This window comes from Odontesthes bonariensis, chromosome 14, assembly GCF_027942865.1.
Source record: "Odontesthes bonariensis isolate fOdoBon6 chromosome 14, fOdoBon6.hap1, whole genome shotgun sequence".
Classification (NCBI taxonomy): Eukaryota; Metazoa; Chordata; class Actinopteri; order Atheriniformes; family Atherinopsidae; genus Odontesthes; species Odontesthes bonariensis.
Genome location: NC_134519.1, coordinates 27,532,090 through 27,754,150, shown reverse-complemented (window position 1 = coordinate 27,754,150; position 222,061 = coordinate 27,532,090). Strand labels below are relative to the sequence as shown.

Sequence of the window (222,061 nt, the reverse complement as noted above, 5' to 3'; positions counted from 1 at the left end):
GAGGTTTTCCCCTTAATTAGCACTTCCATATTGGATTTGATCAATATGTCTTTGCTGACAGGCTATGTATCACAGAGTTTTAAGGTTGCTGTAACTAAACCTTGACTTGAAAATCGGATCAAGCTTCTTTTGATCCAGGACTGTCTTATCATAGACCTATCTGATAGATTCCAGTTTGTCCAGGGAAATAAAGAATCTTCCTCACACACCTGAGTAGGTTATCGGGTTCCACAGTGCTTGGTTCTGTGCTTGGACCAATTAGTTTCACTTTATACATGCTTCAATTAAGTAATATTATTAGACAACATGATGTAAATTTCCATTGCGATGCTAATGATACTCAGCTGTACTTATCTATGAAACCAGATGAAACCAATCACTTGGTTAGATTACAAGCATGTTTCAAAGACATAAAGACCTGGATGGCTTAAAATTTCTGCCTCTCAATTTAGACTAAACTAAAGTTATTTTCTTTGAACCCGAGCGCTTCAAGAAGAAACTGTCAAGTGATATACTTACTCCAGATGGCATTTCCATGGCTTCAAGTACTACAGTGGGAAAGCTTGGAGTTATTTTTGACCAGGATCTGTCCTTTGACTCATTTATAAAACAGGTTTCCAGGACTGCCTTCTTTCACCTAGCCAAAGCTAGGAACATTCTCTCTCAGAGTGATGCTGAGAAACTGGTCCATGCATTTGTTACCTCAATGGATTACTGTAATAATTTATTATCGGGATGTCCCAAAAATTCTCCAGTTGATCCAAAATGCTGCAGCCAAAGTTCTGATGAGAACTAGCAGGAGAGATCCTATTTCTCCAGTCGTAGCAGAATAGAATTTACAATTCTTCTCCTCACACATAAAGTTATCAATGACCAAGCTCCATCATATCTTGAAGATCTCATAGTTGGATATTTTCCAGACAGATCACTTTGGTCTCAAACTGCAGGTTTACTTGTGGTTCCCAGGGTTTTTAAAAGTAGAATGGGAGGCAGAGCCTTCAGTTATCAGGCTCCTCTGTTGTGGAGCCAGCTGCCAGTATATGTCTAGGAAGCAGACACTCTCTCTACCTTTTAAGATCAAGCTTAAAACCTTCGGTTTTAATAAGGCTCATAGTTAGGGATGGCCCAGTTGACCCCGAAACATCCCATAGTTATGCTGCTATTGGCCTAGACTGCTGGGGTGTGATTATATTACAATCAAGTGAATTGTAATTGGCTTGAATTGGATTGTATCTCAAGTTCCTTGAGATGACATTTGTTGTGATATAAATTAAAGTGAATTGAACTGAATTTAAATGGACTGAATTTAATTGCAAAACGTCAATACATACTATTCTGAAAATGTATTAAGAAAGTGTAGTATTGCTAAAATATAGAGAGCGGACCAGGATCTGTGTCCAAAAAGACACAGTTAATAAGCAAACAGGTAGTGTAAAAGGAATCAGTCGTTTTTTGTTTTTTTTTACAAGCATTATGAAAATAACAGTGAAATTATTCCACCACTGGCAAAATATATTGATAAAGGCTAGATGGTCTGCACTTTTACAGCACCTTTTTTTTTTTTAACTCTGTCCAGGTTCCAAAAAGCAGTTTACAATGCATTTCTCATTCACCATTCTTGGAGGATATTCTCCGAAACAGAAGTCGATGTTTGAGAAAATTGACTGAGGGAAATGGGATTTACATCCTAAAAAGCCTAATATACACTGTCATTAACCCTTAAACAGTAGAAAACAGGGTTGTAGTGGGTGAAAAAGAAGGGGTCATGGACTGTATATGATTACATGAAAGTGATGAGTCATTGTCTACGTTGAACAAGGAGATTATGCTGAGTCTTATTTGTGGTGCTGGTCCAAAGACACATATAAAGACAACAACTTGGAAAAAAAAACTGGCAAATTTCCCAAATACTTAATGATAAGGGGTTGATGTGAGGTGAAGGACGAGGGGAGATGCCAGAAAAGGCCCATATAGACATGGCATTTTGGAGATTTTTCTCATTCCATCAACTGAGAGGTTTGGTTATGCCAAGGTCACTTTAGGATGAAAATGCATCTTGCCACAGAGCAAAGAGTGTTCAAACTTTTCATAGGAAGATGTTTCAACTTAATGGCATGGCAAGCAAACAGTTTGACTGAAAATTCCATCAACTGAGAGGTTTGGTTATGCCAAGGTCACTTTAGGATGAAAATGCATCTTGCCACAGAGCAAAGAGTGTTCAAACTTTTCATAGGAAGATGTTTCAACTTAATGGCATGGCAAGCAAACAGTTTGACTGAAAATTGATGGTGAACATGAAAAAAAATTGCCCATGACAAGGTTTCATACTGCAAGGCTGATCCACCAACTGCCTTACAAGAAAGCTGGAACTTGGGATGAAGAAAAATTGTTCTTTATTTGTGAAATTCAGGCATTGAATAATTGAAGCTGTCGTAAAAGCCAGAGGAGATACAAAGTACCAATTTGGATTTTTATTTTCTTATTCTTGGTTGTTGTTGTTAATGATTCCACAATACTTCATTATACTTAATCAGAAAGAAACCCATTGATTATGATTTTTGATTTTTTTTTAGATGTTAGAATTTTTTGCCGTTACATAGAATTATTATATAGTAATATCTGCAACATCTTTTCCACAAAAATGTTTGATTCCTTTTTGGCATGTCATAGCTCCTTTGAGATAAAATCATACAATGGGGCAAAGTAAATTAGCAGCAGAGTAAGATGTGTTTTCTCTGAATTCTAAAAGCTACAGACAAAAAAAAAGGGCAGAAGATGGAAGCTAAAGAAGCAAAAGCTGTTCAGTGAAAGATAGGTGGCATTTTATTATTCTGGGGCCTTCAAAAACTAGAGTGTCATAACAACTTTTCAAATGTCAAAAGCAATACAATTCCACAATGAAGACCACTTTTTTTTTGTAAAGATGAGCTTCCTGACACAATTTACTGGGAAAGGTTCATTTCTCTGGAATATTTGCCTAGTATTCATTTAAGAATTTATCATTATCATTATTATGTGCATAATAAAACATGTTTAATTCAGACGGAGAAGAAGGACACACAAAGAAAGAAAGAAAGAAAGAAAGAAAGAAAGAAAGAAAGAAAGAAAGAAAGAAAGAAAGAGAGAAAGAAAGAAAGAGAGAAAGAAAGGTTAAATTTAGGGTAAGGGCACTCGGGTCCTCTAATGTCTTGGCTCCGCCCCTGTCAGGCTCGTAATGCAATCTGTTGCTCGCTCGCTTGTCGCGCCTGCGCCAAAACAAGACACGCCCCACTTTCTGTGAGCCATGTGCCTGTCGTTGGTAAATAGATATATTTGCTAAGTGTACACCTCCGTTTCAAGCAGGATTTTTGCGTAAACTCTGACTTCCATAGAGCCAGAGCGGCCACAATGTCGGTGGGCGTCGTGAACCTCCAGGTGCAGGTGGAGTCGGTGCTGGGGGCGCTGGTCAAAGCAGCGACGATGGAGTTGATCAAACTGTTCGAGAGCAGATACCGAGACTCGGCTGTGGATGGGGGCCTTACTGAAGACAATAAGGAGAACGAAACCTGGGAGACACTGGGTCGTCTATGGAGTAGGGACACGAAACGCAGTATCGGCGTGCAAGTAGAGGAGGATATCCATCCGCCGCTGGAGCTTTGTGGTGGGTGTTGTTTGAGATTTGTATGCTGTGACTTCCTGATAAGGTCTGCGGCTGGACTGTAGGTCTACATGAGTTAGGAGAGTCGAGACAGAGATCACATAGTAGAGATTTACATTGCATAGTAAATATCAGAAAGCTATTCTAAGTTCTGTGCCATCATTTCAAATGTGTCTGTCTTGCATGCATCAAGCACACTCGCATCAGTTGTTTTTGTCACGCTGAACTTCTGCAGGGTGATCCCAAGTGTGCACCTAGTGTTAAGGAATGTGTGTGCCTCGCTTTCGTATAACCCCTCCCCCCTCTCTTTCACAGACTCTGCTTTACTCCTTGATGGTGGTTGTTTGAGAGAGCCCAGTGAGTTGGTGGTGGAGGGGTGTCTAATTCCATCAGAAATCCTCCTGGCTGAAGATAATGGCCATGCTGACCCTGAGTGGCCGCCTTTGAAGGATCAGGTCAGTGAGAGATTACTGGTTGTAAATCACATGTGGATTTAACAAGAACAGACTCTGTAAAACTGCAGCCAGCCCCCCCCTCTTAAGCAGCATTTGTCTCATCACAATTGCCTTCTGCTGAAATGGTGTTCCCTTTTAGGGGGGGGATGTTTTTTCACTTAATTAACATGTATGCAACTGTTCTTTTCCCTCTTAAATCAGATTATGTCAGACATTGTGAATATGGTGGAGTTGAGCAACCTTGAATTGGAGTCTTCCGATGATGAGGCGGCTCAGACAAAAGTTGCGTTGCACGGTAAGAGCTGAAATCCAAGGCTGAAACTCTTATCACAAACTGCCTTAAAGCATGAACAGAAACCCACAGTGCAAACCAGATTCATTTAGGATCTTATCTTTGGAGAAAAAGTAGTGCACCCTCCACAGGTTGTTAGTTTGGGCCGCATTTTGTCAATGTTGCTGGAGAAAGTTGCATCTTTAAGGGGATATCCTCATACACATGAACTTCTTTGTATTTTTGTGTAATTTATTTACAGAGTGAAGTAATATTTATGTTGCTTAAGCCGTCTTTATTCACAGCTGAAACAGATGTGATACAGATTGTCACAGTATCATTTGTGTTGTTGAAGAACACCAGAAAATGTTTCAACTTGACATCTTTCTTGTAACACAACTGTACGGTTGCATTCTGGGATAGGCCCCCCTTTCCAGTGACACAGAACAAAAACACAAGTGCAAGTGTGTATGGCTAAATATTAGATCACAGAGACAGAATCCTTACAGCCAACACCTGTTGTTTTTTTTGTTTTTTTTTAGTTTTCACTTAATCAGAGGAGCTGTGACTTCCTAATTGCCCCTACTTGCAGCCGATTATGACCGTGCAACTAGTAAAACACTAGCTTCGTTCTTGTTTTGGTGCTCCGAGGTTCAAAACAAGACCTCAGCAGCTGCACCTTACAAAGACTTTCCACATTACACATGCCAAATGTAGTGAAAACTTGCTGCAGCACCTCTTGTCACCTGAGAAAGGGCCCAGTCTGCTCATATCTGGAAGGTGCTTTTTCCACCAAAGCGGTTCTTGTGCTGGTGCTATAGCCTATTCTAAGCCAGCAATGGGTCACAAATGGTCACAAAAAAAGTTTGATTTGAGCCACTTCTGCCTGCAGTGCTCAGGTAGCCTTAGATTTCGGCTCTGAACTGCTTTGGTGGAAAACATCTGTCTGATTGATCAGCTTAAGGATGCTCATTCTCTGTTTGAGGCATGTAAAACTAAGCACTGGTTAAAATGTGTGACATTGTGTTTTAGGCACTTAGCCTGGTTACTGTCAAGGGGTTATGCTGCTATTGTATGCATGAAAGGCAATGATATTATCTTTAAAAGTCAACTATGCTTACGTAGGCTGTGTTAAGAAATGAGTTCTGAGTCACATTTCAGTCAGATTACATCTTTACAAGAACCAGTCTGTAAAATGAGTTGATGCTGCATAAGACAAAGGTGCCATGCACCGTTATCGTTCTTTTTTTCAGTCTCTGCAGAGATGAGCTCGGAGAATTCAAGGGCTGGATCTGCGCAGAGCTCACCCGCTAAACAGAAGCCTCTCGTGATTCTACCGGACACAAGTGACGCCACCTCTGGAGAGGTGAAGTTTGTTTGCCCATTAATCCTTAAGCCAGACTCCCCAGCTCCCGTGTCTGATAGTCCAAAGAAGCCTGTTCAAGCTGAACCTCAGCAAGCCTGTGTCAGCACCGCCAAGGGCACCGCCTACAGTCCGTCCCCATCTGACGGAGCTGTAACTCCCACGCAGGTCGGGGTGTGGGAGCGGATCAACACTCCGAAGGACACGAAGAACCATCTCCAGATGAAACTAAAGCTCGCCTCTCCGGATCAAAAGTTGCTGCGTCCCTGCGCAGTGCAGCTGGTGAATTTGCACACAATGACCGATTCACAGGTGAAGACTGAGGGAGATGCAGCCAAAGCCCACAGTGCTAACCCACAGCCAGGGTGGCCTCTACCCAAAGACCTCCGCCGTCATCAAGGTCTCCACACGGGCCATCGCCTCTGCTGCTTCACCCAATGTGGAAATGGGGTCTGGCGTCTTCAAAAGGTGGTCACCCACTCGAGGGACGGATACATCTGCGGCATCTGCGAGAAAGCTTTCAAGCGCAGGAAGATTCTCCGACGACACGAGCGCTTCCACACGGGGGAGAAGCCCTACTCGTGCACGAAGTGCTCAAAGACGTTCGCCCTGAGAAAGAGCCTCCGCCGCCACCTGAGGTTCCACACTGGGGAGAGGCCGCATATCTGCACGCAGTGCAGCAAAAGCTTCCGTCTGCGACACAATCTGAAGGCGCACTTGAGGTTTCACACCGGAGAGAAGCCTTTCAGCTGCTCCACGTGCGGAAAGATGTTCAGGATTCTTCGAAATCTGGAGACACACAATCTGAGCCGGTGTGATTTCTTTGTGCCATCGTTCAGAACTATCGCTGGCTTTTAGCTGTCAGTGGAAGGTTGCAGTGGTTGCACCATTGTCTACCTCAGACTAAAAACACTGAGTGACTTTTGCAGACAGTCCTGTAAAGGTGACACAAGAAAACTTTAAGCTATAACCGAGACAGAGACCGTGATCCCCCAGTTTGGTGGGGACATTTTGTCAAAGTCTCGGGGGTTTCTTCTCTTTCCTTGCCAAATTTTACACCTCGTTATTATGACTTAATAGTGAGACAGAGAAGGTGGAGTATTTGTGCACAACTCTAATATTGGACCCACTGAAGCTGTTTTCTCTCTTGAACTCAGGACAGCAGCTATGTTCAGGTGCACAGCAATATTTGGATATAAACCCAGTTCAGACCTTGGCCTGAAGAAAACGTTGTCATGTAAACAGCATTTTCTGACCCAAAAAAGGTCATATTTAGATTTAAGCAGTAATCAAATTAAGCCATGTGGATGATACTTGTCTAACACACAAAGTATAGATGTGTTTACACCTACATATGTACATGCAACACTGCATCCTGCTTTCACAGCATTGAGCTCTGGAGTTGCCTGGTCTGCTCATTTTAAGTGACTGGGGGCTTCATAGATCGTGTTGCTTGTTGAATTGGGACAACAGTTGCTTCAGCAGCAGAGCTGGGGCAGAAAAGGGATGCCTGCGAATAAAAACAAGACCCACTTATGGGTCGAGGAAGAATCTAGAGTGACGCTTTGTGTTTTGGTGGATTTGGATGATAAAGCCTTTCTGATGGGCGCAAGCATCACAATGCTGTAGGAGGACTTAACGTAGGCGCGATGCATTAATTCAACCATTAAATGGGAATGGGAATTAAATACCTCATGTGCAGCTTGTGTAAAGACCACCATTGAAATATTGTCTTATTTAGAATAAGGTAAATAGTTGGAATATTGCTCTGCTGGACGTTACCCGTTGTAGTATGGTTAATTTTCTACCTGCTCTGTTCACACATTCAGATATTATACAGAGATTGTATCACAGTAGGCAGCTGGCAGGGTTAACTCCATTCGCCGATTCACACCTCTGCGTTTTCACATAAAACTCCACATTTTGCCTTGAAAAATGTAGGTCTGAAGTGCTTTCAAAAAAGTGTCCAGCCCTCCTTGGAAGCGTTTCCAGGATGTACATCCTCCTTCAAAATCGTTGCCTTGTCGATGTAATGTTTTATGCTTTCCTGGGTACATGGAAAATTTATGGTTGTTTTCTGGTAGCGCAAAAAAAAGGGTTCCTGCCTGCCAATCTTCATAGTTTGTTTCTTTTTTACTCTTTTGTTTTATCTTTTCTTATTTCAACTTGATACGGCTTGGCTCCGTGCTCCCGGGAGCGTTACTGAATGTATATAGACGTTGTTTTCCATGACAAAGAGAAAAGTTAAGTCATTCGTTCATGCTGTTACTGAGTGTAATCCAGCAGACTTGATTTGGTTTTATTTGTTAAAACTTTCAAACTTTAAATGTAAACCGAAAAAAGAAAAAAAAAAGTTCTACATTCCCATTTAAATAACTGTTTAAATGTTTTTAAACTTCTTACTAAATATATAGTCTTTATCGTCTCTATATTGACAGTTGTCTGTTTTTGTGGGGTTATTTTTTTTCTTTTGTAAACTACTGCCCTGATAACTTTTGTCTTGTATATCAATAAAAAAGTATATTCTTGTGGCAAACAGATCCGTTTTGTGTGAGCTTTCACTGCATTACAGTCAGTATGCTGGTAAAACAGGATGTACATAGTTTAATTGTTAAAACATCTACTATTTGCAGCAAACAGGTGGATGTTACATCTATATATTTTATTCTAACTCATTCAAAGCTGAACAGCTGTCTGGATACCTGCAAACGCACTGATCCCCCGGCCGATCCAGTGCAGCGTGTAATGAGCAGCGGTTCCGTTTGGTTCCGTGCAGGATTAGATCGGAGACTGGGGCCAAACGGAAGGGACGCTCTGCTTTGATTGGTTGTCAGGGTAAAGGCGGCTCGGGTGTGTTGGAACTGTAGCAGCTGAGCTGATGTAAACAGGAAGAAGAATGTTACCGTGCCGACGGTGAGTGTTAACGGTTTAAAGACAGAAATGTATCCCGTATTTAAATTGATAGGCCATATACCCCCCCCCCCCCCCCCCCTCCTTTTTTTTTTTTGTTGTGTCTGGTTTGTCGGTCATGAAAAGTCTCTCTGAGTTAGCTGCCTGTTAGCTACTGTGTGCTCTGTAGTTATGGACGTAAGATGGCGCTGCCGACAAAACTTTATACCGAGGGTGACGTTTAACGTTAATGGTGACAAAAAATGCTTTTTAAGGAGCCGCTTAAAGTCATGACAGAAGAAGGAAAATTACTTTTTTTGTTTGTTTGAATATCTCCATAACTACCCCTACAAGCCCCGCCCCACCCGGAAGTACCACTATAAACTAAACTGTGCTTTCACTTTTAGCCATAGACATATGTTCTTCAATCAATCTTTCTAATGTCTGCTTTTAACGTTAACTGAAGACGAGGAACACCGGAAGGGCTTACGCAAGTTTTTTAATTTTTTATTTCAGGTTAGCAATTTTACCTGATTTTTCACGAATACACTTAATTAATTAACACGTATTTTTTGCGCACAGGTTATTAATAGCACACATAATAGGTGGTGTTCATAAAGGAGGAAATCTGGGCTGTATTAATAACTCTGTAATTAACTCATCTGATCTTTCCATGCTCAGCTGTAGGCTTTAATGACCAGGGCTCAGGAATGGAGGATTCAGATCAAACCCGGCTTGAGGAAATGCTCATGTGCCCAGTGTGCCAGGACATCTTCAAGGATCCTCGACAGCTGCCCTGTGGACACAGCATGTGTATGAGCTGCCTGGAAAACCTGTTGGATCACTCCTCAGACACACCTTTCCGTTGCCCAGACTGCAGGGCAACTTTTGGGCAGGTCATCAGTGTGCAGAAGAGCTATGCACTGAGCAACATTGCGGAGGACTATAGGTTGAACAAGACACAGACGGTACCAGCTATAAGCACTTTTGTTAAGCTACAGTCTCTTTAAGTCATCTCTCAGGTGTGTGCTGTTCTTGGACTCAAACGTCGCTCTGCATGTGTTTATATCTGATTTTTCATTGTAGGAGAAGCAGACAAAGTGCGTGTACTGCGACTGTTGCCCGAAAGGGAAAATTCTGGCCGTCAAAACATGCCTGAAGTGCGAGGTGTCGCTGTGCAAAGAGCACATTAAGGACCACCTCGAGCTGCCGGTGTTTACGGGACACCCCCTGGTGGAACCTCTGAGTGACCTCCTGGAGAGGAAATGTCCGCAGCACAAAGACGAGGTGCTGAGGTACTACTGCAACTCATCCCGGCGCTACATCTGCAACATCTGTGCCCTGGAGAGCAAGCAGCTGAGTGGGGCCACGGAGGCCTCCACTGTCCTACGGAGACAGCTAAATGTGAGTTGAACGACACTTTTACATGGAAAATGCTAGCGTCATTATGTTGAGGGGAATGAAAGTTAGTAATATGTGTGTGCGTTCAACAGGAGTACATGGACCAGCACTTCAAAATGCTACAGGAGCAAATCACAGAATCCTTCGGTGCTGTAAACAAACTACAGGAAGGCATCAAACGCGATGTGAGCTCTGAATTTTCTCTGTGACATTAAATCTTTTACAGTTGGATGCCAACGCTATTCAGGTCTAACTTCTAATTTCCTAAACCCAGAGACAGAGAGTGAACCCTGCGGACTCACACTTCAACGGTGTCACGGTGATTCTGCTCTTCCTTTGGTTTATAGTTCTGTACTATGGTAAGGAAGATGATGCCAAAGAGTGGCGTGTGTCTGTGTTCGTCCCGTGTTTATGCATTAAATCTACTTCCTCTTATTGTTTACTTATGTTTCCAACCAGCCTACAACTACTCTGTGGAAAATCAAATGCTAACAGCTGCGTTGGAGAAGCAGGAGAGCCATGTACATCACGTCTATTCCACCATCGCAGGTAAGATTCCACCTACATCGAGCCAAACAAAGGAGGGAATGCAGCAACATTTAGTTTAATGGTGACAAAGCTCACCATGTTCAACAGACCACCAGCACAACTTTGCAAGGAATAAATAATATAACACAGAGGGTATACAACACCTGGCAAAAATGGTGGAATCCAGGAGGATGTTCCGTCAGCTGTTTGATCTTGTAAATGAAGAAAAATTCCAAATAAGCACAAGCTGTTTTATTTAACAGCTGGACTGCCTGGCTTTGTAAAACATACTACAGAAAATAAAGAAATAAATAAAATGAAGGAAAAAAATGATACTAATAAATAGAAATGGTATCATGACATTTTTTTTTTTTTTTTTATAATGAAATCACATTGTACTTTGCATTTTTAAAACTAATACCTACACAAGTCTAAAAAAAGCAAACAAGTCTGCGGTTAGGAGAGTGATTGCAGACCTTAATGAGCTGTTGCACCTGTTTGACTGGCATGAAACATGGCCCCAGCAAGGGAGCTGTCGCTTCAGACTGCAGAGAGGGTTCAAAAAAAGGAACGCCTTCAAGAAGGTATTTCAACTCAGTGTGAGAGTAGAGATGTTGGTTGTTCCCAAGCGGCTGTTTTTGGAGCAGGTGCAAACAAAATGGGAAGGTCAACCAAGGAAGACGCCAAAGCATCCGGAAAGAAAACTGAAAGCAGTCTGAGAACTGTAAGGAACCAGCTGGAGGAAATGCTAAAACATCCAGAAAAGCCCAGCGTAAACCATCATTAACACTTACACAGAGGAAAACAAGGGCACAGTGGGCTAAAGAGAGCCGGTCACGGACTGTGGATGATAGGATGAAAGTCAGAGATGAATCATAGATCTGCATTGGACAAGATCTTACAGTCACCACAGGTGGACCCTTTTCTCATTCTATCAATTAACACTAGGTTTGATGATGATACAGTCATTTTTCAGGATGATACCACATCATCTGAAAAAAGCCATTACAACTCATTTATTGATTAGTTAATTTTTCAATCTGTATTACAAAGCCAGAATGTTCAGATGTCGAATGAAATGTTTTTGTGTTCCATATCCTCCAAAAAGGGATGCAGTACCACTCCGTTGGCTATAAAGATACTGATAGCCTAATTATAGAACTTATAGCAGGGATCTCTCTCTACCTGCAGACACCAAATGTTGGCAAATAGTGATTAAGTGTTCATTTCACTCAACTCCATATGACTTTTTTCCAAAACCCTTCGTAGAACTCTTGGTCGATCATCCACTGAGGAGCCTTGAACCTCCAGAAACCGAAGATGAAGGTACTACAGATTGATTTATTAAAACATTAGTCCAGATATTGTATGTTCGTCTCGGAGAACGTTGTCATTTAGCCGTCGCCGTCTTTGGGTTTTTGCAGCCAGGAGTGACGTGCAAGCGGCAGATGTGACTCTGAGCCCAGAGACACCGTGAGCATCTGTTGTGCGGTGGCCACAGCACCCGCCTGTCTGTCCATCACTGTCTGTCTGGTCCTGATTTTGAGAGGCTCATTTCCATCAGTGCAGGCTTTTCTGACTTCTTACATCGACTGAGACGAACTGTGTTGCATTTAGCCCCTTAATCTTATCATCAGTGCTCAAATGTGAGGCCGCCAATAAATGTTTTCACTTGCATCATCATCGTCAGACTTTCAGCATCCTTAAATTTTTTTTTGACCACCTTGTTGATTTTGTTTTACTAATAAATGCATGGCTTAAGAGAAGATCACTCGAGGTGCTTCTATGTCAACAGGCTGGTTTCCCAAAACGACATTGAACCCCTCAAAATCCAGAGTTGGTACTCATAATCATCCTCACTTTGATCTCCTCTGAGTTTGTACTGTAAACGCCGGATTGTCTCAACAGAGACGGCCGCTTTGATGGAGCCCGACAGGTCCTCTCCACCTCATGCTTCTCCTCTGGTGAATAAGTCCGGGAGGCGAAAGTGGAAGCTGTTTCCCCTGCTGCAGACGTTCAAGGCAGAACTCACCCAGTTAGTGGGTTTGGTTTTGACTTCTGCAGGACATCCTGAATGATCCATGAATGATCCTGCACACTGACACAGTATTCAGCCAACACTGGAACCAGACTGCCATAAGAAAATAAGCCAAATCACAGCTCAGGAATTTATTTAATATATTTGTGTTGTGTAGTATATTCGTCATGTAATTAACTATTTTGCGGTTGTAGATTTTTTTTCAGTGTAAAAAGTGTAAATGTAAATTTCAGACAAATTGGAAATAAAGAATCCAAAACGAGGCTACGACTGAACTGTGAGGTTAGATACTGGAATGCAACTCTTCTGGAATACAGCTCTTTACCTAAAGACCAGTTTTCCTACTTTTGCATCAAATTAGCTTCTTCAGCTCTTTCAACCTTTGTACTAAAAAAAAACAAAAAAACAGGGTAGATAATTTGTTGCAATACTTTTTAAAAGTTCCAAACAAAATCTCCACCTTACACAGCACGGATCAGCGGATGTCCGCCGGATTAAACTGCACTTGGCCTTAAAACACAGACAAAAGTTCTGAAGTAAGAGACCCAGTTAGCTGGACATCTGACAGATTTGAGCAGTTGGTTTTAAAGGTTGAACCAAACAAAGAAGTTCTTGTAACTTTAAAGTGTATTTTTCACTCGTATGCCAGTGTCTTCAATAGGTGGAAGTGAGACGGAATGCTTTTCACACATGTCTATGAAAATGAAGCTGGTACTTCCCATCTCTATCAACAATCCTTCAGCAGCTTTAGCAATAAGCTTGTAAAGCCAGAAGTGTCCACACATGAGTTTTCCCAAAAGGCACCTCGACGACTCTCACGCCACGAGAGGCGAAATCTTCTGATCCGATTTACCCTTTTGTCTCAATTAAAACTGCTTTGCATGGAGACCAGGCGAGGAGCATCATTTCATTAATACCACCCCAAAGATTCAGAAAGATTTTGAGCAATACCGAAGCGGCTGTTGCGTCTCCTGAAAAACTTAAATCCTGCAGTGACTCAGTCAGTCTGAGCCTGGAGAGTGAGGTGTCTGATACTCAGTGGAGTAAAGGAGAAGGGCCTTTTTCTGGGTTCACTGAGTTCATATCCGTTGGGCGTGTCCCCGTACGGGCCACGGAGTGCACGTGTTTCAACTAGAGATAACATATAGTCAAATAAGGAGAGTCGGAGGAAAAATACATTCCAAAGGCATGTGGTCCATGTACATCGTCTCTTGGCTGGATGCCTGGAGAAGATAAGACCTTGAGATTCTCCCATAAAAATAGGATCTAGAATCATTCTGTTTTTCTCCGACAGGATAAAGATTCAGAAAGATTTTGAGCAATACTGAAGCGTCTCCTGAAAAACTCTTGAAAGTCCTGCAGTGACTCAGTCAGTCTGAGTCTGGAGAGAAAAGAAGCTCCTCATTTAACCTGGTTGAGGTTGGAAGTACTTGACAAGAAAAATGAAGAGAACTAAGCCTGTAGTATGATAGCCAAGATGATCCGAGGCTGCAATTTTGGCCTTAGCGTGCTTTAAACCAAGAACTACTATATGTGAGGGGTCACAGCAAATGAAGTGAAAGGAAATGTAAAAATAAGGAAAATATCAACTGGCTTCAGCACTTTCAGTTTTGTCAACCAGGCATCAAGAGAAAAATACACCAACAAGCTGGAGCAAGATGGCTAATTTATTAAGAAAACATGAAGATGGAGCATTATTTAACTAGTTTGAACAAAATGTTACAAAAGAATGAAGGCAATGTCCAGCCTGGAAGGCCACCATCAATATCAAATATATATATATAAACCAACAGCATTTTCCACTTAGTCATAACTGTCGTAAGTTATTTCACTCAATAGCAGAAAGAACATTTCCAAAGTGTATACGAGAGTGAACACTGTACGTCTATTATTAAAAACGTTCAAATGTACATCTTATTCATCTTCGTTTCCATCGACGTATGAAAAACAAACGGAGCAGAAATGTCATTGTCTTGATCATCTGTTCAACTTCTCTAGCTGCCTTTAACCTTTCTGGAGTCTGACTGAAAGTTGGATACCTACTCAAACATTACATCTGGTGATCATCCACACCAAAGACATTATTGTAATAAGGTCAACGACTCTGGTATGGAATGGCTCTCCTTAATTCTGGACCTTTCTTTAGCTATTTTATCATCCACCGTCTTGAAAAACAACAATCAAACCTACCCTTCATGTACAAAACAGTGAGAAACGCAACTAACGCTTATCAGCTGTGAAATGCATTGTATCCGTTTCTGTTCCGAACCACTTCTGCACACATTCTTCGACTGTTAGCTCTGGTAAAAAAAAATCTGTTTGTCACAGCTGCTCCTCACTTCACCGTCCCCAGGGTCTGATTCCTGATGGAGCACCAGGCTTTGAACACATTTCTGGAAAAGCCGAAAAATATCACAGTCAAAGAAAGAGATCGCTGGAGAAGAGAAAAACATGGAAAGAAGTGTCAAACCTCTACACACCTGCAGTGAGTGGCCACACATTCATTGCTGCAGTATTCTCTGTCCCAGTCTTCATTGTCGACTGCTGGGTTGTTGCAGCCTGCTCTCACACACACACTCTTCATCATTGCGCCATCACTCGACCCGTTCACCTCCATTTCCTCCTATAAAATAAAAAAAAATGAATAAATAGAAAAAAAATTAGCGCATCATTGATGTTGTGATTAGAATATTAGGAAAGGGTCTCTGCACTGTGATAGAGTTGTTGCCGAAGGACAGCCTTCAACGTGGAATTTGTTTTTTCATTTTATGGCTTTAAATGACAGCAGATATAAAAAAAAGACGCTTCAGCTGACAGTTCACCGTTTACGTAACTGTGCGCTCAGTTGGAGTCACTGTTCAGTTGGAGTCACTGTTCACTTTAAAGCGGTTATAAGGCGCTTTGGGGCCCAACAGTTTCAGGGTTTCGCTGAGGATAAAACTAGACTCGAGGAGCTCACAGAGTCACTAAATATGTTGACGAACTTTTTCCAGGGTTGTACACAAACATCACGGATTAAGCTGCAAATATGTACTTTACGGCGCCGGCCTGTACGAGTTACTACTCAAAAAGGCAAACCTCCGGAGCACAAAAGGTGGTGGTCAAAGGTAGCATCGCTGATCTAAAACTGCATGTGCGCGAAATGACAGAAGAAGCATTTTTTCGTGAACTCCACGATACTGAGACGTGTTAGTTACAGTTAGGTTTGAGAGCAGCAGCCAAGTTTGTCAAAAAGAAGAGAAAAGGTCTTACCTCCTCTGAATGCAGCACTTCTGTGACATCATCCTCGTCTGGATTGCCTGGCGTCTCAGCAGAGTTCACCACCTGCACCGACGTGGCAGGGGTGAGCGCTGCTGCCGTGCTGGGTACAATAATCGACGCCGCCTCTTTGTCCTGAATAGAAGCGGGGAGTATTTTTATCTGGAGTGGCGGTGGAGGGGTTGCGGTAACAGACATGGCGTAGCCCGGCGTGCCACTTCCCTCCCGGGGTTTGGCCTGTAAGGGCGGGGGAGCTGGTGCCATCAGCTGGAGCCGCGGCGGAGGCGGCGCACTCTGCATCTGCTGCAGCGGGGGGGGCTGACGGGGGACGCTGGAGAGCAAGATGGTCGGCTGCAAGGCGCGCATCCCTCCGGGCAGCACAGTCACTACCTGCCCCCCTCCCTGCAGCATGTGCTTTGGGATTATGATCTTGGTGATGGTCTGGGCCGGAGGCACCGCGGCTCCAGCAGTAGAAGCTTTGTTGGCTACCGTGCGGGAACGCGTGATCATCTCTGGGACGTCCAGGATGATGTTAGAGGCACAAATGTTGGTGATGGTGTTCTCTTCCACGCTGCTGTGAGGCGGCGCGGGGCGGAAAGCCAGGTGACCAGCAGAGGAAGGGGCAGCAGGAGTTGGAAAAACTGTAGGTGGAGGCGGTGAGGGGGCCGTGTCCATCTCCTCGGTGACAGGCTGGGCCGATTTAAAGATTGAAATAAGAGAGAAAGGTGAGCTGAATGAACTACATAAACAAGTTCACGCTCTGAGGACTACGGGACGTTACCTGCGATAGCTGGTTGGCTTTGTAAGCTGCAAGCGCTTTCAGATACTCCTTTTTGGCTGCTTCCGTTTTCCTCTTGTACACCTACAGCGAAACAGATAAAAAGGGCCATCTTTGTAAACAAATACCTTATAAATAAAAGAAATACAACTCTCCATACAGTTTCTCCATGTGTCTGTGTGGAAATAAACAGGTTCACGTACCTGTTTCTGTTCCTCAGCCAGGCTGTCCCACATGGAGGCCACAATCTTTGACACTTCCCCAAAAGACGCGTTGGGGTTCTGGCCTTTAATGGCGGCCTGAGTGTCTCTGAAGAACAGCGCGTATGCTGAAACTGGCTTCTGTGGCTCATTGGGATCCTTCTTCTTCCTTCCTTTCTTTGCCCCCGCTGCCTCGGTTTGTGAGACCAAAGCAGACGGCTTTCCCCCGCCCCTCCTGGCCATAGCCGGAGAGACCGTCCGGTGTGCTGGGTGGGAGGATATGTTGGAGAGGACGGAGGAGGAGGAGAGAGACACTGGGGCATCCACCAGCACACTCCTCTGTGTAGAGAGAGAGAAACGTGGAAATGAACACAATTAAACTCGTTATATCCGGCTAAGTTTTTCACGTTTGAGATTTAGGTATTGTAGCGTCTGATACTTAACAGATGTTGGAAGGAGCATCAGGGACAGGGTGTCCCATATAAGAGATGCACAAAGTCAAACATAAACCTATTTATAATAACATTCCTCAGTTAGAGCGTCTGGGGGAGGCCCACCAGATATGTATATATTATATTCTGGCATGCGCCTGTTGACGGGAAAAGCAGCACCTTCAGGGTTACCATATATGGGAAAGTTTTACCCTTCTTAACAGGAGAAGCACCCACTGCGAGGGAGAGATTGCACAGACTTTGGGGCTCTGAAGATATCTCCAGATTTTGATGCATCAATCTGTAATTCTGATACGGACCTGGTTGACAGTAAAATATTCCTGCTTTCGACCAAGTCTGTGTCAGCAGAGTTCTCCCTGCACCATCTACATGGACTGTTTGAAGGCGACCATCCCTCATAAACCCACAGTAAATAGATAGAAATCAAGAGCTGGTGATGGTGAACATTTCCGCTGGCCTCTACCTGCATTTCTCCTCACCTTGAAGTCATCCATGTCCTCATCCTGCAAGGAACCAGCTGGAGACGGCGTCGCGGACAGCGGCTGCTCAGGCGTCTCAGAATGATGACCCATGTTTTCGCCACCGAGACCCAGAGCCAGCTCTGACTGATTAATGGTGGAGAGCTGGCTGCTTCCCAAAAGACCATGACCGATGTCACCGAGTTGAACATCGATGGTCATGGGGGATGACGTGCTGAAATGTGAGCCACTGGAATTCCCCAGTTCCTACAGAGGGAACAGGGCACAAAAACTTGCAAAACAACTCTTAAATGCAATCAAGAACAGTCAATAAACTGTGCTTGTGGTCACTCGGTCAGATCTCAGTGGAGGAAGAGGCGTTCAGAGGTTTTGCCTGGGTAAAAATACGAACAGAGCACAGTTCTTTTTGGAGTTTTCTTACACGTCACATCTAGTGTTACTGCTTTCATTTGGGAATAATCTATCCAATGAATGTCAACAAACTGTAAATGTGTATATCCCAAAATTAAGCATAGGTTGCAATAAAAAAAAAACTTTGTTACATTATTCGTCCGGCTTTCTAGGGTAGCGCAACTTTTAGCACCACAGACAGTGTTAACTGCAAACCACCAGTTGTCAGAATCTACATGTGAGGGACTCACCAGGGCAGAGGAGCTGAGAAGGGCTCCCCCTCCAGTTTGGGGAATTGCCCCAAGGCTGAGCTGCTCCAGGCCCTGAGAGCCAGAGTTCACAAAGGCGGACGCAAACGAAGGGTCATTGGCTCCGACTACCAGGTTGCTAACAAGGCTTCTGGAGGCTGACGATCCACTGGTGCTGTCCGACCCATCCGTCAGCTCGAAGTGGGAGACTGCATCACTGATGCTCAGAGCTTGGTCCGGATCGAGGGATATCGGGGGAATCTCGAACACTTCATCCCCGAGACTAGGGGTATGGAAAGTCTGCTGTATGTGAACGATACAGAGAAACCGATTACTCATTAAAGGACTAACACAAGTCAGAATGGGAAAGATGAGTTACCACACTGCCAGGTTTCCTAAGTTAACTCACCTCTGCGGACAAAAAAGGGTGACCAGTTCCGCTGATGGTGAGGTAACTGTCGCCGCCCTCTGGAAACTGTAACCAAATTAAATAACAAGTGTGCAACATAAATTACAAAAATGTCATACAACTGTGACGTCTTCCATTCAAACACTCGTCGATGTGAGGTTACCTTATTCTCCACAGGGTATTCACCGTATGCCTGAGCGTCCAAAAACTCCGAATCGACATTTTGAGCACAACCATCCGACAAATCAGAGTAAAAATTGAGGTCCATCTTGAAACCGGATACTCTTAAATGAGCGGTCACAATTTCATACTTTATTGAAGTGGGGATTTTTCAAATTCCCCACCTATTTGGGACAACTTTAGCTGCTAGCTTGTTGAACACGCCGCTTAGCTTGATTTCACATTTGAAGAGGCCATGATAAACTATCTTGGCTTTGAAGCCCCAATGAAAGCTTGAAATGGGGGGTAATATGAGGGTAGTAGTAGTCAAATAATCGAAGTATAGGTTAAAATGTCTTCATAATTATCGCCCTTGGAGGCTAACATTTACCGGAGGCCCCAAACAAACCGACTCATATGGCGTAGCGGTTAGTGCGCGCGCGCGTCCTACAAGACGCCAGCAGAAGGCGGTGGTGGATTCACGTGCCGTCGGACAAAATACCGGTCAGTACATAAGGCCAGAAGGTGGCGCTCTGCTCCAGATTTCCCATTCATAAAATTCTCAAAGTATTAATTCGATTCCAAAATTAGGGTTAAGCATTTATTCAATATATTTTGATCATCTGAAACTACTTTCTACAACCCCTTCGCACCACGCTGGCCAGGGTGTTGTTGTGTCTGATACTTAGCAGCTGTGATGGGGAGTTGGGGAGAATGAGAGATAACAGTCTAAAATAAAACATTCTGGGAATAATCAATTCCCCAGTTAGTGTGTCCAGAGGAGGCTCAATAGATAAGTACACGCCGTACCCAGGCGTTGTGCCTGTTGATGGAAACATGCAAGATCTTCAAGGTCACCAAAAAACAGGAAGGTTTTACCCGACTTAATGAAAAACACTCCCACAGTCTGTAATTCTTATACGGACCTGGTTGACGATGAAAGTTTCTGTGTTCGACTAAGTCTGTGTCAGCAGAGTTCATCCTGTATCATTTACACATGGGCTGTTTGGAGGCGACCATCCCCGATACACCACAGTGTAATTGTACCCACGTGATGCAGACTAGTATTATTCCTTAAAAGAGACCCCCACAGGCAGACAGCAGTGACACTGTGCCCTTGATCTTGCCTGCAACAGAGGCAACTTCGGCTCTGCCCTCACTTACAGAACAAGAGGGGACCCCTAACATGAGATTAGGAGTGTCTCCCAAAATCAAAATCTCGTCTCCAGCAAGAAATGGGTCCATTTTCAAGAAGATCAGACAACGTAGAAATGTGCCATCTATTCTGTCCTGTCAGGGTGTTTTGTGTGTAATTGCAGCCTTTTTAATAGCACATGTAAACAAAGGACAAACACCAGCCTTTTACATTCATGTAAGGAACAATAAAGTTTTCACTTTGAATATATCATCAGCCGTGAACGTCTTAGGACACACTTTACAACATGGTGCCACTGCACTAGTTAACAGTCATTAGGTCATCTTGTGTGAGCATGAGTGTCAGTGCCAGTCTGTCACAATTGCATTTTTGTCCATCTCCTGTCCAACGTGTTGGGACAGGATCGAGCCCTCTGCAACCCTCTGGACCTGGGAATGAAAGAGAGATGGGAGGAAAGCCTGGAGGAGCCCAAACTGCAACATAAGATTTTTGCATCAGTCTAAATGTGTGCTACATATGGAGGCCCAAGACTTGCTCGCCCGTAACCTGATCTTTTTTTTTTTTTTTCTTTAATTCTAGATGCCACCTCGATGTGCATTTAAGGAATTGCAATAATCTCAAAAATGGGAACCTAGAGGACCCAAGGAAGCAGTATGTTAGTATAACGTAAGACACAGGTTCTTTTTTTTTAATGTGACCACAGTTGTCACTGGCAGATTTGAGGTTTCTTTTTCTTTACTTTTTTTTTTTTAAAGCAAAATGATCCCATTAAGCAAAGTAGATTGGACATGACTTGTCGTCAAGAGCTAAAATTAATAATAATTAATTAATTAATTAATAACAAAATAAATTAGCTATCAGCTTTGCGGGGAGGTTTCATTATTTCATCACCTGTTGTTCAAAAATATAATTCCCCCAAAGTTAAGGCTTCCAGGTAGTCAGAGCGTCTTGCAGGATGTGTAGTGGTAGCACGGTATTTAATGGGTTTGAGTAGTGAAAAAAACAAAACAAACAGGAAATCATCTAGGCTGTCGTGTATGCTGTAATCGGGACACACTTAATACACACGAATTTGTCTTTTTCTGAGCGGTTTAACGACGCGCCTCCATCTTACTTCTGCTCTTTGAAAATCACAATAATAATACACACAAACTTTCTTTCACTGTAGATTGCTGTTATTCATGTCACAGATACAGTCAGATCATAAAACAATAGTAACTCACGGCTGTCATCTTTGCACCATAGTACACACCTGACCAGCTCTACATTGTACAGTACACCCCATCCTCCTAGCACTGCTTCAGTAACTAATACGCTGATTTCCCCCTGTCCCTCTTAAACCCAACCCCTCCCATTGAGTGAAAACACTAACAGTACATCCACGGCCTGGATCCCCTTTAGTTCACAGACTCGTCTGGACAGAAGACCAAGCGAGATTGAGGGGGGTTGTGGGATCTGGCTCTGCTCAGTACACGTGTCCAGTTTCATGTAGCGCTAGAGGACCAGCTTTGAGGTTTGTTTTTTTTTGTTTGTTTGTTTTGTTGTTTTTAAAGATATGAAAAGTATCTGTACAGCGAGGGTCCCCTTTTGGTCACATTTGGGAATGTGATGGGAAGTCAAAGGTTTGGATGGAAGAGGAGGAGAACGATGAGTTGACAAGAAAGAAACCCCAGCTTTTTGCCATTTTGTCAGAGGAAGATCCAGCAGGGAAAGATGGAACATAATTGTAATGGAAAAAAACAACCGAAGGTTGCAAACCTGCTCCTTGAATGAAAAATCCTAAATAAAATAAATGAAGAAAAGTAGCAAAAAAAAACCAAAAAAACAAATTCATCCATAATCTGTTACATGATAAAAATAAATGATTGAGGAATAACGTGATTTATTTGTGAAAGGGGACTAAATTAGACTGTTGGGGGAGTAGAGTTCGGTCAGTCCTCTGAGCTTGATGAGGAGTCGGAGTCCTTCTGTGCTATAATGACATCGTCCAATAGGGTTTCTTGATCTGAGCTGTCGTCCGAGCTGTCGCCCTGCGAAAGGCTGTCGCCGCCCTCCATTTTAATGTGAAAGTCTGGACTGGTGAGGAAGTGATGGGACGTCTCCAGATCCTCCTCGTCCATCATGTAGGCTCCATCTGACACCAAAGTCTCCTCTTCAACTCCGTCCAGGTTGGGGTCTTCAGGGGTGGGCTCGGGAGTGTGGTAATGATGGTGGTGGTGGTGGTGGTGATGACGGCGGCGGCTTTTCTTCGGGATTTCCGAGTGCTCGGTAAGCAGTCGGTGGAAGAGCGACTCGGGCAGAAAGCCCTGAAAGAAAAACGCATAAGAATAAACACAATTACTGGTATAATATTAGACATTTTGTGGCATTCATTAACAAGCAAAAATAACAGAAGGCTTAAAAGGTTTCTCATTCAAAAACCTTAACAATTAAGACCTTTCCATACAACACTTGACTGCAAAGTCATGTAGTATTATAATATAATGTTCCTTACAGAGTTTCTAACAGTTTCAGACCAGTCGGGTGCCACAGCGTTATCAGGGTTTTCCTCCATGTACTCCCTCAGGTCTTGTAGCATCGGAGAGAACGCAGCTCCAACCTGAGAGGAAATGTTTGAATGTTTGTTAGTCGAATGCAGCTCACAGCCATCGACTCCAAACAAGAGTTGTGTGTAACTGTGGCTCACCTTCTTTCCTGTCCTCATGTTAATGAGCCTGACCTTCTCGGCACCCGTCAGGGGTTTATCTGTCCTCCTCCTCCTCTTCCTCTTGCTCCTGTTCACAAGTAGCTGAGGCGAGAAAGACATTATGAAGTTGAAATGTTGCCTGGCAACTATCGGGTTAGGTTATGAAGCGAAGCTAGTTGAACTTATTGGTTAAGATTTGAGGATTCACCTCAAGCATGTCTCCCTCCACTTCATAGTCAGGGTTCTCCTTCAGCCACGTGGGAGGGTCCCTTCGTCGAGGAGTACGCTCCAACGCGTCGTGGAGTCCATCTAGGTCTGACAGCTAAAAGAGGAAGGAAAAAAAACATTGATTTTTTTGTTTTGTTTTTTTAAATTGAAAGAAAATCTCATCCAGGTGATTTTTTGCTTCAACATCTGCCTGTGATGTAGAGAAACGGATAAAAAAAAAACAAAAAAAAAAACAAGTACCTCTTGATCCTTGCGCTTCTTGCGGCCACTGCTCTCTCCCCCTGAGCCATTGGGCATCAGGGCCTGCTTAGAGAACGTCAGTTTCAGGCCCTCCTCCTGGCAGGACAAGAAACACAGAGGCCTCTGATTAAGCCATGAACTACACCACAGCGGAAGTTGGTTTTGATTTCAAACACATTCTAAAAACATTTCAAATCCCTTTAAAATAAAAGCTCCCAGACTCCAAAATGGAAAACTATCTGCATCTGCCAACATAATCAACAGTGTATCATTTCAATTTTCATGTCTAAGCCTCAAACAATAATCTCATCTTTTGCCATAAACTCACCTTGAGGAGTTTTACTGTAAACTCGCCATCCTCTCCGTCTCCCCCAAGGCCACCACTAGGTGTGCCACCAGGTTTACGGATCACCCTTGTGTAAGCCATGTCATCTCCCACCAGCTCGGAGCTCGGGTTGAGCTGAGCTTCGGGCACATAGCGTCGCCCCGAGGGCCACTGACCGCTCAGCACAAGGGTACAAATATTGTCCAGACGATTGATCAGCACACGGTCCTGAGATAATTAAGTAAAACCAGACATCAGTTAATTATCTCAAGGAAAAAAAAAAAAAAAAAAGACTGTTGTGGTCTTCAACAGTAACAGACCCATTGGTAGTTATTTAGTTACCTTAGGCCAGTCAACTCTGAGAGGATCAGGAGGAGGAATGCCATCCTGAGACAGAGTTGTGGAGAGCAAACTATTGTCTTCATCCCCGTCTCCCACCTTCATGCCTCCTGAGGGAGAAAAGGAAAAAGAAAACTTTAACAAAGGTTTCGGTTTAAATTTTTTTGCACTCTTCAACATTTTTTCTTGCCATCAGTGAACTCGCCTCTTTCGGCCTCTTCCTCACTCTCTCCGCTGTCCTCACTGCCTGCGGATCGCTCTGAGGATGATGAGCCTGATTCAGAGTCTGAATCCGAATCAGAGCCTCCCTCGCCCTTCCTTCCACCTTGTCTTTCTCTCCTCTTGAAGCTCCAGCCCGGACCTCGCACTTTGCTGCCATGGTGACTTAAGGGTGTACCCTGTAACTCAGCACTGATTTCAGCCCCAAGCAACTGGGCGCTTTCATCAGTTTCCTCCTCTTTCACTCCAGGCACCTGCATCTCAGTCTTGGGCTGGCTGAGTGGCATGATGGGTGGGGCCTGGGGTGGTGGTGGTGGTGGAGGGGGTGGGGCATGCTGGTTCTGGACAAACTCATCGCGGGCAGCGGTGAAAGTGAACTGTGGGTCTACGAAGATGGAGAGCTCAGTGCGACTGACGCCATGCAGCCCAGCGCCGAGCATTAGCTGACGATCGTGCTCTGGTATAATCCACCAAGCAGGCAGCTCTGAGCTCGACGGGGCCAGAAGGAGACGCTCCTCCAGGGAGGGGTGGGGGAGGACTCGCTCACGAAGGCGACGCAAGAGGCTGATACGATAAAGGGTACGTGATGCACGTTCCTCAGTGATGGGGGCCACAGTCTGGGAAAGCTCGGATGGATCTAAGCAAGATGAGAGCAAAACATTGAGAACATGTTTCAGGCAAGGGCATTCGAAGGGTTAGATATGGTGAGACGCCAAAAGTTGACAGAGTTAACATCAACTGTTGAAAAATGTTGGGAACATATCTTGACAGTGGGTGAAACAGTAGCTGAAACAGTAGCTACCTTCGTCACGGCCGGGGCGGAGGTGGCACACCCTCCGGCACATGGCAAGAAAGGAACGGAAGTATCGACTGAGGCTCTCATCCGTTTTTTTATCCAGACGAGCAAAGGTACGGAAACGGGTCCAGTCAAACTCTGGATCTCCGACCTCTGGGAGACCCAGCTCCTTTTTCACCTTCTGCACTCCAAAAGTTGAGACCACACGGTAGAAGTCACACTCTTCTCTGCGTGTCCACCTGCACAAAAACCCACACAGGCAGCTGGAATGATGACAGGGCTTTTTGTGTAACGTTCTGATTCCAGGGCCGAGACGGAAAATGGTTCATGTGGAAGAAACCATATAGTTTTGTTCTTTTTAGTACCAGCTTCCACTTGCAGAAGCTCAAATGCACACAATAACTTCTTGAGCAACTTTTACAAAGTAGGAAGTTGACATGAACTAAAGCAAATCCACAGTGATCCACACTTCTAAAACAGAGAAAGCAAAGTAAAGTTTGAAGTGACACTAATATTCCTGAGTACGGTGAAGTGTAATACGACACCTTTGCTGTCGTTGCTGCCGTGCAATTTCCTTGAGTTTGCTGGCCTGTTCGCAGCGCCGGCGCCTGCGGTCACCCTTGGCTTCGGCTTCAATCTTCAGCTGCTCCTGTCTGTAGCTGCGCTGGTAGGCTGTGATCAGCCGCCGCAGCCGCGCTGTTAGCGACGAGCTGGAAGGCCATTCGCACACTCCACTCTGGCTCGTCACACTTTCTGTGACCACTGGTCCCGCTTTGTCTTCCACAGAAATCTCATCGTCCACGTTCATAGAATCAGGCTGCGGCATAAAAGCCAAATGAAGATTTATTAGTTTGTCCAGTTGCTTCGTTCCAAAGCGTACATGCACAATGAGTGGTGCTACCAGAGACTAATGGAGCAGCTCGATTCGTACCTCCTCGAAAAGATCTTTCGTGTGTCTTGATGCCGGCTTGAACTCTGGATCCTCTGAGTACTTATCATAGTCAGGACTACAGAAAACAAACAAAACAATATCAGTCAGGAAAAGAGACATGTCCAGTAAAGTGGCATCCTTTTCATACAATTATCAGGAAGCCAACTTTAAGACTCATTAATGACAGAATGTCCATCAGTGCTACATCTGTAGCCCTATTCACACACGAAATGCATAATAATGGCTTCATTCGTCTGTGGCATGTAGTCAATCACACACTGGTCACTTTTTTGTCAGTGTTCCTCACCCTTAGTGTGACATGCCTGTGAGTGACAGAGAGGCGTGGCGAGGGAGCAATAGTTACAATTCGTACGAGAAGCGATGGAGAATGGGAAGCACAACATTTCACCTTGTCGAACAGCTAGTGTTGTACGCATGAGGGTTTAACCGGACTACAGCGTTTGTGTTGTTGTCATCAACTCAAGGAAAGCGTGCAGTTTATTTGACCTGGGGACACCTTCTCTGCACTGTTACAGTGGGTGATCAGGAGATAAGCTGCATCGTCACAGTTTTACTTTTGCCATAAGAACTCATATCAGGCAAACCAACATGCAGCCTTCTGTGGAACAAAACGGCTTTGGATGAGAACAGTCGAAGTTTGAACTACAATCTTTTTTCTTGCTTATACGTCTCAGATACCAAGAAATGTCGACTGTTTGTTCCTGTTGGTAATTTAGGCAGATGAAATAACGGAGGAGAAAGTTTGAACAGTATTTATCCATTTTTTTAATGCGATCATATGTTAAATTAACCCATGGCAGCGGTTTGTGCCCGTCTGTTGATGCGACTGCTTATGATAAAAAAAAAAATAAAAAAAAAAAAAAGGTTAGCGTCAACTTACTCATCTCCCAACTCAGCATCACCAGTGTGCTGCTCGGCATCAATGGCCTTGTCATCGGGTCGGCCAACTTTCTCGAGGAAGAACAGGCAGGGATCAGCCCGCATGGTGGTGTACATCTCATACCCTGGAAGCAGAGTTTAAAAATAAAGAAAAGGCTGTTTGACAGTGTCCACTTTATCCACACGTGAAACAGCAAGAGTGGCACAACGCATGCCTCTGAGCCTCATTTCAGTCATTAAAAAAATAAAAAATTTTAATAAATAAACATCACTATATCAAATAATATAACCTATACACGGAGAAAAGCAAACCTACCGTGCTTGAATACACCGACAAGCAGTGAACGGTCTGCGTCAGTGTCCCACCACGCTGCAGGCACTTCCTGCTGCTCCATCTCTGGCATCCAGATATCAACATCCCTGGAAAATAAAAATTTAAACAAAATAGCTGCATTAACTGAGCCTGAGTGAGTGAGCATGTGCTTGACTCCAAACACAATGGAGAGTATTAGATACCTGATATCAGCCCCTTTCAGGACAGAATCGGCATGTTCACCAATCACCTCCTGTTTCAGGTAGTAGAGCATGCGCACCCTCAGCAAAACCCTGAAAGCAGACAGGAGATGTTTCAGTGTCGAACCAGAAATTAAACTGCATACACGTGAGCACAAGCATCAGACTGGGTGTCACCTACTTGTTGCACTGGTGCTTGAGGTGCTTGCGGTAGCTGTCGTCAAGCAGCAGGGTGTCAGGGTTGTACTTCCGGATCCACTCCACCTTCTGGACATCAAAGGTACTCTGGGCTTTTACCCTCTTACCCTTCCTACCTCTTGGAACAGGAATAGACAGGCCTAGGGAGAAGAAAAAAAAAAAGTACACAGTCAAAATTTTAAAAAAAAAGATCAAAAACAAGACATTTAAACATACTGGTTCTTTGAGACTGACAAAGAAGGAGGACTTTTTTTCCCCTCTGCCAAACTAACGCATTCCAGCACTTTTTCAATCTGAGAATTCTTAGATTTCGTTGAATATTTTTGAGAGTAAATCTGTGTGCGGCTCCCTACCTGAGTGGTTGAGTAGTGTTTGGGGTTCACGGCCATTCTCTGGTGGAGTGATGAGCTCCCAGATGAAACTCTTTATGTTCTCGTCTCCGCGATAGTGGAGCAAACAAAAGACCAGGATAACGCGGCATATGGTCTCTACATCACGTTCACTCAGACGCCTCTTACATCTGGCATGGGACAAGATATCCCTCCAGCGACCCCACCTAAAGAAGATGAACAAGTTAAAAAGTTTAAACAAAGAACAATAACAAAAGGGAAAAATGATACAGATAATGATACATGGCAAATTCCATCTTCGTACCCATAGACAAGCAGGTGTTTCTCCACCCGGAAACAGTCCGTGCGGCCATAACCTCCTCCGCTGTGGCGATCAGAGCGGCGAGAGGCACGCGAATGCCTAGAATTGGCAGGTGGATACTCTTCATCACTGTCTATATCAGACAAGTCTCCACCTTCACCGCGTAAAGTGGAATACTGTCGGGTCTGCTTACGAATTCTGGGAGTGTCAATCACGAGAGTGTTCTGTGGAAAAGACAAACTTTTAGTCAACTGGAGAGTGAATTTAAAAACCCAGTTAGAGAACTGCACCTCAAGCTCAGCAAGCCCACAGCAGGATAAATCTATTCGTCAAAAATAAAACACCAGGGTTACCTTCCGATTGATGGAATCCACATCTATGTCTGCTTTCTTGGCCCACTTTTCCCAGAATTCCGGGTCATCGAGGGCTATGTCACTGCGGTTCTCAGAAGCCACAAAGCTGGCTTTAGAGAACGTGGAACCCTTGCCCTCACTCTCGATAGTGATGGTGGTGGCTCTTCGCTGAAGGATCTGGTCAATGTCCTCCTCACAGAATCGACTGCCCTCATCATTCTCATCCATGATGGCAGCATAAGCTCCCTTCCTCAACAGGTCTTCGATCTCTTTCTTGGAGAACTGCTGGATTTGCTGAAGACGACATAAAACAATTTACACAAGTGATCCAAGCTGGTTTACAGAAACTCATTTTGGAGTTTGGCTTTTCGTTCTTTACCCCGTTCACGTTGCTGTCTTTGTTCCCACTCATGCTTTGCAGGACAGCGCGGTCCAGACCAAGCTTCAGACTTGCTTTATCGAGCATCTCCCTCTCGTACGAATTCCTGGTGATGAGACGGTAAACCTTGACCGCCTTAGACTGGCCAATACGATGACATCGCGCCTGGGCCTGGAATAAGAAAAACAAAATAGTGTCAAAGCAGAACAAGCAGCTGTTATCAACAAACAACTCTAAAGCAGCTGTTGTAAAATCTTATACCTGCAGGTCATTTTGAGGGTTCCAGTCAGAGTCAAATATGATACAGGTGTCAGCAGCAGTTAGGTTGATACCCAGGCCACCGGCACGGGTACACAGCAGGAAGACAAAACGATCCGAGTCAGGTTTGCTGAAGCGATCAATGGCAGCCTGTCGCAAGTTTCCACGCACTCTGCCATCAATTCGCTCATAAAGATATCTGTAAAAATCAAGACACATTCAAATATCTCACAAGTCCAAGCAAAGCACTTCAGACATTAACAAACATTTCGCAAAACTTCCAATATCGTTTCACTACAATATGACCAAAATACCTTTTATTGATGAGGTAGTCTTCCAGAATGTCGAGGCATCGCACCATCTGAGAGAAGATGAGCACTTTGTGGCCACCAGCCTTGAGACGAGGCAGCAACTTGTCCAGTAGCACTAGTTTTCCAGCCGACCGAATTAAGGCCTGCAAATGAAAGTCAGCGGCCATGGGGTCATACACCTCCCGCAACTCCGCTACGATCTTCTCCTCCGCACCTGAACAGGACAGAGAAGCACAATGCCATCAAATACAACAACAACAAAGAAGGCTAAAACGGCATTGAATAAATAAAGACTTTCAAATCATTTCAGGGATAAAAATGGCGTGCGGTACCGTTGATGAGGTAGGGGTGGTTGCAGCACTTGCGGAGCTCCATCATTGTGTTGAGCAGGTTGGGCACATTGCTGTTACTGGTTGCACCTAAACTGAGGAAGCTGAAGTTCCTCTCCAGGATGGCCCTGTAGTACTTCTTTTGAACATCAGTCAACTCAACCTAAAAAGGAAAATATAGGATTTTTTTTTTCAAATTCTCCTGGATATTACAGCAGGAGACATTGCTGTGATTTAGAATTCCTCTCATGAGCGCTTCCATACGTGGGAGACATCTGGTGCATCTCCTCTGGTATGGGAATTTATTGGCATCTCATCTAGGTTTTAAAAAACTACAAGAAAATCTTCCACGATATAATAATTGAGAACTACTTGGTAAATTGTTCTTTTAAGAAAGACAGAGGAGACAAACCTCAATGATGGTCTCCTGTTTGGGCGCCAGGTTCTTCTCCACATCCTCCTTGAGCCTTCGCAACATCATTGGTTTTAAGATCGCCTGAAGTTTCTGAACCTGATGGACCAATCAAAAGAAAAAAAGATCGCTCAGTAACTTATCATTACCAGCTCAACATTAGCTAAGACACAGAGCAGCAATACAGATGAGACAAAGAGACAATGAAAGGCTATGTTTACGTGTGTCCGAACCACCACAAACACATATTTTCACACCTGTTCTTCTGTCTTAAGGTCTCCAAAGTCTCGAAGAAATTCAATTTCAGAGGGGAACTGGGCAGGCTCCAGGAAATGCAGCAGACTGAAGAGTTCCTCCACAGTGTTCTGAAGAGGAGTGCCGGTCAACAGCACTTTGTGTTCCTATGAGAAACCACAGAAGATCATTTAAGATGCACATATGTTCTGATCAGCTTCAGCAGGTACAAGCCACCATCAGCTATGGTCTACTCACCAGGTCAAGCATCTTCAAGCTGTCCAACAGCTTGCAGTTGCGATTTTTAAGGCGGTGAGCCTCGTCGATGATCACACAACGCCAGGAGATCTCCCTCAGTTCTGGGCAGTCGGACAACACCATCTCAAAAGTTGTGATGAGGGCATCAAACTTGTATGCGCCTGGGATTAAATGTCCCTATAAAAGAATGATAATTTTCATTAGAAATTGTTTTTTTAAAAGCGCAAAAGTTAATCGGTTACAATCATGAGGAATAAACACACCTTATCATCTTTGCAGTACATCTCATACTGCTGGATCATCTGTCGGCTGGCCAGGCTGCCGTGGTAGACGATGGCATTCATATCGGTCCACGTGCAGAATTCTCTCTCCCAGTTGGTGATGGTGGAGAGGGGAGCAATGACCAGGAAGGGGCCTTGGACACTAGCTGCATAGATCTCCGACAGCAGCACGATGGACTGGATGGTCTTCCCCAGTCCCATCTCATCTGCCAGGATACAGTTCTGCCTGAAAGACAAGAGAATTCCAATGTGAACCCTGAAGCCTTGGGAGAAGCATTATTTCATCTTTGTACTCTGGCTATAATAAAAAACATGTACCTCTCATCCATCCAATGTTTTCTTGTTATTGCCATTTTAGCAGGACTCATGTTCTGTCCTTCATTACAACCCTTAAACACTGCATAATGAGTCTCATTTTTTAAATCAATAGTGCTTCTACAACTACTTTGAGCCATTTACGCAGTAAAGCCAATCTGTGGTTAACTTTACCAACCACAGTTAGTAATAAGCGCGTGTTGGATAAATACCTGTTGTACCAGTTGAAGAGAAGCCAGTTGACTCCTTCCAGTTGATACTCTCTCAGTGTGTTTCCGTTCTTGTACTCTCTGGTCTCCTCGAGCTTATTCCATGAATTGGCTTGAGGTCGCGTCTGAGAAAAAACATTGAAACCAATGAGGAAAACAAAACAAAACAAAAAAAGACAGAAGAAACGTACTTGCTATGTGCTTTCTGTCTTAAGTAAACATGCCCACTGTGCTTCCAAGTGAAAAAGAACCAGAGAAACCTGCAAGAGTGCAGCTGGTTGAACCTGGCATGAAAGATGAACCCTTCCAAACATTTACAGTTTAGCCACTGGGCAGATCTTGAGTCTGATTTTTATTCATTTTTTTTGCCATAAGAAAAGGTTTCGATATTGCATCGTGTGAAGCATAATGCATGTGGTCAGAGTTTTGTCGCGCGAATATGGACGTTATCCGCGTCGACTCGCATTAGACTGACAAGCAGGCTGTGAAAAGCAGCAGAAAACGGTGCTTTTTCACATCACTTTTCCACATGTTGCTCTTGTGTGGTCTAAGACTCACACCGGTTTCACTAAAGTTCACAGCCAATTATAGAGCGAAAAGTAACAGAGGAGGGGCTGAGAGCATCACATCTAGAAATAGTTCAACGGAGTGAGACGCCCACGTAAGTAAAGTGCAAAATCGAAATCCTTTTTGGAGGTTTGGTTTTAGCAAATTCACAACATACTTTAATCCTTTAAAAGGCCACCAGCTCCCATCTACACTTCATATTAAAGTGACCACAGCGGATACCATCAATACCAGAATAAAAAGTTGGCCGGTAATCCACTTTACGGTATACCACAGCGAGGCGTTACAGTTCCATTTTCCCCGAGCGGGACGGATTTAAACGCATGTCATTATAAAAGAAGACGCGTTCCAAGCCATAACTTATTTCCTTGCTCACCGTTCTCTTCAAACGAGGTTGTCTGTTCTGGATTTTGCTGAACTCTTCAACTTTGCCCTGGTCAACATCCTCCTTCAGTTCCCAAGTGGCATCCTCATATGGCAGAGAGCACCACTTCACCAAGTAGTAGATGACAGGCTGGAAGAAATGAGAGGAAACATTTGCGTTACCAAGCGATGATGACGCTCCTGTTAACAGGCGAACAGTTAACAAGAACGGACGAGATGTAAAAAGATCATCAACTCAGACCTCGCCGTTGTCCTTATCCACACTGTGGGAAACGTCCAGGATCCTGTCAACCTCCACATAGTCTGGGTTAAAAGACTCCTCGTCCTAAAGAGAAGAGTTTGCGGTCAGTTTCCAACGCCGAGCTACTTCCATGAAATGAGAGGTTTCACAATCTGCCTTCTTCTCACCTCCTGGAACAAGTGCCTCATCTGCGCGTGCTTGGTCTTAAACCTCTTGATCTTTTGATGGATCCTCTTATCTTTCTCCAGCTGCTCCAAACTGGCCCATTCACAGTGCAAGTATGAACTGAGAACAAAAGAGCGCAGTTGTACTCATCTGTGTTTGCTCACTCATTTGCCCAAGCAATAAAAGTGTGATGTACAGTTGTTCACCGGCCCACTGAGACTTACTAGTTCTTGTATTTAACAAAGAATTCCTCAACATTTGTATACTGGCCCTGAGACACCTTGAAGAAAAAGAAAAGATTTATAGGTATAAATAACCATCAATAAAATGAATTAAGGATATTAAGTGTTAAATGATAATAGAAACAAACACACCTCCTTCTTGGTTATCCTCAAAGACAGCACTTTGTCTACAATGGCAGCATCCTCCTCGCTCGGATTTTCCTGTAAAACACAGAAGTTATACACAGCAGCCTGTTAGACTCCTACACACTTCACCCTCACACTAACAACCCCACAAATATGCACACCAAGCGTAAAATTACACACAACTATTATCTGTTGCATTGTATTATTCATTAAGTCTCCAGAGTAGAAATAATAGACACTCACCACAAAGAACTGCATACTGGGCTGCCCATCTCCATCAAGCTCCACTTCCTGCTTGAGCTGCGCCGCCGCCCCTCCACTGATGGAGGCCACGGCTGCCGCGGTCGTAGTAACGTCTACATCTTCCTGTTCATCCTCATCATCGGTTATTTTGATATCCAGGTCCTCCGTGTACTTCTTCCTCTTCACCACACGATTGGATCGCCTCTTCTGGCCAGAAGAGAGAGGTTTAAGTTCGAGGTGTCTAGGTTTTTGTTTTTTTGTCGTAACAGAGTCACGTGTCGCATAAACACACTTTCCACAGAGTTGTGTTCTATCCAAACTTTACATTTTGTCTCATTTGACCTCTCCATCCAACATTATTTCTAAATAAATAGGACGTCCTAGCCCAGAACTGGATGTCTGTCAAACACCTCAGTGAGGGAGACACAAACGACTCATTTTCAAATACAAACTAGTTTCTTGAAGATGGCGATGACAAGCTTTAAACTGTTTTAGATAGTCTTCACAAAATCCTTCTTTTTCCAGTATAAATTATCTTAACTCATGGTCATAATGTCAGAACTGCCAAAAAGTAAAACCAGCAGCTTAAGGAACCCTGTCAAGTGTTAACCAAGCGATGAACTTAATTGAAATTGAAATGCCATGTTCTACAGCACTCACCACCCAAAAGGCACCTCTATAAAACACTTGTGGACTCACTATCTCTATTAAAGTGTATGTGTTTGTACCATAATCATGTCATCCTCCAGTGCTGCAGGAGAGGCAGGGCTCAGCTCCCCGTCAGAGTGGTCAGAGGATGCATTTCTCTTTCTTTTCTTTGCTCCCACGAGAGTAATAGTGCTGCCGGGCGGTGGAGAGAGCAAAGACGTAAAGAGAGTGGATCACCGGCAAAGGAAAATAAATAAATGGTGTTCTCTAAAGAGCTGCATTCTAAAGCAGACAGCGATTTTGTTTTATCTAGGCCTTCCAAACAAAAGACTTACTTTGGTTTAATCTTGCTTTTGCTCTTGCTCCCAGGCGCAGGTATTACTGTGCCTCCGGCCACTGTGACGGTTCCTCCCGATGTCTTCACTTTACCCTTTTTGTCAACCCCGACTACCATCCTTGGTACCGATCCTCCAGACACAGGACTTTTCTTTTTGCTCCCTCCACTGCTGCTTTTTTTCTTAGCAGCAGACACAACAGCCACGGCACCTCCCATTTCTGGGGAGGTCTGTGTGCTTGGAAGCTCATCCTGATTCAGGACTCGGGGCAGGTTCTTTTCACCACGTGCTTTGGCCCGAGCAATGGCTTCAGCCACTATACGGTTCGCCTTCTCCTGCTTGCAAAGAATCTCCACGCGCCGCACAGATGCAGACTCGCCAGGAGCCTTGCTGATGCGAATGGCCTGGGTTGGAGTGGTGGTTGTGGTAGAGGGACCCGCTGTTGAAGAGTTGATGACCTTCACCACTGAGACTGCGCCAGTAGATGAGGCTGAACTTGTCTATATGAGAGAAACAGGAAAAATTTATTTTCAACAGTTTTTCTTAGCTTTATATGAAATATCTTGCGCCAATGTGTGCAAATGAGGAGGTCTACCTGTGGCTGTAGAAGCATTTTGAGCGGAACTGCAACCCTCTGCCCTCCTTGGCCGTGGGATATCTGTAACACCTGTGGGCTGCCAGTGTTGCCAGCTCCTGACACCAGCTGATACTGCCAGCATCAAAGAGACAGAGGGTGGGTAAGTCACAGTCTCACTTGGGGAAAAAAAACAACAACAACAAAAAAAAAAAACACCCAAATGTACACCTAAATCTTTAACAAAAGCTAAGGCAAAAAACACCCAATTCAATTCGATCTTCACATATACGTTTGGAAAATTCAGATGAATCTTAGGATAGAAACCATTTTCTGTAGATGCTTCGTCTCCATCAGTATAACAAGCTAATGCAAGGCGTTGTATTTTTTCCTCTTTCATATCTGAGCCAACAGGTCTCGTAACCGAATATCCCCAACCTAATCAATCCTGAACAGAAATGGGACCTGAATTAGATAGTAATCAATTCAGGGAAACAATGGTAATCGCCTGCCTGACCTTAAACAGATCTGATTAGTGCAAGTCAGAAATCCTTTAAAAAAATAAGTCGAGCATCGGGTATCACAAATCGACAAGGCGCTTGGCAAACGACCACAAAACTGTAAGTAACAGCTGAGCTGTCCTCCAAATGCAACCGGCGCGCTAACAAAGTATAACATTACGTTACCAAATGTCACCATATTCAATGCGCATCCCCAAAAATGATATTTAGGGCAGTGCTACTTATGTAACAAGTACATGCAGAAATATTCTAAAATGCAGAGGACTTATCTGTAATGTTTGTTCAAGCACGCCTCTCACTCCACAACATCAGAGATGTTCACAGAGACAGTTTGAAAACAATGAACGGCCTTGTGCTGATTAAAGAAATTAGGTATGCCTGCTAACTGATACTAGTTAGCAGACTGACTAAGAGAATTTCTTTTATTTTTTATTTTTTAAAGGACAGATCTGTCCTGGAGACAACAATACCTGTTTTTTTTAATGGTACTCTAACAGCACATGCTTTACTAATTTTGCACAAAACAAATGCTCTTCGGACTTGCAAATGAGTGAATCTGCAAACACATGCTAATATTCAGGACTCTTAGTTTTATTTAATTGTATCAATAATGTCAAAAGATCTTTGGGGCCCCTTTAGGGCCCCGTTTACTTATACACCAAAAAAAATAAATACAATGCTGACAGCCAGCAAAACTAAAATAAAGAAAAACGTTTATGATCATCAATTTGAACCCAGCGTTTTGTTAAACTTGTTAACCGAGCAGGTACAACGAAGCTATAAAACAGCGGTTTCCTCACCTTAACTCCTCCTTGTTGGTTGGGCTGCTGTTGCACTTGCAGCTGAATTGTGAGGACTTTGGGTTGCCCTCCAGCCTGGCCTGCAGCCCGAGCCTGGGTCAGGGCCGCTAGTTGGCTTCCCTGGAGAACCAGTTTGCCACCAGGAAGCTGACCCAGCACTAGTCTAGTAGGGGCCTGCTGTTGCCCCCCTTGTGCTGTCTGAACCTGCTGGAGTTGCGTCACCTGCTGTTGAGCTGCTTGACCTGCTGGCGTGGCAGAGCCAGTCTGGGAGGGCTGTTGGAGAACCAAGGTGATGCGCTTTGCCTCACCACCCTAGAATGAGATACAAAGAATGAGACTCATAACAGCGGTCAGGAACAGACTGACATAAATACACAGCTTCCAAAACTCAAATGTCTTTAAAAGTAAACCACCGACCCATTCTAGTCATCACCTGTAGTGATGCCACAGTTGAGCTGACATCGTGCAGATCGAGTCCACAAACGAAAGCGATGGTGCTTACCTGTGACTGGGTCTGCATGGCTGGCTGGAGCTGCACTTGACCCTGTGTCTGGACCTGGATCTGACCTTGGGGCTGGAGCTGGGCAGCCTGGGATTGGACTTGGACTGTGGTCTGGCCCTGAGCCATCTGCACCTGAACAGGCTGGCCTTGCGTCTGCTGTACCTGCTGAGGCATGGATGTGAGCAACACTTGTTTCACTGGGCCATTTGGAGACTGTAGCAGCCTCTGCACTCCTGCAGTCCCCACCTTAACTTGGGCTTGTCCTGGGCTCGCCTGATTCAAGACCGTCCCCCCCTGCAATATGGACACACCAGGTTTGAGTGGAGTACCCGACAACACACGGATGACCTTTCCGCTTGTCTGGGCTGTGGTTCCAGATATAGTCTGCAGTACCTGGGCTTGACCCTGGGGTCCTTTGAGAATGACAATTTTACCACCAGCTTGCTGCGTGATGGCGGCTAACTGCTGGGGAGTGAGCTGGTGAGTTATCTGTGCGAGCTGCTGCGTGGTGGCGGTGGTAGTTGTAGGGCTAGAAACAGTCAGAGGCGAGCTCAGCAGGACAGTGCTACTGGTCACCACACTGGCGTTGCTGACAATGGGTATGGTGGTCTGAGCTTGTATCTGAGGTACGGTATCAACAGGGGCAGCAGCTGGGGCTGGAGTCACAGCTATGGAAACAGTCTGAGCAGTCGCCATCGGCACCGGCTGCTGTGAGGCAACTTGAACAGGGGCAGGGTCTGGGATGGCAGGAGCTGCTACAGGAACACCAAGGCTTTGGCCGCCTGTGAGGTCAGGGGTCGACTCCGACTCAGATGTTGGATCCACCTGGCCCAAAGCCAGCTTGAGAGCTTCCTCCACCGGGTCTGAGGAGCCCTGAGAGAAGGAGTCATCCGGCAGGGCGTCCAGATTAAACAGGGGTGTGTCCTCAAAGAGGTCCATAATGGGATCTGCCATCTTGCCCCCTCCACACAGGGAGATGGGCACAATGTTAAAAAGACTCCGAGATGGAAGCTATATATTTGTTGTCCAATTCTTCTCTTCTTTTAAGTAAACAGCTGGGAAAAGAGAAGAATCACATGTGAATTAGCAAACTGTCTGAAAATCTTATTATTTAATAAAGTACCTGGTGTTAGGAAATAAAAAGAGAAAAGTTAGTCAAACCTGCCCCTAAAATTAAATGGTAAGCCTGTAAGCTCTTATACTTGTGCTTTACTCTCCCATCTATGTCTGAAGTGTAACATAATTCTTATAAGTATGGATCCTAATGCATAGCAAAACAATATAATTCACAAAAACCTACAAATTTCAATACGCCCACCTTTATTTATCTCTGAATCTGCGACATGGCACTTAACTCGCTCTGGAAGCTAAGTGCCTTATTAACGAACTCACTAGCAACGAAATTTAAAAACAAATAGTTAGACTGCCTTCTGGCAGACTGAAAACTTCTAACTAATATCGTTTTTTAAGTATGAACTCACTTCTGATGACATTGTCCAGAATGCTTTCAAAGTGATAGTAAACGTTTCGAAAACCATTCAAAGAATGAGCAACTTCAATAAAATTATACATAATAAGTCGACTCAGACGAAAATTTGTGAAAAAGAATAGTTCGATGTGAAGTCAGACGAGGAGGGTACTGATGCTGGCCAGGTACGATGCTCCCCTCTCTGGTCGTATTGCAGTCTTTCTTACAAAACCGTCGGCTAGCATTAGCTTCAACCGCGACCAAAATGTGCCCTTTACAAAAGCGTGTGAAGCGACGAAACCATATTCAGGCTCATAAACAAGGTGCATTGTGTGTTTGAGGTCGTTGGTTCCACTCTCTGTCATCTACTACAAACCATTCAGTCAACCGGACTCCTTCAATCTCATCAACAAACCGGACCAAACCAAAGCAACGTGCCACAATAACCATTGCCCGTCAACGTTCAGACACAGGTTAGGCCGCAATACTGTTTCGGTTGGTCTGCGTCAAATTTTCGGCAAAAATACCTGAAAATAATCATCATAACCACTGCCCCAACTCCCACAGTAATAATTTCGGGGTGCTAAATTTACCTTTGCATCGACACACATGGCTTTCTCCGTCTCACAACACTGTACGATTACAGGAAACGGCCAGAGAAGAGCAGGAACTAACTTCTTGCCAGAGAGAAAGCGTAGAAAGCGTGCCCCTCGGATGCTATCAAACGATGATTGGCCCGCGCTCTCATGAGCCGGCAAGATACAGCACGTTCATTGGCTTAACTGACTATCAATCAATTATGCTACCGCTTCTGGGCGGGATAATATCCGTAGTTAGGTTGAGAAAACAATAAATGCGGCCTAGCTGGGATCATTTGACTCGGTGATCTTCAGGATTGCTGTTTTACTGCCATATATTCTCACTGTAAAAAACCTGTGACTTTTAGGGCAGTGTGAAGAAAATGGGTGTTTTAATTATGTCTAAAATATTGCACTGCTTTCATAGCTGCTTGTGAATGACACCCCCAGTTTTTTTTCAGCGTTTTATTATATTGGCCATAGCTCAGGAATCAGTCAACATCATTAAATGAATGAAGACTTGTTGTGCTGTTTCTGTGTCACTGTTTAGATGTATTAATCCAGATCAAATTAACACACTGCGGTATTTCTGATGGTTATTGTTAATAAATCTCAAATACTTATAATAGCTTTCTCTATGTATCGATGTGATGGTCTTCGGGCGCTCATGGTTGGTTCAGGTGTGTGGTTGAATTTTGGCGCCCTCTAGAGGTCGAAGACTGAAACGCAATCATTTGTTTCGGTTGGTATTTCATGAGCTTTACAGTTTTTGTTTTAAGGATAGTAAGATTAATCTAATTCAACTTTTTTCACATACCACTAATAGTTCTTTCTGTAAACGTTTTTCCTTTTTTAATTGCAAAACCTTTAAAGAATAAGTACTTAAAGTACTTTAATAGCAAGCCTGAAATAAAATGAATTAATCAGGACTTTACAATTAGGTTCTGACACAGGGCTTTTGGGTAAAAAGGCCACATGAAAAGCAAAGAGACAAAATATGTGACCCCTTGTGTCAAAGAGAATGTGAAGCTTTTGCAGGTCTTTTGAGGTGCAAGAGGAAAAGGAAGTTGGCTGCTTGGTATGGTTGGTTGATGAAGCATTGATTCTACGCAATCATATCTACCATTCTGTCTCATGCTGGATGTCACAAAAATATAGTGTAATAACAAGAATGACTCTCAAGCTCCCGTTTATTGCCATTTCTTCAGTTCGTCCAGTGACGTTGCAGCAGGAAATGCCATTTTTTCGTTTTCAAGAACTCTTACTGCTAAAATTCCTGAAATCGTGACTATACAGTGCATGAGAAACTGACTGAGAGACAGGTAAAAAGAAAGGAGAGGGAGAGAGAGAGAGGTGGTCCTGATTCAGGGAAGCGTAAGTGACAACATGCGACAGTACACCACACTTTATCCATGGCAGTCCTGCAGGGAGGAGCCTGCCTGCTCGCCAAAGCATCCATCTGTCTCCATCCCTGCGAGGAGTATCCGCCATACACCGCACTTATATGCTGTCCCATGCTGGTCTGCCTGGTCCACGCCAACGCCAACTCTGCTGGTGGGAGCTATATTTACAAACCGCTGCCGTGGCATTGGGTAGCGTACCATAAGAGTGAAGAGGCAAAACTGCTTTGAATTAGCAGATTAAAAAACCACGCTTGCAACGATTCATAAAACAATGAGTGCATATATTCTTAAACAGTTGATCAAAGATATTACACGGACAAATTTAATTAATTTTATTTAGACGTTTTGTTCTTGATAGAAATTTCTTGGTAAATAAACATCTGTTGCAGGATATTGACAGGCATATAGATTATCAGTCATACAGCACGCTCAAATAAAGGACAACTGTCTTTTTTTTCAAGCAAAAAAGGGTATCATTTGAAGCACAGCAGTGATTTAAACATGTAGAATTTCTAAAAAGAATTAAGGCATTCACATACTCTTAGCTCAGAAGCCCACATTGCACATTTCTTATCATAATCTTATCATAATTAATATTTCCTTGGAACAAATATTTATACACAGAGACAGAGCAAATAAATTTCATAAACAAATAATTTTCTAAGTGCTTTTGTAGCTTTTTACCCTTCTTTTCTGTGAGTGAGAGTTCTCCTCATTTGTCTCGTCTTTAGCTCAGTTCTGCATGAACCCCATCACTTCATGTTCCGTGTAGCAACATGTTGACTCCTATCTTTACTCCCATCACCTCCCCCCTTTTCTCTCATTCGGTAACAAGCCCCATATAAACATTTCTCTGACTACACTCTCATTACACCTAAACTCACCACCTTTCTCACAAGGGGAAGACCAGGAACCCAGAGAAAGTGGAGTACTTCCAGCCTCCCATCAGATTGCCTCTCTCCAGTCTGAGGTAGGCCTTGTCCCCCTTCTCCATAATCACCAGGCCAGCATTGGTGGCAGCCTCTCTGGTCACATCTTGGTCCCCGGCAAAAGCTGAAATCATCGGCCAGCCGTTCACCATCAGGCTGACCTAAGTGACGGGAAACAACAGGATCAGAGAGAACACGTAGATGCACTAGAATATTAGCTATAACTGTCAAAGCTGAGGTGGTATCGTACCTGAATAGTTTGTCTATTGTACGCCTTTACAACGTGGAAGTTGAAGCTGTACACACCTCGCCGCGGTGACAGGAAGACGCTACTCTCTTGGTCAAAATGAGTGCCCACATTGACTAAAATCTGATCAGATAGTGAGGAAAAGGAAGGTAAATGATATGTTATGTGTACGTTAAACATTCTAAAAGGCATACAAGTTTGAGAATGATGTTTGATGAAGCTTCCAGCCTCAATGTCATTTTCACTCTATTGTAAACTTTAAGCAAATATCACAATATGTAAAGAACGGGGGATTCTAAAACAGGAGTGGCATCATTCAGAGACATATATATGCAGCTTAATACTCACATTGTCAAAGTAGATGATCATGGTGCGGTTGCTCATGTCCGTGGGTTCGTGGTTGGTCTGGCGGCTGGCGGAGAAGGCCACTCGGCCGGAGCCAGAGCGGACTGACATGCCCAAAGCGTTCCCAGCAGGCTCAGATGAAGGAGTGGAGTCACATACCACCAAACATTTCCCTTCGAGGATGATGGGCTCTGTGTCATTCTGGCCCCTGGACCTCAGAGGTCCCCACAACAGCAGCACACTCAGCAGGATGTGGATGTGTCCAAAGTGGACTGAGCTGCGGTGCATGACTGAACCTGGGATTTTTGGTGAGCGATATCTCTTCTTGATTATGGTAAAAGGAGGCGTCACTTTGGGCAGTTTGAAGTGTAAATAAACATGCTACAGTTAAAGAAGCTGCCCTTTTGGAAATTCCTCAGTCCCTTTCAGAGGTCAGAGTACATTGCTCGTAGCTGCCAATCAAGCTTTTTGTCTGTCTCTCTAGTTTTCTTGTTTGCCCCTACAAATCCCAACCCGCTTCCTGCGCCTGCTGAGTCAGCAGGGTCCAGAATGACAATCACAAACACAGCAGAAAGGAAAAAGAACCTCTTGGTCTTTGCAAGTTGATTTTCTCAGCAAAAAAAAAAGACAACAAGGAGCCAGAGTCGGAGCTGGGAGAAGAAGAAAGAGAGCAGATCCGAGTTGAGACTCTGAGCGAAGGAGAGGAGGATGTATATGGGAGAGGTGAGGGGAAAAAAAGAGATGAGGTAGGATTCTGGAGTGGTGACAGGGGGAAGGATGCAGGACCCAGAAGGGAGCGAGAAGAAAAGATGGAGTGGGGGAACAACGCCACTGAGTGACCATCTGTCTTTTACAAGTACCCCCCACTTCCTCATTCCCTCCCCCTACGTCAACACACATTCCCTAACACACACTTGGGCTTTTGTTTCACACTTGTACATAAATATGCAACAGCTACACATAAAAAAAATGTAAAAATAGCAACATTTTCCATTTTCCTTTATTTTCTTTGAAGGTTTAGCAGCCTCTCTTGTCATTTTCAACTCCCTGAGATTAGATATTTTGGGGATTATCCTTTTTTTTTCCCTTTTCAGCTTTAACAAAACATACAACAAAAGCAAATACAGGAGCTACTTGGTTGGACAAAGATACCTATTACAGCAAAATATGTTGTTCGTCATAAAACAAGTGCTCGAACACAATGTTACTATTTGCTCAGTGCATGAAAATCTAAGAGTATTAAGTGAGTAAAAAGTAGATTATCACCTGTTTCCACTTGAACAATCTTGTGTCTGAAATGAAGTGAAAACTATTTTTTTCTGGCCGTAGCTGAAGTGCCGAAATCCTTGTTCTCCTGCTCTTCTGTCACATTATCTTACAAGCACGGCAGTCGAGCTGAACGCAACCAATCCAGAGTGAGCTCTGATCTTTCTGTCTCTCTCCCTGTGTGTCCTCTCTCTCAGCCACCCCCCTTCTCCGTCTGCTCCTTTCTCACCCTCTACACCGCATCCACCCACTCACCTTTACAGTGAAATAAAGAAAAATAATTGGGTATCTGAGCTGCTTCAAAGAGCAAAGTTAGCGAGTGAGTGGCAGTTGTTTCCCTTTCTTCTGTAATTTCCAGTGAAAACAGCGATCCTCTCATGTGTGCTCAAGCAGAGTTAAAAAGGATCAAAAGCTCCGGCTTGTTGCTTGTGCGCTTTTATTTCTGTGTATCTGTGCTTAAAGTAGCCTGATAGTTCCGTTTACATGATTTTCGAATAAATTCTCAGGTAATTTAACAGGTATAGGCACTTTTTGCCCTATAATTTTGTGCCTTTTTGAGCATATAACCACATTAAATACCCTGATGTAAATATGCTTAATGCCCACCTACTTTGACAAATAAGAAGGTACCCTCAAAATGTAACTGAAGTAGATATGAGAAATCGGATGAGCTATTGTCCAGATTTAGATTTAAAACATTCACAACCTGCTCAGGCACCTATTTCTGTAAACATCATGGGGGAAAAAATACATAACAATGTTGAAATCTGCTTCCAAAACTGATTTTACTTTTTAAAAATGGGCCTTAATAATCCTCAGTGGTCTCTTCTAAAAGTAATTTGCATGTCAACATCACATGATCAGTTTTAAGAGACACAGATTTGCTCCTTATTGAGGAGAAAGAGAAGAAGTCGACCTCAGCCTGAAAGCAGAGCTCATGGCAAAGAATCCAGCTCAAGTCTGCGTTGTTTTCTTGAAGTCAGCGCATCACAGTGACAGACCAGAGTTGTTCCCTCGGTCTTCCTCTCCGGCAACTCAGACTTTGACAACAGAGATGCGACTGTTGAGCTCAGCTTTGTAGAGTCCAAACCCCAAGCACACCGGTTGGGTGAAGTGCGTAGAGAAGGTGTGGAGGTGGATCAGATTTTTGGATGGCCCCACTTCCGAGAAGGTGATGGTCCCTGCGCTGTAGTCCACAGAGACTGCAACTCTGTTGCCAGCCATTTGGTTTGTGAGGCGGGTCTTCCTGCGGTTGTGCCAGGCTGCAAGCTTTTTGTCGTGTTGCTGTGTCAAGCTCCATGACACCTGGGGTTAAAACAAAGACGCTCTCTTTAAGAACACATTTTTGTAGAAAACCTATACAGCAAACAGTTCATAAAGAACGAGCAGGTGAATCAATTACAAAAATAACTACCAGTTGCAGTCTGCGTTTAAAAATCTAGTGCTTGATAAGGGCATGCAGACTGGTACATGTCTTTAGAATTCTAGATTGTGTGATGAACATTTTGCTCATAAATCAGGGCTGTGTCATTTCTGATTTGGCAGTGTAAATTTGTGTCAACCAGTAGAATTTCATTGTCAACTATGATAGCATATCAGGAACATATGAAGAGCCTAAATGAACACTTTCTCCTCTGACAGATTAATAACTGAGCGTATAAATGGAAAACTAGTTAAAACAGCCTTTTCATTTCCTTCAGACTGGAACAAACAAGCTCAGGGTTTGAGCCTCGTAAGGAAGGGTCAAAACACGAGCGATGCAATAACTTCTGGCAATAATAAGTGGGCCCCTCTCATTAGTTCACAAATCCAATACATTAAAACTTGAAATTGACATCATCTTGATATCTTTTTGTCATCTTTTAGCAAAAATTCTGAGAGGAAACTAAACTTTTGCACCTCCTCTTGGCTTTTGTTTTCAGGCTTTACGAAATAGAGCTTGTGACAGTAGATGTCAGTGAGTCACAGGTCCTTTCAGACCAGATTTGATGAGCCACTGCCGTTTGTGTACCTTGTTGTTCCCAAAAGCATTGGCTTCTTTCCCCTTCCGTCCAATGCTTCGATAGCAGACTGCAACATCCCAGAAACCCTCAGCCACCAGCTCCCAGTAGTGAGTCCCTGAGGTGAAGGTCTGGACTGTAAGAACCTGTGGCCAGTGGTCAAAACGCTCAGGATGAGCAGCGCAGGGCCGGCGGCTTTTAACTCGTACCACTGAGCGCAGATTATCTGAGATGCTCAGCAGAGGATGGGCCGTGTTTGTGTCCAGAGTCAAAGGACTGGATACTGTAGGTAGAGAAAGAATAATGAAACTGGGACTTGTGCTTTGAGATGTGTTTTTTTTTCTTTTTTACAAGACAGAAAATAACATTTCCCCAAATGACTCCCTTAAGGTAATTCAGTGGGTGCTATTACACCCATATATGTAATGTGGCACTCACAGAGCTCCCTCTTGAGTTCACTAAGGCAGCGAAGTGTGGCAGTGATGAACTCTCGATATTTGCTCTCTATGTCTTCCAGGATGTGTTTCCTGTCCATACTGATGGCATCAGGAGTGAAAAGCGGGCAGTTCAAGTCAGCTAACAACCTATAATACAAAATTCCAAAACATAGTGTGGTATTATAATCTCTCTCTGAAATAAGAAAAGATACAGTTTTTTAAAGGAAATATCTTCATTAATGGAATCTCTCCGTGTCTCTCTGTCTTTCACATAACAACACCTCTATGGGTGAAAATCTGAACACACACATGACACAGCTTAAAACATGACTGAACACAATCTCCCTGCAATTTTTCTGAACTTACTTTGTGTCATCTGATTGAAAGACCTATGGAAAGAAAGGTGGAGGACAGCAGAGAAAAGCATGTGTCAAAACATTCACAGAAAGATCTACATTTGTCCATGTGAATCTACTCAGGAGGATGAGTAAAGAGGAAAGAAATGCAAGGTCACTCCATCTGTGACTGTGCGTGTTTCACTCAGTTCCGTCTTTGGTCCACTATATACCAGCTTCAACAACACTACAAATAATTGTGGTTAACGTCCTTGTGGCTCTGCTACACAAATAAGCCCTCTGAATTTGAAGCACTGACAAGCTATTTTAGTCTGTGTAAAGCTGTTTCAAATGTTTGCTTCAAAACACATTATGTTTGAAAATAATTACATGTTTATGCAGAACTGTGGAATTAGTCACTTAAATTGTTCAGCTAATTTTTATGTTCAAGATTATTTTGTTGGGCCAGATATTCTGATTATATGACATGTGAAAACTGTATTGTATGAAAATTGTATGAAAACCCCTAAAACTATAGAAAATGTGAAGTTGATGTCACTCCATTTTGAATTTTAGGTCATTGGGTCTCATTTTTAGAGAAAAGCCATGTATTGAGGATCTCACATTCTGATCACCCACTCTGTAAAGTGGACTTCACATGTTATTCAGCCATATTAAGTAAGATTCCAAGGTCAGTGTAGGGAGAACTGAGTGACTCTTTCTCACTTTATATAAGTTAAAAAGTAAGATTTGTGATCAGTCTATGCAGTTTTCTTAAGTTCTAATCAAAGAAAATAAAGCTTGGTTATGGATTATCGTATTGATGCTATGAGATAAGGTTACCTCAAAACAACAATGTTCAAACCTCTAAACCTCTGGTATCTTTCGGGAAACATTATAATGCTGACATCATCACTAGCCTATTGGACAGCTAAGCTAACATTGGTTTGGCTAGCTTAGCTACATACCTAAAAGTTAATGTTAGCTGTCAGTTCTAAAATTACAACTGCATCAGTAACAGACATCTGACAAGTTTAACGTAAGGTGGGAAAGTTTTCTGCAAAGATAACAATGCAGGATGTTCCAAATAGAAGAATTGAAATTAAAAAATAATTAAAAAACTTTAAAGGAAGTTCCCTTAGCTGACATTAGCTAACACAACCATCATCTGACAAACCCACCGTCTGCTTAAATTAAAGACAACTTCAGTGCAGTGATTTTGGCTACATATACTTGTGTAATGATCACTCAGAGAGAAAGCTTCTACAAAAAGTTCTACAAAAGCCTTTTAATGCCCTAATAATTTAAACCTAGTGTGTTGATGCAGGGAAACATCTAAAACATTCAGGGCAATGGCCCTCAAGGACTGAGGTCGAAGAACAGTGTTGTAGGGAGTACTAGGTTGTGGAAGGAAAAGCATCTTGAGACTACTAGCTCTTGCATGCTAACATTAAGGATGAGGTTTTTATGCGCACACTGTTGGATTAACCTCAAAATTCATGATTCCACTTGAAATAACCAAATGCTAATTATATCTGCAAGTAAGAGAAACAACAGAACAACTTTTTAGCAGGTTCCAAGATTAGTATAGCAAGATGGCATCCCATACGAACATTTAACACAGCATGATGTACCCTGACATTCTCAATAATGTTATAATTACTACACATATTAGAATAACTGGGTAACTATGTTGAGTCATGTAGCTATGATGCTGACATCTATCTAACTATGCTGCCTTGATCACACAAGGGTATCAAAAGAAAACAGCCCACACAACCTGCCTAGTTCATCCATGACATGAATTGGGTAGTTTATATGAGTGAGCATGGAATGACCCTGAAAAGCTTAAGTGGCTATTAGCACTATAGAAAAGTAATGGGGTAACTTCTATTACTCATCTGGACAATAAGAATATCTTTTCAGCATGTTTCAGTCCAGGTTTAAATAGTAGACTGACCAACCAAGCATTATTATTATTAAATGAGCCATGTTAATGGCATGGCTACAGATGTCTCACTAAAGATACAGCTGTCCTAAGAATTCTGTTTAGCACAACAAAAGCCAAACTGTATCATAATTGTGTACTTCTGAAAACATTTTAATATCATCATAAACTGTTTAAATTTAAGCCATGTTTAGATTTGTATACACTTCTATGACATAGTTTGGCACTGTTGCGTTGTACATTGTACGGAGTCCTACCCAAATGAGCAGGAAGGGGTCTGTCTCTGACAACATAAAGTTCAGGTAGCGCTGGATGTTCACTGTCTGGCTCATGTCGTCTTTCACTTTGGTGCAGTCTCTGTGCACACGCTCTACGATTTGCTGCCTCTCCCTCTTGGTGATTTCCTTTAAAGCCACCACCAGCTTCTTCACCTGGACCTGCAGATCTACGTCCAGCCGCTCCACCCGACTGTCATCCTGCGTCAGAGAGTCCTGGAACAAGTCATGATAAAGTGTTAGATTGTGTTGGACTGACTCATAATTACATGTCAATTGTATGATATTTCATTAAAGTCAGTGTTTTTTTATTTATTTATGTTGAGGATTTTAATTTTGGAGCTTTTGAGGCCAGATGATGTAAAAGCAAAAAAAAAAAACTCCACCAAGTCATAATGTTGAATCTTATTTGCACGGATATGATATTTTCACTCACAGCCATGGTGGAATCAACATTCTCATGCTCTTTGAGAATTTGTTCCCCATATATTACTTTCTTCTCTGCTTTGATGAGCAGGTTCTTGAGAATGACCTGTGAAAAACAAAATAATTGTTTCAGCAAACAAGCTGAGATTCTAACATAAGAACACACATTGACTTCATACCATTCAGGCTCACCTTCAGATCCTCTTCCACCTGTCTCAGCGCTTTCACTTTGTGCTGAGCATGGCCTCCCTCCAGCAGACAGTCACCGCACATGTACACCCTCTCATCCACACAGTAGTAACGGAAAACCTCTGAGTGTTTCGGACACCGTCGCTTGGATAGGTCCCCCAGCGGATCCACCAACAGGTGGGCGCTAAATGCTGGTCTCTCCAGGTGGGGTTGTAAGTGGCTGGCACACAACGACACCTCACACCTAAGGCAGGTCTTGACAGCCAACGTTGACTGTCCATCTTCAGCCTCTGGAGGGCAGCAGTCACACACCACTTCACCATGTTCCTCTTGACACTGAGGGCAGTTAAAGCGACCTTTTTCTTCCTCTCGGTTGATCCAGGCCTCGCGGATGCAGGCGGGACAGAAGCTGTGGCCACAGGGCAGGGGGTGGGCCTGGCTGAAGCTGTCTCGGCACACAGAGCAAGTCAGCTCCTCATCCAAGGACGCCATCATGTTCAGTTGATGGTCCTCCCTATTGAGGACTATGAACTAAACTGTGGGTTCATATAATAAAGAGATTAAATGTAACGTACATAGAGAAGCACGTGAAATAATTTGTAGTCCATTGACTGTACAAGCAGAAAAAAATAAACCAGTCCCTTTAGGAGGTCTGTGCAGCACCAAACGAAAGAAGACCTTTGCACAAGTTACATGTTCGTGTTACATGGAAAAAATACTAAAGCCTAAGCCAGGACTGAGCTGGGTACAAGAGGAAAGCCCTTATTTCACTCCAACTGTTCACTCAGACCATTAATCCTGTCTACTGGGCTTTTGCCCACTGTGTGCTAAGAATAGAGTACTTAGCAGTGAAACAAATCTTACTAGGAAAATAGAGGAAAACACCTCACTTCACAATATAAAGTCAGGAAATACATCAACACTACAGAGAGGCCTAAATCCTCTTACAAGTTTAAGCAAATCCTTCTTGACATGTAAACCGACCGTTACAAGTCCTTGCAGTTTGAGAGGCTCTTTAACCGTGTTATTTACTAAGGAGACGAAAAACAAAAGAAATTTTCAAAAAAAAATTGGAAAACGTAAGAGTAAAGGAAGTGTAACACTGACCCTAGATGAGCATTAACTACTCAGACACAAGCTGCAGTGAAGGGATCAGGAGATCATCCTTGACACCTTGCTGTCCTTTTTTTCTTCTACATGTGCTCTGCTTTTATGTATTCAACCTCGAGCTCATCCATGCCAGTCGGAATTCCTTGGCCTGTTTGATAAAAGAGAAACAAGAACGAGACCTTCCTTACCTGCTGATGTCCTGGAGTTTGTATAATGCCATCGGTGAGTGCGAGCGTAGTGTGCGGTCAGTGTGTTGACTAATCCCAACAGATTCATGGCACTCTGAGAGGTCACTTTACCCTGAGGTGGGAGGAGCAGCAAAGGGCAAGTTAATAACTTTAAAGGCAACAAATTTAGTCTCTGTTTTAAAAGTGTTTGGGATCATTGTCCTGTTGATGACCCAGTTTCATCCAACCTTTAGCTGTCATACAGGAGTTCATGGTGGACTCAGTGACTGCAAGATGTCCAGGTCCTGTGGCAGCAAAACAAGCTCAAGTCATCAGCCCTCCCCCCACCGGGCTTGACAGTTGGTATGAGGTGTTTTTTGCTGTACATTATGCCGAAATCGTGTCCACTTTGGTCTCATCTGTTAAATGGACGTTGTTCCAAGAAGTCTTGTGGTTTGTTACAACTTTGCAAACCTAAGCTGTGTTGCCATGTTGTTTTAGCGAGAAGAAGCTTCCTCCTGCAACCCTTCCAAACAAGCCAGTATTCAGTATATAGAGATGTAGTTTTGGGGCTTTTTGCAAGTTCTCTGAGCATTGCACAGCTTGACCTTGAGGTGAACTTCCTGGAACATCCACTCCTGGAATAATTGGCAACTCTCTTGAGAATTTTCCACGTGTGAATAATCTTCTCAAAGAGGCATGATGAACTCTAAATAGTTTGGAAATGACCTTATAAGCCTGTCTAGAATGAAGATCAGCAACATTTGTTTCTCTCACATCATTGCTGATGTATTTCCTGCTTGGTATTTTGTTAACACACACCTGAATGCTCCAGACCAGCAAAGTGCAAAAACCTCTGCCTTTATATTATGAGTTACTCACACTTAATTATGATCAATTTATCAAATGCGTTTGATTTGCAGCACCAATATCTGGCTGCCACTTACCCTCTTAATTCCTACACAAATAAATCAAGGTGAAGCCATGGTCCCAAAAAAGCTACTTAAGCTGCATCGCTCCAGCTGTCTCTCAATAAGGTATCAATAAGCAATGTACATCTTTATATATCCCACGGTTAGTTCTACCATTAAAAAAATAATTCACCACCTTGGCAACAAAAGTTGTCAAGATATAAACTTTTGGAAACAGCTAAGCCACTCACTATCAATTCGCAAGTCACCAGGTAACCAGTTAAGCATGCTTTCTGCTGCAGGAGGAAGCCGAACACCCGGAGCAAACTTGTACTCACTCACACAGAGAACATGAAACCTCCAGACACAAAGTCCACAGTCAAGATTGCAGCCCACACTTATTTGTCCAAAGTTTAAGCTATGCGACTATACCTGAAGGTTATCAAAGGTACACTTGTGTTGTGCTTAGCTGTCTTTGATGATTTTGTATCTTTGAAATTAAACAGGGATCAGCAGCATTTACCTAAGGACTGTTCATGCTCTCCACTCTTTTCTGAGAACTCAGAATCCTTATTTAAATCAAAACAAATCAAATCAAATCCTTATTTCTTTGTGTGCGTAGAAGCATGAAGAGTGTGTCTAATTTTTTCAGACACTACTTGTACATTTTTGCCATAGGTATTTTTTTTCTTGAAGGAAACTGTTGCATATCTAATGTACCGTTCACTCCTATAAAGGAAGGTGCTTGTCTTATATCTTTCACAATTAGAAAATGAAAACACACAAGCTCTGAAATGTACAATGAAATATAGTGAACTTCTGCGTCTAGAAATAGATGCTCAAAGCCTCAAGGATACGCAGCTGTGCAGCAAAAATAAGTAAGATTGAGTTTTTCTGCTGTTACGTCTAAAAAGAGGAATTTAAAGTCAGTACAATGTGAAAATACCTCATTAAACACTTACATACATAGCAGGTATTTATGATTCAAAAGAAAGAAAGCACAAATAATTCTGATAGGTGAAAAGCTGAAAGTTGAGAAACATGCAGCATCCTTGCCATGGTAGCTTTCAGCACTCCTGTGCATCCAGAACTTTTTGATGATAGTATAAGAACACTTGCAGTTCATTTCAAAAGTAACACGAATGATCTAATCTGAAGATCTGAGATATAACCACACCTGGACAATGTCCAAGCGTGTCCCTTTATATGAGTGGGGCTTTTATCCAAAAAAAAAAGGGAGAAAAAGAGGGGCCAAAGGATAAGAGTGTATGTAGAACCTCAATTTCAAAGAAGAAAAATTGGAATGTAAAATACTCATAATGCAATATTTTATTCACAAGAGGACACAAAAACATATCAAATGTAGAAAGTGAGACATTTTACTATTTCATAAAAAATAATGGCTCATGTTGAATATGTTGGCAGGAATACGTCTCACAGAAGTTGAGACAAGGCCGTGTTTCCCACTGTGTAGCGTCTCCTCTTCTTTTAACAACATCTGAGAACAGAAGAGACTAGTTGGGAGAGGAATGTTGTTCCATTGTTATCTGATATGGAATTCTAGGTGCTCAGCTGTCTTCAGACTTTCATGATGCTCCAAATGTTTGCAGCTGGTTAAAGATCTGAACTGCAGACAGGCCAGTCCAGCACTGGACTCTTCTACTAACAAGCCAGGCTTTTGTAATGGATGCAGTATTTGTTTTAGTGTTGTCTTGCTGAAATATGCAAGGCCTTCCTTTCAAAAGTTGTCAGTATGAGAGCACGTTTTTCTAGAACCTGCATCCACGATCCAAATTTCCAATAATCTGACTACCGAACAGTTGTTCACGTTGCTTCAGTCCAGTTGAGCCTTGAGGATTATGTTCACATATGGGTTCTTCTTTGCATGATAGAGCTTTAAACAGCTTTTGAAGATGGAACCGTTCACTGTTCACAGACAAGGATTTCTGGAAGTGTTCAATGATAGAATAATGTCTGTTTTTTATGCAGTGCTGCCTGAGGGCCCGAATATGTTGGGCATCATATAGTGATTTTCAGCTGTGTGTCTTGAGAACAGAGAAGTCTTCAGATTGTCTGAATCATTTGATGATATGATGTACTCTGAAATTGCTCCACAATTTGTAGACCGCTGAAGGCCCATATTTACTTATGAGACTCTTCTTCTCTGAGGTGCTCCTTTAAAAAAATATATAATAATAATCATATTACTGACCTCTTGCCAATTAGCCCAATCAGTTGCAACATGTTCCACCAGCTGTTTCTTTTTATTATCACTGACTTTTTGAGCCTTTTGTTTCACCTGACCTATCCCAACTTTTTTGTGACGTCCTGCTGCAACCAAATTGAAGATGTTGTGTTTTGAAACGACCTAAAGTCTAGAAATCCAGAGTTACCATTTGGGTATTTGTAGAAAAAAAACACATTTTAAAATGCGGCTATATCCCAATGTTTAGTGGCCTATTGCAGCTCTTTGCAACAGCCCTCTAATTATTATCTCCGAGAGACACCTAGTGGACTTTGGTTGTAGGACATAAACCAGAGCACCACGGCAACTATCAGGAGTCACTGCCATAAGTATATTAGACAGACATTACAGACTTTGCTAAGGCAGAAAGAATTGTGTGACTTTGGGAAACAAAGATAAACATCAAAACAGAGACATGATGTGAGGTGTTGCAGCCTCACATACTTTGGCTCACTTTGGATTTTTGGTTATCCAGAAAAAAAAAGAAAAAAAAAGAATGTGCACTGTGTGTGTGTACGAATTTAAAAAAAGGAAAAGGAGTTTAATGAAACCTTGAAGCCAAACGTTGACCTTTATTGACGTTTCATTCCCTGAAACTGGTGAATTATCATGACAACCACACTGAGAGAGAGTCCCAGGGCCAGCTCTCATATGTGGCACGAACACGCACAGCCAGTGTGGAAGGTAACGGCCATCGTTTCCCTGTAGACCCGTCTGGCGGTGAGGGTCATTAATTATAAGAGACAGAGGGACAGACAGCTAACCAGCTAACCGGGCAGACAGATGGACAGACAGTACCGCAGCGAACGCAGATAGGCCGAACTGGAGCAGCCCCCAGACAAACACAAAGAGAGGAGGAAGAGCAGCACGTACTGCCAAGAAAAATAAACCTCCCCTTTCGCTAGTAGTCCATGTGTACCGCCTCTGCTCTTGCTCCTGCCACTGGACCATGAGTAAATACATCCAGGCATAATAAAGCTTTGTCATGAGAGAGTGAAACGCAATTTGCGACAGAGATAAATCATTGAGAGAGAGGGAGAGAGAAAAAAAAATGCGGCTGTCCGACTGCGCATCACCGGGAGTGAATAGGGAAATGCTGCGCCAGTGTCCCGGCTGAGAGACGGAGCCGATCAGACCCGAGCTCCTGAGCTTCGCTCCCCCCCTTTTTGTGTTTGTCATTCCACAATATTGGTACCAAAAATCATCGTTTCCGACATGGTAAGTTGTTTTTGTGCTATGTTTGATACAGTTGTGTTGGCGACGAGCGGCGTAGGGCGGAAATGCACATCCGGGACAGTGTTTTTCGGCGAAGTCATAATATTTTATGAATCATAACTTGTTATGATGTGGGAGCGCGCATGGCGTTCAACAGGTCGCTGTACAGTAGCGGGGGCGCGCATTTCCCAGCTGCTGGTTTCTAAACACTGGCTCAAACAGTTTTTTCCCCACCACCTTAAGCGCGATCAAACTGACAAAATGGCACGGCAAATACGAACGCCTTGTTGGCACGTCAGAATTCAGCTTTAAAAGCGATAATTTCCTCTGTTGTGACATTCTTTATAACTGTTAGTTATCACTCGTTTTACTTTGACAAAATATGCTCGCTTATGAGGCGCAGGCGGAAAGTCGGATCGGTTTGCTTTTATTATTCGTTTATCACAGATTGGTTTAAATAGACAAGTGCCTATTTAAGGCCCAAAGCAGATGTTAACTGTCTGTTTCAGACCGTTAGATAAATTGATGTCTGCCACTTCCCAACAAAATAAAACCTGGCTATTTCAATCATTCAGACTTGTTTCATTGCATTTGTAGTCAACATTCGATCGCTCAGACTTTACATCAACACAAGAGTGCGATTTATTATTCTGTCCGAGCCCCACAGAGGTAGAGAAGAGGTGGGGGTGTCGGGGGAGGGGGACTGCCACAGGGCCCGGGTGAAAAAAAATATTTTTCTCCCCTCTCTGGCTCTGTCTTTCTTTTCTTTCACTACCTTTCGCTCCACGTGGTAAGCGGTCGGGGTGAGGGTGAAAAGGGAGCATTGTGCTTCCAGTCAGTGGCCTTATGTGTTGCAGAGGCTCTGAGAGGGTGATGTTCACTCAGCTGTGTTCCCTCAACGCCATTGTTGCAAATTCCTCCTCATTTCAGCCGTTCTGTTTACTGAGCTCACCCAGGAGCCGACATGACATCCCACTCTGTCTTGGAGCCTATAGGTTACCGCGCACACCGCCAATAGACTAGAAATTGCGGGAGTGCGACACAACTAATGAATAAATACATTTATATTTATAAAAAAAAAAAAAAAAAAACATGACTGATTTGTTTAGGAAAGCAGGTTTTGATAGTGCCGGCTTTTGTTACGCTAAAAAAAAAAAGAAAAAAAAAAGGCGTTGCAGAGAGGTTTCAGTTTTACTTATCAATAATTGGAAGCTCGCACAAGGGCCGTGGTGTGATGCGGTTGAGTCTCCTTCAATTTATAATGGTTTAGTACAGACGTGTTGCAGAGTCTTGGCTCAAAAGACTGGGTGTTCCCTCAGCATTTGAATGCAAAGTAGTCAACACAGTGAGCGTGTGTATGTGTGTGGAGAAGGGGGACAAACGGTGAGTTTGGAGAAAAGTCCCTTTGGCTTTTCTGTAGTCTTTTCTTCGCACCACAAACCCACCACGGTGGTGGCAGTTTACAAGGTCTGGTCGACCCGAATCACCCCGTGTGGCAAGTTTTTGGAAACGATAGTTTGTCTGGATCATTTCTCCCCCGTCCAAGTAACTTGGATGCCTACTTTTACAGCGCGCAGGGAGACATTATAAAAGTTATGTGTTGTCCAGTGCGCTTCAGCCTCGGGACCATCCTGCAGAGGCATGTCCAACTGGAAACAGAAACGACCCAAGCAGCTTATGAGCCAGACCCTCCCAGCGTGTCTGATACTTGAGCATGGTGAGACATGAAAGAATACTGGTTATACAGTTGGAGGGGATGCAAAGTTTACAACACAGGGGTTGTGCATTGTTGTTATTATATGATCTACAGTTAGGCTACATTGCACCATAACGTTTGTAGTAAGTGGACTTGCTCAATCTTCTCTTAAGAACGGCACTTTCTTATTTACTCTCTTATTTACAGCACTGTGCAAAAGTTTTGAGCTACCCCTCATTTATTTATTTATTTTTATTCAAGGGAGTGCCAGGCCTAAAAATATCTACAGCAGATGAACAGTATCTGAATGTGATGTTTTTAAGAAATAGGGGGGGGGGAATTCAGCAAAGATCTGACACAGGACCTCAGAGATGCACGTGGACCCTCAGTTGACCCTCTATCCACTGAAGCCTTGTCAGAAATGGTCTCCATGGAAGGGTGGCTGTCAAGAAATGAAATAAAAGGCAGCCAACATCCAAAGAGGAGCATTTTAATGTACTTTAAGAAGCCCTGAGAACTATTCCTGAAGAATACTTAAATAAATTACAAGAAATGTTGTTTTCGTTGAAGAATAAAAGTGTTCAAACCAAATATTGACTTTCAAGCGTGTTAGAATTGTGCAAACCATGCTTTTGCCTTGCATATTGTATTTGTATTTATGTTGCAGAGTTTTAGTAAATCACTGCACAGATTTCCCATTTTAATATAAATAAATGAGTGCTGGCTCCAAGACTTGCATTCTAATGCAACCTTTCACACACAGACACAGACCACCCAGAATTCACAGATATATTTTAAATCCAAACAAGAATATCTGTGAAAGAGACTGTATAGTCAATCTGAAAATACATGATAGAAGAGGTAGGCAGTGAGCTTGAGAAGGTCAAGAAAAAATAAACTTAGTGAGTAACTGTATACGGTGCTCCAACTGCAATACTATTCGCTCCGATTGTCCCCTTTTAGCTTTGTTGCCAGTTAATGAAGCATGAACATACCCATGAAGAAGTGTGTGTAAAGTGTGTGCACCACAGTTGTGTGTTTCTGTGTCTGTCTGTCCACTTCAGTTGTAAAGATAGGGACCGCGGTGTGTCTTGAAACTGCAGCTATTGTGCACACAGCTGTGCATTCTGTTCGTGTTTTTGTGGACCCGAGCACAAGTGTGTTGGTTATTGACAAGTAAGCTCTGTGATTGTTTTCACCTGTCCCTCTATGCGGGCTACGGGTGCTTGTCGGTGGATCGATGAGTCATCCTGTCTCTCAACTGGTCTGTTTGTTTTCTATGCACGTCACCTCGCTTCCGCTGCCTGTGCCTAAACCGTATTAGGATTGCGACTTCAGAGTGTTTAAGGTCATGTCTGCCAGCCAATCAGGCACCCAGCACGGTGCCCAGGATATAACTCTCAACACTCCTTTTGACTACCAAGGGAAGGGGCTCTCAGGGAGACAAAAGTTAAACAGGCAGAGATGATAAAATGTCTTAGGATGTGGCCTCCTTTCATGGGCATGGGGGTGGAGGGCAGTTACCCTGGAAACAAGGTAGACTTCTCTGTGGGTGAGCAGTGTTTTCTTGCAGACCAGTGGGTTTTGTGTATGTATAGTTCATGAGAAATGACAGAAACCCCATCACACCCCCCAAAAAAAACAACAACCAAACAAACAAAAAGAAAACAGTTGAATAATAAGGTGGTGGAAATTAAACCCAGAGGTTAAAAATCACCAGTTAGGGAACACTTATTTATCTTAGTTCCTAGACTTGTGGCATTCACGTTAAACATAATTTGCTTCACTAAATTGAGATTGTTTTCTCTTAAATTTCCTCAGATGGCACCTTGGCTGTGAAATCACACTCCTTTCCAATTATCGCAGATTCTCTGTTGTGCCCTCCATCTTCTCCTCCAAGCTCCCAGCTGCCCCCTGATCTCTGTTCATCTTTCAACGACTCTCAGACCCCCTCCCTGTATCCACAGAGGGTCTATTCCTACCTTGTTCACCAGGCCAGCCCTCACCAGCAGCCACTCAAAGACTCACAGCCCCCTCACTATCCTTAATCCTATTATTCTCCCAAACCTAAAATCCACCTGCCCACATTTTATACAAGTCCCCTGGTCCACTCTTTCAGAAGTGCATACATGGCCTCTCCCAAGTTAGGGCTGTCAGCCACCACGACCACGTCCTCTTCTTCCTCATCATCCTTAGCCTCTCTGTGTCCTCCACCCCATCCTGGAAGCCCAAGTCGGGTGCCTGAGGGCCCTCCAAGTCCTGTTACTCCCACTCCAAGCCCAGGAGTGACATCTGCCTCAACTGCACCTGTTAGGACCCAGCTGAGCATTGCCCTAATCCTAGAGGAGCTCCGGGTGCTGCAGCAAAGACAGATCCACCAGATGCAAATAACAGAGGAGATCTGCAGACAAGTGTTACGCCTTGGTGGAGCCTCCTATAGCACAGACACACCATCCCAGCATCTCCTCCCATCCCTGCCTCAGCTCTGTCTGGAAGACAGCAAAAGGGCATCGAGTCCCATCACCCAGCCAGCTGCATCTCAGCCCTCCACCTCTGTGGCTCCTCTCCTCGCATGTTTCTCTTCCCTGCTACCCTCTCAGACAGCCAACAAACTCACACAACCATGCACTCCCTTGTCACAAATCCTGCAGCCTCACAATTCACAGATGGAAGACATTGGAGGGGCTGCAGGGACTCATGGTTATCAGTGGGAGAGTTCTCAATGCTCCACTCGTCTCTCCAGTTCCTCTTCAGCTATCTCCATGGCTTCCTCCAACTATCCTCTTGCCCTTTCATTACCTCTACCCAATTCCTATCTTCACGAGAAATCTCCCAACACCACTTCAATGAGTGGGCAGAGTGACCTGCCATTCCTGAACTCATCCCTCCCGTCATCACTATCTATGATCCCAAACTCACAACGCACCCTGCAATGTGCATCAGGTGGAGGTGACTCCTCCGCATCTAGTTCCAGCGCTAATGGCCGCCTCCAGCATGCATGTCGCTTTTGTGGGAAAGTATTCAGCAGTGATTCTGCCCTGCAGATACATCTCCGTTCACACACAGGGGAACGACCCTACCAGTGTCCAGTGTGCCTCAGTCGTTTCACCACACGGGGCAACCTGAAGGTACACTTCCTTCGCCACCGTGAACAAAACCCAGAGCTTTCACTTTCACTCCTCCCACCTTCTTTGTTTGGGGTAGCATTAGGGGCCACTGGAGGATCAGATATGGGACAGATCATGAGCAGTGGTGGCAGTGCCATTGGCATGAATATTGCACAGAAGAAGCAAAAAAATAGAGTGGAGGATGAAACATGTGGAGAAAACATGGAGGTCAGTGGAACTAGTAGTGGACTTTCTCTTGGGACATCTGGAGGATCTACTCCTTCTACCCTTCCTCTACCTCCTAGTGTAGATCTTGCCTTGATTTCTCACTCTCTAATGCAGCTAAATAGGGCTACTGCTGTTGCTGCTGCAGCCTCTGTTGCCTCCTGCTCATCCCAGTCATCTTCCTCCACCTCTTCTCTGGCTGCGTCCCTTCTCTCAAACCCTTCCCTGGTTTCATCTACCCCCATCACCGGGTTATTCAAAGGTGCTAAACAGCAGCACTTTGATGAAAACACTCCACCTCATGCACCAATGCTGTCTCCGGCAGCTTATTCCCAGTTGGTTCACCTGCCTAAGCTTCTTTTCCCATCTGTCTCTTCTTCCTCCTCTTCCCAGGCTGCAAACTCATCCTTGTACAACCATCCAGCATTGAGTTTGCTACGGGCCCAGCTACCCTCAACTGCAGGCTCACACCAACATGCTTCTTCCAGCCATTCCCAGCTTTCTTTCCCTGTATCTTCCTTTCCTAAAGTCCCAGGTCCAGCCACCACCTCATCCTCCTTACCCTCCTCCATAACTACTGCTACCCCAACATCAGAAACCTCAAAGCTGCAGAGACTGGTGGAGAAACTAGAGAAGGCTCCTCCACACTCTTCTTCGTGGGCTTCCTTCTCTACTCCCACTTCCATGCTGGAGATTTTATCTAGCAATACCAATACTTCTTCAGTAAATTCAACTAACAGTCGCTTCACAAATGCCAACACATCTACCACATATGTAATGGCATCACCATCTTCAAACCTTGTCACCAACTCTATTTCACATTTCACCCGTGAGATGGTTGCTGCCCTTGGAATGAGTGCCAATGGAGCAAGTGCCATGGCAGGTCCAGCACGTAGCCTGGCCACCAATCAGTGTGGGGTGTGCCTACGGGTGCTAAGCTGTCCTAGAGCACTGCGCCTGCACCAGGCTACACACCTCGGGGAACGTCCATTTCCATGTAAGATATGTGGACGATCATTCTCTACCAAAGGCAGCCTACGGTCACATCTTGCCACCCATCATGCCCGACCACCCAATGCACGTGTCCAAAACTCTTGCCCATTGTGCCAGCGTAAGTTCACCAATGCCCTTGTTCTTCAGCACCACATTCGCATGCACCTTGGAGGACAGTTGCCTCCAGATGGCATTGAAGATTCAGAACAAGAAATACCAGCCGAATCTAATCCTATATCCTTGTTACAATCTCAGTCCCAGTCCACAGATCTAAATGCTGCCCCTTGTAAAACAGCTCCTCAAATTGGTCATTCTAATAGCCCAGCTCCAAGCTCACAATTTCAAACTCTGGCAGCTAGTTTGGCCCCTGTCTCAGGCAGCGTGACATTAGCTGAGAAAAGTCTCAGCAAGTCTGCATCCCCCAGCCCAGATCAAATCCCCCCTACTGACCTAAGCCCTGACCCCTTCATGAATCCCACCACACAAACTCCACCACCAGGCAGTGCAGACCCCCCTGTCCTTTCTGTCAGTGCGCCTTTGACAGCCTCCAAGCAGATAAATCAACAAGACAGCAAAGTTCATCCTCAAGCCACAGCTGATATCCACATCCCTAAATCCAATCCTTCACCACTTTCCTCCAATGTTACCAAAGTCACAGAGTCACCTCCTGTTAAGTTAGTGGATTGTGGAGCAGCTGAAGCATCTACCACCTTAGATGCTTTCCTTGGTTCCAAATCAAACCTGGAGGACTTACAAAGCACACCTGCTCTTAGTACTTCGATTGATTACAATTGTCCCAGTTCCACCTCTAACCCCATCCCGAATCAAGATGTTTGTGAAGTTGATACAAATACAGTCTTGGAATCAGACTCAGTCTCCCCAAGGCCCCAATCCCCAGAACCCATGGAAGAAGACAAAGGTCAGTCTCCTCCACCCACAACACTAAAACAAGACCAAGTAACTGTGCCTGAGGAAGATCCTGAAATGACACTTCCTGTGGAGAATGCAGACCATATAGCGGCTGATGAAAGAGGTGGATCCCAGAAAGCAGCCTCTTTTGTAAAGGAGACACATCAGAGCTTTCAGTTTAGTTCATATGGGAGGGAGGATCAAGAGGAAGGCATTCAATTTAGTGAACTGGTTTCAAGTGAAGCTCTGGATGCCTCTGTGCCCATCAGCCTGGCTCCCACTCTCCCATCTCCAATGTCGCGTCCAGAGAAAAAGACCTATTGCTGTGCTGAGTGTGGAAAAGAGTACGCCAGTCGCAGTGGATTAAAGGTCAGGAAACAATTGTATGGTATAAAATTTGTTTCGGTTATACATATATCAGCAGGCAACCGTTGAAAGATATTTTTTATTCTGCTTTAAAAGAGCAATGTATCCTATCGTATCCTGTCCTGTCCTATGTATGACAGAAGTTCAATATAAGGAGGATTTTTTTAATCAATCATAGTCATAAGTAATTGAGGAATGTGTAGCATAAAGAAAAACCCTGTATATTCAGGTCTTATGTTAAACTAAACAACTGATTTTACTGTACATTACATTATACTGGGAATATGATAAGTTATCAGTTATTAGAAGGATGTTAACACACCTAAAATTGGTTCTAAATGTATTAATTCCCAGGGGCACATGAAGCACCATGGTGTGGCAACCAAAGCATCCCGCCCACCAGCCAGGAGCAGTCGTTCATCCTCTGAACAACTACCTTCTTCAACAACTATGAAGGCCTTAAACATTCCAGCCACCAGAAGCTCAGCAAGTTTCTGGAACCAGTATCAAGCCTTCCTCAACACCAGTGCTGAGGCAGACGATGACCCAAACATTACAGGGCAAGGTGAAAACGACTCACCGTTGTCTTCTAAATCACCTGTTCGATCGCAGATGGATCCAAGAAACTCTGAGGAGGCCGCGGAGGATTCCAGTAAAGGGTCATAGTGCAAGTTAGCATGACTGGCTGGAAAATGTTCTGGTGTTTTCAATCATTGTTGGCACAACTGTATGTACATTTGCATAGTATTGTTTCCATGGCACACTTCAGGTAGCCTGTCAGTTTGATAATCAGAGTAATATGTTTGTATGTGAAAGTTGTGAGTCGCTCAGTTTGGTCTTGTTGTGTTAAAAAAAAAAGGCTGCCACTACTACTGTACAAATAAAGCTTAAAAATCTTCAGAAGTACGAAAAGGAGTCCAGTTATCGCTGGATTTGTAAAAAAAAAAAAAAGACGACAATAAGATGTGGGTCAAGTAATGCATTGTGTTTGTCTGAATTTACCAGCAAGCTCAGAATATATTATCAGCTTCTTAATGACTCACTGAAGAGTACACTAAAACAACTAATTTAATTAATTTCATCTCATTTTGTAATTATTTTGGTGCAGTTGTGCCATTTACCAAATCTCAACAAAATGGCACCAAAGGAGGTTCAATCAAACCAAATGCTACAACCCAGGTTTGCTGCATCTCTAATTCTATTTACTGATACGAGTAAGGTAATAAGGCAAGCAAAACTGAATTTTGCTTTGTAGGAGCAAACAAAGTCAACAATACAAATGCATTACTGTGGGTTAGGGTTACGTATTTAGCCCCCATCTTGTGGTTCTGAAAACTTGTGAAAGTCATTGTGATTCCCTTCCATTGTACAGTCCTGTCAAAAACAGAAGCACACCTGCAGTGTTTGTGAGCCCAATGAGGGCATGATTCATTGTGTGACTTTTTCCCTTCAGCTTTGTGAACATTATTATTGTTATTGCTGTTGTAAGGTCCACGAGTAATATCTAAAAACGCATTCGAAGTTACTAAATTTACTAAACTTTTAAGTTTCTAAGTATCTATAAAAGTCTATGTCTGTTTGTTGTAAGCTGTACTTTCAGTATCTCCGTATTAAAAGCTCTTTGGAGAAAAAATAAAGTGTGCACAGCCTTTTTAAGAGTATTTCAGATGATGACAAATAGAACTGGCTGACTGATTTATTATATTAATAAACGCAAAACGTGTGTGTGTATACTTGTAGGCAATTGTTAGTCTGCTTAGGTCTGTCATGATGCCTCACACAGAGAGTAAATGGTCCCTGCACTGTGCCAAGACATCATGATTTCCCTCTCCTGTGCCATAACAACCAGAGGGATTAAAAGGAAGGAAAAATGCCAACTGTATCTTCTAAGCATTTTGCAGTGAAGGAGGATCATAGAATCATGCGAAAAAGAAAACCCCCTTTCAGTTCTGAGGTTTTACATATAAGGATATGATTAGAAATAATAATAATAAAAAAAATAATGATCTTATCCTTACCATTTCTTAAACATAAGTAAGTACAACCTTAGATGAAAAACAACATATGGCGTATGACACTGCGTCATTATTTATTTAACAAAAACAAAGTCAAAGACATCAGCAGTGCGTAGAAATCTAAGTACACTAGTACTTCTAGCATTGGAATATAGAGGGTAAGAAACCAAGTGCATTAATCAAATAGACTCAATGCATTAACTAATCACCAACAAGTATGAGCATCTCTATAAAAGTAGAAGTTTTGACATTTTGCTAGTCTGGAGTATCCAGGTGTGTGTTAATCCTATGCCAAGTCGGACAGACATCAGCAATGATCAGAGACACAGTAGTTGCTGCGCATCAAGCTTGGAAGGAGTCTGTTATTCTACAGCGAGAAAGATTATTCACAAGTAGAAAACATTCAAAACAGTTGTCAATCTTCTCAAGAGCAGACGTCCCAGCAAGTTCACACAAAGGTCAGGCCGTGCAACGCTCAGAGAAACTGCAAAAAAAACAAGAGCCACAGGCCTCAGTTGGCATGATAAATGTTGAAGTTCATGACAGTCAAACTAAAAAAAAAAAAATAGACTGGACAAGTATGGCTTGTTTTGGAAAGGTTGCAGGAGAAGGCCTCTTCTCTCTAAAAAGAACATGGTAGAACAGCTTATTTTAGGTTTGCAAATTTTCAACTCAACAAACCACAAAACGTCTGGAACAATGCCCTTTGGACAGATGACACCAAAGGGGAGATGACTAGTCATAATTAGCAGTATCACATTGAAAACTAAACACAGCATATCAGCACAAACACCTCATACCAGCTGTCAAGCACGGTGTTGAAGGGCTGATGATTCAGGCTATTTTTGCAACCACAGTACAGCTAAAGCTTGGCTGCTCTGCTGTACTCCCAAACACAGCAGCAAATCTACAACAGCATGTCAGAAAAAGAAAAGAATCAAGGTGTCGCCGTGACCCAGTCAAAGTCCAATGCTGTGGTCTGACCTCAAGATACCTGTGCATAAAGAAATTCCTGGAAACCGAGGCAAAGTTGAAAAGAATGGCCAGCCAAAATTCCTTAAAAAAACGACATGAAAGACTGATGTCATACAGAAAAGGAAAATGATTACTTCAACTTATTGCTGCTAAAGGTGGTTCTACGATCAATCGAATCATGGGATATTTATTGTTTTTTTAAAAACAATGTTTCTGGTTTTTGGTTAGTATTTGTTACACAGATAATAACATGGTTTAATATGTCATGTTACTTTTCATCTAAGGTTATATTTACCTAAGTTTAAGAGCTGGCACGGTCTTTAGAATTTTTTCTCTTATAATGTCTTGATGTTTAAAACCACATAATTGAACGGGGGTGTACATTCTTCCTCACGACTGTATCACATCTTCAAAACTAACAAAAATACTGTGTTGTGTATCACCGTTTACCTTTATGTCTGTGCAACTGACACATAGCTAGTACAGACCATTATCCAAGAGCCACATCACGATGTGAAATCTATAGGTGAACACATTCAGTAATAACTGATAGAGTGTGCCTATAATCATCAACCAAACCAACTCTCTGTCTACAGAAGCAGAAATGTCCAGAGACAAAATCCTGCAACACAAAAGCATTAATGCACCGATTTATGGGCATTCCTATTGAAAAGTATGTACAGTGTGTGCATTAGAGGGCGCAATTCCCTTTTTAAACATACTTGGATGCTATACAAAATGAGCTTCGTGGAGCATCAGTCATGAAGAATCAGAATCTCAGAAAAACTATTTTACAAGCAAAAAAAGAAAATAGTGGGCAGCATGCAATGACCTGATAATGACTTGGTCAGTTTTACATCTAAAAAGCGTAACACTCTCAATATAGTAGCTGATTTTTGTATGTTGGCCTGGGTTCAACACAAAGTCTGAGAATCAAAAAGATGCTGGTTGAATAAATACTTATATATCAACAATGAACCGTGAGCATTTCCGGGCACATTTATGTGGAGGCAATAAGTCACCGAAAAGTAATCATACAGTTTATTTAACACTTTCTTCTATAACCTTCATCATCCTTCATTTTGTTTAGAATAGTTATAGCTCCACAAATAGTTGGCCGATGTATAATCTGACAGAGTGCTTGAGTTCTGTTTTCTCGATACCAACAGTGTGTTTTAAGGGGCAGTGAGGCTTTTTGTTGTCGCTGCTTAATGGTAATACCAAATCTAGCCAAGTCTTGTAGGTCACCAAGTTGATTCCAGCCCTCAGAGAGGGGGCGGGCTGATGTAGAAGGGAGGGGGGGTGCGTCAACGGCCCAATACTTTCCAGCTGAAGTTCTCCGGGGAGTATTGCAGTACCACGTCTGCAGAAGGGAGAGAGGGGGAAAAAGGACAGGGGATCAAAATAAGCCGACTGAAGGCCAGGGTAGAGAGGACAAGAAGAGTTGAGACTGTTTCACGAAAACAAAGTCGGCTGCAACTTCTGGAGCAAAGCGCAGGCTGAACGCGGACGGACCAAACGCGCCGCTAGCAGCTCCAGAGTCCCCTCTGAGACATCCCGCCTCCAGTACCGTCCGCTACTTTGGTTACCACTCACCAAAACGCGAGAAGAATGCGCAGACTGAACAAAATACCTCTGTTGGTTTGAATAACGGCAGTTTAAAGAGGCATATACGTGCGTTTTGCTACTTTTCGCCAAGCCGATCTCTATAGCGCTTGTGAAAGAAAAGAAAAAAAGAAGTGCACTTGAGATTTTTTATTTTTTTTCCCCCCGCAGATAATGTTCTGACCAAAGAGCAAAACTGTGCGAACTGTTACAGGGACTTCAGACAGTTTTTGATACCTTTTTCCCCCCCTCTAAGTGGGGTGATGGCACCAGAGCTGAAATCGATGTTGCGGCTGCTCTTGCTGGCCGTGGTGTGGGAGCTGAGAGCTCAGGGAGCCACGGAGCGGCAAATCAACCCCGAGGTGAGGAGAACACAGCCCACACAAGGCTGGATCAGAGGCAGACAATTCAAATCTACTTAGGGATCAAAACAGAGATTAATCTATCTTGACTTGACATTTGAAGCGAGATGGATATGAGCAAAATAGCCAGATAGAAAGAAATGTATGATCATAAACAATTCTTAAAGACAGGATTAAGCAGGAAGGATGAGGATACTTTTAGGGGTTAAAGAGGTCAAGAGAAGGTTCAAAACGTTAGTAACTGGGATATGTTTTGTTTTAGCAATCTGTGATAGTTGTTCATAATGGCATCCTGGTTTTTAAGGCTTTGTTAAATCACTGCATCCTGACAGATAATAACATCTGCAGCGGAGCAGGAAGATGGGAAGGGCTTTGACCCTGGGTGAGAGGAAGCAGCCGGTAATGGTGATAGCCTCATGAAAACACGACCAAATGCTGAGAGGGCAAAAGCTGAAGAGCACCCAAACGAAAAGAAAAAAAAGAGAAAAAGCAAGGAGAAATGCATCAGGGTTGTATTGTGGTTGGGGCCAGAGACGGAGGCAGTTTTTATGGTTGGAGGAATTGTGAAATGTGGGTACAGTTATACTCAGAAGGATGGGGAGATGTAAGCTAATTGTTGACATGTGTCCTGGATTTGGACCATGGGGGGAGGTGGGTTTTACAATCTTAGACGTTCTGAGGCATTTCACTGTGCTAAAGCTGTGACATGGCTGTAAAGACTTCTTCCAAAAGTACCAGCATTCTTGCCATTCGAGTGGGCAAGAATTAGTTGCGATTGTTCTCTTCTGTGCGGATCTGATCGTAATTGTCAAGCTAGATTCGGATCTGATCTTTTTCATCTGCACCAGGCCCACTGCAGCGTTGGGAAGTTTTGTGTTTATGCAAGGAAGTGATTTAGCTATGATCCTCCTACACACCTGCTTCCTGATGTTTCATTAGCAAGGATCATGTGTGCCTCAAATTCGTGTGACAAATGAGATCAAACAATTCAGAATTGGACTTGATCATATAGTGGCGCCAAATGTCTCTCTAATCACCATATCCTGCCTGTGGCCTATATGGAATTATAACTGCAGCTGTGCCAGTGGAAAAAAAAAAAGTGGAGTTGAGTTACTCCATTGACCTACATTAGACTGCCAGCTTTATAGCACAAGCCTTAAGATGTAAACTAAGAGTCACTAAGGACTATATTTTAAGGACACTTAGAAAACGGAACTGTAAGATACTAACATTTTCTTGTGTTTTTTTTTTTACGAGAAATACTTGACATTAGTGTCTGGTGGTGGGGGAAGCAGCTTGTAAGGACTCAAACATCAAGAAATGTTCATCAGTTACTGTACATTTTAACAGTCAATGTAGTCAAAGGTAACTGTTCCACATTGGTTTCAGCGTTTTTCTTAATAGCAAGATTTTTAAATCTATCCCAGTGATTCTTTTTCTTTTGCCGATTCGTGCACATTAAGTCTGTTCATTTTAGATCAAACTTTTTTACAGCGTTAGCATCAACCAAAGTGCCAACAGCATGAAGAGAGCCGAGCACGTCAAACTCATCAACTTAAGAGGAAGTGGGGCTTTCAACCCCCATGTAAATAAAAATAAATAGAGTGGAAAGAGGACATTCGGGTTGGCTTTTATAGAGCAAGACTCACTCAAGATTGTGTGGAAATTTCTCGTGGTTTCATTTGATTTTTTTTGTCAGGAGTTCTAATCTCAAATGATGCCCTCACAAACCCACAAGTCCCCGGTGTCCAGTTCCTCTTTGAGTAGGCCGTATGTGTTTTAACTAATAGCTTAGTGGGTGTATGTTTGTCAGTGGGTCCGTTCCCGTGAGATAAACACCTGCAGATTGTGCGGGCACACAAGTCATATCCTGTGGTCTGTGGCACAGGCAGGAAGTGGTCAGCTTCAGTGCAAAAAAAATAACAAAAGAAACCCTTGCGTGTTTACAGCCAACTTCGACACAGACAAACACACACATGCACATGCTTGTCTATACAAGTGCACAGAAATGGCTACAAGCTGAGGTCATTCACTACCAAGGAAGATAGATTGTCATGAAATGAGATGAGAGCGAGACAACGAGAGGGAGGACAACGAGGAGGTTGTTGCCGAGCAGAAAGAGGGGCATTGTGGTGCATTATGGGAGTGATGCAGTCAGGGAAAAATAAAGGAAATGAAGCAGTTGTTCTACTAAATAGGACAGGATGTCAAACATAGTCGTCATGCATCCATCCTGTATGAATAAACTGTGTCTCATCCCCTCTGCTCGTAAAGACGACTTAGGATCATTGAGATTATTAAAGTGGGAACTTTACTCGAGCGCCATCTTGGACAAGTCTCATTTCCTATTTAGAGGAAGGAAGAGAGTGTAGTTTTCAGATCAAACTATTGTTAAAGCCATCTGTGAGTGGCATGAGGGCAACTTCCTTAAGGAAAGACGGAAGGTGTTTCGGGATATAAGGTACCACTCATTCATTACCTCATTTCCTTTTCAAAACGGAGAGCCTTTTTTCTTTTCTGACAAATTTCTGCCGTCGCGATTTGCCTGTGACTTACTTACTGCTCATATGACATTGGCGGAGATGTGTGTTTTTCCGCTCTTGTGTCACCGCGTCTTATTGGTGTTGGCTGTCGAGAGCTTGCTTTGATAGCCAACATCTGGGGTATTACACACTTTGAGAGAGCTTTCTACATGTGTGCCGCGGAGGTCCTGGCTGCAGGGGTGGGAGAGGTCATAAAATCCCATCTAAAGTAACAGCATGACGTCAGACAAATGTTCATACAGCGAGAACGGGCTTAAAGGTGTTGCGGTGAACACACCGGCCCATAAAAAACTCCTTGACACACACAATCAGATGCAATAATGGAGTGCTGTGAGTAAATTGAGAGCTATCTGACATAAAGACGTAGCTCTCTGTGCAGTTAGTGGATGCGTAATGAGCAGCTGTGTGTGTGCTGTATACCCAGCATGCCTCAGTTGGACTCCCATCACTGTTGACCAGAGTTTCTTTCCGTTGGCCCTCACCACATGGAACAACTGACTCACTATCCTTTCTTCTCCTTTTCTCATCCTATGCAAAAACGAGTGCTCTGCCTAGTAACGACCATTGTTTGATCCTCGCACATCTTCCAGGATACAAACTCACTGCACCACTGCATGTAAATGCACTTTACTTCAAAATCATCACCATCACAGGGGACTCTAAAACGCTTCAGTGCATCACTTTAAAGTATTCTTCACGAGTCATTACCATGCTGGGTTGTTTGTACTGTTGGGGAAGGGGAGCAGCTCAGCAAGCTGGAAAAACTTGAATAAAATGTACATCAGGTGATACAGGTAATTTGTTTTAAGTGCAAAAAAACTAGCTGACTAGCTGTTTAAACAGTAAATCAGAGTTGAACTGATGCTCCAAAGTCATGGTTAAATGGTGAAAATAGCTAGCTGTCGGTCACTGAAGTACATATTACAGGGCTGCTTTATTAACCAACATGAAGAGAAAAAAAACAAGGCTGGGAATCATTGCTCCACATCATAAGACTGTATTAGCTCACTCCTTCATTTCTTATGCCACTGTAAATAGGGACCACTTCCTCTTCCTGCCACTACTTCAGTTCCAGCCCAGTCGTGTGGTCAAAAATAGTAGCGTGTGACGCTGAATAAGACTTTTTTTTGTCATTTCACCTGGAGGACCCACGAATGAGGTGTGGAAGGCGTAAAGCTTGAAACAAGCGTACAGTGTCATTCAACAGCAGCCTTTTGACAGAGCTGAAGGCAAAAATTGGGAGAAAAGAAAACGGTGAATGTGCTACGGAGAAGAATAAGGTTTCAAGCTCAGACCAATCGGGCCCTTCAAAAGTCTCCTCCCAGTGCATTATCCGTAATAATGTTTACCCTCGACTTCCGTGGTGGGAAAACCAGTATTCATGTAGGAGAACAAACTACAAGCCTCATAGTAACTCTTAATTACATTATGAACATCCAACTGAAAGGATTCGTTCTCACCTTCCGCACCTCTCTTGCCCACTCATGCATCTGTAACGGTGGAAAACAGTGACTCTTTATGTGTCAGCTCCACCAGAAAGGGCTCATTCAAAGGTGAAGTCTAAACACTGAGACCTCCATCTTTCCTGGGGGCAGACACAGGGGAAGAGATTAGACCTTCAAGGTCCTCCAAGACTGCCATTCAACTTCTTGATGCAACTTTAATAAAAGCTAGCAAAACACTAAAAGGAGGCTTAGAAATTGTTTAACACTTCCCTGTATTTGCCAATGATTTGCAATAGACATGCCACAAAGCAATAATCAAGCTGGTCAGGGTGTGGTTGTTCGTGAGCGTTCACCCTGAAGTCTATGGGTTTTCCATAAGAGAGGGATAAAGGAGAGGAGGAGGGGTGGAGCGATGAGGCAAAGACAGAGACGTGGGGGGAAGAGTCTGACTCTGAGGTTTGGATGCAACTCGGAAGAAATTCCCAGTGAAATTACTGACGCTGCTGCTCAACTGGAGACATCGACTGAGGTTGCCCAAGGCCTGAGTCTCACCCCGGGACACTCCCTATCTTTTTTACTCCTCTTACTTTTAATCCCCTTCTCCACACATGTACCGACTATTCCTGTTTTTGACTTCCAAACTACCCAAAAGAAATAAGAGATCACATTAGTTTGTGTCCAGTCTCAACGGCCAATGTTTTCCATCAAAGCCACCGTATCTCTAAACAATAAAACCTATCCTGAATGCGCATGAGAAGCTCACAAAGGCACTGCACACAGCAGAATATCAAAGGGGCCTCAGGTTTCGCTGCACTCACAATAGCCTCAGTGTTGTTGTTTTTTTCAGCCCTCGTTCGAGAGGGAACAAGTTTGGGAGAAGCTGTGTGGGAGAAGTGGAGAGCAAAGCCGCTGGCAACGGCCCAGGTGTCAAACCAGAACTGCGGTGAAGTGGATTTACAGGGGAAAGTCAGGTCAAGCTTTAGCTGAGGTCGAAGTATCGGGAGGACAGGGGAACTCGGTGACCATCATAATATGAGCTCTGAACGGGTTAAATAAAGGCTTTAAAAGCACTGTTCAAGCCTAATGATGAAAGAAGAACTTAAATCAAGACGCTGACATTGTTGTTTCCTCCCTCAGTTTCTATCTCAACAGTTTTCATTAAATCATCCATGCTTTTTTTTTTTAATTTTCCATATCAAACTTAGTTTCAGTCAGCGGTGGTCCACAAAGTTATTGGAGCGTCTAATGTTGATGGTGGAATAGCATTTGAGTTTACTCATTAGATGGAGACATGCCAGGTGCTGGAAACTAATGTTGCTGCCTCAGGCTACAAGATACCAAAAACACTGGAGTTATTTCAGAGCTTACTTTGGTCGTCAGTGTGGAATGTGTCTTTTTGCTGAAAAAACAGAACTGTCCTGAACATGTAGTTCCTGTAGCTGTGCCTGTCGTGCCGTTCCTTTGCGCCGGTTCATCAACAAAAATAACCTCAAATGTGAAGATGTGTTTTGTTTTTTCTTGGGTTTTTCTTTGAACTAAGACCGGTATTTCAACGATTTCATTTGTAATATCTCTCCCCCGTCTCTTCTTTTTGCTTCGCTTTGCAGTCGTGGCTGCAGCAGTATGGTTACCTGCCCCCCGGGGACTTGAGGACCCACTCCCTCCGCTCCCCTCAGTCCGTCCCCTCGGCCATCGCCGCCATGCAGAGGTTCTATGGCCTCACTGTCACTGGCAGCTTTGATGACAACACCATCCAGTGAGTGCCGCAAAGCAGCTTTATTCTATGTGTGGCGAAAGGCAGACAGGCCCAGAAAGATTTTCTGCTCCTGTTGTGAAGATGAGTGTGTCTTCTATGTTGCAGGGCCATGCAGAGGCCGCGCTGTGGCGTTCCGGATAAGTTCGGAGCTGAGCTGAAGAGCAACCTGAGGAAAAAGCGGTACGCCATCCAGAACCTGAAGTGGCACAAAAGGGACATCACTTTCTCGTAAGTCGGCAAAGCTTCAAGTGAATATGACGCAGAGACGAGATAGAACTGAGCCTAATCATTTATTTACCCCCACCCCCCCACCACACTGTTTAGTATACAGAACTACACTCCGAAGGTGGGCGAGTACGAGACCCACGAGGCCATCAAGAAGGCCTTCAAGGTGTGGGAGAGAGTCACCCCGCTTCGTTTCCAGGAAATCCCCTACAGCCACATCCGGGACAAGGTTGAGGAGTTTGCCGACATCATGCTCTTCTTCGCAGAGGGTTTCCACGGCGACAGCAGCCCGTTCGATGGCGAGGGGGGGTTCCTGGCTCACGCCTATTTTCCCAGTAATGGCATCGGTGGAGACACGCACTTTGATGCAGCCGAACCGTGGACGATTGGGAACAAGGATCTGTTCGGTGAGGCTCTATGATGACACTGACTTTGTGATTAACTAGGGATTTTATTTTTTTTAGCGATTCCCCGATATCTGGTGACGCATTGACACATGAAAAGCAGGGAGTTACTTGGCACGTCTGGAGTAAGGGATTCTTATTTTGCTTTCACAAGCAAAATCTGGGACAGGTCCAATCTTGTGTCAGCACATTTAATGCCTGCGTGAATGTGTTTATTTCTTAAGTGCAGCAGCCACAGGAATTTCAAGTGTCAGCTGTCTGAGTCCAACACAACTTCACATGACTTTCAGATGATTTTATTATTTATACACTAAAATGTAATGTGCATCTGAGTCACTTTAAAATAAGGAAAGAGCCTCATTTCCTCTTTCTCCAGTCCAACTCTTTGTCTCTCAAACACGAGTTATTTACTCTCATTGAAAGAAAAAAATACTCCTAACAGTGTTTTGGTGTTGCCACTGTTTCAGGTAATGATGTCTTCCTCGTTGCGGTGCATGAACTGGGTCATGCTTTGGGTCTTGAGCACTCCAACGACCCCTCAGCCATCATGGCTCCCTTCTACCAGTGGATGGACACAGAGAACTTCATACTTCCTGACGACGACCGCAGAGGCATACAGAAACTTTATGGTGTGTTACTGTTTCATCTTTGAACAACATCTTCTCAACTACAGATTATGATAGGGATCCGTTCTCCATAACCTCGGCCCATTTGTTTTAACCAACTACTATGTGATCCTCAGAAAAGTTTGGCCTTGAATCATCACCTGCTCTTATTCACACAGGCTCTGGATCAGGCCCCCCACTCCCGTCTGTAACACCTGACCTCGACCCCGAGCCCACTTACTCTCCAGATCAGCCTCGCTATGGCCCCAACATCTGTGATGGGCACTTTGACAGCATCGCCATCCTCAGAGGGGAAATGTTCGTGTTTAAGGTAAACCCACCAGACAACGCTTTGACTCTGATTTGACCGACTTTGTCAAGTTGGCAGCTTCTCAGGCTCTCTCTTCCCCCCCTCTTTCAGGATAAGTGGTTCTGGCGAGTACGCAACAGCCACGTGCTGGATGGATACCCGATGCCGATTGGACACTTTTGGAGGGGGCTACCCACTCATATTAATTCTGCTTTCGAAAGGGAGGATGGGAAATTTGCCTTTTTCAAAGGTCAGCCTGACTCTGACATATTCACAAAAAACCTCTTTGACTCTGCTTTCATCATTAAACGAGCAGCCTCACACAGCTCTCTCATATCTTGCCTGTTCACAGGGGACAGGTATTGGGTCTTCACCGAATCTGTTCTGGAGCCTGGCTACCCTAAGGAGCTTAAAGAAATGGGCACTGGGCTCCCCAAAGATCGGATAGACGCTGCTCTCTTCTACACCCCCACGGGACAGACATTTTTCTTCCGAGCTAACAAGTTAGTCATCATCTTTGTTTGTGTGTGTGTGTGTGTGTGTGTGGCCTTGTGTGTGTATCCAAATCAAAACCGTGCCGAAGTTTATAAACCAGCTATTCCGAGGGAAAAAGTCCCTCTGCGTCAGCACCACCAAAAGCGATGCTTAAATGTTGATCTTATGAGGTTTAGACATGCAAACTAAAAGACTAACCGTGAATTACAAAACTGCTCCTCGTCTAAACATGAAAACAAACCTCGGGGGAACTTTAATGCTAGCTTAACCTGCGACAGCAGTTGGTAGAAAAAGACGTGGCAGTCAGTTGTTGTAAACTACACCACCTACATGACTGAACATGCCCTGAAATCAAACACTAAAAAAAAAAAATGGAGGTTTCTTGTTTGTTTTCAGTCCTACTATAGCTCTATAGGCGTGACTAAGAGCTATAGTAGTTATTTAACTCAGCAGAAACACAGTCACTCAAGAAAAGTCCAAAGTTGCATTCTGTCAGTCCACGGGAGGTTGAGTCTGAAGTCATTTTCTTTTTAATATCATAAGGATAACCGAAGCCAGGTTGGAGGTCTGTCGCAAGTCTTGAAGTCTAGCTTCAAGTCCTGAAGGCCAGATCCAAGTTAAATCCATCAAATCATCGAGTAAAGTCCCAAATCCGTAAAAACAAAAGAAAGGCCAAGTTTCAAGTCCTTCACAATTCCAAATCAAGTCTGTGACAACAAGGGCAGGTCTAAATCAATCTGTGAGAATTATATTCTTTGAGGCAACTCCAGTTGCTCAACTGTCAGGTCATTCAAAAGAAGTCCTATTATTAACTATGCATACATGGACAGCAATATTACAACTACTGGACTCATTCAGAATAAAACTAAATTCAGATTATGAGTTTACATGAGTCGCATATAGGACTTTTTATTTTTCTTTATTTATATATAGCACCAAATCACAACATAAGTAGTAACCCAGGCTTTTTATTCTGACAAAATACTATTCCTTAATCCCAATCCATGATAAATAGCCTACCTAATAAAGCCAGTGGTTCACAGAGTTTTCAGCTCAGTCCCCCTGTCCTGAGCTTGCAGGGGCTGGCAGGCATCAGTGAAGAGAAAGAACTCCCTTTTAACAGGAAAGAAACCTTCAGCAGAACCAGACTCAGGAAGGGCGGCCATCTGCCTCAACCAATTGGGGGTTGAGCAGACAGGAAAGGGACTTAACAACAGGCCAGGGATACGTGCTATGAGGGACTAAAAGAAAGTTGATTACTAATAAAATGGCTTAAACATGCACAGAGAGTAAAATGTAAAGAGAGAAAGGTGAGCAAAGGAGTATTCATGGGGGGTCCCCCAGCTGTCTTGGCTGACAGCAGTTAGGCCTAACCTAAAGTGACGGCGCAGGGTCAAGAAGTAAAGTTTTGAGCCTAATCCTGATGATAAAGTGGGAGTCTGCCTCCCAAACCCACACTGAGAGCTGGTTCAACAAGGAAGCAGCCCGATAACTAAAGGGCGTTCTCTTATATTCTGCAGTTCCATTGAAATTCTTCGTCTATGTTGCAGGTCATAGTCTGATAAACGGCCGCATCTCCTAACGCCATTTAAATGTACAAATCCAAAGCCTTCATTATATCCATACCCCTCTACACACTGAGCATCGCTTAGTTTTTCTCCGAACCCAAAAGGGTGTCTGAAGGAGCCCAGAACATATGAAGTAAAGCACCAGTGTGTGTTGCAAGATGCATTGAAAACTCCAGTAGGATGCAATAATGCGATTAAAGTTGGTCTTAAAGCATTATAGTCCTTTTCAAGTTTCAAGTTATTTGAGACCAGTCCAAGTCATTTCTCGAGGCTCCGTGTGCATTCTGTAAGTTCAGGTGAAACACTTTCAGGGCTTTCTTTAGCTCACCGTGGCTGTTCCCTCCTCATCTTTGTCCTTTCATTCTGTCCTTCAGGTATTATCGTTTCATTGAAGAAACACGAACAGTTGATGATGGCTATCCAAAATCTATTAGTGTGTGGCAGGGTGTACCCGACAACATCAAGGCAGCCTTCATGAGCAAAGATCAAGGTAAGGGTGGTCTGTGTCATATAACCATGATTACATGCAACATCTGAGATGTTGACCCCATATGTGTTAAAAGTGGTTTTCGGGGCGGTATGTGGCGTAATGGGTCAGAAGTACCTATAGCCTCTGTAGCCATGTGCAGAGGCTATAGTCCTTGCTGCAGCTGGCCCCGGTTCGAATCCCACATTGGATGGCCCTTTGCTGCATGTTATTCCCCCTCTCTCTGCCCCCTGTTTCCTGTCTCTCTCCACTGTCCTATATAATAAAGGCATAAAAAGCCCAAAAACATAATAATAAAGGAAAAAAAGGGGTTTTCATGGGTCTGCACCTCCGTCTTACTTTTCTCTCTTGTACCCATCAGCGTATACCTACTTCTACAAAGCCAACAAGTACTGGAAGTTCAATAACCAGATGATGCGAGTGGAGCCTGGATACCCAAAATCGGTCCTTCGTGACTGGATGAGCTGCCCCAACGAGGACCCCAAGACGGACGACAGAAGAGGAGGTGGTGGACATGACAAGGACAAGGAGAGGGAGAGGGAGAGAGAAAGAGAGAGGGAAAGGGAAAGGGAGAGAGAGAGAGAAAGGGAGAGGGACAGGGAGCGGGACAGAGAGGAAACCGACAGAACTAGAGACAGAGAGAGGGACAGAGAATGGGAGGAAGATTCAGACGAAGGGGTTGATGTGACCATTATCAAGACAAGTCATGGCAGCGGAGCGGCGGCTGTGGTCCTGCCCCTTTTCCTGTTAGTGTGTGTGATCGCAACGCTGGCCACCTTGGTGTTTTTCCGGCAGTATGGCACCCCACGCCGACTCCTGTACTGCAAAAGATCTCTACTGGACAAGGTGTAGATTGACGAGGAAGTAGGGAAGGGAAGGAGGAGAGAAACCGTGGAGAGAAAGAGGGAAGAAGAAGAAAAAAGGATGTTCAACCCAGATAGCTAAGCAGGAGAAAAAAAGATGAAAGGGGAGAAAGAGTAGAGGGAGACGAGCAACACTTGCATTTAAAAAAAAAAAAAAACATCCCTGCCACTGCGATCTCTCAACCACTCTGTCCTTTCCTTTCCTTTCCTTTCCTTTCCTCACCCTTTGTTTCCACCTCTCCTCCTGTGGTAACTGACGCCAGCTCTTTGCTGTTTGTTTTAGCCTTTTTCAATGTCTTCATTTTAGTGTTGTTTTTTTGTTTTTTTGTCAACGGTCAGTGTGTTCTTCTGAATTTCCAGTTCTAATCTCTACAACACAGAGTCTGGCATGTTTCTTTGCGTAAGCAAATAGTGTGCTTCATCACCCACCCAGCCCCCCTTGTTAACTTGCACACACTAGCATAAACACACACAGCGCACACACTTGAAAAACCGCAGAGACTCGGTCACTGTGTTTCTTAATCTTCCAGTAAAGCAACATGTCAGAGCCAGTTTGGACCATAAAAGGGAAACAAAACATGAGCTTATATCCTTATGAAGCATGAGATGCACTCATATCAGAGTAAAGCAATAAATACAGCTGTGCCTTTTCCGTTTTATACCGATGTTTTTAATGATGATTATTATTATTATAAATGATGTTGTCATTAGTATTATGACTGTTACTATTATTGTTGTTGTGCTCCGTGTAAAGAATGTTTTTTTTTTTTGTACATTGTCATTAAAAAGTCCTGCTGGACAGAGACATTCACTTTTGAAAGTGGCCTTAATTTTATATTTGTGGGGAGAGTGAATGGGGAAAGGGGTTATGTATTCTTGAAACTTGACTTGTTTTTTTTTTTTCCTTTTTATACCTTGAATCAATCTCAAATGAAAAATAAATTTAAGAACTGAAAATGACTCCTTTTTGTCATTGTACTTACTTTTTGTGCTATAGACGTTTTCAAATCATGGTGCCGCATCACCCGCCGGGGGCTATCCAGTAGTGCAACAACGACAATAATATTAGTGATGATGATAGTAATGATGACCATCTAGTTTTCACAATGAGATTGTGTGTACTTTTCTTTTTTTCTTTCAAGAATAAAGTAACTTCAAAAGGCTTTCTGTGCTTCAATTCTCACTCGATTATCATCTCTCTCTCTCTGCCATCTTGAATAGTTTCACAGGATCCAGCTCTTACCTGGGTTCTTACCCGGCTTCATCGCTTGTATTGATCATGTCTCTTTTTCATCTGGTCCTCCCCAGTCTCCCTGGACCTCCAGGTTTCTTGTTCCCCGACCGCACCACTGCGCGTTAGTGAGGCTCAGAATCTGGCAGGCCCTAAGTGGGTCGGAAAATGCGGACTGGATCCAACGCTTAAGTAGAAACAGGGATGAGGACGATTGTATAAATCCTTTTGCTGCACAGCAGGAAAACATATCTTGGCTTTTTCAGTTTAGAAAAAGGAAGGTGTGTGTGTGTTCCTGTGTTTCCGGACTTATGAGGACCATAGAGCCTCATCGAGCAGAGGATAATGAGAGACACTCACAAAATGGAGACTTTTCTTTTTAACTCTCAGATCTTGGACAAGCATTGAAAAAGCTGCATATTTGGTCAGGGGGTAAATGTGTTAAACGTGAGTCCTCACAAGCACACCATTAAAAACACATACCCGTGCATGTTTTGCACAGCAATAAATGCCTTAATTTTGTGCATTATGCACCCTTACACTGTGAGCCAATAAAAGCTCAAACAGCAAGCTTCTCTAGGCGTCTCCCTACTCCTTAATGATGCCACTTATGAACAACTGCCATAAAGTCATCCGACTCACTGCAAAGATGACGGTGGGTGGGGATCAACGCCTGTTTGATATAGTACGACAGAGCTTTATGAAATTAGAAATGATGAGGTATTTTCCTATTGTGCTAGATTTAGCCCACCCATTTGTTTTCACTTTGCTGCAATGTTTTGGAGATTCGGGGGAGAGGAGAGAAGTCACGAGGCTGTTTGGGGGGGTGGGGGGTGGGGGGTCACATTTGGAGGCCAGAGATGGAGAAGAATTCCGTGAGCAACATCTGGAATTCCGACTGCATCATGTGAGCCAGACACACAGCAGGACGCAGCAATGAGGAGATGGGGGGATGGGAGTTGGTTTCGGATCTGTTTAATTGGCTTCTCTGACTCCATCAACACAAAAGACAAACAAGAAGTTGAGATTTTTTTTTTCCTTTCTGTCTTTGTAGTGCACAATCTAGTCTTTTTTTTTTTTTTTTTTTTTTTAAACTCCACTCCCCTCTGTCAAGTCAGACATTTAGCTGTGGGTCACTGTTTCATGTTTTCTGTCTTTCCCAGCTGACTCTGCAGAGTGGAGAAAAGAATGGCTTCAGCATATTTCTTCCCCACAGTCCGCTCTCTTCTCTTCTCTGCTCTGCTCTCCTCTGTGTAACCGGAGAGCTTTTTCTCCAACTGTCTGCGAAATGACTCACTTCTTTTTCACAAAGCCCCAATGAAAGATCACACCACAATGCCCGGTGCCTCTTCCAGCCACCTCCACTCCTCACATTTCACCCAGATACAACCCTGTTTCCCAAAAGTTGGGCAACTGAGTGAAGTGTAAATAAAAACTGATTGCAGTGATTTGCAAATCATCCAAAGCATTTGCATAATTGAAAATAACACAAAGGCCGTCTCGCTGTTTGTATACATGCTAATTTTGAATTTGATCTCAGCAACACCTTTTTAAAAACTGGGAAAGTGTAATATTTGCTACTGCACTTCCTTATGTCTTCTTTTAACAATATGTATTTGGGATCTGAGGGGACCAGATGTGCTCATTCTCGATTGATCTCCAGCTGCTCAACAGCATTACTTTGCTGGAAAAAAAAAGCAAGGCATCCCCCCCCAAAAGTAAAAAATGATCTACATTTTTTTTTGTCCAACAGACCTGAGGACAGTTTTCTTCTTTTCCTCTTAAAAGACCTCTGATCCCAGTTTGTGGATCTAGTTCCTGTATAACTTTCCTTTGACTTGTAACTTGTATTTGTGCATGCAGCGACAAATCAGCGACCAACAAAATTTTCACAATGAATTCTGCTACAAGTCACAGGAAATTCAGAACAATCACGTTGTCCCCGTTCCAACTTGAAAAGGAAATATAATTATTATTATTTTTTTTTAAAACGTGCTTTTCAAAAACAAAACAAATACATTTTCTCGGTTTCAAGATCTCATGTGTTATGCTCGTTTCCATTTTCAGGTTCAAATGATGTGAAAATCATCACATTTTGTTTTTATTTACAGTTCATAGCATCGACCTTAACAAAGGCTGATATATGCGTCTCTCCATGCAGTACCCTTCTTCTCACATCCACTAATCTATGCTGTAATCTTCTTTTAGAAATTAATTCGAATTCTGCTTAAAAAAATGATCAACTTGCTCCTTTTATGGGTTTGGCTTTCTCTAAGCTGCACATTTCCTGTGCCTGTTACAGCTGTATATGGTTTGCAGGCTGATGAATAGAAACTGCCCAATAGGGGAAGTCCAGCTCTTGCCCATTGTGTCTCATAATAGCCATCATGCTGTAATTGCAAATTCCCGACAGAAAGACACAGACTGAAGAACAGAGGACGGCTATTGTTGCATCTTTCTGCCTGGTAACAGGGATGTGGGATAATGGAAAGGTGGGAACTGGTGCGTGGCTACATGTGGTTTTCATTTGCATCAGTTAGAGCTCCGCCACATCCTGCACCACCACTAATATAACCAACAGGAACAGGAGGGTGTGCAATCTTCCTCACACATAAACACCACATGCACAGACAGAAGGTAAAGAACAAGAGCATTCAGCTGTGATGTGGTCGTCTTTAGGTTGTGACCCAGATTTTTATTCAAAGAAATGGAATAGTTTCATCTGTGGGACAAGGTTAGCTTTCCTCTTTGAGTCATCGAGAGGTTCCGCTTATCGCAATACCAATAATATCCATTTTTGGTTAAGTCTGCAGCAATGTGCATCATGAAAGAGGCATAGTTCCACTTTCATACCACAGCTTCAGAGACGATATAAAGCATATTGTGCCACCAGTGCACTATTTTTTTAAACTATTGCTTGACCTTTGACAGCTTGAGCATATTAAAAAAGAGAAAGCAAGTCAGATCCAACCTCAAAGGGGAAATGTTAGGATTTTTTTTTTTTTTTTAAAGAGAAGAAAATAAAAACTTTTGTTTTCTTCAGAGCATATACTTGGCGTCTAAAGCCACCGCCAGCTCAAAGACTCAGAAAAAACCCCCACAACCCTGGTGCTTTGTTTGGGCCGGCTTAGGTCTAATGTATCTTTCTACACCACTCTCTCAGCTCAGGTAAAGATAATCAGCCTCCCAATCTTTGCATCCATCCAACTTCAACCTGAAATCATGCTGCATTCGCCGCGCCTCGGAAGTGGAAGGTCAAAACACTTTTGATTTTTCTACTGTTTTACATCCCGACTAAATCTTTGCTCTTTTCGGCATTCTTCAATCTTACATTGATACGGTAATGACTGTATTCAAAACAGATGTTCTGACGGGCCTTCACCAGAAAGCCATAAATGTAAAATAACAAAAAAAGAAAAACACGCTGAGCCCATCTGTCAGTCTATTCTTATTAGGTGCTTCACAACAACAGCAGGGCCCCGAAGCAGCTGTAACTCTTGAAATGGAATGCAGCCCTCGTTAGGATGATTACTTAAACCTGTGTACTTTCCCGTTATGACATATCAAAAATATTGTGGAAAGGTCTGTGGGTGTTGAGCAGAATTGCCTTATTTCCAGTACCTTCGTATTCACAGTTGTGCCACACAAAGCGTGTGGACTTTGTTCCGCTCCTGAGCTGCCTCAATCACAAGTCTGCACACACAACTTATCTGTGGTGTACACAGCCGGCGGGAGAACGATTAATAGCTAAAATTCTTTTCTTTTTTTTTTCCGTTTTGACAGCATATCGTTTTTTTTCCATTTAGCAACACATGTAGCTATGCGTGGAAAATATCTTCTCCCCATCATTTAAACCTATTTCGGTATTTCCCCAGATGTCCCAATCTCAGTTTTCTCCTTCCCCTGGCGTTGGGTTTGTGATCCCTCTTTCCTTTTGGCTGTGTAGGTTTGCCTGTCTCTGTCTCATGGGCTGCTCAGAGCCTTTGGTTTAATGCTACATGCCTGCTTTTGTTACTTATCACAATGTCTGCACTTTGAATTGGGTGTGGTGCAGCAGGAGAGGCCTTTTTTTTTATTATGTATTATGTTAGCAAAAAAAGAAGAAAAAAATCCACAGGTGCAAAGTAGTTGAGCAATCAACAGTTTCACATCTGGTGTAGTTTCCCAAGCCCTGCAGGAAAACGCTTCTATAATAGAAGATGCTGATTCAGGCCATACATGCTGAGGCTACCCTTGCTTCGACCCAGCTATATCCGTAAGGAACCCCCCCCACCTTCTTCCCCTCCCCTGCTCTGCTCTGACATCTTAACGTGTACTGAATCACTGTATGAACCCGAGGCCACAACAGAGAAACAAAAGTCCTTTTTCATCCTCCTCCCAACCTCTTTTGCAGTTTGTTAATTAACTACCACACAACATCATGCTCAGCTTTTGTCTCCAACTGCCTCTACCATTGCAACAGGCCACATCTGGTTTCCATAAGCACATACATGTCATCACAAAAAAAGGGGGAAGAGGGGGGGTTGAAGAGGCAGGCGGAGGGTGTGCAAATATTGAGAGAATTTTGAACTTCAAGAAGCCATGAGACTGACAGTCAAGATATTGCTGCCATGCGTCACCCCTCAGAATCCTTCTCTCTTGTGTTTTCATGACACAGAGGCCTGCTTCCCATCAAACATCTACAAAGAACACAAAGGTCACGTGTGGAAGAGAGCCAACACGAGGGGAACCGAAGGTGAAGGGGACACAGACAAAGCAAGGAAAAGTAAAAGGAGTGTAGTCAGTGAGGCGTGCAGAGATCAGAGTGGCCACATCAGAGCTCGGAGGGGCCTCTACGCTGAGGTTCCCAACACAAAAAGCTAACGCGGTTACGCCGAGGAAGGGAGGAGGGTCCTGCTGACAGAGCGTAAACATATTGTTTTTACCACCCACTCGCCGTCACAAGAGCCGCCCAGCTTAGCTGACCTGCACCAGACACAGGTGGTCCTCAAGGTGCAACCAGCGGTTCTGGGGAAAAACACGCACACACCTGCAGAAACACAGATTTTGAGTCAACTTTTTAAATATGTGGACACTCTGCTGTCACTGGAATGGGCCGGTCCAGGAGTCCCCTTCCCAGTCATGAGTTGAACTGAGAGCTAATCATAAGTTAGAGCTGAAGTAGGTGGTTTAGCTTCAGATGACCCAAAAAGAGCAATTTTTTTTTTTTTTTTGAAGGACTTGTACTACATACATTTCCTGAAGGTAAAGCCTGGTTCAACCTAAGGTGAAGGGCTTTAGCCCTCTTTGGTGGTGCCTGTTTTCTGTGTTGGATTACATGCTTAGTTGTGTCAGATTCACCCACTCAGTGCATGCAGAAAGGTCGTCCCATCACCATTTCCACAGCAACACTGGAGAGAGAAATCCCCTCTGCAGCGTTTTTCTGACAAATAAAATTGACCTTCTTCCCTTGGAGGCATTCTAGTCAGTTTTCCTTTTAAAATAGAAGAAGCAAAAGTTTGTTGTTTGTACGTCCAGCTAAGATAAGGTTAAGGTTTATTAGATAATATCAGTTTATCAGTGTCTCGTGTTATTATAACCTGGAATCGTGAATTTTAGTCATCCATTTGTACTGAAAGAACACGCACGGGGGCTTTAAAGTTGGACTCGTCTTTAAAACGTCAATCTGCCAGTCACCAAGTCTGACACGTTACATCCTGGATGACCACGCAAGAGATTAAAAGCTAAATCTTCCTCTTGAACATTCAGTCCAACCGGCACTCTTTGAAATGTGCACTCAAGGCTGCCGAGGAGATGTTAGCGTTAAAGGTCCTTGCAGAGTCCAGACGCCGAGTTGCATCAGGGCAGAAAAATGTTATGCTCAGCGACCAAAGGGCTGTAATTACATAGAAGCACTGCTGAGCTCTGCAGGATAGACGTCAAGAGCAGAAAGATAGACCGGGGCAACTGAAGAGGGAAGAGAGCAAATACGTGATTTATAGAAAACCGAGAAGTCACGAGGACCAAATCCTCCTGACTGGAAAGACACCACAAAAACAGGATTCACTTCCTTGGCTCACATACTGTAGGTGTCCTCAGGAATTTTTATATGAAAGTGTCACTTCATTGCATCGAGTTTTAGCTTGTTTCAAATTTCACAAGCGCGCTAATGCAGCATGACTGCCCCCTTGTGGAGCGTCGGCACAGCGCTCAGAGAAACCAGTTGAACGTGGACATTCTCAGCAAACTCATTCTCAGAAACTTGGAAAAGAAACAATCACAGTCATTTCAAACTTCAATTTCTTTTTATTATTTGTACATTCACCACTGATAGGCGTACTCAAAGAAATAATAAAAAAAAAAAATCTTTGTACTAAAATGATAAAATAACGATTAAAAAAAAAAAACAATATTAAAACCATTGGTGAGAAAACTCATAATGCAATCTCCCCCCTCCGGCCTGTACTGACACTACAGGGTAAGAGAAGTGGAGGCGGGAAGGAAAGAAGGAGAAAAGAGATTCAATGAGGACTTAATGGTAACTTGTGTCAAGAGTGACTGATTCTCTCCCAGAGAATGATCTCCTCTCGAAAAAAGAGAAAGAGGAACACTGCACTGCCTTAGTAGTAATTACACGCTTTGTGAAAATACCCCAAAGCTGCCTCATTTAAAGACTTGATTTTGAATAATCTTATAGGTCTGTACAAAATGCCAATCACACCGATTTCAATATTTTCTGATTTCTGTAAGCCTCTGCACAGAGGACCAAGATTTCTCTTCAAGCACAACCATCGAGAGTAGCCTCGTACTACATGCAGTAACAGAAGGGATTGCTCACCAAATTGCAGAGTGTTGACAACAGAGGAGACAACCGATTGCAAATCATAATTGGCACCTAACACAATAGAGCAGATGGGGAACGTTGGGGTACATAATTAAATTTACCCAGTGTGCCCTACTGCCATGGAGTCAGGACAAAAAACTAAAGGAAGAAAATAAAGGGCAAATGTATAAAGAAAAGTAACCTTGACACGAGCGAGACGTACAGCACTCTGGGAAACAACACTGCAAAGTCATGGTCCTCTTAAGCATGTGAGTTGGTGGAGATGTACTTTTTTTAAAAAGTGACTATCTGATCTGAAAGATGGAAACGGCATCAGTTGGTCCTCTGTTGGGTCTTACTTGTAACAAAGTACATGTAGTGAAAGGCAAATGGAAGAGGATGGTGTTCAGGACAGTTCCATCAGCGCCTCCTTTCTCTCGGCTCGCTGCGGCTACGTGAGCGTCGGCCCGAGCCTGCCCCACTGCCCCCTGGTCTACGGTAGCCATCCCTGCGTTTGTCGTTCTCCCTGTCTCTGTCTCTCTCCCGCTCCCTCTCTCGGTCTCTGTCCCTCTCCCTCTCCCTGTCTCGTCCCCGGTCTCTTTCCCTCTCTTTGTCACGCTCCTTGTCCTTCTCACCCTCACTCCGGTCTCCGGTTGTGGCGGCTGCAGCTTTCATCCTCTCTTTGCGCTCCTCTTCCCTTTTTTTCTCCTCCTCTTCTTCCTGCTCTTTCCTTCGTTTCTCACGCTCTTTCATCCGCTCTGCTCTGGCAGCTTCCCGCTGAAGAAACTGAAATGAGGACAGGTGCTCCAATTAGATGTCCACCCATAAGTGTCAGATTTGTGCAGCAAACGATACAAACTGATTTGGGTCTCACCTGTTCCTCTGTCAGTGGAAGCCAGTAAATGCAGGGAGCCGCTTTAGTTTTGCGGAACAAGTCATCAAGCAGCTTCGCAGGGGGATCCTCAGCTGTTTGACCAGAGAACGCAGAATATCAAATTAAGCTCTAGTCTAGGCCATCTAAAATACAGTCCATTTCCATTCTGCCATGTCTTACCCTTCTTCTCCGCCTTCTTCTCTTTGCTCTTTCCCCTCTCCTTTCGCCGTCTCTCTCTGGAGCGTGACCTCCGGGGGCCTCCCTCCCGCTCCTCTCCAGGTTTTCCAAACTCTCGGACCTTGTCGCGGTCCCACTCCCGCTCTGCTCGGGCACGCTCTCTGCGCTCCATCTCGCGCTCGCGCTCCACCCACAGCTCTCGCTCGGGGAGCAGCGGCGGCAGTCCTGAGGCTCGCCCGCGCCCAGCGGCGGGGCCCTGTTCCTCTCCTCCGGGCTTGCCGGCTGCACCCAAGCCTTTGTGGAAGTCCAACTGCAAAGAGGAGAAATGTTCCGTGTGAGCAGATGGCGAAGCATTGGGGGTGTAACGAAGGACGTAGACCGATAAGGTCTTACCTCATCCTGTTGACAGAAGTCCACGCTAAGGACTTTTGGGTTGCTCTGAGGCCATTTAACTCCATGAAGAGCTGCCCGTGTAGCGACTGCCTCCTCTATAATAGTGTACTACACACACACAGAAGAAGAGGGCTCCATGAGACGCAGCGGAAACCTGGAAAACAGTCTGCTTTCTTAGTTGGGTCTTTAGAATAACAAATGCTTGTAACAACTTACAGTTACGTAGCAGTGAGACTTGATTTTGTCGATCCAGAAGCCTTCCTCCACCAGGGTTCCAGTCCTGCTGAGCAGCTCCTTAAGCTGCCCGAGAGTGAATGGCCTCACCTAAACACAATACCACGGTGCTTAAGTTACAGCTTTATATAAAATATTCAGTACACTACAAACAACTGTGAGCGGCTCTTAAAAGATCTTCAAACATCGACTGCTGTCTATTAATGCGGCAGCAGCTAAAAGTGTCGGTGTAATGTCTGAATGAGCATCCTGCTGTGTGTCTGGAACATTTTGCGATGGCAATCTGACAAAGTAGTAACGGAGGGAGGGGAAAAAAAGAAAGAAAAGTTCATTACTACATTGCATAGTTTAGGAGGGCAAGGAAAATCATGTCCTTCCATTTCAGATGGGACCAAATGAAGCAAAATAAAAAGCTGGGTCAGCTTTATAAGGTACATGGCAGCAACAGGAGGCCTCACCTCGATAAATGCCACCAGTGAAAACACTAGTTTGCACAGCATCATGCTAACAATCAAGCAGAATGCTAACTGGGACCTACCAGGTTGCAGACATGAACAATGTTGGAGACTTTGCCCCGAGGTGGCGAGGGCTGCCGGGCTGTGCGAACAGGATCGTCAATCGTGATGGAAACCCCCGTTTTCTGCTGACTGATGGAGCGACGAATGAGGGTGTCGCTCGGTGTCACTGGGATGAGAATAATCAACACAACCATTTCAGAATCTGTCTCAAAACTTCTGAATATTCTTTTTTCATTTGTTTGTTTAATCAATGAGAAGAAACGGAAGAATTCTAAGTTTTACACCGTGTCGTCGAGTATTGATACTGAGACATTTGGACAAATGTGGTATCATGACAAATTATGATAGAAAAAAAAAAAAAGGGGGGGGGGGGGGTAAAAGTTACATTAAAGTCTCATCAATATCTAAATCTAATGTCAGGAATTCATTCCGATGGCAGATTAAAGCCATATCGTGGTGGACGCATTACCAGTGTTGGTTTCTACATCATGGCTGGTATGTGTTGGTGACTGGGTTTCCACAACTCCAGGGACAGAGTTGTCCATTGGCTCCTCGTGGGCCTTTATCCTTTCGCTGTCATCCTGGCAATTTTCTTCCTCCACCTCATGCCTGCTCCTCTTCGCCTCTTTCTGTCCATTCTCTTGGCTTTCCGCATGCACCACCTTGGATTGAAGGAAACGAGGACACGCCATCATCGATTGAGAGACAACCTCAGATATCCCTGAAGAAAACCTAACATTTTCAAATGTAAAGACGGGCTCCTTAACAATCCTTCAAAAGAAGCAAGAGCAGCAAACGAACCTGTGTGACGGTGCGTCGGATCTGAAGGTCCTGGTCAGAGCGCTCCCTGTCTTCATCCTCCGTCTCAGAGAGGGCAGCTTCTTCTGGATGCAGGTCCACAACTGCGTCTGAGCCTAAACATGGCCTGATGTCAGGAATCAGAGACTGGGGACAAAGAATGAGTAAACACACAAGATTGTTATGCTTCCTACAACAGAGGTGCACAGAACGCCTTACAATGCATCTATGCAAACACTAGAGGGCGACTGTTGGAAAACTGTATATAGATTTTCATTTTGAGTAAACAACATTTTATAGACAGACATGAAGTGTGTGAACTTTGCTTAGTCTGATACAAAGTAATTCAAGAGAACTGTGAGAAACAGGGTGCTCTGGTCTGCCCATGTAGGAGAATGTGCAACAACTCAACACGTGAGGAACTAGATGGCCCAGTGAAACATTTGTTGCATCTTGCTCACAAGATTGTTTTACGTATGCTGATTGTAACTAAGCTGTGTCATAAAAAGAACTACACGGGGAAAGTCGGATGGAGTCGTTTGAGCACGGGTGAAGGAGTAAGTTCTGTCACTCCGTCCGGCTCCCCTTGCAAGTAAAAATACAATCTTGTGCACTATGTGTTTTGTTGATCACTGGGGTTGTCTTGAGTGAACTGTGTTCCAGCTGGGTTAACTTTTAGACCCAACAGCGACTAATTCATGGGTTGGGCCAACTGATAGCTTTTGGCTTTTATCTGCTGCTTATACCTTTAGTGAATCGGTGGTGATGCTGATGGAAGGTTTCTTGGCAGTGACAGCTGTGCTGGAGCCCCATCTCCTCTTGCGGCCGCCCACGGCCGCAGACTCCTGGTCACCCTCTGCACTGCCAGTGCCTGGGGACGTTTTACTGCCTGGCAAGACACAACAAACTGTATAAGTGTATGCACCATGACAAAAACAAACACAAATACAGATTATGATGATAAAATATACAACATTTGGCATTTTCCTACGGTAAATCTTAATAATTACATTAATACATACATATATATGTGTATATTTATTAGGAGAGAAGAGGTACAACACCAAAAATACTGATTAGGAATCAGTCGTGGTAAAGAATCGTTCAAGGTCAGAGGGTTTACTCACTGCTAAGAGAGATCTTACGTGCCGAGAAGGCCTTTGGTGTCTGAAACACAAGGAGATAAAAACAACCCGAAATACACGGGAAAGGTGAGACCATAAGTACAGACAACGGATAAAGGTCAGGCTGAAGGAAAGGTAGAACTGAAAGCAACAAGTAAAGACTAAGAATGAACGAAAGAAACTGCTGTGCAAGGTCTTTTTCAAAATCATGCCCACTGATGACACCGAGCTGTACGGTTTGTGTTAAAAATTCATGACATTCAAAATTTATATTCTACACGTGTAGATTCCTGCACGTATCTAGAGTTTTAGGATTAAAATTGCTATTGTGGCATCTGTTAAACAAAGATTGAGTGGAAATACCACAATTCAAATTATCCAAGGCCCTAAAATTATCATTTTAAAGTTTGACAGAATATTTCCACAGAAGTAACAGTCGACTAAGTTTAAAGATAATAAAACAAATATATGCATAAAACTGCAGTAGCCACAATCGGATAAAATAAATAATAAATAACCAAAAAAAAAACCTCCACAGCTGCTTCTCTCGAAAAAAAGACCATAATAAAAGGAGATTTTCAAAAGAATTCTACCAAATATAATATTGAGCAAATCTACTTATTCCCTGGTACCACTGACACCTGATCCTTACTGGGTTGGTTATGGCCCAATCGCGACTGCATGTACTGTATCTAGGCAACAAGGGTCCAATCAGTGGTGGCTGAGGTGTTTGGATGAAAATCTGAAAGCTCGGCTGGCTGGATGGATTCAATTGTTCTCTTGGGTAGGGGCCTTTGACTGCTTTGGGCAAAAGCAGTCATTCTCGTGTGTTTTGGTACGAGTCTTTGCGTCAGGCTCGCAACCGCAGAAAGAAACGATAACAGTCCAAATGGATGGAAACCAGACGATGCGAGCCGTTAGAAGTCATCGTGCACACAAATCCAGAATTTTGATTTAAGTGTCTGGTTGTACGACGGTCACAAAGTAGTGTGAGTCTGGCGATAGCTGCTGTAGAAGGGCACAAGAGGAAAGTCCTTCAGTTTAAACTTGGAAAAAAAAAAAATTAATAAATTTAAAAAAAAAAAAAGGGCTTTTCCAGCTCACTGCAGTCCGGAGAAAAGAGTGACGCTGTATGAAAATGTATCCAAAACAAGGCTATTTGTGGGTATGTTGCTCGTTCCGAGGGATCAAAGTCCTGTCAAATATGTTCCAGTTCATAATCCCCCAGTGTCCAAGATTTTTTCAGAGTGTTGCTGTTGATTAAAAACAGTCTTGAAGTCTTTAACTTGACTTGATGTGAGCCCACTATATCGATTAAGAAGGCAAAAGGCCACACTGGTGGACATCAGGCAACAAGCGGAGGCCAATAATGACAGGCCAACCCCTTCTTTGAATGTTCTGGTCCAATTAATGGCTTGCCGGTCATATCGATGAACATGCGTCAGCCTTTGTTGGTGTTCCTCGGCAGTGCAGCTTGTGGGCATATCTGTGGTCAACTCTGGATTCTTGGGGACAGTGGAACAGGTACAGTTGTAGCAGTAGTAGTAGTAGTAGCAGAGGTAGTACGCAGGTACCAATAGGGGCAAAGGAAGAGGCATGAGCACCTTTATAACAAAGCAATCATTTGGGGTTTAAACATCAGCGACAGTGAGAAAATGCCCTTGCTGTTACACCCTATAGCAGCGTCAACAAAAGATTTACAAACAGACACTTAAAAATCTAATTTCCTACACACATTCTACCACTTGCAAACAAGGCTTATTGAACACCCTAATGGAAATCTTAAATATGAAAGAAAAATGGCAGAGATGTAACCTAAAATTACTTATAATAATTTGCAAAGCTCACAAGAAAAAAAAAAAATAAAATAAATAAAAATTAATCTGGTCCATCCATCAATGTCCTCAGCTACTGACAGTTTTGATAAATCAAGATGATTCCCGTTTCCTCAGGTGCCTTACCTCCTCGCTGGTCTCTGAAAGCTTCTCTGGATCTGCCATGACAGTGTCCTTCACCTGCCTGCATAGTGTTACAAATGCAGGAAAATGTGTTAAAGAGATCTAAATGAAATAAGGAGAACAGGTGAACACACCACGGAACACATAAGTATCCAGTGTGTTTGTAAAAGGAGGCCATGACGTCGGTATAAAACAAGTGAGCTTAAGCAAATGTAACAAAGCATCAAACATCAATAATACACAAGAAGACTCTGAATTGTGAGCAACAGAAATGATCTTAGTCAGAAATATATTCATAGTCCATTTAAGAAACTTTGGAGAATGCGTTTGTAATTTATCAACTGGGATAAACAGGCAAATATATTACAACATTCCTTCAGTTCTCATTCATTTTAATAAGAAATCAGGCATTCTTCAAGCTCATCAAGCACCAAGTCGAGACTAAAAAAAACCTGCTCAAAGCTCAGCAGTTGAACCTATTCTACTGTAACCTGAATCTGTAATGTATATTTGGCAACCAGGTGATGCCCTGTGCAGGCATCCCACATCATTGAGCACAAAGGCCCGTTTCCGAAGGGAGTAAATACAAAAACACGACATGCAGAGCGACTACATTCCTCTTTCTCTCTCTCAGCCCTGCGGGGTCCATCAGTACAAAACCAAGCCAGAGCACCAGCTGTATAATACCTGACAAAAGAGCGCGCGCTCCACGCTGTTATGCCATACTCGTGAACGCACACGTGACCACGTCAACTCATTCCGACCAAAATTAACTCGGGGGACTCCACAGCAAGGAGACGCGGCGTTCTGGGTTAAAACGTAGCATACAGGTTCTACTGCAGCCAAAAACCACTGCGTCGCCTTTTCTCCCCGCCCCCCCTCCCCGCTTATATTCCTCTCACCAAAAGCTGCTCTCGTCTAACACATTCATGACAGCTCCGACCAAAACCTGCGACACACCAAACGTCGCCCGCTCTTGAGCTGAGCCGCTGTGTGGAGGGCCACAGGCCGGCAGCTGCCGCTAAATCCACCATCCGAGAACAGCCATGTTGCAACGAATGAAAAAAATAATGTATACAAGGACCCGCATCTTCTCCACTACGCCGGCTTCAAGGTAGCCTCATCAATCGCCTGAGAGGAATGTGAAACCCGTTTTATTACGCTGAATTGTAAGGCGAGAGCGTACCGTAGGTCTTCGGGATCTAATGCGGTGGGATTATGCAATTTGATGGAGGTGTTAACAAGAGCTTATACAGCTGCTTTTGACTGCATGCAAAACGGCTCCGTTCAATTTGGGTTTGTTTTAATAATCATGATATAATTAGATATCTTAAAAAAAAAAAAAAAGAATAAGAGTTTCTATGGTCTTTTAAACGAACGATGCAGAATTCTCAAACCTAACAAAACCAAAAAAATTGAATACTTACAATATCTCCAACAGTTATTTTACTCCACTGCTGCTTCCCACAAACTTGTTTGACTGGTATTAGACTAGAATGGCACTGAAGAGCAGGGAGTTGCATATTAAAACACCATGAAATGAGGATGAATGAAGTCCAGCAGTGTGACGGTTTATCAGTACTTTGTTTATACTGAGAAAAAAAAAAAAACTGTAATGCAGAAAAGATGGAGAGGTTTAACAAGTTGTTTGGTAGAAGAAATAGTAGAAATATGTCTAACAATCACCGCAGATTATGATAAAAACAAAAAAAAATTTTTTTTCTAAGCTCACAATAGCCGTACAGTCCTCACTCCTCCTGCTTTTATTAATCATCTATCATCATATAACGACCCAAACAAAAGCACATAAAGAGCAGAAAATACTTTTGCTCATTAAAGTCTGGGGGCTGAAGGAAAAGAATTTTGGAAACGTTTTTATGCTCGTTTGTGGTGGTTTTTGTCTTTTTCTTACCGTAAGACTGAGCCAACTACACGCATTTCAGAAGAAGAGCACGTTTGTTGTCTCAAAGACACACAACGCTGTGAAGTTGTCTGACTGACATAGTGCCCTCCCTCCGTCCCCTGCAAGCCCAAGCAGTGAGAAGTCAATTTGGATATATCTTGTTTTTGTGGAGCTACAGATGAAGCCGTTTCAGAAAACGCAAAGACTCTTCAGATCGTTCTTTTACACGAGCAATTTATTAATGGTTGTAGGAGAAGAGAATAAGAAATAATGGGCCTATAAAACCATAATACATACACTATGTGTATATACGCTGCCCGTCCAAAAAGAAAGTCACACACTCTAAGATTTCATCAGACCGCCTTTAGCTCTGATCACAGCATGCATTCGCTGTGGCATTGTTTCGACAAGCTTCGGTGTCGCAACATTTATTTCCATCCAGAGTTCCAGTTATTTTTCGCCAAGATCTTGTGTTGATGATGGGAGAGACAGACTGCTGCGCAAAATCTTCTCCAGAGTACATCCAAGAGATTCAAATCTGTTTGGGGTTAAGGTCTGGACTCTGTGGTGACCAATCCATGTGTGAAAATGAGATCTCATGCTCACTGAACCACTCTTTCACAATTTGATCCCGATGAATCCGGGCATTGTCATCTTGGAATATGCCCGTGCCTTCAGGGAAGAAAAAAAATCCACTGATGGAATAACCTGGTCATCCAGTATACTCGGGTCGTCAGCCGACCTCATTCTTTGGGCTCGTAACATTGCTGAACTTAGACCTGACAAACCCCAGATCACAGCACTAACCGCACAGGCTTGTATGGTAGGCACTGGGCATGATGGGTGCATCACTTCCTCCGCCTCTCTCCTCACCCTGATGCGCCCATCACTCTGGATAAAACTCACGCGAGGTAAAACTGGACTCGTCAGACCACATGACCTTCTCCCATTGCTCCATTGTTCCTTTGGCATTGTGCCTTTATGAAATGCTCTTACTTTCACTATTAAACATAGCTGTGAGTTCTACTGCCGTTTGGTCACACTTTGATTTTACCAAACGTTTTAGTGATCAAACCCCGTCGAAAATCTCTGGTGGGATTTGAGAAAGGCGGATGCAGCAAACCCAAGAGCATTAGTGAGGTTGAGGTCTTTGCCTATGAGGAATAGGCTAAGATTCCTCAGGAAAGCTGCCAGTGTCTGGCTATGCATCATGTTTACAGCAGGTCATAACAGCAAAAATGTGCTCTACTAAGTACTAAAGATGCTGGTGATGAAGGTCTTGAATCATTTTGAGGCTGCGTTGGTCATTAAAAGTGGCATTTTGTGTTGCATCTGGAGAGAACACTTGTAATTGTAATTAATGTTGGGCTATTTAAATTGTTCTTGTTTGATCTGTTTATTGCAAACAGCTGCCAGTTTGTACATTTTGCCAGTAAACCCAATTTGGAGTATGGGTTCTATATTCCCTTTATCTTTATTCAAGTTTACAATCACTACAGTACCAATGAGTGTAAGATATGACAAAATGGCAACACTTAAAATCCATTTCTGTGGCATTAAAGGCATGGTGGAAAATTTAGGGGCACCTAAATTATGTGGTGGTTGGACTGGAGCCATGTGAGAGACCCGCTGGAATCCCTCTGTGACATGTTGCTAGAACACACACGTTTACTCACTCGTATACGTCACTGAACGTCCGTCTCTCAGCTTTTCCGGTGAGTCATGCACACAGGCTCTTTCAGAAACATCTTTTTCTTCAGCCAATCAGGGTTGGGTTCGTCAGTGAGAGAAACCACTCTGTTTGGCTGTTCAGTAAGTCAATAAACTCTACGGATTAATACATTACTGTGTGTTAAAGCTTCATAAAGCGTAGATATACACAACAATCCATAAGCTGTGTGTATAGGCTTGAACTGAAAAAACGAGGGTTTCTGTCTACACATGAAACTGAGCTGCGACTTTACTGGACACTTAAAAAAAACTAAACTAATATTGACCTGACTTTATGAAAGCCTTGCTTTGGTAGTTCGTGAACTAATATATAGAAATGTAGATTATGCATTCCATCTCTATCCCATCATACAGCAGGGGCCTTTTGTCACTGCTGGTTCTTGACATCGGTTTGGTGTATCTGACAGAAACTATATCTGGCACCTTGTTTTAGAGTACAAGGAGGAAAAAAAAAAGGTACCTTTTTTTGTCCTTCTCGTCCTTCTCGTCCTCTCCCCGGCTGTCTTTTCTCTTCCTTTGTGGATCTTCGCTGGTTGTTGCTTCAGCAAACTCTCTCTGAGAATTTCAAAAGGGCAGAGATCGTACTTAACTAAAGAAAACCAAATACTTTTTTTTTTCCAACAACTGCAATTTGTCTGTAGCATTTTTCGACTTCTGGGAGATCTTTTGTCGTTGAAACATCTTAGGAAGATCTGAACACACGTAACTGTAACAGCATTTAGGAAAATGTGGTGTATTAACTTAAAAGCAAAGTACTTTAGGGTGGCGGTCTCCATCAGCAGTGTTACTCCTCTCCAATGAGATCTCCTTTTTGCGCTGGGAGGCTTTCTGGCTTTTATTTACACCCTCAGCCCGAGCCTCTGTGGTCTCCATGTGTGTTGGTGATGAATCTCTGTCACGTTTCTCCTCCTTTAGGATAGAGAAAAGAGAGTAGTCCAACATTTCATGCACGGAACAAAGAATATATGGAACCTGCTTTGATTTCATCACAGCAATTCAGCTGAAATGTATTAAACACATACACTGTGTAACATGCATAATGTCTCAGGTAGACTCATGGGTACTGTGCTGAGCAACTCTCACTCAGTATAGTTACATGCACGTTTGAGTCGAGGGAGAGTTCTGTAAGAATGTGTGGAAGAAGCTACGGGACAGATACGTGAAGGCAAAGAAGAGGGCAGAGACTCTGTTGATGCCGGGGGCTTCAAACCTTCACCTCTATTAAATGAATTAAAAACTTAAAATGATCCGAAAACTGCAGCAGTATCATTAATTACAGTGTTCCTGCTCTTGACAGCGGCATTGTTTTCTTCTCCACTTTCGTAGTTGTAGAGTAGAGGTAACCATCACGTAGCAGCGCCACCTCTGTGACGGAGAAAATTGCAACTACTGGCGCAACGACTTGCGCCACTATACATGGCGGGCACGAACTCGTGACGTCATCAACACCGCTCGCGCTAGCAGACGCGGCAACCATGCTAGAGCCTTAAGACACAGAGCCTGCCTCTTTGTAACGGTATGCAAAGAGCAGTGAGTTTACACATGTACCGAAAACAAATACTAATCTCTGTGAATGAATGTAGTGGAATACAGAAGGTCATTTTTCTACTGTGAAATATCCACTGACCTTACAACAAAATATTTTGCTAATAAAGTAATATCACATGTATAAAATTATGTTAATTATATGTTCCTGTTCTATTGAAAACACGTGAGAACCGAATGCGATAGCCAGCTCTTTACAAGGTCTCGTTATTCAAACTATGTAAATTCAGAATATTTCAAGTTAAACCAGAATAAATGAGAGCAACTTCCAGTGGAATAAATGTAACACCATGATTGAATTCATTATATGTCATTATATAAGAATAAATAACTAACAGTTACCAGTGATAATTCATGACAATTTGTGCAGAGGGACACTACAGACCCTATTCATACTTAAGTTAATTAGTCCAGGTTTGAGGTAGTTATTTTATAAATGTGCATTAGTTCCTGTTTTTGTCTCTGCATGTCAGGGAGAAAAAGTCTAATGTTGGACTGCTCACCTTTCTACCTCTGGAGGTTTTCTCTTTAGAGGATGTGGATGACCCAGACGATCTAGATGATGAGGATCCAGAGTCTGATCCTGAGGAAGATGAATCGTCAGATGACGATCTTTCTCTTGCTGCTTTCTTTGCATCTCTTCCCCTCCGGCCTGCAGCCTCCCCTGCGCTCAGAGAACCCTTGCCGTCATCTGCTTCTTTTGCTCTTTTGCTGGACTCCTTGACAGGCTCTTTTGTCTTCGCTGAGGCTGCCTGTTCCTTCTCCTCCGATACAAGCTTTTTGGCTCCTTCTTCATTGGGACCCTGGCCCAGTGCGGTTCCATCAACATTCTTCTTCTCAGATTGGGTCCCTGCAGCTCCTACTGACGCAGCAGCAGCAACCTCCTGGTTTTGTCTGACCTGTGAGTCTTCCTGCTGTCCCTCTCGCTGCTGCTCCACAAAGCTGGTGGGTGAGGTGACGGGTGAGGCCCGAGGCTGGGGGCTATCAGAGAATGTACGTGGCCGCTTAATCACCAAAGAGGTGGATGACGACTGGGGCTTAACTGGGGGGTCCCTTGAGAACCGGAACTTCCTAAATGGCGAGTGTGGTGACAGAGGAGTTGCGTCAGACTCTCCAGCGTGGCCTTCACTCTGGGACGCTGGAGCACGGACACCTTCCTGCACTCCTGCCTCTGTCGGTGGGTTTCTAGCTGGCCCTGTGGAGAGGGGGGGAGGAGTGGGCAGGGGGGTGAAACCAACCTCACGACCACGTTTGGATGGAGGGAGGTGACTCTCCCTCTCCTTTTCAGCCATCCTAATCCTTTCTTTCTCCTGTTGCATCACCCTCTCCTGCTCCTCCTTTTCCTTCTGCAGAGCTTTTTCCTTTTCCAATCTTTCCTGTTCAAGAACTCTCTCCCTTTCTTTCTCCAAAGCTCTCTCCTTCTCTTTTCTTTCCTTCTCCAGTGCTCTTTCCCGCTCAAGTTTCTCCTGCTCTAGAGCTTTCTCTTTTTCCAGTTGTTCTTTCCTCTCCTTTTCAGCCCTTTCCTTCTCCATCCTTTCCTGTTCCAGAGCTGCCTCCCTCTCCATCTTCTCCTTTTCTTCCCTCTCCCGTCTTTCTTGCGCCAGTGCTTGCTCTATTTCAATTCTCTCTTTTTCCTTCCTCTCAAACTCCATCCTTTCTTGTTCTAGAGCTTTTTCTCTTTTTATTCTCTCTTGCTCTGCAGCTTTCTCCTTTTCTATTCTCTCTAGCTCCAGAGCCTTTTCTTTTGCAATCCTTTCCTTTTCCAACCTCTCCCGTTCCAGAGCCCTTTCCCTCTCAATTCTTTCCTTTTCCAACCTCTCCCGTTCCAGAGCCCTTTCCCTCTCAATTCTTTCCTTTTCCAACCTCTCCCGTTCCAGAGCCCTTTCCCTCTCAATTCTTTCCTTTTCCAACCTCTCCCGTTCCAGAGCCCTTTCCCTCTCAGTTCTTTCCTTTTCCAACCTCTCCTGTTCCAGAGCCTTTTCCCTCTCAATTTGTTCCTTTTCCTTTCTCTCAGCTTCCAGGGCTCTCTCCCTCTCCAACCTCTCTTGCTCTAGAGCCCTTTCCCTCGCTTCCCTTTCCCTTTCCAAAGCCTTGGCTCTTTCCAGCTCCTTTGCCCTCTCCATTTCCTCCCTTTCCTGCTTTTCCTTCGCCTCCCTTTCTCTCTGCAGGCGCTGTTGCTCCAAGGCTCTCTGCCTTTCCAGCTCCTTCTGCCTCTCCAGCTCCATGGCCCTCTCTCGCTCCTCCCTCTCTTTAGCCAAAGCTTGTTCTCTCTCCTGCCTCTCTTTTTCTTGAGCGAGTTCCCGCTCCCGCTGCAAAGCCTTTTCTCTTTCTAAGGCCTGCTGTTGCTCAAATCTTTCTCTCTCCAGAGCCCTCTCCCGCTCTTCTTCTGCTGCTCGTTCTTGCTCAAGTTTTCTTAACTTCTCTTGCCTCTCCACCTCAAGTGCCTTTTCCCTCTCCATCTCAGCCTCCCTCTCTCTGTCTCTCTCCTCTACTCCTGTGGCCTTGAGCACACTCACAGGTACTTGGATATGGGCCGAATGTGCTCCTGCGACACCCTCGTGGGTGCCTGGAATCGTGGAAAATGGTACGAGGCCTGCAGTGTTGGCTGTGTGAGCGATGGCGGATACCAGACCCTCTGTAGGCCCTCTGCCAGGGAACGATGTAGCTGAAGGTGAACTGCCGTCCCGCCTATCGCCTTCCCTTTCTGCGCCACGCCAACCTGCTCCAGAAAAAGCACCCTCTGACTCCATTTTACGTGCCAGAAGGGTCAGCGGGCCAGGCTTACGCTCATCATGTTCACTCCTCTGTGGCTCCGGGCTGCTGCTGCGGCTGCCACTGCTGGAAGAACCAGAGCTGGAGGTACTGGGTGAGTGCCTGGCTGGGGCAACGTCAGGACTAGGTGGGCTCTGTTTAGGGGTGTCAGGTAAGGGGAATGATAACTCTGGAGGTGGGGAGGGAGGTGGTGTTGGCTGGCGGAGTTGAGGAGACAAAAGGGAAGGGATGTGTTGCAGCTGGGGTTGACGGGATGCGCCGGACCTCTCCCTTGCTGCGGGCGCTCTGGGTGGCTCTCTGAAGTTTCTCCTTCGAGCGCTGCTGTCCCAGTCATCATCGTCCCCATCCTCCTCGCCACCCTCGCTATCGTCATCGTCGCTGTCACCCGCGACTTCGCTGGATGCGGAACCCCGCTCTTGCCGTTGCTCACCAGCAGGAACCCGCATGGCCACGGAGCCAGAAGCAGGTGGACTCGACACGTCGGCCTCTTGATTTGTGTTACATTGGCCTGCATTCACTGAACCAAACAATCCCTCTCCATCAGAGGGGCCGGGCGGCTTGTGTTGCCCAGCGACCACAGGTGTGACATCCTGACCAGAAGAGAAAAAGAAATTAAGACTTTTTTTTCTAGGAGGATTTTGACAGTTTTCTTTTATTTGACCTTTTTTGGCAAGCTACTCTCAGGTGTAAATAATTTTTTGGAACTTAAATAAAAAAATCCAACCAAAAAAGAAGACAATATGAAATGTAAGGGGAAAAAGAGAGAGCTGCCCAACCTGGGCAGGAGGAGGGCATGATGTCCTGTTATTAACTTCTGTGTGGTCCTCTTGCTCTGTTCACAGAAGTCAAACAATTGAAATTAAAAAGCCTTTTCTTTACAACACCGGGTGCACACAGAAACTTAGATAACAGCAGTAAAAGGTTCCAATAACACTTACCGTTTGTGTCATATGCTTCACGAGCCTCTCTTTCTAGACGCTGCCTCAGGAGCTCTTGTTGCTTAGCCAGATACTGCTTTATAAAACTGTTCTGGCTCATTTCCTCACCAATCTAAAAATTAAACGCAAGCCAACAAAAAGTGTTTGTCTACATTTATAAGGCTGGCATCCTGTTATACTTGAAAGGTTGCAACTTAATAAGAGGATTCAGCCTTTGAAATGAAAAAGTATCTTTGAGTCTCTTACCTGAGAGTTTGGCTGCAGTCCAACATGAGCAGTGGAGGTCCTCTGCAAATTCTCCAGCATGAGAGCCTGTTATTGAGACCAGAGGCTTTATTAATGCAGTATAAACAGCAGGGGGATATTCTTCCAGAGACAATTTGGCAACAGTGCTGCATTCACTCACGACTTAAAATACCTTCACTTACTTTCACTCTTGACTAAGTGTTCTAAGTTTGTGTGCCTGCATGCCATCAACATCAATGCGACAAATGTCTCTTTTTTTTTAAAATTTGCAGTTCACTTTTTAAAACCAGTAAAACTTACAAATCTTAAGCTTTACCAGAGAGCAAACCAGACTGGGAATGAGAGTCAGATTTACAAATAAAAATATCGGATCAAACGCAGTTCAAAATCTACACATGACAGCAATGAAACACTTTTTGCATGTTGCTCATCACTGTCCTGTTAAATGTCACACAGTAATATCCTGTGAACAACCACTTTAAATAGTGTGCTGACTGGGAAACGATAATATAGCAACAAGTGGCATTATATGTGTTAAAGAAAGCAACGTCGTGTTAGGAATTCGAACGTAAGAAAATAAAATAAAAAGACAGTAAATACTTGGAAACACACACATTTGAGCATTTTCCGAGAAAATGTTTAAGTAAACATCATTTGCGTATTTCACAGCCCAATTCAGTGGGCAAACGGTATAATCGGTGTTAAAAAAAAAAAAAAAAAAAAAGAGGGGGGGTGAATATCCCAACTTTTACGGCGGCGAGGTTTAAGTATTTGCTGAAATGTAAACAAAGTCGCTCAAACATGACAAATATCAAATCATATAGCCGGGCGACTATTCCTGAATTTACAGAATGTGGTCAGTTCAGATAAAATGTGTTAAAGTGAATTAAGATGGAGTGTTAGCTGTTACAACTTGCCCCCAAAAATATAAGTAAAGTCAGCCTGGTGTGATGCCAATATCCCGGCCAAACTCCTATACACCAACTGTGCCCGTATCGTTAAGGGCAACATACTGTACATTTCTGCAAGCCAGTCGCTAAGGCCACCGCTCAACTCACTGCGTTAGCTTGAGAAGCTAACAGGCTAACAAGACAACATCAAACCAACACAGTTTACGATTAGCCAGTAAGTTCGCTGAACTTCTGCCGTTTCTGTGAGTTGAACAGTTCTGTACAGCCAAAACAGTGCTCAAGCACGACACAAAACGAGCAGGCACTTTTCTAGGAGGATGTCAACCTCGTTAACTCTTCTACTAAGCTCGACAGTAACGACACAGTTGTCGGCCCTCGAGAGGGAGCATCAGCCCGTCTCATCGTTAACGCTAGCCCGCTGCAACAGTGGTGCCGTTTTCTCAGTAAATCTTACCCCTTTGAGTCTTTTAATGAGAGCATTCTTCTGTCCGCTTTTTGACAGTCCTCTCTCCTCAAGGGCTGCTTTTAAGTCCGCTACTCGGAGGGACTGGAGCGGTCTCCCGTCCAGCGTAACGTCTTCGAGATCCGCCATTTTCCGTTCCTCTAGTCAGTTCCCAGCGAGAGCAACGCCTTCCACTACCCAGCGTCATCATTGACAACTTCCTCCATACATATAGCAAAATAATGCCAACATTTAAAGAACACAACACAAAAACATCATCGTCAGTAGTGTGAAAATGTTTTTTTATACATAGCGCACACAAAGTACCGTTTTAATATGGTTTTCTTTTATTGTAAAAAAAAAAAACCTTGCGCAATGTCCGCGCAAGCTCGACTTCCTACATAACAAGGCTAATAGACTGCGTCCGCTTCCTGTGTACATGTTAGCTAGTCCTGCTCGACTCCTAAGCATAACTGCTGTAAATATGAACACAATAACGTCGTTTAAGTGTTTTAAAGATGGTTGCTCGGGAAATTTTTGTTAAGAGTAATTATTTTAAAGTAATTTTGAGTTTAAATTGAGAGTCCGGTGGTTGTCTTGCTTCAACTACAGGTCAACGTTTCACTGATAAGAGGATTCTCCTGGTCACTGACATTTTACACTTGCATCAGAGAAACCGCAGACTTTTTTTTTTTCTTTTTTGAAGGGCAAAACAAACGTTCTCGAAATGTCGTGGTTCAGTCAAGTCAATCCAAGCTCAGGTCAACAGCAGCCCACTGACAGCCAAAGATTTGCAGCCACAAACATCCTTGGTAGCCCGACAGAGGGATCAGCGACCCTAGCCAACCTCGGCGGCAGGGCTGGCTTCTTCACTCCGAGCTTATCTAATTTTCCATCGGCTCCCCGTGGCGCTGCAAGCCCTCTCAGCCTTGAGAACCTGTCCTGTGCTTCTCTGAGTATAGGTCAAGCCAGGGAGCTGGAGCCCATCTCCTATGTAACCCTCCAGGAGCAGCGGTGTGTCCTGAGCTGGTTCCAGGGCTGGGCCGCCACACAGAGGGAACGGTTCCTACAGGACCTTCTGGGAAAAGCTGTGCCGGGGAAAGTGTGCACCCTCCTTGATTCACTCAGTACTCTTCAGGTACCGCTTCACTGTCACTCCGAAACATGCAGTGTGGTGAGTTTTGCCATTTGTTTACACGATGCGTGTGACATTTTCTCACCTGACAGGTCAAAGACAAGCTACCCAACATCTTTGAATGTCAGCTACGGCTGTGGACCCAGTGGTTTGAGTCTTGGGGGGAAGAAGAGAGGAATCATTTTCTGCACATGCTGGAAGAGCAGGACCCAGAGTTTGTTGCCCATTTTTACAGGAGTGTGGCTGGCACGGCAGGAATTGACTGAACAAAGTTTCCACTTCTACCAAGCACGGTGTTCACTCAATGTAAGGTGTTTTTACAGTACAGATTTCTACAGTTTCCTAAGCGCTGCGTCAGGCAGCCGTTCACAAATAAAGTTAATCAGGGCTGGAAGCTCTGCGTGTCTTGGTTCATTGGTTTCAGCTTGAAAGAAACACTTCAATGAATGGCTGTAAGGAGAAAAAGAGATTGCACAAGTTGTTTTTTTTTGTTTTTTTTTTATTTAAATTCTTCTGCACGTATGCTTAATCCATCTGGATATGACATATACAGGAGAACAATACCCTTTTTTTTTTTTTTTTTTTTTTTTACAGTTCATTGTTGTATATTTGTTTATTGTCTGAAATATAGAACAGTGGTAATCACAGGAATGTGTGTGAGAACTTCTTTATTTAGTGGATTATTTCATGATTGACCAAGGTTCAAAACTGAGGAACATACATTTAAAAAAAAAAAAAAGTGACCAAACAGAACAGTCTTGCGCTCCTTATATTATCCAGTCAGTTGATCCAGGAGAAACTAGAGCAAGTGGAAGCGGAAATTTGACTTCCTCAACACAGTAACTGATAAATGCATAGATTTTGTCAGTAAACCTCTGACCTGAAAAAGTGTAGAGGTGAGATCTGCTCCCAGAGTCATAAAAAGAAACCTGTCCCTGTTTATAGTCCAACAAGATACCCAGCGTTAAGGGTAGACTCTCAGTGTGAATCATAACCGGTTTCTTGTCAATAGCTCTGAGCTGACCCTGTTTGTTCAGGACAATAGTCCAGTAACCTTGTGCTGGCTTGAATGACGGCGATCCCTTTCTTTGAGCAGATTCACTGGCCATTCCAAGGTGGTAACAATTCTTCCCAGCTACGGACACCTCCCAGTAATGTCTGCCACTTGAGAAACCAGTCTCACCCAGGACGCCGAGAACAATGTCAAACCTGCCTGGATGGTCGAGGACGTTTAATGGGTCCTCTGTGGTGGATACCTCAGCTTTATTTGCAGACAGAGCTATTCTCGGGTGTGCCGTGTCTGGATCCATGATCATCTTTGCTGGAAACCGAGAAATGTAGAATGAGTATCTTCATACAACATTTTTACATTTTATATATGTATATATAATATATATACAGTTTTCCAAGGTATGGGTATATATTATATAGCACACATGTTCACAAGTCTTTTTTCCAAGTCCAAGTCAAGTTTCAAGTCTCAAATGACTGAAATGAACGTTCTATCATTAGACACATTTGGTCTAGAAAAGACTGCATTGTAGTTATTGCAATGTTATGGCCTGAAAGCATGTGCTGTATTATCAACATATGTAATATCATTATACACTGCAGGATCGAAATTGATCAGAGCATGGTCACTTAAGAGGGCTATTTCAATCCAATGTGAAGAAACGCCATGAAAGCTTGTTTGAAGTATATAAATGTATTTGGAAATATGTGTGCTTGCTCTGCACCACAGGATACATGAACAGACATATTAATAACTGGCTGTGGAGCCTGAACTTCTCATGCATAACATGTTTCAGCACAATTTCAGTGCATTTTTCAGTTTTTTGACAGTGTCAACCTGGAATTTTATCAGGTGTCCCTGAAATTGTAAAAGTAGGCTATTTTAAAACAGCAATTAGATTGACGTTAAACTACATCCACCTAGACTTGGCTTAGCAATTAATTTGGTAACTGTTAACCTTGGCTACCTAACCTTAGTCCTTCCCAAATTTCGCAGGCTGCTGCAGATAAATCATCAACGCTGTGTAGTGAACAACGAAGCTATGATCTGCATATAGTTTACAACGCTGTTTACTTTGATTAGTTTGCGAGCGGTACCTGTCGAAAAGTTTCCCTTTCACATCAGTGAGAGTCTGACCTGTCCTTGTGCGTTTTTAGGTGCCTGATGAAGTTGGACGTAGTTGAGCCGGCATCATTTATCCTGATAATACACACTTTGCAAGTGGCCGTTTGCTTGTTCGCTGTCTGCGTGAACGCTTTATAACCAAGTGCGACAACTTATGGCACAGTTCCAGATGAGCTTGACGTTGCCATGGTTACAGTAGTTTTGAAATCAGTGGCTGTACGCATGCGTGAGGCTATGTCGCGCTCAGCCTGCCATCGGAATTAACGAAATAAAGATCAGAAACAATCATTTAATGAAATGAAGATTGTTTACGAGTCCCAAACCTCGAGTCCAAGTCAAGTCTCAGGTCTTTGTGCAACTTAAGTGCAAGTTGAGTCTAGTCGAGTCGCATGACTCGAGTCCCCATCTCTGGTATATAGTAGTTAGTATTGAAATGAATGAGTTACAACTAGTAGTTTCCAAAAAAAAACAAATGGCCAAATTTCAGACTATGTTTTTATCATTACATTTTTCCGGTTTGAACATTTATAATTTAGGGTAAAGGTTTTCATTTCAAACACTAAATACAAATATAAATATTAAAAGAAAAAAAGAAAAAATTCCAACAAATGAATGCTTCATTAGTGACTCACTGGAATGGATGACCTTATCTGCCAGGACACCTTGTTCCTCCAGAAGATCTGAGGAAAGAGGAGGCACAGCACATTTTTGCAGAGGGATTTGTATGTTTTCCTCAAGTTGGTCGTCTGATTTTTGCTACCCTCCCACTGAGACAAAACGCTACAATTTACACATTCAGTAATTAAGCATCTAGTACCTTTCTTCTGTTATATTCAATGAAAATACTCATTGTGTGTAGGAGCACTTTTGTGGTGTCAAAACGTACTGTTGTAGCTTTCCTGCAGCTTGTTTTTCTCGGTTCCCTGTTCTTCAAAGTCCCGCTGCAGCTTTCTGAGGGCGGCGTCCTTCTCTTGCAGCTGCCGGTGGAGGCGATCGGCATCCTCCTGGCTTTGTTGCAGTTGTCTTTGTAGGTCTGTTTGATGATATATGCACTTAAAAATACTGCAACAAATATCTCAGTGGATCTTGAGGACAGGTATATGAGTGCGTGTGATAATCAGGTCCATCTGAGGAGCTCACCTTCACAGTGGGTGTTGACAGTGCAGCATGTGTTCAGCTCTTTGACCTGTTTCTTTAAGTCTGACAGCAAGACGAAGTCAGAAAATTGGCAATAAACAGAAGAGAGACCAATAGAAATAGATTGAAATTGGAAATGAACAGTTTTGACCCATTAAGAAATACATTTGTTCACCTATTTTTCAAGAGGAAAAGATTCATGCCAAAGAATTAAAAAAAAGGTCAAACAAATATACTCTAAAAGGTTATTTCTACACAAATGAGCAACTTTAGTGCTGATCATCCAGATGAAATGTTAAAAATACGGAATTTGCTCCTACTACTGGAAATGTAGCAGAGTAGATTAAAAGATGGTGTTAGAAAGCAATGAAATGTATTTTCCAAAGGCCAAAGCATGCTTGCAGAACATCACAACGAACTTACCTTTGTTTGTAGTCTCAAGGTTCCTGTTCTCTTCTTGTTGTGTTTTGAGTCGTTCTTCCAGGTCTAAAAGATAAAGCAGAAAAGAAAGAAAAAACACACGATTGCATTATAACCTGGAATGTTTAAATGTTTGTCCTGGAAAAGAAGACGTGTCGTCATGCCATGTGACAGGCCTGAGTGTTACCAGCCCGTCTGGATATTTAGGAGACCTATTCCAGCACGCACAATGTGAGATTGTTGGATGACTGCACATAATTAGGTGACAAACCGGTGATACTCTTTCCAGTAGCTTTCGACGCCTGCTTCCGGGCCTTTTTCAGTTGAGCGCTCAACTCGGCGATCTTCATTACTGGCAGAGACACAAACGGTTTGGAATGTTATTTTGTTTTTGCTAAAACACGACAGACGGCGAGGAAAATCGAGAGAAAAAAACAAGTAAAAAATTCATACTTTGTTTATAATTCTCTGCGCCAGCATGTTTGAGCTGAAGTTCACTGTCTTCTAGTTGTTTCTTAGTCAAAATGAGTTTTTCTTGATGCTCTGAAAGTGATTTAGAGATCAGTGAAATATTTTTTGAGACAAAATCTGGGTATGGATTCCTTTATGCCGCACAACTGCTACGTTCTATTCTTTACCTGCAAGGTTTTCATCATATGTCTCCTTGAGATCTGATATTTCTTCCTCCAGCGGTTTTATTTTCTTGTGAAGTTCCATAATCTGACCCGCTGTAAAAGATGGAGCAGACCTACTTATTTCATGACACAAAGTGATAACTCACTGTCTTTCTTTTAAACCAAAGCAGAGCCAACACTTACTCAGATTAGCAATCCTTATATCTGTGGGATCCAGCACACTTGTTTTGTCTTTTATCTGATTTCTGATATTCTCCAGTTCACTCTCCAGGTCTTCAACAAAGGAAAAAACAAGAGTTTTATGTCCTGAAAATATATGTAGAAACATCATGCACGCTCATTCTTTATGGCGTTCTGCATCCCACCACTTATTCTCTGTGCTTGTGTCTCCAGTTCAGTCTCTTTTTGCCTCTCCAGTCTGGCTATTTCATCTTTTTGAACCAAGATTTGAAACACTAACAGAAAAAAAAAAAAAAAGGATGGATCAACAGGTTGTCCTGCCAACAACACATTTGACCGATTTTAAAAATAAAACAAAATTCCACGGTACTCACTCAGTTTTGAGTTTTCATCGTCTTTATCTTGAATTCCCTCGATCAGGTATTTGAGTTTGTCTTGGAGCGCTGCAGTAAAGAGATGAAAAAGCCTCATTTTGCAGGGTTTTTTGTACCTTTGCTGGAACTGATAGTGCCACGTCTATGTAACATGTAGCACAGATATGTTTCTGTATCTCACCGTTTATCTTGAAATGATCTGTGTCGTTTGCTGCCACATCTACCAGTCTCTCAATCTCCACTCGTAATGCAATAATTTGCAGGACTGAAAGAGTAAGACATCTTTGTATTCACTCTACGCACTTATTGGACGTAAAAATCAGACATTTTGATTGTTTCGGTGGCTTGTTAAGCATGGTGAACCCACTTCTTTGTGCCTGACCACTCCGTTGTTTCAGCTGTTCAGTTTTTTCAACCAGAGCTTTACTTTTTTCGTCAATGAGTCTTTGAAGCTCTGCAAAACACACATGAAACCTTTCTTTAACCTCTCCGCCACTGATCCACTCAGGAGCGCCTTCATATACGCAATCATTGCCGAACTGCATTTGTGTTCTACTTGAGTTGACAACAGCAACACACTCACCATCGATCTGGGATTTGGATACAGAGTTTTGCAGCTGTTTGTTCAGCTCCTCCAGCTGCGCAGTTAGTGTCGAAATTCTAAGAGCTGAAAGAACGAACAGACTGAAAATCAGTATTTGGGCTTCTCCTTAACTTTGAGGTCCTTGTCATGTTCGAGCAAACCTCCGATCACAGCTGCACCACTCACCAAGTGAAGTAACAGTGTCAGATTTGGACGTCAGTTCCTCAATTTTGGCATCCAGATCGTTCTGCAGGTCTACAAAGATACATAAATCACAACTCTTGATCCCACAGCAAGATTTCCTGGGTCCAGCATGGAGAGTGTGACGAGTGAGAGACCACACTCACCTTTAATTTTCTGCTCATACGCAGAACACTGTGCCTCTGTCTGGTTCAGACTGTTCTGCAGAGCTAGAAGAATCATATAATTCACAATCTATTCAGAGTGACTCCAATCTTCGGCTTTAATTCTCACCCCAAAAGCCTAAACTTGCCAGGACTAAACTTACATTTGATCAAAGCCTGATTATTTTTGTTCTCCTCCTCTTTACTCTTCAGTTGTTCCCTCAGCTCTAGAAAAGGTCAGGTCAGGATGAGGATGGTGTACATGGAAAGGAATAAAACAAGATCTTTGTGATAAATGAGTGATCAATTGGGTTATTGTAAACAGAGATAATAAAAACAGAGTGGGAGAAGGATCAGAGTATTTAAAAATAAATAAATCGAACCCTAACTGCAACAATATGGATATGGTGATGGGGAAACAGTAATGTAAAGATGTAGATCAGTGGTAAGTAACAGTTACTTACTGAGACTGAAGAATATTTAGTTCTACACTTTCCCTTTCAATAATGAAAAGAGCATACTCACCAGAAAGCGTGGCAGAAGTGGCTTTGTCCTCCGCTTGCTTTTCTTTTTCAATTTCCCTGAGCTGTCTTTGCAGATCAGTGATGGTCACGGCTGACAAACACAGAAAGAACACGCAAAGCAGGTCAGATCATTGCCATAAATAAAGACCAGCCCAGTGTTTTTCTCACAAAAACCAAGCGTAACGTGGCTGTTACACCTTGCTTTGTGTGGGGGAATGTCTACGTCACATGGTCTCGGCTGTGGGATGGGCGTCGAAAATGGGGTTTCTTGCCCCAGAGGCTGCAATCTCTGCGGCCTTCCTTGTGCCGAAGAGGCTGCAAACAACATCCTCCTTCTTTACTTACCCAGTTTGGCATTTGTCTGATTCTTCTCATTCAGCTCATTAACATATTGCTTCAGTTCTTCCTCCTTGGCTTTAAGCTTGTTTGTGAGCTCTGACACAAAGAAATTGAAACAGATTCATTATGTCATATGCAGGAGATCAGGATACACTAATGCACAAATGTAGTGTAGTGGCCATTTGTCCATAAAAAACAAATTAAACTTAAACCAAACTAAATCAAAAGGCCACTGATGCACCATGGGGATGTGGTTTAACGCAGGCAAAAGAAGATGAATGTCCAAAAATGAATTCTTGCGTTTTTCTGATGATTTATTTCCAAAACAATAAAACAAACAAAAGAACAAAGAAAACCTACTGCTCTCTCCCTTTCCCTGGTAAAAACCATTGGCCCACCCCAGTGCATGCTGGTACTCCAGGTGCCTACCTACATAAATAGACTCAGGTGCACAGTGTGACCCAATTAACAAAATATTCAAAACAAATAACTAACAAAGAATATTAGCAAGAAAAATCTAATCTAAATAAAGCATTGAAATGAATCAAATAAAGTTACTCATAATTAGTAAATTAAATTTACAACTAGAACCAAAAAACAAAAGCTAACTCTACAAATAGCTCCTACATGTAGTATGCACTATTTTTAAATGACTAAAAACTGTAGCAGTGTCTATCAGTGAGTCTTGGTCTGGAGATGCTTACCGGTCACTCTGGTGGTTTCTAACATCTTGGGGTTTGACAGCAGTGTCTTCAGATACTCCACCTGTGTCTGCAGCGTCACTATTTTCATCACTGAAGCACAGCAGGAACAAAAAAAAAGAAGAACGTACAGAGACAGAATTCACAAGAAACTCAACAGGAACAGTAAAAATATTCTCTCATCAAAGGGTTGAATAAGGAAAGCCCCACTGTCAGTGCACCTTTTTGCTCTCTGCCATTTCATACTCACTCTGCTTTGCGTTGCCTTGGCCACTGCTGTCTATTTCACTGAGCAGATCGTCCACTCTATTTTGCAATGCTGGGGAAAAGTAAATTGTATTTCATGAACAGTACATTTGATGATTTGTGGTTACTTTTGATCCCAGAAAGAAGTAGCTCCGAACTGGTGCATTTCAATTTGTTAAGTCAAAATACCATTTATTTCATCAATGGTCCCACTGGTGTTCTTATTCTGGAGGTTCCAAATCTGTTTCTGCAGCTCAATGATTGTTAAAACTGAAACGAACAAACAGATTTGTTTCATTCACAAATTCATAACTGTCAATGCTACACCAACTGGCCGTCAGCTGGTATTTGGCTGGTGTAACAGATGGTGGAAACCCCCCTCATCTCCCAGAACAATTTAAAGGTGCATATCTAAGACCCAGATTGTGAACGTTTGATGGTACAGCATTAGGTAACATGACCATATAGGTGGTGATGAAGCTAAAAGTGAGCAAACCCATAAAGATCATTAGTATTCAAACAGTGACCCGAGTGATCACACAAATCAGAAATGCATGCTCACCGTTTCGTGGCTTAGCGATCAGTCTCTCTATGTCTTCGGTTTTGGAGTTCAGTTCTGCTTGCTTCTGCTGCAGCTGCCTCTGCAGCTCTATGGAGGAGGTGGAGAAAAACTGTTTTTCCTCTGGGAGGCCGAAATATGACAGAAATATCATACACACAAAGGCAAAAGCACAAAGTGTTAGCTAGATGCATCTGCTATCACTGCAAATTCCAGATGCCACTGGAGTCCTGGAGGGCAGGTTGGAGGCGAGTTAAGTCACCCAGTTCCCCTTCTTTTAAAGTCATTTTAAAGACGACACAATTCCCTTTGCAAATCTAAGTAGTTAATAAAGATTTACATTACATTTAAAGTGTTCTGCATTTATCATGGCAGCGGTTACTCACTTGAAGTCATTTCTTTATCGTCAGAGGCTGAGATCTGCTTCCTCAAAGTCTTTAGTTCGCCGTGCAGCTTTATCACACTCAGAACTGACGCAGACAAACATGAGTGAATATGACTGCTCAGTCAATCGGGTTAGAAACTAATTATGAGATTTTCCTAATGTAGAAAGAAATACGAAACATAAGCTGCGACATGACTCACTCAGTGCTCCTTTGGTGTCGGTTCTGTTCAGTTCTGAAATCTTCTCCTCCAAATCAGTCTTTAGCACTGATAGGAAATAAAGGAATAAAACTGGAATATTCTTCAAATCAGAAACTAAATCATGAATCAGATGTCTTAGTTGAGGTCAGACCAGCAACGTACGCTTATTTCTTTCCTCGAGTCCAGAACACTCCCTGCGCGTCAGTCGCAGCTTCTCCTGCAGATCTGTTGTCAGAAAAGAGGGGAGCTGGTGATTAAAAGCTCTCACCTGAAATCATGCTCTGATTTTACAGAAAGGTCTTCCTGATGAAAACTCACCCGTTATCTCACTCTGAGCTTTGGCGTAGTCGTTTTTATATCTTTGGACCAGGGCAAAAATGTCTGATTTCAAACAAAGACACGTTGCGGTCAGTAATCTGTCGTGCATGTCGGTGTAAAGGACAAAGTGATGGGAATAAACGAGAGAATCATTTTTTTAACTATAAAGAAAGCTTGTAATAAACAGTATCCATCAATTTGTTCCTAAAAAATAATCGCTTGACAGTTTTCTCATGCGTTTTTTAGTTATCAGAGGTGCACTCACCCTGACTTTGACCTGTTGATGTTGCGTGGTGCTGCCGTCTCAGCTCCTCCATTATGTTGATGATTTTTCTGACTGGTCAAAGCAAGAGAAAAGTATTTTAGGTATTTTGAGAAGGAAAAAAAACTTCAGTGAGGGCAGACACCAAGTCTGACTCTAGTTCCTACTCCAACTCACTCATTTGTGCCATGGAGTAGTCTGCCCCCTCCAGCTGTTTCTGTAAAATTTCCTCGCGTTTTTTCTCTGCCTCCAGATTCACTCTGATCTCTGGGATGGAGAAACAAAAAACGCACCAGTTGAAGCCTTTCGAACTTTGCTGTTCAAGCATTGTGTCAAACTCGTTCTAATAAGACGAGCGTGTGTGTGGGAGTTGAATTGCCAGTGTGCTCATTCACCTCTGAGTGAGGCTTCCAGTGTCTCTTTGGCGGTCAACTTGACATTAGCAAGATGATCCATCTCGCCTTGGAGTCTCAGAATTTCTCTGGCTGAGGACAAATGAAAGAGGTTAGCAGGTCGATGCGAAAATGAATAGTAACCACGAGAAACTTCATCAAATGTTGCAGGTTGTTGAGTTGCAGACGCACTAAGTGTAGTGTTATGCTCATCATCATTCAACTGCATAATCTTCTCTTTAAGTAGCTCAACCTTTAGCCTCCATTGCCTCTGAGCATCTGGGAAATAAAAAAGAAAGGGGAGTGAAGCCTTAGGCTGCACGCCTTGAGACATGAAAGTGCCAGTAATGAGAGATGGGACGCGGCTTCAACCTCTGCACATGCAAAGCGCAGGACTCACCGGAAGAGGCGGTCCTGGATTCCTGAATGTGGACCCGTATCATTTTCTCCATCACTGTAATCTTACTGCGCACAGAAATCAGCTCCAGCACTGGGAAATCGATAGAGAGTGAAAATCAGGAGCTGTTTGATGAGGAGGTTTGAATATGTTGATCATAAAAAGGGGATTCTGCCAAATGTGGCCTGGTTAGATTACTAACCAGCTGAGATGGTGTCTCCTCGGTCTCGCAGCTCACTGATCTTCCTGTTGATTTCCTCTTGCAGATCTGATGGAAGTTAACATCGAGTGAGTCAACCAACTTCATCATGTTGTTGTAGCATTTCAAAGTGAGAGTAGTTTACCCAATTCTCTGCCGTCAGGAAGAACATCAGTTCCTGTCCTTGTCTGCTGTAAATCCCACACTTGATTTTCCAGTGAGATTATCTCTAAAACTGCACGGACAGAAAGCGCAGAATCAAGCACTTTTGTTTGCACAAATCACAAAAAGTTGAGCATCTTCCTCTACTCAGCTGTCCCAAATCATTAAAAAAAAAGCAACTCTTACTGAGTTTGGAGTTCTTGTTGCTTCTTCCAATTTGCTGTTTCTTGGCATTCAGATCATTGAGCTTCTCCTCCAACTCCTTCTGCAGCACTGTTCAACATGAGTGTGGAAATGAGGTAACACTAATACAAAGACAAATTCACTTCTTTTGCCCCTGACTGGGTAACTTTCTGGAAGAATATTAAACAAATAAAGCCAGGTTGAAATGTTTTTCAGATGAAGTATGATGTTTGAATCTTCTACTCCACTGACATTAAGTGAAATGTTTCAGATGCAAATGTAAAGAGTCTGCAAAAAAAAAAATATCACCAAAACTACCCACCTGAGAGTTCAGAGGCGTCAGTAGAACTGGCAGCAAGTTCAACCTTCCTCTGCAAAGTAGCCACCTCCCTGGTGAGGGTCATGATCTTTAGTACTAGAAATGACATTCATGTTAGATAAAAACAAAACCTTCAAAACGCAAATGAATAAATCGATAAAAGCAGGACATTTTAGTCCATTTCTGCTCGCCTTACTTTGAAATATCTCACTGTCAAACACCTCCAGCAGCTCGTTCATTTTCGTCTGCAGCTGGGTTTGATAAGCTGCCAAGAAATCACAGACAACGACTGAACATTGAACAACGTCCACGTCCGTGGAAATCATCTCCATGTGTTACACATATGCAGTGCAGTATATGCTGTTCAAATCTTACAGCCAGAAACGGCCGACGCAGTCGAACTGCACGTCGCAAGTCTCATTTTCAGCTGCCTAACATCCCGCCTCAGCTCAAAGGCCTCCTCATCTGTGAGAGAGGGCAGAGGTTACAGTGTAGCAGAGCAACAGCACGCCCACCATGCAACTCGTGGCTTCACAGAATAGACCCTCACCGAGCTGGCTGTTACGGCGACTTGTTTGCTGAAGCTCCCCGTTCAGGGACGCCAGCTGTTCCTTCATATCTGACACAGAAAAGGCATGTTAGCATCGGCAGCTGGATGACACAAAGTCTGTATTTGCTCTTCTTCTTTAAGCGGAATCGCTGCCTTTGCCAGTTTTTCCAACAGTACTGATGATAAGTTAGTAACAGACAAAAGTTCCTCTCTAACCCTAGTGCTGGAATTGGAAATGAATCACTGCTGCACATGTTGTCAGGGATGAGTTCAAATAACTCCTTACCAGTGCAAAGTTTGATGTCAAATGTCTGTAAAAGAGAGAAAATGGATGAAAGAGTTTCTGTGTGTGTTAAAGATTTGCATTGATGAAAACAACCAGACCAAACGTGACCATGAAAGCAGGTCCTTACGAACCGTTATATTAACTTGGTCGAAATTTGTTCCATTTGGAAAGGTTATCTGTGGTGAATAATGATGAAAAAAAATCAGCACATGTGACTTTTTGCACTGCCCAACTCTTTGCATGACTATTTATGTGTCGAGTCAGAGTCATGGGAACTCACTGGGATCTTTGAAAGGACATCGTACACCTCCTGGTTTCCCAATTGACTCACAATATCCTCCACATTAGGATGGACTGAAAGCAAAACAAAGATAAATGCACAAAAATCACCATTAAAGTCATTTCTAATTTCAGTTCAAGTTTCACTTGCAACTTAGCAACCGACAACAACACTGATGAGCGCTGCTCCTTACCGTGTCTGTTGTCAGACGTCTGAAAGACACAGGTGAGAAGGAGGGGAACCCACAGAAAGGGAAAACCTCCTGACATCGCTCTTCTCATTTTGTGCGAATAAGCGCTTCTCTTCTGTCACCTGTCTCTTTATATTGGCACAGAATGACCAACGGCCTAGGGGGGGCACTGGCTTCCCAGAAAAAGGAGGAGCGAGCGAATGACTCTAGGGTTTTTTCGAGGTCATGTGTCGCAACCTTCCCGCAGAATGGGAAAGCAACACAAGGGCTCATTAAAGACGTATGTATGAAGAAAGGCTGAATCGACATGCTCAAACGGCTTTTAAAGATGAAGTCTCTTCATTTATATGAACGTTGCTCGTTATCTCAAGCAAACATTGAGCTAATGTTGAAAAAAAAAAGTGAGCCTGCATTTGAATATCAAGTGCACGACAGAAGCAGAAACATTTTGCCTTGAATTCGTCCTAAGTTTAAAAGGCAATGCTACACGTGTCATCAAGTACATCTATAATGTCTATATATAATCATTATAATATAGAATCATCTACAACTCATACAAAGTTTAAGGATCAGCAGAGCGGAGGTGTCGTGGTGCCCCTGAGGTGCATCCAAAGATGCAAAAGAATCTTGGTCTTGTTTGACATTTGAGGCTTGCAGGCCCAGCTGAAAGACTGCCCACTTTTTCTGAACAGTAAGGCTGATTAAGCCCTTTTAATCCCCCTTTTTTCTTTGACAGTTGAACGTAAGTGTTGACATCCTAGCACACGAGAAAAGTGACTGTAAAACTTTTTCTTCCAAGCCTAATCAGTAATGCAGAATCAGGTCATAAGAAACATCCTTTACAGGTATCTCTCACCACGATTCCAGGGCTGGTTGTGCGTCACTGACAGTATTTTCCTGTGTGTGTGAACTTCAGAGAAAGTTTGTATATTCGAAATGCCTGACAAATTCTTCTCTTGGTTTCTTTTTGCAATGTTGCTAGTAACCCTTGGAGATGAGTTCCTGCCCCAGTGCCAAAGAGCAAGAAGGCACCGGTGCAATTCTGTCTCGTTTTGAGAGTAGGAACTAATCTATCAAAGCCATAAATAAAATAAAAAATGTCAGGCCAGGGGTGGTCTGTGGTGTGGTGGGTACAGCAGGCGCCTCATGTACAAGAGGCTATAGTCCAGCTGGCCCCAGTTCGAGTCTCGCATCGGACGGCCTTTTGCTGCATGTTGTTCCCCCTCTCTCTCTCTCTGCCCCCTCCTTCCTGTCTTTCTACACTGTCCTATCTAATAAAGGCATGAAAAGCCCCCAAAAATAATTAAAAAATATGTCAGGCCTTAAAAACATGCCACCAACCGAAACACAATACTCGACGATCCCTGAACTTTTAAAAAAGCATAACACGGGGGGTATTGTGCATAAGGAGACGGGAAAACCAGCAATGATGAAAACAGAAGTTCCTGCATTTCACCTCCAGACTCATCCCGGACATGTGAAGCACGGCGCACATTTTGAATGTAAAAAATAAAAAAGAAGCTAGATGGGTTTTTTTCATTTTTAAAAATCACCATTCTAAGGAGACAACGGGAAAAAAAATCTGGCCTCAAAATACTAACTAATCAAAACACTAACTTATTTTATGAATTATGATTATTATTAATTAATTGAATTCCAATTGGCTTGAATTGGACTTACTATCTAAGTACCTTGAGATGACATTTGTTGTATTTGGCGCTATATAAAAAAAAATTAATTGAATTGAATTAACTCCAATCATCACGACACAGCCCCTCATATTGACACGCCCACGTCTAATCTACCCCCAGAGACGCTGAGCAGCCTCGGAAGTGATGAGTTTTTGTCGATTTAGCCAATGATGACCTAGAATTGTAGAAAAAAACTTGACTCTCCCGCCCCCTCCTCGAAGCCGGGCAGCCCTCGGCTCGGAAGCCTGGCTGTTAGTGGCGGCTTCATAACATGATTTCCTCAGTGAACGGCGGCGATTTCAGAACAAATCACTTCATTAAGCTACAGGACAACATGTTGTAGTTATGAGAGTAAATGCAGTATTGGGCATATCTTGTGTTTTGTGAATAACTGTTTTATCGTCAATGTAACATTGAAGATGTAGCAATTTCGCCAGAGAATGGGAGAGGCTGTCCGGCTTCCCGTGTTGTCTCTGAATAGCCGCGGCTGGTGTTGACGGACAGGAAACTGTGGGAGGATGTTTCAAAAATCTTAATAAATTTGCGGGGTTTTCTGCTGGATACGACTCAGAATGCTACAGTTTAGTCATAACCTGTAACAGATGATCTATTTGCCTTGTTTGGTTTGCTGAGAGACTTTGTTGAAATTGTGTTTGATTTTTATCTCGTTCTTTATCCATTTACCGGATTGTCAGCTGTGTCTGCCAGGAAAAACAGGGATTCTTTTAAATTATTAACTAGATGTTTCTTCACAAGGTAGAGGTAAAAACAGAGAGCAGGCATTTAGCAATCTCTTAAAACCAATAATTTATTCACAATATAACATAAATAAAAATATATCATAGTGAGACATTTCCTCATTCCTCATTAACATGAAAGATGTTAGCCTATCTTGGACCTAAAACGAGACAGGACCACGTTTGCCACTGTGTAGCATGTCTGTAAACATCTGTAAACATCTGACCAGTTGCTGGACCTTTGGTCGAGGGAATGTTGCTCCATTCTTGTCATGGATCTTTCTTGTATTCTGAGTTTTAATGACAAATGTCTTCAGTTGAAAGGTGAAAGGTCAGGACTGCAAGCAGGCCAGTCCAGCATCAGGACTCTTCGACTATGAAGTCATGCTTTTGTTCTAGATGCAGCATGTGGCCTTCCATGAAAAAGATGTTGTCTGAATGGGAGCATATGTTGCTCTTAAACCTGTATAAACCTTTCGGCATTGATGGTACCTTTCAATGTGTGCAAGCCGTGGGCTCCATTGTCACTAATGCACCCCCATACCGTCACAGATGCAGGCATTTGAACTGAGCGCTGAAAAGAAGCCAGATGGATGCACTCCCTTTGTTTCTAGATGGTTTCCAATAAGATTGAAATTTTGGGTTAGGGTTAAAAAATGGCAGCTTGTCAGTATCATGTTGACATATGGTTTCTTCTTGGCATGAGAGATATTTAATACAACTGTGTGGACGGCGACTGCGTTCACAGACAATGATTTCTGGAAGTGCCCCTGAGCCCATGCAGGGATTTCCGTAACAGAATCACGCTTGCTTTTAATGCAGGGCCCCCTGAGGACCCAAAGATCAAGGGCTCACTGATGTCTCCTGATATTATCGACTAAACATGATGGAATATTCAGTCTTACATTGAGGAACGTTATTCTGAAATCGCTTCACAAGTTGTAGACAACATTTTTTGCAGATTGCTGAACCTCTGCCCAGCTTTACTTCAGAGACTCTGCCTCTCGAAGGTGCTCTTTTTCTACCCAATCACAATACTGACCTGTTGTCCAATTAACTCAGTTAGCTGCTTTTTGTTGTTCCAGTTCCAACCTTTTTGTGATCCGATGCTGTCAGCTCATAATGAAATAGCCAAATCTCTTGATTTCAACATTTGACACGTTTTCTGCTCAACTGAATAAAAACTACTGGTTTGAAAGATTTGAAAATCGTACCATTCTGTTTTTGTTTGCAGTTTACATAACATCACAATATTACTGGAAATATTGTCACAACCCCACTGTCTGGGAGGAATGCCAAGTGAACACTGACCTTTGCAGACTGTCGACTGTCCGACTGTGTGACTGAATCACGTTGATTCGAAACGGACAACAGCGCCATCATGTGGTGATGTTCAGTTTAACTCGCTAAAATGGACCTTGGTCATGGACGGATGAATCCAATATCGACCCTAACATTCAAGATTGATCCCTTACTCTGACCAATCTTTAACATCTAAACCTCAGCGAACCAAATTTATTTCAAATAATAAAAAACTAGGAGCCTACAGTAACGTCGAGTATATCACGTGTTAACAGTAGGCCGCCTTTAAAAAAAAAAAGGCAAATAGTCGATGCTTAAAGTGAAAATGAATGTGTAAAATATGTTAACCGCTATCGAAACGAAGCGGGAAGTTAGAGAAAGGGGATTATTTTGTCACGTGAATGTTCTTTGTTCTACGTCATCTCGCGATATTACGATAGGTGGGCGTTTAAATAACCTTAATGTGAAGCTCGTCAGAAAACTTCGGGCAAAAACTGGAATACAATCTCACAGATGTCCAAACTGAGGCAATAGTGAGCAGTGAACCTACCGAAACGCCTCCTTTTGCTCTTCCTCCAGACCCAGCGTCCTCCGTGCTGTGAGGTAGGCTTATTATCATTTTTTTAACCAAGCTAGCCAAAGTAATAATAATACTTGAAGAAGAGGAAAATCGTGTCAATTCAAAACCTTTTTTTATTTTGACGCTGCGATGTTTTTGAATAACAATTTAAATATAACAGTTACATAACAGTTTGAATGCCTGTCAAGTCTTTCAGACGAGGCGTCGGTTTATCTGCCGTAAGCCCGTTTGATTTAGTTCCAAAACAAAAGTTTCAATACGAGACAAAAACGAATAAAGGGAGAAAAAAAATCGTGAAATAAAAAGTGTGTTGCTGAGAAAAGAGTTGCCTAAAATGGCTCCTAAATAAGTCTAACGGTGGTCGAGTTAAATCCAACGTAATCGAGTTAACTACGACATAATAACTCCAGATAATAAATGTCTTTGCTGCTGCATTCTTCCTCTGCTTCATTTACCAGACGGCGTTTTGTGTTCATACGTCTACTCTTAACGTGATTAGGGCAAGTTTGGATTAAGTTTAATTGTTACTCTTAGTCGTCAACCTCGCGTGAAAAAAACGCTGACTAACTGTGACTGGACCTGAAGTAGTAGGACTACGCATCGCCCTCCCACACTCGTGGTGAACTCTGGACCCTGCGCAGACCTTTGATCATATCTGACCCCTGAACACCTTTTACCCACATAGTTTTTAGATTGCAGTGCCTTCGAACTAATAAATTATTGTGTGTGTGTGTGTGTGTCTGTATGTGTGGTGTTTCCTCCCCCAGAGAATGGCCCTGTCTGGCTGGGTGTGTGTAGTTACAGGGGCCTCCAGGGGCATCGGCAGGGGAATAGCTCTCCAGCTGTCTGAGGCAGGAGCCACTGTCTACATCACTGGACGCCAAGAGAAGACTCTGAAACAAACTGCTGCCGAGGTGACATTTTAAGTCTCACATTTTCACAGTCGAAATCAGACATTGAGGTTTGTTTCCAGACAGTTTCTGGTAGATTTGGAATTGAGCTACAAAATGTCGGTGCCTCTGATCAGTCATCAGTTCCCGTCGTCATCTCGGAGAAGGCTGCACCTTGAAGTCGGAGCTGTCAGCTCTGGGGTGCCGCTGCAGCAGTGTTTCAGTCTGGTGTCTTTTTTTTTTTTTTTTCTCAACTCAGGTAAAGGAGAGAGGTGGGAACTGCGTGCCGGTCATTTGCGATTCCACGAAAGATGAAGACATCGTGGGGCTTTTCGAACAGATCAAGCGTGAACAGAACGGCAGGCTGGATTTACTGGTTAACAACGCATATGCTGGAGTGCAGGTCGGTATCGAATAAAAAGCTCGCACAAGCCACTCCTTGGTGTATCATAGACCCGATTAAGTGGAGTGAACGGTTGTGTGCTTAATTTGGGCTGAAGCTGAATCGGTGAATGAAAGCAGGCAGAAGACCAGACACAAACAGTCTACTGTGTTGATGACCTCAGCTTGTGTCATTCCAGGCCATCTTTGAGAACATGGGTAGGAAATTCTGGGAAGTTGATCCGTCGATGTGGGACTCCATCAACAACACAGGCCTCAGGTGCTGAATGCTTTTGTGCCGAGTCACGTTGTGATTAACGCACTCGGTCTTTGTCAGCGAAATGCGTCACGCCGAGTTTCTGATGACAATTCTCATGTCACAATATGACAAATACTTCCTATTTTAAAACTGAGTGGACAGCCACGATCTTACTCTTTTTTTTCCTGTATTCATCTGGCAGGGGTCACTATTATTTCTCAGTCTATGGGTCCCGGTTGATGGTGGCTCAAGGTCATGGTTTGATAGTGACCGTTTCATCTATGGGTGGGCTGCGGTATCTCTTCAATGTGCCATACGGAGTTGGAAAGGCTGCGGTAAGTTCACCCAGCATGAGCACGGCATTATTATCTGCTAATCTATTCCTGGCCATACAGTGCGATGTGTCATATCTTGTCAGTGCGATTAAAAAAAACAAAACAAACAAAAAGAGACGTGTTTTGTTTGTGGTTTGTTTCCAGTGTGACAGGTTGGCAGGCGACATGGCGGTTGAGCTGAAGAGTCGGGGAGTGGCCTCTGTCAGCCTGTGGCCAGGAGCAGTGCAAACCGAGTTGATATCTCAGTTGGTCCTGGAGAAAGTTGAACCACAGGGTGTGGATAGCAAGGTAGACTCCTCCTCAAGCACAAATCCTTCCTCGTAACTGCGACTTCAGCCTCATCCTGACTTTTGGGATTTTGTTCTCCTCAGTTCAAAGACGTATTTTCCAATGGAGAAACCACAGAGCTGAGCGGGATGTGCATCGTCAACCTGGCAAAAGGTAAAATGATGCCGCTGGGTGGTTTTCAGCGCGACGGGGGGCATCAACACTGCAGCTCCAGTAATTGTTAGCCAGAAAGGCTTTATAAGCTTTGTAAATATGCGCGATCTTTACTCGCCATTTGTTCTAACACAACCTGAGAAACTGACACTATGAATGCTGAGAAGTGTTTCCTGGACCGAGAGACTTCCATAATCGAAAAGTAAGCCTGTTTTGATTTTTTGTTCTTTTGTTTGAAAGATAAAAATCTCATGTCGCTGACTGGGAAGGTGCTCATGACGTGTGACCTGGCGAGCCGCTATGGGCTTAAAGATATTGATGGTGAATATGTGTGATCCCCTTCTTACCATTTGAGAATTATACATCTGAACTTACAATTCCACTCATTATATGTGTTTTATTTCCAGGGCGTGACGTAGCTGATTACACCTCCCTAAAGTTCCTCCTGACCCAGGTCCCCTACCTGTCTTGGCTCTCCGCCGTTGTGCCCTCATTCCTTCGCCTGCCTCGCTTCATGCTCACTCTGGCAAACGGCCGGTTCTAGACATGTCCCACATCGCTCGTCACACTGTAGTATCCTGACCTACAGTTAAACCACAATTTCTGTGGTTTAAGATCACAACCAAAACTGACGGCTAAAGGACTTAAAGAGTTTACACTCCATAATGAAGGAGTATATGTCCAATTCTGGATATATATACATGCACGCACGCATTAATTGCCTCTTGAGCGCTAAATGATTGCAAATCAATGAAGTTTGAAGTATAAAAACATGAAGGATGTTGTAGCGCTTAACCTAAACACTAATGTCAGCTGAATGTGAAAAGCCACTAACCTAATTTAGCGTTGTTTTTTTATAATGTAAAAATAATCTTTTAGAAATGTGAAAATGTGCATTTTTGCACTCATTTTTACATTTACTACATTTGTATCAAAGCTTGGTTTGGCAGTAATCTTGGGCTCCAGCTCTCCCCTCCCAGTCATGACCCACCCCCCGCCTCCCACCAGAAGAATGCGGGCGTATGCAGACGCTTCGTTCAAAACAAACATGAAACACCATTAGACACAGCGGTGAACCTTTGTCCACAGCGAGCAGCAGGACGAACCGTTAGCCACGTCCAGCACTGCATCTCATTACGGCTTTCACGGCAGACACAACCCACCCGACCTCTGCAGCACACTTAGGTTTTACAGTAAAAGGCGGTTTTAGTTGTAAATGAGGTCACTCCGGATCTATAAATAGGATCTGCTGACGCCAACATACGATTTTATGCGACTATTTTTAATTGGACTTTTTTTTTTCTTTTTGTGTGGGGAGTTGTTTTCACTGCGAAAGTAGCGCTTTTTCCAGCAGGATTTTCATCCATTAAATAATGGTTTTCCACCACCTGAAGGAAGCTGCAGGTTCACACTGCAGCCAACACGAGTGCCAATAAAATGTGATTTTGTACAACCAGAAGACAAGACGAGAGCTTACTGCCTACACCAGCTGAGATTTCATGTATTTACTCACCACTTACGATTGTATTTGGTGCAATAAGCTACTATCGGTTAAATAAAGGATTACTCATCTCTTGCTGGGAACTTGTCGTCTTTTTGCAAAAAACGAAATACGCAGACGGAGATGTTTACTGCACCTGCCTCGTCTTCACTGCCGGGACATCGCCGGTGTGAACCGAGGACCCACAGTGAGGAGGTGTTGACTGTAAATGATCAGAATTATCAGAATCAGAATAGCTTTATTGTCATTACACCTTACAGCATAACGAAAAGTTGGTTCCAGTTCACCCATCCGGACAGCCAACATGGAAAACAGACAGGGGAGACAGGTGACTATGGCCAAGCGCTCATAGTGCGCTGCCAGGAGAAGAGGGCACACAGCTCATTGAAGAGTGCAACTGCTCATTTGATAAATGAAAAAAAGGAACCACATTAGGTGACTGAAATATTGTTTACATCGGAAAAATCCAACAAGCTTTAATAAAATGTAACTTGTCAGGACTTCTGTATACCAGTACATTTAAATCCCAGCGTTACTTGGGAGTTGACAAAGAAACACTTTATCCTGTGGCTCACTTTGGCCCAGGTTCAGGCCTTATTTAGAGGCTGTATTGTCTATGCCCCGTTCACTCCCGTTTTATGGATACAGTATACGCGGATCTCGAGCAATCTAAATATCTTCCGAAGGATGCCGACTTTCACCAAACTGTTAATCGGTGAGTGGGTGAACGTATTTTATGCCAGAAATCAGGTCCAGGGTTTAAAAAAAAAAAAAAAAAAACTTTCCCCTTTAAGAGAACATACTTTGAGGTAATCCAGTTGTGATTTGCCGGTAATGCAATTCAATGAAAAGCTATAAAACGAATTTGTGTTGGGTTTACAATAACTTACATGTTTCTGACTTATATTAGGTTGCTGAAACATCCATGAGTTTGCTCTGTTTTGCTCTTTTTTTCCCGCAGTGTATTCCAAAGACCTGCGGTCCGGCGGCTACACGGGGAGCGTCCCAGAGCGACTTCCACATTCGAAAGCTTATAAGGGAGTGTTGAAACTCAGCAGAATGATTCCCCCCTGCCCCTGATACGTGAGGCGCTGCTTGTTGGCTGAATCTGGCCCACTGTAACGGATTCATAATTCAGGGCCTTCCTCCCTCCAATCCCGGGCCTGCTCACCCAGACTGGCACACCCACCCCCGCCGTCACCGTGGGGGAGTCATGTGGGCCTTCTGGGCTTCCTGGTCCTCAGCTCCGCCTCGCGTCGACTGGCCGGACAGGGGAAACACTTCTCAGTTTAAGAACAAAAGCAACAACGGACGGACCGAGGGGGCAGGAATAAACGGCGACTAAGCCTGTTTTGTCCTGGATCGGATATTTGCGTCCTCGGCAGGATTTAGCCGACCACTGAACTCCGACGACAGGCGACAAACTTGGTCGCCTCACATCTTTGAATCCTGACCGTAATCCGTCGAGGTGCTTGATTAATAAGACAAGGGGTCAAACAAATAGACGGACGGTAGGTATTGTTTCATTGGACTGCCTCGAAAACTTGGACATATATATAGCCGAGCGATTGAGGGTTAAACTCCCGAGTTTCTTTGAGGGATTCTTTTTTTGTATCGCTCAAAGGGACACCGGGGATAAAGGGCTATCGAGTCGTTTTCGGTAAGTTTATTTTTGTGTTTCACTGAAGCGTGTCTAACGGCGAAGTGCGCCTGTGCAGCGTGAAGCGTTTTAGTTGGTACGCCATAAAGGAGGAGGGGGGGCACCGGGCTGCTTTTGTTGGTGGCACACTGAGCAACTTTTACAGCTTTTCGGGTTTGACGAAATCAAAGAAAGTATGGATAAAACCGTCCAAGTGTATCAAGCTAAAACAACAAACCCGAAGAGGAGGAGGAGGAGGAGGAGGAGGAGGGGGTAAATGACCTCATCCCCGGGGTTCTCCGTGTGTCACCAGTGACTAACACCAGGATTTGTTGGCTTATGTTTGTGTTGTGCTCAAACATTTGATTTCGTGATTTAAGGGACTTCAGTCGTCGGCTGAAGACATGGCGTAAGCTTCCAACTAAATGCGCAACACTTCCTCTGTTCCGAATAAATAACGGTGCATCTAAAGTTAAAGACAACATGTGTGTGTGAGAGAGAGAGAAAGAGGACGATATTTAGTTTCAGGCACCTAACTTGTGCACTTGGGTGTCGACTACAGTGAGACGTACGTGTGTAACAATGATCCGGAGGCTTATCGCAATTCCATTGATTTTTGGCCCCCCCTAACAGGCACTGTGGTGCGTTTAAGTGCTCGTTTAACACCTGTTGATTAAGAAAAAGCAAAATAATCTTCAAAAAACACTTTCCATAAGACTCTGTCGAGTCTGTTTGATACAGTTTAAAAGTGTAATGTGCCTTGGCGTGAACTTGGGTGTGATTAATTGCCCTAATTTTCTCTTCCTACAGGTTTCTGTTGTGGTATCCATCTTTGTCAGGAGGCCACGCTCATCTTTCAGGACTGAGAACTTGGAAGTGGAACAAAGCCTGACTGGGTAAGGGGTGAGAAAATAGACAGTGATGGATTCCTTGTTGATTTTCTTTTCCCCGTTGCTCCCACCCTTTGTGACCAATCCCCTCACTCGTGCAAAACAAAAGTCAGTCACCACACTTTGGGGGAGGGGAGCCCCAGTCTGGACGGAGTATACGACTAGTTTTATTGGGAGTTCAGAATCAGGGGAGGAAAGCGGGGGGAGGGGAGACGGTTGTCAGATAGTCGACTTTGGGGAATGAATGAGAACAGAAAGTTCTTAAAACATCAGCCTGTACTCCTCTGGACAAATCGTCCCTCTCTGCACGGCGATCTTATCTTTTAAGTACTAACAGTTTGGCTGTTGAGACGAGCAAAAACAAACAAAAAAAACCAACTATATCGTTGCTTTTGTGTCCTTTTCTAGGTGGCAGAACCAGTTTGAATCGCCCAGATGGCATCACACTCTGAACACGGTGACAGGAATGGACAGATTGTGGACACAAATGGGTCTTTTGAAGGAAAAGTACCAAAGGCAGAATGTGAAGAAAAGGTTGAATCGGAGTTGCATCGCTCTGCCAGCCCCGCCGAAAGCAACGCAAGTGGAGTGGCCAGTTTCACCACCAACAACAACTCCGTTGTGTGCCTGCCTCTGGTTTCAGAGGGACTGAAATTAGTGTGGACGCAGTCTGATCAGACCAGAGAACTCGACACAATCCCGGAACTGGTCCACGCCTTTAACTTATTTCCATACCCGTCGTCCCGGGAGGTAACCGCCCTGGCCCGGGTATGTGCCTTGCCACTGGACAAAGTTAAAGTGTGGTTCATGGTACAGAGAATTAAATACGGTATTAGCTGGTCCTCGGAGGAAATTGAGGAGACGCGGCGAAAGCTGGCAGTCCCTGAGCTTTGTGATGAGACCCCCGAAACGAAAGAAGATGCCAAACTAAAGAGCGAAAGCAACAGTTCCGAGGAACTGATAATTGAGGATAAAGACAGCGATGAAGAGGTCCCTGCTCTGACCATCTTCATCCCACAGACTAACTCTTCTAAATGCGAGTCACGAGATACTTATAAACCAACCAAATCCACTCCTCCCTGCTTCAGTTCCACCCTCCCACCTCCTCAGGACTCGTACTTCTATCACCCACCAGCTGAGACGCCACCAAGTACCGCGGCCGATGTCTCCCTTGACCTCTCAGAGTTGCCGTCGCGGCATCACCGACACGGACGCTACAAAAAATCCAAAGCTCAGCTCGCTGCCCTGCGCAAAAGCTTTCTGAGAGAGAACTGGCCTGCAGAGGCAGAGCTCCGGCGCTTGCAGGAAGAAACGGGGCTGAGCCGGAATGACATTCGGAAATGGTTCAGTGACAGTCGTTACCAGCTGAGAGTGGGTCGAGGGAGCCTGGCGGCGGCCCAGAGCTATTCTCATCAAACTGCCGAAGGAGGTAAACACGATCCACAGTCTCAGCCTCTTCCACTTGTTAATCAAAAATCCCGTCAGCTGAACGGCGTCAAGGGCCACGAAGCAACACGCAACAATGGGATAAGAAATTCCCATTTCTTTCAGACTTTTTTGACAAACAGCCTCGAAGCATTTGGGGAAAGGGTCCTTGAGACGCAGGGGCACGAGGTTATGGTGGAGCTTTCGGGAGATGGGTACAGCTTTAAAGATGAGGAACAAAGTGAAGAACAACCTCTACAGCTGACCAAGACCTGCAGTACTGAGCCAGAAGCTGTCCAGGAATCCACATCTTCTCCCTATTCGTCACCCTCCTCCAGCCCACAACTCGCTGCCTCCCCAAATAAACCTCTTTCATACAGATTCCGCACATCAAAGAAGTCGGTGCATCCAGCCAAAACCAGCCCCCCTCAGACGTCTTTGTGCTTCTCGGGGGCCTCCACCTCTACATCCCAGGCCCTCACCCCAGCAGGGCGACCAAGAAAGACCAAGGAGCAGCTGGATGTGCTGAAGCAGCACTTCTTGAGGTGCCAGTGGCCCAAGAGTGAAGATTACACCGAACTCGTTAAGCTTACGAGTTTGCCCCGAGCAGACGTTATCCAGTGGTTTGGCGACACGCGCTACGCAGTCAAAAATGGCCAGCTGCGCTGGGTGAAGGGTGTCCGCGACCAGTTCTTGGCAGAACTGGCCATGCAGCAAAGCGGCAGCGGGTTGACAAACGGAAGCGGGACGTCCACTCGGGCCGGGGGCAGCCGCAAAAGGAAATCTCCTGCCAACGGAAGGAGCACGGAGTCCCCCGATATCCAGCCACTGGTGGCGTATTACCTTTCCACGGGCTCACTACAGGAAAAAGACCTTGACTCACTATGCAAGAAATCCAGAATGAGCTACCAGCAGGTGCGAGACTGGTTTGCAGCTCAGGATGACGGGGAGACTGGCCCCAAACCTGTTGTGGCCTAAAGACTTTTACCCAACGAGCATAGTTATTACTGTGGTTTGTATTGCTTTAACTGAGGCAGATTTGTAGTAAAACAAAAAAAAAAAAAAAAAAAAAAAAAAAAAAAAATCCAGTCTTCCCAGAACAACCCCAAAGTGAGGTTTGTGTGGTTTTTTTTTGGTTTTTTTTATTGTTTTTTTTTATACATGCTGCATTCCCTGCTTATTCTAATATATTTAGACTTGAAATATATTTGTGCTGCCTATGTTGCTGTAAATAGGACAGTAATCTTCTACACTGGTTTGTTATATTTTGTGAGCTCGTTCTCTATTTTTGTTTAGACATCACTACGGCAAATATTTTTAGTATTTGTAGCAGTATAATTTAAACCGGTTGGACTTTTGGTACCTGGCTGTAGCACACGTTTTTACTGCTCCAGAGAAGTGTCCACGTCGGTGACTCTACTGACCGATCAATATGTGTAAATCATTCCGTTACAACCAATTATTCCTTTCTAATCAAGAAGCACACTGGACATGTACTTTTTTTTTTTTTTTTTTTTTTTTTTAAACAAACAAAAGAAAACTGACATCTTGCACTTTGGTTTTAGAGCCTGCTGTCGTTATGTGTATTAAATCCAATCATTTCACCGTATCCGAGTTCCTACCCGCACAGGGTCGAGTTATTATCGTGATTTTTTTTTTTCTTCTTTTTTTATAAAGAAAAACTGCACGTCGACAACTCATTTTAGAAACACATTTCCTGTTTGTTTGTTTTAAATAGTCACTAACCATTTGAATACTTTGCTTGTCATTTGCATATAGCCGCATCTTTGTAACATAATGGGTTCAAAGTATACGCAACAACCACATGAGTATGAGCATACTGATGTACACATTTCCAGTTAAGTCACTGATTCAGGAGAGTTTGTTGTTTTGTTTTTCTTTCTAAATAGGCATAGGATTAGGGTGTGACTTCATGGGTCATGATATTGACGCGCTTAGATGAGCATAAGACGGGTGTCCGATTGCAGCATAAGCGGAGATGGAGTCGCATCCAAAGAATAGTTGAGATTTGTCAGTTCTCATCATGACTGGTGGCACAAACCCGTTCAGGTTATCGGTTCACGTACCACTCCACGCCTTCAGGTGATATTAGCTGGCATACACAGGAGGATGTTGGCTTTTAAGTGGAGTAGGTGTTTAGTTCTTTAGAAATGTCCAGACAAAGGTTGAATCACCAGAAAGTTGACAAAGAAACATGCATCACTAAAGTTTGTCCTGTTAGTCATGAGAAGCTGACGCGAGCGTCACCCTCCGGGCGTGAGTCTGTACATGTCGCGTCTTCCTTTGCCAATGTTTTCGGTTTATTTGACCTTGTTTGGAAAAAAAAAAATTCTCATTTGCACAACCGTGTCACTGGAAACCAGTAAAAGATTTGCCTTTTTTAACTGAGTGTGCAAACGTTTTTTTTGGGGGGGGGGTCTGCGGCAGTGAGTCTTGATGATAGTGATTAATGATTTCATTTTCATCCGCGTGCATTCTGTGTTGAAATTCATCTCCTCTATAAGACGGACTGCTGCCGATACACCGAGGACCACAAATTAAATAAGATTCTATGGCACTTTATTTCCTCAACAGATCCACACAAAATATATGAAACACATAGACGTAGCTGAACTAGAACAAGACCTTTTCCTGACTTCTAAGACAAAAAGTTGTCTGCCTGACAACGTGGCAGCTCTGATAAACGAGCCCAGAACTTTTGGCTCCGTACTGAACAGACGTGTCCTATGTAAGTGGCCATTTAATCAATGTCTGGGTGAGCGTATCGACAATCCACTCATAAACGGGAACTGGAAAACCGGAGTCTGAGCTCTGAGGACGACAGAGATGATCTGACTCAGTTTTATTGGGAGCAACTTCCTATAATGAATAAGTGCACTTGACTTGAATTTTTTGAATGATGAAATTCCTAAGAAAGCATTACTCACCTTGTAGGAGTGCTGAAAGATGGGGGTGTTCCTTTATGAAAAGAAGAGGGGGGAGGGGGGGCAACGCAATAGTGAAGGATGCTGCATATTCTGGGTAAAAGATTCATTTGAAGCTTCACTTACTTTGTTCATGAAGAGAGCTGTAGCTGGAAGTGGAGGCAACTGAAGCGGGAGTCTGACAAAAAGGGAATGTGACAAAGTCTTCCTTCGTTGAATGTGATAAAGGCTAAAACTAAACAGAATAACTTTTAAACCCCCCCGTATGTTCAGTGCGAGACACTTACAGCTAAGGAGAGGCTGGCGCCTCGTTCTCTGGGCCACCTCTGGGACTCCGCTGAGCCTATATGACTGAGACCCCAACAGGGAAACTGAGCATTAATGTGAAGTCCAGAATAAAATCGCCCAGAACGTGACCTGAACGTGCATACCTCATGGCTCTTGAACGAGGGGTAACTGGTGAGAGAAAACATCATATCCACTTTAATATGAAACTGACCAAGATAAATTAAAAGAGTACATGATGATAAATCGGTGGGGTCACCTGGGGAGGTAACAGCCACAGGGAGCGACACCCTCTGAGTCCTGTGAGTGAAAAAAGTATTTCATCGTTTTTGTTTAGTTTTTTTTAAAAATGGCCTGAAATGTGATTTAAGGTTTAAATGAGCTTTTACCCATTCGTTTGAAACTGTGCTGGAGAAACCTGCGGCACAGGGAGAGTTCAGGTGAAACCAGGTATTGAAATCTTTCACTACTACTTTACGAGACTTTACGAGATTCAGGACTTACCCTCCTCTGAGAAAGGGGCTTTTTTAACTCTGTGGTTTCCCTTTTCAGCTCCGACAGCTGCTTTTTCAAGTCTGCATTCTCTCTTTTCAGCTCTGACAGTTGCCTTGTGACAACAGACGTGGGAAGAAAAGGCGCCGCTGCTGTGAGTGTTAGTTACACGGCTACCGAAGAACAGTGTCGGTCATTTAAGTCACCTGTAACTCTGCTCAGTGACTTCTTTCAGACGCCGCTCCAGATCGGAAGATTTACTCTTGAAGTGAGCTGTGACTCTCTCCATCTGCGTCCGCTGAAAATGTGCAGTCTGGGGAGTGTGAAGATGATCATAACCCAGATATATTATTACTTATAATATTATTACTACTTCAAACAACTTTGGCAAATGGATGAGCAGTTCAGAAATGACTTGATTCATAGATCATTTGACTGACCACTTTTTTTTTTTTTTTAACAATTACAGAGGACAGAGATTGGGGAGTTTGGGGGTCAGACAGACCTGGGATATGTGTGCCAGCCTTGACTGAATGAGTTTCATGGGGTCCTTAAAAAAGACTTTTTCTTGGGGCTTCATCTGAAACAGACGTGAACACAGATATAAATGCCTGCCTGGAAATAAGAACTGTAACCTGCTGTGAATATGCCGAACTCACCAACCTCGTCAGAGATGGCCAGGTAACTGCAGCTGGCCCCGCACACGCTGCACTGCTCTAAGAAAAGCGTAAGAATCACAAGAGCCACGAGCGTCAGCAGCCTGAACATTTCTGCAGAGTCGATGTGAGGTAATGTCGCAGAGGTCGAGCAACAATTCGGAAGCAGGCAAAGTAATTCAGCGAGCGAAATGGATTAAATACAACCCTCTCACTTGATTTAATGCACGCCTCACAGCAGATGTGGCCACAGCTGGACACAGCAAACTTGGAGCCTCTCTTCGTGAAGCACTGGTTACAGTGGAACCAATCCATTTTTTCAATCTATCCAGCTCCCTTGACTGCAAATGAACACAAGATCAAAACACAAATGTGCTAAAGTTACCATGACATGAGCAGAAGTACAACGCTGCTGAGCTCAACCCCATTCAACACCTCTGGGATGCAATTTGAAGGAATTTTCATTTGTTTGCTAATATTTGCACAACTCTTAACAGGGAAGAGCTCATCTCACACTGCAGCCTCTTCATGCTTGTTCACTGCAGATCTGTAAGCGGTGTTTGCTTTGAAAGATTTCCATGGCCCCTGATAACATTGGGTGTCATGATTTGCAAATAATTTAATCCCAATATTCGTTAGAAGATAAGGCGGCGAAAATAAAACGTATTCAAATTTCAAAGTGAAATATTTAACTTATGTGAGAATCATGTGAGTTTCATCTTTTTGTTATCCAAAAGAATTGACTGATCCAGAGGTGGTGCTTTCAGAAGTGTTGATCTCTGATCAAACCCCACCAGCTCTGGATCAGGTTAGGTTTCCAACATGTGTTGCCATGGCGATACACCAGATTCAGGACACTGAGTGAAACCAGATGTTTTATCGCTGAGGCCCCTGATGCTGCTTTGTAGTGCAGGTCCTGGTGGAACATCTCATTGCTTTTTGGGTGAACTGGATCTAAATCTGGGTTCATCCCCTTAATTGTAGCTGAGTAAAGCTGGGAAAGTTCAAACTCTTAGTTATGCAGTCAAATATATCATAACAATAAAATGCAGTTGCCACACTTCACAATAAAGACAAGACAGTTCTGGCTCATTCCCACTGGTTGCTAGTGAGATAAGTTGGTTGATTTTAAAGTGTATAGTTCGTTTATTAAGCCTCAATGATATTAGCTCCAAATCAAAGAAATGTTAACCCTGCTATTAGCTCGTAACTTGGGTCATTGCTACTTACCATTTTACTTACTTCTGCTTTAACCATTATCACGCTAAACCTATATTTTAGCACACCGAGGCTAACTGTGACATTAAAACTTTATTTCTGAAGGTTAATTCTGGACACCCCTGTAATTATAGTTTTTGAGACATCCCAATTTGCGTGCATAAAGCAGTTTTTTGCTTTTGAGTTTCTTTTTTTTTTATCCTCCACCGTCCACTTGTTTTCCAAAATAACAGAAGTGATAGTCCAAACTATTAAAAACGTAGCCGACAGTTAGCGTTCCGTTTAGCTAGATAAAAATGCCACACACCGGATAGTATATAGGCTGCGAAAAAACTGATTTAAGTACATTAGTATTTTACAATAATGTATTGCTTCCGTTTCCCACATTACCTTCCGGTGCCTTATCCAGAAGGAAACCGTTCCTTTAGCAGTTTCCGAGTCCCGCCCAGTGGGTCCGATACTTTGCTCTGATTGGTGGAGACACGTACGAGTTGACCGTTAAGTTTGAATTTACATCCGGGACATTTTTCCCCAGCATCAAGGCATTTTTAAATGACAGACTGAAGGGTCTGATTAAATTCATGACACTTTCCCCTCAACTTCCTTTTTAAAGTCAATGGTCAAACACACCCCACTCCTGTCTTAGGTGAAGATGAGCTAGCTTAGTTCTATGCTGCAATCAAAATGTCTGCTCACCATGAAGTAGAGCTAGAAAGATGCCGGTACATTGGGAACAATGCTTTAGAAGAGCATCGATTTACAGTTTGTAGCATAAACAAGTGTCTGCCGGACATGTGCAAGCCAAATCTGGAGAGCAAAATGCACAGTTTTGGTTGAGAACACCAACCTCTGTTAAATACTGAAACTGCATACCTGTAAACTTGTATATATTGCCCAATAGAAGCATGAGCAGCTGTTAATCATCCAAGAATCCTTCAACCAAGTAGTTATCAAAGCAGTGTAATCAGGCACTTGATTAAAGCACAACTTTACAATCCTATTATTTAGATTGATCTTAAAGGTTTGGCAGAAGGGATAAGCTAAAATACTGGTCCAGCATGTGGCAGCACAAGTTTTGCACCTGGATTAGGGTTGCAATTCATGGCCAAGTTCTGAACCTGACAGATTTAGTATAAAAGTTCAGAATGTCAACTACAAAATTAATGCCAACTTGGCCGTTAGTGACTTGCAAGTTTTCTACATGAAAACCATAAAGTTCAGTGGGAGAACTTCTGATGAACTTAACATTTGCTCCCCTCCCAATTCAAGGACCAAAAACCCCACAGAGACAGAAAATGAGTTTGACATTTCTTTAATGAGAGATTCAGACACATTTTAGAAGCTTGCATAGCCCAGCCTGAAAACCTAAGATTGATGCCAGTCAATTTGATCATCCAGTCTTGTTGCCTTGAAGTCTCAGGAAGTAAAGTCTGTGATGGTAAGTGGTCCAAGGACTGCTTTGTGTGCCAAACCATTCCCTATAAACATGGAGGGAAATTAGTCAAAGAACAATATATATACACACACACACACTTTGTGTGCCAAGTCATACCTGATGCCAGACTCCTTCTCTTTCTAGACTTGCAGGTGAAGTCACAACAGTCACATAAACTGCTGTATGCCACGTCATCCAGGAGCTCCCAACTAAAGTTGGCAATATTACAATATAAGCAAGTTGCAGGATACAAACTAGACTCCAAAGCTATTTAAAGAGTATTTTACCCATGATCCTTCTTGTAGTGGCATGCCTTCTTGGTTTCATCAAGCCCATTTGGGTCCCAAGCCACAATGGTGCAGTGGATGTATACCTGTCAAATATAATATATATATAAATAAACACGGCCATTGGTTTAATCCCTACCCCCAAATTGAGCTTTTCTCCAAGGTTAAAGTTTACCTCTTGTGCAACAGCAAACCTAAAGGCTTGAAGGGATAGCTGGAGCTCTGAAGATTTTTCCCTTGGTTCAAATTTTGTGCGTGACGATTTACTATCCACAAGGCATCTAGATGAAACACAAGAGTTAATTTAATGGCTGGCAGAAATTGCATGTCACAGCTTATTCCAAGTCAAGCAAGTACCCCATATTGGTGATTATTGGATACAAGTCAGATCCTGGCCGAAGGTCTGGGGTTGTGGCAGCAACACATTCCTCAAGAAGCAGCAGCAAAGGCTGATGTCTCTCCTGCTCCACACTAGCCATGATGGGGATCAAGGAGCCCAGGGGGAAGGTTGTGGATTCAGCAGGGCCTGAAAAGTCAGCTGGAGCCACAAACGAGTCAGAGTTGTATCACTGTGCACAATTAGGCTATTGCTGATGATATATTTGACACTCACCATTCATAATTCCAATGTGAAACACCAGGTTTTCTACACCATATGTAGAAAATACTGGATCGTAAATCCTTGGGAACCAGTCCTTGGGCCTGTGCGAGAGATTTAGCTCAATAATAGTAGTACTCTAGAGCTGTACAGCTGAGTCCAGTTGCTCACCAAGCACTCACCTCTCAAATGAGCAGACAACTGGGAGAGTAAAGGGATGGACATAAGAATCAGGAGAGGAAGAGTAGACCAAGTCGTTTGTGTAGTTCAGCTCATTCCCAGTCACCTTGGAGAGATACAAGTGTCACTAACCTGTAAGAATATAGTACAACCGCACAGCTGTGTCCATGCTTACCAGTTTCCTGAAGTTACAGTCGTCGAGCTCCACATTGAAGAACACCTCTCTTGGTGTGAAGCTAGAGGGAACGCAGCTTCCAAGACGGAACAATGAAGTGTCAGCCTGTGATCTGCTGTCCATCCAGACCAGTGTCATGTGGTCAGCCTTGCAGTCCAGTTTCATCTCTGCAGGGGATAAAATAATGTTCAGACTGATGGATTTTCTGTGAGGAAAGGAGGGGAAAAAAAATAAAATAAATCCTGCATCTGTCAAAACATTACCTGCATTTACTGAACCGGCAGCCATCAGGCAGAAGAGCAGCACACAATGCAAAGAGCAAACCATTGTGACTGAATAATCACTCCTCTACTCTGCAGGAGATTTTAACCTCTCCGGCTGGGACATGTCAATCAAGGAAACTGGTTTCACCTGGTGTGTGTCATCAACAATCACAAGCGCAGCCTCGATCAATCACAAGTGCAGCCTCATTCAGTGGACACGCAATAAGGTTAATATTCAGTTTGATGCATAAGATTTGTGATCACAATACAACATATCAGAAGAAAGTTACAGCAAAACAAAAAGTGGTGTGGGCTGCAGGACAGGGATTTCACTTTGGAGTTGAAAAAATCAACTTGTTATTCATCGGGAAAAAGAGGTGATTGTTTCATTAGTTTACATGTGGAAAACTGGACAAAGTGAAGTGGGTTCCTTAACATTTCTGGGATTATATTGTGACATGAGACTAATTTGGTCAAGTCGTATACAATTAATATAGTTGAAGAAAAATGCAAGAAGATATTTTGAATGGATAACATGCCATACTTGAAGTGATGGGAATGATCGGCACTGAAAAAAAGTTTCATGCAACACTTAACAATGGAACAGAAGCACACGATTCAACTTCAGTCACCTCATTAGTCAGTCTTGAAAAGATACAGACAGAGTTTCTGCCCATCTGTGTCAGCTCAAAGGCATCTTCGTCAAAAGCTGTCTTATGAGCTGAGAAGGAAACAGTTGCTCAGTGTTTATTGGATATTGTTTGATATTTTTGAGTGGTTTTCCAAAACAACTTTGGTAGAAGAGCGAGAAGGCCTCTAAGGCTACCTTTACACGTAAACGATCTGAAACCAAAACGCAAAAGTGGCGTTTCGTTTTCACTTTTAAATCTACATTTAGACGAGCGTTTTAGGGTGAAAATCTGCGTGCATACGGAAACGCAAAAGTGTGTGACGTTTCATATTTATCGATGCAGTAAACACGCCAGATGGCTAGGTGGCAACACTACCAAGATGCTTGTCACGTCCTGTCTATGTGACGAGAAACGCAGTTTTGCGTTTTCATCCTTTACACGGTAGCGCGACAGTGGAGCGTTTTCAAGAATTCCACACTGGAGGGCGGTTTCACTTTTTTGCGTTTTTATGCCCCCAAAACGCCGTTACCATCTAGGATGAAAACGCAAAACTGCGTTTTGGAAAACCACTCAAAAATATCAAACAATATCCAATAAACACTGAGCAACTGTTTCCTTCTCAGCTCATAAGACAGCTTTTGACGAAGATGCCTTTGAGCTGACACAGATGGGCAGAAACTCTGTCTGTATCTTTTCAAGACTGACTAATGAGGTGACTGAAGTTGAATCGTGTGCTTCTGTTCCATTGTTAAGTGTTGCATGAAACTTTTTTTCAGTGCCGATCATTCCCATCACTTCAAGTATGGCATGTTATCCATTCAAAATATCTTCTTGCATTTTTCTTCAACTATATTAATTGTATATGACTTGACCAAATTAGTCTCATGTCACAATATAATCCCAGAAATGTTAAGGAACCCACTTCACTTTGTCCAGTTTTCCACATGTAAACTAATGAAACAATCACCTCTTTTTCCCGATGAATAACAAGTTGATTTTTTCAACTCCAAAGTGAAATCCCTGTCCTGCAGCCCACACCACTTTTTGTTTTGCTGTAACTTTCTTCTGATATGTTGTATTGTGATCACAAATCTTATGCATCAAACTGAATATTAACCTTATTGCGTGTCCACTGAATGAGGCTGCGCTTGTGATTGTTGATGACACACACCAGGTGAAACCAGTTTCCTTGATTGACATGTCCCAGCCGGAGAGGTTAAAATCTCCTGCAGAGTAGAGGAGTGAGTATTCAGTCACAATGGTTTGCTCTTTGCATTGTGTGCTGCTCTTCTGCCTGATGGCTGCCGGTTCAGTAAATGCAGGTAATGTTTTGACAGATGCAGGATTTATTTTATTTTTTTTCCCCTCCTTTCCTCACAGAAAATCCATCAGTCTGAACATTATTTTATCCCCTGCAGAGATGAAACTGGACTGCAAGGCTGACCACATGACACTGGTCTGGATGGACAGCAGATCACAGGCTGACACTTCATTGTTCCGTCTTGGAAGCTGCGTTCCCACTAGCTTCACACCAAGAGAGGTGTTCTTCAATGTGGAGCTCGACGACTGTAACTTCAGGAAACTGGTAAGCATGGACACAGCTGTGCGGTTGTACTATATTCTTACAGGTTAGTGACACTTGTATCTCTCCAAGGTGACTGGGAATGAGCTGAACTACACAAACGACTTGGTCTACTCTTCCCCTCCTGATTCTTATGTCCATCCCTTTACTCTCCCAGTTGTCTGCTCATTTGAGAGGTGAGTGCTTGGTGAGCAACTGGACTCAGCTGTACAGCTCTAGAGTAGTACTATTATTGAGCTAAATCTCTCGCACAGGCCCAAGGACTGGTTCCCAAGGATTTACGATCCAGTATTTTCTACATATGGTGTAGAAAACCTGGTGTTTCACATTGGAATTATGAATGGTGAGTGTCAAATATATCATCAGCAATGGCCTAATTGTGCACAGTGATACAACTCTGACTCGTTTGTGGCTCCAGCTGACTTTTCAGGCCCTGCTGAATCTACAACCTTCCCCCTGGGCTCCTTGATCCCCATCATGGCTAGTGTGGAGCAGGAGAGACATCAGCCTTTGCTGCTGCTTCTTGAGGAATGTGTTGCTGCCACAACCCCAGACCTTCGGCCAGGATCTGACTTGTATCCAATAATCACCAATATGGGGTACTTGCTTGACTTGGAATAAGCTGTGACATGCAATTTCTGCCAGCCATTAAATTAACTCTTGTGTTTCATCTAGATGCCTTGTGGATAGTAAATCGTCACGCACAAAATTTGAACCAAGGGAAAAATCTTCAGAGCTCCAGCTATCCCTTCAAGCCTTTAGGTTTGCTGTTGCACAAGAGGTAAACTTTAACCTTGGAGAAAAGCTCAATTTGGGGGTAGGGATTAAACCAATGGCCGTGTTATTTATATATATTTTGACAGGGTTTTTTTTATCAAACAATCTGTTTATTGAGTTTTACATAATAAACAATAGAGTTCCATACAATTACAGTGTATATATTTTTTTTGATTTGCAGATATAGATTCAATGTATCACAAAACAGATGTCTGCCCCCCACCCCTATCCCCCTCTGGCACCTAGCCCCAGCAGATATGTTTAGATAGAAAGCAAAGGAAAACAAATGTAGTAATATCAGTAAAACAATATATATACATGTACAGATGGCTAAGTAAATAAAATCAATACAAAATGACAAATATCTGAATTGGCAGATAATAATAAAAAATACATCAATTACACAAAGAAAATTAGTAATATTTAAAAAAAAAAAAGACCACACACTAGCTCAGCATTGCAGTTCACAGTGATCTGACAACTTGTACTATTGACATGCGACAAGGGTTTCCAGGACTTCTCAAATGAGACTGCCTTACTCAGGGCCGGCCCAAGCCTTTATGGGGCCTTAAGCAGAATTTAATTTGGGGGCCCCCCTACCATCACCTCAGCTCCAGATGCCTCATTATTCCATAGGCTACACTGTTACGTGTGTAACGGACCCACATCCATTAGCATTATTTGTAATCCTCTTACATTATACAGGTGTCATTTTTGTTTTTAACCTTAAAGGGATAGCAAACTCATAAATATGGTTTAATTAACTTCTACATAAAGAGTGTATAAGTATGGCTCATTAATTTAACTATTTGAAAGTAACATCAGCAGGCTGGAGACTGCATTTATAGTAAGCACGTTAAATAGTTTAATTTCTTTCAGATGTGCAATGGTGTGCAAAATGTTCCAAATACAAAATAGAATCAAATGACATTCACATTATCTTACAGAAAAATAAAGTTGTAATCAAAATTGCTCTCGGGGCCCCCCTAGTGGCGTGGGGGCCCTAAGCGACCGCATAGTTGGCATATGCCTTGGGCCGGCTCTGGCCTTACTAGAGTGAGTCTAAATTTTTTTTTTTTTTCCTAGTTTAAGAAAATAAAGCACTTTAACCCAGTATGTGTAGGTGGGACTGGGGATTTCCACTTAAGCAGTATCAGCCTCCTGGCCAGCAGAGTTGTGAATGCTATTAAGTCCTTTTTAAGAGGTTTAGTGGGAAAGGACATACACCAAACAGGGCAGTTAAGGCATTGGGAGTCACATCGCTTCTGGTTACCTTAGATAAGTGCAAAACTAGTCAGAACAGCCCCAAAACATATGTGAGTAATTTGCTGTGGCTTGTTGGCATCGTTCGCATAGGGGAGACACGGTGTCAAACATTTTTGCAAGCCGAGCTTTAGTGTAGTGAGCTCGATGGCGGATTCGACACTGCATAAAACTGTGTCCAGCAGAGATTGAAGACTTATGTACTCTCTGTAAAATCTCCTCCCAAACATCTCAAATCACCTCTCCCAAACTGTTTTGAGTACCATGGAAGAGCCTTGGCAAAGGTTATAAATATTTAAATAGAAGAGATTGCCCCCTTTAATGAAGAGAGGCTTCAGAAATATTTCAGAATCTGAAGGCTTAGGAAGAGCAGGGAATTCTGGGAATGGGCTACGGACAAAGTTTCGAACTTGAAGGTATCTAAAAAAAAAATAAATAAATAAATGTCCTTTGAGTTTTTATGCCTAGCCTATATAGAGAAAGTACTGTCCAATAACGATGGGGGGAAAAATAGGATTTGCTGCAAGTGGAGCCCCATAGAAAGTGTTTGCAGGCCAAAATGACGTCTAATATTTTGACAGGTATACATCCACTGCACCATTGTGGCTTGGGACCCAAATGGGCTTGACGAAACCAAGAAGGCGTGCCACTACAAGAAGGATCATGGGTAAAATACTCTTTAAATAGCTTTGGAGTCTAGTTTGTATCCTGCAACTTGCTTATATTGTAATATTGCCAACTTTAGTTGGGAGCTCCTGGATGACGTGGCATACAGCAGTTTATGTGACTGCTGTGACTTCACCTGCAAGTCTAGAAAGAGAAGGAGTCTGGCATCAGGTATGACTTGGCACACAAAGTGTGTGTGTGTGTATATATATTGTTCTTTGACTAATTTCCCTCCATGTTTATAGGGAATGGTTTGGCACACAAAGCAGTCCTTGGACCACTTACCATCACAGACTTTACTTCCTGAGACTTCAAGGCAACAAGACTGGATGATCAAATTGACTGGCATCAATCTTAGGTTTTCAGGCTGGGCTATGCAAGCTTCTAAAATGTGTCTGAATCTCTCATTAAAGAAATGTCAAACTCATTTTCTGTCTCTGTGGGGTTTTTGGTCCTTGAATTGGGAGGGGAGCAAATGTTAAGTTCATCAGAAGTTCTCCCACTGAACTTTATGGTTTTCATGTAGAAAACTTGCAAGTCACTAACGGCCAAGTTGGCATTAATTTTGTAGTTGACATTCTGAACTTTTATACTAAATCTGTCAGGTTCAGAAACTGGCCATGAATTGCAAAACTTGTGCTGCCACACGCTGGACCATTATTTTTAGCTTATCCCTTCTGCCAAACCTCTTTAAGCTCAATCTAAACAATAGGGTTGTAATGTATGGAAGTTTTTCTGTGCCATCAGAGTTTGAATATGAATGTCTAATATTGAAATTTTACAGATTCAAAATCAGACTTTGAATTTGAAAAACCAACAGTGGGAAAAAGAACCAGACTCAACATCCGGGGAGAAGCAATCGATCCAGTCTCAATTCATCAGATCAGCTCAATAGATATTGAGTAATATCTATTACTCAATTTTAACACAAATGGCAAAGTAAACTCACTCACCAAAGCACCATCACCCACGTTGGTGGACATGGCTGATCTGTCCAATGGAGCGTAACTTGATTGCCATTGGATGAATTGATTTTTGATGCTGTAGAAATTCGTATTCAAACTCTGGCACAAACTTCCATAGTAATGAAGGCTACAGCACTATGGCTCTAAATATTTTTAGCCATTCTAATTCCAAAAATTGTAATTTAATTGTATAGTTGTGCTTTAATCAAGTGCCTGATTACACTGCTTGGGCTTTGACAACTACTTGGTTGAAGGAATATTCTTGGATGATTAACAGCTGCTCATACTTCTATTGGGCAATATATACAAGTTTACAGGTGTGCAGTTTCAGTATTTAACAGAGGTTGGTGTTCTCAACCAAAACTGTGCATTTTGCTCTCCAGATTTGGCATGCACATGTCCTGCAGACGCTTGTATATGCGACAAACTGTGAATCGATGCTCTTCTAAAGCATTGTGTTCCCAATGTACCGGCATCTTTCTAGCTCTACTTCATGGTGAGCAGACATTTTGATTGCAGCATAGAACTAAACTAGCTCATTCACCTAAGACCTGAGTGGGGTGTGTTTGACCGTTGACTTTGAAAAGGAATTTGAGGGGAAAGTGTCATGAATTTAATCAGACCCTTCAGTCTGTCATTTAAAAATGCCTTCATGCTAGTGATGGGTCATGCGCACAAGCATCGGCTCTGAGAGCTGGCTCTTTGTAGTGAATCAGAGGAGCCGGCTCCCAAGTTTTTTTCCATTCGCTGCTTAGGTTTCACTTTCAGTGCTCAGTCCCAGCTCTGGACAGAGCTTTGTTATGATTGGCCAGCATGGCGACCAGTATGCGGTATTCACGTGAGAATTAAGGAATTTGGTTCTGGTTTTGTTTCTGTTCTGTGGATTTGTTTGAAATTTTTTGGTTCATTTGTCCAATAAAAAAAGTTTAATTGAGGACATTATTAATGTTAGCTTGAGTTTGGTTCTGTTCTGTGGATTTGTTTGAAGTTTATTGTTAATTTGTGCAATAAAAAAGTTGAATTGAAATAAACAAATGTAAAAGTGGTTTTGTCACAGAATAAATGCAAAGAATTAGGCAATTATAAGGTCTCTCATAAAAACACTGAAAGCAAAAGAGTTTTCAACACATAAACCATGATTTTTTTTTTTTCAAAGTTAAGGTAAAATATAGGCTACAAAAGATCCTAAATAAGGAGCCGTTTGGGAGTCGAAAGAGCCGGCTCGTCTTTGGGAGCCGAGTCAAAAGAGCCAAACTTCACATCATTACTTCATGCTAGGGAAAAATGTCCAGGATGTAAATTCAAACTTAACGGTCAACTCGTACGTGTCTCCACAAATCAGAGCAAAGTATCGGACCCACTGGGCGGGACTCGGAAACTGCTAAAGGAACGGTTTCCTTCTGGATAAGGCACCGGAAGGTAATGTGGGAAACGGAAGCAATACATTATTGTAAAATACTAATGTACTTAAATCAATTTTTTCGCAGCCTATATACTATCCGGTGTGTGGCAAAACCTTTTTGCGGTTTTGCCACAATCGTTTAGCATCTAAACGATATAGTGCATCCTCAAAAAGGTTTTGCGCTTTCAACCCGTTTTCGTTTCCGTGTAAAGTGCCCCTAACTTTAAGACCAGGCTTAAAACTTTCCTTTTTCATAAAGCTTATAGTTAGGGATGGCTCAGGTGACCCTGAAAAATCCCATAGTTAAGCTGCTATAGGCCTGCTGGGGGGCCTCTTATGTCACACCTTTCCTCACTTTGCTCTTGTTTTCCCCCGTTTAATTTCTCATATGACATTATGTACATTTGGCATTATTGCTGTCACTAACTTGTGTTTCCCTGTCTGAACAGGTACCCTTTGAATGGTGTTACGGTGTTTGTTGTCCCCTCTTTTCTTTCCTCTCAAACCCCAACTGGTCGAGGCGGATGGCCACCCTGCCTGACTGGTTCTGTCAGAGGTTTTTTCCTGTTAAAAGGGAGTCGTTTCTCTCCACAGTCGCCTCATGCACGCTCAGGACGGGAGATTGGACCGAAGAGAAGTTTCAGTGCAATCTGTTGGTTTCCTTGGCTAGGAATTTTTTTTTTAATTGGTTCTGTATGTCTGAATTGGACTCATTTTGAATTGAATTAATTGGATTATGATTACAGTCAGTGGGGTTACATGGCACAGAAAGGACCGGATAATTGGCTAAATTACAATAAGATTGAGTTATTAAGTGCATGTAGACACCTTAATCTGACAAGAAATTGGATCGGATCGGATTAAGACCCCGAGATAACTCGGTTGAAAGTCAAATTAAACGTCTTTGCAGACGGGTGAAGCACATGGTGAATTATATTTTGTGTTCTGCGCATGCTCGAGTGTCCACGAGATTTTTTCCCAGGGTCGTGAACTGGAAATCAGAAGAGACGATATTACAATTGTTGTTGCCGTCTGAAAGAAACAAACAACGCGATGGAAAATGCACCGTTGTGCATCGCGTTTGTGCAATGAGCAGCTCATCACAAACGAACTGTAGAGGGACGTAGCTTCATCTTGCACTTCATTCGCCATTTTCTCGAAATGCCTGAGTTTGATTAGATTCATTCACCGCCATATATCCAATACTCAACTCATTCTTATTGTAATTTTTCCAATTATCTGATCCTTTCACTGCCATGTAACCCCACTGACTGAATTCAACTCTAATTGGATTGTATTATTGAAGATGACATTTGTTGTAATTTGGAGTTATATAAATAAAATTGAATTGCATAAAATGCATGTAGAATTAGTTGCCTTAAAAATTTGAAAATAGTGCTTGTTAACAAATGGGCAATGCTGTGTGTGAATTGACCTCAAAGAAGCAAAAGCTTGAATAGGTAAAAGAAAATAAAGTTTGGTGTAACTTCTGAAATGCAAACAAAACTGTTAAAAAAAAGCACCTGAATAATACTACAAATTGCTAATTTTCACCATGAGAATAGAGTAACATAAATGCACCTCTTTTAGACGGTGGGTGGGGACTATTTAGCATTGTTGCCTCCTCCAACCACTAGATGTTATTGCTTATTTTCACTCTGGCAAGGTGAGAAAAGTACCAAATTGACACAAAGCATACACCGAATTGTTCAGTTTTAATTTGACCACTTAGATCTGAACCTCAAATTGTCATTCTTGATCATGATGTCAAACTGAAATGTTCAATGGCATCCAGTGCAGTACTGTCCAAGCAGCTCAAGAAGGGAAATATGACTCATGAGCAATTACACACAGATGTCAAGTCTTAAGGGAGTGCAGCTAAGCACAGCTTGTGACATGATTGAGGCCAACACAAGTTGGCTTAACATTTATTTCCTGGTTGGAAGTGTCAAAACAATGTTGGGGCTAAAGATATTTCTTAAGCTGTTGCAGACCCCATTTTAACCTCCACATGCAGAGTTTAGTCTGCATGTAAAAGCTGGTCCTGGCTGAACAGACAACATGGGAACAGTCTCATGGTCCAGTGACGAGAGAACCAAAATGTTATACTTGGAAACCTGGTCTTTATAAGGCTCAAGTTTAAGTCAGATTTAAATTAACACAGCACTTTGCTCAGTGTTATTTTTTAAACTTAAAGTAAATTGCACACACAAAAAGTGAAGCTCGACTGAGAAGCCAGCTTTCTCAAATTAAATACCATGAAACACATTTTGAAGATTTGAGACTGTTATTTGACTAAATACCTCAAGTTTGCCATAAGGGGTATATATACTTTTACCCAGCACAATCAACTGAAAGACATGAGATTCATTGTTCATTTCACATTTATTCAATTTAACATTGTAGGTTTAAATTAAACAAAACCAGATATCATGAATAGCTGATTTCTTAAATTCTCATAAATCAAAAGAGCAACATGTGCTACAGGTAGAGAGTCTTCAGCTTAAGACTCAGCCTTTCCTGAGGAGAGCAGCGAGACTTTAGCTGCATTCTGTGCAAAATACATTTAAGAGACTCAGACGACCTAAAAGTCAACTTTAGTGACAGGGTCCACAAGCGTGGAGTTGGTAGAGTCAGATTTTTCCAGTATGATGAGTGGTCCCAATACAGAGCTGTACTTCATGCGATGGCCATCTGTTGGGGGGCAGAAAAGCAAACAGCTCTTTAAGCACCAGAACAGTCTTGGGAGGGGGGGCAGCATACAAGTGGAGAACGTACCGACAGCAACTGCCCTCTTGGGCCGAGATGCGCAGACTGAGTCGCAGCACTGGCAGAGGGTGCTCTGAGAGGGGTCATCCAGGAGTTCCCATCTGAGAAGTGAAGCAGTTAGTGTTGAAAAACTTTAGCACAGCAGGCATGTTATCACAGCCAGCTACTTTGCAAGTCATGTAAAACAGTCAACTTAGAGTTCACATAAGGTTAGCAGTAGCTCATTGATTTAAAGAATGTCAAATACCATCCTGCAGCAACCATTGCAGCCACACAGCATCTTTGAATACTTTTATTTTTCCTCCATTTTATAGAATGAGGGGGTCCTCTAAAAGTTTCTAATTGCCTCCCATTTTAAAATGATTACTGTCACCCTACTCTTGGAAAGTAAATCAGTTTAACTCTTTGATTACCCTCCATGTTCCTTGATATGGCAAGCCTTCTTCCCTTCATCAAGATCAGCAGGATCCCATACAACCAAGTTACAGTGGATGTAAACCTAAGGAACAGAAACCGAGTCAATATCCAAGAATTAAGTTAATCTCTAGAAGATAGTATCATTTAGAACACTCACCTCCCCTCCAAGACCAAACTTGAATGACTGGAGGTAGAGGATTAGGGCAGATGAATGGTACCTAGGAAGGAACATGGAACTTCCCCTCTTGCTTTCCAAGAGACATCTGAAGAAATTTCAGTTTCAAATTAGGAGAGTTCCCTCATTGCAATGGACCGTCAGAATAAATGGTACAAGGCCTACCCTTTATTGCCAATGATGGGGTAAATCTGGCTGCCAGGGTGAAGCTCTGGTGTGGTTGCAGCAATGCATTCGTCCATGAGCAGCAGTAACGGCTGATGAGATTTCTGCTCCACTGCCACCCATATTGGCATGAATGAACCCAGCGGGATCACATTCGTCTTTGCCACGCTCGTCAATTGGTCTTCAAGTAAAGAAATAAGTGTTCTTAAGTGTGCCATTGAGTTTGCCTGTGTTGGTTAAATTTAAACTTACCATTGAGGAGTGCCATATGGAAGACCAGCTTACTACGACCCTCTGAAACACCTGCGCCAGGGTTCATGAATGCAGGAGTCCAACCTTCAGGACTGCAATGCAATAGTTAGACTCATCTTTTTACTAGATTAAAACAGTTTCACATAAAACAGCATTTTACCGTTTGTAGACACATTCGATAAGCTTCTTGAAAATGGCAGGTTTTGTCTTTGGTAGTGGCCTGAAGCTCATTTCATTTTGATAAATCATACGGTGTCCCTTTACCTGCAGAGAAGACACTAGTTATTAAAGTGCATTGCTACTTGAACACTGTTCAATATTACAGGTGCATTACCATCTTTTTGAATTTACACGCCGTAAGCTGGTAATCAAATTGGGCTTCTCCTCCTCCATTAGGTAGAACTGACCACTTAGATGGCATACAACTTCCAAGGAAGAGTCGAGCTGCGTAAGGCACCAACTGGGGACCAACCCTCCATGTGACACTCACCGAGTCTGGTCCACAATGTACTTTGATATCTACAAACAAATAGTCAAAAATCACTTTTTTGCACAAAACAATCACCTCCAAAACATGCACAATGTTGACAAATTTGTCCAGTCAAGGGTAAACGTTACCTGGATCAGAAATGGCTGCATCAAAGACAGCTAAGACAATCACGCCTAGATAGAGATGTGACACCATGACTAAATGATACTGTGTAATCCGACAATGGTTCATTTTATAGGCCTCTTGCCTAATTAGCTGAATGATCCACATCTGTGTGAAGCAGGCAGAGTTATGCTGCATTCGATGTCTTCAGGAAAATTGGATAAGAACATGAAATTTAGTCATTTTTGACCCCAGCGCATTTAATGCACTTACTTGGAAATAATGAATGCATTCAGGTTTGCTTTGTTTATTCTATTCAATTGTTTTTTGCTTGCCGACAGACATATATATATATATATATATATATATATATATATATATATATATATATATATTTTTTTTAACCTTTATTTTACCAGGAAAATAGACCCGTTGAGATTAAAAATCTCTTTTACAAGGGCGTCCTGGCCAAGTGGCAGCACAAGTTACAAAATTAAAATTTCCGTTGCATTAAAATAACAAATCAAGTAAAAAAAAAAAAAAAAATCAATTAAAACAATTACAGACAAGGGACTCGGTCTCAAGTGTTCTCATCCTGGAATTAAAATCGCTCAAAGGAATCAGTTCCGTTAATTTCAAATCCTTTTGTAAATTGTTCCATGAGGTAGGAGCAGAAAAAGCAAAGGCCCTTTTTCACTGTTCTGTACGAAAACAGGGGACAGAGAGTAGCAAATGGTCATTGGAACGCAGACCATAAGAGCCAATGTTCCTTACTGTGATTAGGCTGCAGATGTAGGGTGGCAGAAGTCCGAGTATTGCCTTGTATATAAAAGTGTACCAGTGAGTGAGTCTCCAGGTAGCCAGTGCAGGCCATTGTACTCTGGCATGTAGTTCACAGTGATGGGTTAGAGCCCTACAGTTAGTGATGAACCTCAGGGCAGCATGATAGACAGAGTCAATCTTACTCAGGCATTGAACTGAAGCGTTCATATACAGGAGGTCTGCATAGTCTAAAATGGATACAAAAGTTGCAGAGACAAGGCGCTTCTTAACATCATAGGAAAAGCAGAATTTATTTCTAAATCAAAAACCTAGTTTTAGTTTAAGTTTCTTTAAAAGGTTTTCAATGTGGGCTTTGAATGTCAGCGTGTCATCAAGCAAGATACCAAGATATTTATACAAATGTACCACCTCAATTTCATTTCCCTCAAGGGTGAATATTGTGGGGATGTTTAACAGTCTTTTCCTTGGCTTTGAAAACAACATTTGCTTAGTCTTATCAGCATTAAGTAGTAATTTTAGCTGTAGAAATGTGTGCTGGATCACATCGAAAGCCTTCTGCAGTGATTCAACAGCATTGGCAGGGGATGACCCAAAGCAGTAAATGATTGTGTCATCGGCATAAAAATGCATATTAGCGTCAGACACATTTCGTCCCACATCATTTATGTACATAGTGAATAAGAGGGGGCCTAAAACTGAACCTTGTGGCACCCCCTTGTGGACACGCACAAATTCTGAGTACAAGTCATACCACTTTAATTAATTTGTGAACCAAGAAACTACATGATCTGAGAGACCAAAACTGGAAAGTCTTTCCCTGAGAACTGTGTGGTATATTATAAAAGAAAACAGAAGAACCAATGGGATCAAGAAGAACAAAAGACGTATTCTGAATTGAATTATCTGTTTTGTTGTGGTTTTCTTTCTGGTTGACAAAATCCCCAATGTCACTTAAATTAGTTTTTTTTTTCTTAAATAAAGTCATTATGCTTGTCGCAAGCCTAAACATCAGACATCAAATCTGAACTGAATCTTAAGAACTACTCTCTCTGTGACCAAATATTTATCCTGTCAAAACAAATGGAATACATCAGCCACCCAAAACCAATACAGATTCAGATTCAGATTTTCTTTATTGTCATTGTAACGACTACAACGAAAAGTAAGGTGCAGGCCTTTCAGTGCAGACATATAACAACTTTTAACAATATAACTATAAAGGGACAGTATGTACTATATAAAAAATCAGTATAAATACTAAATAAAAAAAACAACAATATTGTTTTGAACACAATATTGCACTTATGAGAAATAGCCTACCTCAGTGAACTAAGTTTTTCCCAAACAAGTTAGCTCTTGCAATTTCATTTTTTTGTTTTTTTCTGCTTTTACTATTACTTCTCCACATATTCTGTTGCAATTTTGCGAAATCTCAAGAGACAAATATCATAGTTTAGCACATTTAGTTAAAAGCCAAAAAACTCAGTTTAAAAAACAGTCCAACATGCATCATCAAAAATAGTCCGTCAATATCATGGGTGTGCCACAATTGATATACCTTGTTTTAGAGGACTAAAATTAGCTTTATTAGTTTCCAACGTTAGTGGTCTAGTCTCTTTTAGTTTGAACTTTGACAAAACGGAACAGTTCTGCTGGTGTGGTGTGAGGCTATCACGCCCGGAGTGTTAGCCTGCTACACAGGAAGTAAAGTCAGGCTAGCTAACCAGCAGGTTCTTCTGTGCTAATTGTTTTGTTCACTCAGCAGTTGATTCACTTTCAAATAGTTGTAGTTGTTTATTCAGAATGTTGATCAAAGTTAAGGTAAGTGAGTTGTTTTTTCCTTTGTCTCGAAGATTACCGCAAGTATTAATTCTCATGCTCGGCAGGCCGCTAATAATACAGAGAACTTCGCCGGTTAATTTCTTGGCCTGGGTCTGAGTTGAACCCAGCTACATTTTCTCATAGAATGACGGGACTATAAGATAGGAAAGTGCTAGCTATCTTTTGACAAGCTATTAATTTTTTTTTTTGGATTATAGTTATCGTCCCTTTTCCGGGGTTATGTTATTTGCAAGATTGCGAACTTAGTCACTTGTGTCAGTTAAATTCAAAAATCACCAAAGCACACAGAAAGCTCATTGTTGACGCCGGGGTTGCACTTAAATCCCATATACGTCCAAATCTGTGACCCTATTACTTTCTAATGCTTGGTTACAGTGCCCAAATTTTACAGCATACACATTGCCTAAAAGTATATGTTGTAAGTAGGGCTTTAATTATTATCAGTGTATTGACCGGAAATACTTTGAGGGCAAAATGTGTCATTTTGCTGCTTTTTAAAAAATTATTTTGTGTCATAGTCAGGCCGTTGTTTGGAGAGCACGTGGCACATTATTGAACGTGATTATTGTACTGTGACATTTCACCAACGCTGCTGTCATGCTCATGTTTCAGACCCTCACTGGAAAGGAGATCGAGATCGATATTGAGCCCACAGACAAGGTGACCACCTTGAAATAAACTGTCCTGTTAGCAAACCAAAGTGCTGCTGACTAACCAGGCATTGCATAACTTCTGGATAAAGACATTTCTTGTGTGTGTAAATCAAGGTGGAGCGAATCAAAGAGCGAGTGGAGGAGAAGGAAGGGATCCCTCCGCAGCAACAGAGGCTCATCTACAGCGGAAAACAGATGTGAGCTCATGCACTGTGGTTCATCTTGTTCTGTAGCAATTAAGGATGGTCTTCAGGTGTTCTCATCTGAAACCTTCTTATTTCCCCCTCAGGAACGATGAGAAGACAGCTGCAGACTACAAGATCCAGGGGGGCTCGGTGCTTCACCTCGTGTTGGCGCTAAGAGGAGGATCGACACCCCACAGTTGCAGCCGACACCTCTCCTCCTTGTCATGAGTCGCTGCTGTCATGTGACTAGCTGAGTGCCAACTCTCATAACCATGTTACAGCAGAGAAATCTGAAATTCCACCCATCAGGCAAATGCAACAGTGAAGAGACGGAGAGAGGAGGAAAAAAAACAAAAACAAATCAAATCAACCCTCCGAATAAGGACGTTCTAATTCATTTGTAGATGTTTTTTTGTTTTCTTTTTTTCTGTGTAAACCCACATTGGCTTTCTGATCTCAAACAGTTGATGCAGGGACCCGTGCTTTATGAAAGTTTGAGAACACTGTGGTCTTCTTGCTTGTGAATAAATGCTGAAGTTGACATCCTTCCAGTCTCGTCCTCCAGTATAAACAGACCGTTCGAGCACAGACACAAAAAATCAAAACATCTCCTGAGTATTTCTTTTATTCCAAGACTGAATAATCAAGAACAATCCAATGAGCTGACAGAATATTTTCTCCGGTCATTACATGTTGGTCGCGGTAGTGATACGAAGCGGAGTAGATTCTACTGAAATCTCTTTAGAGCACCACTGCCGAGGTCTCATACGTATAGTGTTTGAACGTGTAATGAATGATTCATCAGACCAATATTAACACGCTGGTTTCATGTTTCATTTGTTTTTACAGCACTTCCTTCAACAACCGAGGCTTGTGGTTTCCAGACACTTAAACCTCTTCATTGTGCTTACACTTAATCTTAAAAACCTTTTTTTTTTTTTATTTCGGTGCTCCTAGATGAGTCGGTTTTAAGCATCTGTAAACAGTAGATATGTCAGGAAAAGTGTTGTTTTTATGGGATTCAAAATCCTACAGAGTAATTTACACTTTGATATTCTTGGCCTCCAAAGAAAATACAATTATTTTCTTTTTTAAAAACAAGTAATAAAAGGCACAGGGGAATGAATCGGGAGTTGAACGAGTGGGTTATTTTGAGCTGTCACGCAGAGACGTAAAGGCAGCCCAAAAGGTTCCGTTTAAAATCTCCCACCCCTTAATCTAAAATTGTTGCATTTGTGTTCTTATTAAAAGCAAAGCGTAATAGATACAAATAAAAAAACAAAAACAGTAGGAGTAGTGGCTCATTTCTTAGTATTTCTCTACTTTTAACAGTGCAAAGAGGAGAAAGACAAATATCTCGAGAGGGAACTAACTTTTGGAGGGAGTAGAAATGGAGTGGTGTTTGAGTAAAAATGATATAGTGGCTGAAACTGGCTGACCGAAGCCACAAAAACAGAATACTTGAGCTGTCACACATTAAATACAATCAGTAGTAGCTTGTAAACTAATTTCTTGGAACTGTACAGAGTTTTTGTTTTAAAAAGTCTCAACCTCTTAAGATAATTGTACGCTTCTCCATAAATATGATCTCCATCGTTACATTTTCACGCAAAAAAGCAGATATCCGGATAAAGAAGTGACATAAAAATATACTTTTGTTTCTCTTAACAATTTTTTGGTAGAATACCTTTTTTTTAAAAAAAAGAAAAGAAAGAAATTGTTGTGAAGTGGCCTTAATAATGAAACGGCTACCGCGTCTTTGTCTCAGTTGAGTGGGATGTTATATCTACGCTGTCTGCTTGCGCCAAAATGTGGTGAAGATCTTATGGTTGAAGTCATATTTGTGCAGAAATCTGAGTCACGTACTTTAACAACAGTCTGTGACCTGCTCCAAAAACTACAGACAGTTTTGTTCATCCTCGTCTTACCTGCAGAATTCTACATGTGAGCCGTTATGACATGCGTGTCTGATGCAGATAAGTAGAAAAAAACAAAACACGAGACTCCTGAAAAGAGGGGATTTCCTGTGAAGGAACAGTGTTTCTCAGACACAGAAAGCGAACAAGTTATTCGAGAGACAACAGGAAGACCCTTGACATGCGAGAGGTCCTGCCGACTGATCCATGTAGTCCGGTTAGTGTGACTGGCTGCTGTCAGTGTCCGGCAGCGTTGAGACCAGGGAAGGAGTCGATCTGGACAGTATCCTGGACGACTGATCCCTGGCTGGTATACGCGATGCGAATCCTCATTTTCAGATTAACCTGAGAGGTATGACAGGACTCTGCTTTATGTGGGATTATAGTAAAAATATTGCTCCTGTCAACTACAAGACATTTCTAGGTTGTAAGAGAATTTGCATTTTGCAGACCCACCTTGTTGGGGTTGTTCAGCACCACCAGCTGAGTCACTTGAGCTGCACCTCGCGCAGGAAGAGAGTCCCTGCTGGGGGCCTTCATGTGTAACTGCACACTCTGGAGGGGGATCAAATGCAGCTTTGAAGTTTCAAAGCACCACAGCACAAACGTGTTCACAACCAGCTACCGACAGGGGTGTGGCCAGGATTTTACTTCCCCCTTCACCAGACAAACAGCAGGGATAGCGTGTGACTTATGGACACAAGCAAAAGGCTTCGACTGGCTGATCGCTCATACCCTCCATTCAATTAGAAGCATTGCCGAGACTCCAGAACAGAAACTTGAATCTAAGAGGAGCCGTCTGTTTTGGGAAGAATACGTGCTCGTTTTGAATTTTATTCCCGCAGCGTCGGCTAGCAAAACTAATCTGAAGCCATCTTTAAAAGAAAAAGAGAGAACAAACACGTTTCCATTGACTGGTTTGAAGGCCGTGTAGTGCCATCAGCAGGTGGCGGTACAGGCAATGTTGCCAGGTTCAGTAGAAGTAGTAGCTGTCCTAACTGCAAATACACCTTGAGGAGGAAAGACAACAACAACTGTGGTAGACAACAACAACTGGTGGACACCCACAGGAGGAAAATGGAGAGAGCCGACCCTCAACAAATGACGCGTTTTAAATTGATGTTTTATCATGTATGGGAAGGCAACTGTCAGTCGTGTCAGTTTTATTGTTTGCCAGCTCCAGACAGCTGGTGAGTCATGTCATTTTAATCTTTGTCGGGTCAGATGCAGTTCACAAGTTTTTTCCATTCCCCCTGATGAGCGTCATGTCTTCAAAACAGGCAGAAAAACACTCATAAACAGACAAAAAAACAAAACTTAAATAGGCGTGTAAACTTTTCTTCTGTATCAATGGAAGTTTTCTCCAGCGTTTGTTTCCATTCCCCTTTACGTAGACACGTCTTCTAAATCAAAGAGAGCAATGGAAACCTGGCTGTTCTCGCTCGATACCGGATCTAAGCGGTTGTATTTTTAGCATCATAACGCACCACGTTTCAGAGGTCTAAATTGCTGTGACGGAGCGGCTCCATCACTCTGACAAAGTTTACTCTCCTTCCTTTTTCCCTCACTGGTTTACAAGGAAATGACTCTGCCTGGTGGGAGTGGCAGAGGGTTTAAAAAGACTCGTCACAGCTCTGGTGGAATCATTGTGACTGTTGCAGAGCAGACGGTCTATTGTCTAAAGTTCTCAAAGCAGTTTTTTTTCCCTTTTCTTTAAGTTAACTGCAGAACTTGTGCATGCATTTTTGGCATGTTGCATTGTGGGAGGTGAGTTCATTTCTGAATTTCCACTGGCAATTTTTGGTTTGCATTTCGAAGATGTGAATAATATACCTCGGTTAAGAAAACTCCTTTCACTGAATCACAACAACTAGCAATGTGGCCTGTACTGCCATCCTCTGGCAACACTACGCAGCCTGGTTTAGTCACTTCAAACCAGTTAACGGAATCGGAATCGATTCCCATTTCTTTATTTGTGGCTTTTCAAAAGACTGCAGCAGATTTGCTTCACGAGTTAATGGAAACCTGGCTACTGGCCCGCTGAAAAGAGCAAGATCGTCCCTGAAAAAGATGGAAAATGGCAGCTTATGTTGCTCCAAAACTTATAAATATAATTCAGGTTTAATTGTGTCCTCTAATATGCACATAGGCCAGATGCATCATGGTATATTTCAACTATACCATCGCAAACAGCAACTTCTGAACAGGGTCCCGAGATCATAATCATCCAAAATACGTCATCCGAGAGATCTCTCCAGACCGAATCATTTAATATCATGTACAGTAGACGACGAAACGTCTAAAAATCTTCGTCTTTTGTATCAAGAGACATTATTCTTACATTTTACACTACCACCGTTTGCTTGTGAGGCTAAAATGAACTGTGACGACAACAAGAGATGAAAGACGTGAAGATGTGGCTCTTTTAGGACTACCGGCATTATGTAATCTCCCGTCTCAATGAAATAAGTATTGCACATGTGCACCAGCATCAAAGGTATGACTAACAGAGTCGTGAGAAACTCTGATGTGAATGTGGCTAAAGTCTGAATGAGAGAACGCCGTCATTTTCACAAAGAAATGAATGTAACGCGGGCAGACCTTGGGCACCGCAGCCTGCAGGGTGAAGCTGCTGATGTCCGAGTCGGAGGAGTTGGAGGCTGCGAGCGTGACCGTCAGGGCCGTGTCCGACTGTCGCTCACAACTCAGAGTCAGAGTCACGCCGTCCTTCTCATACACGGACACTGTGGGAGCTATGGAAAACAGCTATTAGAAAATGCTGCATTAATTCAAAACCAACATTCACAAGAAAAAGAAACAAACAAAAAGAGGCTATATCATGCTGCCGTCTTCTCTTATTCACATTCAAGCAAGTGCCAAAATCTTGAATACAGCATTTTCCCATTTAATTTTGAGTGAGTGTGTATCTGAGGGGCAGACCTGATGTCGGGGGAGTGGGATCCAACCCACCCAACAGATCCAGAAGGGCTCCTCCGGCGGTGGTGGAGGTACTAACTGGCAGAGGTGTGCCGCCTACTGCTGGGCTGGGCTGGAGAGGCTCCTCAGAGCCACCCAGCAAGTCCAAGAGATCGCACACCTGAGTGGAGGAGGAGAAAGTTCCACTGGTGGTGAAGAACCATCAAAGCAGTTAAGACAGAAAGTATCACCCTGGCTGTTTTTGGGCCATCGTTGCATACCTGGTTAGCAGGCGGTTGTGGCAGCACCACCCCTCCCTGTTTGACTTGAGCTGGTCGGATCTCCTTGATGGTCTCCCCCGTTGCCTCCCCGTTAGTGTGACCTGGAGAGTTCTTCTCAATCACAGGCATCCTCTCCAGCACCGCTGCCCTGTGGAAACAAGGACCGTCTCACTGATTCTCCAACGTGCAATATGGAGAAAATGCCATGTTTTTTATTTTTTTTAGGGAATATTCCAAGGAAAGAAGAGAAAAAGTTGGCATCGTCCTCCTCTTTCCTACCTCATGTGGTCATATTTTTTGAAGAGAGCATTGTATTCAACTGCCCTCTGCTGGAGCTCCACGTCTATGCAGCTGCCGTAGATGCTGACGATGCTTCTGATGCGACTGGAAGGGGTACAGGGATGAAAAAGAATCTGAGACATTACAGCAACTTATTATAATTAGTCTTACTCAGAGGTATTTGCCTAAAACTCTCTAGACACTTATCACAATTAAGGAAATTTGCATTTTGATGTGTTGCTTTTTCATCTGCCGGCAGAAAAGGAACTTTTTAACAGACACAAAAGGAGGGTTTTTTTGTACTTACTCCACGTTGTCAGTGATGCGTGTGCTCAGTTTCATGGTGGCGGTGAGAGCGAAGCCTCTGGTTGTCGGGGACGACATGTGAGACTGCAGAACTGTTTCCAAGACGTCCAGGACGTCGTCCTCGGTGACCTGATCAAGAGACACGTCAATGCCGATTCCGCTTTTTTTTTTTTTCCCAAAGACTAGAAATCCAGTTCTGGCATTTTTTTTTTTAAACAACATTTACTTCATTAAATGACAAACATGCAGACAATAAGGTTTGATTTTATTCACTTATGTTCAATTCTCTGCTCATCATGATCAACGACCTCAAAAAACCTTAAAAACTATTTAGCTAGCGGCAAATTGTACACATGTTGAGCAATGAATTGGACAGCTTTGCACCTCATAAAGCTTTCATATATATAATCCTGTATGTTTACCGTTGATACAAAGAGATGCACATCATCTCTCTGGTTATGCTCCGTTACAAACTTCTTCCGTTATATCCGGTTCATAGCCCAGAACAGAAACTATTCATAGCACCTAAGCCAATTTTAGTCCAGCTGAGCATAGTTATGCAGGATTTAATTGTTTCCCAACTGCATTAGCTGGGTGTGTTCGCCCAGCTTTAATAGCTTTGATAGTGTTGTTTGTTTCCTGGTGTCGTGTGAAAGTCTGTTTGTTGAGCTGTTTACCTGCACGGGCTCAGTCTCCTGACACTCTCCTCTCAGCAGCAGGTCTCCGTATTCTCCAATACACCAGCACGCCACCTGGACCAGAGATGGCTGCGCACACAAATGCCGCATTCAGTAAACTCAGAATAACACACGTCATGGTTCTGTCAGAGCGGTTTGCAAAACCGTCTGACGCATACATTTTTAGGCAGAATTCTCAGGAAGTTAATGCGGTGGAAGATGGGGGATCTGCACCACTCTGCGGATGAATACACAGCTGCTCGTCTGACTCGGATCCAAAAATAAACCTGGCTGCATCAGCCAGTTTCAAACCGAAAAGCCCTGCCATTGTCGCTGCTGTAAAACCAGACCAGCACTGTTTGGTTAATGCCAGTTAAAGACGTTTAATCTAAGAGCAAAAATAATCACGACCTGCGATCAGATCTACGCTCGTACTGAAGAAACAACAAATATCACAAAAAAAAAAAAAAAAAAGAGGCAAGAATTTGTTATCAATCAAGATTAAAGATGCGCTGGAGTCATTTATTCCTCTTCTTGTTGAATTGACATTCTCCATTTAAATGGTAAATCATTCCCTTTTTGTGTTCATGTCCTCACAACCTTTGCTGAGCTGCGAACATTTTTCAGGCAGATGAAGTGTTCCTTTAAGGCCAAAACTTACCACACACACACACACACACACACACACACACACACACCTGAGAGATGTCGGTGAGCAGAGCCCGGTACAGCTTGTGGACGGTGTAACAGTGCAGCTCCGAGGTGTTGGTGATGAGCTGAATCAGGTTGGGCACGGTTTCATCTCTCACGTCACCCCCTGCCTGTCAAAGTGGTAATCACACACACACATGCATACAGTAAATATCATTAGCTCGACAGCTTGTTCAAGTATCTGGGTCACTCTGTATTTTGTTCCAGACACATTGACCTCGCCCTGAGTGTCATTTCCATAACAATTCGTACGGATCAAAAGCTGTGCCCCATCTCTAATCTTACTCTCTCCATACACTTCTGTTCCCTCTCCGTCTTTTTGAGACATCACTAAGAAATATGAGCTAAGAAATATGACTTTTTCTTAGCTTTTCACAGCAATCACGAGAGTTTTATTTGAAAGAAGAATGTGACAGATAAGTTCCAGAAGGGCAATGATTACTCAGCTGGAAGTCGGGAAAATGACTGAGATCGCGTGCGCTTACGGCAGGTAATCTACAGAGCTCTCTGCTCACCTTTATGTTGCTGTTCCATCCTAATGTGGCAAACAGACGCAAATGCTCGTGGTACTGACATCGGCGAAGAAACAGTCATCATTATGGATAGGTAGGCAAATGAATCTGCCATAATGTACTTTCTGCATCCCGCCCTGACCCCTGAGAGCTCTACACTGCGAGCCATGGACAAGATTTCCTGCTGCGAGTGTTTTGATATTTCATCTTGTAGTAGTCTCACTTTTTTTTTTGTTGTGACGAGTGGTGAATCATTTCTTAAGACCAGGTGATCAAAGTAGCCCCAACCTACTGATTTCTGCTTGCAACTGAGATTCTGAAATGTTAGCAGTTAGCAGAGTTGCGCTTTGCTGGCTGGACAACGGTTAAAGGAACCTCCTCAACGTTTCAGACCCATTTTTTTAGAAAGAAGTCTATGTGAAGAACTGATATATATAAAAGACAGCAGGGTGAGGTGTTCAGTCTGCATTTACCGTGGTGAGGACATGCAGGATGGTGTCTATGTGCCAGCGCTGGGAGGGTGCATACCTGACAGAGACACAGACACACACAGCCAACTCAGTGGATGGTGAGCAACACGTACACACACACACACACACACACACACACAGAAAACTGCATCTCCATCCTGTCACTGCCTACATACAAACACAAGCAGCTCAGTGCATCAAGTCATTGAATACTGTGCGTTAGAAACAAGCTAGTCTTTGTCACAATGTGAGCTACGAAGGAATATCACTGAGTGGAGACCGGGACACGTAGCTGTGTGCAGTATAATGTAAGCACAGAGACTTTATTGTTACAGCCTCAACACAACAGCTGGATCCCTTTTGTTTGGATTGTTTGTTTTTTTAATCCCACAACAACGCGTCAAATCTATTCGTACGCATGACCAAACAATATGTGCGCTGGTTTCTGTGTGTTCACCGTTTTAATCCAATTTAATGTAATCCCAATCTCAGGGCACTTCATCCCGAGAGAAGCGCTTTGGTACAGAGTGACATGTCTGCAGCATTCCACGTACCTTTCGGCAGCGTTGAATATGCCGCTGGCAGCTTGAGCCCTGAGCTCAGGGTGGCAGGATGAGAGGAAGAGGAGCAGCTCCTTCATCATAGAGCGGATGTTGGAGGCTGACACCAGAGCCAAGGAGAGCTCCAAGGCACGCCTGGATGAACGAGGGGTAATAAAGGTGAAAATGGCTCGATACAGGCCAGCTCAGAGCATTCATCCGCTGACCGCACGGACTGTAGGTGTTTACATGTTTATTTCCTCTGCGGGAGTCATCGTTTACAAGTTTGTCAGACATTTTAGAGCAGGATAACACACCCCCCCGCTTATGTGCCCTTTGGTAATAACACGTTGAACAATAAAAGTAATAAAATGAAGTATTATGTAGTGAAGGACGGCCTTCCTGCAGTCCAGACCTTTCACCAGTTTAAAACATATCGTGCATAATGGGCAGCTAGAGTACTACATCAGATAAAAATGGTGAGAGGAGATGCCTCACAGTGGCAAATATGGCCACGCCCCAACTTCTGTGAGATGTGTTGCTGCTGTCAAATTCAAGATTTTTTTATGTAATCTTAAAAAAAAAAGAAGAATAAATAAATAAAAATCGGCATTTGATGTCGTCTACATTGAACGAGATTCATGGTCGTGATCTCTGCAAGTTGTGAAAAAAATGTTGTGACTGGGGTATTTCGGAGTACTCATTACCATTCAGCTGGATTTCCTTAAAAAAATGAACAGCTACCTGATCTTTTTTTGATCGGTAAGATGACGTGAAACAAAATCCCTCATATCACGCATGAGGGGGGTTGACACAGTAAAACTGCGAACCCATCGTAATGGTTTCAAGTCCACTGAACATCTGTGCAACCACAGCCGCGTTGGACAAAGAGAGCAAAGTTACTTTTTAACGGACGCATCCTGGTCCTTAAGGCAGTCGACTATGGTTCCTCGGTGGCGCTGCACTGCAATATGGTCTGTCCCGACAATCCTCTGAAGAGACGTCATGGCGATGTACCTGCCGAAAATAAAGATGGGAAGTTTTAGGTTGAAACTGCGTTGTGCAGAGGCGATGTAAGCTGTTCACCGAGGCCTGCACCAGTGGGAAAACGCAGAGACACAAAACATAAATAATGAATCTCCTCCTCACCTCACATTCAAATAAACATCAACTAACCAAGATACATTTGACAGCGCAGCTGCAAAAAAACCCTACATTTTCTCTACTTTCTTAGATAAATAATTGATCTTTCCACTTGAAATAACTCATTGACTGATCAAGTATTTATGCAGAGACAGGAGAGTGTGTTATCTAGACAGGCAGGTCTGACGGGAATAAAACGGTCTCATTTCTGTCCCCGAGTCACAGAGCGACTCAGACGCCTTGCATGAGGAAACCAGACAGACCTGTCTCTTCACAAGGCCCCTATGGAAACACACTAAAAAACAACGGTAATACAACAAAAACCTCTAGGAATCCACAACAGGCCTTTACACTTGCTGCTGAAATACGACATGGCCTGAAACCGAGAGATCAGACAGATGAGGCAGACGGATGAGGCAGACGGCGACCCTCTGGTGGCTGCTGAGGAAATGCTTTGGGGAAAGCAATTATTGACAACAGCCTGCTGGGAAGAGGTTTATCTCTTTGGCAGCACTGAGATTGCCATTGAACACGTGGAATGGGGAAGGCAACATGACCCTAAGAGATGCGAGCGGAAGGGCGATGGATGGATGGAGCTGAACTATAAAGGGGAAAGTAGAAAGAAGAAAAGCAGCACTTACCGGATGTTTCTGTCGTTATTCAGGAGAAATCTTCCCAGGATGTTTACAGCCAGAACCTGCAGAGCGAGTTAAGTGAGGCGTATGTGCATTTGTTAATCAACTAAGCAGCTTTAATCCCCATGTATGAATGTGGTGTGAAGTGCCGCCGACTTACTCTGAGGCCGCTCTCCGACTTGATGTCGAGAACGGTGAGCACAGTCTCGTACAGCACGGCGTTCCCCACAGTCTTGGTGCTATCTGTATTGGTTGCCACCTGTAAAGCAACTCACACAGTCTTACAGTCTATTAGTCCTACAACAACAAAGGTAAAAATAAAAAACATCTGAGACGTTCTTTGGAATGAATATCAATTTTTAACTCGGTTAACAAGTGCCAATAGTCATTCAAATTCAATCAGTCTGGGGAAGGTCCTCCTCGAAGGAAATTCTCAAATAGGCACATTATTTGGAGTAAAACAGAACATCGGTCAGGTGAAGGTGTTCAGTGGTGAAAGCGAATGTTAGACCTGAGCTAGGAGGTCGTTCATAGCGTCACTCGCTACTTCATTGTTGCGGCCGAGGATTCTCAGGAGCCTCAAGATGCGCACCTGAGGAGGGAGGCAGAAGAGAGGGAGCACACGGGCGACAAGTTGAACCGGCAGTGAAAAAAATAAAGTGAACACTGGCATAATCAGACCGCTCGTTTCAGATGTGAGCCGTGGAGAAACACTCAGGGCCATTTCCTACCAATTCTCCCAATGTTTAGAAAAAACATTCCTCACCTTAGAAATCTCAATCCACTATCCAATATTTTAAATGGAGATTGCCAGTTGAGTTGATACGGTAAAACACCAGTAATAATACAAAAAAAACCCATGCAAAAACAACCTGTTATGGGCGAATTAAATGGGGATCAGTAAGTAGCTGAAATACGTTACAAAGCGAGTAAATCTAATGCTGTACCTGTAGGAAGGGATCGCTGACTCCTGCCACGTCGTGGTCTGGGGAATATCCAGAGATGACCAGGCCTTTCATGATCTGAACTAGATCCGGCACCGACTGGAAAACACAAACGCATTAAAACACACACGCTTCCACACCGCTGTCGGATCAGGACTTGTGCGTGTCGCTCATACCTTTCTGAACCGCTCCAGCGTTTCTGGATTCCGCTCACACAGTTGAGTGATGAGCACCACAGAGCCATGTAACACACCTGCGGATACATTTAGATAAAGACATGCTGGCAGCAGCGTCCGTGGGACAAGGTTGATATGCGCCACGAAGACCTACTCACCGTGATTCTTCTCCGTGAGGAGGGAACGGGCGGCAGGAACGAAAAGCTCTCCGAGATCGTGGACCTTTCTCACGATGTGAACGGCACATAAAGCAGCCTAAAGATTCAGCAGAGTAGGAAGTTATCATCAGTTGGAAATCTACCCAGCTTAAACAGTCCCTGATTCCCCAAAGAGTTGGGATGTTGAGTCGAATGTAAATAAAAAAAAAAAAAACAGCAAACCAAGACATTTTTCTCAATAGAAAACATATCAGAAATGTGTCGAATGTTGAAAGTGAGACATTTGACTGCTGAATGAAAAATAAAAGAGGCAGAGTCTCACAGAAGTAAGGATGAGGTTCGGCTTGCGGGACAATTCCCAATAATATTCCCCAACTCAAAACCGCTGAGACTTTGAAATATTCCATCATCTACACTAAATAGTATCATCAAAAAGTGAGTTTGAGTCATAAAAAAATGACAATATTCTGTCCAGAACTCATTGTCCGTGAACACACTTCATATGTGGATATGATCCAGAAAATTTGCCATCTTTTTTCTGGGCTAAAGCTAATTTAAGATGGACTGAGGCAAGGTGGAAAACTACTTCTATGGTCCGTTGATTTCAAATGTGAAATTCATTTAGAAAATAACAGATGCCCCACGTCCTTCAGACTAAAGAGGAGAGGGACCATCTGCCTTGTTTTCAGCACTCAGAACAAAAGCCTGCATTTCCTATGGTGTGTGTGTGTGTGTGTGTGTGTGTGTGACTATTTAACTGACAACGTGTACATCGCTAAAGGCACCATCAAGAAGAGAAGATACTCTAACTCTAACTTTTTTGAGATGTCTTAGCTGCTATTTACTTTTTACAGAGCGTCCCACCAACTTTTCTGGGAAATGTGCTGAATGCGTCTGAACATTCTGGTGAAGGCCCCTCACCTTTTTCTTTATGTAGGAGTTGGAGGCTCGTAGCAACCTTTCTATCTCCGGTGCCAGATCCCTGCACATCTCTGCAGAACCCATACAGGCCAGCGTGCACAGAGCCAGAGACTGCACGTACTGGTTACTGTGGGAGAGGTCACTGAACGGCACACGCACAGAGAAAGGCATGCAGATAACAAGGTAAGTCTGTATACAAACAAGGACAAGTGAACAAACCAAACATCTTCTATTCTCTAAACCATTTGACGTTGTTTTCTGACAGCATCGTTGTTCTAAATAAAATGAATGACAGCTTTGCTCTCTTGCAGAGATTCTTATAGACTGTAGAATCAGAACAACTGAGGTAACCCAAATGACGTCTTCTCCCTACCTCACAGTGTGTACATATCACATGTATAAGCTGCATACTAACACTTTTACACCCTTATGTGTGTATATAAACACAATTTATTTCATCAGTCTTCAGTAGAGCATCTGTCAACAGTCGTCCTTACTTTTTGATGGAGTTAGTAATAAGAAGGCTTGCATCCTGCTTCTCGTCCAGGAGCATCATGGCTCCCAGGTATCCCACCCGCTTGTCACTGTAGCGAGGGCTGGCTATCATACGGACACACTCCATCTAGCGAGAAGAGCAACAACTCTGTAAAATGTGGAGTTACTTCAAATGCTCACGCCTCCGCTGCCCGAAGGAAACGTCTCCTCAGAGTCAGCTCCAGAGCAGTCGTTTGGGAAGGATTCGGTGGCCTACTTACAACTGACGACTGACTGGCTTTGACAGACGTTGCTTTTAGGGTGTTAAAGTTTACAATGTTCACAATGGTTTAATATCACGGAATATAATAATATAAAAAAAAAGAACAGCAAGAAGTATAACGTTTGCATCAACAGAGTAAAAAAACTTACAAATAAGATGCTAAATTGATCGGACGATTTCCTCGTCTCACTTTGAGGTTCATCATGCGCTCACACATTTGCTCATGTGCACACAAACTAGGCTAATGCACGCAAATGCCAGTCAGGGCTCAGTGCTTCAGATGTAGGAGCTGGGCCACGGTGACGTGAGCCCAGACGCTAACACTGCCTTAATGGTTTCTCACCCACATGCCCCATTCAACCCAAGCAAACTCATGACAGGATTTAGCCAAATCCCCTCACCTGACCAAAGTGCGCCGGGTAGCCCAACATGTGCACGTAGAGCAGCTTTGCCAGGTTGTGTGATCGCCCTCCGTTGTCGGTTTGTCTGAACTGTGCCCGGATGGCTGCACACTCCCTCTGAATGACACCCCGCTCCTCACATTGCGTCCTGGCTGACCTGATGGCCCGAATCATCTCCTGCAAAGGAACTGATGGAGACATGGCTGCATGTGTGTATATGAGAGACAGACAGACAGACAGACAGACAGACAGAGAGAGAGAGAGAGGGAGGTTAGAGGGCCTGGAATGGGTGAGTGAGGGTGTTTGACAGATTACAACAAACTACTCCATGTTCAGAGATCTACTGAGCCACTGAGTATTTCACTTCCTGTTACCACACCACCAGATGCGTTTAAGCTAATAAGAGTTCATACGGAATTGGAATGAAATGTAAGATTCCCATGAGCTCTGAAAACACCAAACTTGAGGGTGACGCGTTCACAAAAAAAAAAAAAATATTCAAAACAACTTCAATGTTGCCAGTTTATCAAACCCACTTTTGTTCCTGCTGAACAGACTGAGTTGTCTTCGTGGAAACTGCGGTCGACTGTCTATATGCAAAAGACTGTGACGTGGAAAATACGCCGAGGTTAAACGATATAACTCACCCGCGAGCGTCAGGCTCCCGCAGTCTCTGATGCGGGTCAGAGAAAGGAGTCAGAGGCTAGCCAACTGACAGAACCGAGCTAACCTTGTGGATGCTGTCAAGCACTGTAGGAGAATGATGAGCTCGGGAGCTAGCTAACTAACCGCAGCAGCCTGTGTCGGCGAGTGGTTTATACGAGCAAATGACAACGTACCTCAATACGGTTGAGTGAAGTCAAAAAAGTAAACCCGTTAATCAGCCCCCTTCAACACTCGGCAGTAGTCGGTTGGCTGTAACACCAAATACTGTACACCCATGGAGTTAGTGTCAAGAGAGCGAAACTAATGAGGTGACTTCCGGGTTGAGCTTTAAAAAAATAAAATAAAACCCCGTTTGACAAACTGTATTTCCAGAATTGCAAAAAATAACCTGGAACTGACGACGAAATGCTATTTTCTGTTTCACCCATTTAAAGGCCCTTGTTATATGACACATTAAACACGGTAAAATCAGGAAATACTGTTGCCAACCCATGTTTATAAATTACTTGTAAAGTGTAATAATGTAATGGGAATTTACTCTTCGCAGCTTATAATATTTCTTTTTTCAATATATAAAGGAGACAAATCACAAGAGTGAATAATAATACTGACAATTCTGTATACTCAGCACTGTTATTCATTGTGCGTCATCTCATCAGTAACAAGTGGTTAAAGCATTGAGGTACACCTATGATCTTTTTAGTATGCCATCAACAACAGCCGAAGTAAAGATATAAAAGGAGCTTATGAAAACTGCTCAGCACAGCTTTTTTTTAAGTTGCCACTGTATCATGTTAGATAAGCACCCCCGCAAGACATACCATCGACCCAACTTTCGTTTGACATAATTTCCCTTGAGCTGTATGTTTGTGGTGGATCAAGATAAAAGACAGCCAAGCTCGCAGAACTATATAGAAATGTGCACATGCTTGCTTTTGGCCTGATCAAATGTTCTTACATCTGAAGCTCATGTGCAGGATTTTATGTTGAAGGCATCACATGTAGTTTCCTTGTCTCGGTAATATGCTGTCTTGACCATCCCTGCTTTTCATACCTGTGCAACACTTCCGCAATTTGATCACTCATTGTGGGGGAACTCCACCCTCTCCGTGGCAGGTGCTTTAACCAGGGGATGAAACATTGATGAGGCCAACGAGGCCCACTAATTACTGAAAAGCCAGACTGAAGGAAGACAAGTGGGCATCACATTTTCTTTTTCTTTCTTTTTTTTGCAGGGCACCAAATGCGTCCAAAACATAATTCCTGTCATCAAAAATTTTAAAAATAAAACAAAAAATGAGCAAAAGTTAGGTGAAAAATAAAACACACCCCATTTCGGTTTTTAAGGTTTTGCTTATCAGCAAAATGGGCACAGTGAAATAATTTTTTGACCGAAGACTTCTTAAAATTAATAAAGTACAACAACACATGACGAACGCTGAGCCAAAATGCAGTAGTGTGTGGAAACACTAAATAAACCCCTCTATTTAAAAGCGTGTAGAACTACCTTCAGTATCAGCAACTTCGAGTGTGTTATGTTATTCATACGTTTATGCACAGCTCTCTTCAGGGTCCTATCCACATCGTTTCAGTCAGGCTGAGGTCTGAACTTCAGCTGGGTCATTGCAACACCTTGTTTCTTCTCTTTTTCAGACATTCTGTTATAGATCTGCTGCTGTGTTTGGGATCATTGTCCTGTTGATGACCCAGTTTCAGCCAAGCTTTAGCTGTCAGACAGATGGCCTCACTTTTGACTCTAGAACACTTTTGTATACAGAGGAGTTCATGGTGGACTCAATGACTGCAAAGTGTCCAGGCCCTGTGGCTATAAAACAAGCCCAAATCATCAGCCCTCCACCACCGTGCTTGACAGTCAGTATGCTGCGTTTGGTTTTCTCCAAACGTGCTGCTGTGGATTATGACAAAACATCTCAGCTTTGGTCTGGTCTGTCCAAAGGACGTTGTTCCAGAAGTCTTGTGGTTTATTCACATGCAACTTTGCAAACCTAAGCTGTGCTGCCATGTTGTTTTTAGAGAGAAGCGGCTTTCTCCTGCAACCCTTCCAAACAAATTCAAATGAAATTGTACTGTCACTAACTTCAATCTTAATAAATAGATCGATAGATACTCAGAACTACATAAATAAATCAAATAAAAAGCCTTGGAATGTGTAAGGGAATGTTAATGTATTGAATTCAAATGTATTTTGGCAGAAAATACAAAAATTTGGAGTTAAACATAAAATACAGAATCTCAAAAACAGTTCACCAAACAATGAAACACTTGTGGTCAGAATGAAACTCAAACTAAATAAAACAATACAAACATGTTAAACGTGGCAGAACAGTGTGGCAGAGTGTTGCGTTTTCATCACGCGAAGCTCATCTTTGTGAGTCTTTTTCCGGTCTTCTACTTTCTCCTTAAAATGTGCACACGAGCAACTGTTTGTGTACACGTTGAGTGGGGCATTTAAGAGCTTATTCCATGCCCCTCCTCCTCCTCTGATCTTCTACTTTCTTTTGAGGTCCTTATGGCTCCAGCTTCTCCTCTATCACAGGGTAGACCACCAAACAGAGCTTTTGACACAGACGGGTCATTTTACCTGGATAAAGTTGGGAAAGAAAAAACATACCAGCTTTAACCCATTCAACTCTGTTTACTAATTATTAAACACACCGAAGTTCACTCGAATGCATTTTGCAGACACCTCAAAGTTCAAACATGAGAACTAAGCATAAGGAGGTCCAAAAGTCCAACATCATGTACTTTGTGTGTATACAAGCTGTGAAGTAAAAACTGCAATGCCACCTTACCCATAACATTATCAAAACACTGTGGCTTGTTTTCCCAGTAGACTCCCAGAAAATATACAGGCACCCCAGTCATCATGATGGCCAGTCCAATACCACAGACGACAGGCTCAGAGTAGAAGGAAAAGACCAGCAGAAAGGCCCAGAACAGCAGGTAGATCACTGGCCATACAAGGCTCACCTGGAATAAAACAATCAGTCCAAGTTGTTATGTATCACACATTTCAATACAGTTTTGCAACTTAGCAAAGTAGGAAAGGTATTAAGCTCTAAAACTGAATTAACCTTGAAGTCAATTGTACAAAAAAAATGGGATTTTCTGTGTACATGTACGTGTAACAGTCTAGTGAAACCCTCTGTCTTGCCAATACAAAAATTGGAATGACACAATTGTCTAAAGAAAGGTAAAAAGTTGCTTAATTTGCGTCTCTACCTTGATTGGTCGATACATTTCAGGCTCCTTTACCCGCAGCACAATCTGCCCAGCAACAGTAACGCCGTAGAAGAGGTAGTTGATGAAGCCAACGTAGTTTATGAGGGTGTAAATGTCACTGGTGCACAACATCAGCAGAGTGGAGATCAACTAAATATGTTGAGAGGCAAGGAAGTTCATTTTTGCACTGGGGTAGGATAGACGGCACAAAAAAAAAGAAAAGAAAAAAGAAGCAGAAATTGCGTTGTGTCATGACTCACAGTAAACAGCAAGGCTGGGATTGGAGTGCAGCTCCTGACATGAATCATGGCCAGTAGGCGTGGTAGGTGGCCTTCTCTGGCGCCAGCGAAAAACAGCCTGAGAGGCAGACACAAAGATGGTTTAGTCTTGAGAGCAGAGCCAGATGGTGCTTACTTATCGTGTGCACTCGCCAGCTGAGGGAAAAGCTCAGAAAGCACACAGTTCGGGTGATAATGGAGGCAGAGGTGTTGAGACCGACAACAGAAATGAAAACCACATGGGAAAAAAAAATGGATAAAACCCCCCTTTTATCAAACCTTCTTTTTATTACATTACATTAACATTAAAAATCTAGCTTTTTGTCCCAGAAAAGAGGAGCTTTATTCCTTTTAAGTTTTTTCATTTTCACCTTGCTGCAAGGAAGGGCAGAAATATCACAGATATCACAGGCGCTCAAGCGAAAAGACACACTGCACAGCAGGACAGGACAAACTGACCGCGACGACGTGAAGAGGGAGCCATTGACCCCCCCGAAGGTCGAGAGCGCCACCGAGATGGGCATGATCCATGACATTACTCCCAGCAATTTCTCTCCAAATGTCTGGGAGAAAAATCAGGAGTAGATGGAGAGAAGAGCAGGAGAGAGAAAGTACAACATTCAAGCACTCACTTTAAAGGTCAGCAATTAATCAAGATGTCTCCAAATGAAGCGCAAAAGAGCAAGAGACGCAGACATCAAGCGACAGTCACGGTCATGTGACAGATCGATGGTTAACCCGGACTTACAGACAATCACAAGCTTCATGCCTCACCAAACTTGCTTCGACTGAGCTAAATTTGGATTTCTTTCCTCACCACTGCCACAGCGTTGGAAGCCATCAGCTCCTGGGGGCTCATGGCTGTGACGTAGGCCACGTTGGCAAAAACATAAACAAAGGTTACCACGGGGACGGAGATGAAGATTGCTCGCGGAAGATTCCTGAAGGATGAAAGACAGGACTGGTATCATTTGCATGCAGCTCACATTCGAGTAACTGGTGGCAATTCAGCTTTTTTCAAATGTCACGAGCACCATACTGTTTGAGCCTTGCAAGCTTCAAATGTGATACGACGTGTTACTCGGGACACAACTCGCAAGGGAGGTAGGATTTAAGGGGTACACTTGCCTGTTTGGGTCATCTAACTCCTCTGTGACGTAGTTGAGGAAGTTCCAGCCTCCGTACGCAAAGGAGCCTTGCAGGAATGACAGAGCTATGAGACCGACGTCAAAGTCATGGAAGGTCTCAAAGGCATGCGCTGACTCCAACCAGTAATAGTGGCCTATAAACCAAAAGAGAAAACTTTACCGACCAACTTCAGGATTTCATTCAGCGCTGCAATTTGAGCCAACGGGATGACGCACGACACAACAAAAGAAATAGCTTCTTTTTTTTTTTTTTTTTTCACTGCCACTTCTTTGCTGAAATGTGTTTTCTCTATACACAGTTCTAATAGTGACTATGACGTCTGTACTCTGTAGAAACACGATAAAAACATCTGCACAGTTGGAGGGCAGCAGTAAAACTCGACAGCACTAAGACCACGTGTTAGTCAACGCTAGAGAGACACAGACTGAAATGAAACATCTTCAATAAAACAATCATGTTTAAAAGTAGAGTCACGTAAATCACAACTTAATCGCCAAATAGACGGCAACCAAAAAAAAAAAAGAACAGCTCACACAAAGTGGGATATTCAGGAGCGTTAACGCTGATGACTTTGCGAGCTGGACCTGGTGTGTGTGTGTGTGTGTGTGGATTATGAGAGGGATGAAGAGCAGCTGTATGTGTGACTAATCTCTCTTTTACAGTCATTTCGCAAATCCTCTGAGAGTCACAGGGAACTGGAGCGCTCCGTGGCGGCAGGTGGAAAGGACTATTTTCTCCTACTTGGTCATCATTAAGTCAGTCATTTCCAAAGTGGGAGACACGACACAAGGAACGGTCAAGAAAACCTTTCACAATAAACAGCACAAAACAAAACAAAAAGCACACTTTACATACATAAAAAAAAGATATATGTATATATATATAAGAAAACTACTGGAGAAACAACATGAAACAATGACGTACCCGATCTCCTGTTCACTACTCAAATGTACTCAAAATGCACAGAAGTCTACAGCCTGGTACAAATAAGCAATCAACAGTCGATCATCCTCCATGGGACAAATGCAAATGCTGAACAGGCCAAGTTCAGATTATTATTAGTCTTTTTGGTTAGAGGAAGGTTCTAAGGCTAGCTTTACACGACAACGCTCTGAACACAATCTGCAAAAGTGGTGTTGCGTTCCCACATTTTATTTCGCGTTTAGACGAGCGTCTTTGGGTGGAAATCTGCATACACACGGTGACGCAAAAGTGTGTGAAATTTGATGTAGTATGCATGCCAGGTGGCTAGGTGGTACTGTGAAGCACTGCCATACAACAACACCAAGAGCGCGCGCATGCGTTGAAACTTCCTTCTACTTCTCTCCGTAGTAGCGCGAAATAGGAAATAGCCCACAGTCGAAAACCAAAACATGGCGAAGAAGCGAATAGCTATCAAAGCAGCTAAGACAACTTGAATGTCTGACTGATGGAAATAATCCGACATGTTTGTTATTGTTTGGCTGTACTGCACATGGTTATGACGTCAACGCGTATGCGAGGATACCCAGCGTGAGCACACATTTGCGTTTTCAACCCTTTAGACGGGAACGCGACGGTGGAGCGTCTTTAAGATTTCCACTCTGGAGGGTGGGTTCATTTTTTTGCTTTTTTAAGCCCCAAAAACGCTGTCGCCGTCTAAACGAAAGGCACATCTGATAAAATATTTTGTCGGTTTCACCCGGGAGCGTTGTTGTGTAAAGCCGGCCTAAGTGACCTTGAGTTTCAGCCACAATGACAGCTCAGGCGGTGAGTGTTAGAAGATAAGTACTGACTGAAGTAACATCTGCATGTAGATCCATGTGAGAAACAGGTAAAAAGGATTGTGGGGGACACACATTTTATGACTGTGATGCTCATGCATTGGAGTGATATGTAAGAAAAAGAAAAAAAAATGAGTAAAACCTTCCTCAGAATGTCAGTTCGGGACTGGTCAGACCGTCAGCAAGCGTACCATAACAGAGACGGATATAATAGGAGGGCTGCAGTGCATAAACTCCTCATTACAAAGCTGAATGCCTTCTTGGCAATATTCTAGAGGAAAGGGGTTACTGCAAATCATCCCAAAGTTGTTTTAGTGATCATCTTCATTCTAACTGGAGAGTTCTCTTCCTAGAAGAAAATCCCCTTTCAGCAGAGCATGAGGAGTCTCTGAATCGCTCGAGGCGGATGAAAGATAATCTGCTTTTGTCCTTTACAGTCAGCAGATGTAAACCCAAATGAGCACTTCAGCTCGTTTTGGACTGATGCGTTGGATGGCACTTTAAACCTCCACTCACCAAGTAGCGTTCAAACACTCTTGAATCACCGCCAAGACACACTGACACGGCTCTGGCAGCACACGCTGATCCAACACATTACTGAGACACTTAGTAGTTTTTCTTTCTGTTCATCACCAGCCAGTGTGTAAAAGGAGTGGACATTTCTTCAGTTTCAAAAGGCTAGTATGAAGAGACAAAAAAAGCCGTAGACCAACTGAAAAAGACAGAAAGACAAAATAGAGTAAATACTACCTTTACAAATTTGGACAGCACCCATGATTATGATGAGGCCCAAGGCCAGAAGCTTGCCCGCTGTGAAGACACCTTGGACACACATGGCCCATTGCACGCTGTGGCAGTTCACCCATGTCAACAACACTGAGAAACAAATGCAAGCGCACGATTAAGTACATCACACCCATCACATGGGAACTTTTTTTCTCATCATGTTTAGTACTTCTTTACCAAAAAACTTGCTGAAATCATTGAGGTTGTCCCTGTATTTTACTGTGCCGCCTTGTTAGAAGTCAGGGACATAACAAGCAAGTCACACCACGAGTTCAGTGGGTTTAAATCAGGAAACAAAGCTGGTGTGGGATCTGACACTTACAGACACTGAGCGAGGTGAGCCAAAAACTCTTTGACCTAGTTGTGATTCCACAGATCCACATGAAAAAGCAAATCTATTTAAAAAATCTTTAAATATTCAAACAAATGGCATGCAAAATTGACATTATATGGTCACCCCCTCAATGGCAGTTTGAGATTTGAAAAAGTTATATAGTTTACCTCTTCGTGCTGCGTTTATAGCCATTTTGCTACTCCCACGCACAAGCACACCAAAGGTATAAATCAATGAAAAAAATTCCACCATATCTATATTTACTTTCTGATGTAAATTTGGCAGCACTGAATCGTAACCTGTGATCTCTAACGCATTGACCTTATCCAGTTGTCACTACTCTTCAATCTCTTTTGATGACTTACGCAGGCAGACGGCAGCCAGCAGGCGGAGGCCGGTGTCCGGGGGCAGGCAGGAGGGGAAGAGGGGCTGCAGGACGTAGTTGGAGAAGGTGAGAGCTATCACAGCCTGGTTCGTGGGGTAGATAACCAACACTGCAATCCACAGACGTAGAAACCTGGTCGGAGTGACACTGTGGTTAATGACGCGTGCAGTGAGTGCACACAGCAGCAATGTAATAAAATGTGATGGTCTACAGTGAAAATTAGGAAGATTAGCAAAGAGTATTATAGTTATTCAATGAAGCGTTACTGTTAGAGAAAAGAGAAATGAATGGAACTGGGTCAACATCCTGGGATCTCAGGTTTTAATTATATGGTGACAAAGATGGGATGCGGGTTACCAATGATTCCTCATTAATCATAAAAGGCATGCGGCAGCCTCTCCATGTTATTCTGTGATCACTGAGACACAAATCATTTCTAAATCGTACTTTTTTAGAATTGGTTTCCTGTAAATCATATGTCTTTGAGTTCTAATTGAAATTTGCTCATTTGTTGTTTGTTTTTGCATCATGTGAGACAAACGCCATTTGTTCTCACCCGGCCAGTCCTCCGAAGATGTCCTTGACATACGAGTAGTCTTCCCCCGACTTGGGGATGGTCACTCCCAACTCCGCATAGCAGAGAGCACCGATGGCTGTGATGAGTCCGGTAGTTACCCACACGATGATGGCCACCCCCACTTAACCGGCATTCTCCAGGACCCCCTTAGGACTAACAAAAATCCCAGATCCGATGATGTTTCCTAAGGGAGGGGAAAACAAATGAGGGGATCGCTCAGGGACGGATTCTTTGCAGACAAAAGTAAAAGCTGGCAACATTTGGCATGCATACAGACGAAGAAAATGATTTTCAATGATCACCTTCTCAACTACATAGCTTCTATCTGCAGAAAAGCTGATATTTCTTGTCACATAGTGCCCAATTTCCTGTAGCACTCACAGTTACTAATAACTAAAAATTTAATAAAACTAAATAATTTCTCATTTTTCAATCCTTTTTTTTAACTTTTCCGATATAAAACTGTAATAGGTCTTCGTGAGACCATCGCTGGTGCACTTACAGCACTTATTTTGGACTTTATATGGATTTTCTGGGGTTCCCAGTCAGCGGGTCAACTGGAAGACCTCTGTCTTTAGCTTCCAACATTAAATCCACTTGGGAAGGTTGTGTATCAACAGGCTTGCCTTAGCCAACATTTATCTCTGTCACGCTTCCAGATGAAGAGCTCATCTGGGGACAATTGTTTTTGGGTTTATTTACCTGTTACCCTGTTTAAATGTTTTCTATCACTCATTATTGTCGATCAGTATTCTAGCAAATCTGCATCACTTTTCACTCACAGGTTGAGTGGCATATTGATGGAATCATACTAAGTTAACGCTGGGTCTGCACTTGCTGCAGGTAGAGTACGACAGAACAATGACATATTCACATTACCTTTGCTTTGGGTTAAAAATCACCACCACTATACTTGTGATGAGGATGGAAATCGCACTGTTCTCAGTGGTGAAAAGCCATTAGCGGAATTGCTTTTTTATGACCTTTTCACCCCCCCCTGTGCATGTATGTGCTGGCAGCAAACAGCTGGCTCGACACACACATAAGTAATGGTGAGAAAGCATGTGCAGGATAGGCTGAGAGTGCACTGTGGATGACTAACACTGGAAAGAGAAAGTCAGGGAGGATGTAAAAAAATTCAATTCAATCAAAAATTAAATCAAATAAAAAGGGAGGCTTGATATTTATGATGTCCCTCAAAAAAGCCTACATGCTGTTAAACCTGGCATTCCTTGGTTGGCCAAAAAATGTTTGTAGATTCAATAAACTTCAAGAAAAAAAAAAGGTTTGAATTACATATATCATATATATATATATATATAAAAATCCCTTGCTTGAATGTACAAAATTTTAAAAACCCATATATATTTATGGGTCTCTTTTATGACTAAGTAGAATAGAAGTTTAACCAAACCTGAACTCAGCCTTGGCCCATTGGTTTAGTCTAACAAGGTTTAATGCACAAAATGATGTAGGCTACAGGTAAGATAACACATCTGAATCGCTGCTTTAGATATGTAACGTTTGCTTTTGTTAAAAAACTGTTGACTTAGCTTATTAAGCTTTATTGTTTGTGGTCTCTACGGTGTGTTTCCTTTCCAGGAGAGAGCACAGCCAAAATACTTGAATGGACTTACCTACGATGATGCCACAGGCGCTGAGGAGACCGATCTGTTTTTTCAGAGTCACCCCGGAGCTCCCCCCAGCATCTCTGGCCGCCCCCGGTGGGCGGTGTGCGGGCTCAGACTCGCTGCTGCTCCGCTTCCTTGGACCAGCTGTCATCCTCAGGTCTGGGCCAGCGTATCCCTTCTCGTTTGTGGTTAAAGTGACGGGGGCACCAGTTCTTTGATAGGTAAGCAAAAATAGGCGGGAAAAAAAAAATCTAGCTACATGTTAAATCGTCCAGTTAACCCTCTATGGTACGACGTTGCCATTTGGCAACAAACCCATTTTAAGCCTTCTACTCATAGACAATACATACCCAGTTATGATGCAATGCATTAAAAGAGAGGTGGGGTTCTAAGTAAACCAATAGCAGTGTTTAAATCTGTCACATGACTTTCCGGAGGCTATTTTGAACCCCTTTTCTGCAGACATCTTCACAGGGAGGAGCCTCAACAATTGACTCCTCAAAAACAGCTAAAAAAAAGTGTTTTAATGACATTTTTCAACTGGTAAAAAAATATATATTCAATAAAAGGCGAGTTAAGTTCATTATTCTGTAGTTGATTGCACTGTACTTGATCATTAAATAATAGAAAAATGTTAAAATGTGTATGTTGCCATATGGCAACACCGTACCATTATGAATTGCTAGCCTGGCATGTTGATAACATTTTGTATTTAGTTATAGGCCTATATTGTTCAAAAGCATCAATCAACCATCAATTTGACAGATACACATTTGACTGTTGTAGTAAAGTCAATAGAAATTTCATTGGTGTACACTGATCTTCTATAGTCTACTATAATAATGCACTTTGTGAATCCTTTCGGCATTGCATATTATGATATTTGACACATCTTTCTTCACATCTTTCTTCCATTTACATAATGAATGCAACAATATTTTATGGTTTCTCACGGGAGAAAGCAAAACTAGCCCTCCCAGTAGATGGTAGTGAAGATGAATTAGGATTAAGTGTGCAAGTAGCAACATCGTTTTACGACTTGCGATTATAATCCCAGACAACCAGTCCCACAAGCTATTTTTTGATAACTGGTTCAGCAGTGTAGATCTCCAAGTCGCTATAGCACACAGTGATATAGCACAAAAATTTGAATTAAACTATGACAAATGTCTTTTTAAATGGTTTTTACTTTCAAATGAGATGCATTCTTAACTATTCAGGCTACTGGGGATTGTTGAGACTATAACATGTGTTTTTAAATAAGTGTTATTACAATTTTAAACAAAACTCTCTTGTTTTCATTACTTTCCACTATCGTACCATGTTGCCGTATGGCAACAAACCCTAAAAACTACTAAAAAAATAATATTTTTTAAAAATGTCTCTTGATTAAGTTTACTTGGTCTATTTTAAGACAAAAAAACACCCAAAACATTTTTTTACCAACTGGATTCATAATGCGTACCATAGAGGGTTAAATCGTTTAAGTTAAAGAAAAGAAGAAAAAAAAACAGAAAAAGAAAAGAAAGGGGAACAAATATCGTTTAATATCCAGGGCACCGCTGTCATTTCTGCCCTGCTTCTCCTTCAATTGTTATTTTTGAAAAAAAAAAAAAAAAAAAACTAAAAAAAGAAATAATGTCTCAATGGGTTAAAAGCGGAGGACAAATTTCGTGTGTATGCATGTATACATGACAATAAATCTGATCTTAATCTTAATTTAATGTGGAAAATACAAGGAAAATTGCCCATCTCCAAATTCACATGGAAAGGGCGATTGGAACTGTCAGAAACAATACACCTTTTTGTCAGCAAAAGTACCTATCAACATAGTTTTGCCATGCGAAGGTGAAGACAAAACATTCTTTGACAAGATTGTGTCTGTAAGTTGTACTCTGACCACCATGAGCAGGAGTGTTGTGCAAAGTTGAAGTCGTCTGAAATAAATATGCTTTGAGATACAGCCAAGTGTGTGTGTTTCATTATTTATTTACAAGTAGAGTAACATGACAAAAGTGTAAAGTGTCATTATAATTGAAACTGTTGCAGTATAAGCACTTACACCACATACTATATACGCAATTATGTCCGAAAGGGTGAACTTAGGCAGTAAATCTTCGTCGACAATCCATTCCTTGCTCGGTATTTCATAAGGGTCCAGTCCGTTTATAACGCCAATCTTCTGTATGTACCGATCTCTGGCTTCCTTCTGTAATGTATCCCGGTATATCCCACATCCTTTCTTCGATTTTAACATGCTTTTCTCTCACTTTTCTCTCACTGTTTGGTCCTTGATCTCCGTCTTGCCTCAGGGTTTGTTTACGAGATTGTGCCTCCAATATGGCGACCATATCCCAGAATGCAACGCGTGTGCCCGAGCCCTATCGAGAATGAGGAGTCACGTGACTCCGGTCGCCCATGTTGGCAGGAGACGCTATCAGAACTTAACGGATTAATCCTTTAAAAAACTTAACGGATATCTTCCCGCTTTTGTCATTTTTTTTTAAATTTCAATTTAAAAAGTAAAAGAAAAATTTATATACCAAATAAACTACCTTCTCAGCAGCCGTGGTAGTTTGAAAGCTCCGCGTTATGTTTTCGACTTCATGTCGATGGACCTACCGGTGGCTCGTTGTGAGTATTACCACAGCCCTTTTACAGACAGCCGTTCCACTTCCTATTCGCCCCATTATAAAAAATTTGGCTGCAGTTCAGTTGATTTTCTCTGGGGGCGCTGGCGAGCGAGTGCAGAATGACCATTTTCCATAGAGTTCGGCGTGCTCTGCACTGCTTCGTTGGCGCCCCTAGAGTGCAGTACCACCCGGAAATAGCCGCCAGTTTTCCCTCTCCTCATAATAGAGACTCTCTGGTAATACACTCTGGTTGTGATGAGAGATATCTGAGGACTTCCACCTGACAGGCTAGGCAGATGTTATCAACCAATCAGCGCAGCCCAAATTATCAACACGTCTCAGGTCCCGCCCCTTGTAACGAGACCCCAGAGCAGTGCTTGGTACAGTACAGCGTGTCTTTTCTTTTTAAACGAATAGATACCCCGCCGCTATTTTGAACATAATGACTATTGTCAATAGAAACATGAAAATCCCAATCGCTTCTTCAGTGTGAACTTTTTCATGTCAGAGTTGCATTTGCAAACATCAGTTTTTGCCTAAGCTGTTGAAATAACCATATCTTTGCACACAAACTTCTTGAATTTTATAAGCAAGTGAATGCTGCATGATAAGACCAGGGTGTGTTTATGTACCTACACTTGCAATATTGCAGTGATGATGATCTAACAAGTCAGAAAACGACGGATGGATGGAGTTCTGTGCACTAGCACGACACTAGAAATAAAAATAAAAGTATAATATCATATCATTATTGTGTGATCAACACCAGACGTTTAAAATTCACGTAAACATTTAAGTCCACCTAAAATTGTGAGCAAACACACTATACAATGCAGTTGGGAGTTAAATGACTCCTGCATGTATACGCTCGACTAGACTCAAATGCGGGCCCGGGCGCTCTGCACATAGCTTAAAGTTCCATCTTTTTGTAAAAACTTTCAATAGTAAGTGCAATTAGATACAGCTATATTCCCAATAAAGATGCTCTTATCCAAATGTTTTTTCTGTTTCTGTGACATCAGGCCATTAGGACGACATGTCAACCAACTCTTGAAGCTCTGCAAACCTGTAGTGAGGACATAAAGGAAGTGGAGCAGTGAGGCTGTGGAGGATCTCCAGGCGTGTTTGGACTCTACTGACTGGGATGTGTTCAGGACTACTACCAACAGTCTGGATGAACACACAGAGGCTGTGACATCATACATCAGCTTCTGTGAGGACTGCTGTGTTCCATCACGCACCAGGGTGAGTTACAGCTGCTGCTAGAGTTTTAATGCGGACTAAGAGATCTGAACACATCACACCAGTTTTAAAATCTTTACACTGGCTTCCAGTCAGTCACAGAATAGATTTTAAAAGCCTGCTGATGGTTTACAAATCCCAGAACGGTTTAGGGCCAAAATACATCTGTGATATGTTTAGAGAATATAAACCTAGCAGAGCTCTTAGATCCAAGGACTCAGGTCAGCTGGTCCAGTCCAGAGTCCAGACTAAACATGGAGAAGCAGCATTTAGCTGTTATGCTGCAAACAAGTGGAACAAACTGCCAGTGGAGATTAAACTTTCACCAAATGGAGACATTTTTAAATCCAGGTTAAAAACATTTCTTTTCTCATGTGTCTATGCATGAAATCTGCACGATATCTTTTAATTTATCTGGACTGTTGCATATTTTTAAGTTAATTTAAATGAAGTATTTTTAATGCTTCTTCCACTCCCTGCAGCAATGCTTTTATTTTATGTAAAGCACTTTGAATTGTTTTGTACATGAAATGTGCTATACAAATAAATTTGATTTGATTTGATTTACATCCTTCAGCACCTGGGGGGTATTCCTCGAAAGTAGCTAAAGAAAGCCAGGCTATAGCCGGAAAGCGTCGCTTGAACTAGCGCCATCTCCCAATTAAGCTTCAAGTCGTTCCTCGAAGATATTTTAGCTGCATCTCAGTGAGGCTAATCCAAGCGAGGCTTACATAGCACTCGCACTAAGCTAGGCTATGTAATTAGATACAGCTATATTCCCAATAAAGATGCTCTTATCCAAATGTTTTTTCTGTTTCTGTGAAATCAGGCCATTAGGACGACATGTCAACCAACTCTTGAAGCTCTGCAAACCTGTAGTGAGGACATAAAGGAAGTGGAGCAGTGAGGCTGTGGAGGATCTCCAGGCGTGTTTGGACTCTACTGACTGGGATGTGTTCAGGACTACTACCAACAGTCTGGATGAACACACAGAGGCTGTGTAATTAAAATTACAGTAACCCGGATTTTTTTAAGTAAGCGACGCACCTCCACGTTATCAGTGCTAGTGTACAGTAATTAATCAATTATAAAAAGCATAGTTTGTGCCTGTATAAGCTTGCCCATAGGAAACCGTTTCATGGCCGAATATCTCAAGAGAGCAGCCAGACGCCTCTCGAATATCTTCGGAACAGCTCCAAATTACCAACAACAAGCAGGGGTGAGTAGAACATCATGTTATAATGTGAAATCAAGGGCCCAATGTAAAAAAACGGTCTTGTCCTTTAAGTGACACATCCGGTCCGGATCTGTTCATAGAACACATCATCCGGCCCGGAGCCGTTTCGGATCCGTTCATGATACTTATAACGGAGGTGGACTCATTTGGTCCAGAACCTTTATTTATTATGAATTTATGATACAGATAAAAACTTGCTTACCAACTAGAAATGACTCCATAAAAACCACACCAGTTTAGCCTTATACACCTGAAACTGATTTATTGTGAAGGTGCGAAAGACCTAAAATTGGGTTATTATTACGAGTAATTTTACAGTTTTGAGGCTGCACAGTGGTGCAGTTGGTAGCACTGTTGCAGGTGTTAGAATCCAGCCAAGGGTCTTTCTGTATGTGGTTTGCATGTTCTCCCTGTATGCATGGGTTCTCTCTGGGTACTTCATCTCATCTGCTATCCATTGTGCTGTACTGCTCTCCCTGCCTCCCTCATCCTCTATACCAGGACAGTAACCTCCACCAACCTCCCTGGAGATATATGGGACATTAGAGTATGATCCTTGTGATCATATCATTGGTTGGATTTTAAAAGTGTCATCACCAGAAATGGTAATACAGCTGCGATCAATAAAGCGAAGAAAACGGCATGGCTTACAACTGCCGACAGACTAAACGCGTAAGTTATGAAAGTTTCATACCATTGTCAATTGTTAGACATTTATTTTACTGTCCTCATGTATTTATGTTCTCCTCTTTGTGTTATAATTTGTTTACATAAAGCATGCTGAATTGTCTCTGTATGAGATGTACAGCACAAATATACTGGCCCTGCTCACTTTATTAATAACCCAATAATCGACACGCATCATCATACTTTGTGACTATATTATCCTGTGTGTGTGACCCAGATATTATTTCTTCACTGTTTCATCTCAACAGGAGCAATCTTAACAGCCAAAAGCGTACCTGGCAGCAAGTGAAGGTAAAGTACAGGAAAATATTTCAGTGGTAAGTAGCCTTTGAAGAAATGTGTCTGTCCAATAAAGAGAGCACCAAACTAGATATGGAAGAAACTGAAAATAAAAAAGATCAAGCTATCATCTCTGTCCATTTAGCCTTCTTACACTTGCTCTGACTTAAACTGCTACTGTCTCAATGCTAAATTATGAAAAGAAGTTCTAACTCAAAGGTCCCAACAATAAGGATCAAAAGGAAATATGTGTCCCTGTATATGTCCCTCACTGTGTCAGGAGAAACTGAGTCCTTTCAGGCACTGGAACCTCCAGGGACTCAGACTTCAGCCTGAAAAGTTGTCCACAAGACAAAATGTATAAAATATGAAGTATACTATTAATATAAGATGGCTCTGTCAGAAGTCAGCCATGGTGCCTGAGAACTTTAAGCAATGAACCTGTATTTAATTTGGCCAAAGGTCATTTCTATCCGTGCCCTTGTTGTAGCATGTGCATGTGCATGTGCATGCCCTTGTTCCTGGATCAGGATATGGCGTGAGGAGGTACGGCCAGCATGCATAGCCTCTGTCCCCAAGCAGGACACCATTGAACTCTCCTGCAGAATAAGAGAAATGTTGGATGGATATACATGTGTTAAGACTTGGCAATGTGTGCCTTATATGGCTATCTATAATAAAGTATGACGAGCACTTTAAATTCCTTAAGATGACCTCTACACCTGACCTCTCATTACATTACCAAAATTATGCCTATGCTACACCTTACTTCAAAAGTACACTCCTTCGGGTAAGTAAAATTCTCGCGCCTTGTGCAAACCTCTGTGCCAGTGAGGATGCTCGGAAGATCCTAGAATCATGAACTGATCCCGGCTATTTAGCCTCAATGTTGGAAATGAAATGACCTCCATCACAGATCATCTGTATGCACAGAGGATAGGAGTCAATGATGAAGTTTCACAGGGCATAAATGTAACATTGCTCAGCATTACTCAAAGGGGTTGATGTGGTATTTTTCAAAATGAGAAATCCAGTTCAGAGTCTATGGACAATTATCCCCAAGTGTACCTGTACATTTAGGATATGGAAAAATTTTCGGTTTACATAGTCAGCCTCCACGGGTCCAGCAGGGGCCTGGACAATGTGACAATGTTTAAATCCAGACTGAAAACAGTTCTATTTAGATGTGCATATGACACCTGAAAGTATTTGATCTGCACTCTTCACTTTTAAATTAATTAATTATTGATTTCTTTTGTTTTTTTAAATGATTTTATTGCCTTCTTGTGATTTTATGTAGCTGTAAAGCACTTAGAATTGCCTTTGTGTACGAATTGTGCTCTACAAATTGCCTTGCCTTGGATGCGTACATGGGCACAGTGTAGTGCACCGATAACATTAGGGAAGCCTGAGGGAGATGATGAACTTAATGCAAATACTTCAGCCAGTAGGTTGCTTTACATTATTTATCGGCTACTGTAAATGTGGAGCACCCCCCCCCCCCCCCCCCCCCGACATTCACAATACTGACACTCTCCCTCTGTTCAAGTCTTAACTCAAAACCCATCCGTTTAACTTTGCTTACCTCCATTTATTGCTCCGTTCTGTGTATTTTTAATATGGTAGGATTTTTTAATTCCTGTGTTCGAATATGTAATATCTTGCTTGTACAGTGTCCTTGACTGTTTTGAAAGGAGCTTTCAATAATTTGTATCATTAACATCATTACCTGTCCCCCATTTTTCTGAGTCTGGTCCTACGTGGGTGTAGATCGGATGTTTGTTAGGTATTGATTAGTTTTAATGCAGTTTTAATTAGTTTTAATTGCACTGGCACCGACTGATTGATTTTTCGAGACAGTGAAAGTGGTGATATGATAACCACAGTTTTTGTTTCGTTTTTTAGACAAGACATGAGTTGCGGGAGCGCAGAATTCTTGGTGAACATTTCTTTCCGGAGTCTGTTTCAGCCGGTCGGACATTTTTTGAGTTGCAGCTAAGCTAAGCTCCATTCTTAGCCTGCCCGGGACCAGGCTAGTTCAGCACAGCAGCATAAGTTACCATGGTTACTCAGCGGGCGTTCAAATAAGCCACGTTTATGAAACGGAACTCTCGCTAACTTTAGCCAGAAGTAGCGAAATAAGCCAGGCTTTCCGCTACTTCACGATTTCGTGCCCGCGCAAGCAGCGCAAGTCGATGCGCCAGTAGTTGCAATTTTCTCCGTCACAGAGGTGGCGCTGCTACATGAAGGTTACCGCTATTCTACAACCACGAAAGTGGAGAAGAAAACAATGCCGCTGTCAAGAGCAGGAATACTGTAATTAATGATACTGCTGCAGTATTCGGATCATTTTAATTTTTTAATTCAGTTAATAGAGGTGACGGTTTGAAGCCCCCGGCATCAACAGAGTCTCTGCCCTCTTCTTTGCCTTCACGTATCTGTCCCGTAGCTTCTTCCACACATTCTTACAGAACTCTCCCTCTTTCACCAAAGTTCTGCCAATCTCTGTCGACCAGTTTGGGAGTTTACGTGCTCCCTGTGCTGTATCACTGCAGTTTCGTACAGGTGCCTGTACACACGCACCTCCTGACTGAGCCGGTCTCACATCGGTCCATCCGGTTCGTTGTTCTCGGCGCAGCCAAGTTACAAAAATCGACTGGTGCACGACTACTAGAGCTGTAACAAAATCCGGGTTATCCGGTTTTCAACCCGGATAAATACGTCACCCGGGCAGACCGGATGGTGGCATGCATTTGATCCGCCTTAAAAAAAAATAATTAAAAAAAAGATTAAACCGGAATATATATATATATGTGTGTGTTCCCTCTTTAGTTGCCTACTAGGCTACAGTCTTTCTCTAGCATGGTGTTCAGTCACGAACACAGTCACAGACACACTGAGTGAAACGAAACCTAACTCCCGCCCCGTTTGTCACGAGCCGGTTAAGTGAGCCATGCCCCCTACTGATCCGTCCTGACTTGCGATCCGTCCGGACGGGACGAATCCCCGCTGACTCGTACTGCTCGAACGGCTCGCGGGCCAGTCTGGCGAATCATGCCGGCTCTGGGTGACTCACGGCCAGACGAGTCACGCGGCAGAATCGAAACTTAAAAAGATCCGAGTTTGCATGGATCCGCTACTTGCCCGTCTGACCCGCTGAGTCACCCAGAGCCAGCGATTCAGCGGTCAGACGGGCAAGTAGCGGATCCATGCCAACTCGGATCTTTTTAAGTTTCGATTCTGCCAGCAGCAAGGATTGTCGACTCGTCAACCCGTCTGACTGCTGAAGCCTCTGTAGCTCGCTACAGGCTCGGTTAGCGTGGCTTCATGCATCTTGTACAGTCGTTGAAAAATAATCATTTAGTGATATAGGGAGGGCAAGATCATTCCATGTTGGTTACTTGTAGGTCTAAACTCAGCATTGCCTCACCTAATGCTACCACATTTGTCTATTTGTAAATGCACACACTAGCTGTTGTGTCTGGCTTTCAGATAAAATGGCGTTGAATTATTACTTGACAAAAATAAATTAATGAAATTGTAGCCGTAGGCTGCTCTTTGATTTATCAAAATGAATTGATAAATGGGACAAAAAAAGGCGAGGCGCATAGCCACTAAACGGCAGAAAGTTTTTTTTTTTTTTTTTTTAATAAGTGACTCAAGTGATTCAAGTGATCCGTATAACTCGAATCCCCTCCTCGAAATGATCCGATCAGCCCGGATCACCCAAAAGATTCGAGTTAAGCATCTCTAACGACTACGCGCAGCGCCGTCTTTTCAAGGCAAGCGCCATGCCTGAAACGTCATCTTGACGTCACGGTCCGCCACAGCCGTGACAGACGCGGCAACCATGCTAGCGCCTTAAGCCAGCCTCTAGGAATACCCCCCTGGACTCCGCAGGTACCTACCCAGGATCCTGTTTGTGGGTCCCAGATAGCAGTGGATTCCGGGGCGGATCCGCCGTCCTGATCAACTGTTCACCCCGCCTCCGCACAGTGTTGCTGCGGACTCTAGGCGGATCTGCACATTGCACGCGCTCTTTTCAAACCTCGGCTTCAGCTGCATTCTGAGTTGGGCAGCGACACGCCCCGCCTCCAAACAATCTACTGTGAAACAGCGGATGAGCTGAGCACTCTAGGCGGATCCGCACATCGCTCTTTTTAAACCATTCTTTGTTGCAGCGACAGCGAAACGTCTCCTTAGGCAGATCGTTCACTTCCTACACTGTAAGTAAACTGTTAAAACTGTTAATATGTGCTTATTTATGCAGATGGAAATCGGGTGAATCTGTCTCTATGATTTAACTTTTAACTTTGTAATATAGCATAGCGATATAGCATACCATAGCGATATAGCATAGTTAGCCTGGTTAGCTAGCTAACGTAGCAAATTGCCGGTAGGTAATGTAGATTTGAGTTAACCCTGGGGTCACTATATCATGATACAATCATTTTTTTCTAACATTTCTTCTCCAGTTTGTGTACTTATATTTTATTCAAGTCTGACTCTGACAAGTTGGATGATTCTGATTCAAATTGTTCAATTAATTAATTCTTCATTAAATTTCCCTTTTGTTGCAATAAAGTATTTTTGAATTTGAACTATATTTATGTAATTGGAAACAAAATAGTGTTCTCTTTTCCACACCTCACTGGATACACTTTATTTCTTGTTTCTGACCAATTTCTTTTAGATGAGTAGAAAAACTGTCTCCAGCCCCACCCCTGCAGATGTAGAGGAGCGACTTCAACAGATTAAGGAGGACTCCAGTCCCTGCTCAAGTGAGTAATATATCATATAGTTATGGGATTTGAATTAAACATTTGAGTGTTTCCCTTTTTATGCTCATCTTCTTGGTATGGACTGACCCAGAGTTTCCATGGGGCATTACGAAGCATTCAAAGTCATTAAATAAATGTTGTTAATTGTAAGACCCTGTCATAAACTGCATTGACCTCCATGTTCAGTAGACCCATGAACAAGAGAAAATCAATCATTGCTCATCCGTTACTCAGAGTGCAACGCCAGAGGCAGAGGTGGGCTGGTGTTTAGGTCTTTGGCCCGAACCTGACTGGATATTCAGACTGGGTCCAGCTACAATTATATGCTTGATGTTTAGATCAGGCTTCTGTGGCCTGTTTTTAATAAGCCTACAATAGATACAGCACACAGAAAACAAAGCAAGAATGCACGATATAAAGATAATACAGAGAAATATACATTTTCATTAAAAAAATAAATAATAGGATTTTCTGATTTCTGCATACACCCTGTGTCCTGACGTTTAGAGATGAAAATAATCCTTTTTGGCTAATGATTAAAAATAATCAACTTACAATTGCTGTCTACTTCGTTGTGTTGTTTTAGTTGGACTGAAGTTGATTGAATTTTTTTTATTTCCATTGTCCCTAACAGCTGCAGAACTCCATATAATAGGGTTGCTGGAATATATAAAAAATCAGCAAGACCAACTGGTTGCCAAGGTTAATTATTTGGCCAGCAGGCTAAACCCACCAGCCCAGGAAATGGACACACCTGTCCCTGTGCCGTTTCCATTGTCATCAATGGCGGAAGTTGACAGGTTTGAAGACTGGCTGAAAGACCCTTCACATTCCCAGCTGAAGCAGAAATTGGTGAGTCCCTTTATTTATTTTTTTCATTCCAATCTCAATTTAAATAAACTTTAATCTCCAATTTTTAATGATCAGTTGTTGAGACTTTAAAATGCTTTACATTTCAAGAGTGGAAATATAAAGGACAGTGTTTTCGAGGATGGTGAGGGGAGGCAGTGTAGGGGGCGTTCTCCTGTAGTCTAATGTCATCTCCCCTGTCTTCAGCGACTTAAGCTCCTGGTCGTTCTGACCGCACCAGTGGACCAGTCGATCTACTTCCTTTCTGTATCCAGGCTCGTCATTGTCCTGGCTGATAACAGTGGTTTTGTCAGTAAACTTCAGGAGTTTAGTGGATGGGTCTGGTGCAGTCATTTGTCTGTAGTCATTTAATCCAGTGACAATGTGTTTCTTGGGGCCCCAGATGATGAAGCATTTTAAGCAGGTGGGAACATCATACAGGGTAAAAGATGGGGCTAAGTTTTATCAGCACAGGTTTTTAAACAGAGATGGGAGACTCCATCAGGACCCGGGGCTGGATGCTTAATAGATTGTAGATATACCTGAAGGAAAGGGGAGATAAACTGCGTACTGGGCCTCTGCAGGCTGCAAAGTATGAGGCACAGGTGATCTGTTTTTTTGATCGGCAAACACCGATCACATACATTTTCATGTAAATCGCCCTTAAATGATCTGTGGCCACTTAAATTCCCTATGATCCCATTCTAAAAGCAATAAAATATACAAGGCTATCCAATGCTCAGATGCTATAGGATCCAGTCTCTCTTAAGTCTGTACAGGGAACAGCTTCATGTGGGTCATAAAGCATATTTTAACATTTCTGTACAATAAATTTTAACTTGCTCTTTTCTTTGTTCCATTTTAGATTTCCTCTCTGGCAGTAATTGGGGGCCAAGACACAAAGCGTGTGACATGGAACATCCTGGCTCACTTGTTCATCGATGATGTTGGAAAAATGATTAATTGGAAAGGTGTCAATGGAAAGAAATCTTTCAGCCAGATGGCATCAAAAGCCTTGCTCATTCGTAAGTATTTGTAATAATTATTTTTAAAAACTCATTTAGTCTTACCAAGTTTTTCAACAGACACTCAAATAATTAATTTGTTAATTAAAAAAAATAATGGAAATGATTTCCACACAATTTTATTAAGCTGTTCAAAATGAAGCTGTTTAGTTACTTCAATTCAATAAACTTGCCTCTGGTCAATCTATATTATTAGGGTGTAGAATGTTTAAATTTGACCCATAGTTTGTAGCAATCATTGCACATCAGTATAATTTGCGCCAGTAAATTAGGTTGATCCAATTGGGTTTGCATGTGTAAATGTAATCTATAATTACAATAATGTGATGACAAAATACTGTGTCATACCATACTGTCACAACTTTTTGACAGTTTTAACAAATATGTAAACATTTTTTAAAATAAAAGTTACAAATTGTTTCAACTCAGCAGAATGAAATGGATGGCTCATTAACAGGATCTGGCTCATGGGGTATTTCAGCCATGTGACTCAGGTGTTATCAAACAAGGATACATCTAAAAGTTATTGGATAGTTAGTCTCGAGGACTGGATCTGGAGACCCTTGTGTTCTTTAAAGGAGCCATGGCATGAAATTTTCACTTTTTACGGTTGTTTAACATTAATATGAGTTCCCCTAGCCTGCCTGCGGTACCCCAGTGGCTAAAAATGACGATAGACCTAAACCATGCACTGGAAATTATTCTCCGCCTTTGGTAATGTGACCAAGCAGATGGCCTGATCGAGAAAGCCACCGCTTATGACGTGGAGGTTGTTTCCACCCAGAGCCCATATATGGCTATGCCAAAACCGCCTTTCCCCGCCCACAGCTCTTTGGCCAGCTCATTGCGCTGTACGTGGATGTAAAAAATCTGTTTAGAGGTTCTGATGCAGGAGCTCTAAAGAGCCAGTGGACAAATTTCTTTTTTTCTGGGAAAGTGACGACAGAACCGCTACTGCTTAAAACATTGCATGTTTTCTTACAAACTAGCATCTTAGAATTAAGTGTAGGAATGAATATAACACCCTTTTCTTTTTTCTAACTTGGACTACTGATAATCCAAAAAAAAAACATTGAAATGCCAGAAGACATGGGACTAAACCTAAAAAAAATAGTGGGATTCAAGGGACTTTTTCAATCACAATTACATAACATTCTAATTATTTATCCCCCTTTTGTAAAAAGAAGCATCCTGCATTTGTTTTGCATTTGTGGCAATTGCAGCAATGACACTTCCACATATTAGAAGGATAGCACTCATTCATCTAAGTTGACTATACACAGGTTATTTTTGTTACTCTTAAACTGCATTCCTATATTTAGAATTTCTGTCTGAAGTATGAGGCAGAGTGTCTATTTTGGAGAGCATCACTATGTGTATCCTGTCACATGTACAAATTGTGATTATGATGGCAGGTGATGATAACTTAATTGAAAATCTCCTTTTGTGATTACAGATTCTGTCAGAAAAAATCCTGTCGCTCGTGCTTCCACTGACCATGATGTCTGCAAGCATGCCATCCGGTGGTTCAACTTGGCAGCAGATAGGGGAACCTCAAGGAGACGCAGTACACGAGGTTCACCCTACTGACCATGTCTAAGCACATCACAGCACATCATGCCAGTTCTTGTTTATTTTTTGTATTGTTCATTTAAATGAGTGTGTGAGTATTCATAAATAAATTTATGAATTTCCATCACATTTTTTTCATGTTTTTTTTTTGTCTATTATCTTATTAGCCACTTGTAGTGATGTGTTGGTCAATCTGGTGTTTGTGGTGTTTGTGCCAGCTCTTTTAAGTGAACTCAAATCCACTTAATTGGTTGTATGTATCCAACCAATGATATGATCACAAGGATCATACTCTAATGTCCCATATATCTCCAGGGAGGTTGGTGGAGGTTACTGTCCTGGTATAGAGGATGAGGGAGGCAGGGAGAGCAGTACAGCACAATGGATAGCAGATGAGATGAAGTACCCAGAGAGAACCCATGCATACAGGGAGAACATGCAAACCACATACAGAAAGACCCTTGGCTGGATTCTAACACCTGCAACAGTGCTACCAACTGCACCACTGTGCAGCCTCAAAACTGTAAAATTACTCGTAATAATAACCCAATTTTAGGTCTTTCGCAGCTTCACAATAAATCAGTTTCAGGTGTATAAGGCTAAACTGGTGTGGTTTTTATGGAGTCATTTCTAGTTGGTAAGCAAGTTTTTATCTGTATCATAAATTCATAATAAATAAAGGTTCTGGACCAAATGAGTCCACCTCCGTTATAAGTATCATGAACGGATCCGAAACGGCTCCGGGCCGGATGATGTGTTCTATGAACAGATCCGGACCGGATGTGTCACTTAAAGGACAAGACCGTTTTTTTACATTGGGCCCTTGATTTCACATTATAACATGATGTTCTACTCACCCCTGCTTGTTGTTGGTAATTTGGAGCTGTTCCGAAGATATTCGAGAGGCGTCTGGCTGCTCTCTTGAGATATTCGGCCATGAAACGGTTTCCTATGGGCAACGTTATACAGGCACAAACTATGCTTTTTATAATTGATTAATTACTGTACACTAGCACTGATAACGTGGAGGTGCGTCGCTTACTTCAAAAAATCCGGGTTACTGTAATTTTGAATTTTAGCCGAATGAATAAATAGGCAGCAGGTCTGTGGGCTGTCTGTGGTAGTAGCACGATGATGACGTCAGTAACACCCACTTTACGACAAAAAATTTTGTGTCCATTTTCACTGTTACGCTGACGACACACAGGTCTACATCCCCTCAAAACCCACCGCTGCCATCCCCCCACCTCCCTCATCATCTGCATTGAAGACATCCGGAGCTGGATGAGCAGGAACTTCCTAAAACTAAACGGCAATAAAACCGAGGCCCTGCTCATCGGCTCCAAATCCATCCTCACCAAAAACACATAACAACCCAGTTCCATCCATCATCATCGACGGATTTCCTGTACCCTTTTCACCCCGAGTCAAGAGCCTCGGTGTTATTCTGGACAGCACCCTTTCATTTGCATCCCACATTCAAAATATCACCCGGACCACATTCTTCCACCTCCGGAACATCTCCGGACTCCGCCCAACACTGACCCAATCCAGCACTGAAATCCTGGTTCACTCATTTGTCTCATCCCGCATCGACTACTGCAATGCCCTGCTCACTGAACTCCCCACCAAACTCATCAACAGACTGCAAATCATTCAGAATTCAGCCGCCCGGATCATCACCGGTACCAAATCTTCGGACCACATCACCCCTGTTCTCATCCAACTTCACTGGCTCCCAGTACAATACCGCATCCGCTACAAAAATCTCCTCCTCACCTACAAAACTCTCCATAACCTAGCCCCCACCTACCTCAGCGGCCTCCTTCACCAACACACTCCCTCCCGCACCCTCCGCTCAACCTCTGCTGGACTACTAACCATCCCCACGTCACGCCTCAAGACCATGGGTGACCGAGCCTTCAGCTGCTCAGCACCCAGGCTCTGGAACTCCCTCCCCCCACTCATAAGACAGTCAGACTCCATCACATCATTCAAATCCCAACTTAAAACTCACCTATTCAAACTGGCATTCTCCCTATAACTGGACTCTGTGTTTTATGTTGTCTCATGTTTTTATGCTTTTATTATTTTTCTTAATGCTCTCAAATTTTAATGTAAGGTGACCTTGGGTGACCTGAAAGGCGCCTCGAAAAATAAAATATATTATTATTATTATTATTATTGTTTGAAATATGGTTAAAGATAAAAGAAAAACAACAGCACATGTTTAGACTGAAATATTAATAAACATATGGTTACAGCTTCTCATCACATTGCCTGAACACTTCCCCGTATAGAATAATAGGCAATGAAAACAGCTGAAGCTTCAGGTTCATCAGAATGTTTCACTGTTGGCTGAGTCCCTTAACTTTAACTACCCTTAACTACCGAATATCTCAATTTGATCAGACAAGGTTCATGTCATGATTTCCAAGATTCTCATGCAGTTTATACTTAACATTTAGGGGAACATGATAAGATATTGGGGAAAAAAAACATGATTTGTTCAACTCTATGCAATCTTTTTTGGACATAGATAAGTTATTTTTCCTCAAATTCACCTCATTTCAGGTGTTACATTGAGTGAGAGAGCAGAAGGGGTGGAGGAAGGAGGTGGAAGAGGGAGCTACTGGTCTGCCTGAGTGGAGCAACAAGCGGCTTCCTCAACCCTTTTGTTACTGCTTTCTTTTCAGCCAGCCCCAGAAACCTCTCCTCTGCTCCCTTTGATCCTCACATACTTCCACTTTTTGCTGTTTGTGTTTCTTCTTAATCTTTTGTTCTCTCTTTTTCATCTCTTTCCTTACTTTTTTTGTTCTTCTTTGTCAAATCTTGAAATGCTCTGGTCTCCTCTTCCAGTTGTTTCTTGGCCTCCTCCAGGCGTATCTGTTGTAACTGGAGGTTTTTAGGTGTTGCCTCCAGTGTTTTTCTTTTCCCCTGCATCTCTCTCTGCTCTTCTTTCAGCTCTTTTTTGACCTCCTCCATCTCCTTCTTTTCCACCTGCAGCTCCTTCTTCATCTGCTCCATCTTTATCTTTTCCTCCTCCAAATCTTTCCTAGCAAATTCAGCCTTTCTGGTTTCCTCCTGCAGGTCATGTGCTTATGTTTTCCTGCTTTCCTCAGTCTCTTTTTTCTCTCTCTTGGTTTTTTCCCCTTCCTCTCTCCCATTCCTCATTAGGTCTTTAATCTTGTTCTTAAACTCTTCATTCTGTTTCTCCTGTTCTTCCCATTTAGCCATGTCATCATTCAGGCATTTCTTCATGTCCTGTCCGCCTTTAGTCAATTTCTCCATGTTCTCTTTGTCCTCGGCCAGTACTTTCTTCTCATCCTCCAGATGTTTCTTTTCCACCTCCAGTTTATTTTTCTCCTCCTCCAGGTTTGTCTTCTGCTCTTCTGAAAGGTTCTTCTCCTGCTCCAGGTTCTTCTTGTCCTCCTCATTATGCCAGAACTTTGGTGTATTTTGTCCTGGCTGCTCTCTATCCACCAAAAGTTTTTGGATACAAATCTCTAATCTTTGTTTTCACTCTGACTGGGAGGCGTTCAAGTCTACTATTTATTCTGCTATGCAGATTGTGAGTGTGAATGCAGGGAGCTGCTTTGCTGGCCAAGCTGTATCGTTGTCTGTTCAAGATTGGCGGGATAGCTCTGACTCCTATGAGCGCTCCATGAGCGCTGCCTTTTCAGCCGCAGCTTTAATGTGGGCAGAAGAGGTGGATGAAGCCCGAGACTGCTGTGAAGAAGCTTTTGAACGTGGCTTTACACTGGAAATATTACAGACACTGTTCTCAGGATTTATTTCATTCAGATCTGCATCAACTTGATCATCATCAACATTGTTTTTCTGTTCAGTGTATGGATCGCCTGCTTTCTGCAACCAAATCTTTACATTATCCATAAAATCAGAAAAATGCCGTCACCTTGGACTGAAAATGCAATGTTTGTCTTTTCACTTCCTCTTCTGGCAATGGAAAAACTCAAAAAGGATTCATGTAACTCGGTTGCGTCTTGAGTACAATTAATAAACTTAGCAAAGTGAGAAGACACTTCCTTAACATTTTCTTGTGACTTCATTAAGGCGGATATTTTCTCCATGAACTTTGAAGCTCGTTTTCATTTTAAACTCCGCTTTTCTTGACATGTTTTCATTTGATGGACTTTAGTAGAAATGAGTAGAAAAAAAAGCTTCTTCTGAGTTTTAAAGGCATTCCACCAACAGGATGATATCTACTGTAAACTGGCTCCCATGTTTGTTCTAAAATATCTGTGGAATGAGGCTATTAGTCAAAGAAGAAAGACTAAATCAAATGTTATAGCTGATCATTTAGAATTCAGATTGGTAAAATATTCCTTGTGTCTGACACAGACTGCAGAAAGCTCTGTAGGGTCTGCTTTTCAGAGTGTTGCATCAGAAGATGGTCGTTCTCTGAGGCAAAGTTATTGTTTCGTGTTTCATTTAACAGAGGAGAGGGTAAGTGTAAAAACTGTTGGTTTTTATTGACTCCAGCACCAAAGCAGCATGTAAAATGTAAATGCAAACATTTTTTTAAATACATCATTTATGAATAATGTCTTTAAAGAACAACAGTGTCCCACTGGTTGTCTTTCAGTGCCAATTGTCTGCGTCCTGTCTCGACTGTGTTATTTCTGCAGGTGTAGGTGAGCAGATCTTCTTCTCTGTGTGTCTGCGAGGAGCTTCACACACGGAGACGGCTTCATCTGTACAGCTCGGTGTGGGATGCTTTTCATCGTTTCAGCTGGGGCCGATCAATAGTCCGGTGTCTGGGAGCAGATTTGGTGCTGGAGTGTGTTCAGGGGACGGCTGTGCTGCTGGAGCTTCCTGGGACTGGTCCATGTCCACTGTGAGGTACTACAAGGAAGACAGAGAAAAAGTCCTGATTTAAGCTAAAGCATAACTTTGTGACAATTTTGTCATCTTTTGTTTTTAAAATAGCAGCTTGTTTCCTTACTTTTCTCTATAATATCAGCTAATATCTAAATGCAGTATATAATGTGCCTTTTAACTAATCACGACTTTGTGACACTAAAAAGGACCTACCCCAAGTCCTCCTTTATTTCTTTTTTTTTTTAACATCAGCTTCTCTCCTCCGGCTGGGAACTCCTCGTCGTCACGGAAACCCTGGGTGCATAACGGCAATGTCGGGTCCACAGTCTCTCTCCTTCTGTCCTGCGCTGGAGTCTTCTCTCATCTATGATCACCTCGGTAAAACACAGCAGGAAAAGGAAGGAGAAACTGCACAAGTACTCAACATGTGTGAGCTAGCACACATTGATTTCTGTAGATTTGGTTCATTAGTCAGACGGAATCATGCACTCACCTGTTTTGCACAATACGTTACCTGCGGTAGCTCAGGTGTTCCAGTTTATCCTCCGTTGGTGTCAGAGTTGTTGTTTCTTTGCCCTCCGCTGGTCCTTCCATCAGCAGGAAGCCACAGAGGCTCAGGCCAGCGTGACATGTGTTCACACAAAAGAGGAACATCAGAGGTGGACACTTTATTAATCCTGCGAGGGGAAATCCTTTAACTTCCCCTTGCAGGATTAATAAAGTACTTTGATTTGAATCAGGCCTGGATCAGAAGGAGGGACCCCCTCCTGAAACTTAGCCTGTGAAGACAGTTCCAGCTTCCTGTACTTCTATGACTCTGACATGACACAGGTAGCAGTGAAGAGAATGCTTACTATTACATCTAGTTTGCAAATGAATTACAAAGCCAAGTCCTGCAGATAAACCGGTTTGTAACACTCCACAACACACTCGCTCACAGTCCTATCTTTAGCCTGAAAAAATTCCAAAGGTGAGTTCAGTGCGTCCCCCTCTTTCTCTCTGACATGCAGCAACCACTCAGTCAAAGCGATAACTACCAGGAAACCACGACACCGTTACGCACTATGATGATTCCACCTTATAACAGAACACAAGTTTTATAAACCATACGTAATCTTTTACCTCCGTCAATATTTCCACTCGGCCCCCGAAGCGTTGTCTGACTCTAACCCAACATCAACACCAGAGTTTGGGTGCCTTGCCCAAGGACACTTCAACATCTGAACTTGAGGATGTGGGGATCAAACTACCAACCCTTTGATTAGTGGATGATCCGCTCTTTCTCCTGAAACACTGCCACCCCGTCTCTCACAAGCTGTCATTTATCTCTGAGGTCTCACCGACAGGTGAACGGAACATTTGATAACCTATCCACGGGTCCAATAAATCTAATGCTATCAGTAAATGCTCAATAAGTATAAGAAATTCTACATTTTTGAATAAATACACATTAGGTTGCCCCCTGAATAACAACTACACATGATATTTCTTATCAGTTTTGGGTCTTCTTCTTTTGTCTGCACCTGTGCTTTGCTACTCTGTCCATTCATCTTCCTGCCATGTTACTTATTTGGAATGCCACTCTTTGACTCTCTCCTGTGGTTTTTATATATTCCTGGACGTCTACATTAGCTCAGACCAGTTATAGTTAAAGCTCACTTTCTTTGCCATACCTGCCTTCTATGCCCTGCATTTGAGTCCTCTTCCTACTACACACACAACATTCTCATAAGATTTAGTATTACAGCATCACATTGGCCTGGTGCAAGACGCTACTGCAGGCTGTGCCAGCCCTGCCCAATGTAAAACACCGCTCTAAAATATTGTATTCCAAAATCTAGCGACCGGATGAAGAAAAACCCTGGTGCAATACGCTACCTAAGGCATTACCAGTCCAGCTAGACTCGAGTTACCTCCTTAAGTTTAAGAAAACAAAATCTAGCGACCGGGTAAAGAAAGGCGTTGGATGACAACTTTAGTCTGAGTCGCTGCTGTTATCCCATCTCGCCCTCTTAACAATGAAGTCCACATAGCACTCCACAGAGTAGCCGAGCCCAGAAGTTAAATGAGTTGCCTCACAGTTCCCCCCGTGCCTGGTGGGATCCTAGCCTTCACTCTGTGGGAAGCTGAGGCCAGAGGTTGAGGGAGGTGGCTTTGGAGAGAACTGCTCCTCTCCAAAGCTCTCCTCACAACTCTTCCTCGGCTTCTTGGCATCGGGCTGCGATTCTTCGCTTTCCTCCCTGCTCCTCTTTCTGGAGGTGCCAGGGCCAGAAGCGGAAGAATCAGAGTCCTCTGCATCGCTTTCCTCCAGATCAAACACACAAACTTCTCCCTCAGAGCACGAGTACACTGAGCCCTCACTAGAACAGCTATCTCTATCAGAGTCCTCTACATCGCTTTCCTCCAGATCAAACACACAAACTTCTCCCTCAGAGAACGAGTACACTGAGCCCTCACTGGAACAGCTATCTCTATCAGAGTCCTCTACATCGCTTTCCTCCAGATCAAACACACAAACTTCTCCCTCAGAGAACGAGTACACTGAGCCCTCACTGGAACAGCTATCTCTATCAGAGTCCTCTACATCGCTTTCCTCTTGATCAAACACACAAACTTCTCCCTCAGAGAACGAGTACACTGAGCCCTCACTGGAACAGCTATCTCTATCAGAGTCCTCTACATCGCTTTCCTCTTGATCAAACACACAAACTTCTCCCTCAGAGAACGAGTACACTGAGCCCTCACTGGAACAGCTATCTCTATCAGAGTCCTCTACATCGCTTTCCTCTTGATCAAACACACAAACTTCTCCCTCAGAGAACGAGTACACTGAGCCCTCACTGGAACAGCTATCTCTACCAGAGTCCTCTACATCGCTTTCCTCCAGATCAAACACACAAACTTCTCCCTCAGAAAACGAGTACACTGAGCCCTCACTGGAACAGCTATCTCTACCAGAGTCCTCTACATCGCTTTCCTCTTGATCAAACACACAAACTTCTCCCTCAGAGAACGAGTACACTGAGCCCTCACTGGAACAGCTATCTCTACCAGAGTCCTCTACATCGCTTTCCTCTTGATCAAACACACAAACTTCTCCCTCAGAAAACGAGTACACTGAGCCCTCACTGGAACAGCTATCTCTACCAGAGTCCTCTACATCGCTTTCCTCTTGATCAAACACACAAACTTCTCCCTCAGAAAACGAGTACACTGAGCCCTCACTGGAACAGCTATCTCTACCAGAGTCCTCTACATCGCTTTCCTCCAGATCAAACACACAAACTTCTCCCTCAGAGCACGAGTACACTGAGCCCTCACTGGAACAGCTTTCTGCATCAACATCATTAAAAACTACACCAATAGGACCTCTCAGCTCATTCTCATCATCTGAGGAGACATAGATAGCGAGACTGTTACCGTCATCTTCATCGATGATGCGGGGCAGCTCGATGTATTCCTCAGCTGCAGGACGATCTCCGATGTAGCCAAGACCTGCGAGAAAGAAAGTTGAATTGCAAAGATTTTAGTACTTCTCTTTAAAGGATGTGCTGAAACACCACATGTAAATAGTGGTTTATCAGAAGTGTGTGTGTGCGTATGTTTATGTGGTTGAAGCAGATTAAATTGAGGACTGCATCTCTCTAGGATATACGCTTAAAAAAAAAAAACCACCACCAATGCAGATTCTTAGGACACACACACACACACACACACACACACACACACACACACACACACACACTTTTTTTTTGGAGGGAAAAACAACATAAAGCCCAGATGAAACAAGTTCAAAGGAAGGCAGAAGTTAAAAAAAACAAAAATACGGCAACCGGGTGAATGTACAAAAATAAAATGACTTTCATCAGTACAAAAATGAGTAGAGGAGGCACAAAAAGCTGTTTGCTCACTTATAACAGATGATATTATTGTGTATTTTGATCAAAAACAGACCACAAAGTGAAATTTCATATATCAGTAAACTCAGCTGGTTGACAACGGGACGTTCTGACGTCTGTTCAGAAAGCTTATTTTAATAGTTCCACAGTTTCCATAGTGACCAACGACAACAAAAAAATGCATTCAGAGCATTTTACAAAAAAAACCTAAGTCGCCATTTTGTTTTCTAAACTTTCGAGACAAAATTGGACAAAATAGATGCTCTCGTCCAAAAAATAACATTCTTTTTAAATCACTAAACCGCCATTAGGCTATAACATTCTTCACTTTTCCCGGGAATTCAAATAAACCCGGACCAACTTTATGCTACATACAGAAACTTTACAGTGTAAACCAATGATGTTGCCAAACTCTGGGGAATTTCTGTCTCGACGACCTTTAAATCCACCAAAGTGATGGCTCCCATAAGTGCCATAACAGACAATATTCCTATTTTGGTGGAATTAGTTATTTCTAATGAAATAAATCATTCATATGAAGGAAAAACATTCATTTCATTTTGCTCACCGGTTGGACTTGGTCTTCCGAACAGGTGTTCCTCTCCGAATGCTTGCATCATTTCTGGTTGAGTTTTTTCTTCTTCCTTCGGTGATTCTCCAACTTTTTCAGCAATAAAAGGCTATCAGGTTTTTTACCAAAGCTTTATGGATGTTCAGTCCAAGACAGTTCAGGTAAAAAGGAAGGAATTAAAGAACGCAGCGGCCTTTTATAGACAATCGAACGCGGTACGTTCTGTTTCCATGACTTTTCCAGACGCAGGCACGCACGTGTGCGTGAGACACATTTTCATGATAACTTGCCAATTTATTTGCGCTTAAAAAGTGATATCAAAACCGTTCAGGAAAAATTAACCTGCAGTACCTGATGTGTCCACACATATTGAGACGCCATCATGACAGGCCACATCATGTTGAGCCAAAGAACAGCCGATATAAGTATCATAACTATAAACCATAACCTGACCATAAACCATAAACCTAACAAGCTCTCGATGTTTCAATCGTCTAAAATCCTGACATCTGGCAGCAAACAGCGCACATCTCTCTGATATTCCTAGATACCGAAAATGGTCAGCTGTTCCTGGTTCCATAGTCACATATTAATTTAGTTGAAACTAATAAATTAATATAGGACTAATTAAAACATTACGAGTCTCAGAAAGTTTTTATATCTTTAAATAAAATGAACATACTAATGTAATTAACGAACATGTTTGTTGTACAAACTTAATGTGTCACAAACCAAAGTGCGTGAAATAACGACCAACCATAAAATTACATAAACAAAGACAAAACTGATTGGCAATATTAAATTAACAAGCAGCTGCGTACTTGGAACTAAAACTAACAAAACAATTAGTCACGCAAGGCATGCTGGGAAACCTGCCGAAACGCTACAATAATAATAATCTAAAAACGAATAAACTTAAATAGAAATAATTTTTAGCAGTGAAAACTGATTATGTAAGTGCTGTTGAATTTATCCATCCATCCATTTTCTATACCTGCTGAATCTGTTGGTCGGGTCGCGAGCCTATCCCAGCGGCCAATGGGCGAGAGGCAGGGTACACCCTGGACAGTCCATCACAGGGCCACACAGAGACTAACGAGACAAACTAACATACACGCTCACACTCACTCCTAAGGACAAGTTTAGAGTCACCAATGAACCTAACAAGCATGTTTTTTGGACAGTGGGAGGAAGCCATACAGAAAGGCCCCAGCCGGGAGTTGAACCTGGAACCTTCTTGCTGTGAGTGGACAGTGCTAACCACCACACCACTGTGTGCTGTTTAATTTATGTTAAAAATAATATCTCACCATTTCATGTTGTTGAATAATTTAGATCATGTTATTTAAGCAAATTCATATGTGTGTTATAAGATGGGTTCATTTCCTGACGTATTTAATTTTGCCTATCGGTGCTGTGATGTTTTGGCCCGGAACCAATGTTCATTACCTGTGTGCTATCACCAATTAGACTGTTCTGGCACCTGATCCACCAATCCCTGGAGCGCCTTAGCCTTTTAATCCTTGTGCTTTCTGCTATTCACTGCAGCTGTGGTTTGATGTGAGCAGCTTGCCACTGAGCTGCTTTTGTCTCTGTATTATAATGTTGGTAACTATGTTGCTTAGTGTAGGTAAGGAGCACTTTATTGCCTCAATGGGAACCTTGTGTATTTGTAGCTGTACTTCTTATCCTTAAGAGACTGCAAGCCTTAGTGCAACCTTAGTGATATTTTTGTTAAGGTGTTCTTTTTACTTTGAATAGTTGGTTTGGATAAGTTAGATGAAACCTACCAATTTTGAAAAGTTTGTCTCTGTTTTGTTCATTTCTTTGATTTGTTAACACCAACAGGCTCTGTTTTCAGTTGCAGTCTTTGCTTTTGTTGTTGTACATCTAATCGTCATTGTCACGAAACAACAAATTACTTTTCCCTACCAATTCCATCTGTTTTTTTCTGGTTGAGCCAGATTGTAACAAGGCCCCAGTTTAAAAGCTTGCCTGCTGTGAAGACATCTTTGACAGAGTGACGGTCCAAGTTGTTGATTTGTATCAGGAAGCAAAGCTCGAGTAGGATCTGAAATTTACTGATACTGATCAAGACGAAGCAAAAATTCTTGAAAATTCACATTGTCAAGCAAATGCACAATCGTTATTCAATCACAGTCAAACAATAGGATATGTAAAATTCACATATGGTTTGAACACTGGAATAAAAAATGTAGATTCCTGCATTGATCGACGCTCAGAAGCATAAGAAGAAGCAGTTTTAACAGTCAGTGTCAAAGATTTGAACCTCCTTACGCACGGAAAGTAGAACCTGTTGTGGTGCACCCAAATATGTGCAACCACATTTGGTATTATTGGATTGAGTAAGAGACCAAACTTTATAAGCACTTAGTGTGTCTTAATATATTCTGATAATTAAAAGTTTCGGTTATCGCCAGAGTTCGCCAGCTCAAGCTTAATGTATTGCTTTTCACAGTAAACTCTATTCGAGTTTTGCACTTTGTATATTGCTCCGATTTATTTGACAAGACTCCTGATGTGACTTAATATGTGTTTAATGAACCTAGAATAGAATGTAAAATTTGTTCAGTATGCAGAGAAAGTAATGTAATTTGCCATGTTGTACATATTTCGGTTTATTACATGGGAATATGGTTTGGTAAAGTCATGTTGAGTTAATTGATGTACATCCTAAAGTGCAATGTCCATATTTGAATCATTTTGATGCACTTAGATAAGAAAACAGATGAGCAATCCTTAGTTTTGCACTATGTTTGTGGTCGTCAATGAGGTGTTGAAGGATCCCTTGTCTGTAAGTCAACTGAAACTGTATCGGGCAGTAATAACAGCTACGGTAATTACAGATGCATATTGCTGTAAATTGACTTTTATTTAGACCTTCATTCAGACTTTAGCTATGATGTAAACAGGACAAGAAAATGCACTGGTTGTAAATTGTATATGTGTTGAATCAATGAAGAGACGCAATCTGGAGAAAGAGACGTGTTACTGTGTTTCTTGCTCTTAAGACTCCACCTTTATTTTACAGATTTAATTCTTTTTGTTATTGTGGTCATCGTGCCCGAGACCCGTAACACTGTCTTAAGCTCCCTATGGTACTGAAGAAAAAAAAACACACTCATTACCACTAACATCTGCCTTTGGACTCTGCATTTCTTAGCTTCAGCACCGATTGGAAAGGCTAATTCAGATTTGGCGTGCTCATTATCGGGGTCCCAAAATACTTTCACTGAATGCATCGCCTCACATGGAGGCTCTGAGACTGACAGGCAGGGGGGAAAAAAAATCCAATTTATCAGTCTGCACAGAAGCCTTTATTCATAATCTGTGATTTTTTTTTTTAACTCACTGACCTTATCCAGTGGTCACTTCAATCTCTTTTGATGACTTACGCAGGCAGACGGCTGGGGGCAGGCAGGAGGGGAAGAGGGGCTGCGGGACGTAGTTGGAGAAGGTGAGAGCTATCACAGCCTGGTCAGTGAGGTAAATAACCAACACTGCAATCCACAGACGTAGTAACCTGGTCGGGGTGAAAATGTGGTGAACAGTATAGCGGTCTTCACTGTAATAACATGTGATGGTCTACAGTGAAAATTAGGAAGATTAGCAAAGAGTATTGTTGTTATTCAGTGAGGCGTTACTGTCAGAGAATAGAGAAATGAATGGAACTGGGTCAACATCCTGGCATCCCAGAAATACAAAACTACAATTACACTGCTTTTTACTGGCTTCTTTTTTTTTTCCTGTGCATGTTTGTGCTGGCAGCAAACAGTGGGGTGGAAGCAAAAGGTTATGTTTTAAGAGCATGCGCAAGATAGGCTGAGAGTGCAGTGTGGATAACTAACAATTGAAAGAGAAAGACAGGGAGGATGTAAAATTGAGATTTTATTAAAAGGGAGGCTTTTTTTTTCCTGATGTCACCGCAGCTCAACAAAGATTTGTTTTCCTCATAAATATAAAGGCCTCCTGGGAAATATATTGCCTTTAAAAGTGACATTACTCGACGCGATGACTCAAATCTGACCCTGTAAGGGCACATTTATTTTGCAGCTAATTAGCTTTAAAAAAAGAAAAAAGATGTTGTGGATTTTTTTTTTTTACATGAATCTGTTATATTACAGAGTAGAATAGGAGTTCAGCTCAATCTGCAATGCTTCCTGCATCAGCTCACTCATCCAGCCTCTCTCACTCCTCAGGCTTCGCTGGTCCTCGGGTACTTGATCCTGCTCTTCCGTCCTTTTGGCCTCTTGGCTTGGGTTGGCTCTTGGGTCGCCTCCCTGGGGGGTCATCCACATCCCTTCTCTCTTCAAACCCTGGCCCCCGCATTGTTGGGCCCGATGGCACTGTGGCTTTTGACAGTTTTTGATTCCACTTGTCTAACTTGCCTAAGCAGTTCCAGTTGGCTTTTGGCTCCTGCTACCACACTTGGTCTTCCCCATGTGGATGCCCCTCGAGCCCCCCTGAGCATCGTTGTCTTCTCCCATCTGCACTAGCACTTCCTAAGAATTCTCATGTTGTTGGTCATTGTTTTTGTGTTTGTCATCGTGGGAGGCCCCTCTTCCATCTCGCATCTTGGAAGGCTAGTGGGTGGCCACATTATATAATAACTCCTAAAATCTGGAACAGTCTTCCAGAAAATGTGAGACAGGCCTCAACTCTGACCATGTTTAAATCCAGGCTGAAAACAGTTCTATTTCGCTGTGCATGTGACAAGTGAAAGTATTTTATCTGCACTCTTCGCTTTTAATTGAATTAATTAATGATTCATCAAAGTATTAATATACTTACGTGATACAAAAATGGTCAGAAGCCTCAAAGTACACTTTAATGCACAGGCCCGAAGCTGGTGAGCTGTGAGATGTCAATCTCGTCTCCCAAGATAATATTTCACAAGTTAGGAGTTTTATGCTTTACTGAGATAGTAGAATTAATGGAAATAAATTACCATAAATTAAAATAAACTCACTCACTCATAATACAGAATAGATAGAACTAATTTGCACTGGAAAAGCAGTAGCTGATGGTCTCGATACTTAAGTAAATGTTATCTCCAGTGTTTCATCTTTGAATCATTTACAAAATTATTCCAAAAAACTATAACGGGTTTTGTAAAAGTACTGCGTTTAGACTGATGAAGCAAAAAAAAAATGTTTGCTCACATTTATTGTAAGAACGTGTCAAACATTTATGTCATCAAAATCTCAAAACCTTTTTTTAATGCCCGGATTTCTCATAAAATGGGACCATCGTTTTCGGTCCCACTGCGTTCAAAGAGAGACGAGAAGCGAGTAAAACAACCAACATTGAAACATGCCAGCGGTGAGGAGAGGCTGCTTGGTGAAGTAAAGGCCTTTAAAGCTTCCTGTTTAGAGGGGGAAAGATGCATTAGATAAGATAACAAATGTAGATTAGATTACAGGAGCATAAGAAACCAGAAAAAGGAGGATACTTAGTTCTTGTTTTGAAGAATCACAATTTGACGTTGGGAGAGTTTGGAATCTATATTTCATCTGCAGTCTGAGGGTTCATGAGCGGGATTTAACCTGAGGAGAGAACATGCCACTAAATGAAATATCTGCTGTCCGAGACTGACGTGAAAACTGCCTCATTCACCCCTTTCCTGCAGATTACGATACAAAGATGAGTTTACTTAGGGAATGTTCAATCTTGGTCAATGCTCAAAAACATGTCAGATGTAAGACATCTAAAATGTTCCTCCATCCAGGTGTTGACATGTTTATATTCTGGGATTTTCAATCATTGATGGGGTCCTTTTTCAGGATGATGATGCATCTTGCCGCAGAGCAAAGAGCACTCAAACTTTTCTTTAAGGGTCAGCAAAAAGTTAGGATCTGAAATCCATTAAAAATTCATGGTGGAAATGAGGGGGAGAAAAAAGGAAAGAATCCGTGACAAGCCGAGCTGTAACGGTGGTGAATGTTTTGACGGGATGAACTTCCTTTTCCTCAGGGATCACCTGCATGGATGCTGAGCTTTGAACCGTCTGATATACATTGAAAGAAAGTGTAAAACCATAAGATTTATTGTGGTTGTCAGAGTGCAGCGTTTTTCTCTTGGATATAGTTTAAACTCTGAGGCGTTTGTGCACATGCTTTCAGAGCAGTAGATCCGAGGAAACTGCTTTATTTGAAGGATAAAGGTCTCATTTCTTCTTCTCCACAGAAAGAAATCTCATTTTTGGTTCTCCCATCCACTGGGAGATGACTAGTGTTTTTGTTCAGTGGGATTTGCATTCTCTGGAGACCTGAAATCTAAGTTTGGAAGTTGCCTCTAACCATCACCACATCCCAGTGAGCATCTCCTTTACAGAGGGTTTACCGCTCAGACTGATCCGTCTTATGTACGAGAACAAAGGAACCAATCTCTTTGAAGCAGCAGAGGTGAAGCTGAGGAATCAAACCTCAGCCATAGACGCCGCTCCCCTCGTCATTTCAAGATTAAAGACATTTTTAACTTTTACATTCCGCTCTAAAAACCAGCAGAGCAAGAAGGGACCAAACAAACTGCAGAGCATTACAGCATTTTTATTTAAATGGTTCAAACATACAGAAAACATAAAGGTATAAACACAGTTGTCAAACATGTGACCTGAAAAAAAGGGGGGGGGGGGGGGGGGTTTATCTGCCCCTCTTGTGTCACTACTCAACTACTTCATGTATCATGTGGAATGTGTGTTTGATAAGGCATAGGTTAAGTTGGACTGCATGTGTATGTCTGCAATAACAGTTCAAAAACAGTAAGGGAAGCAGGTTTAGCACGGTGAACCGGTGGGTCAGGTCTTAGGTGTGAACTGAATGAGCCGATCTCACGGCGGCGACAGATTGTGTGTACGGGTGACGCTCCGCGTCTGCTTAAGCAGACCGCTTGGTTTATTTATCCTATCCGCTTTCTCAGTGCAGACTCAATGCGCTCGCATCACAAGTCCAAGTAATAGAAAGAGTGTTGACCGGCATCACTTCAACCAGCACCGAGTGTTGTGGAGACACTCGACTGAACATCCGTCGCCGGGTGCTTCGATGCCGAATCTTCACAGGCCGATGGTGTAGGAGCGGCCGGCGGGGTTGTGGATGGCGGAACAGGATGGCTCGGTCACAGCCCATTCGTACCAAACCTTCTTCCCGTTGTTGCAGCGCCAGAATCGCACCGTGACGTCATCGTCCCGTGATATGGTGATCGGTTGCTGTTAAAGAAGAAACCGGACGGTAAATCTGTGAATCCACTTTTGACACTTAGGGCTTTTACTGAATGCTGACTTACTTTGAGAGGGAAGAGAATGGGGAACCAGGAGAACATTCCAGGTGAATGCGTATCTGGTTTTATGCCTGCAACAAACACACATAATGCATTAAATATTTAAACTCAAGCATTTGCACAATACGACTTCCTCATCATCAGCCGACTTACTGAGAGTAACATCTTTGTACAGTGTGGTCTCAAAGTAACCAGCAAAGCCGTGCAGCACCGAGTTCGATCCCACGGAGAATCGGAGGCACTGATAGCGGTTATTGTTCATGTCTGAGACAAAAAGGACAGCTGGTCAACCCACTGAAAGTACACAATGTTTGTTGTTGTGAACTGTAAGCGTTTCTCTTAACCTGTTGTGGGGTGTTTGAAGGTGAAGCACGGTTTGGGGGCAGCCAGTTGGTGGAAGTTGTGAAGGCGCACGACGTACGGCGTCTCAAAGTGGCATTCCGGGTCCTTGTCACGCTCCCGGCACCCTCGTACTTCGTTGTAAAGCTTGGAGGAGGACAGAGGAGCCAGGAAAGACGTGTAGGAACAAGGGATGCTGACTCCATCGTCTGAAATGAAGAAAATAAAGAAAGTGATACGAGCTGCAAGGAAGCGTGGAAGGTAATGGAGGAGAACAAATGTTTTCTTTTTTCCTTCTTTTCTTTCTATTGCTTGGTGTAGCTAACAGAAAGATGCAGCTTGTTCATCAGAGAATCTGCAGCTGAAGTGCCCACACATTGAATCAGCCTTTAAAAACCGAGTACCTTTGAGAAAGTGCTGCGCTCCGTCCAAGCACTCCGGGGAGAGCTCATTGTCGCCAAAAGATCCGAGCAGCTCGCTGACAATGATGTCGGCCTTCTCTGGCGCGGTCCACTCGCGCATGTCACATGACACCACAGTCACCTGGTCGCCCCACTCTTCAAAGCGCCAGTTTTCCAGTCTGAACGACGCACAGAAAAAGCACACGCTTCAGGCTTCACTTCGTTACTCTCCACAGTGCGGTCTGAAGGTTCAGGCCACATCTTTACTCTACAGGCAGCACGCTTATGGAAGTGAAAAAGCATTAATGTCCTCACGTGACTACAGCATTGGGATTCTTCTCCACAGCGTACACCTTCAGCTTCCGGTCTGCCTGTCTGGCAGCATTCAGGGACGCATTGACCAGAGGACCCCGACCTGCTCCCAACACCATCAACACCCTGCACAAAGAGACGGCATCAGCTTCAACAATACCGCCATTTTACCGCTGAAGCTGGAGCACTGATCCAATTAAAACGCTGCACCCTGTTCCGATATCAGAGATAATATCTTGGATAATAATGAGCAAATACTTACTGAACGTTGGTGTCTTTCTGCTCCTCTGGTACTCGGTCGAGCAGACATTTATATACAGCCTGTACAAGGGACCAAACAGACCAAGCTGTTACAGATCATTCAGGAGTTCATACAAACAGAAAATGCCTTCTGACAGGCTACAGAGAGCACCGATCAGTGCAGTCTCCCTCAAACCACAGACTGGATTCTAAACTGACAAGAGAAAGAGACCGATGATGGTGACAAGACCATTTCTATCGTCTGTATCCTGTTCACGAATGGCTGCAGAGAGCACAAATTCCACCTGTGTCTAACGAGCTTACCTGTTGGTATTGAGAATATTTAATGGGATCCTTCTCAAACACTTCATATGTCTGTGACTCCAAGTTGTCCATGAGGGGCTAAAACGGAGGGAAAAAATATCAATAAACTATTCATCACTGCGGTAAAAAAACAAACAAAACAAACGGAATATAAAAACAAGTGAGCGCTTCCTTACCTGCAGCGGTGACTGAAGGTAGTCTTCATAGCCTTTAGCAAAGAGCTCATAAGAGTTGGGCGCAGATCTGTTCTGGTTGAGGTATTCCAGGTACTGCACGTAGGATCTGAAGTCCTTATCCGTGTGCCGACTGGTGCCTGTGAAGATAAACTGCGCCTCCAACTGAGAAGAGAGTTTTTGGTTAGAGAAAAGTTTGAAACGGGCTGGTTCCGAACAGCTGTCGAATCAAACAAACGGCGAATTATCATGCAGTACCTTGAAGAGGCGCAAGATTATCCTCTGATGGGCTTTTGACAAAACAGGGAAGCCCCTCTTATTGGTTAGGAAGATGCTTGTGGGAAGTATGGCTGCTTTAATCGGCTCGCCGAGCCATTTATCTATCACAGCCTCCGATGGCATATCTGCTCCGATTTCAATAGCTTCAGGAAAACAAAAGAGAACATTTCCAGTAAAAAGCAGAAAAACATTTATTTTTAGTGCACTGATTTTGCAGCATCTTATCTCACCTAGACAGATCCTCTTGTTGTAATCACAAAGGGTTCTTAATGAGTGCCACCTAAAAAGACGAGTTTAGTGAGCAAAAGAAATCAGCGACAAGACTGTCGGCATGCAGACAGCCCCTGGCGGCTCTACTTGTGAACAAGCATGACACTAACCAGGCCCAGGTCTTCTCGTCAGTGCTCGTTTCATCAGCACATATGGTCGGTTCATTCTCAATCAGGTCTTCCCGCATGTCTTCCGACGCCATGAGCGGGACGCGTATCCAGAACTAATGATCGCAGAGAAACGGCAGCGGTTAAAACCATGACTTCGGCTGCGTGACCCCGCCATGTAAAATCCATTTACAAGAGCACCGTCCGCTTCCCAGACGCTGCGCCACTTACGTTTGAGGTGTGGTGCCCAGTGTGGATGTGGTTCAGCAGCAGTCGGGCTAGATTGGCACTATGAGGGCCCCTCAGAGGGATCATGAAGACAGGCAGACCAAGGTAGGCTGAAAAGTTTAGCTCTTGTTCCAGAGCCTGAATGGAACCCAGTAAAAATCCAATGGTAAGGGATGACATTATGACACATGAGGAGGAATTAACCCAACATGCATTAAAAAAACAAAACACTGTCTATAGTGAAGAACTCACAGCCTCCGAGTTCCTGCGTTCCGTCTCTATTTCTGAATCGGCGTCGATCCATGGTGAGAGCTTCCCAACAATGAGAGTATTCCAATCTAGACGAAGCACAATTAAAAGGAAAGTTACAGACATTTTCTCTAGAGTCACAAAGGCCTTTACGGATGACATCCACACAAAGGGGTTTCTGTTAAAGGTCTGCTTTAAAATGCTCAGCTATTAAAATGTCTGCTGATGAACGTTGTCCAGTTTTTCTTAAGTAGCAAGCCACGACATCACACGCAAGCCTTTCACGAGGTTAGAACTGAAGAGGGCTTTATGGGCTTAAGGGATTGCCTTATTTACAGAGTAAATTATATTAACTGACATTTGAATGAGGTCATAAACCTGTTGCCTTAAAATGATGGGATTTCTTTTGGTCGTCCATAACTCAACAAGTCTTCCAAATATCCTGATATCAAACGCTGCACATTTCAAAAGATGTCAAAAGATAATGGACTGTACAAACGACACAAAACAGTGTAAATGCAGCTAAACTCCGCTAAAAAACAAACAAAAAACATCTGATATGTTTTGTTTTTATTTTTGTCATACCTTAATACACCGAAAAACTGTAACTTATATGGCTGTGGCCATTATAATCACATTTCAGATCGGTGTCTGTGTTATTTGAATAGGCCCATTTCCAGAGGCTCACTTTTGTGTCTTCTGGAGAAGAACATAAATGAATGACTGCAGACACCTGACATAATTAAGGGTGGGTAGAAACACTAACCTCTTCCACATAGCAGCAGGTCTGACCGGGTCTGGGCACCTAGCCGTGTTTTAGCGGGCTCCAACTCAAATTCTCTTCCGAACCTCGGGTGGAACAGGGGCATGCACAGGAAATCAAACCTGTGCACCCAGAGGGAAAAACGTATAAAATCACATCCATGTGTTAAGAATACAAAACTGAAGCGAAACACAAATCTGTCTTCGTAATTATCATCCAAACAGTTCACGAAATACTGCCCGCATTATCCTTACAAACACTTCAAACTAGTGTCAAGCATCTTTGTGATTGCGCACGTGCTGATAACTCGCCGGCTAGCTTAGCAAGCATCACACACCGACATGCTAACAAACCAGCACGTAACTCTATTTGATCTAATTTCACCTAGAAAACACAACATGCAGGGTCAAGCGCTTTCCTCACCCAAGTTTGGCGACAGCAGCTAGCGTGTCAGCAATCTCCGGTACACAATTCAAGTCTCTCCCGCAGGACACCCTGCCCCCCGTACTGGCAGACGCCATGACTCCAGCCGACTGAACGCATTGACTGGCACTTAACTTGGCCGGGCTTTCGAAGAAACCGGCGCCATCTTGGATCTACAAGGACGTGCACGCCGATTGCGTAGCAAAGCGTACGGAGCCAAAAAGGCTTCATGAGTTCCGCTCAGTCATACATCTCGTAAAATACCGCGACAATGACGGTTGGAGGGTTTTTCAGTGTAGGCATTTGTACAGTGGATGTTTTTTTCTTTTCACAAGGTTTGATCTTTTCATGGAAAATGTAGCTGTAAGATTAATATATATATATTTGCCGTACAGTGAGAAAGTACTAAGTGAAACTGGCTTGAGAGATGTAACCTTCTTACAACCAGCAGGATGACTCTCAGCAGAGAATGTAAGGTTTGCAGAAAGTGGCTTCACTGCATATCAGATTCACAGCATGTAGGTTTCAATATCTCTTATACAAACCCAAATGCTTTTGGATATGTTTGTGCATGTGCAAATTTGTGCAAGCTGTCATATTTTCCAGAGCTATAAAGGGTAGACGCCCAGAGCACAAATCAGATGAGAAATTATGAGCTGCAAGAAAAGGCTGTTGTAATTAAGTTTGTGGATGTGCGTGATTGACTTTAATATGTATGGACTCTGTTTGCTGTACGTTTGAGGATTACTTTTTAACTGTCATTTAACGGAAAACTTGCGCAGATTTTGGGATCAAGGAATCTATCTGTAACTTTTTGAACCCCATTATGGCTTTGGAGGATATTTGTAACTTCAAAGACCCATCTGTGCATGACTGTTTCCCATTTTCAGGTCTGGAGGATCCTGCATCTGTTCATATGGCTGGCTATAACTATCTTAAATGTAGAAAACAGAAAACGTTGGAAAAAAGCTGCGGGGTTCCACTAAACTTTTTCATACCGCCTGCACCTCAGAACGCCCCTTTCATCAACAGATCCACGTCTTCGGCCAGAACGCAAAACCACTCGGTGACAGTACGCAGACCTTTCCCTTTGTCCCATGGAACAACAACCCTGGGTTTCATCTTCCAAGGTGGGGTAATTGCAGCGGCAGACACACGTGCCAGTGCCGGGGGGCTTGTTGCCTGTCCTGCTGTTCACAAGATCACCCCTATCCACTCCCATTTAGTGGTCACCTCCTCAGGTAGCGGCGCAGACTGCATGCTGTGGGAGCGCATTCTGATCAGAGAGATCAGACTTTACCAACTGCGGCATAGGCGTCGCCTCTCGATATGTGGCGCTGCCAAGCTTCTCTCAATCATGCTGCATCCCTTTAAAGGCACTGACGTGTGTGTGGCTCTGACCCTGTGTGGCTGGGATAAGGAAGAGGGTGCCAAGAATTTGGAAGACACTTCACACTTGACTGATGATAGCGCCTCAGCTCTTGTTAGTAACCAAGATGTTCCTTCAAAAGAATATTTGGCATCCCCTAACGGCGGCCCAAAACTTATTTATGTGTGCAGCGATGGAGCCCGACTGCAGGGAGATGTTATCTCCGTGGGCTCAGGTTCTCCTTATGCTTACGGAGTCCTGGATGGGGGCCTGAGGTGGAACTTGTGTAAGGAGGAAGCCATCTCCCTGGCAAGAGAAGCAGTGTTCAGAGCCACTCACAGGGATGCCTATTCGGGAAACAATGTGGACCTTTTCCACATCACAGCCCAGGGATGGAGGCAAAGACAGAGGGAGGACCTGAAAGAGGAATATTACAGAGACATGAAGAGGAGGGGCGAGGATGCAAGAGGAAAAAAAAAGAGTGTCAAAACTGAAAACTGCTAAATGGAGCACAAGCATTTATGTGTGTGTGACGGAAGAGGTTGGGGGAAAATAGAGGCAAATTAACTAATAGAGACATAATATTCGGTCTGACCATAATTAAAGTCCATTAAGTTTTGCCAGTTAATCAGCTATTTACATAACCAGGATAAACTACATAAAACGACCTTTATGCACTGAATTAGTTTTTTGTGTTACTATTCAGTCACTTTGTTTTGGTCAATATTTACGCTCGTCTGATTTTTGTCCTCCACACCCACAGGGGGCGCTGTTTAATAAAGGGTCCATGAAGCATAAGTGTGCCTTTTATTACACAGCGGAACTTGCTTGTTCATCGGACACTTTGAAAGATGGCCCTTGCTAATCTATTGAGCAGCGAATGTTCAGATTATTCGTTTGATTATCGCCAGCCCTTGGCTTTTGGTAATGGATCCGGACAGAATGGTCTGGAATCCGAGGCTACGCCGGGGGAAAGCCTCAGTTTTTCTGTTAAAAACCTGCTCGTTGCCGAAGACGAGGACGGCGTTGAGAGGAAAATAGAGTTTCTGCATGGAACAACCACCTTAGCGTTTAAAGTAAGTTAACGTTTCGCCTCTTTTAGGCGGCTGTTGTCGAAAAGACTCGTTAAAGCCGTTAAAAATAGACCATCGACAAAGCATGTATTATTTCCAAATATTACTCGACAGTTAACATACAACAACGTCTCGAGTGTTAGCATGCTAGCGGGGCTACAAACTGCTTTCTCATGGCAGCAACTCAGACCTTTAGAAGACATCGTCTGTTGCATTTCACCCATCCGATTTAGATTCCTTATAAAATAGTGATACACAATAATAGTTAAGCATTTTGACGCATTCTTACCACATCTACAGTAGAAAGAAGATCAAACCCTACACCTTTACAATACAGTTGATTCAACAAGTATTACATCTTCACGCGGTTAAACCATTATGTTTGGTGTCATTGTCATTCCTTTAAACTCTGAATTCCGTTTCGTGGCTCTGTAAATGTCATTGTTGGAAGACAAAATTCATGTTTTATGAAGAGTTGATGTTTACGTAACAGTATCGGAAATGCCTAGGCATGAAAAATGTGTAACATTCCACTTTAAGGAGACAAAGCGGAGCCACATGCAGTATAATCTGTTTACTGAGTCCTCGTGTAAAATTGTTGTGGAAAAACAAACCACCAAAGACTGTGATCACAGGAAGTAGCCCACTCTTGTTTCTGACTGGGAATTATGTTAGGAAAGCTCACACAAGATTATGCAAATATTGCCACACTCCTACACGACTCTATACGACAGAATTGATGAAGATTCAATAGATGTTGAATCTTTTGACAAGAGGTAGGGACATTTCTGCATTGTGTATGGAAATGTATGTTAGTTAAACTGCTCAGTCTCTGGCGGGGTTGTGATGGGACTTCCATTTATAATACAATTTTGGTATTGGTTGTTTTGTTATGTTAATGATTTTCACTGGAAAGGAGGAGTGAATAGTCACTTCTCCTCAGCAAGAGGAGGAGCTCCAATTTTTGAAGAAAAACAGTTGGTTAGATTAAACCAAAAAAAAAGTGCAGTTGTCTCTTTTTTTATTATAATAAATGATAAGTCTGTGGACAACATTCTCCTCGCACAGTGTTTGCTTAAACGAGCTACACGCATACTCGCAGAACACATACTCCACGGTTGCTTTCCTGATTCATGCGCAGTGGGACTGTTTGCAGTCTGTGCAGTCGGATGAAAGGTTGTTTTGCAAGTCATATTTCCCCCTGTAGGTTTGTATGGTAAGCATTGAATTTTGGGGGGAGACTTAGAAACGCCGAAGACCATCAGGGACTTCTGTGTAAATTTCCTCAATAACGTCTTCCTCTCCCGAATGTTGCCTCTCTCAGTTCCAGCATGGAGTTATTGTTGCAGTGGACTCTCGGGCCACGGCGGGCGCCTACATCGCTTCGCAGACGGTGAAGAAGGTGATCGAGATCAACCCATACCTGCTGGGTACCATGGCCGGAGGAGCCGCTGACTGCAGCTTCTGGGAGCGCCTGCTGGCCCGCCAGTGCCGCATCTACGAGCTTCGCAACAAAGAACGCATCTCCGTGGCAGCCGCCTCCAAGCTGCTCGCCAACATGGTGTACCAGTATAAGGGCATGGGACTCAGCATGGGAACCATGGTGTGTGGCTGGGACAAGAGGGGCCCAGGTAACTGCAACAGCTGCATCTCACAAGCACATCTGGCTCCTGACAGTGATTCAAAAACATTAGTGCTATTTAAAACCAGTCATAACGAGCCATCTCAACCCAGTTACTCAAAAAAGTACTTTTTAATCATAGAATTTTAAAAAAATTTTTTCCAAAGCAGAAGTGTCATATTTCCTTAGAATTTCCATAGTTAGAATTACAAGATAAGATGGTGGAGCAGAACAATCGAACGAAGAAAAATGGGCATTATCTTGGTTATCTATAAATTTTTCTTTTTTTTCTTATTTCTTTTGCTCATGAGTTAAAAGTCTTCAGGTTTAGAACCATAGGTTGATAGGTTACTCAGCTCGTCTCGAAGTAGCACCTGGTACCAGGTACGGTTTTAGCAACTACTCGGCCGGGGTTCCAAGCAAGCCGAATGCAACTGCAGGACACTGATTAGCCAGGGTGTGACGTCACCGGGTGAGTCATGAAAACGACTCCTTCACAAGATCCCGCCATGTTTTTTATATATATATATATATATATATATATATATATATATGGCGACCGTGCAATTTTATTTTTTCTGTGATCGTCAACGAGGACGTTGAGTCTGTCACAAATGACGTCACAGGACTTTCGGGCCGCCTTGCTATGACGACCCCACCCACATTGAGGTGGTGAAAAACGACCTAAACCAAGTAGAGGCGAGTTGGTACTAGTGGAAAAGGGCCATTATTCTAAGTAAATTGATGCATATCATTGTTATTATTGAGGAGCCTCTTAAATTTATGTGTTTTATTATATTTAAATTCATAATATTTCCATGTGTTTTTGAAATTCCAAATCATTAAATGTCTTAAAATGCTCCATGATTTCGGTATGGAGTGACATTTTTTAAAAGCACTCCTCACAAATCCTTTGCCCACTCTCGGCGGGTGGTTTCCGCTCTCTAACAAGGGAAGACTGTCATGTTGACATTTTAATTCCCCAGTGACGCATCAGTTTTCATTGCCAATCATCTCTTCTTGACAGATAAGCACATTTTAAGCAAATTTTTAAACGGTATTCATTATTCACATTATTATATAGAAGACTTTGATTGAACAGGGCTGGTTAGCTGCTCGAATTGAACTGAGCTGTTTGATATAAATCTTGTATGGCCTTTCTCGTCAAAGGTAAATATTAATATTTTTTTTGTGCATGGGGATATTGAGTAAAAGAACTGTAGTTTATGTAGTTAACCACTAGATGGCACCACGTCATCTCTTTTGCCTTGCCATGTCTACATCGTTGGCCACTGCTTCTCGGTGACTCAGTGTGAGGCTGTACATCAAGGCAGGTGTGCTTAAAGAGGCCGCCACAGTGACACAGTAATAGGAAATCGATGAGGCTGGGACTGCAGGCCGGTGAAAGCTCGGCACGATGATAGACGTTGGGTCTTGGCCCTGGACAATTGGGTCACATGCATAATGGCCGTACGTCCTCTGAGATCGATGCCAACTTTGTCTGGGAAGCAGAGAGGTCTGTTTGAACAATGACGCCTGCCGGCGGGCTGGCATTATGCACACGACACGTGTTAAATCCCAGGCAATCAATTGGGAAAATAATGATCCCCACATAGGTCCGGTAGGTGTGGGAGATATTCCCTGGCTCTCAGCACGCTGATGATTGAATGAAGAGGTAAATGTCATGTAAATTAAATCAATCGCGATTAGTCAGAAAGCTCATTAGCTATCTACAATCATGTCAAGAGCACTTATTCCCCAGACAAAGTATCTTAAGCTGCGTGCATAATAGACGGAATAAAACACGATGCCAAGGAGCTCGAATGTGGACCTGTGCAGTGCCATCATATGTTATGACACTTGTAATCTGTGCACAGTGGGTGCTTAATAGCTGAGTAGCAGCTTTGATTTTCGACAGAGGAAACTGACTGCGATATATGGCACAGGCTGGAGCTCCTTCCAAGGACAAGATGGGTTTATAATTGGGTCGTATGCGTTTAAATAAGATGCAGCCTCATCACAAAAGGGAGAGCAGCGTCTGATACGAAGCCTTGTCAGAAGACCCATGTGGCAGCTGGTTTTACAGCCACTCCCCAGAGGGTGATGTAATACCCCCCCCCCCCCCACCTTTTTTTTTTTTTTTGTACAACTGCTATTTTTACTCTTGAGCCAGTTGTGAATTCTAGTAGGGAGGACGGATGACAGACACTGATCCATTTGATGCCAGCCACCCATGCTCCTCACCTACATCTGAATGCTGTTATTCCAGCCAGCTGCACAGGCTGCTGCTTAAAGAAGGCTCCTTAAGCACCTGTCGGGTGATTGATGAAGTGTAAGCATCTCCTGGCCTGCTCTGCTGCAGCGCCCCCCCCCCCCCCCCCCCCCATCCGGACAACATGCCCCCCGCTCCCACGCTTACATGCGGCTCATGAATTCGCCCCTTTCTTTTTGCTTCCTGAGCACACATCACTGCTGCGTCAGTGTTGGAGGCGCAGAGACCGTTCAGCGGTATCGCATTAAGTTCTACAAAGACCCCAGGTGTGTCTGGAAAGGAGTGGATGTGGGGGGGAAAAAATAAAAATGGGTGCTGCTCTGCTTCTATACTTGGACCTCCTTAAAGAGTCCTCAACCACCTCCGTCAACTGTGCCACTCAACACAAGAGGCTGCCTTTACAACTCTTTCTCCCAGCCTATTATTTTCTTAACAAGTCCCTCACAGTTCTCAAGAGGAACAGGCAGGTCTTGGAATGGCAAATTACCCCTGTGCATAGGCAGGCACGGGGTGATTATCATGGCAAGCAAACGACAAGCTCAGGAAGCTGCAATTTGCCAGCTGAAACCCATGGTAAGGGTTTATTTTTTTTATTTATTTATTTTTTTTTTCCCAGCAAGTGGCTTTCTGTTCCTAATAGACTGTCACTAGTTAAACTGACAATCCGCAGGCGAGGAAGTGCAATCTGAGGGCATTTTGAAGTGCTTTTTAATGTGGGAACTGAGCGACAGTGGTGGGTATTTGGCACATTTCTATGCACGTGTTCCCGCTTCTCTGCGCGAGAATCGTTTTCACAGGTTTACGGGTTTGAAAAACATGCCTTTTCACAGGCTGTCTTTTTACCGTCTGCAGGCTGGCTGTGGGCGAGATCGCAGGCTGGTGCTCGTCACCCGCTCCACGTCACGCCGGAGCCGGGCTTGGCGAGTGTGTCACGGCGCTGAACAAAATGTTGCGCATGTGTCCATGAAGTGTGGCGTGTGTGCGTGGAGCAAACTGTCGCTCACATGTCCAGCAGAGCATCGGGGGGGTCTGCATTGCTCATAAGATTACACGCCGGGTCAGTTTGACATGGAGTGATACTCCATGTGACAGTCAAATGTGCGAACGTGTAAAGGTGAAGGCAAAGTCTGCGTGGAAGAGTTTGGGTGTGTCGGAGGCTGTAAATGTGCTCTACTCGTCTGATGTCCACAGGAGGCTGTTTTTATTTATTTATTTGTTTTATAATTTTAATCCTCCCTGGTGAGATGTGAGATGCAGTTACCTGGATGGCTCGGATCGTGGGTCGATAGTTAATTTTTGGCCTGTTTGCAGGGATCAATAAGATCCAGAGACGGGGCCCCTGGGCAGACGGCGTTGCGGGGCCGGGCCTCGTCAGCAAGTTCCGAGGCCGGCTTCATTTTACTCCAAGAGGATGCAGCTGGTCATATCTGCCAGCCTTACTTTACTCGGAGAGGTTGCAGCTGCTTTCATTCTCTCTCTGGAGGACATGCTGCGTGCGTGTGATTACAGGATTGTGTGCGTTTGGTTTGTGAGGAAAGTGGTGCGCCATCTCGGGCTTTCATGCCAAAGCACGACACCTAAATCGGGAGACCAACCGCTTCCTCTACACCAGTGATACTCACTATTTTTTTTTTTTTTCACAAGAGCCACATTGGCAGAGCAAAATCGAGGGAAGAGCCACTTTTACCACAACATACTAAAAATAATAAAAGTCCCCTTTTGCAAATATGCATTTCTACATATAAAACATCCCACAAAAAAAGAAACGACACAGCCAATACGTTTTCAATTAAGACCACATTTCCCTTAATACTGGGATGACCGGAAGCTGGCGTGCATGTCCTTGACTTTCTTCATGTTGTATTTGTAGTTTGTTGTTGTAATCATAGTGAGACATTCAAGATGAGCATGGTTTTTGTGCTGGTTTTTGCCCTTTTTTAATTAAAAACCGATCCATTGTGCCTGCATCTCGCGCTGGCTAAAGGAGCTAGCGTGCTCTGCGGTCAAGTGTGACGGTGGTTTAAGCGGGCTGCGTTGCCAGGTTTAACAGTGCCCCCTTTAGGAAACACCATTAAGCCTTAATAAAAATACTTAATACTACAAAAACTCAAACTTTGTAAAAATACTTAATACTGTGCAGTATTTGCTGTATGTTATTTTGAAAAAATGTATTGTTATTGTTACCATATTGTTATAAGCTACTATGCGAGTGCGAGCCACCAATTAAAACTTGAGGAGCCGCGCAATAAGTATCTCTGCTCAACACCGTATTCTCCTGCCTCCCGACTCCTCCTGACCTATCTTTTGTCCTCCTTCTTTAGGTTTGTACTACGTTGACTCTGAGGGGAACCGGGTGTGCGGCGACCTGTTTGCGGTAGGCTCGGGCTCCATGTACGCCTACGGCGTGATAGACAGCGGCCTGCAGCACGAGCTGACCGTGGAGGAGGCCTGCGAGCTGGGCCGCCGCGCCATCTACCAGGCGACCTTCCGCGACGCTTACAGCGGAGGGCAGGTCAACCTGTACCACGTCCACAGCGAGGGCTGGACCAGGGTCTCTCAGGAGGACGTCCTCATGCTGCACCAGCAGTACAAGGGTCAGGCATAGTTGAAAGGTGGGGGGGTGGGTGAAGGTTTTTTTTTTTTTTTTTCTAGTATTCAGTGTTTAAGAAGTTGAAATGTCATTTTGGTTGATACACAATAAAAAGGACTCATCTGACCATCAACTTCCAGTTGCATCACTTCCGTTACTTTTTGCTCGCTTGAAGCTTTATGTTGTACATTTTTAACAATGTGAGCTCCACTCACCCTGCACAGAGTAGGATTTGAGGTTCCAGAGAGGTGTTCAATGACTCAAACTTGCTTAATACAGTGTGGGTGTAGTGTGGTGCTTGGCCTACATACATTTCATTTGGATCATACCCTTGCATATTAAATCCTCTTCCTCAATAAAACCTATAATTTTATTTTTTTTTCCTCCAAGAGTGCTGTTTGTGTGAGTGCTGATTCCACCTTTGGGTCGCGAGATGCGAGTTGAATCTCTGACGGTTCACTCTCTCTGCCAGTGTATAGTATTAGTGCCTCATCTTCCTTTTAATGTTTTACCACTGTTTGTATTTACATTTCCATCATCTGTTCCGCCAGCTGTTGGGGTTCGGAGATACATCCAAAGACTTTTTTTTTTTTTTTTTTTTTTTTGTCTCCTCTATATGTTCTGCATGTACTAGCAGGGACTAGCTCTGTCTAAATAGCACAATTTAATTGCACACCACCAGCCTTCGGTAATTGCGCCTCCTGAGTTGTAACCGTGTGTTTTTCTTCCCCTCATTGATAATGTTTCCTTCCTCCGCTCGCGTTACACAAACGCGTCTTTTAATTGGATGGGAAAATTTATTCTTTAATTCCTCCCTGACACACTTAGCTTCAGAGTGTGCAGTGTTGTGTGCCACCCTGCCATGGTGTTTTACAATGTAACGACCTGCGCTGGCACTGTGTGCCCCTCCACTGGTTTTTATGGTTTGGAATAAACACTAATAAAGGGGATGGGGGAGACGGCTGAAGTCACTGCACACTCAAACCATGGTTAAAAACTAGTTTCACAGGTGACTAGTTGGCAGATGGAATAGAAATGGGATTTCGATAAATGGAAATGAGCTGCTCTCGCCTGGGATGCTGCTCTTGGTAAATGAAGTAATGGGAGCCGCAGCATCAATAGAGGCAGATACTGACAGAGTGACCGAGCCTATGGAGACATGCTAAACTAGTGCAGTTGTATATAAAAGCATTAAAGCTCAAGAGGGAAATAGTCCCTTAAATGTCCTCTATTGCTGGCAAGAGTTAAGAGATGGATTGAATATGATCCTCTGAAGAGTGGATAAAGATAAGGTTCGCCAGCCCCATTAAAACTCCAACTTACAGCATTGTTATTACATTAGTCAGAGAGAGCTTTTCTCCATTTAAAAAAAAAAAAAAAGAACATAAAAAAAAACAATCTTTTAGAGGCAGCAATATTTGCCCATAATTGCTTGATGAGAGACCGTTAAGGCAAAAGCATAATGGGGATTTAACTAGGGAAGTTAATGCACCAGTCGTTCTACATATAGAACAACATTATACTCTGGAATGGCTCCATCCACCGATCGATCGGCCGACTGACACAAGGGTTTGTTTGGAAAACGAGTGTATTTTTTTTTTTTTTTTAAGTCTTTCAAGACATCCATGATATCAGAAACAGCCAGTAATGTTTTTGTTTCCTTTGTGGTGAAAGCTTTTGGGATTAAAGGAGTCACTATTTTTCAAAGAGCGCTGTCAAACCTCTGCGTACACAGAAGGTCATGTTTGTAACGGTGAAAGCAGCAAGTCTGATGAGCATGGCCACACATTCCTGCTTCTCTCCCAAGTCTTCCGAAAGGATGTTTTGAAAAGTTGCAAAGAATAAACAAAACAAAAAAGGGGAACGGGACAGGTTTGTAGAAACAAGTCTGAACTGAATAAACTGGCGACACAGGCTGCATTACAAGTAGTAGTTATTGTTGTTGTAATTCAGCCGAGGAAGTAGTCCGAACAAGAAAAACAAACCTCTTGGAGAGGAGAAAAAAGAGCAAAAACTACTGCGGTGGACATCCATGAGAAGAAAGTGACATTTATTTGGGACATTTAATCAAGACACCAGTCGGTCATATCAGTTTATTTCTAAGTCTACCTGTCCAGATGGGAAACAGCTGGGGAGCCCCTTCCTTTAAACTGCTGCTGCGTCAGATGCACTCTCCCCTTCTGCACCTTTTTCTTCGTACTGAGCAAAAACCACTTCAAGAGAGAAAATGAACTTCTTTGGCACAGCTGTGAAAGTTTCTCCCAAAAATGAACATAATTAACATCTTCTAAATTTGAAAAAAACAAACAAAACAATAGTTACTGTGATTATGTAATTGTTTACCGACCGGTTAAACATAATGAAAATAACCTGCCCAAAAAATAGTGTGGTGTTTGCCCCATTCCCCCCATTGTTATCTTGCTGTTGAGCCCCGTCCACCTGGAACAGGTATGTTTGTCTTGGTGGAAGTGTTGAGAAGTCAGCGCTTATGACCCGGGTCACCTCAGGCATGCAGAATCACTTAACAACT

At 43.0% G+C, this 222,061-nt stretch overlaps 23 protein-coding genes across 36 annotated transcripts; 11 read left to right on the top strand and 12 right to left on the bottom strand.

Moving 5' to 3' along the window:
• Positions 1-3,269: 3,269 nt before the first annotated feature.
• LOC142398380 (uncharacterized) lies at positions 3,270-8,264 on the top strand. Its single transcript, XM_075482355.1, has 4 exons — positions 3,270-3,640; positions 3,953-4,092; positions 4,294-4,387; positions 5,617-8,264. Exons 1-4 carry the CDS (start codon positions 3,388-3,390, stop codon positions 6,582-6,584), a joined length of 1,455 nt encoding a protein of 484 aa, XP_075338470.1. The 5' UTR covers positions 3,270-3,387; the 3' UTR covers positions 6,585-8,264.
• A 289-nt stretch (positions 8,265-8,553) lies between these two features.
• Positions 8,554-12,845, top strand: LOC142398379 (E3 ubiquitin/ISG15 ligase TRIM25-like). 2 transcript variants are annotated; one of them, XM_075482353.1, is made up of 8 exons: positions 8,554-8,639; positions 9,297-9,583; positions 9,702-10,019; positions 10,109-10,201; positions 10,291-10,375; positions 10,476-10,565; positions 11,814-11,870; positions 11,969-12,845. In XM_075482353.1, the coding sequence occupies exons 2-8, from the start codon at positions 9,326-9,328 to the stop codon at positions 12,019-12,021; spliced, it is 954 nt and encodes a 317-aa protein (XP_075338468.1). In that variant the 5' UTR covers positions 8,554-8,639; positions 9,297-9,325; the 3' UTR covers positions 12,022-12,845. The 2 variants fall into 2 exon arrangements, with proteins under 2 accessions (XP_075338468.1, XP_075338469.1); XM_075482354.1 differs by lacking the exon at positions 8,554-8,639 and adding an exon at positions 8,982-9,131.
• A 1,390-nt stretch (positions 12,846-14,235) lies between these two features.
• tox4a (TOX high mobility group box family member 4 a) lies at positions 14,236-19,751 on the bottom strand. Of its 2 annotated transcripts, none has more exons than XM_075483842.1 (9): positions 18,960-19,751; positions 18,797-18,862; positions 18,391-18,687; positions 17,750-17,995; positions 16,822-17,157; positions 16,622-16,702; positions 15,835-16,530; positions 15,063-15,205; positions 14,236-14,975 (listed from the first exon to the last, which is right to left on the bottom strand). In XM_075483842.1, the coding sequence occupies exons 1-9, from the start codon at positions 19,062-19,064 to the stop codon at positions 14,918-14,920; spliced, it is 2,028 nt and encodes a 675-aa protein (XP_075339957.1). In that variant the 5' UTR covers positions 19,065-19,751; the 3' UTR covers positions 14,236-14,917. The 2 variants fall into 2 exon arrangements, with proteins under 2 accessions (XP_075339957.1, XP_075339956.1); XM_075483841.1 differs by having other exon boundaries at positions 18,391-18,690; positions 18,960-19,750.
• A 1,513-nt stretch (positions 19,752-21,264) lies between these two features.
• On the bottom strand, positions 21,265-38,973 carry chd8 (chromodomain helicase DNA binding protein 8). Of its 5 annotated transcripts, none has more exons than XM_075483838.1 (40): positions 38,886-38,973; positions 37,071-37,879; positions 36,825-36,989; positions 36,323-36,634; positions 35,023-35,136; positions 34,428-34,927; positions 34,173-34,284; positions 33,445-33,651; positions 33,208-33,276; positions 33,058-33,113; positions 32,836-32,953; positions 32,669-32,752; positions 32,420-32,557; positions 31,480-31,601; positions 30,935-31,178; positions 30,672-30,848; positions 30,437-30,580; positions 30,180-30,278; positions 29,771-29,930; positions 29,442-29,652; positions 29,131-29,326; positions 28,870-29,040; positions 28,491-28,784; positions 28,141-28,361; positions 27,840-28,042; positions 27,470-27,626; positions 27,292-27,381; positions 27,092-27,195; positions 26,777-26,900; positions 25,876-25,951; positions 25,490-25,761; positions 24,951-25,183; positions 24,135-24,785; positions 23,933-24,039; positions 23,594-23,818; positions 23,266-23,361; positions 23,006-23,119; positions 22,798-22,899; positions 22,606-22,710; positions 21,265-22,417 (listed from the first exon to the last, which is right to left on the bottom strand). In XM_075483838.1, the coding sequence occupies exons 2-40, from the start codon at positions 37,776-37,778 to the stop codon at positions 22,043-22,045; spliced, it is 7,656 nt and encodes a 2,551-aa protein (XP_075339953.1). In that variant the 5' UTR covers positions 37,779-37,879; positions 38,886-38,973; the 3' UTR covers positions 21,265-22,042. The 5 variants fall into 5 exon arrangements, with proteins under 5 accessions (XP_075339953.1, XP_075339954.1, XP_075339955.1 ...); XM_075483839.1 differs by having other exon boundaries at positions 36,825-36,986; XM_075483840.1 differs by having other exon boundaries at positions 36,825-37,118; positions 37,218-37,879.
• Positions 38,974-40,658: 1,685 nt separating this feature from the next.
• Positions 40,659-42,384, bottom strand: cbln12 (cerebellin 12). The gene is made up of 3 exons (XM_075482352.1): positions 41,798-42,384; positions 41,453-41,572; positions 40,659-41,363 (listed from the first exon to the last, which is right to left on the bottom strand). Exons 1-3 carry the CDS (start codon positions 42,080-42,082, stop codon positions 41,166-41,168), a joined length of 603 nt encoding a protein of 200 aa, XP_075338467.1. The 5' UTR covers positions 42,083-42,384; the 3' UTR covers positions 40,659-41,165.
• Positions 42,385-44,095: 1,711 nt separating this feature from the next.
• Positions 44,096-49,162, bottom strand: trim110 (tripartite motif containing 110). The gene is made up of 7 exons (XM_075484259.1): positions 48,674-49,162; positions 48,498-48,587; positions 48,038-48,280; positions 45,864-45,886; positions 45,499-45,644; positions 45,072-45,343; positions 44,096-44,365 (listed from the first exon to the last, which is right to left on the bottom strand). Exons 1-7 carry the CDS (start codon positions 49,160-49,162, stop codon positions 44,096-44,098), a joined length of 1,533 nt encoding a protein of 510 aa, XP_075340374.1.
• A 4,838-nt stretch (positions 49,163-54,000) lies between these two features.
• Positions 54,001-63,247, top strand: sall2 (spalt-like transcription factor 2). The gene is made up of 3 exons (XM_075483835.1): positions 54,001-54,321; positions 57,836-61,617; positions 61,969-63,247. The coding sequence occupies exons 2-3, from the start codon at positions 58,144-58,146 to the stop codon at positions 62,278-62,280; spliced, it is 3,786 nt and encodes a 1,261-aa protein (XP_075339950.1). The 5' UTR covers positions 54,001-54,321; positions 57,836-58,143; the 3' UTR covers positions 62,281-63,247.
• Positions 63,248-65,920: 2,673 nt separating this feature from the next.
• mmp14b (matrix metallopeptidase 14b (membrane-inserted)) lies at positions 65,921-78,435 on the top strand. The gene is made up of 10 exons (XM_075483833.1): positions 65,921-66,571; positions 72,167-72,315; positions 72,421-72,543; positions 72,640-72,947; positions 73,412-73,573; positions 73,729-73,880; positions 73,971-74,109; positions 74,212-74,362; positions 76,297-76,412; positions 76,771-78,435. The coding sequence occupies exons 1-10, from the start codon at positions 66,473-66,475 to the stop codon at positions 77,259-77,261; spliced, it is 1,890 nt and encodes a 629-aa protein (XP_075339948.1). The 5' UTR covers positions 65,921-66,472; the 3' UTR covers positions 77,262-78,435.
• Positions 78,436-84,768: 6,333 nt separating this feature from the next.
• Positions 84,769-102,050, bottom strand: acin1a (apoptotic chromatin condensation inducer 1a). Its single transcript, XM_075483826.1, has 18 exons — positions 101,882-102,050; positions 100,517-100,582; positions 100,271-100,382; positions 100,109-100,164; positions 97,064-99,922; positions 95,772-95,924; positions 95,476-95,570; positions 91,385-91,442; positions 89,427-89,466; positions 89,046-89,188; positions 88,303-88,446; positions 87,971-88,163; positions 87,522-87,667; positions 86,966-87,073; positions 86,750-86,857; positions 86,360-86,666; positions 86,180-86,271; positions 84,769-86,091 (listed from the first exon to the last, which is right to left on the bottom strand). Exons 1-18 carry the CDS (start codon positions 102,017-102,019, stop codon positions 85,726-85,728), a joined length of 5,184 nt encoding a protein of 1,727 aa, XP_075339941.1. The 5' UTR covers positions 102,020-102,050; the 3' UTR covers positions 84,769-85,725.
• A 232-nt stretch (positions 102,051-102,282) lies between these two features.
• Positions 102,283-103,398, top strand: c14h14orf119 (chromosome 14 C14orf119 homolog). Its single transcript, XM_075483832.1, has 2 exons — positions 102,283-103,007; positions 103,097-103,398. Exons 1-2 carry the CDS (start codon positions 102,597-102,599, stop codon positions 103,268-103,270), a joined length of 585 nt encoding a protein of 194 aa, XP_075339947.1. The 5' UTR covers positions 102,283-102,596; the 3' UTR covers positions 103,271-103,398.
• An 11-nt stretch (positions 103,399-103,409) lies between these two features.
• LOC142399255 (uncharacterized) lies at positions 103,410-115,572 on the bottom strand. Its single transcript, XM_075483827.1, has 43 exons — positions 115,310-115,572; positions 115,117-115,190; positions 114,968-115,012; positions 114,837-114,861; positions 114,551-114,619; positions 114,376-114,465; positions 114,197-114,265; positions 114,004-114,096; positions 113,685-113,771; positions 113,482-113,571; positions 113,340-113,405; positions 113,141-113,230; positions 112,933-113,019; positions 112,744-112,833; positions 112,526-112,615; positions 112,352-112,423; positions 112,087-112,149; positions 111,931-111,993; positions 111,769-111,834; positions 111,570-111,653; positions 111,187-111,273; positions 110,814-110,894; positions 110,629-110,697; positions 110,382-110,471; positions 109,684-109,773; positions 109,340-109,429; positions 108,979-109,041; positions 108,818-108,880; positions 108,657-108,725; positions 108,471-108,554; positions 108,255-108,341; positions 108,069-108,152; positions 107,888-107,956; positions 107,699-107,788; positions 107,517-107,606; positions 107,337-107,426; positions 107,152-107,241; positions 106,970-107,050; positions 106,702-106,764; positions 106,282-106,341; positions 106,028-106,174; positions 105,774-105,821; positions 103,410-104,325 (listed from the first exon to the last, which is right to left on the bottom strand). Exons 1-43 carry the CDS (start codon positions 115,395-115,397, stop codon positions 103,772-103,774), a joined length of 3,840 nt encoding a protein of 1,279 aa, XP_075339942.1. The 5' UTR covers positions 115,398-115,572; the 3' UTR covers positions 103,410-103,771.
• Positions 115,573-119,486: 3,914 nt separating this feature from the next.
• dhrs1 (dehydrogenase/reductase (SDR family) member 1) lies at positions 119,487-123,494 on the top strand. The gene is made up of 9 exons (XM_075483831.1): positions 119,487-119,639; positions 120,384-120,530; positions 120,766-120,909; positions 121,088-121,167; positions 121,349-121,481; positions 121,626-121,769; positions 121,853-121,922; positions 122,163-122,243; positions 122,330-123,494. Exons 2-9 carry the CDS (start codon positions 120,387-120,389, stop codon positions 122,464-122,466), a joined length of 933 nt encoding a protein of 310 aa, XP_075339946.1. The 5' UTR covers positions 119,487-119,639; positions 120,384-120,386; the 3' UTR covers positions 122,467-123,494.
• A 1,059-nt stretch (positions 123,495-124,553) lies between these two features.
• On the top strand, positions 124,554-129,769 carry homeza (homeobox and leucine zipper encoding a). Of its 3 annotated transcripts, none has more exons than XM_075483828.1 (3): positions 124,554-124,934; positions 125,873-125,958; positions 126,361-129,769. In XM_075483828.1, exon 3 carries the CDS (start codon positions 126,388-126,390, stop codon positions 128,353-128,355), a length of 1,968 nt encoding a protein of 655 aa, XP_075339943.1. In that variant the 5' UTR covers positions 124,554-124,934; positions 125,873-125,958; positions 126,361-126,387; the 3' UTR covers positions 128,356-129,769. The 3 variants fall into 3 exon arrangements, with proteins under 3 accessions (XP_075339943.1, XP_075339944.1, XP_075339945.1); XM_075483829.1 differs by having other exon boundaries at positions 124,554-125,083; XM_075483830.1 differs by lacking the exon at positions 124,554-124,934 and adding an exon at positions 125,091-125,471.
• Positions 129,770-129,956: 187 nt separating this feature from the next.
• Positions 129,957-133,408, bottom strand: LOC142398377 (E3 ubiquitin-protein ligase RNF212B-like). Of its 5 annotated transcripts, none has more exons than XM_075482348.1 (13): positions 133,364-133,408; positions 131,971-132,096; positions 131,763-131,815; positions 131,605-131,679; positions 131,306-131,412; positions 131,112-131,214; positions 130,997-131,025; positions 130,867-130,907; positions 130,754-130,778; positions 130,610-130,673; positions 130,449-130,500; positions 130,326-130,356; positions 129,957-130,209 (listed from the first exon to the last, which is right to left on the bottom strand). In XM_075482348.1, the coding sequence occupies exons 2-13, from the start codon at positions 132,068-132,070 to the stop codon at positions 130,143-130,145; spliced, it is 747 nt and encodes a 248-aa protein (XP_075338463.1). In that variant the 5' UTR covers positions 132,071-132,096; positions 133,364-133,408; the 3' UTR covers positions 129,957-130,142. The 5 variants fall into 5 exon arrangements, with proteins under 5 accessions (XP_075338463.1, XP_075338461.1, XP_075338464.1 ...); XM_075482346.1 differs by lacking the exon at positions 133,364-133,408 and adding an exon at positions 132,986-133,351 and having other exon boundaries at positions 131,759-131,815; XM_075482349.1 differs by lacking the exon at positions 133,364-133,408 and adding an exon at positions 132,986-133,351.
• Positions 133,409-134,389: 981 nt separating this feature from the next.
• LOC142399531 (zona pellucida sperm-binding protein 3-like) lies at positions 134,390-135,975 on the bottom strand. The gene is made up of 9 exons (XM_075484258.1): positions 135,912-135,975; positions 135,649-135,815; positions 135,476-135,579; positions 135,309-135,397; positions 135,053-135,233; positions 134,871-134,976; positions 134,696-134,781; positions 134,526-134,617; positions 134,390-134,451 (listed from the first exon to the last, which is right to left on the bottom strand). The coding sequence occupies exons 1-9, from the start codon at positions 135,973-135,975 to the stop codon at positions 134,390-134,392; spliced, it is 951 nt and encodes a 316-aa protein (XP_075340373.1).
• Positions 135,976-137,922: 1,947 nt separating this feature from the next.
• Positions 137,923-141,138, top strand: LOC142398376 (zona pellucida sperm-binding protein 3-like). Its single transcript, XM_075482345.1, has 8 exons — positions 137,923-138,128; positions 138,198-138,301; positions 138,380-138,468; positions 138,544-138,724; positions 138,801-138,906; positions 140,747-140,832; positions 140,911-141,002; positions 141,077-141,138. Exons 1-8 carry the CDS (start codon positions 137,964-137,966, stop codon positions 141,136-141,138), a joined length of 885 nt encoding a protein of 294 aa, XP_075338460.1. The 5' UTR covers positions 137,923-137,963.
• Positions 141,139-145,782: 4,644 nt separating this feature from the next.
• Positions 145,783-147,661, bottom strand: LOC142399530 (zona pellucida sperm-binding protein 3-like). Its single transcript, XM_075484257.1, has 9 exons — positions 147,595-147,661; positions 147,311-147,495; positions 147,137-147,240; positions 146,977-147,068; positions 146,725-146,905; positions 146,542-146,647; positions 146,381-146,466; positions 145,977-146,068; positions 145,783-145,892 (listed from the first exon to the last, which is right to left on the bottom strand). The coding sequence occupies exons 1-9, from the start codon at positions 147,659-147,661 to the stop codon at positions 145,783-145,785; spliced, it is 1,023 nt and encodes a 340-aa protein (XP_075340372.1).
• Positions 147,662-150,026: 2,365 nt separating this feature from the next.
• On the top strand, positions 150,027-151,577 carry nedd8l (NEDD8 ubiquitin like modifier, like). Its single transcript, XM_075483825.1, has 4 exons — positions 150,027-150,172; positions 150,806-150,853; positions 150,961-151,043; positions 151,136-151,577. Exons 1-4 carry the CDS (start codon positions 150,155-150,157, stop codon positions 151,257-151,259), a joined length of 273 nt encoding a protein of 90 aa, XP_075339940.1. The 5' UTR covers positions 150,027-150,154; the 3' UTR covers positions 151,260-151,577.
• Positions 151,578-151,640: 63 nt separating this feature from the next.
• Positions 151,641-165,725, bottom strand: ap1g2 (adaptor related protein complex 1 subunit gamma 2). The gene is made up of 22 exons (XM_075483824.1): positions 165,613-165,725; positions 164,774-164,976; positions 164,113-164,237; positions 163,616-163,757; positions 162,695-162,791; positions 162,537-162,613; positions 162,364-162,459; positions 161,928-162,008; positions 161,577-161,675; positions 161,423-161,478; positions 160,542-160,655; positions 159,654-159,794; positions 159,103-159,157; positions 158,105-158,227; positions 157,407-157,496; positions 156,731-156,858; positions 156,424-156,528; positions 156,145-156,292; positions 155,888-156,044; positions 155,549-155,700; positions 153,404-153,502; positions 151,641-153,292 (listed from the first exon to the last, which is right to left on the bottom strand). The coding sequence occupies exons 2-22, from the start codon at positions 164,972-164,974 to the stop codon at positions 153,185-153,187; spliced, it is 2,394 nt and encodes a 797-aa protein (XP_075339939.1). The 5' UTR covers positions 164,975-164,976; positions 165,613-165,725; the 3' UTR covers positions 151,641-153,184.
• Positions 165,726-167,618: 1,893 nt separating this feature from the next.
• Positions 167,619-175,986, bottom strand: slc7a8b (solute carrier family 7 member 8b). Of its 2 annotated transcripts, none has more exons than XM_075483823.1 (11): positions 175,592-175,986; positions 173,934-174,138; positions 173,314-173,509; positions 172,623-172,748; positions 170,089-170,242; positions 169,778-169,901; positions 169,420-169,523; positions 168,943-169,039; positions 168,683-168,832; positions 168,253-168,430; positions 167,619-168,041 (listed from the first exon to the last, which is right to left on the bottom strand). In XM_075483823.1, the coding sequence occupies exons 4-11, from the start codon at positions 172,705-172,707 to the stop codon at positions 167,968-167,970; spliced, it is 966 nt and encodes a 321-aa protein (XP_075339938.1). In that variant the 5' UTR covers positions 172,708-172,748; positions 173,314-173,509; positions 173,934-174,138; positions 175,592-175,986; the 3' UTR covers positions 167,619-167,967. The 2 variants fall into 2 exon arrangements, with proteins under 2 accessions (XP_075339938.1, XP_075339936.1); XM_075483821.1 differs by having other exon boundaries at positions 173,358-173,509.
• Positions 175,987-205,755: 29,769 nt separating this feature from the next.
• Positions 205,756-210,781, bottom strand: prmt5 (protein arginine methyltransferase 5). The gene is made up of 16 exons (XM_075483818.1): positions 210,607-210,781; positions 210,187-210,305; positions 209,424-209,509; positions 209,175-209,309; positions 208,947-209,059; positions 208,797-208,846; positions 208,546-208,709; positions 208,291-208,452; positions 208,115-208,192; positions 207,813-207,871; positions 207,554-207,676; positions 207,242-207,417; positions 206,843-207,046; positions 206,652-206,762; positions 206,505-206,569; positions 205,756-206,427 (listed from the first exon to the last, which is right to left on the bottom strand). Exons 1-16 carry the CDS (start codon positions 210,702-210,704, stop codon positions 206,275-206,277), a joined length of 1,896 nt encoding a protein of 631 aa, XP_075339933.1. The 5' UTR covers positions 210,705-210,781; the 3' UTR covers positions 205,756-206,274.
• A 657-nt stretch (positions 210,782-211,438) lies between these two features.
• Positions 211,439-212,708, top strand: psmb11a (proteasome 20S subunit beta 11a). The gene is made up of 2 exons (XM_075483819.1): positions 211,439-212,033; positions 212,118-212,708. Exons 1-2 carry the CDS (start codon positions 211,523-211,525, stop codon positions 212,477-212,479), a joined length of 873 nt encoding a protein of 290 aa, XP_075339934.1. The 5' UTR covers positions 211,439-211,522; the 3' UTR covers positions 212,480-212,708.
• Positions 212,709-212,784: 76 nt separating this feature from the next.
• On the top strand, positions 212,785-219,920 carry psmb5 (proteasome 20S subunit beta 5). Its single transcript, XM_075483820.1, has 3 exons — positions 212,785-213,051; positions 214,373-214,679; positions 219,263-219,920. Exons 1-3 carry the CDS (start codon positions 212,827-212,829, stop codon positions 219,544-219,546), a joined length of 816 nt encoding a protein of 271 aa, XP_075339935.1. The 5' UTR covers positions 212,785-212,826; the 3' UTR covers positions 219,547-219,920.
• The last annotated feature ends 2,141 nt before the right edge of the window (positions 219,921-222,061 follow it).

Bases quoted from the DNA above. Each gene is read 5' to 3' on its own strand.
- sall2 (XM_075483835.1), top strand. From the start codon at position 58,144: ATGGCCTCTCCCAAGTTAGGGCTGTCAGCCACCACGACCACGTCCTCT. The intron at 61,618-61,968 runs GTCAGGAAACAA...ATTAATTCCCAG, and splicing joins CCAGTCGCAGTGGATTAAAG to GGGCACATGAAGCACCATGG.
- LOC142399530 (XM_075484257.1), bottom strand. From the start codon at position 147,661: ATGGTGTCACATCTCTATCTAGGCGTGATTGTCTTAGCTGTCTTTGAT. The intron at 147,069-147,136 runs GTAAAATGCTGT...ATTGCATTGCAG, and splicing joins ATCGAATGTGTCTACAAACG to TCCTGAAGGTTGGACTCCTG. The intron at 146,906-146,976 runs GTAAGTTTAAAT...CTTTACTTGAAG, and splicing joins CCATATGGCACTCCTCAATG to ACCAATTGACGAGCGTGGCA.
- cbln12 (XM_075482352.1), bottom strand. From the start codon at position 42,082: ATGCACCGCAGCTCAGTCCACTTTGGACACATCCACATCCTGCTGAGT. The intron at 41,573-41,797 runs GTGAGTATTAAG...CTATCTGATCAG, and splicing joins TGATCATCTACTTTGACAAT to ATTTTAGTCAATGTGGGCAC. The intron at 41,364-41,452 runs GTACGATACCAC...CCCGTCACTTAG, and splicing joins ACAATAGACAAACTATTCAG to GTCAGCCTGATGGTGAACGG.
- nedd8l (XM_075483825.1), top strand. The intron at 150,854-150,960 runs GTGACCACCTTG...GTGTAAATCAAG, and splicing joins ATATTGAGCCCACAGACAAG to GTGGAGCGAATCAAAGAGCG. The intron at 151,044-151,135 runs GTGAGCTCATGC...TTTCCCCCTCAG, and splicing joins ATCTACAGCGGAAAACAGAT to GAACGATGAGAAGACAGCTG.
- prmt5 (XM_075483818.1), bottom strand. From the start codon at position 210,704: ATGGCGTCTGCCAGTACGGGGGGCAGGGTGTCCTGCGGGAGAGACTTG. The intron at 209,510-210,186 runs GTTAGTGTTTCT...TGCTTCGTCTAG, and splicing joins CCTGCTGCTATGTGGAAGAG to ATTGGAATACTCTCATTGTT. The intron at 208,453-208,545 runs GTACTGCATGAT...CTCTCTTCTCAG, and splicing joins TAATCTTGCGCCTCTTCAAG to TTGGAGGCGCAGTTTATCTT.
- tox4a (XM_075483841.1), bottom strand. From the start codon at position 19,064: ATGGACCTCAATTTTTACTCTGATTTGTCGGATGGTTGTGCTCAAAAT. The intron at 17,158-17,749 runs GTGAGGAGAAAT...CTCTCTACACAG, and splicing joins AGGACATGGATGACTTCAAG to AGGAGTGTGCTGGTGGATGC. The intron at 14,976-15,062 runs GTGTGTAGAGGT...CGGCTTTTCCAG, and splicing joins TGTGTGGCCACTCACTGCAG to AAATGTGTTCAAAGCCTGGT.
- chd8 (XM_075483836.1), bottom strand. From the start codon at position 37,778: ATGGCAGATCCCATTATGGACCTCTTTGAGGACACACCCCTGTTTAAT. The intron at 31,602-32,419 runs GTGAGCAAGGAA...GTTTTTTCTCAG, and splicing joins AACCTCGTTTGAAGAGAACG to ACGCGACCTCAAGCCAATTC. The intron at 30,849-30,934 runs GTGTGTTTATTC...ATTCTTTTATAG, and splicing joins TGTACTGCAAAGATGATAAG to GGACATTTAATCCCAGGCGC.
- psmb11a (XM_075483819.1), top strand. From the start codon at position 211,523: ATGGCTGGCTATAACTATCTTAAATGTAGAAAACAGAAAACGTTGGAA. The intron at 212,034-212,117 runs GTGCCAAGAATT...TTCCTTCAAAAG, and splicing joins TGGCTGGGATAAGGAAGAGG to AATATTTGGCATCCCCTAAC.
- dhrs1 (XM_075483831.1), top strand. From the start codon at position 120,387: ATGGCCCTGTCTGGCTGGGTGTGTGTAGTTACAGGGGCCTCCAGGGGC. The intron at 120,531-120,765 runs GTGACATTTTAA...TTCTCAACTCAG, and splicing joins TGAAACAAACTGCTGCCGAG to GTAAAGGAGAGAGGTGGGAA. The intron at 121,482-121,625 runs GTAAGTTCACCC...GTTTGTTTCCAG, and splicing joins ACGGAGTTGGAAAGGCTGCG to TGTGACAGGTTGGCAGGCGA.
- mmp14b (XM_075483833.1), top strand. From the start codon at position 66,473: ATGGCACCAGAGCTGAAATCGATGTTGCGGCTGCTCTTGCTGGCCGTG. The intron at 72,948-73,411 runs GTGAGGCTCTAT...CCACTGTTTCAG, and splicing joins TGGGAACAAGGATCTGTTCG to GTAATGATGTCTTCCTCGTT. The intron at 73,574-73,728 runs GTGTGTTACTGT...TTATTCACACAG, and splicing joins AGGCATACAGAAACTTTATG to GCTCTGGATCAGGCCCCCCA.
- homeza (XM_075483828.1), top strand. From the start codon at position 126,388: ATGGCATCACACTCTGAACACGGTGACAGGAATGGACAGATTGTGGAC.
- slc7a8b (XM_075483823.1), bottom strand. From the start codon at position 172,707: ATGTGTGTCCAAGGTGTCTTCACAGCGGGCAAGCTTCTGGCCTTGGGC. The intron at 169,524-169,777 runs GTGAGGAAAGAA...TTTTTCTCCCAG, and splicing joins CTTCCAACGCTGTGGCAGTG to ACATTTGGAGAGAAATTGCT. The intron at 168,431-168,682 runs GTAGAGACGCAA...GTTTTATTCCAG, and splicing joins AAATGTATCGACCAATCAAG to GTGAGCCTTGTATGGCCAGT.
- LOC142398380 (XM_075482355.1), top strand. From the start codon at position 3,388: ATGTCGGTGGGCGTCGTGAACCTCCAGGTGCAGGTGGAGTCGGTGCTG. The intron at 3,641-3,952 runs GTGGGTGTTGTT...TCTCTTTCACAG, and splicing joins TCCGCCGCTGGAGCTTTGTG to ACTCTGCTTTACTCCTTGAT. The intron at 4,388-5,616 runs GTAAGAGCTGAA...TCTTTTTTTCAG, and splicing joins GACAAAAGTTGCGTTGCACG to TCTCTGCAGAGATGAGCTCG.
- trim110 (XM_075484259.1), bottom strand. From the start codon at position 49,162: ATGGCGTCCTTGGATGAGGAGCTGACTTGCTCTGTGTGCCGAGACAGC. The intron at 45,887-48,037 runs GTAGGACTCCGT...TTCTTTCCATAG, and splicing joins ACCCCTTCCTGCTCATTTGG to GTCTTTCAATCAGATGACAC. The intron at 45,344-45,498 runs GTGAGTGCCACA...CTCTACCTACAG, and splicing joins TGAACTCAAGAGGGAGCTCT to TATCCAGTCCTTTGACTCTG.
- LOC142399255 (XM_075483827.1), bottom strand. From the start codon at position 115,397: ATGAGAAGAGCGATGTCAGGAGGTTTTCCCTTTCTGTGGGTTCCCCTC. The intron at 112,150-112,351 runs GTGAGTGCACCT...GTTTGAAATCAG, and splicing joins ATCAACAGGTCAAAGTCAGG to ACATTTTTGCCCTGGTCCAA. The intron at 108,153-108,254 runs GTGGGTTCACCA...TTACTCTTTCAG, and splicing joins GAGTGGTCAGGCACAAAGAA to TCCTGCAAATTATTGCATTA.
- acin1a (XM_075483826.1), bottom strand. From the start codon at position 102,019: ATGGCGGATCTCGAAGACGTTACGCTGGACGGGAGACCGCTCCAGTCC. The intron at 100,165-100,270 runs GTAAGTGTTATT...TTCTGTGAACAG, and splicing joins TGAAGCATATGACACAAACG to AGCAAGAGGACCACACAGAA. The intron at 88,447-89,045 runs GTATAAGCAGCA...CTTTGTCCCCAG, and splicing joins TCACCACCGATTCACTAAAG to TCTCTGATTCCTGACATCAG.
- LOC142398377 (XM_075482346.1), bottom strand. From the start codon at position 133,012: ATGGTTAAAGCAGAAGTAAGTAAAATG. The intron at 132,097-132,985 runs GTAAGTAGCAAT...GTTCATTTGCAG, and splicing joins AAGCAGAAGTAAGTAAAATG to TCAAGGGAGCTGGATAGATT. The intron at 131,026-131,111 runs GTAAGTCCTGAA...CCTGTGCCGCAG, and splicing joins AGCCCCTTTCTCAGAGGAGG to GTTTCTCCAGCACAGTTTCA.
- LOC142398376 (XM_075482345.1), top strand. From the start codon at position 137,964: ATGAAACTGGACTGCAAGGCTGACCACATGACACTGGTCTGGATGGAC. The intron at 138,302-138,379 runs GTGAGTGCTTGG...TCTCTCGCACAG, and splicing joins GTTGTCTGCTCATTTGAGAG to GCCCAAGGACTGGTTCCCAA. The intron at 141,003-141,076 runs GTATGACTTGGC...CCATGTTTATAG, and splicing joins GAGAAGGAGTCTGGCATCAG to GGAATGGTTTGGCACACAAA.
- psmb5 (XM_075483820.1), top strand. From the start codon at position 212,827: ATGGCCCTTGCTAATCTATTGAGCAGCGAATGTTCAGATTATTCGTTT. The intron at 213,052-214,372 runs GTAAGTTAACGT...TGCCTCTCTCAG, and splicing joins CAACCACCTTAGCGTTTAAA to TTCCAGCATGGAGTTATTGT. The intron at 214,680-219,262 runs GTAACTGCAACA...CTCCTTCTTTAG, and splicing joins CTGGGACAAGAGGGGCCCAG to GTTTGTACTACGTTGACTCT.
- c14h14orf119 (XM_075483832.1), top strand. From the start codon at position 102,597: ATGTCGTGGTTCAGTCAAGTCAATCCAAGCTCAGGTCAACAGCAGCCC. The intron at 103,008-103,096 runs GTACCGCTTCAC...CTCACCTGACAG, and splicing joins ATTCACTCAGTACTCTTCAG to GTCAAAGACAAGCTACCCAA.
- LOC142398379 (XM_075482353.1), top strand. From the start codon at position 9,326: ATGGAGGATTCAGATCAAACCCGGCTTGAGGAAATGCTCATGTGCCCA. The intron at 10,020-10,108 runs GTGAGTTGAACG...TGCGTTCAACAG, and splicing joins TCCTACGGAGACAGCTAAAT to GAGTACATGGACCAGCACTT. The intron at 10,376-10,475 runs GTAAGGAAGATG...GTTTCCAACCAG, and splicing joins GTTTATAGTTCTGTACTATG to CCTACAACTACTCTGTGGAA.
- ap1g2 (XM_075483824.1), bottom strand. From the start codon at position 164,974: ATGTCTCCATCAGTTCCTTTGCAGGAGATGATTCGGGCCATCAGGTCA. The intron at 161,676-161,927 runs GTCTAACATTCG...GTTGCTTTACAG, and splicing joins TGAACGACCTCCTAGCTCAG to GTGGCAACCAATACAGATAG. The intron at 155,701-155,887 runs GTCTGCCCCTCA...TGTTTTCCATAG, and splicing joins TCCCACTCCCCCGACATCAG to CTCCCACAGTGTCCGTGTAT.
- LOC142399531 (XM_075484258.1), bottom strand. From the start codon at position 135,975: ATGGTTTGCTCTTTGCATTGTGTGCTGCTCTTCTGCCTGATGGCTGCC. The intron at 134,977-135,052 runs GTACTTGCTTGA...TGTTTCATCTAG, and splicing joins CCAATAATCACCAATATGGG to ATGCCTTGTGGATAGTAAAT. The intron at 134,618-134,695 runs GTAAAATACTCT...TGCCAACTTTAG, and splicing joins CACTACAAGAAGGATCATGG to TTGGGAGCTCCTGGATGACG.